The 274,832-nt window shown below is 37.0% G+C and overlaps 1 long non-coding RNA gene across 1 annotated transcript; it reads right to left on the reverse strand.

Moving 5' to 3' along the window:
- Window positions 1–28,915: 28,915 nt before the first annotated feature.
- Window positions 28,916–190,820, reverse strand: LOC131201502 (uncharacterized). The gene is made up of 5 exons (XR_009155875.1): window positions 190,753–190,820; window positions 175,675–175,903; window positions 159,221–159,368; window positions 68,176–68,278; window positions 28,916–29,070 (listed from the first exon to the last, which is right to left on the reverse strand). It is a non-coding gene; the product is annotated as an uncharacterized LOC131201502 (long non-coding RNA).
- Window positions 190,821–274,832: the final 84,012 nt, after the last annotated feature.

The following is a 274,832-nucleotide window of genomic DNA, read 5'->3' on the forward strand; positions in this document are numbered from 1 at the left end:
CACTAAATGTGCACAGGACTTCAAACTTAAAAGCGACCTTGCACAGGTCAGCCGTTATTATATCATGCTGAGGAATTATAAGTAGCCCTCAGTTTATGAACTATTGACACTAGAATGTCATTAAATGAGTCGCCCCCAACTTACAACTGTTTTTGCTGTGATGATAAGTGAATTACTGCAGTTGTTAAGTGAATCATGTGGACATTAAGTGAATCCAACTGCCCAGATTGCATTTGCTTGTTGGAAGCCTCCTGGAAAGGCCATAAATAGTAATCACATGACTCCAGGATGTTGTGACCATCGTAAATACATGCTGGTTGCCAACCATCCAAATTTTGATCATTAATTGCAGATATATTGTGACAGTTGTAAGTGTAAGGACCAGTTGTAAGTCACTTCTTTCAGCCCAGTTGTAACTTTGAATAGTCATTAAACAAATGATCATAAATCAAGGACTACCTATTTCCCAGGTATTTTGGACTACAATTCCCACAATGCCTTGTCATCTGCCATATTGGACAGTTTAAATCCAAATCATAACAGAATGAATATAATATGTTGGAGAAGAGGAATCAGTCAGAAAATATGTGGTCAGAATCTCACAATATTCTGATTTTATTGGCAGCCACACAGGGAAGGGGAAGAGTAAAGAGGAGTGATAATAATGTTATTCTGCAACTGTACATCCTTCATATCATGATTTATGACACAACGGCATAAATTACATAATTTTCATAATTTGTGTGATGTTTGTAAAATATGGCTTCTGCTGGACACTTTTGGCATACCCTTCAATCTCAAGCTTTATCAGTGCTCTGGGGATCACATCCATGTCATGCAAGAGTGATGTTTTATATTATTTATTTATTATGAAATGGATGGTCCAGGTTTCGTTATATGCTCCATGTCTAGTAATTAAGCAGCCCTGTTGCAAATTAATAAATCTTCCTTTCAGAGGAGCAACGCTGCTGTGAATTAGATAACTTTTTCTTTCAAATTTACGAGATTATTTTATTTTTTTTCTTTACAATTTTATTACATGGACATTACTAGATGGCATTGGTAACATTAAATTTTGGAAAACTCTTACACTTCGTTGCCATAACATGTTGTTCTGGATTTTGCAACTCACATGTAATAGCCCTAATAGTAGTTTCAACTTTCTCTGCAATTAGGAATACAATAAATGCATACTGAGTATAGTAAGATGCTAGAACACCTGCTTTGAGTCATCCTCCAACCAGATAAGAGAGAAAGTATGGAGGTTTCCAGAATAGAAGAGAGATACAAGTAGCAAGCAGTATCATCAGGTGGATTGGTGGGTAGAGAAGTGTGCCTTCTCTGTCACAGTGCCTGCTGTATGGATCAGCCTCCATCTGGAGATACAGTCATGATCCTATTATGATGCTGTGAAGACCAGGCTCATCCCCAAGTTTTAAGGCCAGGATGTTAGTTACAAAATTGTGGTGTGAATCAAGGTGATATGTGTACCTTGAGATTTTAATGCAAGAGGGATTTACTTGGTTATTCTTTGCATTTTATGTTTTAATAATGGTTCTGTTTTATTGCCCAGAGTTTTATTAGAGAGATACTTAGGTAAATTTAATCAAGCTATTTACTTATTTGTTTATTAAATTTGTTTGCAGCTCATTTTGCATGTTGACTCAATCAATCATATATGGAGAACATGAAACAATAGTAGGACAATATGGCGATAACCCATTCACTATACTTGATAGGGCACATTGAAGCATTTTTTAGGAGAGAAAGTTCCATAACACCTTAATAAATATTCTGAGTATCTTGTTCCACAAGATCCATAACCATCAAACTATATAAAATTAGCTTAGAACACTGCATTTCCACACATATTCTACTTTCTTCATTTTCTGTGTACTTCCCACTAATAAAGATGATGCCCTAAAAAGAGTGTATTTTGGGAGGGACTCCTTTTTAGAAGTTTTTTATTGTGGGCAAGGAAACAATGTAAAACAACAAAAATATCTACCGTAGGAAGATCTTAACTTGGAAAACATAGGCCATATTGAAGTTGCAGTTAGTAATATCTGGAGCACCTCTAGTTGAATAGCCCTGATCCATAGTCTAGTGCAGCAGTCACCAACTGGTGGTCCATGGAACACTGGTGGTCCGCAAGAAAATTTTGGTGGTCTGCAGAAAAATTATTTGCATTTTTTATATTGCACTAAATCAGAGGTCCTCAAACTAAGGCCCCTGGGACAGATATATTTGTTGCTGCAGAGAGTCTCCCACTTTGGGGTCTTTTTGTGTGGGTCAGAGGGGGACAGAAATACCAACATGGGGTCTGATTCGGCCTCCTGGTGCAGGGTTTGGGTGAAGGCTGGAGGGAAGTGCTGCTGGTGGCAAAGAGCAGATGACCTTGTTCCAGTGTTACTGCTTCATGGCCTGGAACTGACTGACCATCTTAGCCCGCTGAGCCTCCAGGCACCTGTACCTGGCCTTGCACTCCCGCAGGTCTTGCCTTTGCTTCAGAAACCTATGTTTGTAGTCCTCAGTGAGGTGCTTCTACTGACCCATTATTTATTTATTATGAAATGGATGGTCCAGGTTTCGTTATATGCTCCATGTCTAGTAATTAAGCAGCCCTGTTGCAAATTAATAAATCTTCCTTTCAGAGGAGCAACGCTGCTGTGAATTAGATAACTTTTTCTTTCAAATTTACGAGATTATTTTATTTTTTTTCTTTACAATTTTATTACATGGACATTACTAGATGGCATTGGTAACATTAAATTTTGGAAAACTCTTACACTTCGTTGCCATAACATGTTGTTCTGGATTTTGCAACTCACATGTAATAGCCCTAATAGTAGTTTCAACTTTCTCTGCAATTAGGAATACAATAAATGCATACTGAGTATAGTAAGATGCTAGAACACCTGCTTTGAGTCATCCTCCAACCAGATAAGAGAGAAAGTATGGAGGTTTCCAGAATAGAAGAGAGATACAAGTAGCAAGCAGTATCATCAGGTGGATTGGTGGGTAGAGAAGTGTGCCTTCTCTGTCACAGTGCCTGCTGTATGGATCAGCCTCCATCTGGAGATACAGTCATGATCCTATTATGATGCTGTGAAGACCAGGCTCATCCCCAAGTTTTAAGGCCAGGATGTTAGTTACAAAATTGTGGTGTGAATCAAGGTGATATGTGTACCTTGAGATTTTAATGCAAGAGGGATTTACTTGGTTATTCTTTGCATTTTATGTTTTAATAATGGTTCTGTTTTATTGCCCAGAGTTTTATTAGAGAGATACTTAGGTAAATTTAATCAAGCTATTTACTTATTTGTTTATTAAATTTGTTTGCAGCTCATTTTGCCGCATGTTGACTCAATCAATCATATATGGAGAACATGAAACAATAGTAGGACAATATGGCTTGATAACCCATTCACTATACTTGATAGGGCACATTGAAGCATTTTTTAGGAGAGAAAGTTCCATAACACCTTAATAAATATTCTGAGTATCTTGTTCCACAAGATCCATAACCATCAAACTATATAAAATTAGCTTAGAACACTGCATTTCCACACATATTCTACTTTCTTCATTTTCTGTGTACTTCCCACTAATAAAGATGATGCCCTAAAAAGAGTGTATTTTGGGAGGGACTCCTTTTTAGAAGTTTTTTATTGTGGGCAAGGAAACAATGTAAAACAACAAAAATATCTACCGTAGGAAGATCTTAACTTGGAAAACATAGGCCATATTGAAGTTGCAGTTAGTAATATCTGGAGCACCTCTAGTTGAATAGCCCTGATCCATAGTCTAGTGCAGCAGTCACCAACTGGTGGTCCATGGAACACTGGTGGTCCGCAAGAAAATTTTGGTGGTCTGCAGAAAAATTATTTGCATTTTTTATATTGCACTAAATCAGAGGTCCTCAAACTAAGGCCCCTGGGACAGATATATTTGTTGCTGCAGAGAGTCTCCCACTTTGGGGTCTTTTTGTGTGGGTCAGAGGGGGACAGAAATACCAACATGGGGTCTGATTCGGCCTCCTGGTGCAGGGTTTGGGTGAAGGCTGGAGGGAAGTGCTGCTGGTGGCAAAGAGCAGATGACCTTGTTCCAGTGTTACTGCTTCATGGCCTGGAACTGACTGACCATCTTAGCCCGCTGAGCCTCCAGGCACCTGTACCTGGCCTTGCACTCCCGCAGGTCTTGCCTTTGCTTCAGAAACCTATGTTTGTAGTCCTCAGTGAGGTGCTTCTACTGACCCTCCTTCTCGGTCAGATCCAATTTGAACTGAGCTGTTTTGCCAACACTTTCTCATGGTGGCTGCTTAGCTCCTATAACTGCTTCCTGTTGGGGCCCTAAGGGGCCCAGGTGGGGAGGTGAGGAGTGGCTGGGAAGGGAGGGGCGAATAGACGCTGGCGAGGCACCCCTTGATGTGAGTGACATCGAGTTGGCCACGCCCACTCAGTCACATGACCACACTGGTCATTAGGCAGATCATATTAATGGTCTGCGGGATTTAAAATTATGAATTTAGTGGTCCCTGAGGTCCAAAAGGTTGGTGACTCCTGGTCTAGTGTGACTATAATTTTGCTTTCTAGACATCCAAATAATAGGATTCAAATGTCATTATTTTCACATGATGTGTCCCATCATCAAAAGGATGTATTCTTGGTGGCAGAAAGTTCTAAGAAGCTACTGACATAGTGACGGACCGTATCTACCTGACTTTAAATACAGCCCAAAAACCTAAACAGCACATATCAGTCTCTTATTCTGAAAGTTGACATTCGGCTCATAAAAGTGAGGAATGAAAAAAAAATCAATGTAAATCTCACACATGAACATGACTGAAATGCTGACCTGGCTATTGTAGCCTTCTGGTAGACTCCCTGAAAAATTAACTCTCTAAGTTTTTGAACTGTATTGTTCCTGGGATCTCTTAACCTCCCATACTTTTGCTGTGTAGCTGACTGTACTCACTATATCACTTGAAATGCCAATTGGCAACGTTAGCAGTTAAATAGATAGCCTCATTGTTCTATGCAAGAGTTAATGGAACTATGTTTATGCTATCAACATATGCAAATGAGAGAGTTTTTCTGCCATGCATGTAAATGTTTAGGGAAATTGTATTTGTCTTTAATATAACTTGATGACACAACATGGATAAAGATATACTATAGTGACACTAAAGATTTACATAGGCAACGTGGGTCAATAAATTATATTTAAAAATTCTTTCCGGTCGATGAAAGGTTAAATGGAATTGATAATCATGGCATTTCTTCTCTCTCTGTGTGTGTGTTTCTCTCTCTCTGTCTCTCTCTCTGTCTCTCTCTCTCCCTCACTCTCTCAGCAAGTTTAATAAGCCAATATCAAGGGCATCAAGGCCTCTAGCTTTTGAAGATTTAAGACTTTTAAATGTGAAGCACCTCATTATAGCTGAATATTTTCAATGCAGAAGATAAGACACTGATGATATGACACTAGTTATCACTGGCATTTGTTTGACTTTGAGTTCCATTTGAAATGTACACCATTACCTTTTTTTTAGTAGCTCGTGGAATCAAATACTTATAAACTATACAGTATAAGATGATGTATCACTTTTCAAATAAGAACATAAAAAAGAAGACCGTCCTGTTTTCTCGCTTTGTACAAATAAAGAGCTATTGTACTTTGTAGCATATAACATTTGCTACACGGCCAATTGACTTGCTTCCTCTTAGTCAACTACAGTGTTTACCTTCTTATACAAACCTTTTCAAAACCATTAAAACTAAGAGGATTAGCATCACATTTCTACCAAAATGTGCTTTTATTTCAGCAAATGCTACTTTCACTCTTAGAAGAGATTAAAAAGCCTGAAAGAAATTGTTTCTTCATTGTTGCACACTCACTAAAACAGACATAAACCATCTTTCTCTTTAAAAAAATGTGCTGTCTCTTTATCCCATTAAAGAGGATTTGAAATGAATTCAATTACTAGGGGGGAGGAAGAGAAGTATCCTGAAATAAGGATTACTTCCCAAGAACGTAATATAGAAGTTCAAAGTTCACTATGTAGAGGTAACATCATACTATCAGGTACTGTTGGCTATGCTGCCTTGGTTAAGGTGTCGTTTCTGTTGAATTGGTTTTAGTGAATTGTGACAGTTTACAATTTTAAAAAATCCTGATATAAAAGCATAAATTAGAACAAAGTTAAAGCATAATTAGAAATATTAGACTTAAAATATTAAAAATTAGAGAATTAAAGAGGAAAGTGTTTCTGAAGTACCGAAGATTAGGGATCCACCTTACCTCTAGCAATATGGTGTTCCAAAGGGCAGGACAGTGGCAGCGATGGGATCTATAAATGCTTGCCTGACAAACAAAGGTTCATTTTCTCCTTGAAACATCCATTGAAGGAAAATTTATCACACTCTTAGATCATTCATTTTACCATTGAACGGCTATTACTGGGAAAAGGTTTTTCTTTATTTTTAATCAAAATCTGCTTTTTACAAGTAAGTACATTTTATCTAAGATGCTTCCCTCTGAAATAACAGAGGCCTTAATTTTTTATTTAACACCCCTTCTGGGATTTAGATGGTGCTACCATATCATCCCCTAATCAATTTTTTCTCACAACTTAACATACCAGAGACATTGGAATCTTCTTATAATAGTTCGTTTCCAGTCATTATTGTTGCCCTTTCTGCATGTCTGTATTTAATAATTCTCCAGATGTGGTACTCAGAACTGAATACAGAGATGTGAAAGTCTGACCAGTATGGAAATTATAGTTCTATTGTTATGGTTTAAAATTATATTTGTCCTACTGACAGTCATGTCATGTGGTACTGCCAGATTTATATTCCCCCTGTGATAACTGATAATTCCATGATCCTTTTCACATGTATTGAAAGCAAGCCAGAAATCTCCTTTTGTATGACTATGCATTGGAGCTTTACCTTGATTAAATTTCATTTTCTGTACAATTATCTAATAATTCATGATTACTTTTTCATGTTTCTGTGTCTTTGAGCTTCAGCTAGCCCATCCCACTTTAGAACATCTGAAAATTTAATAAGTACCCCCTCCCCCATTTTCTAATCCAAATAATAATTTTAAACAGTTGGCAACTTTAAGCCTGGAGAACTTCAACTCCCTTCTGGGAATTGAAGTCCACCAGGCTTAAAGTTGCCAAGGTTGGAGACCCCTGATTTAAAACATTAACAAACTCCAGGCCAAGACTTCCGTAATTCGTACTTCCTTAAACTAGCTTAGTGTTTTGGGGCATGTATTAAAAAAATCCTACAAACTTTTCTTCCCATAACCATAAACATATAAAAATGATAGTAAATAGTTAACAATGTGATTCTTTTTCTGTTATGCAGTGGGTATCTTATTATGCTTAATGCAGGACCAATCATTAACAGTCCACCAGAACTGCATTCCTTTTTTTTAATGCTAAAATAGGTTGCAATATAAAGCTGTTATAAAGTTTATTGTAACTATTTTGGGCCTCAGCTGTTGTCCCCAAAACTCTTAACAGTCAACATGAAAAATTTAGCCACGCCCACACCAATGAAATTACCACATCACAGGCCAGGTCACATTCCCAAGGCCTTCCGTGGCCAAAAAAGTAAACACAAATAAATTTTGAAAATATATCCTATAACCTAATGGAGACCTTGTTATGTACTTTGTGGTTATTTTCATATTTCTCATCTGCTGAGGGATAAATGTGATGGTTTAACTTTAATAGTCTAGTGCAAGCATTTTAAAAGCTCGATTTTTTTCTGTCCTGGTTAAAAAAAAATCTGATGTTTGTCAAGGTCTTTTTTTTTTAACAAGTTAAAAAATATCTTCAACTATTTGCAATAGCCAAATCAAATACACTGACTTATTACTAGCATGGAAAAATCCATGTCCACCTACCTGCAACATTGTTAGAGATGAAGAACTTGCTATTTTTAATGTGGTTCCTACTTCCTGGAAGGACAATACTCATTTTTGCTTTATTTTACATTTTTTAATTAAAAATAGAAATGAGCTAAGTTCATCTATTGTCTCTTACAGAATTATTTAAAAAATTTTCCTTGATTAAAAACCTAAGTTTGTACCTTCAATACTAAAAAAGGAAAATAGTACTGTTCATAATTTGGTTTAAAACACATATGACAATCCCTTTATACATATATAGGGAAAGACTCTATTCCAATGTCATGTGCCACTGAATAACGACCTTCCAAATAGACTCCTATGCATTTCATATGTGGAACCTACTTCTTGAGCAAAAACCCTTGACATGAAAACATCTTTCTCGGTGTGTGTATGTGTGTACGTGTGTATGTATGGATGTGTGAAGGTGATATATGGATGAAGGTATATCATATATGTGATAGTAAAGGATAGAGCTATTCAAGGCAGCTCCATCCTTTCGTTCATGTGACAGTAAGTCTTCATTTGTAACAAATGAAAAACAGTGAGATAGATTTATTTTTCTACTTGTCTTGTTGAAAAATTATGTTTCTGGCTCCTGAGTGACACTGCAAGTCAGCAACAAATCTTTCTACATAGTTCTTTGAAACTCTTGGAAAATTCAGGCCGTATTCATCTGAACATTCAAGCTCCACCCAGCCACTGTTGTGTTTTTTGTTTTTCTTGTGCTGAATGTGAATTTCTATAATGAATGCCTTCTATATCTGTGTAGGCTCCCTATGCAGATAAGAACTCTGGAAGATGAATACAAGACTTAATCTGTGTTGAAAAGTCAGCAGAAGGAAGCACTATTGACCTAACCCTAACCTAAATTCTACCAAGTATGTTCACTGCATACTAAACATGAAACCATGAATAAGGCTACTATAAGAATTTGACTGTATGTTCATTCAGATATATCACCTATTAAAATATGTTCTACAAAGAAAAGTTTTTTCTGAATTCAGGTATTTGTCCATATATGGGATAGAAAAGGAACAAGTGTGTGATTCCCTTAAAATGGTAAGAAGACTTCATAGCTGTCTTCTAGAATATGAGAAAAAGAAAGACTTTTTTTCATTGTTTCACCAGAACAATAGGTGGTTGAATTATCCACCATTCATTCATTCCACAACATTAATTCCCTGGACAATTAACAAAAGATATTAATTCTTTTCTTTCTAAATCAAATACAAGTCCAACAGCACTCCTCAAAGGTAAATAAGCCAATAACTTAAGAATAGTCAGATCGACTTATGTCTCTCTTAAATGTGCTTATTCACAAGTTGGGCACTCATTTTGAAAAAAACCCCACAGAATTGCATAAAATCATATACTTAAATACACATTTTGATATTTTTTTTCACACTTCTAAACTTGAAATCCTATACTCAACTTGCCTGGGAATAAATCTCAAACTCTAAAATCATGTTAAATTAATCAAATTATTTTGACTTAAAATATAATTTTAAAGGCACTGCATGGAATGGATAACTGCTTTGCAAAATTTGGAGAAGTATTAAAGTTAAAAGATAACTGAGCTACAATCACATAGTAGTAGTCCTTGGATTACAACAGCAATTAGAACTCAGATTGTCATCACTAAGTTATGTAGTAGTAAAATGTGACATCACATGACCGCATCACTTAGCAGTGCCAATCCTGAACAGTCCCAGTTGTCCCAGTTCAAAACCCCAATACTCATGGATCATTAAGCCAGAAGCAGTAAGAGTCCCAAGTAAAATGTGCAAGGATATTGGAGGTAGAGGGGAGGTCTGGGGAAAGTTTGGGAGGGCAACAGAGACAGTTTGTAGTGTGGGAGGCTGCAGTGGGCAAAAGTAAAAGAAGGAAAAAATTATTGGAACAACTTGCTTCCTTATTTGTTCCCTATGACTATCATTAAGTGTTGTACCTTATGATTCTTGATGAATATATCTTGTCTTTTATGTACACTGAAAGTGTATGCACCAAGACAAATTCCTTGTGTGTCCAATCACACTTGGCCAATAAAGAATTCTGTTCTATTCTATTGTAACTTTCCCTGCCAGTTTAGAATTGACTTTGTTTGTGGGAAGGCAGTAGAATGGAAGATGACAAGTGGGACAATGGCTTCCTGTGACCTTGTAATAACAAACATGCTTGGATTGACATTACATAACCATTTTTTTTCATGCAAAGGCAAGAACCTGAAGGACCGGTCCTATGTTCATTTTTCATCATTGACTTATCTTTGAATGATTGCTGAATGAGTGGAACATAAGGTGAAAACTATTAGTCTAGTAGCTCCAGTCAATATCATCATCATCATCTCCCAAACTATGCTATCGTGCTCTTCTATTTAAGGTTACAAACAAGTTATTCACTGTTGCACTATTCTTCATAGACTCAGTTATCATTGCCCTGCCTCTCTACGCCATGTTTACTAGCTCTACCTTTATGTACATTCTCCTGCTTCTGCTTTGGGCTGATCCATAGATTTTATCCTATGAATTCTCTTTGTTCTAATACAGGTAGAAGCTGCATCAAACTATGGCATCAGAGGCCCAAATTGATTGCTTCCAATCAAGCAGATCAAATCATGTTCAGCTTATTTGACTTCAGTACCTTCCATACATTAACATTACAGGACGAGCTGTAATTGTGGTAGGACCTAAAAATTTTAATTTAAAACTTTGTTTTGTTCAAAAGAATTAAATAAATAATGCCACACTCTTTTAAAAGGAAAGGGAAGAGAAAGGGCACAATAGATTCAGTTCTGTATACTGTATATTAAAAGGATTTCTGATTTTTTCCAAATGATAACCTGCTGAAGGAAATGATGTATCATGCCACAGTACCTGGTTGTCTAATTGCAAACCACGCAACCTGATCCCTGGAGAGATACTCAGATAAAACACCACTGTCATCACTTCCACCTTCCCTAGCTTTGCTCTTTGTGCTTTGCAGCAGGTAAGACAAGCAACAAGGCCTTCTCAGTTTGGTAGAGTACATTTGAGAAACCGGACAATCACGATTGCCTGTGTGGACACACGTGCAGAGAGACTGTAACAACTTAGTGACAGAAGGGCTTTCAACTGGGCACTATTAAAAAAAACCAGAGTTTGGCTTTGAGAAGATCAGCCACCTTGAACTGCTACCTTTTCACATAAACAAGAATCTGCTTACAACCAAAGATCTTCAAGAGTCTGTCCATACTAGGAGCATTCCATTGTCTTCAAGGACATGGACAAAAAGGTTCAGCTCATATTTGCAAGGGCATGTCTGACAATCCAATTGATTTATCTGGTATTTGCAATGGCCCACTATCATCAATCCAGAATAAAAAGCTAAAGTATCAATTCTTTGAGTTTCTTCAATGTTTTTTTAATGTTAAAGGAGATGCATCATTTTTTGGTTTTACAGCATGAGTGTGCACTCGTAATAATTTTCTTAATTTCATACCTTATATGTGTATCCTACCAGCAAATATTTCAAAATTTTGAAATTTCTTTCTATAAATTATGACAGACGCTTGGTACACATCATTTATTGCTAGCAATTTTATGAGAAACTGAAAGATATACTTGTTAAAACTTAAATCTATTTACTTGGTTGACTTGGCTTGGATTTGTATAAGTGCCAGCTGTAGAAAGTATCTCACCATTGTTTAGAAGCAATCAGGAAAATGACTTACGTTTTGCTACAAACCTGCCTTTCAGTCCAAGGTAGAGCCTGCAAGAATTAAAAGAAAAGATAAATAACAGTTCGTTGTCACATCTCAGCACTGGCTTTTGCATATGCAGTACCAAAAACTGAATGCAGAAGTAATCCAGTCTGAATCAGCAACGATTAGCTAAAGAGTATTTACACAAAACTTTTTATATTATTGCTCTAGGCAATGCCATATAATGCCAACATTCTCTTCCTTTAAACCAGCTGTCTATGCAAATGTAACGTTTCCTTATTGTTTATATTTTTCTTTAATCAAACAATATATCCAAAACTTTCTGATTCAGGTTTAAATATTTTTCTGTTTTCACATTTCTGCTTTTGACTTGTGTCACTCATTTAAGTTTACTAAATAATGCAGTGATAGTTGTCATTATTTGTTTGGATAGAAGAACTATACAGCTCAAATTCCTGACAGTAAACTTCATTCCTGGAAAAAAAATGAGAAGAAATACTTTCTATCAATATTTGTTTCTGGTCAACTTTCATACCCTGAAACAAGAAAAACTAGCACAATCCAAACCTCATTTTTTTCTAATCTTCAGTTTTCCACCATTAGCCAAAGCAAGTTAATATGAATTTACTTCAGTGTCATGCTACACATCAATAGCCCAGAGTTACACAGAGTTTCCTGACTAATACTGAATAAAACCTGCTGATATGTAGATATCTTCAGTACAACACAAAGACATTCAAGGCAGATTGTACAGAATTATTTGAAATATAACTTGATGCCTCATTAAAACATCTAATATTACTTACCTCATTCTTCAGTTTCAAACTACTTATAAGATAATGGGAGGGGCAGAGACTTGGGTTCGTCATTTGCTTTCTAGATGTTTCTGAAGTATGAAATAGACTAGCCAATAGTGAGATGCTGAGGGCAACCAGTTGTCCCATTGTTGTCCAACCAGATTTTGCACTCCCTTGAGTTAAATAAACCTAAAAGATTATGAAAACCTGCAAATTCTGGAAATAAATCCTTCATTTCATTACAATAGATAGGATTTTAAATGAAAGGAAGTACATTGTATAAATATTTGTTTCCGGTCAGATTTTATACCCCAAAGCAAGCAAAACTCTCAAAGAGAAGGAAAAAAAACACCTCTCAGACAGCACTGCTGTATTTTACATGGATTTGTAATTCATCTCTATAATTCATTTTACATTTGTTTGTAAGATGGATTTATATGCCATCTTTCATTCAGGATACAAGTTACCATAGATAGGAATCCTTCCTCATATTTTTCTTCACAAGAGTCAAGTATGCAGTTGGACTGAGAGAGAGAAATTGAGTCACCCACAAATTTACTCTTGAGTTTCTATGATTGAGGTGTTTCAACCTACATAGATAATTCTGCTTCTAGGCCAAAACGCTTAACTGTTGTATTGTGCTAGCTATCTACGTCATTCTATATGTTTTGCCAAATTTTGCAGGAAATGTACTTTTTCTGACTTTTGTAGTTAAATAATACAAGATTCTTTCCAATGTGATGTGGCCCCTTGGAGATTCCATTTTGAACTGCAAAGTCAAAGACAAAAGAAAAAATTAAACCAGATGATTCAAAGATGGGATAGGATACTATGGGACTGTGATACTATCTATCACAGTAAGATGGTTCTCTTTGAAAAGCAGCAATATTTAACTTTTGACAGCTCCAATTCCTATTAGCACAGGTAGGAAATACTAAAGTGTTACTGGGTTATTTTCCCTATTTTGAATGACCTTCTTTTATGTACAATTCCTTTTTAAAGTGGATGGCATGAAGTTTACTGGCCAGAATGTGGATTGGATTGTTTTTCTGACCATGCAATTAATGGCAACCTAGTCATGGCATTATTTTGTAAACATAAATGTAAAAAGGAACGGCACAAATCATGAAAACTGAAATGTGAAAACAGAAAAATATTTAAACCTGAGTCAGAAAGTTTTGGATATATTCTTCGGTTAATGGAAAATATAATCAATCAGACAACTTTACATTTGCGTACACAGCTGGTTAAAAGAAAGAATCTTGGCATTGTATGGCATTTCCTAATGATGATTGTTTTGTGTAAATAATCTTTAGCTAATCATTGCTGATTCAAACTGGATTATTTCTGCATTTGGTTTTTGGTATTGCATATGCAAAAGGCAGGGTTGAGATGTGACAACAAAGTATTATTTGTCTTTTCTCTTAAATCTTGCAGGCCTCACCTTGGACTAAAAAGCATATTTGTAGCAAAACATAATTGTAAGCCATTTTCCTGATTGCTTCTAAACAATGGTGAGACATGTTCCTGCAGCTGGCAGTTATACAAAACCAAGCCTATCAACATACCCAAGTAAAAATAGTAGATAGATTTAAAACTATCCTTCAGTTATTCATCAAGTTAGTGACAATAAATATGTTACAAAAGCCTCTCATAATTCATAGAAAGAAATTTGAAGATCTGGAAATATTTCCTGGAAGGATGCATGTGTAAGATATGACATTATTACGAGTGGGCACTTTGGCTAGAAAAACCCAAATATGAATGCAGCTCATTTAACATTAATTTTTTTAACAAACTCTAGGAATTGGTACATTAGCTCTTTATTCTGGATTAGTGACAGAGGTGCATTGCAAATACCAGATAAAAACAATTTGTCACACATCTCCTTACATATCCAGGTCGACCCTTTTTGTCCATCTCCTTAGAGATAAAAGAATATTCCCAATATGGATAGATTCTATATGGAGATCTTTGGTTGCAAGCAGATCCTTGTTTATGTAAAAAGCTAGTAGTTCAAGGTGACTGCTCTTCTGAATGACAAACTCGGTTTTTTAACAGGGAGGGAAAGGAAGCAGGTATGTTAATTAGTCTTCAGTTAGCTTTTTTTTTTTTGTTATATCAAGATAATTACATCTGAACTGAGTTGTACCTGGCTCATATATAACTTGAAGCATATTGTGGTTGGTTGGTTGGTTTGATTTGTGTTTGTTTTAACAGAGGATTCTGTTCTGTTCTGTTCTGTTCTGTTACATTATGTTCTGCTCTGCTCTGCTCTATTCTATTCTTGTTTAGAACTGTGCTGTTACATCAATATATTTTTGATTCAGGAATAAAAAAAATCAATTAGAAGAAAACCACTTTCAAATTTACAGATTTTTTTTAAAAAAACTTTGGAGTTTAGGTTTACCCCCTCTTCTTTGTGGCAGCCCCTTCACTGCTATCATGTCACCCCTACTCCTTCTTTTCATTAAGCTAGACATACCCAATTCCTGCAATCATTCTTCATATGTTCATCTTTTAGCTTCATCTTAATTGCTCTTCTCTGCACTCTTTCTAGAATCTCAATAGCTTTTTACATCATGGTGACCCAAAATGGATGCAGTATTCCAAGTGTGGCATTATAAAGCAACTAGGACTGGGTTGGCTTTTTTGGCAACTACAGTACACTGCTGGCTCATATTTAAGTGATTGTCTACTAGGATTCCAAAATCCCATTCACAATTATTACTATTGAGCCAAGTACCACTATTCTATACCTATGCATTTAGTATTTCTTGACTAAGTGTACAAACTTACTTTTCTCACTAATAAATTTCATTTTGTCAGTTATTATTTATTATATTATTGTTCTGAAATGTTATGGGGATATATGGTAGCCTCCAGTGTAAGACATACCCAGTGTAAGACATTTCTCTAAAAAGAAGCTTCATTAGTTCTAAACTACATGTTTACATTTTTTATCCTTTCTCACCTCTTCTTCCATGCCACCATGTTTAGATGACAGTTTAAAAAAAAATTTTACTGTTAAAATTTTCTAAACTTTCAAGTTTGATAACAAATGTTGTGTATCTACTAAAACATCTACTAAACAGAATCCTACCTAAATTATTATATCAAATATGTTTGTCCAAGCCAACAAAAAATAATGTTGGTTTTGAAAGCATAGGGAAGAGAGGTCTATATTACCTGTAATTCACAAAAGACTATTTAAAGTTATATATTGTATGTTTAATGTTATTAATTTTAAGTTCTATACCAAGAAGAGGTTCAATAGATTAAGTAGCATCATTTCTTTAAAAAAATATTCTATAAGCTACGGTGTAGTTAGAGTTCTTCATCAATGGTCTGTTAAAGTCTTACTGTAACTGAAAACAATAGTGTCAGCTACTCAAATACTGCAGGAGTTCAAGTTGATATTAACATCAAAGCATTCTGCATATTTTTCATTCTTTCTTCTGTAATAAGCAGTACCATTTGACAGACACACAAAAGCTCCATAGTCTTCTCCTGGAACATGCAAGGCATCAACAATTTCAAACAGAAGCAGTTTCATTGCTTGAATCTATACAATTCTTTCAATACTTTATTTAACATTAATATCATAGAATGACATCTGAGATTTACAGTAAAGCTTTTTCTATTAAAAAAAGGAATAAAATCTGCATTCACTTGTTAATATCAACTACTGCTTAAGGACCTTGATGGAAAATAGAAATGTAAAAAGTAAATGAAATACTGTTTATGCTCATCATTCAGTGTCATTGGGGAAAATCCAAAATATTTCTACAGATAACTTTGATTTCATTCCACCATCGTTCTCCTATGGAGGAATCAGGCAACCAACATTAACTTTATTAGAAAATGTTAATATGCTATTTTTTTTTAAAAAAATTACTTGCATTGGAGATGAGAAATCTGGAGCATAGATCTAGTGCACAGGACAAGATTTAAATAGTTATGTATGCAATAATTATGTTTGTCCAAAATAACTTTGGACTAGTATATTTTAAATAATTGCACATCAGTTTTTTGGGTTCCTCAGAGACCAAGCAGTAATTTGTATGATTAAGAGATGGAGATATGACCTGTTCCTTGTCCTGCTCTTCTCTTGCAGCTAATAACAGGAAGACTTCTGCCCTCCCCCTCCCCCTCCCCCCCCCCCCCGGCAAGACTGTGTCTTTAAAACTAATAGTCTTCAACAAACCTTTATGGATTCATCAGCTCTGTTCCTAATGCCATTTAAGTTAGTAGCCATCATCACATCTTGTGACAGAGAATTTCACAGGTTAGCGTGGCAAATAGGACTTTCTTATCAATGTTCTATCTACTTCTAATCAGTGTCATTGGATGACTTCTGGTCAGCATTAGTATTATTAATTCTGCTGCCTGTACAGAGGCACTTGATCAGCAAAATTGTATAGTGCTATTGCAGTAACTGATTCAGTTTATGTATATTAAAAGACGAGGAAATATATGAAATAAGGAACTGCCTATATACAACCAGATTAATGGTTCACCAGCTTAGTATATAATCTAAATTTAGGCTCTTCAGTAAAATGCCTGGAGAACATCCCTTGAATGCTCTCAAACTATGCACTGCACATGAGGTTTTTGGGTTTTTTAAATCTAATTAGCAGTACTACGAAGACAGCCAGTTTGTAAATAGGCAATATCCCCCTTGGACGTAGGGTATCCATAGTTACCATAAATGTGCCCACTTGTCAAAGTGTTTTGATTATTTCCTAATCATACTTAGATACTGAAATCACATTTAATATGCCAACGAGGAATTTATTATGGCAAGAAGTTTATGGAATTTGCTAATATTGGTATAATAATATTGTATATTATTATTGGTATAATGGTATCAAAATATTACTCAGTTCAGAAATTGTCATAAATGCATCAAAGCAGATGCTTACAAATAAACCATGTTCTTGTGAAGTTTTTAATATGAAGAATTTTGCATTCAAAAAGCTGTGCAGACAAACATCACAGACTAAATCTTTGGATCTCAGCTTAATAGCTTCAGACAATGGGCAATTTCTTTCATTTGTACTTCATCTAATATATCGTGCCCATTAAATCAAGATTTTAAAACAAATGATGTTATTTATGTCAATATGTAATTATTATGCAAATAACATTAATTGATTGTAATGATGTACCAACCTGCCTTCCATTGAGAACCTGTATACTGCATGAATCAAGAAGAGGGCCGTGAAAATATTTACAGACCCCTCTCATTCTGAACATAAACTGTTTCAACTCCTACCCTCAAAACGACGCTATAGAGCACTGCACAACAGAACAACTAGACACAAGAACAGTTTTTTCCCGAAGGCCATCATTCTGCTAAACAAATAATTCCATCAACACTGTCAAACTATTTACTGAATCTGCACTACTATTAATCTTCTCATAGTTCCCATCACCAATCTCTTTCCACTTATGACTGTATGACTTTAACTTTGTTGCTGGCAATCCTTATGATTTATATTGATATACTGACCATCAATTGTGTTGTAAATGTTGTACCTTGATGAACGTATCTTTTCTTTTATGTACACTGAGAGCATATGCACCAAGACAAATTCCTTGTGTGTCCAATCACACTTGGCCAATAAAAAATTCTATTCTATTCTATTCTATTCTATTCTATTCTATTCTATTCTATTCTATTCTATTCTATTCTAATGATACAAATTGACTAAAAAAATCACAGATTCAAATTAAGCTGATATTTAAATTGAACAGAATTCTTGTTCTCATTAATGGTCCATTTCATCAAGATTTCACCAGAATTGAGAAAGTTGCATGACAAGATGCATACATATACTAGAAGAAGTTATGTACAACCTTTGGGAAAATGAAATTTAAAAAAATAACAAAGATGAAATAGAATAGAATAGAATGATGAAATAGAATAGAATAGAGTAGAGTAGAGTAGAGTAGAATAGAATAGAATAGAATAGAATAGAATAGAATAGAATAGAATAGAATAGAATAGAATAGAATTTTTACTGGCCAAGTGTGATTGGACACACAAGGAATTTGTCTTGGTGCATATGCTCTTAGTGTACATAAAAGAAAAGATACCTTCATCAAGGAACAACATTTACAACACAAATGATGGTCATAGGGTACAATTTAACACTTAATGATACAACACTTAATGATAAGCATAGGATACAAATAAGCAATCAGGAACAATCAATATCAATATAAATCATAAGGATTACCAGCAACAAAGTTACAGTCATACAGTCATAAGTGGAAAGAGATTGGGGATGGGAACGATGAGAAGATTAATAGTAGTGCAGATTTAGTAAATAGTTTGACAGTGTTGAGGAAATTATTTGTTTAGCAGAGTGATGGCTTTCAGGGAAAAACTGTTCTTGTGTCTAGTCGTTCTGGTGTGCAGTGCTCTATAGCATCATTTTGAGGGTAGGAGTTGAAACAGTTTATGTCCAGGATGTGACGGATCTGTAATTATCCCTGTAAATATTTTCACGGCCCTCTTCTTGATTCGTGCAGTATACAGGTCCTCAGTGGAAGGCAGGTTGGTAGCAATTATTTTTTCTGCAGTTCCAATTATCCTCTGAAGCAGTGGTTCCCAACCAGTGTGCCGCGGCACTAAGGGGTGCCGTGAGATCTTTTGAGGGTGCCGGGAACTTTTGAGCTACGGAGATTTTAAATATCTATTTCCTTATAAGGGTGCCGGGAACTTTTGAAAGGCTTTCCAAGGGTGCCTCAAACAAGAAAAGGTTGTGCCTCAAACAAGAAAAGGTTGGGAACCACTGCTCTGAAGTCTGTATCTTTCTTGTTGGGTTGCAGAACCAAACCAGACAGTTATAGAGGTGCAAATGACAGACTCCTCTGTATAATAAATATATAAATGTAAATATATAATATAAATATATAAATATACATAAATAGACTATTGCCTAAGCATATACCATGCTAGTTTAAGTTTTTGTTCCAAAATAACATAAGAAGACAATTTAGAATGAGAGTATAATACCAGGTTCTTGAAAATATCTGAGTTCAGCAAATCATGGTTTTCCTAAAGAAAAAGAATCCCATTGATTTCATAAAAGACTGTTTTGTTTTATGGGGTGATGGTAATTGGAATCCTTTGTTTTGCTTTTGGTGTTTCTGATTGTTTGGAGGAAAGTTTGGAAAAGTCACAGAAATGAAAGGTTCCACTTTTCATCTTCCATGTTATAGAATTCCAATCTAGACAAAGTTGGAAAAAAATGAATTATATTAAAATATGTCCTTAAGAAGAGTCACTTAGATTATGAATCATTAGAAGAAAAGAGTTCTCATCCATTTGATGGTGAAGTTTAGTTGTTATTAACCAAGTCGATGTTCTTCTTCCTTTTCCCGTAATTTTGGCATATAAATAACTCATCTAAAGAGATCATATTTTTACTTATGGAAGAATTTGTTTTGCTTACCTAAAATAAGCAATTACTAAACAATAACAGAGAAGAAACAAGATACTTAGACTGCCACTGTATTGTAAGCATGTTTTTGAATATTTTTTTTTAAAAAAGATCTGTTTCTGAGTCTTTTGAGATTTTATCTCAACATTTGTATCTTGAATTATATAACATAAAGCATTTTCCTCATCAATTTTATTTTTTATCTGGTGAGAAGTACTTACAATGACCTTTTCTAATATATCTTCGCAAAATCACAAAAGTGAGGCCTAAAGGTTTGTTTCAATGGCACAATTTTTAATTTGTTTTTCTTCTTCTTTAACTTCAACTTAAGAAGTAATAGAATGCTTCTACTAAAGACTGGAACAGAAGAAGATTCCTATTGCTCACTTTCATTGGTTCTTTAACAAACCTTTGGAAGAAGTCAAAGTCATGTCCCAAAACCAGGCTGGCAGGCATCACTACAAACTATACCTATGAAGAAAGATCTTCTGTTGACATTAAAAGCTGGTGAAACAAAGGACCTTAAAAAAAAGAAAACAATATATTCTGAGAGAAAGAGAGATTAAGACCACAGAGTCACTTCCAATCAGAAATCCACCATTTAATTACAACACACAGGAAATTACAGAGTGAATGGCCAAGACAGTGATAAGAAACTGACACTGGAAGATGACAGGTACTGAAATTCGACCACTTCATCACAAAGCTACTTATCACAAGAGCCTGTCTGGAAGGCTGACAATCTGATTGTACTGTCAACTCAATTCATAATTAATATATTTATCAAATTAATTACTGAAAAAAATCTCACTGGCGCTCGCCATAAAACAGTGGCTAAATTCATTGCCCGTTGGCTTCGTTTACTGCTAATAACTGTGCTGTCAGTTTAATGAGGGCAGTGATTGGGCCCTGTTTTAGCTGCATGACAGACAAATTGCCCTCTTATACAGAATGATACAGAGAATTTAAGAGAAGAAAAGAAATATGTCATTGTTTGGTGACAGCCACAATCGCAGCCTTGTCTCGGAAACTTAGCATCAATTCGGACATACATGAAAGGGAGGTTGGGAATTCTTTAGGCAGTTAAGTAAATACTTTATGAAATTCTGAGTGATCCCTTCATCTGAAATGACCTACTAGTGTAGTGGATAACTTTCAATAATTCCTTGTTTATTACAATGCTTGGCAAAAATCCATGGCTTGGCAAAAGGGAAAATGCTCAGCCAAGCCACCATTTGAGAATAAATAAAGACTAAACAAACGAAGCTGCACATTCTTCTGTTTCTTGAAATGGAGAAATCTGATCAATGCAAAAATGCAGCTAAGATTACCTATATCTTTGTGCGCTCAAAGGCATGACTTGTCAGCTCAAAAGAATTACAGGATTTGAGCTGCAGTAAATAGGCATTCTCTTTGTTGTTACACCTGGTGATACCAGTAGAATATTTATTCATTTGCTAAGTTCAGGTAAGTTTGCATGGAGTTTTGCAAGATACAATATGACATTTTGAAAACGGAACATATTTGGAACATACACTAACACAGTAGAAAGTAGGAAAAAATATGCTCCAGGTCCATGACAATGCTAATAGCCACTAAACATTCCTGGTCCAAAATAGCAATCTGTGTATAAAAGGCCTTTCTGAATTTTTACCTTTTGTCAGTAAGTATGACAAATAACTAAATCAATCAAAATATGTCAAAGTGGGCTGGTTAATCTTAGTGTATGTCTCTTCTGCTAAGTAAAGCAGATGAAAAACCTGACTACAGGAGTTTTTTGAGATGTAATTATGATGTGGTTGTTTTTTTTTCATGAAGCTAAAAATATTAACATTAGCTTTTGGTTGCCTGAAACATAAATAGGGCTAATCCAAAATGGGAATTTGATTTGGTACACAGAACAAGAACCGTTTCCTTGAATTTAACAGCAAGTTAGATTTTAAGCATGTTCTCTAAAAAGGTGTTGAGTTGGACCCTGGTGATGGAATTAACACAGACAAACACACCCTTGTGACTGTTCTTTTTTGTGTGAACAACATTATGTAGAGTGCAGATAAAGAATAAGAAATAATAAGTTGAGAAATAAAGGCAATTGATAGAAAAAGCAAAAAGAAATATATCTGAAACAAGCAACAACGTCCACTATTCTCTCCATAACTTTCTGTCCTATGCATCACTTCATACAGTGCTTGTTGTTCTTTAAATTTCTCCCTTTTTCCAGATTTCATTAACTCCATCCAACCACATCTTTCTCAGACTTCTTTTTCTTATTGATCCAGTCAATCTTCTTTGAAATATTGCTCTGCAATTTGATCCTTAGTCATTCTCTCAGTATGGCCAAATCACTTCAATATACCTTATTCATGCTGGTCACTCACTTTTGTATTCATTCCATCTATGAATTTATGCTTCAGCCAAATCTTCAAAACTGACTGTTTTCTAAGCAAATGCCCACCAAACAATCACCATTTTCATTCACTCTGGCCCAATCATTTTTTTATGTATTCTCCCATCTCATTCCCAGCCACCTGTTCGTGTCATCTAGCAGATAATTCTTTCCTCTAGATTATCTTCATTCAGAATGTTGCACTTTTTTTTATATAAAACTCTATTCTGGTTTTTCTGTTATTACCATTCACTAGTGTGTAACCTGCAGGTATCATTGACCTATGGATTCCTACTTTTTTATGACCCATAACAACCTAGAAATCTCCATACACACTTTCTGATGCAGCCTAGCCCTTTCATTTATAATTAAATCTATATTTTTGCTCCCTTGCATGTACTTAACAACTGTACTTAAGCAATGTACTATAAACTATATCTTAGTTTATTATATCATTTCCCTTTTTCTCAGTTACATAGACGCAAAACCTTTCTTTCTCTTAATTCATTTATTCATCAATACTCTTTACCATAGTCCTTTTCTTACATTCAAGATCTCAACATATGCCATGATTATCACCAGGAGATCAGTGGTGGGTTGCCCCTGGTTCGGACTGGTTCTATAGAACTGGTAGTAAAACCGGCAGGAGGCTCCGCCCACTGACCCAAACATCATCAAAACTCTTCTGCACATGCATGTGAGTGGAGTGAGTGAGTGCATGTGGGCACGATGTAAACCGGTAGTAAAGGTAAGTAGAACCCACCCCTGCAGAAGACCTATAGATATTAAGCTCTACCTATATCTGTGTACTATGTGTGAGTTGGGTGGAGCTATACAAATTTGTTTAATGAACAAATAATAAACATGTTGTTGTTCTCTTATAACTGGGGGACTACTTGCATAAAACAAGCAAAAGCCATGCAGTATATCAAGTTGCTTTTGTTAAGCATTTCAAAATATATTTGTGTTGCCTTGCAAGTAGACAGAATTACCTAGGTACCTCAGTAGGAAGCTATTAGGTTATTGGGACAGCGGTCCCAGTCCTTTCAAGATTTTAGCCATGGAACATGAAAATAACATATTCTGGTTTCATTCATTAGTTTAGGGATTATTTCTCCTCTTGCTTCTCCTCTTTTATTTCTCGTTCCTCCCTTCTTGTTTCCTCTTCCCCCATCTCTTTTTTTCATGCATAGAGCAATTAGTTCAAGAACCAAGAAACTTGAATGGTAGGCTGACCTGAGAAACACTGACTGACTCAACATCATCCAGTGAACATTCAGAACTGAATAGCAACCTGAATCTGGACTTCCTGCCAGATAGACCATATTGGCTGATGATAGCATGGAGTAGACTACTCTGTCCTCTTATACCAATCAAGGAAAGAACCACTGCTTTACTCTCTTTTAATGTAAAGTTAATTGCTACATTAAAAGTCCCTAAGACCTAGCAGTAGAATTGCAGTACATTTTTGTCCCATGTATCAGCCAGCCGACTAATAATTGTTTCAGCAAAAATCCCAACAAGAGACAATCACACTAGCATGAACTGCTTGTCACTTTAGGAGTCATCTTTTCATTCTAGAATTGATCTCTCTCCTTTCTTTTTCCCAACATTTCCCTTCTGTGTTTGGTCTTTTTCATCCATAGCCCTGAGGACTGGGTCTGTCTCTTTTTAAAACTGATGTGAGCCACTTTGGAAGACAATTGCCTAAAAAGCAGGATAAAAATACAGTCAGTGAAATAAATGAATAAAATATTGTGGAGCTCCCCAGCCAGAACTTTCTGTGTTATATGGCCTGCCAAATATTCTCTAAGGGATTTTCCTCAGGACTGAGTTATAATGTTATCCACTATTCTATTCTTGGTTTCAAACTACACCAGAAAGAAATTGGCTGCCCCATTGCAGTTTTTAAATGGGTTTTATTGTATATTGTATTGTATTTTATCTGGCTGTTAACCGCCCTGAGTCCTTCGGAGAAGGGCGGTATAAAAATTAAATAATAATAATAATAATAATAACAACAACTATTATTATTATTATTATTATTATTATTATTATTATTATTATTATTATTATTATTATTATTATTATCCCTGTTCTGCTCTTATTCCCAGGCAGTGCCAACTTTCTAGAAAAAAACCCCAACTTTCTAGGGAAAAAATGTCTGGCAAAGCCTAATTAATGTTTTTTATATATATATATATATATATATATATATATATATATATATATATATATATATATATATATATATATGTGTGTGTGTGTGTGTGTGTGTGTGTGTGTGTGTGTGTGTGTGTGTGTGTGTGTTTTCTGAGGTTTCATGGTATTTGTATGTAGGTCTTTGGTTATTCGGGTTTCTCCCGCGTAAAATTGTAAAATGCCAAGACACTTCCAATTTTACGCGAGAGAAAACCCGAATAACCAAAGACCTACATATATATATATATATATATATATATATATATATATATATATATATATATATATATATATATATATATATATCTGTCTCTGTCTGTCTGTCTGTCTGTCTGTCTGTCTGTCTTAAGGCTGTTCTTGGAATATGGAAATACTACTTTATAGCTGGTAGAGCTGAAGACCACCAAAGCATGTTTGTCTCATGGTTAAATGCCAGTAAGGAACAACCTTAAGCAAGCTTGCTCCATACAGATGTAATGGAAGATATTGTCCTGCCCGCACTATTACAGTTAGCTTCTGCATAGAAGATGAAGGCATGAACATCATTTTCTCCTTAGCCTCAGGAAATAAAATGTCTTAAATTGCCTTGGAATCTGAATTCTTCACCTTGGTGTTGTTACATAAAGCAATAGTTGGTTTCCAAAGATGTGTTAAGGGATGGACAGGAATTCCACAGATTTGTTTCCCAAGCAAACTCATAACCTTAGCTTGCATATTGAATGCCAGTGTTGACATAACAATGCTAAGGTTTAAAATTGAAACAGCATGGAGAATGATTTGGTTTTTATTTTCTTTTTTTTAAAAAAATCTTTCCAGAAAGGCAGCTCTGTTCCTCTGTTGCTGCCAAAACAACTAAGAGACCTCTGGCTTTAGTGGAAGTATGTTTTTTATTGGCAGAAGTTTAACCAACATCAACTTTGTTAATCTTTTTGTTTTTAATTGTTTTTCTTCACCACCTTTTGATCTCCCAGGAATCGAGCTTAGTGTAAATGCTAACATCAAGTAGGCATTTTCAGAAAACAGATAAAGCTGTATTTGTGTCCTAACTTAAATCAAACTGCTATCATTTCTCAGGGATCTGTATATATTATTTGTATAACGAGGTCTTGTACAGATTTCTCTTTATAAAGCAGGGATGGGGAAGCAGGGCCCTTTTATGATTTGTGGACTGAGACATTCTGGCTCAGGAATTCTGGGAGATGAAGTGCACAAGTCATAGAAAGGCCTTGTAAAGGGTGGAGGCTTCAGTGAAATGTAGATAATCAAAAATATTCTTTTGATCTGGCCAGACCATAACATTAATGCTGTGAAAAATCAGCTTGGCTGATTTGTATGTTATCCATGAAAAGCCAAAGCCTGATATAAACATAACTAAAATGACTGAGGAAGGCAGGGGCAGTCGTTACAAAAGAAATATTTCTGATTTATTTTGAGACAATCTCAGTCATATTTTTCAAAGTAAAATCAAAACAAATCATTCTTTACAACTTTTTTTTATGAACAATATTTTCTCTGATTATTCAGTTCATTGAAATTATTAATAAATTTGGTTTTTTTTTAAAGTCTCTATATACTAGAATGGATAACAGGTACTTGATTAAATGAAAAATGGATTTTGGATGTGGTGAATGAACAAATTACTGGCACTTCTCTTAAATTGCCGTATTTTCCCATAAATCCAGATGAGATGCAATTGGGTTTACTTATCCATAGAGGGCAATGTCTTTCTTAGAAGACAGCATACTTAAATATGATGTGGATAAAATACTCCTACCTATATATTTGAAGTTTTCTTTCTTAAAAAAAAATAGAATTTAAAATTCCAAAATTAGAATAAAAATGGAGTTTCAGCTACAATGGTCTGCTCCTATGTTTGAAAGATGACGAAAGGGGAAATAAAAAAATGCCCTGTTTTTAAAATTATTTCTCAAAGAAAATAAACCTGTGCAACTTTTCCATATTTTGTTTACTCTGATATTTTTATTCTAGGATGGATGATACTTTATTCTCATCTTTAATACAGGTATTAAACAGGTACTGTTATAAGCTGCCTAATCCTATGAACAGGATATTGTATACAGGCAGCTTATAACAGTACCTGTTTAATACCTGTTGTATTAATTAAACAAATGCTCAAACTTATGACAGCATCCAAAAAAAATTACTTATGACCAGTTTTTACATTTACAACCATCTCAACATCTCAACATCCTCCATAGTGACATGATTGTGATCCGGTGCTAGGAAGCTGGCATGTATTTATGATTGCCGCAATGCCCTGAGATCACATGATCACCATTTGCAACTTTCAGCTGGCTTCTGATAAGCAAAGTCAATGGGGAAGCCAGCAGGGAAGGTCACAAATCATAATTCACATAATGGCTTGCTTAACAACTATGATAATTCAATTAATGACATGGCAAAAAAAAGTTCATGAAATTGGGAACAGTTATTTAACGACTGCATTGCTTAATGACAAAACTTTCAATCCCATTTGTGGTCAAAGACTACTTATAGAATGTGATTTTGTATATTTGTCATAACAACTCATTTATTATGACAATCCAAGCTTCTTGATACCATTATCATAAAATCTACTATGATGAAAATGTCAATAAGGATTTCATTTCATTCTGCATACATTTCTACAACGTACCAGTTCAGGTTCAGGTTATGTATAGTATTCAACAAAAGAATAATTTTTTCACTTCTATGTTACGTCTTGAATGAAGAATGAGTAATTTCCATCTTTGAATGAATACGCTTTTTAGAAACTTTTTTCACTTTTAAAATCAGAATCTTAATTGTGTGTTAAATACATTTGAAAGCACAGACTTCATTATTTTCCCATTTTCAGCTAAAACCTACTTGCATTTTGTTTCCACAATAATTAAACTGTTCAGCAAGTCACGAATCTGAACGATGACTTGGAATCAACTATAAAGTTTGGAAATCTATCACTGCTCAGGGCAATTATCCTTCATGAGAATAAATAATTATCCACTTTTATTTTAAGAAAAGAGAAGATAATTGATAAGAGTTACAAAGAGCTTGCTTTGGCTATATCATATAATATCACATTTTTTATCTACTTCTGTATTTTGACACTGATCATCATAAAAAGGAGAAATGGTAGTTTCAATCTACATAATATTTGCATGAGATTCTTGAGATGCACAGATGTATGCTTTAAAATAATTATCATATGTTAAACAGAGCTATATTTCATAATTCTGGACAAGATTATAAACAGTGGGATTTTTTTTGGTTGTTTTTTTTTGTCTGCTTGCTGTGTATTCCTTTAAAAGGTTTTGTGAACATCTTCACGGCCTCTATCCTTTTCTTTTGTAGCCTCAGCACTATCAAAATTCCCTTAGAACATACACACACATGTGAGAGCTGTGTTTTGATATTTTTTTTTATGGCTGCATTATCGAAAGCTTTGCAATGATCCCTAATATTTCAATGGGTAAAGACGATCTGTTGAAAGTCACTTTGCAGTTAACTAAAGATAGAAGCAAACACAAACGAGGTATTGATAGCTGTATATATCAAGAGGGGATCAATTCTTATTGTCCTTTCATACTAATATTAGAGTAGCTAAAAATAATAGTATAGATCATTTAATCAGACAAGATTTTGCCTTCAAACAAGTCTGAGAGTCGACCATTTATTTAGCATTCTCAAGCTAACACACTCAAGGCCCACTTCTGATAACTTGCAAAAATCTAAAACTCCTCATTAAATGTCAGATAAATTGACTAGCCTAAGGGGGAAAGGGGGAAAGAGAATATGTGAGCTGGAGCCCAGTTTCCTATAATTAATGGGCTCTGAATAAGCAGATCCAATCCAACCTGAGTGAGAATAAAATTACTGCACCTAGCAAAGTTCAAATAAGAAATATGTGAACTTTAAAGTGCTTGAACACAAATCAAGCTGGTCAGTTATTATAAAAATCTTCCAAAGCTCAAAAAGCTGAAGCTCAAAATGACCTTTTTCATTAAGCTTAGTAAAGCCTTTGAGAATAGATTCAAGCCACAAGGTGTTATATTTTCAGTATACCCCACTTGTAGAATTTTCATTGTTTCTTTGTTTCGGATCTGTTCCATCATTTTATAGGCAAATAAGATTGTAGGATCTTATTTTTATTTTTTATTTATTTGCAGGAAGCCTGCAAATAAATAGCCTGTTCCATCATTTTATAGGCAAATAAGATTGTAGGATCTTATTTTTATTTTTTATTTATTTGCAGGAAGCCAAACAAAATCATGCACGATGGAACAGTGTGGGGTAGGGGTATTGATGTCTTGTTTCTTCTTTCCTACTGTATTTTTGTATTCAGCTGTTACAACCCAATCTTGAACCAATGGAATGAAGCATCTGGGCTTTCTTGCGCCACCCGTCTGTGTTGTAGAAAAATTCTTGCTGCTCCTTAATATGTGAGAAAGAGAAGATTCGGTTCTGCTATCTAGCACCTTCCCCATAGATATTTTCTCCAGTGGTCAAGCTGCGGAATTTCCCATCGTAAATCTACAGTCTTGATTCTTGATTCTTGATTGCTGATTGTTTTGCTATCCCATTCCTATTCAATCTTTTTTCCCACTGAAGAAAAAGAGATCAGAGGGGAATCAAGTTCTACTTATGCTTTGACAGTGTTTACCTATCAAATTACCATATTTCAAAGCCCACAAGCGGCATAATAACCACAATGAATTGTGTCAACATGCTGCTAAAACAACCTTGTTAACAGAAAATGAGAGTACAACATTAGAATACGGGTTCAAAACTATTCAGAATGGGGATGAAACTGAAGATCAGTCTATAAGCCCTACCTCTCTTTTAAAAGCATACACATGTGTCATGTACATGTACAAAATGGCTCAGGCACAAACTTTTCCATATATGGAAGAGCTGTTTGGGAGGAAATTTGGGTCTAAATCAAAATGCACGTTGGTCCAATATGTAAGAAATCCGGTTTCTTTGACCCAAAATATGGTGCAGGGTAGAAATGTTGCACTCTAGGGGGGTAAAAGTGGAATAAAGCTTAAGACATTGGTAGAGGCAATTACCTTTTCTGGTCAACAGGTATTGAATCCTCTATAACACCACATATCTGGAGGGAAGGTCAAAAAATTCAATATGGTAGTAGCAGTGTAATTAAATCTCCCTCTTGTAATCACATGCCAATAGAATGGCTTCAGCTGCAGAACTGCAATCAACAATAGCTCCTCTCTGCAGATGCTATTACTATATAAGTTTATGGGAAGAGAATGTCATTGATAGATGAAATATCAAGAGTTTAAAGAACTGGCTTCAGGCAGCCGTACAATAATACCTAGAAAAAACACACTTTTCTACCAGGCAGATGCTCTTAGGTAGTTGAGATTCTTTCTCTCTCTCTCTCTTTCTCAGTGGCTGCTTTTATGCAGCTACATTACTGTAATATGCAATTCATTTTAAAATTGTATTTGTGTGTGTGTGTGTGTGTGTGTGTGTGTGTGTGTGTGTATGTGTGCGTGTGTGTGTAATGCAAAGAACTTTCTAAAAAGCAACATGCAGCACAAGGAAAAGTGTCCATTGCATTTACAGGTGACACATAACTACATACAAGTATACTTCAAGGAGAGTCTTGATATAATTTTGGAATGAAGCTTATACACGTATAGTTCCACTTTTTTTAAAAAAAAATATTAAGAACTTTTTCTCAGAAGATGCTGGTCAGCTTCAAGACTGCTTTTTTCCCCCCAGACATTCCAGGCAGACGAAAAAACAGGAAGAAGAGTTGGACCTTTCAAGGTAATACAATAGGATTTTGCGAGAGTCACAGGGATATCAATTACAATAAACCGAGCCTTGCAACAAGGAGATTAAGGCATGGATTATCAGCCACTCACTATGTGTCATACAGAAGAGCAGAGTTTCAGATGTGAACCCTACTTAATCTAGTACAGCAGCCTTTTCTTGAAAGGATTAATGAGGCTGAGTTCCAGTTCGGCATTCTAATGGGCATATGATAATCAAGTTTGAGAAAAGAAACAAGTAACGACAGAAACATCAACATTAGCCATTAAGGGATTTAATAACAAATTATCCATGGCTGAGTTAAACCAAATGACATCATTTATGTGCCGTGCTTAATTAAGGAAGCATTGTATTCCAATTAAAAATAGGCTGCAGTGAAGATATTGTAGTGTGGATCAATGGGAGCAAATGTGAACACAGCTTAGATTGTGCTTTTTTTTTTGCAAGTAAAGAAATACTGCCTCTACAGTTATTTATTTCTTTATTCTATCTCAAACTGCCCAACTCCTCAGCAATCCTGGGCAGATAAAAAAAGAAGAAGAAAAAAACAAGCCATATTAGGAAAAAAAAAAGAAGACTTCTGACCAGAAGACAAAAATAAATGAAACGAAAGAAACAGCAAACACAGGATCTTAATCACTATCCTACTACCTAGGGCCTGGTGGAACAACCAGGTATTTTAGAAGTTTGTGGACAGTCAAAGAAGTAGAAGCAATACAAATTCTCTGGAAGTTATCACTCTAAAATGAAGGAACCATCACCAAGAATCATCCTTCCTAGGTCCCTCAAGATGAAGATGCTTATTTGACAAGATTATTCATTAAAATATAGGAAATAACATTTATACAAAGATGCCTCACAGTCAGTGAGAGTCCCTTAGTTAAGCATGTACTTTGTGTCATCATAGCTACATTTGTATCCTTTATCTAGACATTGGCAGTAAAAAACCCACTCAAAATGACAGAAAATTCGTTCAAAATAAAGTGGAAAGTTACTTGATCACGTAGAATTTTTTTTTTACTTTCCAGATGATGTAACAATAAGCTTATCCTGGAAAGTGGGAATTAATTTTGAGAGGTCAGAGCTTCAGCAAATTTAAACCCAGCCAGTTAAATTCAAGTAAATCAATTTTGTTTCTCCAATTTCTGATCTTTTCTTTCCTTAACTTCTTCCAAAACTTAATCTTGGAAGACATGTTATATCAGAGAAAGCATATAGAACAGGGGTGTTATGGCATCATCACATGACATATCGCGACTTTTTCCCCCTTCGCTAAACTGGTTGTGGGCATGGCCAGCGTGTGACGCATCCGGCCCAAGGGCTGCAAGTTACAGCCCTGATATAGAGTAACCGAAGACTCCACTGAATGTCAATGTCATTTGAAAATGCAGAGTCATACCCAGTCATATTAAGGAGCATAACTAACCACTTTCCTATGCTTGCTGTCCACCTTCAAATGTGTACCTTTTAAATTGTATTGCAATTTTGGGGACTGCTAGGCAAGATACACAATATAGGATAAGTGTGGAGAAAACCTTAGATTTCTGAAATTCCTAGCCTATTGTTCTTTTAAATCTTGGTGCTGTCAGTTGGAAATGCCAAATACTATATTTGAAACTTAATATTTTGAACATTTAGACTTTTTTAAACAAAAATGCATTTATTTCTTTATTACTTGATTATTAAGGAGCCATGCTAAAATCTTTAGTTTGGTTAGTTCATAAATGTGTCTTAACACTTTTCACACTGGCCTTCCTCAGCTTCATTTACTGGTACTCTATACTGGTACACCTGAAGTATATTTGCTTTCATGGAATGACTGAGCTTGTTTCTTTTCTGCTTTCTTTTTCTTCTTCCTTTTTTTTGGGGTGGAGGGGTGGAGAGGGAACTTTTCTTCCAATAGGCCCATGCAAACCAGTCCTGAGATGTCATATAATTTAAAGTGTACAGTTTTTTGCTTCCATAGTAAAAGGAACGGGCCAAACAACAAGCTTCTATTCAAGGCTAATTCACAAAGTGGTTCTGCTGTGTCTCACTGACTGCTCTCTAACAAGTGCTCCATTCATGGTAGCTTTGTGCAGCTGAGCTCTTTCTACCCGAGCCAGTGTTACAGACCTTTAATCAAACAAATGTACAAGGAAGCTCAACTACTTAACCGCTGTGCTTGTTTGGTGGATGGAGGTAGCCAACTATAACAAAAGAAAAAGAAGGAGAAAGAAGAAGGAGAAGAATTTTATCCTGCTTGGGACCAGTACATTTCCTTTCTGTTGTTCTTTACAAAGAGCAGGAGGTACAAATGGCTTCCTATCTGTGTCACTGGGAAGTGGAGGACAATTTGTTTCTATTAAACAGGATGAGTCTAGCTTTTATTTTGCTGGTTTTCCCACTCTTTAACCTGTGTCAATCTGAACCGCCTCTTGACCGTATCTAGCATGCCATGGAAGAATTCCTTTCTTTCTTTTTTCTTCTTCACCTCCCCTTCTCCGTCTGTTCCCCAGTGCTCATGTAATTGTGAGAATTCAAGCAAAAGCCCTAGAGTATTGGGTTCAAAACACAATCCTGCCATTCTCAGAATAGTACAAAGAGTAAACTTGAATGCGACATTGACTTCTGTTAGGCTGCACCTGCTGGTGATCCCTCTTCTTCTTCTTCTTCTTCTCCAGTTCATGGTGAGGTCACCGTATCCTGAGCTATACTCTGGTAACAATGAGAACTGCTCCCTGTATATTTTCAATTCACAGGGAGATGAGAGCTATAGTGTTTGACCTGTGAAATTTAGTGTGTGACCAATAAAGCAGGAAAAAACTGACAAAACACCAGGATCTAGGAACTGGGATATGAAGGACAAAAAAGTATTTCTGAAACCCAAGTCACTTTCAGTTCTGCCCTCATGATTTCTTTTTAATCAAGAGTAAAGCCTGAAGTATAAATGCAATTCAACTTTTGGGAGGAAAATTCAGACAAGTTATTTATTTTTATTTATTTATTTATTAATCATACTTTTATACCACACCATCTCCCGTAGGACTCAGGGCGGTTCACAGGCATATTAAAAGACAATATAATAAATAAGCATTAAAAACCCAATTAAAACTAAATATTATCATAGCCAAATCACTAAAAACGGTAAAAACCGGTTAAAAACCCATTAAAATTAGCTAAAACATTTTATTCTTAGGCTAGTCCAGCACGCTGAAATAATAAAGTCTTCAGTTCACGTCTGAAGGTTGGGGAGTTGTCGTAATCCCGGAGAAAGCTCGTTCCACAGGGCTGGTGCTGCCACAGAGAAGGCCCTCCCCCTGGGGGTCGCCAACCTACATTGTTTGGTCGATGGCACCCTGAGGAGGCCCACTCTGTGGGAGCGCACGGGTCGTTGGGAGGCAATCGGCGGCAGAAGGCGGTCTCGAAGGTATCCCGGTCCTAAGCCATGGAGCACTTTAAAGATGGTAACCAAAACCTTGAATTGCACCCGGAAGGCTACCGGTAGCCAGTGTAGACTGCGCAGGATGGGTGTTATATGGGAGCAACGCGGTGCTCCCTCTATCACCTGCGCGGCCACATTCTGGACTAGCTGGAGCCTCCGGGTGCTCTTCAAGGGGAGCCCCATGTAGAGAGCATTGCAATAGTCCAGGCGGGAAGTGACGAGGGCATGAGTGACCGTGCGTAAGGCGTCCCGGTCAAGGAAGGAGCTGTCGTGTCCCACTCCTCCGCTGACGGCCGGGTCAGGGAAATCCAAATCAGGCTAGCCTCTGCAGCTCTGCCCAAAGTCCTAGCAAAGTCCTCAGAGCAGGCAGGAGACCAGAAAGTGACTTCAGCAAGATAAGTTCGACTTTGCCTGACTCAGAGACTGCAAGAAAGCAGATCCTTTATATAGGCCATGGGGTGTGGCTCCATGACTCAGCACTCATTAAGGCCTGACCCTCCCTTCCTTCTGTTGCCTCCGCCTATCCAGTCTTCTGATGCGAGGGTCACTCCAATCAGCAGCTGTTGGAAATAAACTTTCTTCAGGCTCACATGCTGTGGAGGAGGGGGAGGGGTCTAGCTGCTCCGTTGGCCTGGGCATGGAGCCAGGGCTGGGGCCGGGGGGTGCTCCCTCCTCTGCAGCCTGCTTGGGCATGGAGCCAGGGCTGGGACCGGGAGGTGCCCCCTCCTCTTCAGCTTGTCTGGGCATGGAGCCAGGACTGGGGCCGGGAGGCATACATTCCTCCGTGTTCGGGAGCAGATAAGAAGGCCCGGCTGCTGTGAGAGCAGGCAAGACACAACAGGAGCACAACTGGCGAATCAGGTGAACCTGATAAAATGCTCCCCTGGCAATGGCTGTCAAATGATCCTCTAAGGACAGCCGATCATCCAGGAGAATGCCTAAGTTGCGCACTCCCTCCCTGGGGGTCAGTACTTCCTCCCCCACAGTCAGCGATGGTGTAAGCTGATTGTACCGGGACGCCGGAACCCACAGCCACTCTGTCTTGGAAGGGTTGAGTCGGAGCCTGTTCCTCCCCATCCAAACCCGCACGACCTCAAGACACCGGCCCATCACCTCAACGGCTTCGTTGGGGTGGTTCAGGGTGGAAATGTACAGCTGAGTATCATCAGTGTACAGATGATAATCCACCCCGAAACCACGGATAACCTCACCCAGCGGCTTCATATAGAGGTTGAACAGGAGAGGCGAGAGAACAGACCCCTGAGGCACCCCACAAGTGAGGCGCCTTGGAGTCGACCTCTGCCCCCTGCCAACACCGTCTGCAAATGGTCAGAGAGATAGGAGGAGAACCACCGATAAACGGTGCCTCCCACCCCCAATCCCTCCAACCGTCACAGCAGGATACCATGGTCGATGGTATCAAAAGCCGCCGAGAGATCTAATAAAACCAGGACAGAAGAACAACCCCTGTCCCGGGCTCTCCAGAGGTCATCCACCAACGCGACCAAAGACGTCTCGGTGCTGTAACCAAGGTTTAGCCTTACTAACAAGGTTTAACCAAAGACATTTTCAATACACAATATCAGTCCTTAATAGTTCTATTTTTTTTCTTAATAGTTCTATTTTTTCTGAGATTTTTTTTATCTCCTTCACCTAACTTACATTTTTTCCATTTTGTCATATAAAACATATTGAAGAAAATCAATCTAAATTGAGCTTCTGGATAAGTCTAAAGCTAAAGATAATTCAAAGCCATGAGTAGTTTTTTTTCCAATTTAACAAGGAATCACAATTACGTGAAGTTAATATTAATGCAATCAATATTTTTAAACTATCATACTTTATTTGACTAAAACTCCTAAAACTGTTTATATAAACTTGGATGCTGCATCAAAAGCATATTCATCCAATCACTAAAATTAGGGACGAAGTAACATAACACTCTTATGAGAGGCTTCAGCTTGTACTGAATAGTTATAATGCTCCTATTCAGTTTGATACAATTACAATAAAAATCGCAATCTAAGGCGAGTAAATGAATATTGTGTCAGGAGTGAAATACAATCTATAAAAATTGGTTTGAAAATACAATATTAGGCCTGGTACAGCAAGTCCTGACATTTTAAATGAATCTGTCCTATAACAAAATTAATGACACTCCAGGTTGTTTAAGAATGGCTGTTAAACTATACTTACCTTATCCATCACTGGATCATGCTGAATAATCCGGGCAGTTAATAGGTTATTAAGTACCGAACACAGATTCTTTTTTCAGAAAACTTCAACTAGTGTTCTTTGAAAAAATAAATTGCCTAGCCTTTTAAAGCTAAGTAAAGAAGAAAGAAAAACTCTCTGAGTATTTCAAGAATTTCAAATTTAACATCTGTTCATGACATGTGGAATCAGTCATGTTTATATCCAAGTATCTGCAAACCTATCTGAAATTATCTGGCAAATAAATAGTGTGGCTATCACCTAAGGCAGGGGTGCCAAACTCACGTTGTCAAGGCGTCTCACGTGACTTTTTGTGACTTTTCCCCCCTTAGCTAAACCGGGCATGGGCGTGGTAAGGACAAACACATCTATATTTTTCTGCCTTTTGATGATGAAGCTTCAAAAGTTGACATTCACAGGTCCATGTAGATGCCATTGGTCAAAAATCAGACCTTCCTGAATTTTTGCCTTGCACAAAGACCAGATCAATGTAGTTTTTAAAAGCAGTGTATTTTGTTAAGAAAAAGCTAAAAGAGATATGTTATATTAAAAGGCATAGAAAATAAAGCTGCTTTTTAAAAAAAAAATGATTTAATTATAAATAACAATACAAGAACCACTTGCAGCCAGATGTGGTAAAAGTAATCCTCTAATGGATATAAAAACAATATTTCAAAAAATTAATCTGTGTATCTGGCAGACTAATTCAAAGATATGAAAAACGTACTATCTAACTGCTATTCATTTGAAAAAAATGCCGTTTCTATATTTCTGATCACCATCAATCTTTGTATATATTTTTTTCCTGCAAAACTATGGTACAAACCATAGTTTTTCAGGAATTGTGTTTAACAGTTTAACAGTGTTTTATGGGTATTTTCAAGGATGTTTTGCATGCACCCCATCTCCATTCTTCACACTAAAATTGGCATTTTAAATTCAGTATATATATGCTTGTCATTTTTGTAGAATTTGCTGCAGTATTGATGAAGTTATCTAATCATTTTAGATAGATAATGTGATAAAACCTAAACATAACTTATTTTATTTATGCTGATAATAATTCTTAAAGATGGGCATTATACATTTTAATTATGCTAATGAGCATGTAATGAATTTTTACAATGCACATCCTATTTTCAGGCCAATTGCCATATAGCATTAAAAGAATTTGACAGGCTTAACCTAAAGAAGATAAGGTTACAGGGAGACATGATAGCAGTCACCCAATAATTTAAAGGTCTGTTGCAGGGTGTGGATTTATTCTTCATAATGTATGAAGACAGGACAAGACACAAGACAAGTGGGTAGAAAATTCATACAAAGAGAGCTAAACTCAAAATAAGAAAGAATTTCTGACTGCAAAAGCTATTTAGCAGTGAAACAGTTTTCCTCTTGAAATTATGAGTGCCCTAGCACTGGAAAATTTCATTTGAAATACCTTCGTACATTCTTGATAACTTATCTGGTGTTAAATATCAACAAAACATCATCTTATATTTTTTTCTTATAAAGCGCTCCATGGCATAGGGCTGGGCTACTTACGGGACCGTCTGCTGCCACCGATTGCCTCTCACCGACCCGTGCGCTCTCATAGGGAGGGACTCCTCAGGGTGCCGTCGGCTAGGCAGTGCCGACTGGCGACACCCAGGGGAAGGGCCTTCTCTGTGGGGGCTCCCACCCTCTGGAACGAACTCCCTCCAGGACTTCGTCAACTTCCTGACCTTCGAACCTTCCGCCACGAGCTTAAGACACATCTATTTATTTGCGCAGGACTGGACTAGAATTTTTTAAATTTTTAAACGTTTAAAATTTTAAATCTGGTTTTAATGGGGTTTTATTGTTTATATTTCTATTTTAATATTTGGCCTTGTGTAATAAGTTTTTTAATTTACTGTTTTATTTTGTATATATTTATATTTTTATATGGCTGTAAACCGCCCTGAGTCCCTAGGGAGATAGGGCGGTATAAAAGGCTGAACAAATAAATAAATAAAATAAATAAATAAATTGTAATTTAGTGTAAATTTTAAACCTTTTGTCTATATATTCTCCCATTGTTCAAGCTTTACATTATATCCAAAAATCCTTGCCCACTGAATCATACAATGCTTTACATATTCACTTTCCTAATTCAAATTCAATAATGTTTTATAAACCTTAGCAATATAATGTTCATCACTATCATACAGTAGGATTTTCAATTCATTTTAACAAAGTCAAACCCATAACTCTTTTTGTCTAATTTAAATTTTTAGTTTCAATTGTAAAATATGTAAACCAATGGCAGACATGTCCTTCTGATTCTAGCTCTTCCTTAGACTTGAGTATAGTATAACCAAAATGAAAAGATATTATTTTACTATAAGTCCACCTGTCCAGTTTATTTTCAAACCAAGTAGATAGCTAATTGCATGTGATTCTTCCCTTGGCTTAGAGGTTTGGACAGAAGATCTTTAAAGTCCATTCCAACCATATGATGTCTATTTCTATTAAACTATCTATTATCCATCAATAAGTTTTCTAACTGATGCTTAGTAATAATTATTGTACTTATGCAAAGAGTTTTAAAGAAGTATTTAAAAAAAAAAATCAAAGATAGTGGATCTAGGAACATTGGAATTTTAATTAGGATATTCAGTAAGATTTATATTCTGAACTCACAGAAAGCTCACCCCAAGGCATCCAATTATGATGTTCTATCATGACTTGTCCTAGAGATAGAATTTGGTAATATTTATATTTTTATAGGCCAAGTGGAAATCCAAAGTGTAAATATCAAAACAACTGAAAAATGTTTGGAGATAGAAAGAGGAAGCTAGAGATAGTAGTCATAGTATCCCTGATGGATTGAACAATCAATTCTATTTATTTTTTATTTTATTTATTTATTTTGTCGAGTACGTATTAGATAATATATATAAGTATAAGCATGAATTGAAGACATAAAATGAATACAATTAAAGGGAACATTAGGACAGGGACAGTAGGCACGCTGGTGCTCTTATGCATGCCCCTGACAGACCTCTTAGGAATGGACTGAGGTCAACAGTAGCCAGTCTAAAGTTTTTTAACTTTAGGGGTTTGGGGATGAAACCACAGAGTCAGCTAGTGCATTCCAGGCATTGACCACTTGGTTGCTGAAGTCATATTATCTGCAGTCGAGTTTGGAGCAGTTCACTTTAAGTTTGCATCTATTGTGTGCTTGTGTATTGTTGTGGTTAAAGCTGAAGTAGTCATTGACAGGTAGAACATTGCAGCAGATGATTTTATGAGCTATGCTCAGGTCATACCAAAGACGGCGTACTTCTAAATTTTCTAAGTACAAAATTTCAAGTCTGGTGGCATAAGATACTTTGTTGCGAGCAGAGGGGTGGAGGACTCTCCTTGTGAAATATTTCTGGAGACGTTCAATTGTATTAATGTCTGATATGCTGTACGGGTTCCAGACAGATGGGCTGTATTTGAGAATTGGTCCAGCAATTCTGAACTGCAAGAGATAAAGACTCTTTCTTGATATAGCAATAGCACTTATATATTCCTTCACGGTGCTTTACACCCTTTCTAAGTAGTTTACAGAGTCAGCATATTGCCCCCCCAAAATCTGGGTTCCCATTTTACCAACCTTTGAAGGATGGAAGGCTGAGTCAACCTTGAGCCATGAGAATCGAACTGCTAAACTGCTTGCAGCCACAGTCAGAAGAATTAGCCCGTGGTACTACGTTCTAACCACTGCGCCATGATGGCTCTATATAAGAAGTAAGATGGCAGAAGAAGAGAGAAAATATTGTGATACAAACTTCTTTCAATGCTAAAGACTAGAAAGTAGAAGTATGAAAGGTATCTGTGCATGGCTGGCAGATCAGATAAAAAACCCAAATACACAGGGCTTATTTGAACTCTATATAAATTAGCTCCATTGAATCCTTTCTGAACTCTGTAAAAGTAAATGAGCACGTGCACGCTCCCATTGCGAACTGGTAGTAAAGGTAAGTAGAACCCACCCCTGAAGTACACTGAATAGCACCTTCAGTCAATCTGGACGTGCTTTAAAAGTGGTGCTTCAACTGCACTTCTGATTTTGCTTGTAGTGGAGACACAGAAGTTGGAGGACATTTCCTTTCATCATTCTGTCCTTTATTTATTTTCACTCATTGCTTTTGCAGTAATTACAGTCTAGGTTCAGTTAGTGACCACTCAGATAACCCTTTTAATAAATAATAAGAGTACCACTTATTGATTTAGATATTGGCTGGTTGGGAAACACAGACTATACAGTGCAATGAAAATAATGTCACTCATTTTTCATTTTATGCTGCATCCTTCTGCATCTTACCTTGGCTACTTGCTCTTGCATAGACAGTCGGAGACCTTATTTTCCTCTCAGGTTTATATTACTATAAATCAGAAGAACTTTACTAAAATCAATGGAGTTTATAAATTGAACCCCTTAATAGACCAGGAACATAAAAAGATATTGGTAAACGCACCAACCCAAGAAAGAATCCACACAGTACTGGAGTCGAACACAATTCTCAGCAATTTTGATAGAGCCAGAACCTCATCCATAATATCATAACTTAAAAATTATTGTGTTGGTTCTGGTGATCTTTATCATCCCTTCTAACTCTACATATTATATACAGTTGTAGATGAACACAAGTGGTTTCTGAAAATCCACCAGTCAGCAGATACCAGAAGGTCTACTGCATTTTGATGAATTTCTCTAATAAGATGAAAAATTATTCCATAATTTTTATGGCTGTGGAATTATAAAAGATATACATGTAGTTTCCTTTCTGATCCACAAGGTTTCATCCTTCATATACATTTATCTCCTCTCATTTTTCTTCTTTTCTTAATCTCTGTTCAACTTCTAGAGTTTCTGCTAGTAGCATTCTAAGACCCTCAAACCAGGGGTGAAATTCAGCAGGTTCTGACAGGTTCTGGAGAACTGGTAGCGGAAATTTTGAGTAGTTTGGAGAACTGGAAAATACCACCTCTGGCTGGCCCCAGAGTGGAGTGGAAATGGAGATATTGCAATATCCTTCCCCCTGGAGTGAAGAATGAATGCGGATTTTGTAATATCCTTCCCCTGGAGTGGGGTGGGAATGGAGATTTTGCAGTATCCTTCCGCTGGAGTGGGATGGGAATAGGGATTTTGTGGTATCCTTTCCCTGGAGTGGGGTGGGAATTGGAGATTTTGCAATATCCTTCCCCTGCCATGCCCACCAAGCCACACCCACAAAACCGGTAGTAGAAAAAATGAATTTCATCACTGCCTCAAACCTTTAATTTTCAAATCCTTCTCTGCCTTACCTACAGAGTAGACCTGCAAGAGTGAAAGTTGCCTCCCCTATTATTAAGAGCAAGTGCAAAATCTAAGATTTGAATGTTTAATTCAAATAGGCTCATTAGCCCATGTTTGATCCATCAGCTTCACACTACACTGAAAAAAAAACTATTTTATAGCAATAATCCATCATTTAATACTTCTATGCATAAAAAAGATACAGAACACGCTTATGTTTTTTGATTTTCCATATATGAAAAGGAATTATAATGTTATATTTGCTTGTCATGTAACATTATTTTACCAATAAAACTCTTATACGTAAGAACACAATCATGTTATCTACCTCCTTAAAAGTAAAACCCCACTTGGTTCAGTGTTTTATGTTCAAAAGATTGCAGCATCATATATTTATTATTTGATTATTTAGTGCTACTTATTCTGAAATGTCATCTGGGAACTTCAGAAGCACAAAAGTCAGTGCAATCAACTTACAGAAACAGATCTTAACAGTTATAATGACATGATAAATGTCTTGGTGATGCATTCCCACCATGTGGTCATGCCCCGGAGATAAATACTCTGTGCCAACAAGGGCAAAAAGAGAAACCTCAGAGAGAAGGCTATTAATACTGTTTGTGTTTTCACTGACTGTTTTGGAATGACTTCTTTGAACAAGATAGATATTGCCTAATTTTTACATGGGGATAATTACAGTAGAATATGGATTTGTTTGTCAGTTTACAGGAAGCCAATTAAGCAGGGCGAAACACAACATAGAGAATTAACTTTCAGCAAACCTCACCATAGCATAGATGAATTATATCTAAATATAAAACAAATAAATAATATAAAATATTTAGAGGCAGAATGGAATGATTTCCAGATTTTACCTTTAATTCAAAGTTAGAAGAGTCCGTGTCCCTTCTAAAATCTTGCTTAATCCCATTCTTTTCATGGTTCTCCTGCTTTGTCTATAGCACCTTTAACCTTACTGTTCCTTCAGGAGTTAACATCTCTATATTTTATTTTTTCAATAATCATCAGCTAAATTATCATAAGGAAGTGGAAAAAGAATATATAAGCCTGGGTAAAAATGTAACATTGGTGTCAATTAACATAGGCTAATTTTTTGCCTTTGTAGATTCTTTATATAATAGAGCAAGTAATATTTGTTCTTTAGATCATTTTTCCAATTTATAACTTGACTCATTCAAATAAAATGCATGCATTATTAAACATTTCACCATTAATTTGGTATTTTGATACTGACTTTTTAATTAAAGAATCAAAACTCTCCAGTTTAATGACAGTTGTTCATTAAATAGCAGGTGTTCACTTGAGATGGCTGAAACACAAAAGAGAGTTCCCTTGGGATTAAACAAAATGCCAGCTAAAAGTTCTTTATACAGGTGGACTCATATCTTGTTCCTTGGCTTTACCTAGAGAATGGAACTTTTCTGGCAGCCAAAATCAGCAAGATTTTTTTTTCTAGAAAGTTTTTGAGTTATTTCAGTATATCAAATACCAGAAGTAAAAGCATTGCTCAAATAGTTCCGTAGATAAATGGAGGGAAATACGGAGATTGTAATATTTTCCATTAGAAATTATAAGGGAATGTTATTCAGAGCCTTAAAAAATTGGAGTGAAATCTTACCTAAACAGTCACTAAACGAAGTTGAGGACTATCTGTACTCTTCAAAAGAAACCCCTAGGCTTAATTTTACTTAATTTTTATTACTTAAATGATGCTTAATTTTCTAGTAATGCCTGTGGAAAGGACTTGAACATGCTCAGAAATATCATTACATTCTTAGTCATACTCGAACTACCAAATCTTGGCTACAAATATGCCAATGACTGCTGCTGTCCAATATTTTAATTTTTACAGGCAAGATTTCATAGTTGTTTCTTCCTTAACTCCCAATACTCCCTTCCTCCCACAAACAGCCTCAAAGCTACCTCAAATTATCTTGTTAAGGCAATTTTGATTGTGCTTGTATCTGTGCTTCTGTGTATGTATGTGGCTTTTGACTATAGGTAGTTCTCAACTTACAACAGTTCATTTAGTGACCATTCAAAGTTACAACAGCACTGAAAAAAATAAGTTATGACATTTTTCACAGTTACAAACTTCACAGGATCCTCATGATCATGTGATCAAAGTTCAAATGCTTGGCAACTGTTTCAGATTTATGACCGTTGCTGTGTCCTGGGGTTGTGTAATCACCTTTTGCAAACTTGTGACAAGCAAAGTCAATGGGGAAGCCAGATTCACTTAAAAACTGTGTTACTAACTTATCAACTGCAGTGATTGTAAAATGAGGCAAAACTCCCTTAACAAATATCTCACTTAATAACATAAATTTTGGGCTCAACTGTGGTGATAAATCAAGAACTATCTGTATTTGTGTGTGTTTTCAGGGTTTTAAGTATAAAATGGAAAAGAAGTCTGAAACATAGCCTGAAATCCTTCCTAGAAAACTCAATTTTAACCTATCTCAAGACGGATTCAGAAGGCTTAAATGATAGAATTGGGAGTATAGTTTATAAAATTTGCTGCTTTGTTGTTTCATTTGGTTATGAGCCACCAAGAGTCTCTGGAGCAGAGCCGGATGCCCGTTTAGCAAATAAATAAATAAATACAGTATTTGGTAATCATGATAATACTGCTAAGCTTTTATTTCTCTAATAAGCTTTAGCAGCTCTGCAGTTTTAATGCAAATGAGTCCCCAAGACTCAAAGAATGAAAATAAATATTTGTTTTTTATTCAATGAGCCTGTTATATTTTATCTGCCCTGACCCTCCTCTTGCCTTATGCACAGCAGATGCAGGCAAAAAAGCGTCCTTAGAAAACAATGGGCTTCTTTATCCAAACACACACATATTTGCCTGTAATTTCCTTTATATCTCTTAACATTTCCATTTTCAGCAATACATCTGCAGTGTGCCAGTCCTTGGTAGTAAAATTAAATGCAGGAATTAATAAAGAATTGTTCAGAGAGAGGGGGGCATATAATGGTTTATTTGGGCAAAAGGACCTGCAATTGTTCAAACATGGTGCAACTGTTTTTGCTTTGGCCATCTGCTGTTTAAAGAGAGAAAAACAAAACCCTACAATTGACAAATACTTACTTCACTTGAGAAAGCAGAACCGGCAAATGTTAAATACACCATTTAGTAACTTATTGCATCCATGAAGTGCATTGTAAGTCGATCGGCGTTCTTATTGATGAATGTGTTTTGGTGCTACGGGAGTTAAATTTCACTCAGACAGTTTGTTTATCAGAGATAAGCTGCAAACATTACTAGAGATATGAACATCGCTGAGTTGAGAGCATTTTCTTACTGTAGATATGAAGAAGGTATGTCACTGACAGATCCATACCATAAAGAAATTTCCCATTCAGATCATGATGAGGTAGAGAAAATGGCTGCTGTCATCCTTCCATTAAGTTTGAACTTTACAAAAGCTGTCCTCACTGATCTAGAAGTCATCAGTGCCAACACAAGCAGTCCTCATCTTAGTGACCGTTTGAAGTTACAACGGCACTGAAAAAAGTGTCTTATGACCTTTTTTCACTCTTATGATCGTTGCAGCATTCCCCTGGTCATGTGATTTTCATTCGGATGCTTTACAATTGACTCACGTTTATGACAGCACCCTGGGGTCATGTGATCTCCTTTTGCAACGAGCAAAGTTAATGGGGAAACTAGATTCACTTCACAACCCTGTTACTAATTTAACAACTGCAGTGATTCACCTCATAAATGCGGCAAGAGAAGTCATAAAATGGGGCAAAGCTCACTTAATAAATTTCTCACTTAGCAACCTAAATTTTGGGGTCAATTGTGGTCGTAAGTTGAGGGCTACCTATATGAACTGAACTGATAACCATTATCCTGTTTGAAACAGCCTGAGCTAAGAAGGATCAACTCACCACAACTACACAAATGTCATGCTAGAAACTTTGCTATGTCCCAAGCTAAGACTTGATTTGTATCATTTTAAATTATTAAATTAAAAGGAATAATCAACCTGTTTACTGGGAGGATTTTTACTGGTGCAAAATCAAATAATAAGTACATAGATATGGATACAAAAAAGGAGTTAAAAGACAAAATATTCCAACTAGCTTTCAAGATCCTGCTCCCCCTCAAAAAAAACACACGAAAGCTTGCAATTTCCAGCTTGCAATTAAAGAACTCAGCCAAAGTGAATTTGACAAAATTAAACACATGATTTTAAATCTTACATTGTCCACCTTCATGCCATTCTTAGGGAATGTCCAAGTGGAGCCTTTACGCTTGGGAAATGCTATATACTATAAAGTGTGGTAGGACAAAAAATTGGAGGCTAATATTGATATAGTTGCTGGTATGGTTTTTATCGGAGGCATTTCAATTGAGAGGCAGTCTGAGAAAGATTCATCCAATCTGTTTTTTTTCCTTTCCTCTGCTCACCATTTTTATTAGTTCTATCAAGCCAAAGAATATTGACTGGGTAGTTCAGGCAATTCTTCATGCCTCATTGAGTAACCCTGTTAGGGGAAATGAATAATTGACTGTATTATCCAAGAACCACACACCAATGTGGTAGGGCTTCCTTCATATGAACATCCGCCCTTCAACTTTTTGGGAAGAATATTCATGAAAGGATTTACAAATATCTGCTGCGAACTCCACATGGCATCAGGAAGGGCATCTGGCCAGTAAACACTCAGCTCCATCCAGTTGCCCTGATTCTATCTCAAATTAAGGGGTTACAGGTTTACAAAATGGGAGTTTTTTATTCATGTAAGGATTTAGACTGAAAAGCCATTCCTTTATATACACTCACATACCATTCTCTTACATTTATCCCTTCTGATACAGTCATGCACACATTTGCATTTCAGACATACATGTTCACACCTTCTTGTACAAACCCTGGCAACTGGATTTACAAATAGTCTCAATTGGTACTGTCTTATTGGGTGTGGGGGGAACAGAGATTTCTAGACAGTATTGGAGGAAGAGAAAAGTTAATCCTTCCCTTCTGAGCAATGCTGCCCTGAGAATGCAGCAATTAATATGCAGGGTTAAAATAGTCTCATGGGCCATAAATGGACAGTATTTTAAATTAAAGAGACATCCTGAGTTGTATGAATTTCCAACACTGACCAGAGCCCAAATTCATAAGTGAGGTGCTGAAATGCAAAGACTTAGCTTCATTAGCAAAAGAAAATCCCAAATGCGAATCTTATACACCTTTTAATAGAATGAGATGAGGCATTGTAGATTCTTAGCATGATGCAACCTGGCTCATTTTAGAACAACCAATACAGGGGATCTGGAGTTAGACTTCTCCAAATTCTGGAAGATTTTGAACAAGAAAAAGAGGAAAGAAGTCTTGTCTTTGAATGGACTTAAATGACATTGTCATCATGGTGCATAACCCTGTAGAGGAAGAAGAGAAGGAACTATTATATAATGACAGATGTAAAGTTTTTTGAGGTAGACTCCTCAAAAGTCAAATTGTTTTAAAATATGTCTTGTTAGTTGGTTTGTTTAATCCTACCTTCCTCAAAGAAATTCAAGGTATTGTCTCTATTCTCATCATTTTACTTGAGCATTGTAAGATGGAAATTCTTTTTGAGATGAAACACCCTGTATGTTTGGGACTACTAGCTTTTTAGTGGTGTTATCTGTCCAACATATGTGCTATCATCATGATTTGTTTGAGACACCTATGTCTGCACACATACACATACACAAACTTTGGCGAACTGATAGAAGCTACCTCAGAGGAAATAAAAACTTTCCACATGATATGGTATTTTACTTGGGCATCATAAGTTGGTGACTTTTTTTCAGACAAAACACCAGGTATGTTTGGAACTACTAGCTTTCTAATGAAGTTATGTGTCCAACATATGTTCTGTCCAAATGATTTGTTTCAGACATCTATGTCTGCACACAAACACACATACACGTACACAAAGGGATGCATATTATGGTGGAGCAATATAGTCTGCAAGAAGAAACACCCACCTTCCTTCCTTCCTTCCTTCCTTCCTTCCTTCCTTCCTTCCTTCCTTCCTTCCTTCCTTCCTTCCCACTTACCTACCTACCTACCTCAGACTTCAGATTCTACATCCTAGATTCAAACTTCTGAATCATGCCTTATATATAGATATATAATTACTAATATCAGGTTAAATTTATTTAGTTTATCTGCATATTCTTTGACATACGATGAAAAGTATTCTTCTCTCTCTCCCCAGAGTTTCTAATGGAATTCTTCTGAAGTAGACTCTGTCCTTTATACTGGACTGAGGAGGGGTGTAGGGAGGGACTAAAATTTGCAATTCTAAAACTGTCACTTTCAAAGAAGCATTTGAAACTGCTACCATGTTTGCCTCATGTAGATCAGTATCAAATTAAATTTCCCTCTTGTAGCTGTTGTGTTGGGAACATAATGCAGGGAGTGTTGTTTTGCTTCATCGCCGTCTTTCTAACTGTGACATCCTTTTCAGTTTAAATTATACAAAAGTGAATCATTATTAAGGCCTTCTGTTTACCATCTTTAAAAGATTTAATTTATCCCAATAAACCTTGTGAAGCAGACCTTTTGGATTTCACAATGACATATAATTTACTTCGAACAAATGCTTTAGGGCCACATAAAGACTATTCATCAAGCCAATCTGAATCTGAGGCATCCTAGAAAAAAAGAGCCTTTTGTCTAATTGTTTTCCATCACAAACAACATGTGGGAAAGAGATTTAGGCAATATTTTCAAACACTGCAAGCAACGCAATTATTGTCATTGCCAATGCTAGCGATAGCTTTGCAATCATGGTTGTATTTTATCTTTAATCACCCATTCACTGGAACCAATTACAAGCTCGCCATTGATGAGATGTTTAATAATATTAAATACAAAAACCTTAGATTTCAATAACAGTGAATTTGCCACAGAAGCCAACAAAAGCCAGGAAATTGGAAGGCAAAGTCTTCTATGTGACACCTTGGTAGAGAAGAACTTGAGTGAGCCAGGCACAAACAAAAGAAATGTCAGTTTTACAAGAGATTCTCCATAATTTTTTATTTTCATTTCAGATTGTTGCAAAACACTGGCCTTTTTAAGGTCAGCAATCCCCAGACTGACCCATGCCTTGAATTATCTGACTTGGCTGTTTCTTTTCAAGATGAGAAATAGAGGCAGGGGAGAGGAGAGGGAGTGGGAGAGAGAGGGAGAGAGACCCCGAGCAGTGGTGGTGCCGTGGTTAGAATGCAGTATTGCAGGCTACCTGTGTCTTTCACTGCTAGGAATCCAATCCTGACTGGTTCAAGGTTGACTCAGCCTTCCAGCCTTTCGAGATCAGTCAGCCAGATAATTGGGGGTAATATGCTGACTCTGTAAACCACTTAGAGAGGGCTGTAAAACCCTGTGAAGTGGTATATAAGTCAAAGTACTATTGCTATTCGGATGGGGAAGATGCTAACACCATTAAAATCATTTAAGGAAATTATATTACTTGATCTTGTCCAGACCAGAATACTGTGTGTATTCTGTGTGTATTCCCCATGTTCTGTTCAAAATCTACCTCGCTATCTTATTTACTTACTTACTTATTTATTTACTTATTTATTTAAATATGCTATGCGCCAAAGTCTCAGCCCATTGACTTTGAGCAGTTTACAAAAAACTAATCCATGGTTAAAACAATTACAAATATAGATGATACAAGATGGCCTCAACTAAAAATGGCCCCAACAACATACAACATGGCAGAGGCTGTAGCGATACACAGGAATGGCCTTGGGAGACAGGAGGAAGAGCTGCAGATCAGGCAATGATAGCAGAAGCAGCAGCTTAGCCTGCAGAAGCAATAGAAACTTGACAAACATCTCAGGTTTCTTTGACTTTAAAGGTGAGGGGGGAAATATTGGGGGCTATCCAGAGTTTATAATAAGCTGGGCAGCTATATAAATGTAATAAATGAATAAATAAATAAATGTTCTTTCAGATTGGCAAGATTCTGTGACTGTTACCTTACAGTAGAAGTTAAAATGAATACTTTTAGAAGATGACCAGCCCGAGCCCAAGGGAGGGATGAAACGTGTCATCAGTCATGAGTCCCTGTGTGACCACAAGAGATCAAAGTCCATCCCACCTTGAATGCCTATCTTATCTCCTTCTAATTTCCCTTAATTGTTAGTAGCTCCGATTCTTGCATAGAATCTTGTAATAAAACTTTATACAGATTTGAACTGCCTGATTCTCCTGATTTCCTCAGAACTTGACAATAGTTCTAGGTCTGCTGTTGTCTCACCAATGTTGCAAGACTGACAGGGGCCTTTCCAGACAACATTAACCCCAAGTTTGGAATCAAAACCAGGTTTAGGGGTTATTTGGGAGACTCTTTGCCCTCTGAATCACTGGAGGGGAGTTTCTACCAGCATATCATAATAATCTAGTCAAGATGGAATGCTGAACACCATTCTAACATATGGATTTGTTCTGGAGCTGTTATGGATCCAATAGTTGATGTCAGTATTGAATCTATTAATTTCAATACCATCAATAAGAATACATTAATTTCAAGGCAGCATAAATGAATGATCTACCTATTTTCCAAATGAGGCCCAACTGCTTTTATTAAAAGTCATTATGGCTAATTTGGAATTATAGAATCATAATAATTGTGGCTTTAAATTCAAATAGTTGAAAGGTTTAGGAGTTGAAACTGTAAAGGAGCTGAAAAAGAACCTGAATTGTAGGCTGTATACACACACACACACACACACACACACACAGCCTGTACACATAAAATCATTTTTCTCCTTTTAGTGAACTTTGATCTCTGCCTGAAAGGTCAGCCATCTGCATTTTATTCCTATTTCTCTGTATCCCCATTTACCTAATTAATGCATCATTTCTCAGCCAGGCACTTTATAAAGGTCCATAGGAAAGCATGGTGGCATAAGAGAGCTGTCAGTCTTTGGTTATGGTCCTGTAGCTCTAATTCAAGAATTAAATAACTGTCTTTTCTAAAAGTCATTACATGATTTATTGGAATATGGGTGGAAACAGCCCTTGGGGTTTGTGCTCCAATTCTGGTTTTAAAAGAGTGGCTGCTAGCTATGACTATTTGATTTCCCCATAACTTACTGAATAGCACTGCCTGTTTCTATGATAATTAAATGTTTGAAATTCGTTTTCTTATGGATTACATGCATTCAGTTAAGTTTTTTACTTCAGCTCTAAGATGATGCCTAGTGTTGATTGGGGGCAAAGAGGGGGGTGGGTAGAAAGCCTTGTACTGTGAACAGGCTAAATTAAACACTTTTCCTGAGCTTTAGAAGCATCTTCTTCAGCAAAAGAATAAGGCTGATCTTTTTCCTGTTGTCCAAAGTGCTTCAGCAAAAAACTGGAACCTGAAAATTACAATGGTGGTAAATCATGCTGCATGAATGAAAAGTAATCTGTTATTTCTCTAGGGTGTTTTGTCCTGTCTTTAAACATGAGGCTAAAATCCAGAAGAATATAAAAGACCCTTAAGATATTTAGACATAAATATATGTCACACCAATGAATTCATTGCTCCTGATATCTTTAAGCATCCCGTATTATTTGTATCTTCTGCTGTGATTTAAAATTCACATCTTTCTGAAATGCAAATATAGAATGAGGCATAAAAGAGTTTGTCCTAGGGAATAAGTTAATATAAAAAAGCTCTTAGGCAGATATTTCTGAAGATGCAAATTAGGTAGGAAGTGAACTTCACTGAACACTGTGACTTTCTCCTGAATAAATACAGATAGGCTTCTCCTGTAACTATGTTTAGTAATAAAAACCGATTCGTATCTCTAGTTGCACACTACATCCTCCCGTTATGTATTTTGTAACATGGAATTAAGGAAAAGAGTTTCTTGGTTTAAAAATCACAAGGTGCCACAAATCCCTCAGGTACATGAATAATATTCAATATAAAATGTCCATGTTTTAAATACTTAACTTTGGGCAAGAAGTAACAATATATAATAATTTTGTGAAGATACATATAAAGCCCAAATAGATATTCACTATGCTGTATTGAAAATACAAACAGCAATACTGTAATGATAAAAGGTTTCACTGTTACAAACAAAACAAAAAATCAACGTATTTACAAATCAAAGTACAGCATAGAACCTGAATAAACATTCAGAAAAATGACTGTATTTTCAGTGAATCATATCATTTAACATAAATTTGGGTCAAAGTAGCTTTAACTTCATCCATGTAGGCTAGAGAACGTCATCTAAAATTGTATGTCAATACAGGCTACCTGGAGATGTTCTAAGCTAGCTGTCCACAAACCCCCGTCCATGGCCTAGTACCAGTCCGTGGCCAGTTAGGAACTGGGCTATAGGGCTGGAGGTGAGTAGCAGGTGAGTGAAACTGTAGGCATGGGGTCTAGGTTGTATACTCTTTCCCCACTTTCCCAGTCTGTGGAAAAATTGTCTTCCACAAAAGTGGTCCCTAGTGCCGTAAAGTTGGGGATCACTATTCAAAGGAATATACATTAGTTAAGATGAAAACTCCTACTACAATACCACTTCTTCAGTTCATACTCTATCTTTTCCTTTTATTACATTTTTATCTGGCTGCAATTCAAAGACTCTCGGGGGCTTTCATGATATGCATTGTATATCCAAGGTACATTAAACATAACACATTATATTGAAGTCAGAACCAATAAATCACTTCAACAACAGTTGAAAAAGTGAATTAAAGGCAAAGAATAAAAAATAATAATAAAAGATGGTGCAAGTCATGAACTGATATGAAATATGTTCCAAAAGAGCTCGGTTCTTAATATCCTTAGACATCTTTCATCTGAACTCTTGCTAAATCCTCCACATGGGGCTGCTCTTGAAGAGCATTCAGTAGTTTCAGTCAGTCCAGAATGCAATAGCAAGGGATGGTGCTGGATGTACCACAGTGCACCCACATTAGACTGCTGCTTGTAATCTATATTGGCTTCCAGTAGGCTTCTTAATCCAAACTGGGGTCAGGTTACACATGGGATCCCTTCTCCCTGATAGTCTCTGTCCACCCTGCCAGATCAAGGAAATTGGCATGTTCTAGATTCCAGCAATGAAGTAATGTCTCTTGGTAGGTCCTCGGCAGTGTATCTAGTTCTACTTTAGTTCTACTTTCTTCAGATTAGAAATTAGACTTGTGATTTTAGCTATTTGGGAAGAGGGGAAAAGTTATCTCATAATAGTGGTATCACTATAACATCAAATATTATGTGAAATACAACACATTTCAATGATTGTGAGTCTCGAAAACAAAATATTTTTTTCTGCTGAAATATAAGGGAAAGAATGTATTTATTTACAAATCCTACCAATTTATTAAGCTACTTTGGTTTCAAAAACTGGTGAATGATCTCACATTTCAATATTGGTCTGTATCAAAATTCTCTTCCCATGGAAGGATCATGTTGATAACACTTTACACACTGAGCTATCTTCCCATGTGTAGACATCTAGTTGCATAGTATAATCTACCTACCTACCAACTCTATCTATCATCTGTCTGTCTGTCTTTTTGTATGTATGTATGTATATATGTCTATCATCTATCTATCTATTATGTCTATAATATCTATCATATATCTATTCTAGAACTTTTATAGCATTTCAGTTCAAAGTGAAAGTAGTGATTCCCTCACAGTTGTTTACTCCTGCAAGAACCCATCTTTTATCTTGTATCCTTTATTTTGACTGATTGGGTACATATAATAAATACAACTTAAAACATATAGAGAAGAAAACATGGACATCTGAAATGCAGCAAACATTGGAAATTAAGTAGCATTGCTGTTTAAAAATAGCACAGCATTTGAGCTTCTTTTAATTTGATGGAATTGACAATGAAAACCAGTAGCATGTTCTCTGTAAAAAGCTCAGGAATGTGTTTAAAGTGAGAGCATTATGAGATCATAATGTTTAGAAATGCAGTTTCAATGAACCATCCTAATCTATTTAGCTTTACAAAATCTACTTTATATCAGTAGGATCTTATACATGACAGGATCCACTGCCTAGTCTCACCATTATTTGAAAATAGATTAATTTTCACTTTCAATTCCAATTTTTGTATTGCACTAGAAATATTTATTAAGCAAAAAAGCAAATTACTATTTTGATGTTTTACTTGTATATGAACTTGAAATTGAAACATCAGACTTCAGAATTTGATTTCTAACTTGGAAATGATTACAAGAGCAGTAGGAGCTCAGAATGCTTTGCAAAAAACATGAAAGTATTAACTTTATGTTCTACAGACAAACTTTGATTGGGTTCATAGCTGAATCTTTCCTAGATCAGTACTGGATACCATCCACCATTCTGCCTCAGGCATTAAGATAACGTAGCTGTTGCAGAAAAGTTGTGTAACTTACATTGCTCTATCCACAAACAAATGAAAAATGACCATGGAGTTTGGTGAGAATAATCAGGAGACTGAAATTTCTCTTAGACAAAATACACAAGTATGTTGCATTATATCATTAAGGGGATGGCCAAGCCTATTTTGGATGCTTATAACAAGCTATCATCCTGCTCAAAAAAAGTTGTTCCAAACCTTTTTCTGAATTTGTTTAATATCAATGAGTTCTACAACAACCAGATCATTTCTTCCTTTCAGAACCGAAGCAACGATTTAAAAAGCATATATTCGTGTATTTGACATGAAGCATCATGACAGAAGCCACATGGAGACTTAGTTTGTGCTGTGGTTGTTACTTTGGGGCTTTAAAAGTTTTATTATTAGGCTTAATTGGTGTGTTGTTAAGCCTGTTTCCTTAATTTAATGGAAACTAGATGGAAAGTTCACAGTAATGAACTTTCACCGTTCACAGTTAGTCACCTCTTCTTTGGATTACTGCAATGCATTTTGGTATGAGGCTGTCCTTCAAGATATTTGGGAACTTCAGCTGGTGCAAAAAAGGGCATCATGAGAAATGATGGGTGTCAGTCATACAAGCACATGTGATACTCTACTCCATGAGTTGCATTAGTTATCAGTATGCTTCCAGGTACAGTTCAAGGTATTGATGTATTTGAAAGTCCCCATGATTCAAGACCAAGTTATTTACAGTGGTATCTACCCATCCTTTAGATTGGTCAAGAAAAGCATGCAACAGAGTACCATTTGGTGGGAAGACAGTTTTTTTCTGCCGTTATCACCTACCCAGTGGAACATTACTTCACCAGACTTGTCTCAATCTGTTTTGCCATGAAGCCTGGAGCCCTGACCCAGTGTCTTGATTATATTCAGTGTGGAGTATTATGAGTATTGTTGGCTGCTATTTTATGTTATTAATGTTGTTTCCAGTTTTGATTGTTTTTAATTCTGTTTTGATTGGGAGTTTGGGCCACACAGTCATATATATAGAGGAACAGCCATATAAATTAAATACATTGATAAATAATTAAATTACTACCAAATTTTAGTAAATGGACCACCAATTAGGATTTAGGATCTGGATGTGGCTACCTACTTCTATCTTAGAATCAAATTGTAACTCACATTAAAGCTATCAGGAAAGTATCTTCATTTTAATTGTTTTAGGATAGTGTCCCTACCTATAGAATAGCAATAGTACTTACTTATATACCACTTCATAGTGCTTTACAGACTCCTCTAAGACATACTCTACAGACTCAGCATATTGCCCCAACAATCTGGGTCTTCATTTTACCGACCCTGGAAGGATGGAAGGCTGAATCAACCCTGAGCCAGTCAGGATAGAACCCCTGTTGGTGGGTAATGAATTAGCCTACATTACTGCATTCTAACCTCTGCGCCACCATGGTGCAACAGGATAGGTTGGTTTTTATTGTGAGGGGGCAGGAAGGGATTTCTTCTTTTTATTATTGACCATAATTCTAACAGTAATTGCCTTTCCCACACATAGCAATAGGATTTAGGGTGGGAGGGGGGAAATCCCTTTCGTGACAATAGGTGTATTTTATATACAATGATATGATACAGGTCTGTAGAAATTCAGATGACCCATAGAAGACAGCAAAGAGCTATATAAATCTTTTTTGCTTCCACCTAGTGGTTGTCTGGATTTTCACTGACCAGATGTGGACATTCTGTTTACATACCAGAGATAAACATCAATAAAATTCATGGCTATGTTAGGAACAATTAAAAGTCATATATGTATAATAAAAGGGAATGTGTAGCAACTTGATTCTTTAGCCTATCAGTTGTTACATGTTTTAAACTTAGAAGAATTATATATTTTTTCTAATTAGACCCTATTAATCCATCCTATTCAAAGCAGTGGTGAAATCCATTTTTTTTTACTATTGGTTTGGTGGCTTGGTGGTTGTGGTGTGGCTTGTTGGGGGTGGCTTGTTGGGCGTGGCAGGGAAGGATCCTGCAAAATCCCTATTCCCTCCCCACTCCTGGGGGAAGGATATTGCAAAATCTCAATTCCCACCCCACTCTGGGGCCAGCCAGAGGTGGCATTTTCTGTTTCTCCGAATTACTCAAAATATTGCTACTAGTTTTCCAGAACCTGTCAGAACCGGCTGAATTTCACCCCTGATTCAAAGGTTTTTAACATCTTATAATATATATACAGCTTGTAAGGGCACATCAACTTTTGATTCAGGAATAAAATTATTTAAATTGTTGATGATCCTAGGTTAATAACGTTGCAAGCTAAAAGTTTTCTCCAAAAAAGAGATATATTCACCAACATCCTAACCACAATAGCATTGAATTTGATATACAAATTGCTACAATTTGTAGACACAAGAGGAAATAAAAATTAAACCTATGTTTGGTAAAGTTCAAGAAAGAATAGCGTAATGTAGTAGAAAACTAGAGACAGCTTGTTTTGTTTTCATTTTCCTGTAGAAAATGAAATAAGTGGACTATAGCTACTGATGTGTTAGGCTAAACACCAGAATGCAAGCATAAAAGTTTTCTAGTTTACTTATTAGTACAATATGTAATTGGATGGAAACAGCTAGACTCAAAAATTTGTCTTACCATAATGACTCTAATTTTTTAAAGCTCGAAAATGACTCTGACTCAAAAATACCATTAAACTACCAACTTGGTTAAAATTTAAAGGGTAATTCACATATAATGCTTGTATTTAATAGCCCAATTTACAAAACGTCTAAAATTAATGCAGATCTTTTCAGGACAAAATCAGCTGTAACTGCACCAACTAATTTTTGCTCATTTGAACTGAATTATTAATAAGTGAGAAATATACCATATGTTCCCCAAAGAGCTGGATACATTTATTTCAAATAAAATTGCTGTGTTTGGTGGAATATAAGAGGTTTAAATGCTTTTGGAGAAATGGGTTACTTATATACTGATTTAATAGAGTATAAATCAGGCTGCATAATTAGGGACACAGCTGGCTCCTAACCTAAAGCCAGCAGCTTTTGTTGGTTAAGTTCCTTTATCACCTGCATGGCTTTAATCAACAATAATTTGTTCTTCTCATAGAGTAATAAGAGTTAATCAGTAATTTTTCTATTAGTACTACTGTGACAGATAGGGCTTTATGGCAGGCCTAGATTAAACTGGTTATATTTTTATTTTTTAAATATTTTTCTTGCCTTCGTCTTCTAAATCACTTCATTTTTTTTACTGATCTTAAAGAATTTAACAATCTGAAGTTTTGACAATGTAATCTTTATCTATAAGCATGTCTGCATAGCAAACTTTCAACCTATTAAGTGAGCTTATTTCCCAAACACATGATTTAAGAAACATTGTGGTCTCTTATAACTTATGTATAAGGTTGTCCAGCATTCTTTGATATCTCAGCATGCTTTCTTTCTATATTTTTATATGCAATAAATGTACATAGACCTTAATGACACATATATCCAACATTTATATGCGATAGGATTCAAGTGTACAAAGATCTTAATGACACTGTATATAACCATAACAAATGTTTGCTTAGGTGTAGCCCCAAATATTTCAGTATGCCTGTTTTGGAAATCACTATTAGAAGATAGAGAAGGACCAGGGGAGACATGAGAGCAGTGTTTCAGTATTTGAGGGGCTGCCACAGAGAGGAGTAGGTCAGCCTATTTTCCAAAGCACCTATAGGCTATACAAGGAATAATGGATGGAAACTGAAAAAGGAGAGATTCAACCTACAAATAAGGAGAAATTTTCTGACAGTAAGAGCAATCAACCAATTGAATATCTTGCCTTCAGAAGTTGTGGAAGCTTCATCACTGGAAGCTTTCAAAAAGAGACTGGACTGCTATCTGTCAGAAATGATGTAAAATTTCCTGCTTGGGTGGGGGGTTGGACTAGATGACCTACAAGGTCCCTTCCAACTCTGTTAATCTGTTAAAAATAGATATCTGAATATACATCAGGAAAATATAGAAGCCATATAAAAGCTTGAGAGCAATAACACTTTTTATACTTCTTAAGAGTTCTATAGTTTAATCACTTTTACTTGGGCTTTTCTAGATCTTGCCTTTCCCCATTTTCACAGTATATTTTATTTATTTATTTATTTATTTATTTGATTTCTATACCGCCCTTCTCCCGAAGGACTCAGGGCGGTGTACAGGCAAGAATAAAACAGACGGTACAATATATTTTTTAAATAATTATCTATTGGTGAGTCTTGGTTCCATGAAGTTTTGGGTTTCTTCTTTATGAGACCACTTTTTTTCTGATTGATGTAACAAGCAACTAGGCCTATTCTTGCTGAACACCAAAAATAATCTCATTGCTTTCAAACCACAGGAGGAAGATGACATTTTGAACCTGAGCCTGAAACAAATGATAAATTTTAAAAAATGGTTATGTATTTGTAAGTTGTTCATCTGTAAACTAAAAGCAGTGCATATCCAATTTTCTTCTACTTTTATCCTTACAGTAACAATTCAGTTCAAGAATTAAATATGGCTACTAGATCTTGATTGAAAAAATCTGGTTGCCACTACTTGTGGCAAACATAATTTTCCATAACATCTAGCAGCTGTTTTTAATTTTTGCAGGAATAAATCTCTCCAGTCCTGTCCAACATCAAGATGAGAGTTGCAGTGGACGATATATTTGATTCTCAAATCAGAATGTATCTTACATTTCAGGGAATTGATTTTTTCTTATACCAGGTTTAGATCTGGCCAACAATATTTTGTAAAAATCAATATAGTTTGCCAGCCATCTTTACTGAGTCAGCCTTAATGTACAATGTACACAGACTTTGTTTACATTTATGTTTACATCCTGGAAAATAAGTAATTAAAATCTCAACTCCCCCACCCCCCCAGTTTTTGATGACCTCACTGCATATACATATCTGCACAAATACAGTACTATTTGATATACAAGTCAATTTTAAAGGTTTACTGTTTTTTGTGAAGGATAAATTGTAAATTGTAGTACTGTGCAAATATGAAATATGGTAAAGATCACATCCAACAGCTAGGTTACGGGTTGAGAATGATCAGAAAAAGTCTGCACAGGAATTCAAATTAAAAAACAATTGTTTTGAGAATGGGGGTAGAAAACCCCTGACAGTTCCAGGAATTTTAAGCATTGTGATCATTTTGCTAATTACAAAATGGCTGCCTTAATAAACCTGATCTGACACAAAATACTTATTTATTATTAAGGCAAACACATTATAATTCTCTTCCTCACCTCCTCTAGCTTTTGTTATATTCTATATTTACATTTTCTCTATTTACATCTTTATGCATAGATACACTTCCATGACGGCCTTGGACCTGATGCAAGTAGTGGATGGCCCTACGCACATTGGGGGAGGCACACTGGATTTGATTTTCATCTCTGGATAGTGGATGAGTGATCTTGGTTTGGGAGACGTAGTCATTGAGCCATTGTCATGGTCAGATCACTCTCTCCTCCACTTGGACTTTCAGACCGCCACTCACCATCGCAGGGAGACGGGACCAATACGGTGGTTCCGTCCCAGGCGCCTGATGGACCCAGAGAGGTTCCTGATGGAGCTTGGGCCATTCCCTGAGGATCTTGCCCACGGCACAGCTGAAGAACTAGTCGCGGCTTGGGAACTGGCCGCGGCTGGGGTTCTTGACCGTGTCGTGCCTTTGCGGCCTCTGATCCGGCATAGGTCTCAACCAGCTCCTTGGTTTTCTGAGGAGCTGAGGGAGATGAAACGCCAGAGAAGACACCTAGAGAGTACCTGGAGATCCAGCCGTTCAGAAGCTGATCGGACACTAGTTAGGTCCTTTAGTAGGACTTACCTAGTGGCAATGAGGGAAGCGAGGCGTTTTTACGTCTCCTCCCTCATTGCGTTGGCAGATAACCGCCCGGCCACCCGGTTTCGGGTGACCCGCTCCCTTCTTCAACAGGGGATGCGGGATGACCCATTACAAGGGTGTGCCAAGGAGTTTAGTGGTTATCTATACGACAAAATCGCTCAGCTTTGGGATGGTTTGGATCAAAGTTGGGTGGATCCAGGTGAGATGTCGGAGACCCGTCTTGTTGAGACTGTTTGGGATGAATTTGATCCTGTGGCTCCCAAGGACATGGACAGGTTGCTGGGGAGGTTGAATGCCACCACATGTTTACTGGACCCATGCCCTTCCTGGTTGGTGCTGGCCACACAGGAAGTGACACGAGGCTGGCTCCGGGGGATTATAAATGCTTCTTTGTTGGAGGGGGTCATCCCTGCCACCTTGAAAGAGGCGGTAGTGAGACCCCTCCTCAAGAAGCCTTCCCTGGACCCGGCTGTGTTAGGTAATTATCATCCGGTCTCCAACCTTCGCTTTGTGGCGAAGGTTGTAGAGAGTGTGGTGGCATTTCAGCTTCCCCAGTACCTGGATGAAACTGTCTATCTAGACCCATTCCAGTCTGGCTTTCGGCCCGGATACAGCACAGAGACAGCTTTGGTCGCGTTGGTTGATGATCTCTGGAGGGCCAGGGATAGGGGTTATTCCTCTGCCCTGGTCCTATTAGACCTCTCAGCGGCTTTTGATACCATCGACCATGATATCCTGCTGCACCGATTGGAGGGATTGCTAGTGGGAGGCACTGTTTATCAGTGGTTCGCCTCCTATCTCTCCAATCGGTCGCAGACGGTTTTGGCAGGGGGGCAGAGGTTGGCCCCTCACTTGTGGGGTGCCACAGGAGTCGATTCTCTCGCCCCTCCTGTTCAACATCTATATGAAGCTGCTGGGTGAGATCATCAGTGGCTTTAAGGTGAGGTACCATCTGTACGCGGATGACACTCAGCTGTACTTTTCCACCCTGGGCCACCCCAATGAAGCCGTCGAAGTACTGTCCCGGTGTCTGGAAGCCGTACGGGTCTGGATGGGGAGAAACAGGCTCAAGCTCAATCCCTCCAAGACGGAGTGGCTGTGGATGCCGGCACCCCGGTACAGTCAGTCGCATCCGCGGCTGACTGTTGGGGGCGAGTTATTGGCCCCGATGGAAAGGGTGCGCAACTTGGGCGTTCTCCTGGATGGACAGCTGTCTTTTGAAGATCATTTGACGGCTGTCTCCAGGAGAGCTTTTTACCAGGTTCGCCTGGTCCGCCAGTTGCGTCCCTTCCTAGACCGGGATGCCTTATGCACGGTCATTCATGCGCTCGTGACATCTCGCTTGGATTACTACAACGCTCTCTACATGGGGCTCCCCTTGAAGGGCATCCAGAGGCTTCAGTTGGTTCAGAATGCAGCTGCGCGGGTGATAGAGGGAGCCCCTCGTGGCTCCCATGTTACACCACTCCTGCGCAGACTGCACTGGCTACCTGTGGCCTTTCGGGTGCGCTTCAAGGTCTTGGTTACCATCTTTAAAGCGCTCCATGGCATAGGGCCGGGTTATTTACGGGACCGCCTACTGCCACCGATCGCCTCTCACTGACCCATACGCTCTCACAGAGAGGGACTCCTTAGGGTGCCGTCCGCCAGGCAGTGCCGACTGGCGACACCCAGAGGAAAGGCTTTCTCTGTGGGGGCTCCCACCCTCTGGAACGAGCTTCCCCCAGGGCTTCGTCAACTTCCTGACCTCCGAACCTTCCGCTATTTATTTGCGCAGGGTTAGCCTAGGGTTTTAGTTTTTAAATTTAGTTTTTAATGGGGTTTTATATTATTTTATTCTAGTGATATTTTTAATTCGGCCTAATTAATAAGTTTTTTAATTGTTGTTTTTACCTGTATTATTTGCATGTTTTTATCTGGCTGTGAACCGCCCTGAGTCCTTCGGGAGATAGGGCGGTATAAAAATTCGAATAAATAAATAAATAAATAAATAAATATGCACAAACCAAATCAAATAATGGCTGCAAACACTCATCATTTTTAAATTCTTTTCTAAAAATATCAAGAGGACATTCACAGGTCTTAGAGATATTATTATGAATTAAGATAGTGCTGGAGAATAAGACTTCGTTCAGGATCATTCCAATTTCCCTTCTTAAAATATGCAATTTTTAAAAATGCATAGTAAAGTAATGAGAGTCAAGGAGTCTGGCAGGCAGAAAAGGAGTATTCACAGTTATGTTAGTGCCTAAAGGCCCTAAATTATCTACCACTGAGCTAAATTGAGAGCAAAAAAAATGCTTGGCAAATGAAGAAATGGTGTTTAGCAAAAGGGCTGTGGTGGCTCAGGCTGTAATTAAAACACAGCAGCCTGCAATTACTGCAGGCTCGAATCCCACCAGGCCCAAGGTTGACTGAGCCTTCCATCCTTTATAAAGGTAGGTAAAATGAGGACCCAGATTGTTGGGGGGGCAATAAGTTGACTTTGTAAATATAGAAATAGAATGAGACTATTGCCTTACACACTGTAAGCCGCCCTGAGTCTTCGGAGAAGGGTGGGATATAAATGTAAATAAAATAAATAAATAAATAAAAACTCAAGGATATGCCCAGTGCAGAGTTTTGAAAGTTACAGGTAAAGCCTTAAGTCCCAAATATGAAGGTTTTGATTTAATGTCTTAGGGAAAAAAGCTTCATAAGCTTTTCAGGTCACTTTACAATATACATTCGGTTTAGTGGACTGGGTAAACTATTACATTAATGAAAAGGAATTGCATTCTATTAGCTTTTAATAACTTAGAATCAGTCTTCTATATGAATAGGGTGGGGAAAAAAACCATTCAGTTTGCTAACAAGATTCCATTTTATTATGTCAGCTATGTATGATTCACTTATACTATTGCCTTTAAATACAGCCCAGTATAACTTATTCCCATTCCTCAAACTAGAAGAAATCTCAATGCCACTGACTGGTAAACACGATGTGGAATCCAATACAGTCTTCAAAATTCTAAATCCTGTATTGCAACAACTCTTTTATTTATTATTTATTAGATTTCTTTTCATCTCACCTTTAACATTCTTATAAGTAACTCAAGGTGGCAACCCTATCTAATACTCCTTCCTACGCCTATTTTGCCCACAACAACTACTCTATGAACCAGGTCAGCCTGAAAAACAGTAACACTCGGCTTTCATGTCTAATTGGGATTAGAATACACAGTTTTCTCCATCCTAGTTCGGTGCCTTAACCATTAGATCAAACTGTATAATATAAAATATTTCTTAGTAATTTTTTTCTTGAGCATTCTTTGATATATGATTTTAAAAATAGGCTATTGATGATAAGTAGTAACAGGAATCAAAATCTGAAATGGGATTATATTTTGCTGATGTCTGGAGTTCTGTTTTGAATCATATCTACTATGGAGCTGAATTCAAATTGTTTATATCTTTAAATCATATGTGGTTCATGATTGAATTGCTCAAACTATTGGCTACTCCAATTCATCCATTTGTCTTCTGGGTCTCTTTACTTACTGTAAGATATTTTAGAAAAAATGCTTTTATTTTCCCAGACTTATCTTCATTTACCATTGAATTTACCATTCAAATGCTGGATGCTGGTGTTTGTATGCTTTTACATATGATGGTTACTTTATCTTTATTAAAAATTGTGCAAGAAAACTAGGGAACAGAAGATATTAAAGGACAAAAGGTGTAAGTAGATTAAGTAAATACATGTGCATAGTCAAAACTTGCTGGTTTTACCCCAGGGGTAATGCAAATAGTCCAGTCACTTAGCAACCCTCCAAAATTATGAGGGAGCTCTCAAAAAGATACTCATGACCTGGTTTTGAAGTTCCAACAGCTCCCTTCCCAAGGTCACATAATCACAATTTGGGTGCATGGCAGTGTCCCATGATCACTGAAATTTGTGAGGTATTTTTTGAGCAGAAACCGGCATTTGCTTCCAGTTTCCAGCATAAAACAGCCGTTGCATACAATGCGTTTGCTTAGGTTGTAATTTGGGTGTGGTCAGCTGGTGACCCATTTAACAATCAGCATGATTTACAACTGTAATTGCATGCTTCCTTATGGTCATAGGTCGAGAACTATCTATACTACAAAAGTATTTATTATTTTTCCACTTAAATATAGGTTTGGGGAAGATAAATGTGCTTGTTGATCTAAAGGTAAATGTTGTGGTTTGATGATGTATCTCTTCTTTTAGTGAAATGACTAGATTGATGATTCAATTTTACCTGAATACAAACTATGAAATGAAATGTTTCACTACAATGAGGCAACATTAAGTTAGAGAAGAAACCATATCTTCAAAAACAATGAATGGAGGGAGGAATGAGTGGATCAAAGCTGTCTTCAGAGTGCAAATCAAAATGTCAAGATGGTGACCACAATGATGTGGTTTTTCCTGTTTCCTGTTTCCATCAGATTATTATTATCTCTCATCCTATGCTAAGCACATTGGGCTGCAAGCATATTGCACAATTTTTGGTCTGCAGGTGCAGTCTCTATATCCTTCCACTTAAGGTTAATGTTTTTCAGATCTTCCTGAAATGTTTGATGCCATGTTTTCTTTGGCCTTCCTCTTTTCTTCCAACCATCTGGTGGTATTCAATTGATTTAGTCTTTGATGGACATTGTTCACTCATGCAGAGCACATGTCCAGCAAACTGCATTCTACATTCTGTCACTATCTCAGACAGGGAATTATTTCTTTCTGAATTACCTCATTTGTGATATGGTCCCAAAACGAAGAATCCTTCTGAGACAACATTGTTGGAAGACATTGATCTTATGAATAATTATTGTGATAGATTTCCATCTCTTACTGGCATGGATGGCAGTTGATGTGACCACGGCATTAAAAAAATCTGATCTTGGTTCCTGTGTTTATAATGGATGTGGTCCATATTGAGTGCATTAGTTGGAAGACAGCAGTTGCTTTACCTAATAGGCATCTCACATCTGCTTCTGTTACCCCATCTGTATCCATGATGCTACCAAGATAGTTAAATTGTTCCAAAAATGTTAAGACCATTTCTCTTAATGTTACTGGAGTGTTGTCTTGAACATCACCAACTTTCATCAGCTTGGTTTTGTCTTCACTAATTTTTATTTTTGCCTATACTTGACTCTGCTTCATGTGCTAGAGCCCTATCTTTCAGCTCTGTCTTAGTGTTTGCAAGTACAACAATGTCATCAGCAAAATCCAGGTCACAATCTGTTCACAGCAAGGAAGATTAAACAGTGATCACATCGCTATAGCTACTGCATTGTTATTTTTTAAATCACAGCCTGCAAATAACTCAGGACATTTAGTAGGAAAAGCTGTAAAACTGGCATTTCTGATCCAAACAACTACAACCTGCAATAATTGTATCATCCTCGCCAAAGGTAGAACCAGTCCTGTGATCCAATCCACAGAAAATATTGTTTTAAAGAAAAGTACTACTGACAGAATTACCAGTTTACAGGCAGATTTGTCTTCAGATCCTCTTTAAGAAAGAAAAAAATTCTTTAAAATGTACAGATGTACATGACATCACTGTAATTACTCAAGAGCAGTTCTTTAATGATTCAAGGTTGATTTGTACTGATCCATAACATGAAGATCTCTACTGCAACACAAATAACAGTTTGCATTTCATTTCAATTTCCTCACCCATTAACCTATTTGCAAGCTGATAAGAGTACTGAAACTTTTGAAATTTGGTGTTGGAGAAGATTCCTGAGCATACAAAGGACAGCCAAGAGAAAAAATAAATCATTGAGCAAATGAACCCAGTGCTCTCACTAAGCCAGAAATGATCAGACAGGCTTAAATAATCCTACTTTTGGCAAACTATGTGAAGTTCATTCTCCCTGGAGAGAACTTTAAAGCTGGGAAGGAGGAAAGAGAAAAAAGGGGATGATCAGCATCAACATGGAGGAACTTAGTTGTGGTAATGATGATTGCACTATTGGAAAAGTTTGAAGGGACACAATGGGGATAGGTCATAATGGAGAAGATTTGTCTATCGGGTCACTAACAATCAACAACAACATGATGGTATGTAGTTAATTGATCATGTGAACTAGAATGCAATAATAAATTCATAGTAGTATTTCAATTTGGAAAAGGGAAAAATTTCCAAAATGTTGCTATGATAGGAAATTCAAGCACATATAAAAATCCACTATAATACAAACATCAGTTGTTAAAACCAGTTATAGATGGAACAAGCATACCAGAATGGGTCAAGTAAAAGAAATGTGTTTTAAAATGTCAACAAATGTTTGTGTGAACTTTAAAAATGGTAAACACTGATATGCTAGAATGAATAAGGTACTGGAAAGACTAAGAAATTCACTAGAATTGTGGCAGGCTAATGTGCTTCTTTTGTCCAGCCCATCTGGAGGGGGTCAGAACTGAATATAGCTTCTCAGCCTACAGGTCTTCTACTATTCAGAATATGTTTTCTGCTGCTGACCCAAAGTTGCTTTTTTTTTTTCAAAAGGCAATTGGACCTTCTGGATTTTCTCTGAAGACATTTCACTTCTCATCCTTCTTAGATGAAAAGCGAATGTCTTCAAAGAAAATCCAAGAATCTTCTGTTTTTTTCTTTGAAGACGTTTTGCTTCTCATCCAAGAAGCTTCTTCAGCTTCTTAGATGAGAAGCAAAACATCTTCAAAGAAAAAACAGAAAGTCCAGTTGCCTCTTTAAAAAAAAAAATACAATCATATCCTGGATGACTGGGAATCTCAATAGATTTTCTGCTTCTGAACTATCATGACCCGCTTTTGGTAGATATGCTACTGAATTATGAGTAGATATGCTACTGCATTGAAATATACTAGCTTCTATGCAAGACCTCCATAAAAATGGAATTTAATCAATTCAGTATTATGGTAATAAATATATAAAACAGAAAAGCTAGAAGATTAAAGCTAATTGCAGGACATGCCTGGTATTTTGACTTAATACAGTGCATTAAATGAGACTTTGTATCCTAGCTAATTAATTGTGAAGGTCATAAAGTACATTTTAAGTATATTTAAACGCACTTGGACAAGTATCAGCAAACAATCAAGTGTAGTTTTATGACGGCACATAATTTAGCAGTGATGCTTTGTATTTGCGCGTTTCGTGTAATAGGTTTGAAATAAGCACCGCTCACTGTCAAGCACAATGCGAAGTCTGAATTGACAGTGCAGCAGAGAATTTATTTTTTTTCCTCCTTTTTTCTTCACAGCTGAAGTTATTATCACAACTGCTGGAGAATTTGTGAGATTGGGAGATAAGAATCATAATGATCCATCAGGGACTCGTCAATCATGGCAAACTGCTACCAGAATCGAAATTACATCTGCATTTGAATTAGCAACATTACTCGCCAATTTAGTTCAGAGTGAACATTTTTCCATTGAAGATGGAATTAAATTAGAAAATGAGTGAGTCTTTAATTTCCAGATTATAAATCACTGAAAATAATTCAGCTTCTGTACCTTAAGGCCAATTACATTATCCTAAGCGACATTTTATCTCACAACCTTCCAAGTGATTTCATGATGAGGAACCATCATACAAATCAGTTTTGCTCTAGTAGCAAGAAATATATCTATACAGAGTTACACATAAAATAGCAGGAAGGGGTTTAATGTGGGAGCTTACTTTACGTGAATTGTGGCTATCTTATGATAGATTTTTCCTGCAGTGAGCTATAGACCAGTCATGGTCAATTCAGAATGTCCAGCTTTAAATCCAAAATTTAAAAGGGATTTATATAAGATGTAGTCATTTATTTCTCCTCCAATTTTCCAATTATTTTGAAATCTATATTTAGAGAAAAAAATAAACTGATTAGTGGTAACAAAATTATTTTGATTTCAATAAAAATAGAAATCTGAAAGCTTCTGGATATTTTCATGTAGCACAAATACAAAAAGTAGTTGCCATAAAGAACTGAACAACACTGAAATTAGGAATGAGAATAGCATAGAGTAGAGTAGAACAGAGCAGAGCAAAGTAGAGCAGAGCAGAGTAGAGTAGAGTAGAGTAGAATATTTATAAAAATAAACCAGAATAAAATTAATATTGTTTTTAAAGTTTTTTACACAAATTAAGTTAAGCTTTCAGGATATCAAAATATTAATATTTAATACTTTTATGAACCAAGATTTTACTTAAAATGATTTTGCCTTATCTACCATCTAATACACAATTAATTTTATTTATTTTTGCAAAAATATTTGAATAACAATTTTACCTGTTTTAATTTGTTTAAATTGTTGTGAATAGTAAAAATAGGACTTGATCAGTGGATAAAGGATCAAATCCAATCTTACCATCTGGCTGACTGGTAGTGAAGCATAATAATAATAATAATATATTAAATTTATATGTTGGCCAACTCTCAGTGAGTTTGGGCAACATCTGAACATGTAGCATGTTCCAACCTCAAGGCCAAGCCATTGTTGTGCCTGAAATAAAGAACAAGCTAATATGCTTATCTGCTCTACAATACTAATCCACATAACAAAGTTTCCTAGATATTAGCTAAATTTTTCTTCACATCTTATGAGAGACAAGATAATTCATCTTGTCTATGTCATCTTAGAAGACATAGAACAATAGAGGTAGCTTTATAATCCAATACCTCATCAGAATTGGTATCCTTGGTATCTTCTTGAAGAAGCAATCCTCTTCGGTTTAATGGCAGGTCCAACTTCACTAACAGCAGAAGAGAGGAGAAAGAAGACCTATAAGGGACAACATTAGCTCCTGTTAGCAACAGCCCTAAGAGCAGTTACTCCATAATTGGTCCCATTACTCTCACTTTACAATATTCTCCCTCTCCTCTCCTCTCCTCTCCCTTCCCCACTCCTTCCTCTCCTCTCTCTTCTCTCTGTGAGTATAGCACCACACTATCTGTAAGGGGCAGACAGTTGGACAGTTGAGTATTAGATAGAAGGAAGCTGTTGGTATATAACTTTCTTTCATTGCATCCTTATGGTTCTATTTTGGAAAAGTAAATTAAACTTAAACATCATGTTGTCCAAGCTTGACTCTCATTTGATAGAAAATTAATTCAGCTGCCTAGAGTTAACTTTTGTTTAATCAACTTTTAGTTAAGAACTTCCACGAGTACATAATCCCATTTTGTAGTTGTCCAAGGTCAATATAACCCAAATTCTACATAGGTTAAATGTTGGTGTTACAAGAGCCTGCAGCATAAGCAGTATTTCTGCCCTTTCTAGAAACATCTTTTCAACATTCATAAGAATCATTGTTTGGCTTGTTGGTTCCTCAATATAATTCCAAATTCAATTCCATTCTCTCTTTATTCTCTTCTAGTTTATAGATTTTTAGGAAGCCCAATTAGAAATAAATTTTCACTGGGCAAAACTGATTAATGTCATTGTGAAATATGTGGACCAAAACCATGAATGCTTTTTAAAAGGTCTGATTGGAGGAAAGGTAAATCATGCTTTATTATGCCCCTGATTGTTTTTAATTGTATAAAACACACAAGCATCAAGACACGAAATTAAGATTGTGCCATTATTATGATAATCCTTACAACTCACATTGATGATGTTGCTAGTTGGGTAATGAAAAGTCTGCAAGCAAACAACCAAGCACAGAGAGCATCAAGGACTCTACAATTCCAAAAAATAAATGTTAGACTTGTACAGGACTTCAGTTTTAAATGTAAAAGATGTTTGGAACAGGTGTTGGGGGTATCCATATAGTATCCACCAGCAAGTCCTTAAACCCAAGCTGTCTCTTCTCAAAACCATGTTGCAGTTGCAGAGATGGCAGCTATATAATCCCAAAGGGACACAACTTTAAGTTACCATCCCTAGATTAGTATCCTCACCACTTTCTGAAGCCCCCTCTTCTTTCATTAGTACTGCCGAGCCCCAATGAACATTTTAATGTTAGATTTCCATTTCCAGATATTTCTGGCCTAGATTGGTAGGTCTGTACAGTGAAGACATAATCAGAGGCTGGAAAGGAAAGAGACCTCTCACATGAAGATATTTCTCTACTCATCTAAATAACCACTTTCAATACAATATTTTCAGTTCCTATAAGGATAGGATAGGATAGGATAGGATAGGATAGGATAGGATAGGATAGGATAGGATAGGATAGGATAGGATAGGGTAAGGTAGGGTAGGGTAGGGTAGGGTAGGGTAGGGTAGGATAGGATAGGATAGGATAGGATAGGATAGGATAGGATAGGATAGGATAGGATTCTTTATTGGCCAAGTGTGATTGGATACACAAGGAATTTGTCTTTGGTGCATATGCTTTCAGTGTACATAAAAAGAGAAGATACATTCATCAAGAATCATAAGGTACAACATTTAATGATAGTCATAGGGTACAAATAAGCAACCAAATCATACTAGGAAACAATATAAATAGTAAGGATACAACAACAGTTACAGTCATAAGTGGGAGGAGATGGGTGACAGGAACGAGAAGATTAATAGTAATACAGACTTAGTGAATAGTTTAACAGATTTATTTTTTTTTGCATTTATATCCCGCCCTTCTCCGAAGACTCAGGGCGGCTTACACTATGTTAGCAATAGACTTCATCCTATTTGTATATTTATATACAAAGTCAACTTATTGCCCCCAACAATCTGGGTCCTCATTTTACCTACCTTATAAAGGATGGAAGGCTGAATCAACCTTGGGCCTGGTGGGACTAGAACCTGCAGTAATTGCAGGCAGCTGTGTTAATAACAGACTGTCTTACCAGTCTGAGCCACAGAGGCCCCTATTGAGGAATTGAGGGAATTATTTGTTTAGCAGAATGATGGCGTTCGGGAAAAACCTGTTCTTGTGTCTGGTTATTCTGGTGCTCTATAGCGTAGTTTTCAGTAGTATGTTCCACTTGCCTTCACTACCGGCTTGGAACTGTGATTGTACGCAGCACTTCTGCACATGCACAGAATCACTACCAGTTCACCCGAACTGGGGCAAACGGTGAAAACCCACCACTGGTTGTTTTGAGGGTAGGAGCTGAAACAATTTATGTCCAGGATGTGAGGGATCTGTAAATATTTTCACAGCTCTCTTTTGGATTCATGCAGTATACAGGTCCTCAGTTGAAGGCAGGTTGGTAGTAATTGTTTTTTCTACAGTTCTAATTATCCTCTGAAGTCTGTATCTGTCTTGTTGGGTTGCAGAACCAAACCAGACAGTAATAGAGGTGCAGATGACAGACTCAATAATTCCTCTTTAGAACTGTATCAGCAGCTCCTTGGGCAGTTTGAGCTTTCTGAGTTGGCGCAGAAAGAACATTCTTTGTTGTGCTTTTTTAATAACATTTTTGATGTTAGGGTTTCCATTTTAGGTCTTTAAAAATTAATACTATCATTTAACATGTTTTTCAAGTCCTCAGAATCTTCTAAAGATGCTAAATGGATTTCCGAAGAACTTCCATCTGAAGGAGCAAAATTTCCTTCCCTTTAACCCCGACAGTTTGATCAACTGGCCTTTCATTTTGAAAGACTATATTGAAATTAGCTGATCCCATTTCCCTCTGCCGGATCTAACTTCATATCTCTCATTATCTGACTTTTTAATCATTCTGTAAGATAGCATGATACTATTTATTTAATTTCTGAAAATGTAGCAAAATAATGATAAATGCAAGAGTGCCATGTTTAATGGAAAGTGATGCTATTGTATTCACCTCTTCTGCTTTCAATATATTTAATTATGTATGAGTCTCTCTCTCTCTCTCCCTCTCCCTCCCTCCCTCCCTCCCTCTCTCCCTCCCTCTCTCTCTCTTTCTCTCTCTCTCTCTTTAGAGGAAAATAAAAGCTACCCTCAAATAATGTGAAACGTCTACAGGAAAGGAGATTTGAAGATGATAAATGTTATTTAGAATCTCCATGATACGATTCATATTGTGATGTGATTGGAAACAATATTAAAACCTACCCAGGCTATTATACCTAAATTTTTGTTTCCATTCATGCAATATTGCTGCTGCTTAATATGATTTCTATTTACTTTGTTCCATTGTTAGAGTTTTATTGAGGTTGTGTTGGTTTTATCAAGGCAATCTTGACTGGAAATGGAGGTCAGAAGATCCAGAGCACAGGCAAAAAAGGAGCAGCTTCTATTATATAGTCTACGGCATGAAATTAGAGTGAAAATGTTCACTCTAAAATAAACTCTTTCTTTGCTGTTCTTCTGCCATAATATATTACTTAACACAAGTTTTGACAGCCTGATATTTAAAAACTTTAGAATTTCCCATAATAAAGTAGCATTAAAATTTCTCCTTTAAAAAATTAAATAATAGAATGAATTTATTGGAGGGCTTCAAATCTAGTTATTGCTGCCATTAATAAAGAAATGAATTTGAAAGGTTATGTAATGGTAATTTAACTACATTCAGTAGTGCTGTTATTGGCCAAGATAGTAACATATACAAATTCATCAATTTATGTTCCTTCCTTGTCAATGCTAAAGGACGGCTTTATTGGGATGAAGTTCAGTCAAACAAGATAGCTGAAATGCTTTATAAATCATGCATTTATTTCTTCTCATAGTGACTTATCAGCAATAAAAGGGAGTTATATACATTGGGAAGAGGGGGATCACATATTCAAACTAGTAACCATTAGATAGTTTCCTATAAAATTTCCAAACCTTTGATTAAATTCAAGCAAGGATTTCACCAAGAAACTCCTCACCATGTTTTTTTTTCTAAGTCATACTTTCTGAGATGAAATTTAAACTGCTAAGATGTAGCTATATTATAGAGTTTATTATATATGTGTGTTATATTATAGAGTTTATTATATATGTGTGTGTGTGTGTGTGTGTGTGTGTGTTTTCTGAGGTTTTCGCGGGTGTTTGTATGTAGGTCTTTGGTTATTTGGTTATTCGGGTTTTCTCCCGCGTAAAATTGGAAGTGTCTTGGCGACGTTTCGACAAAATCCCATTCGTCATCTTCAGGCTAGGTGTTTACAGCTTCATGCTTCTAGGAGAAATGTGTGATCGCAGCTGTTTCTTCCTTTTAACTGCTAGTGAACTGATTGGGTGGGAGCTTGGCTGTGCTCTGATTGGATGGGGTTTTTTTTGTGCTCCGATTGGCTGGGGGTGTGTCCTTTTTGGGTGGGGGCTTGGTTGTGCTCAGATTAGTTTGAGTTGCAGGGGGATTTGAGCTGGTGAGCTGCACTGCTGCTGCTTGGCTTCGTGGTCGTGGTCGTGCTACATCTTCATAGTGGGTGTCAGTCTGCTGCATGTATGGATTGGAGGGGTTTGAAATGGCTAATGTTGCAACTGCGGTCTGGCTTCTGGTCCTTGGTCATGCTTCATCATCAGTGTGGGCTTGGGTCTGCTTTCTCGGTGGATGTGTGGTGGTGACATCCTGTGTGGACCTCGTGAGTGTGGGTCTGGTGTCATTCCTCGTGTTAGGGACTCGTTCGTCAATAGGGGCAGGTTTCCAAATAGCTGGTAGGCGGGAGGTATCATCTCGTTTGTTCATGCTGTGTGGGCGTTTTTCTATCTCGATGGCTTCTCTGATTATTCTGTTGTTAAAGTGTTCAGTGTTCAGATCAGAACTATCGCCAAAACTGAACACTTTAACAACAGAATAATCAGAGAAGCAATGGAGGTGGGTGGTTCGGAGAACTGATAGCAAAAATCCCTGGCCCACCCACCCATGCCCTCCCAATGCCTGGTTACCCACTGTCCTGCTTGCCACTTCTTTTAAAAAATGCTTTTAAAAGGTTAAAAAAAAGGCTCTGACAATCACAGCTGAGCTGCTTGATCGTCAGAGCCTTTTTTTTACTTTTAAAAGCATTTTTTTACAACTTATTCAGCCGAATGGGTTGTAAAAAAAAATTATTTTAAAAGATAAAAAAAGGCTCTGATGACCCAGCTGAGCTGTCTGATCATCAGAGCCTTTTTTTTTTTACTTTTAAAAGCATTTTTTTTACAACCTATTTGGCCGAATAGGTTTTATAAAAAATGCTTTTAAAAGTAAAAAAAAAGATTGTGCGCAACAGCTGATCACACACACCCCACGCTGTTCCACTTACCCCATGCTTCCTTTTGGCAGGCACTGCGTGCATGAGCGCACCTTGCATTTGGTGTGTGGTGCGCAGTGTGCATGTTTGTACACAGTACGTAGGCACAGCCAGCAAACCGGTAGTAAACCGGTTCAGATTTCACCACTGCTTTCTTTGCTTTCTTTTGCAAACTGTATTTATATTTTGTCATTTTCTCCGGTTCTTTCTCTGCTGCCTCTAAGAACTGCAACATCCATTATCCAAACTTTTTTTTCTTTTTTATTGACAATTGTTAAGTATGGGATGTTATGTGGCATCGCTTTGAATTCTTGCTGTTACTTCAAAGGCAGTATTTGTGGTCTGTTGCTGTGTTCTTAATTCTGGTTATATACACATTTGTCCTTAAAGCTTGAATTTGTGCAGCCAGAATTAGTACCTTTGTCTCCCTTTTTTCAACTTTCCTTTTGCTCTTAACCACTTCCAGGTCTTGTTCTGAACTGTTTTGCCTGATAGTATCTTTACATATTGGCCAAGTAATATTTTGCCTCGCCATGTTTCTTTTCTATTTCTTGGTCTTTCTTATAGCCCAGTTTGAGACCATGATAAAAAACAAGTAAAATTTAAAAAAAGAAATCATTTCTAACTAAATATATTTAGCATCTCTTTAGGTTAGAATCTTGCACCAAATGCAAACTGGTTTTGATCTATCACCCTATGTCATCTTCAGGTTAATAATTTAGTTTGAGTTTAACATGTTGAGAGAACCAATAGCAGGGTATATAAAACGTGGTACATAGCTTATATGTATAGTTCATGTGTACATCCAACCAAATAACCACAGTTAAGGTGTAAAATGTGTAGCCACTCATGGAGTTCAATTGGTGTCATCTTATATAGGCAGACTGAATTTTCAGGCTAATACTATAGATTTTGGAACAATTTCATGCATATCATTTGATTCAGACTATGAACAAACCTATAAATATCTGTACGTCTCTATCTCTGTTTCTGTGTATCCATTTTTTCAAGATCCTTTTTCTTAAGTTTCTAAGTGTTGTTATTGGAAACATGATTGAAATCTGACCAAAAAAGCACCACATTTTATAATAATATCCTGCAGCAAAAGTATGGCACTGATAACTAAACAATACTTTATCACCTTTGCCTTTTTCAACAGCTCCCATTAATACTGAGATCAGAATGTTAGGCCTTTTATTCCCCTGATGACCAGCTACTGACAGGGCTGGCTCAGGAAATGACACTGAAAAATATTTGCCATGACACAGTCACAAATCACTACTGGACAAGTTTAAAACTCAATATTCTCTAAACTTGCATCTGTTACTTTCTTGTTAGAACATATAAAATACAATGATTACTTTCTAGATTCCGAAGTATTGAAATATTGATGGGCAATGATGTAAAGAAATGTGCTGCATTTACTGAACCCCAATTGTCAAAGGGGTTTTTTTTAATGTAACTTTTATGAAAGAATTATTGGAACAAATGAAGTTACATTCTGATTTATTTTTTTTAAGTAATCATCACCCATAGTTTTCAGACACATATTTATTTCCATACTTTATTTTCTAAGAAATCAATGTGATATTTAAGTAAGATCATATATTAGTCCTCACTTCTAATAAAAAATAATTCTCCCCCAAGCTGAGTGGAAATTAAATATGATATATTTGTACTTACCTTAAGGTATTATCCTTTAAATTCATAGATGTCCAAACATACTTTTAGTTTATATTCTGCCTCTCTACAATGGAATACTGGTTAGCTTTCACTAGAAGATTCTGAAGATGGACAATGTCATTTTCAATTTTGCTATTAAAAGGTAAAGGTAAAGGTTCCCCTTGCACATACGTGCTAGTCGTTGCCGACTCTAGGGGGCGGTGCTCATCTCCGTTTCAAAGCCGAAGAGCCAGCGCTGTCCGAAGACGTCTCCGTGGTCATGTGGCTGGCATGACACAACGCCAAAGGCACACGGAACACTGTTACCTTCCCACCAAAGGTGGTCCCTATTTTTTCTACTTGCATTTTTACGTGCTTTTGAAAGTGCTAGGTTGGCAGAAGTTGGGACAAGTAACGGGAGCTCACCCCGTTACACGGCAGCACTAGGGATTCGAACCGGTGAGCTGCCGACCTTTCGATCGACAAGCTCAACATCCTAGCCCCTGAGCCACTGCGTCCCTTTGCTATTACACTCTCATTAAAGCAAAGCAAAACAAAATGATTAACAAGCTGTATTCTTTTTGTGTTATATATGTCTATCAACCTTATGCCAATGCTAGTTGCCACCTGATATGTCCATAGCTGCATATTAAATAGGATTGGAACACCATTATGCTAATGTTGTTCCAATGTTGTTCCAATGTTGTCTTCCCAAAATCCCAAAATCCCAAAATCTTCAACCAAAAACTGTCTACTATTGAGCTTATCCCATTCCTAAGAGATCTGTAAGGGCGTGCATAAGAGCACAAGCGTGCCTACTGTTCCTGTCCTATTGTTTCCTTTCATTATATCCAATTAATATAGTTATTACATACCCATACTTTTATATATGCTTATATATTGTATAGTTTTTTCATGCTTATGCTTATATATTTCTCTTTGGTTTCTCTTTGGTTTTAATTGGGGTTTTTAGATTCTTAATTATTTTAATTTCGGCCACACTGTATAATAAGTTTTTTAATTTTATTTTAACTGTATATTGTTTCTTTTTACTCTGGCTGTACACTGCCCTGAGTCCTTCGGGAGAAGGGCGGTTTATAAATCTAATAAATTAATAATAATAATAATAATAATAATAATAATAATAATAATAATAATAATAATAATAATAATAATAATAATAATAATATAATATACTGTGTGACAAAATAAATAAAATAAAAAAATAAAAAAATAAAATGTACTTGTCGCTGTCTGTTTTAAATATGAAATATAAAAATTACTGACATAAGTCGGTTTTGATGTCCTTGTGTGGAAACAAGTTTTAAAAGTTTTCATCTGAAAAGTAAGTCCCTAACTGAAACGTTTAGTTTTTTCATTTACCCTTCAAGAGGACTGAAAAGTAAATCCAAGAATAAAATTATCCTCACAAAGGCAGCTTCATTCAAACTCTTCTTCATAATTGGCAACCACCAAAATGCTCCTTTCATCTGACGTTCCCTTTATTTCTTGAGAATAAGTTTCTAACCATAAAAATCCCTTAACATAATGGACATCAATTGTGTTTGCCTTGCATATATCCCCTTCTTATCCTTGATTAATATCTCTTTGGATAACAACTCTTTGGACCGTCAAAAGTTTTCATGTATTTTATAGATCTTCAGTTGCCTTAATAAAAATATTCCATTTGGATTTCTGTTTCCCCACTCCTGCTCCCTCATAGCTTGCTTGCCTGCCTGCCTGCCTGCCTGCCTGCCTTCCTTCCCTTCCTCCCTCCCTCCCACCCTCCTTCCTTCCTCATCCGTCCATCCATCCATCTGTCCGTCCGTCTGTCCGTCCATCCATCTGTCTGTCTGTCAGTCTGTCTATTGCTAATGTGTTCAGCATTTCTAATGTTCCTGTTCAAAGACATGTCCAGTTTATCAGCAGGCAAGTTTGTAAATGCTTCTCAAACCATTCCACAAAATTAGACTGCATATAAGTAATATTTTAATCATAAAGTTTCCTGTGGTATTATAATGACAACCTGCTTGCTCTGTTGTGGTACACCATTGCAAAAATGAAAAAGCTTTAAACAAATAAAATCAGAAGAAAGAAATAACAGCAAATGGACTAACTTATTAAGAGGACTAATCTAAACAAAAATGAATTTTGTTTTTCATTTTAAATCAGAGGAATAATCCATGTATGATATAGCACATCCTAAGTAATTTCCCCTCCTTTCCTTCTTCCAACAAGATCAAATGTAGTATCAGTTTAATATCCGATTTGTTTTCTATCAGTATGCTATATCCTCCTTTGACAGAAGGGTGGTCTCAAAAATATAATTGCCTTGTTCATTGCCTAATTTTGAATTCTGAATAAAAGTTGCAAAGTAATACTGAAAATAGTTTTCAAGGACTTTGAAGGAAAAAATCTTTCATTTTACTCAAGTCAGTTATTCTTTGAAATAAAGTATCATGGAAATATTGGAGGAAGTTTTTTTTTAAATTTGTACAAAAGAGAATTGAAACAAGTTGATACATAAAAATAAAAAATATATTTTTTGCCACACAAGTTTTGTTTTTTCTTACTAAACTGAATATCTTTAATATTAAAGGTAATGATGCAATTGATTGGCTACTTTGACATTACTTCAAGTGAAATATCATTCTTTGCTGCAAATGAATGATTGTTTATAAATACTATATCATAAGATAAAGTGAACGGAAATGTTGAGGCATAATGATTTATATAGGAACCTTGTCACCTTGAGGGAAAATGTATGTCTCGGAATGATGTATCAATAAACTTAACCATCAGAAGAAAAGTTAGAGGAGACTTCCAGAATAGTTTTAGGATTGTGCAATAAAAATATTTCTATTGACATCATGGAAGAAAGCAAACATTTAAAAATAATAAACACTATACACATATGTGTCACCATCTCATTATTTATCCATTTGTCTGTAACCCTATTTTCTAGTTTTATCAAAATGAAATTCATTATTCTATTCCTTTGCATATCAACCAAATTCTCACCTGGTTATTAGAAACGTTTTGGGTTAATCTACAGTTTCCACTATTTATTAACTTAAATCAGAGGGATTCCTGCTAACACAATTAGAGAGCATACCTCTTATGAATGTTAATCACATTAGCTATTAAAAGCTTGAAAATTACTATTAGGAAGGTACTGTTTCTGGTTTCTGCCATGTCTTTTTTTCATGGTCTACGTGAACAGACATGTAGGTAAAATCCATCACTACAGAACATTTCAAAAACAATATATACAAAATCTGAATTTTACATATTTTGAAATATTAATGTCAATAGAATACCAACAGAGAAGCTAGGTGAACCTAATGCCTCCTGCTCATCTCCATTTCCAATATAGTTTGACTTGATTATTTCTATTTATTTATTATTAAATTTATATGCCACCCATCTAATAATTGAAGGCATCTCTGGGGGACATACAATGTAATAAAATATAGATATAACAATATTTATTTATTTGTCACACATCTTGTTTTGAAGCTATTTTGGACAGCTTACACTAGTGTTGGTGAACCTTTCGCGTTCTCGCATGCCGGCCCGCGTGCCAGAAGTGGCACGTAAAACCATCCCTTGCCCAATGTGTGGCCTCGCTGGCTCCAGTCGTGTTCGTGCACTTAAACACACGCCGGCCAGCTGGCCATTGTGCGCGTGGTGCTGGCAACTCTGGAAATACAGTGATCCATTGCGCATGCACGGGACGCCAACCCAGAATGTCGCGTGCTGGCTCGCGCATGCGCAATGGACCACCGCACTTCAGGGGTCCGCTGGCACCGTGTGTGCAATGGCCAGCTGGCCAGCATGCATTTGAGCACTAGAACATGACGAGAAGCCGGCGAGGCGCACATTCAGCACGGGACGGTTTCACGTGCCACTTACGGCACATGTGCTATAGGTTCACCAACTCTGGCTTACACCATTGAAAGCATTAAAACCATAAGATAAATATACCTAAAACGATAAAAATTGAGCTACGATCAAAACTAATAGTTAAAAGATGGTGAAGGAGCAGGATGCATCGGGGGGGGGAGTAGAATTCCCTTTTAATTCGTTTATCACCTCCAGTGTGACTAATAGAAATTATGTATATAGTCCTATAGAACAACAAATTGCACTGTCCACATGGGCCTTTCTACTTAACTGCAACAGGAAACAGGAAATAGGAAAGAGTAAAAGACATAGAGTATATCCCATAACTGCAAACTTATAAACACTACCATCTACTGGTTGAATACTGGAGTAGTTGTTATACAAAATGCAGAACACTGTATTTTAACAGTGATGGTTCCCCCATTAGAGCCTCAAGGACTCTGGCCCTTATAGATCTTTAGGACCCTTACAGAAGGTTAGAAGTATAGAAGTCAAGTTTATCTCAGGTGATGAGTATAAATATAAAAAGAGATTAAAAATATAAAAAAATTAAGAACAAACTAAAAGATCCTGAGTTTGGAGTGGTTTATGTTAGAAATTGTATAAATTTCTTAGAACAGGTAGAATTAAATCTCCTAAATGTCTCAATGGCAAGCAATTTCCATATGAAGGTATTTTCATATACCAGTTCTATAGTTTCTTATAGAATTGATTCTGGTCATCCACACGGGCCAGAGATTTTAGCTGTGTACAATTATATTTAAAATTGACAAAATGTCTCTGAAATCTTTTGGCAGTAATGGTGAAAATAATGTTAATATTAAACAACAATATCTGCCCACCCTACATCTTTAGTAAAGACTCAATAGGTGGATTAAAAATGCCAATTTCAGTGTAAACATTTAGCTGATTATGCAACCAACCATTTAAATAAAATATTTTTATGAATTTTCTACCTTTCATTCATACTGAGAGGAAGGAAAAACCAATAGAGCAACTTTATGTTAAACCCTAGTCCTGAACAAACATAGGTCAGTATTTGATGTAGGGAGATAAAGAACTATGTTCTCCCAAAATGGTCAGACAAATATGGCAGCATAAGGATGATGATGATGATGCCTAGGAAAGAAAATGCAAAATAAAATACCAAAGAAATAATGCCAACATTTTCAAATATATATATGTACTTTCAGCTTTCATCCAATTAACTTCTGTATGATTGACCTCCGGTGCAAGTAAGCATGGTTTCAAACCAAAATTAGAAATAGAGATACTTTAGACAAGTAAAAGAAGTTAATGACATGGTCTTCTTCTGGTTCATTTGAGTTGCTGTTATCTATTCAATTACTCAAGTGTAACAGAGATTTAAAATGGGCTTCCTCTTCTTTGTACCTTTTGAAAACATACTTCAAATAAATGTGCTATATAACGTGTGTGTGTGTGTGTGTGTGTGTGCACACGTGCATGTGTGTAAATGTATATAGTGTACATTATATTTTGGTGCTCAAAATAGAAAACTTTTTTAAGTGTCAGAGGAAAAAGAGAGCTTTGAGCTCCACATTTTATAGTGAAATATAATTACTTTGCAATGAAATGAAGTAATTTGTCACCTGCTGTGCAATTCACATTTCCATATAGATCCTGCACACCTCTCTGTGGTCCACCATTGCCTTGATTCCTTTCTCAACTTGGAAACTTACAAGCTGCATTTGCATTAAGCTGTTCCTGATATGCTCCAATAAGTGTGCTTTAGACACAATGTTAACATAAGGCCAAATCTGTAATACGGCATGGACAATTAAGTGCACAATTTTTGTATAAATGCAAAATCCCTCACTGTGAATTATTTAATTAATGCTCTACAGTTCATTTAATAGCGCTCTTTCAAAGGCCATTTCACTCACAGAAAACTAATTTCATTCTTCGGGTTGATTTAATTAGATTGTATGATATATGGTATTGTTAATTCAGTGTCTCTCTTACTCGGTGTCTAGGCCGTTGCTCCTATTGTCGGCAATCTGTCAGCCCCATTTTTAACAGTATTGAAAAATTCAAGCTTTATTATTGCTCACTCACTCTTTCTCTCCCATCAGGAGGAAAGTAATGAGCTTTTCTTCTTATGAGAGCAAGCAGAGAGCGTGGTGCCCTCAGTGCTTCAGGCATCAAGCAGTATTAACAGTCTGATTCATGAGTTAAGTTTCTAACTGCCCATGGCTATTAGCACTCAGTCCTTTGGCTGTCATTTAGTTAAAAAGACTCTTCGGTTAATTCACTCTTTTAATGAGACGGTGCTATTCAACTAATGTATTTTACTGTATGAAAGGTCACACCAGGAAGCAAAACAGATTGGAGGGAATGTAGCGGGAAGCCTGGCTGTCAAGAAACAGATCAAGCCTTGCAGGCATTTAGCAGTCACTGCGTCTGTAATAGGGTACGGAACTGATGGGGCAGTGTTCACCTCAACAGTTGAGCACCATAAATCAAGGCTAAATAGAAAGCAGATTAATCAGAGCTACAGACAAAAAAAAAAAGCACGTGTTTCATTACCCATATAATCACTAACATGATTGCCAGACAAGCTAAGGCACTGTACATAGGGGCTGACAAAATATAGTTCAATAGAGCACCAGAACTTAGCTTGGTAGAGCTGCATTTATACTAAATCCCTTTTTTTTTTTTTTTTTGGTTAAGTCACCTCTCTGGATATCACTGACTAAAAAAAGAAAGGCAGGGAAGGAGGAGAAAGAGGGAAATGACAGATAATTCTAACTGGGGCATACTTAGGGGTGTTCTGTTTGACAGTATTTCATTCTAGCAAGTGCCAGGGTTATGTTTCTTTCCATGAACTTGAAAAAGGGTCACATGAAGCAACCGCATAGACAATCTCCCTTTTTGAAGATTTGGCATTTTAAAGTGTTTATATCTATCTATGATAAAAAAGGTAGATATGAGACCACTCCCCTAAAACAAAAGAAGGCCCAGCTCATGAAGTCATGTGTTCCTGTTCTCAGATTTAATATGTTTTTAATTTTTTTCATATTGACTGAATCAGATGAAAACTTTTAACAGCTTAAGGTTTAATATTTTTCATACCTTTGTCATGGCTGTGTTATATTTTATCAGACTTCTCTAGACACAAGACTTCTTTCTTTATACTATATGTATATATAGTAAGTATGTTTTTAGTTGCTAGAAGTTTACAATTTTATCTCAGACATGAAATTATAAAGCTGTTGAGTAGCAATACAGAACACTATAAACTTAGCTCAACTCAGAATAGAACTCCCTGAAAATTCACTTCCAAATTAGAATGAAAAAGAAGCAAACAAAAACCTATCTATTTTAGAGGGAAGTAGACAGACTTTTATAGAGGTGTAATAAAACATACTATAGTTGCTATAGTAAATACAGTATATAGTAAATACTGTCAACCCAAGTTTTACTTCAGATGACCACATGGACATGGCCACCTCAATTTCTCCCTTTAACATTTAGCCCTTACTTTAAAGGATTGTCCTTTATGGAGTGAAATCTGACTAGACAATAAATGGACAAGCCAGCCCTAAAGGAAAAAGGCCTTTTGAACTAACGATCATTGGTTAACATTCAGGCGAGAACAATTACACTCAGGGGATGTGGATATTGGACAGATGTCTGTTGAGTTCACTCAAGAGTGCAACTATCTTTGTTCCTCTCCCGTATTTTAAATTTTTCATTCTTTTATCATAGAATTTCAGCTAGTTTGGAGTTGAAGTCAAGTTCTAGAATCTCTTAATCTTTGGCATATAATCATTAAGGGTTTCTGATATCCATAGAAATAACTATCTGCATGACTTGATGGGGACACAAGGGAGGAAAATTTGAATTTCCCTATTTCTAATCTTGGGGAGGGAGCTCTTCAAAGCAGTCCCCATGAGTACTAATTCTATTTTTATTTACGTTACATGGTTACATTAATGAAATATTGCAAGACAGAAAGTAGTTCTTCTGTCTTCTCTTTTTTTTCCAGAAAACAATGGATGGTCCCTTTTAAATGCTTGCCATGCCCCTTCCTCCTATGGACTGAGATATGTCTTCTTTGAAGGTTGTCCAGTCTGTGTCTCTTCCTCCTATCTGCCCAATTCATTCTTAATACTATTTCAGGAACTGACCAATCCTTAATTTTTAGGGATGGCAACCAGAAGAGTTAGTACGGTTTCATGCCATAACAAAAGTTTAATAGTATTGAATGATCTCTATTCAATTTTGTACTACTTGTAAACATGTTTTAGTATCTGAACATGTTTCAATTTTGTATATTTGAATATAGTATATATATTATAAGTATTCACTTACATTCATAAAACTACATGAAAAAAATATTTTTGTATGATGGAGCAAAAGCAAATTTACATACCCAGATTTGCAGTAGAATTGTCATAGATAGATAAATAGATAGATAGATAGATAGATAGATAGATAGATAGATATAGATATAGATATAGATATAGATATAGATATAGATATAGATATAGATATAGATATAGATATAGATATAGATATAGATATAGATATAGATATAGATATAGATAGATAGCTCTTGGCATATTCAGGTCTTTTCCCGTGTAAGGTTGATAGTATCTTGGCGAGGTCTCACTCATATCTTCAGGCTGGTGCTTCCGGCTTTGTGCTTGTGCTTGTGCAAAGCAAAACAAAGCAAGAAGCCGAAAGCACCAGCCTGAAGATGATGGGTGAGATCTCGTCGAAACGTCACCAAGATACTCTCAACCTTACACGGGAAAAGATCCGAATATGCCAAGAGCTACATAACTATACCCGTGAAAACCTACGAAAATATTATTTATATATATATATATATATATATATAGTTATAATATTATAGTTATGAGACATACTATGTATGTATGTGTGTATATATATATATATATATATATATATATTTGTTTTCTGAGGTTTTCACGGGTGTTTGTATGTAGGTCTTTGGTTGTTCGGGTTTTCTCCCGTGTAAAATTGGAAGTGTCTTGGCGACGTTTCGACGAAGTCTCATTCGTCATCTTCAGGCTTCAGCTTCGTGCTTCTGGGAGCAATGTGTGATCGCAGCTGTTTCTTCCTTTTAACTGCTAGTGGGGGTTTGAACTGATTGGGTGGGAGCTTGGCTGTGCTCTGATTGGATGGGGGTTTTTTTGTGCTCTGATTGGCTGGGGGTGTGTCCTGTTTGGGTGGGGGCTTGGTTGTGCTCAGTTTAGTCTGTGTTGCAGGGGGATTTGAGCTGGTGAGCTGCATAGCTGTTGTTTGGCTTTGTGGTCGTGCTACATCTTCATAGTGGGTGTCAGTCTGCTGCATGTATGGATTGGAGGGGTTTGAAATGGCTAATGTTGCAGCTGCGGTCTGGCTTCTGGTCCTTGGTCATGCTTCATGATCAGTGTGGGTTTGGGTCTGCTTTCTGGGTGGATGTGCAGTGGTGACATCCTGTGTGGACCTTGTGAGTGTGGGTCTGGTGTCATTCCTCGTGTTAGGGACTCGTTTGTCAATAAGGGCGGGTTTCCAAATGGCTGGTAGGCGGGAGGTATCATCTCGTTTGTTCATGCTGTGTGGGCGTTTTTCTATCTCAATGGCTTCTCTGATTATTCTGTTGTTAAAGTATTCAGTTTTGGCGATAGTTCTGGTCTTTTTAAAGTCAATATCATGTCCTGTGACTTTAAAGTGTTGGACCAGGGAAGAAGTTGGTTCCTCTTTTTGACATTTGGAAACCCACCCTTATTGACAAACGTGTCCCTAACACGAGGAAAGACACCAGACCCACACTCACGAGGTCCACACAGGATGTCACCACCACACATCCACCCAGAAAGCAGACCCAAACCCACACTGATCATGAAGCACGACCAAGGACCAGAAGCCAGACCGCAGCTGCAACATTAGCCATTTCAAACCCCTCCAATCCATACATGCAGCAGACTGACACCCACTATGAAGATGTAGCACGACCACAAAGCCAAACAACAGCTATGCAGCTCACCAGCTCAAATCCCGCTGCAACACAGACTAAACTGAGCACAACCAAGCCCCCACCCAAACAGGACACACCCCCAGCCAATCAGAGCACAAAAAAAACCCCATCCAATCAGAGCACAGCCAAGCTCCCACCCAATCAGTTCAAACCCCCACTAGCAGTTAAAAGGAAGAAACAGCTGGGATCACACAGTGCTCCCAGAAGCACGGTTGAAGCCTGAAGATGATGGTGAGATCTCGTCAAACGTCGCCAAGATACTCTCAACCTTACACGGAAAAGATCGAATATGCCAAGAGCTATAACTATACCCGTGAAAACCTACGAAAATATTATTTATATATAAATATATATATATATATATGTGTTTGTGTGTGTGTGTGTGTGTGTGTGTGTGTGTGTGTGTGTGTATTGTATGTCTCATAACTATTATATTATAATTATAATATAACATGATCAAATGGCAGGGAATCTTATTTTGTTCTTCTAAAAAAACTAGTAATACTAATTTTTATTGAATCTCAGCTATGTACATAGCATCAGATACATTCTTCTTACAGTACGAAAATTATGGTTTTATCCTCAAAATGCCAATGTTAGGCCTTGGAAATGGAGAAAGCATAGATCTCTCCTGAAATATTTTAATGTGCAGAGAAGAAAAGCTCTTCTAACTCAAATTATATAGTGTCCTTGCATTATTCTGTCTCCCAAGACAGAAAATCTTCCTATACACACCAATAAAAATCAACTGCCTCACTGTACGTAATGAAGAGGCCAGGCCTGGCAAGACAAGTCTAGCAACATTTTTATTCTACACTCTTATTATTCTACATTCCCAATATTTGAACTCGTATGAATGGCATTGTTTCTTTCTTTGAATATAATGCAAACACTCACGGGTTAATTTGCTTGATCTGTTTTTGTTCTGTCCCTTGGAACTATCCCTGACATTGATGTATTCTTTATCCATTTCTTTCAATGATTATAGTAGGGAGCCAAGCATCTTGGCACTTCCAAAAAGTAATGGGTTCTAGAGTTCCATGAATTTGATTTTATCTGCATTTTATTATTGGCTATCTCAGGGTCTGTTCTGGGAAGAAAACAACAAATCAAATAAATCAAGTCAAAGGTTGTAAATAATATATTTGCACATTGATTATGGGCTAGAAAAATTTCTTAGGGGTCAATTGTGCATATAGATTGGAAGCCCATCCGTTGTTATACTTCTGAATAACACTATATAGATCATTGGAATCACCTGCATGAAAAATTAAGTCTGGGTGGTAAGACTCAAGTGAAGCATTAGATGCATATCAGAACCACTGTGTGCAGTGTTCAACCTTGCCAGCTTTAAGACTTGTGGACTTCAATTCCCAGTTGGGCTGGGAAATTCTGGGAGTTGAAGTCAAAAAGTCTTTAAATTGCCAAGGTTAAATCCCCTGATCTACATAATTAAGCATTTCTTTATTTTTTAAAAAAAAATTATAAATACAGGAGGATAAGATATAGCTAAGTAGAAACTACATTATTTTTTAGAACCATTAATTTCTGCAAACTACAGTAAACATATCATGCTGATTTACATTTCCTGAGCAACTTTGAAACTGGCAAACCGTATGTTTAATTAACAGACATCTGTTGCAAAGACCATCCCTCGCTTTTGTAGCACTAATACGACTGTATGAATTTTAAAACCTGTCAACAAGGGATCACCAAAGCTTTGGGAGCAGAGAGCAGTTCACTTTAACCCTTGAACCAGATAATCTAACTGTAATCCATTCAAAACTAATCAAACATTTACAGAACTGCAGTAGCACTGAGCAAAACAATTCATCATCTTCGTAGGCTCATTACAATGCAACATCTCAATCTACCTATGCAAATGAGGCCTGGGATCAGGCATTGGGTCCATGTATAGAAATTATAAACAAATATTCATCCATTATGCTGCTGAAATTTAACAGCTGAAGTACTAACAGTAGCTGAACTTCAAGCCCTCAGTATCAATTATTTATGAACCTTAAAACTGACAAGACTGTCTAGGTGAATTAGCTGCATATGTCAAGCTTTGTTATAAATCCCAGCCTACTGTAAAAGGCATATACAAGGAATGTATGTACAAGGCTGACAATATATCAACAGGACGGTGTTAATAATTTAGGTGAATGGGATAGGGAGAAAGCACCAAAGAGCTGGGCTCATTGATGGGCTTCAGATTACCAATAAAAAAAAGATTTTTTCCAATACAGAGCATCAAATAAAGTATTTGCTTTATTGTTCTATTCTATTTTCAGGCTAGTTTTTTTTTTTAAAAAAAAAGACGATAAGCTATATATCATTTGAAATTGCTTCTGAATATCATTAGACTTTTTTCCTCTTTCACTTCCTTCCATGGATGGATGGATGGATGGATGGATGGATGGATGGATGGATGGCAACAGATGATGAATAGAAAGACTGATAAAAAGATGAGGAGAACAGAAAGATATACAGGATGCCTGTTAAAATCTGCCTTGCGTTTAATTTAATTGCATCTATATTCCATATTAGATTAATTAGATTAATATGATTTTAAATGAGGGTAAATCTATCAATATTTCCTGACAGTATGAACTATTTTGCAGAAGTATGATGCTCGTCCATCATTTTTGAAGAGGACCTTTATATCCACAGTGTGTCCACAGCAGGAGTGGGTTCTACTTACCTTTACTACCAGTTCGCAACAGGACCGCACACACGGAATGTTCTGCCAAATGTTGGGCAGACATGTGTGGGCATCACTATTGCAGCATTTGCAGCTCTGGCTTTGCAGAGTGCTTGCTTCTCTTGTGCCTTGGTTGTCCTTCTGTCTTCAAATGGCAGAAGTATATCACTGCAATAACTTTTCTTTCAAAGTTTAGTCAGCTTCACAAGTATCCTAAATATTTTCATTTCCTCTTTTTCTACAAGGCGTCAATTGAAATGAATCAACCTGCCAATCAATCAGCTGTAACACTTTAAAGAGCTATTGGGTACAGTATTAATAAAAATACAACAGATCAGTTTCTTCTCCCTTTTTTAAAACTGGAATGCTAATCTGTTTTGCCATTGATCATTTTTGATTCCACAAACTTTGTATGTGGACAATTAAATTCAATAAGCATTTCAAGATGATAAACAAAGTAAAATAGGAACCCTACAGAATTTGATAGGTAAACGTGAAACCTAAGGTTTTTTTTTCATCTTTGTCCAAGGCACATTCAGTGAGAGAGCTCATATGTCAGAAGATAATAAAGCCTCTAATAAGTTTTTTAATTAATAATAATAATAATAATAATAATAACAACAACAACAACAACAACAACAACAACAACCTTTATTGTCATTGTACATCTATACAACAAAATTGATTTAGCCGCTACTGGTGCAATCCATAACAAAATACAAAACAACATGAATAATATAGAAAATGATCCTTATACAAGTAATTAGGGAGAAACCAGTCATATGTTTCCCTGTATGCATGGAATGATTGTAACTGTATTTAGGAGTCTGACAGCCCATGGATACAAGCTGTTTTTAAACTTTTTATCTAGCTGGCTATAATTCTGTCTTTTGCCCAATGGTAAAAGTGAGAAAAGACACTTACCAGGATGTGAATTGTTCCTAAATATCTTCCTTACTCTACTGAGACAACGAGACCTGGCAATGTCATCCAGTGGTGTCAGATGGTTTCTTGTGCCGAATTAATCACTCTCTGTAGTGCCTTCCTGTCCACAGCTGTTGAACCAGCGTATCATACTGTTATACAGTATGTAAGGATACTTTCTATCGTGGACCAATATTTATGACATTATTTTTTTTTCATTGCAGAATGAAAAAGTATTTCCGCACTTTATAAATGTTAAAGAAGTCTTCCATTCATTTCTATAGAAGCAAATTTATGAGACTGCTAAAAGAGGTGCACCCACATATAAAAAAAAGTCCCCATGATAGAGATTTTGTCTTGCATAGAATAGCATGAGCATATGAGCAGCAAAGCTGGGCTTTGGTTGCAATTATAGTATATCAACCAAAACATGACAAAACTGATTGGTATTGTCCTTATTTTTAGTACAAAATTATCAGTGTGGTACAAGTACAACCAAGATTGCTAACTTAAATATCAGTGGACCATCTGATCATAAATCACATGGACAATTGCAATTTGAGATGTAAGATGAGTAAATGGGAACAAGAATTTTATATTTGCTTATGCATTAGGAATAAAAGTCTAAAATGTACACTGCAAGTATGGATTGCTATCATCTAAGTTGTGGGTAAGGGGAATGTAGGAATCCATAGGTCGGTGTTAGCAGCAAACTAAAATACTAGCATATAGCAAACCTAATGATATTATCATTATGCGAACCTTAAGTCCTTGCATCCCAATATCTGATGTCAGTATGTAATTGTGACATTTGTGTGATGATCATGCACATGTCTTCAATTGCATCCCTTCCTCAGAGATGGCCATAGTGATAGTTGCATGTTGCACTCTCATAAATAGCAATACTTGTTTTAGGGGGGAAAATGCAGGATTCTATAAGAACATGATCCAGGAGAAAAGGCATGAGATGAGAAAGTTGTTAGGTCATTTAATGATGCAAGGATGAATGGGATAGCAACTGTTGGGCAAATAACTTCTTGGAGAAAAACATGCTTTATATATGCAATTAAAATATAAATCAATTAAATGTACACATAACAAGGGAATGTAAAGTATGATCAGTTTGAGGACCATTTGATTGCTTATGTGAAAAATAGAGAAATTGATGAAGGATAGTAGGATAATGGTAGCTACCACCTGTGGGGAAGACAAACATTTGATATTATCAAGCATGAATCTTGTCGAAAAATAGACATGGAGGAAAAGGCAAAAGGTTAAAACAATGAGAGTGAAAAAATGACTGAGTGAAGAGAAAGTCTGTAGGAAAATATATTAGGAGGTAGATTAATTTCTCAAAAAATAAAAGGAAAGCACATGAAACAAAAGAGGTGCAGAAGCAGCTTGTAAAATAATGGCAATAAAAATCAGCTTCAGAAGTGTATGTAATTATACTAATGGAGTCTATGAAAAAGAAAAAATTAAATTCTACATGCTTAATGATAAAATTGAAGAAAAAATGCAGGCAACAAAATTTTTGCTAAAAATTGGAGCAAATGAATTTTAATATAATATAGAATAGACCGAATACCATCTCTTTGGGTAGAAAAAACACCTATTAGTACCTCTCAATTTTATCCAGACTATGCTTCGGTTCATTAGCTCTTCTGATTTACTTAATATGCATTCATTACTGATACTTCAGATGCATAATCTGACTGGTGACCCCATTCAGAAACAAGAAAAACTCAACTGAAAAGCAAGGCAATCAGATCAGAGCAACATGCATAACACGTGCTCTATGTTCTATTAAATTGTTCACTATTCACCAATATTTTCACCAATATTTTTTTATAGATTTCAGTTTCAAATCTGATCTTTGGTTTAGATATCTGTTTGTCCAAATGATAGCTCAAAAAGGCGAGACTTTATTATGACTATTTTTCATTCATGTTTTTCTTTCTACTATCGTTTTTCCCCCCCTCTTTCGAAGTGTACATTGATCTTTAAAAGACAATAAAAGACCAAGTATTGATGGGATTCATTCTGAATTACTGAAGCTTCACCTTAGAAATAACTTCTTCCTTCATCCTTTTAAAATCACTCATCATCCTAAAAGAAGTGAGTGATTAATCTGACTCCAAGTAGCATGGTGAAATACTCATGATTATTTTTCTCAGAGACTTGGCAAAAGACCACTGCATTTAAAGTTCACCTGTACTTCTGCTATTTATGGCTCAGGTTGCCCACTGGAAATGTGCTTAATTGGATTGGATGATCAGCCCCAATGCCAGTCTCTCCATATCTCACTCAGCCTCACCCTTTCCACACAAACCCCACCTTAGCATTGTTTCATCCTTCCTTATCTTCTTTTTTAAATAATTGAAATGTGTCTTGTTTGGTTGTCTTCTATTTAGATTTTCACAGTTAACAGAATTTTCCTCACATCTAAAGGTAATTGAAGAAATATTTTACCTTTTCTTACAAAATGGAAGGTGAATATTAAGTCTGGTATTAATATAGATATGCTGGAAATCTTAGTGATACAATCTTAATTCTTGCTCTATTATTGCCAGCTGCCTGCAATTTGGCAGTTCAAATCTCACCAGGCTCAGGGTTGACTCAACCTTCCATTCTTCCAAGGTGGGTAAAATGAGGACTCAAATAGTTGGGGACAATATGCTGACCCTGTAAACCGCTTAGAGAGGGCTGTAAAGCATTGTGAACTGGTATATAAGCCTAAATGCTATTGCTATTATTCCACCTAAGTATGGCAAAAAAGAAAATATATTCCATAATGCTAAGTTCATTGTCAATGAAGTCCACATATAAACAGGGCTAATATTAGAATCTCATCTCAGAAGATTTTCAATTCTTGTATTTGCATTTTAAGTATTCTACTTTGAATGGGCTCTTTGAATGGGTTTCCTTTCTACCGTACTTTTTGCAGTGAAAACCTTCTTTGGTGCAATGGTGACAAATTTATCATTACATCAGATTAGGAAAGAACAAAATACGTAATTGTCTATGATCCAAATATGGAGATGCTCCCATCCAATTATGATTCAGTATTCAAAATAATGAGATGGATCAGTACTTTTCATTCAGGGCCATAAATATAATAAAACAAAATATGCCCCCAGGATGTTTTTTAGAATTTTGGATTTGGATACTATCACATACATTCGTTTACTGGCCTAGTTAATAAAAGAAATAAAGGATAAAGTTCCATGCCTATAGGATACAATAAGAAGTAAACCAGGAGGTGCTCAACTGATCATTTTGGCCAGGACTCTAAATTTATTAGACGTAAACTATCAATATAATACATTTCATGTGGAAAGGACTTGATTTTAAAGTTCTTAATTATTCTTTTTTCAGAGTATTAACAAGACTGCTTATGAGTTTCAAAATCCTTCAGTCTAGCTGCCAAGTCTCCTACATCCTGCATCGTGCATTTTCCTATTCCTTTCTACATTCCATTGTATCCTTCAGAAGCAAGATGTTATAGGCCCAAAAGTGAATTTCAGGTAGGTGCTGCATATAACGGGTCACTTAAATAGGGTTGCATGGTTCCATTGGAATTACATTTCTGCGGCTTAATGGCTTTCGTCCTGTTTTGGCTCTTGGGTGAAGGTATTTGCTTATAAATAGAGCTATCTAGATACTTATTTCTTCTTTCAAAAGCTCTTTAACTCTTAACTCTTAAGTGGTGATATCTGCTGTGGGCTATTAAGAAAAGGTGGGGGTGCTTTCTGCCTCTAAAAACATGTTTCTCCTTTCTCATTTAGGGAAATATAATATTCTGCCTTTTTAATATTTCTCAAAATATTTCATTCTTCTGGGAGGAGGGGCTTCCCACATACATATACACACACACGCACACACACACAAGATGAAGTTTTAAACCTCTTCACAAGCATGATTTCTGAAATACAAACAAGCAAAATTGTGCAATAGCTCAATACACCAAAACTGTCTCTAGTAGCATAACCTACGGTTTATAAATCTTGCCAAGTAACCCTATGCTTGTCTACTTAGCAGTCACTGAATTTACGCTTCTCAAATTCTTACTTATAGCATCATCTAATCAGTTAACCTGCAGACCAAATAATAAACTTATCTTGCTGTAATTTTTTTTCTCGTGCCTAACACCTGCAGGGTATCTTCAAGGAAACTCAAAAATCTCAAGATGAGAAATGCAGCATCATAATTTAAGCCCCACTCTTTTTCTACCTTTTTTAAAGGGACGTGGTGGCTCAGTGGCTAAGATGCTGTGCTTGTCGATCGAAAGTTGGCAGTTCAGTGTTTGAATCCCTAGTGCCGCGTAACGGGGTGAGCTCCCATTACATTTATTTATTTATTTATTTATTTATTTATTGTTTATATTTATATACCGCCCTATCTCCCAAAGGACTCAGGACGGTTTACAGGCATTTAAAAGCAATAAATACAATTCTAAAAACAATTAAAAAACTTATTCAAAAGCCTAATAATTAAAAATATAAAAAATTAAAACCCAAGTTAAAACCCACAAACTAAAAACTAACTCAGTCCTGCGCAGTCCTAGCTTATGCCAACCTAGCAGTTTGAAAGCGCGTAAAAAATGCAAGTAGGTAGAAAAATAGGGACCACCTTTTGTGGGAAGGTAACAGCATTCCATGCACCTTTGATGTTGAGTCATGCCAGCCACATGACCATGGAGACATCTTCAGACAGCGCTGGCTCTTCGGCTTTGAAATGGAGATGAGCACCGTCCCCTAGAGTCGGGAATGACTAGCACATATGTGTGAGGGGAACCTTTACTTTTTCTACTTGTGCCAGTGTCATACACATTATAAAGGAAGTGGTGTTTCAATTGTGGTACCACACCCTCTATCTTGCAGATTTTAACAACCTTCCTGCCAATGCCCATGGCTAATCCAATTTCTATCACAATTTGACTTTGAAACAATATAGATTAACTGGATGGTTTCCCTTCTAGGTGTCCATGTAGGTGTTGGAATACAGGCCTAAATAAAATATAGTACTATTGATTTCTAATTGATGAGAATGTGTTTGGACTATTAGATTCTAATCCTTCAAGATGTTAGTAGAAAAAATAAGAAATTTCACACTTTTTAAAAGCCCAGTTAACTTTAAAACAATAGGTTTTTTAAAAAGTTACTATGGACACTTAATAAATTTGCAAATACTAAAAAAAAAAAAACCAGAGGAAACAATTATACCTCTATCTAATCAGCCTAATGTCTATAATAATTGTTTAAGATACAAGGCACATCAAGAAGATAAATTTAGATTTAACACTGGGGAGGAGTAGTTAGCATTTTTAAAAAATCCATGGTGAAAATGTCTAAGGAATCTTAAAAACAATTGAAATATATGTCAACATAATTCTAGGAATCCATAGTTGTGTTATAAAGTAAGAGTTAAACAATCTTATACATGTCTGCTCCAAATAAATATAATTACATTCCAACTGGTTTACTCCTAGGTAAATAGAAATCTAAGTTGCAATTTCAGATTATGGGTTTATAAAATGTCCTATCTCTATATAGATTGAATCACAAAAAAGAAAGTACTGAGAACCTGTACTGTTAGTCAGCTGATAAAATCTATTGCAATTTTTACTTATTACATTGTAAAAACTAACATCTTGGAAGCAGCTGGCTATAGTTAATAGGTTTGCACTTGTTCTCCAGGCAGCAAATAGTTAAACTGCAGGGCGCTATTGTCACCAACAAATCAATCTGCTCCTGGCTCGTAAAATGTTAAGAAGTTCATTTGTTTAAAGCACCATGAAATAGTTGCCTTCAGGATCTCATCCTTTAATTTCCTGCACTGAGGCTGAGGTGCAGGACACCAATACTGAAAGATAAGATTAACACATTTGATGCTGAAGATCTTTTTTTCATATTGTGCTAACGTCAAATACTTCATCATTATCTGTGAAGTGAACTCTGTTTCCTCCACAGTTCAAAGCAGAGTTCATGGGGATGAAGGAGAGCAACATTGTCACATTAAGTCGCACATATTCATATTGTTACGCAAGGATATCAAACAGCCTTGAAAAATGTGAATTTGTGTCTTGTCAGAAGAGATAACTAGTTTTCAATCAATTTTCAGCTATTTATCTCCAGTTAAAGTAATTAGATTGGAATGACATTGCATGGACATAGTGATCTGTGGCATATTAACCGTTCTTCCCTCTAAACCTGAAGTAGACAATTTGCAGTTTCAACTCCATTTTTTTAACCACTGGACCCCCACCTAACTGAACCACCAATTTTGGCAGGGTGTTAGCCAAAGATCAATCTTCAATTTACAAAGTGTAAAATAGACAATAGTATTTTTTTTTTCATCACTATCCAGATCTCTCAAAATACTGGAGCTCTTTTGCTCTCAAAATTTATACATTTCCCAGTTATGTGATGTGAGTGTGCCAGTTGGGTTAAGGTGCTAGCCAGTGGTGGGTTTCACTTACCTTTGCTACTGGTTCACTCATGCACACGCCACCTCTGTGCATGCACAGAGCGTATTTGATGACATCCAGGCGGGTGGGCAGAGCGTCTCGCCGCCACTGCTACTGGTTTGCCCGAACCGGTGCAAACCGGTGGCAACCCACCACTGGTGCTAGCATAAAAATCAGGAGTCTGTGAGTTCTAGTCATATCTTAGTCCCATTAAAGCCAGGTGGGTAACTTTGGACCAGTCACTCTTTCTCAGCCCAACCCATCTCACATACATGTTGTTGCAGGAAAAATAGAACGAAAAAAGGAGTGTTATGGTGTTCACTGCCTTGAGCTACCTCTAACTTAATAAAAATGGGATAAAATATAATTAAATAGTAAATAAATAAATATGATTAGTATACATACAATAATGTATACTAGAACTCTAGGAATGGAATGGTTTGATATATAATGGATTGGAAGAAATGTATTTTCTTTGTTTTCTGGAAGGGGGGTTTGAGATTTTAAAGAGTGTCTATGGATTATGATTTGTGTTATATTTTAATTTTTGACTGTTAGTTTTATATCCTGTATTCGATTCTGGGAGGTCCCGGGGGGTGGGGGGAGGGAGGGGGAGGGGGGTATGAGGGTAGAAAATGGATTGATGGTTAATGTACAGAGAGATTGAAGATGTATAATTAATGTAAGATCGGAGCTGCCTGGCTACCATTTCAGAATGATGGGAAGGAGGGAAGGAGAAAAGAGAAGGAGGTAGGAAAGAGAAGAGGAGGAAGAGGAAAGGAAGAATAGAATTTTTTATTGGCCAAGTGTGATTGGACACACAAGGAATTTGTCTTGGTGCATATGCTCTCAGTATACATAAAAGAAAAGATATGTTCATCAAGGTACAACATTTACAACACAATTGATGGTCAATATATCAATATAAATCATAAGGAAGAGGGATAGAAGAGGGAGAAGAAAGGAGTAGGGAGGAAGGAGGAGAGGATGTAGATAAGAGAAGGGGAGGATGGTCGTGGAAAGTAGAAGAAGGTAGAGAAGGGAAGAGAGTTAAAGGAAGGGGGTGGTGACCGGGCAGGTCCGATTAATTGTATATGATGGTACATTAAATATGTTATTGGATATGAATGTTAAAATAAAACTTTTTTTGGGGGGGGAAAAAACAATGTGAAATCATTATCAGATCTTTAGTTAGTGTTGGGCTTCCTTGCTTCAAATTTTTCCCAAGAACCTAGGACATTGTACTGTACTGGCATAGTGTATTTTTGGTTCAAACAATGTGGTTTTTTGTAATTGATAGAAGGATTTTTTGTCAATACATGGATTTTCTAAGTTCTAAGTACAAGATTTTTTGGTATCGCACCCAGTATACCAATAACCACCGGGACTGTGGCCATAGCCAGTTCATGCCATAATTTTTCAACTTTACTTTTCAGATCTTGATACTTGCTACATCAATTATCCACACTTTCTTTTTTTCAACCACAGTTAAATCTGGTTTGTTATCTCTCAAGACTTCATCACTTTGTATTGGAAATCCTACAATATTTTCAATTGCTCATTTTTTACTACTTGTTCAACTTTATGCTCCCACCAGTTTTTGTTTCCTGACACATGATAATTTTTACAGTGGTTCCAGTGAATCATTTTTGCAATTCTATTAAGTTATTGTTCATAATTAGTTTGTGTGAACTTACTGTACATGCTGAGTTTATGATCTACTGTTTCTTCTACTTCTTTGATCAATCTTCACTTTGAATCATTTTATCATTTTTCAGTTCTGGCCGCGATTGCATTAGTTTGAATAATTTGCTTTTGAGCAGCAGAAAAACAGGTCTTCAATTTCTTTTTTTAATGTTTTAGTTATAAATCATTGCCAGGTTTTATCTTTATCCACTTTTCTCTCAGTCTTTTGCAGAAATTGACTCTATAATGCTTTTCCTTGCCACCATTGTGCTCACGATTTTGTTACATTATTTTGATATTTTTATTTTGCTTCCCCAACAGTGAGGAATTCATTGGATTGGCAGAAACTGATTAGTCATCCTCCAGTTTTATTTTGTTTTCCTAAGTCACATAGTCTACTACATTCTCCTTTTTAGTGTTTCCAGTATTCCAGGCTCTAGCCAGAAACAGCACATCTTGTCTATCAGTTAATCACAAGTTGATCAAATACTTCTTCCTCCGCATCTGGGTTGAAAAATAAAGTTGGATATCTGATATTATTTGATCAGTGCATTGCACCCAAGTACTGTCCTATATACACATAAGGGAACATGTTTTTTTTCTTTGTTCTGAGTATAAACAGCATGACCTTCTGAATGAATGTGCTGAAATCCAATACATTTCGATTTGCTGATATTAATGGGTAGTTACCGGTAATTCATTTCATCTTTCACTGTACTGCTCTTCCCCATGTTTATGCTTCTTACATTCCTATTCTGATGCTGTATTTGCAGTTTTGGATTTTCTTTTCTTGTAAGACAACACCAACAATTGAAGGTTTTAATCTAGCCACATCACAATCATGGCTAGTACTCTGAAAGATCCTCAGTTTTTTCTCTGTAACATATTGAATACTATCTAATCTTCCAGCATTAAATCATCAATCATTCAATCTTCTCTATGCATGTGATATTTTTGATAAAATATAGATGTGGTTTACCATTGTCTTCTCTCAGCATTGTGTTGTTATTGTTATTAAAATAAACATTTGCCTATAGCATTTTCCTGTATGACTATACCAATATAATACCTGCTTGCATTAGCTGGACAATTGGGATGACTATCATGCTGGGAGAATATATTTATGGTTTATATTCCTTTACCACCATGATGGGGCAACATAGCAGGACTTGTGGAGGAAGAGATATTAAGAGTTTCCACAAATTAAAAAGAAACTCTACAAAGATTAGGATACATTGCAAAGTAACTTTGCAAGACAAAATTAGCTCTTTGTCTGTGAATTTTTGAAATCTGTAAACAAACAATCCTCATATTCAGAAAAAAATATTATTATTTTTTCTGAGCTGCACAATGCTCATAGTCTGTGCCGGGATGCTGTAGCTAGGTTCCAACCAGCAATTGAATTCAAATACTTATATGCTGAGAAAGAAGTCTGCCTCCAATGGAAATATTCATTTTACCAGAAAAACATTCCTTCCATCACTCTCTACTGTCCTTTTTATCCAAATTCGAATATGTAATTTGAAATATTGTGAATTGATAGTCAATAGAATTAGCAATTGACAATAATAGAACAGCTCAAGAGAATAAAAAGCATGCTTTAAATTTCACTTTAATCCATAAGAATGAGATTCTGTGAAACCAAGGCTGCTGAGATTGTCAGCTATTTTGGGGGAAGGGGTAAGAATCTCTTTTGCAGAGTAAGCCTAAGATATTTTCAAAGATGGCTATGTGGATATATCATTTCATACATCTACGGTATGTGCTCATAATTAAACATAATGAAATCATATGTTAGGTAGTATCCAAGAAGTCTCTATAAAATTAACTTTATCCACATAGTTTTAGATTCAAGATGACTACCAATAGCCAAATATGGCACATTTAATTTAAGCTCTGGCAGGCATGGGTAGGTTCCACAGCAGCTATAATAAATTGCATACAAGTGCTACAGAACAATAACAAAAACTGTGAGCCATCCATTTCAGTACCATTTACAAGAAATCAATATCAATACTTAATGCAATACTAGTGAAAAATGAGCAAAGATACAGAAAGCATAATAAACCAGTAATGAAAGACCTTGCAGTGTTTCACTTTGGAAGAAAAAACTAACTGTCTATATTTTCATGTAGAAGGATATTTCACCAAGGAAATGTGTTGGAGGTTTGAGTGTTTTGCAGATCTAAGTGTAAAATAACCTCTTTATTAAATTTTTTAAAAAAGTTCTTTAAATTGTGGATTACTGGTTTAGTAAAATTCATATGTGTGAAAGCCAGTTGATCATATCTCATGTTCTGAACATCTTTCATTAGAATATTAAAGTCACATACAAAGATGTCTGAACATTTTTCATTTTATATGTATATGTCACACATCAGTATTGTATTTGGAATGCTGGGTTAAACTTTTATTTGGAACTGGAGACAAACATATGACAGTTTTGTCATTGTTGAAATATGGTAAACGTAGTATAGATCCATCTAGTATGAGTTTCGATGTTGCAACTCAGGATGCATTCTTCCCATGCCATTTTAGTCATATATGAGTAAACATTCCAGTTCTTTCTAAAAGAGAGACAGTCAAAAATGTACTATAGGAAATATTGATATAGATCGGAATGTCCTTCCTTTACCCAAATCTTCCCTTCATGGGGGTTCTCACCTACAGCAATGGAATTTCAATTCAAAATTAAGAAAATAGTACTGGAAAATTTAAAGGGGGTGGAGAGATATTAAATCTTGGAATGAATCTTTCAGATATTCAGTTCTGCAGCTCCCAGCAAAAGGTCAGTGGCAGGCAAAACTGTTCATCCAAGCAATTTAAGGATACCCATAGTCAGACATAATTTCCTTCCTGTGAGAGATAATCAAACACGTGTAGTTCATTTGAATCATTTTTAAAATTGGAAAAATACTTTATTACAAATATACCAATGAAGAGTGTTTGGAGATAAAATAAACAACCAGAGAGCATTTCCAACAATTCCCACTGCATTTCCCATTTCAACTAATTCTAACCAAGGGGAGGACCAAGAGACCAGTTTCATTCTACTTGAAATTCTATGATTTATTGTCCCAATACATTTGTACAATATTGACAGATTAAGAAAAAAAAACCTGTTTAAATAGGTCCACCTAACACCCAATGAAATAAGCACAAGGAAGAGCCGTAGTGGTGCAGTGGTTAGAATGCAGTACTGCAGGCTAATTCTGCTAACTGCTGGCTGCCAGCAGTTTGGCAGTTCAAGTCTCACCGTTTCAAAGTTGACTCAGCCTTCCATCCTTCTGAGATCAGTAAAATGAAGATCCAGATAGTTGGGGGCAATACACTGACTTTCTAAACCGCTTAGAGAGAGCTGTGAAGCCGTATATAAGTTTAAGTGCTGTTGCTGTAACAATTTATTTCTTGTCTCAATTATATTTTGATACTTAAAGCTAATACACAAGGTAATTTATAAATATGTCAGGTATAAACTTGATGATGAACAGAAAAGCATATGAATTTTAAAATCTATCTGTCTGTCTATTGTCACATTTATATAGATACAAATCTTCACCTACAGTCTGGGCAGCTTCACAAACAATTAAAAAACAGTGTAAAACTAGCAAACCAATATAAAAGAGAGCCAGTTTGGTCTAGTGGTTAAGGCAGTAGGCTAGAAAGTGAGAGACAGTAAGTTCAAGTCCCACCTTAGCCATGAAAGCCAGCTGGATGATTTTGGGCCAGTTATTCTTTCTCAGCACAATGACAGCCAAGGTGGGTTTCAGCAGATTCTGACCAGTTCTGGAGAACCGGTAGTGGAAATTTTGAGTAGTTGGGAGAACTGGTAGTAAAAATTCTGATTGGCCCCACCCCCATCTAGTCTCTGCGTCCTGAGTCCCAGCTGATCGGGAAGAAATGGGGATTTTGCAGTAACTTTCCCCTGGAGTGGGGTGGGAATGGAGATTTTACAGTATCCTTCCCTGCCACGCCCACCAAGCCACGCCCACCAAGCCACACCCATAGAACCAGTAGTAAAAAACTACTGAATGACAGGGTTGTTGATCTGGCAAAAATAGGAGGAGGAAAATGTGTTGGATATGTTCACCACCTCTAATTATTTGTAAAAATAAGAAAATTAGGATACAAATAAATAATAAATAATAAAAACAATATATAATCATAAAACAAAATTCATAGCCAAGGTGATTATCTCGACAGCCACCACCTCAATATAGCTACTGCATGGGCTTTACCATACGCAGGGGCCCCATGTCTGTTGGCATTATAATGTTTTCAAGGGCTTTCAAAAATCCAACAGGATTGAATTGGATGATGTTCCAGAAGTCAGGAACCACAGTAGGAAAGCTCTTCTGGGGCTTCACCAGACAGCACTTCCTGATAGATCATTTCTCTCCTGCTGGATCTGATTGACAAAAGCGGTCCATCTCATTGGACAAAAGCGGTCCATCTCTCCTTCAGCTAACAAAAATTCACATTTGTGTGGAACTGGGGAAAAAAAGAATATGTCTCCCCAAGCACGAAGAAATGATTTAGCCATGCCCTGCTATTCAAATGGATTTAAATAAAATATTTTTAAGAATTTGGGATTGAAAAATATAATAATTAGCTTACATAAAGATAACAATCTAAAATCTCATTGCCTTCATCTTTTTAAAAAGTAAGAAAAAATAATTGATGTCATTACTGATCATAAAGCTGTAATACTGTAACTTTAAAGAATAACTTGTAAATGTGTATGTTAAAAAGATACTTTCTAACATTCAATAAACTCTATAAAAAATCAACAACAGGAACAACTTTGAATTAAAGCTGAATCACATAATTTTGGCAACATTAATTCTTCAGGTTTTAAACTCATTTAAATCAGCTTGATCTTCAGAACCTACCATTACTTTTTGCTGGAAACTTGGTAGTTGTTGACCAAAATAAATAAGCTCACAGTATGTTTGTTTTCTCTACTGTATATCCTCCCAGATAAGCCTCATGCAGTACAAAACACTAACAACTACCTTAACTAAAATATTATAATAAAATCACCAATACTTTAAAATATAACTACAAAAATGGCAAAAGGCAATCTAGTCTTGGGATATACGATACTATATAGATTGCTCTCCTATAAGCTGCTGGGTATAGATAGGCACGTCTTTAATGATCATCTAAAAGAAGACAGCATGGAGCATCAACTGTATCATAATCAAAGATTGCTCTGAGGATAGAAAATATTTTTAATTGATTTATCATTCATGATCAAAAGAGAAATTGATAAACAAAATGAAGGAACTTGTGATGTTCATGAGAAGTTATATCCTTACCTCTACCACAGGGGCTGAAAAACTCCCGGCCCAGGGGCCGGATGCGTCACACACTGGCCATGCCCATGCCTGGTTTAGTGAAGGGAGAAAAAGTCCTGATACGTCACATGACACCGCTATAACGGCGTGAGTTTGACACCCTTGCTCTACCTCATGCTACTCCTAGAAGTGCTTCTCTTTGTGATCTGCCTCATCTGCAATAACAATGACTCTATCCTCTCGTCTAATAGACTTTCAGAAGCCAATTAAGATTTGCTATTTAATAAAGAGTTGAGATTTGTGTGGGTGGAAGGCATGGAAGAAGGATAGCTGAGCCTGCTGTGGGGCAACTTGAGGGAACGATTACAGCACAGATTTTTTCTTTATTGTTTTCTTTAATGGTTTTTAAGATTGTTATATGGGCAGCTATATAAATCTTTTAAATAAATAAACATTTACATATGCACATACACATATACAAAAATAAGCAATTAACCTGTAAGGCTCAGTACTGTATTACATAACATCTGTAGTACTAATATCTGTTTGCCCAATGATAATTTCTGCCTTCCCCACCCCCCTTAATTATGCAGGAAAACACCACCCTCCTTTTCTGATTTTTTTTTGGGGTGCGGCTTATTTCTGTAAAAAAAAAGAATTGTAATTTTGGATTCTAAAATTTTTCAGTTTATAAAGGATATTATTTCACTCAGTCATTCATGACAATTACCAGGATCACAACTTGGTTGTGCATGAACAAAAATTTGCCCATTTGATTCTAAAGCTGGCAGAAATTATTGGATCTCTATTTGTATTCTCTAACAATGGGGAAATGATATTTGGCAGCTGCTAATGCTACAACTGTATATTCTGTATACATGTGTGTATGAGAGTATTTCTATTAGGGATGGGAATTTTTTCTTCAAAGATCAAGAATAACTAATGTCGTCAAGAAGCAGGACTACAAGTAACTGTAGAAGAAGGGTGGTCATGTCACAGGAGGGGTGGAGCTAATTTCTTTTGCCTTTTTATTTTTTATTTATTTTTGAAGGATTTTTTTAAGGGTGGAAATGGGAGCAGAAAGCTTCTGGGTAGCAAACTGCTGCCATTTCCATCCTTTAAAAGCGTCCCATACTTCCCCCAAATGGTGTCAAAATGGCTGAATTTCAGAATGCAATTATGTATCATTTTCAGGGGTTAGTGAAAATAAGGATGGAAATTGAAGGTCTCTTTATGCTACCAAATGTCTTCCATTGGTTGATTTTGTGACAGTGGTATACTAGAGAGCCACAAAGGTGATGCTGGCAAGTTTCATATGGCTCACGTGTTGTCAGTCTCCTATTTACAATACTCCTGGTCAAAGATTTCTCTTTTGTTAAAATTCATCACCTTCTTTTTCGAAAATGAATTGATTTGGTTTTAGAGTGTATTTCTCTAACACACTATAGTTTTAGGGAATTAAAATGCTAATTTTAGTAGCTGTCTTTCAATCAGTGATAGTTCCGCATTTGATTTTCAAATTCCACAAATGTTCCCAGTAAAAATGTCACAGCCAGACAAAAAAAGCATTGCACACTTTGATTTTTGTACAGGATATATAACATACATAATAAAATGAGCATTTGCTTCACTTCTGATTGGCATGTTAAACAAAATGGTAAATGGGTTTACATTGCCTCATGTCTTATTATTGTTGGCATTGATACCTTTGATTATTAGCAAAGGACTTAAAGTGTAAATCTCAGGCCTGATCAAAAGTTATATTACTGCGTATAAAAATGAAGGGGGGGGACATTCCTCTTTTAAGTAGACATGCACACAATCCTATTCATCTCTACTCAAAAGTAATTGTTCATAAAATGGCAAATGTGTCCTAACCTTTTCCTTAAAAACATATCAACCATTCAACTTATGAAATTGATTCCACTTTCTATTTGTATACTCATAGTAAGTGGATTCTATTGCATGAGCCCATATAATTGTATATATACATATGCATATATATATATTTGTTTTCTGAGATTTTCGTGGGTGTTTGTATGTAGGTCTTTGGTTTTTGGGAAAACCCAAATAACCAAAGACACACACACACACACACACACACACACACACACACACACACACACACACATATATATATGTAGGTCTTTGGTTATTCGGGTTTTTTCCCGCGTAAAATTGGAAGTGTCTTGGCGACGTTTCGACGAAGTCTCATTCGTCATCTTCAGGCTTCAGCTTCGTGCTTCTGGGAGCAATGTGTGATTGCAGCTGTTTCTTCCTTTTTAACTGCTAGTGGGGGTTTGAACTGATTGGGTGGGAGCTTGGCTGTGCTCTGATTGGATGGGGGTTTTTTTGTACTCTGATTGGCTGGGGGTGTGTCCTGTTTGGGTGGGGGCTTGGTTGTGCTCAGATTTGTCTGAGTTGCAGGGGGATTTGAGCTGGTGAGCTGCATTGCTGTTGTTTGGCTTCGTGTTTGTGGTCGTGCTACATCTTCATAGTGGGTGTCTGTCTGCTGTATGTATGGATTGGAGGGGTTTGAAATAGCTATTGTTGCAGCTGCGGTCTGGCTTCTGGTCCTTGGTCGTGCTTCATGATCAGTGTGGGTTTGGGTCTGCTTTCTGGGTGGATGTGTGGTGGTGACATCCTGTGTGGACTTCGTGAGTGTGGATCTGGTGTCATTCCTCGTGTTAGGGACTCGTTTGTCAATAAGGGCGGGTTTCCAAATGGCTGGTAGGTGGGAGGTATCATCTCGTTTGTTCATGCTGTGTGGGCGTTTTTCTATCTCGATGGCTTCTCTGATTATTCTGTTGTTAAAGTGTTCAGTTTTGGTGATAGTTCTGGTCTTTTTAAAGTCAATATCGTGTCCTGTGGCTTTAAGGTGTTGGACCAGGGAAGAAGTTGGTTCCTCTTTTTTGACTGAATTCTTGTGTTCTTCAATGCGTGCACTTATTCTTCTGTTGGTTTGTCCAATGTATGTGGTGGGGCAGGCGGTGCATGGGATTTCATATACTCCTTGATTTTCTAACTCAATTTTGTCCTTGGGGTTTCTTAGGATGGTGGATATTTTTTGGTTTGTGCAGAATGCTGTCTTGATGTTATGTTTGTGGAGGATCTTGCTGATTCTGTCTGTGGATGGATTCCAGAGAAATGGATTCCAGAGAAATGGATTCCAGAGAAATAAGATTACCAAACTAATCCAAAAAGAACCCCCCACTAAAATCGAAGACAGAGAACAAGAAAATGGCACAGCCCTCCTCCCATATATAAAAGGCACCACAGACAGAATCAGCAAGATCCTCCACAAACACAACATCAAGACAACATTCTGCACAAACCGAAAAATATCCACCATCCTAAGAAACCCCAAAGACAAAATTGAGTTAGAAAATCAAGGAGTATATGAAATCCCATGCACCGCCTGCCCCACCACATACATTGGACAAACCAACAGAAGAATAAGTGCATGCATTGAAGAACACAAGAACTCAGTCAAAAAAGAGGAACCAACTTCTTCCCTGGTCCAACACCTTAAAGCCACAGGACACGATATTGACTTTAAAAAGACCAGAACTATCGCCCAAACTGAACACTTTAACAACAGAATAATCAGAGAAGCCATTGAGATAGAAAAACGCCCACACAGCATGAACAAACGAGATGATACTTCCCGCCTACCAGCCATTTGGAAACCCGCCCTTATTGACAAACGTGTCCCTAACACGAGGAAAGACACCAGACCCACACTCACGAGGTCCACACAGGATGTCACCACCACACATCCACCCAGAAAGCAGACCCAAACCCACACTGATCATGAAGCACGACCAAGGACCAGAAGCCAGACCGCAGCTGCAACATTAGCCATTTCAAACCCCTCCAATCCATACATGCAGCAGACTGACACCCACTATGAAGATGTAGCACGACCACGAACACGAAGCCAAACAACAGCAATGCAGCTCACCAGTTCAAATCCCCCTGCAGCTCAGACAAATCTGAGCACAACCAAGCCCCCACCCAAACAGGACACACCCCCAGCCAATCAGAGTACAAAAAAACCCCCATCCAATCAGAGCACAGCCAAGCTCCCACCCAATCAGTTCAAACCCCCACTAGCAGTTAAAAAGGAAGAAACAGCTGCAATCACACATTGCTCCCAGAAGCACGAAGCTGAAGCCTGAAGATGACGAATGAGACTTCATCGAAACGTCGCCAAGACACTTCCAATTTTACGCGGGAGAAAACCCGAATAACCAAAGACCTACATACAAACACCCGCGAAAACCTCAGAAAACATATATATATATATATATATATATATATATATAGTATCACAATAGACCAGAATCAGATGGATCAGTTAGATGACTTATTGAAGAGTCATTGAATCATTGAAATCTATAGCTGGAAACATCATTTAGGAAATAATTATTTAGGAAATAATCACATTGTCTACCCATTGCACAATTCTTCAATACAAGAGACCAGATTAAAGCACCCCAGGCAGATAGCTGTCTAGCCTCTGTTTTAACACAGCCAATGAAAGAGAATCCACCATCTTTCCAGGTAACAGGGTGAATTTAACAGTGCACTAATGAAGAGAAAGAAAATGGAGCTGAGACTGTTTCATTCAAATTAGGCAAGAGTCCATTATGTCTGCAGTGGCTTAAATCTGTGTGAGGCAAAGAAGAAGAAAAAAGCAATGTACCCCATCATCCTCTGGAATATTAGTCCAAAGATGAATGATCACTACTTAAAAGCTTCCTATGTGTTATTATTAAGATCTTGGAAAGGCAGTTGTCTTTATCACTCAACCATATGATTAAAAGAGACATCTTTTTGGCACCCTACAAGTTACTTGCTGTCATAAAAACTCTAAAAGCTAAACACTGCTGTCTCATGGCACCATGTAGCATTTTGTTTATTCCACATTTTGTTAAAAAAAAGAAAAAGCAGCTAATAAAAAAAATGGGGGATGTATATATGTTCAATTATTCTAATTATTTCGATTGTTTCTAGTCAATATATTACATTCTAATATTCTATAGGGTTACTCAGATGAAGTATGAGACAAGGAGTAGAAAGGGGAAGTCTAATAGTGTAGCAATTATGGCTAAAGTTGCTGGTGTTTATTATTTTCTAGGGCAAAGTGGCTTGTGAACAAAATGGTCTGAATGATTCGCAGAAAATCTTATATGATTGCTTCATCCTTAAACCTCCTTGTAATTTAAGACCGTTTACTCCATCACTAAAAAGCTACTGGCAGTTGGCTTAGTAGTCCAGGTAGCATGATAAATGTGGTGCAAGTATTGTGTGTGTGAGATGATACAATCTGAGAAAAAGTAAAATGGGAAAGCAAGACCTGTGAGCCCAGGAAAACTGAAGGGAGGGTGGGAGGGAGGGAGGAAAATTGTAGTCTAACATGTTTCAGGCTGAAATGTTTCTTCCTTAGTAATTCATTGTATCTTTCTGTCAACAGATAGTATCACTTGCTCCCTAATCCTATGTATGCTGGATTATATGGACACTGGAATAGTAAAGCCATTGTTTCGGTGACAAGACTTGGCCTTCTAAATCCATCCCGATCAGAAGATTCTTCAAGCACATGGATGTGAAATGGTAATTGTGTCCCTTCAATATTGTGATAACTAGTTAAATAGATAGATTAGTGGAAAAGCAGCAGACACTTGTAGATGTTTATTTTTTTAAAAAAAGTTTTCAGATCTTTTTATTTCAACAGAGAAGGGAAAATTCAAAAAGGCATGGCAGGGAGGGGAAAGATTTAATACCCAGTAGATGGTGCTGTAATCAAATTCTATAACATTCTACACTAGATACAAATATATCTTGGTAAAAGTCATTAATTTAGAAAGTAAAATTCACAGAAATTGTTTCAATATGTTTTAATATCTTTATTTAATGCCATCACACTGCATATGACATTCTAAAATTTGGTTATATTGAATCCATTAACAAGAATATTTGTGGGGATTTTATGAGCTTTAATATATTTTTCTTGGTGACCCTGTTCTTTCATGATGGTTAACTATGTTACAGAAAGGATAACCATCTCATTCAATTAAATAAAAGAGCATTATTTTATCTTCCTCTCCTTAAAGAAAAGACTTACTCATTGTTAACACGTGGCAAAAGAAAAAAGAAAATAACTGAAAAGAAATAAATGGTATTAAAATCTTTTTGAATGAAACAAGATTAAATTTCTCTTTAAAAACATCACAGATGTGTGGATTAAATACTAAATATTGTAATAAGAGAGGACAGGAGCACCATTCTTTAAAACAAAAGAGAGAACATGGGAATGAATGGAAGCAATTGAATAATTGTTTACTTTCTGGTGATGCCTTTCTCACATTCTCTGATATGGATAAAAGCCTTTGTTTTGTTTTTCACTATTTTTAATATTTTGTAAAAATTGACAAAATGTATCAAGAAAGGAAGAAATCTGAATTTGGCTATTTTAAAAAGCATGTGTAACGTAAAGATCCACTAAATTTAGAAATTGCTTTGAGAAAAGGAAGTGTTTTAAAATAATTAGGTTTTGAATCCTTGGTCCTTTCTGAGCCTGATGTTACCTAGTTGGATAATTAAACTTCTGCAAGCAAATGACCAGCCTTAGAGAAAACCAAAATTCCACAATTCAAACCTGAGCTACATATATTCTTTTCTATCAGGTTTGGTTTCTTATAAAAACATTCATGAGTAGTTCCCTCTGTTTTTTTAAAAAATATATATTGGGTTTATTTCAGTATAAATAGTTTAAATAAAGATAAACCTGAATCTCATCTCTTGGCATTAATATTTGAATTAGAATGTTCCAGTAGAATTTTTTTCAATTTTAAATATGCTATTTTATTCCATTTTTTTCTTTTGGATTGTGCTTGTGGCGTACAATAGGTTAACTGTGATAAGAGATTGTTTATAATAGATTATCCTTTATTATAATAAAGTATAGTCTTTCCATTTTTTGTGTTTATTTTGTCTTGCTGGGGAAACAATAATGTCTTGTGATTATCTATGCAGATTTAATTGTAATATTGGAAAATATTACATATGTATATATGTATGTATGTATACATACATGCATACATACACACACACACACACTTACAAGATCAGTATATAAATACACACACACACGGGTGCGCACACACACAAACACTGACCCTTGAGGCAATGTTGAATCCTGACAACTGCCTAGAGAAGTCTCTACTGTTTTAATTGCAAGATTTCAGAAATGGTTTGCCATTTCCTTCTTACTAGGGCAGACAGAATGTGACTGGCTCAAAGTCATCCGGCTAGCTTCATGCCTAAAGCAGACCTAGAACTCCCAATGTCCTGGTTTCTAACCTGGTGCCTTAACCTCTACACCAAACTTGCTCTTCTCTCTCCCTCTCTCTCTCTCTCCCTCTCTCTCTCTCTCTCTCTCTCTGTGTGTGTGTGTGTTTGTGTGTGTGTGTAATATTGGATTCAGAAGATTCCCAGCCTTTCTGTGTTCCTTCATTTCAGACAGATTGGGCTCAGTTTAGCAGACGGTTGATGATGGGGGAGAGAACATTTTCATCAGCTCTCTCTTTATCCTGAAACCCTCCATGCCATCTGTTTGGACCCTACTTTTCCTTGCATCCATTCACTTCCTTTCTGTGAACACATTTGAGATTAATACCATCAGACACAAATGCAGTGCTTATGGGGCCATTTAAACTGTATGAGTTAAAGGCAGAATTGAATCAATAAAGTTATATAAATTATTGCCACATGTGCAGTGATACACATCAGATCACAATATCCTCAACTGCAAAACCTCTATTTCATTTAGAACTGCATTTCAATTTTTTTTCTATCTGAAGAGCCAAGAATATCTTAAATTATTACTATTCTGCATTTCAGGTAGATAGAGTCTATATCAATATAAAAGAACAGGAAGCAAATGTAGCGGGCTGCATAATATAATCATTCTGTCATATCCTAATGAAAGCAATTAAAGAACCTCATCTTCCTAGGTTCCTCTGAAGGAAGATGGGTAACTTTCTCAGACTTCACAATGCAATTGTAATTCACAATAATGCTCATACCTCTGCTCTTGGGACCCAGATTAAAATCCAGGATTGAATGGCAGATGATCAACAGTGCAATATCCTTTTGGTTGGTTACATTTTTATTACAATGACCTCCATAGTACAGACAGTGATTTCACCAGACACATGGCTTGAAAGCAGAAGTCTGAAAACCCAGAGTAAGCATCTGTATAAGCTTTCATCCTTTAAAGGAAGAACAAAAATGTGGATGCTGCATTATGCAAATTATTATTATTATTATTATTATTATTATTATTATTATTATTATTATTATTATTATTATTATTATTATTATTATTATTATTATTACAGTATAGCATTTAAAAATATTAGCATAATTAGCATGGTTAATGTACAGGGACTATTGAAGATGTATAAATATAATTAATGTAGGGTTGGGTCTGCCCAGCTACCATTTTAGAATGGTGGGGAGGGACAAAAGAGGAGAGAGTAGGAGGTAGGAAAGAGGAGAAGAGGGGTAGAAGAGGAAGGAAGAGGGGTAGAAGAGGGAGAAGGAAGGTATAGGGTGGAGGGAGAAAAGGATGTAGATAAGAGAAGGGGAGGAAAGTAGAAGAAGGTAGAAGAGGGAAGAGAGTTAAAAGGAGGGGGTGGTGACTGGGCAAGCCCGACTAATTGTATATGACTGTACATTGGATGAGTTGTTGGATATGAATGTAAAAATAAAACTTTTTTATAAAAAAAATAAAAATATTAGCATAAGAAGGTGGGGAAAATATAGTTTGTGGATTTATTTGTTTATAAAGTTTGTTTGTTTGTTTGTTTGTTTGTGAAGGTTCGGTGGATATCACTATTCAAAGTAAAATAAATGAATAATATATTTATCAATGATTTGTGATTTTAATTTTTTGTTTTTAAATTACCCCACACACTTGGACCTAATGGTCAATCCTGCCTGTCCTAGCAAGTTTCAATCATCCCCCAAAATTTGATTTTAAATAAACAAGGAACACTTTTGAATAACCTCCAAGTTCCATATCTCTGTTCCCCAAGAATAATCACATGACTAGGAGGCAGGATATTCTATTCTCCCACATCATATGGATATTCCCAGGTACTCTAAATCAGGGGTGAAATCTAAAATTTTTCCCTACTGGTTCTGTGGGCATGGCTGGGTGGACGTGGCAGGGGAAGGATACTGCAAAATCCCCATTCCTTCCCCTCTCCTAGGGGAAGGATATTGCAAAATCTCCATTCCCACCCCACTCTGGGGCCAGCCAGAAGTGCCATTTGCTGGTTCTACAAACTACTCAAAATTTCCACTACCAGTTCTCCAGAACCTGTCACACCTGCTCTACATCCCTAGAAACCAAAGCACTATCAATTTCAGTTTTTAAGAGCAGCAGCACTTAAAATTTTCCCTCATCTGCTCCAAATTGCCATTGCTGAATTCAGTGGTGGCTCAAGGCAACATTGTGCCCTAGGCCATATTGACTGATGGCACAACCTGCTACCAACGTGAGCATTAGCATTTTTATTTTGAATGACCCAGAAGGAAGGGTGGCATCAGAGTTTCCCCCTCACCTTTGGAACCTTATGCCAGGGCCTCCATTTAGCCTTAACCTAAAGACAGACATACCCAAATTGCCATTCAGTGCAATTATTTAGCCCAGCAACAGCTCTCCTTCAATGTCACAAATGTAAAGCTTCTTCAAGCAGTTTTTTCCAAAAGTATTTCACAGTGATGTCCACTCAGGGCATCCTGACTAGATTGTACTTGATCCTGTGTGAGAGCCAATTTAGTCCAGTGGTCAAGGTTAGAAACTAGTGGACTATGAGTTCTAGTCCCGCTTCAGACATAAAAGTCATGGCCTTGGGACCAGTCACTGTCTCAGCCCACCTGATAGAGATGTTGTGAGGAGAATAGAGGGAGGGAGGAGTTTTATATATATTTGCTGTCTTGAGTTACTTATAAAAATAATAAAAAATAAATATAACTAAAATTGAATCCCTGGCCTTTATGTGGGCTTATGAGTGCACAGACAAGATGTGCAATCTTGACCTTTTTTTAATGCTCTCACTTCACCAACAAACGGCTAGGAGGGAAAAAGTGTAATTATTCCCTCAACCAATCATCCAGTCAAGATCCTACATGAATTATTACTGTAAAATGAACTATATAACATATTTGTATGAAACCCAACAAAGTCAGGAGCACGTTGTCAGTGTAATTATGAGCTGGGATAGGCATAACAACAAATCAGCCAATGGGAACTGTTTGGTGACTGAGAGCCATGTCAGACAGCTCAGAGCCTGGGTGTGGCTTAGTTAGAATAGAATAGAATAGAATAGAATAGAATAGAATAGAATAGAATAGAATAGAATAGAATAGAATAGAATAGAATAGAATAGAATTTTATTGGCCAAGTGTGATTGGACACACAAGGAATTTGTTTTGGTGCATATGCTCTCAGTGTACATAAAAGGAAAAAAAATACCTTCATCAAAGGTACAACATTTACAACACAAATGATGGTCATAGGTTGCAATTTAACCCTTAATGATAGCAACAAAAAGTTACAGTCATACAGTCATAAGTGGAAAGAGATTGGTGATGGAAACGATGAGAAGATTAATAATAGTGTAGATTTAGTAAATAGTTTGACAGTGTTGAGGGAATTATTTGTTTAGCAGAGTGATGGCCTTCGGGGAAAAACTGTTCTTGTGTCTAGTTGTTCTGGGGTGCAGTGCTCTATAGCGTCGTTTTGAGGGTAGGAGTTGAAACAGTTTATGTCCTGGATGTGAGGGATCTGTAAATATTTTCACAGCCCTCTTCTTGATTCGTGCAGTATACAGGTCCTCAATGGAAGGCAGGTTGGTAGCAATTATTTTTTCTGCAGTTCTAATTATCCTCTGAAGTCTGTGTCTTTCTTGTTGGGTTGCAGAACCAAACCAGACAGTTATAGAGGTGCAAATGACAGACTCAATAATTCCTCTGGTTCAGTAACTGCTTGGGCAGTTTGAGCTTTCTGAGTTGGCGCAGAAAGAACAGTCTTTGTTGTCCTTTTCTGATGATGTTTTTGATGTTAACTGTCTATTTTAGATCTCGTGATATGATAGAACCTAGAAATTTGAAGGTGTCTACTGTTGATACTGTGTTGTCAAGTATTGTGAGAGGTGGAAGTATGGAAGGGTCTCTCCTAAAGTCTATCACCATTTCTACAGTTTTGAGTGTGTTCAGTTCCAGATTGTTACGATCGCAGCAAAAGGCTAGTCGTTTGACCTCACATCTATATGCGGATTCATCATTGTCTCGAATGATGAATTATACAGTTATATACTATCTATGTATATTATATTATATTATGTATAGAATATACAGTTATAGTTAACTGTATTTACATAAGAGTTGGTTTGTCCTTGCATTATTGCTTCTGTTGTTCTGTGCTTCTGAGTTCTGGTTCTGGCTTCTGCTGCATGGGTATTGTATACATCATCATGCTTTATATTACTGTATATAAAGAAGTTTCTTTTATACATGCTTTATATTACTGTATATAAAGAAGTTTCTTTTATACATGAATCGTGCTGAATTATTTACTTGTGTGCTGGTTGGATTGCTGCAAAATCTAACACAAGTAAGTTTCCAAAAGGGTCAGTATGTCCTTTCCTACTTATTCCCCCACTTATCCTTTGACCAGCAAATTTCAAACACCAGATGTGGTTCATTAAACTAGCTGAGCTTACTTTAAATCATAGATATGGCATTTGACCCCAGATAATCTTGTGCATCATCCCCAAGAGTTCTACAAATTGTTACAGATTTTAAAATTTGTCATAGCAGAAAGAAATTATTAAATGCACAGCTGAAGACTAATCATATTGTGTATTTAATTTTAATTATATTTTAATATTAATTAAAAAATCTTTAATGTTTGTCTTGGTCCTAGTTATTGGTGTATGGCTGCAAACATACTTTTCAAAAGCCAAATATAGCCCATGCTTGAGAAAAAATTGAATATTCTGTTTTAAAACTTGAGATTAAAAGAGAATAACATTCTCTTGGTATAAAGATTTCAAATCGAGTAAAGGCTGTCTAAAATTCTACATTGTTGTCTCTTTGCCACAAGTAGGACATGCTTAATTTGTCTAATGTCCTACCATGGGCTGTATCCATCTGACTTTATGAATCTGATTTGGTCATTTTTGTTCATCTTTTGTAGTTACAACCTGCTGGCATGTTTCAATTTATACCATTGTTGCACTATGCCGTATTGTTGGAACATAGAATCAATCCTATCTGATGTTCACCAAGCCCCTCATGTGATTGCCAATAAATTGCAAACTATCATAAACCAGATCTGAACAATGAAAGAGCTAAACTGTCTCTGTGAAAAAGGCCCAAGTCCAAGCTTTTTACCTGAGGTATTCTATTTGAGGAATGTCCAATTCCAAATGTAGCAAAGTGAAAAATTACATGCTCTACCAAATCAAAAATAAATGAGGTAATACCATAAAGGTAAATTTACTGTTGTGTATAATTTACCATTTTTACCTTGTTTTCAATTGTCTTTAAGTCATCTTCATTCTAGGTGCCTATTCTATTTTATTATGCTAAACCCCATCTTCTGTCACATAAATTATGGTTAAAGATCTTAATATTAAAGGCTCTTAGCTTGGAGAGCATATTTCAAGCTTTATCCAAGCCAGATATTAATGCCGAAATTGAACACAGATCACTTTGTCATCATTACCTCTGATCTCAAAAGTATAATGCAATCTTTGCTAGATCTGGCGAGAAACTGCTTTGTTGTATTACACTGAATTATGGAGATATATTGATATTCTTAATATTTTGACAAAACAATAAAGCCAAATATGCTAGCTCTTCAGCACGTATCAGGTTATTTCAGGCCTGTTACTACAGCAACAACAAATTATGAAAGATAAAGGCTATTTCTTCCCTTCCTTGAAAGAAAAATACGTACATTTATTTTAAAATCCTGATTGTCAGAATTTCCTGCATTAGTTTAGTTTTTAACATACAGGAGAAACTCTGCGGATGTGGCTTTCCAATATTATGCCATAGTGCTGTATGGTTTGACTTTCCAATATTATGACATTTCTTGCTTTTGAATTAAGTCTTCCTAAGCGGATCTTGTTCTAATGTTCTAAAAGACACTTTAAAAGACAGTTTACAAAAACTGTTATGCTTAATATGTCTTGCTATTAGAAGTGACCAGACATAGATTTAAAGTACAAATAGTCTTCACTTTTCACACACCTTTTTCACACCCCACTGCCCTGTTTAGTGACCATTCAAATTTACAGTGGTAATGAAAAAGTAACTTTATAATTGGTTCTCACATTCACATTGCAGCATCCCCATTGTCATGTGATCCAATTTTGGGGACTTCACAACTGGCAAAGGTTTGCAACTTTTACTTCATGCTACAGTCATATTTACTATTTTCATGCTTCGCGTTTGACTTCTGACAAGGATTCAATAGAGACGTCAACTGTAAAATTGCAAGATGCAGTCACATGTCTCACTTAATGACTGTGGATGATTTGCTTAATAACCATAATGGAACTGGAGTTGCAAATCAAACGTGTTGTTTCACTTAAATGACCACATTGCTTAGCAACAGAGTTGTCAGTCTTAATTCTGGTCATTCAGCAAGGACTACCTGTGCTGTTTTGTGTAATGATTCGTTCTGAGTTACTATTTCATTTTCTTAAATCAATGATGGAAATGAACTACCATAGCCAGATTGCAGTTCAAATTATTTTATTGTTGTTTTTTGCATTTATACTCTGTTGTAATATCACAGGCCCTCAAAAGAATATATTTGAGGACATGACATGATAGTACTTAAAGACTTCTACATCAAACTACTGAAGAAAGCCACTGAATTTTTGAAGTTAGATGTCATCAGTATGAATCTTTATCTTCTAAATACACGGTAGCAATCCTATCTTTGAACATTGTCTAATTTCAGGAATGTGATAAATGAGGAGGAAGAAGGTAAAGTTAAATCCAGAGAAAATGGTTTGCTCCATTGCTAAGATAAAGGTAGATTTTAAGATTGAAGTAAAGTTTGATCTTGAGGAGGCTACACTACCTCATAATGAGCAAGTATCCCTCAACTTTTTTGACTTACTTTCAGTTGTACCTTAGTTAACCTGTTTCCCCCAAAATAAGACATCCCCTGATAATAAGCACAATCGGGCTTTTGAGCGCATGGCAATAAGGCCAAGCACTTATTTCAAGGTTCAAAATAATATAAGACAGGATCTTATTTTTGCGGAAACACAGTACAACCAGTCTCAATGCTACATTTGTAAATTGTCCAGAAATTATAATTGGTAGAAAATCAAGCATAAATCAACCAGTATAATATACAGGGATCATCCAATGCCTAGACTGACTAGCAGGAACAATTAAGATACTAGAATTAACTTTTTCAAAATCTAAGCATCTTAAAGCCAGATTATCTTCACAACCATCTCTTCACAATGAACATATCCATGCCCTTGCTGCTAGAGATCCAACTAGTAGATAAATGGCCTTCTTTGTGTGACTTCCTGACCCAATGCCCAGAAGCAAAACCAGCCTTTCAAGGTCTTCAGAACATAAACAGGGTTGCCTGAATCTTGGAAGAATGCTGCTGAAATGGGAAAGTGATGAAGTAAGCATGCTTCCTGAGACCTACTAGAAGTTATCGTTTCATAGAAGGGACTCAAAACACGCCCAGTCTGTTAGATCTCATGGAATGAGCCCCAATAACTGGAGATAGATGACCCACCTGGGCCATTCCAAAGAGTCAGAGCACTGACCTTGAGGGAAATAGGCAAGAATAACCACATAAGTAAGGAACGCTGAAACTCTCCTTACATTCTGAGAAAGAAGAAGAGACAGGTTCCTCGTTGATAATAGGTAGGAGAGAGATAAATCAGGGTTGCAAGATTCTATTACAATAGCTTATCTCTATAAGTTCAATAACTCTAATCTTTCTATTGAGCCAGTTTCCTTCCAGGGCTGACAGCCATGAAGGGCTTTAGAGGTGATAAGCAACATTTTGAATTGTATTTGAAAGCCTACAGGAAGCTAACGCAGCTGACAAAGTAATGATGGCCTGTCACCCTGTCTTCTGAATCAACTATGGCTTCAATCTAGAGGTTTTTTTCAGGCAGGAGGTGACTAATATAGTTTATTAAGGTAGGAGGTGACTAAAGTATGAGTGATAGTGAGCAGAGCAGCTGAAAGTTAAACAGAATCCCCAAATTGAGCAATAGGACTCTCAGGGGAGTGCAATTCCACCCAGACCTAAAAATTGAAAGTCCCCAAATCCAGATTCACAGTCATTCAGTGCTGTTTAGGTTAAGCTATGGGCTCCATTTCAGATCTAGGATAACTCATCCCAGCATCCTTAATACATTAGAATAGAAGGAAAGGGGGGAAAAAGACAATTGAAGATTTTCAGAATGCAAATACCTGGAATAAAATTGACCAATTACTCGTAAAAGATTCAACATTTGAAATACTATTTTCCTATTTTGCATAGTGAATTGTTCATTCAAATGAGAATATTCAAAGTCAGCTATATTATTCAAATACAGCAATACCTCAGAGGAAATAGAAGTAGATGGGATGATCCACTCTGGTTTTCTCACTTGGGGCAAATTGGCCTGCGTGAGATGACCGGAGTGAATCAGATGAGGCAAGTTGGCCGCAGCCAGTTGTCCTAAATCTGAAGTGGAGCCCACATAGTAACCAAAACAGTATTGAATGACTATGAATTTTAGGCTCCTCTGGATGTTTATTAAAAGTAAAATGAAATATTTACTTTCTACCACTGACATTTTTACACCTTACTTTGCTACGCTAAGATTTAAATATTCCCTCACTCTCAATGTTAAACATTACCAGTAAGCAGTAATTATACAAAAGATAAACATTGAGAAACTGTAAACTTTATTTATCAATACAGTCACTGAAAGTATAGGAACAAAATGTAGACCATCAAAATAAACTTTTCTGTTTCTCAGTATTGGCTGGGGAATTCTAGGAATTGACATCCAGTCATCTGAAATTTGACATTTGCTAAGGTTAAAAAACTATATTACACAAAGGTCTCTATCAGCAGATAGAAATATCACTAGAGGTATCCAAAGAAATTGCTACATTTTTTGCATGCATTGTAAATTACCACCAAGGAGAAGAAGTTAGTAGATCCAGTAACCTCATTCCATCTACAAAAAACTGCCCAGAAACAGGATTTCCATTATTTTTTTTTAATGGAAAGTTTTATAGTGAAGAGCTCCTTGAGCGATCTAAGATCTGTGATTATAGACTGAAAATGTGTTGGATAAAGCAAACAAAGAAAAGAAAAGCAGAAAAAATCCATACACCTTTTTCTTGGCTGGTAAGAATAAGTTGGACTTAGGCTATACAGTAGCAGTAAATCTCTCCTTCCACGTCAGTCCATTTCTCCTCAAACCTCTGCTAGTTTTATGGGTCACAAGATTTTTTGTTGTTGCTGCTGCTGCTGCTGTGGCTGCATCAGAATAATAGAAGCTTTAAAAAATATTTCATACAACACGTAATTCATGTGTGCAAATTAATGACCAAAAACCATGGTGATAGTATCTAATAGCTTAGCTGGCTTTTAAAGGTGATTAAATATATTTATGGAGGAGAATAGATCTATCAACAGCTATTAACCGTAATTGTTAAATGAACTTCCAGATTCAGGGACAATATGTCTCTATCATTTATAGTGGTGGGCAACAATGGAGTGGAACTCTTGTCTTTATGTCCTACTTCCCAGTTGCACCTGGTCAGACTCGCAAGACATTTGATTTGATCCAGCAAGGCTCTTATGTTTTTTACAGCATTAGTGAAGCAAGTAATTGTCAATTTTGAGGCGAGAGAAGTACAAGATGAATTGATCAAAAGTTAATAGACAGTTTGATTTTTTACAGATGTTCACTGATCAAGACTCAAGGGTTTGGACAAGGAAATGCACTTGAACACTAACTCAAGCTTACTAGTAAATGATGTTGTGCTTGTAATTATCACAGACAAGATCACCATATGTACATGCTGCTAGATTACATGCTATGAAAATGATTCTATATTAACTAATTTAATTTTTTGTTTGTTATATTCTGAGTAAATAAACCGGCATCTTATCATCTTATCCAAATGTTAAATCTGCCACATGAAAACTGAATGCTCTTAAGCCCATTATAAATCCACTTTGCCACTTCGGGAAGGTATTAATAAATTAGTAAAGGATAGCATGACTCAATTTGGAATCAGGTGGTATCCAACTTGGAAAGACCAAACTGCCCTACAAAAAAGGTAAAATGAAGAACTGAAAAGAGACACATTTTGAAGACACAAGATCTTCATAAATGACTTAGATGGGGGAATAGAAGGGAAACTCATCAAATTTGCAGATGACAATAGCCAATATTCCAGAAAACAAGCTCAGGATCCAAAATGATCTTGACAGAATTGAACAATGGAGCCTATCCAAAGAAATAAAATTTAATGTGGAAAAAAGCAAGTTTTTACACTCAGGTAGAAAAACCAAAAGTACAAGTACATTTTGGCAAAAGCTGTCTCAAAAACAGTAATTGTGAGAGGGATCTTGGAGTCCTGGTAGACAGTCACTTAAATATGAGCCAACATATACAGCAACAGTCAAAAAAAAGTTATACAAACATTGGCTGTATAAACGGAGGTATAGAATCAAAATCAGGTGAAGTATTAGTACCCTAAACAACACCATACCTGGAATACAGGGGGGGGAAACAGAAACAGAATAACAAAGTTGGAAGGGACCTTGGATATCTTCTAGTTCCAACCCCTGCTTAGGTAGGAAACCCTACACCACTTCAGACAAATGGTTATCCAATATCTTCTTTAAAACTTCCAGTGTTGGAGCATTCATAACTTCTGGAGGCAAGTTGTTTTACTGATTAATTGTTCCAACTGTCAGGAAATTTCTCCTAGTTCTAGGTTGCTTCTCTCCTTGATTAGTTTCCACCCATTGCTTCTTGTCCTGCCCTCAGGTGCTTTGAGTATAGCTTGACTCCCTCTTCTTTGTGGTAGCCCCTGAGATATTGGAACACTGCTATCATGTCACCCCTAGTCCTTCTTTTCATTAAACTAGACATACTCAGTTCCTGCAGCCATTCTTATGTTTTAGCCTCTAGTTCCCTAATCATCTTTGTTGCTACACCCAGTTTTGGCCACCACATTACAAAAAAGATGTTGAGACTTTGGAAAAAGTGTAGAAAAGAGCAACTAGCATGATTAAAGACCTGGACATTAAAAGATATGAAGAACGGTTGCAGGACTTGGGAATGGCTAATCTAGAGAAAAGGAGGACATTATAGCAGTATTTCAGGGGCTGCAAAGAAGAGGGAGTCAACTTATTTTCCAAAGCATCAGAAAGCAAGACAAGAAACAATAAAAGGATAGAAGCAACCTGGAATTAAGGAGAAACTTCCTAACAGTGAGAACAATTAACCAGTGGAACAGCTTCCCTTCAGAAGTTGTGGGTAGTTCATCACTGGAGATTTTTAAGAAGAGACTGGACAGCCATTTCTCTGAAATGGTATAGGCAGTGGTGAAATCGAAACTTTTTTACAACCAGTTCTGTGGGCGTGGTGTAGTGGGCGTGGTGTGGTGTGGTGTGGCTTGGTGGGCGTGGCTTGGTGGGCATGGTTTGGTGGGTGTGGCAGGGGAAGGATACTGCAAAATCTCCATTCCCACCCCACTCCAGGGGAAGGATACTGCAAAATCCCCATTCCCACCCCACTCTGAGGCCAGCCAGAGGTGGTATTTGCCACTTCTCCGAACTGTTCAAAATTTCCGCTACCGGTTCTCCAGAACCTGTCAGAACCTATTGGATTTCACCCTTGAGTATAGGGTCTCCTGCCTGAGCAGAGAGTTGGGTTAGAAGACCTCCAAGGACCCTTCCAGCTGTATTCTGATTGAAATTGAAATAAAAAAGTATTACATGGCCAGTACATTAAAAAAATAGCAGGCATAACTAATAAGAACAAGACCCAGCAATGACCCAGCAGGAAAGTTAAAGAAAGACAGCAGGGCTAATTCTGACTGCACAAGGCAAACCTTAATTTTAAAAAAAAGCAATAGCACTTAGACTTATATACCGCTTCATAGTCCTCTCTAAGTGGTTTACAGAGTCAGCATATTGCCCCAATAATCTGGGTCCTCATTACTGCATTCTAAGCACCACACCAGCACTTCTCTAAATACATACAAAGCCAGAATTGAGAAGATAACAACAAACAGCAAATGCATCCTCTCCAAAGAACTTGAAGTGGACCACCTAGCCTGGAAGGCAGGCAAGGACTGGGAAGGGTTCAAAGATTTAAAAAGGTTGGTATAACTCATTCTTAGTTGTTGTTTTTCTTTAGAAAGTCATTTAAGTAGAAAAGCCAACCAAAAAGCCACCATAAGGTCTGTTGAGCATCTACTTTAGAGATAAGAAAGTCTGCATCTATAAATGAAGCTTGTACTCCTTGGGAAGAAAACAACTACTTGTCTGGCGTATGCAAAATGTCTGCAGTCTCATAAAATGTTATCCTTTTTCTTTATCTTGTTAACATAATGTGGGGCTTCATTAAGCAGCCAGATGAATCATACAGTAATTGGATGTAATGAATTTAATTTTGTAATTTCTTCTCCCTAATGAAACAAGGACATATTTTATAAACAGGCAAAGTATTGTTTTGAGTTATGGACATTAAGCTAGCATTTGACCAGAAATGCATAACTGATGACTGACATCTCTTTTTTATTTGACCTCTTGCTTTTTTTTAATTTTTATTTACAAGGGCAAAGAATAAAACCATCATAGCGTAAAATGTGCCTCTGTTCAGAGAAGGAGAACTCAGTCGCATTTGGCTTTCCTTTTGTACCTGTTGTCATTTAGCAATCATTCTCCTAGATTGTGGAAGACAGAAAAAATAAAATGCTTAAGAATTCTTGGTTTTCTTTTCTGTCCCTATTCTTTTTTTTTCTTTTTTTTAATATATCTGTCTGTCTGTCTGTCTTTTGGAAGTTCAGGGCCCAAGCATGTCTGCAGGGAAGGGTTGTAGGTACATTTGCACAATAATGGCCACCACGTTGATTTTTTGACATCCATAAGGATACCCATGTAAAGCCAAAATGAATGGTCCTGATAATTAATAATTCCTGATACAGGCTAGGCAAAAAAAAAAGGAAATAGAGGTAGCTCTTGTCTTACAATAGTTTGTTTAGTGACCATTCAAAGTTACAACAGCACAGCACTGAAAAAAGTGATTTATGACCATTTTTCACACTTAAGACCATTGCAGCATCGGCATGGTCGCATGATTAAAATTCAGAGGCTTGGCAACTGGTTCATATTTAAGATGGTTGCAGAGGGTCATGTGATCATCTTTTGCAGTGTTTCTGATAAGCAAAATGAATGGGAAAGCCAGGTTCATTTAGCAACTGTGTTACTAACTTAACAACTGCATTCACTTAACAACTGTGGCAAGAAAGGTTGTAAAATGGAGCAAAACTTACTTAACAAATGTTTTACTTAACAACAGAAATTTTGGACTCAAATGTCTCATTTAGCAACCTCAATTTTTGTATACTTTCTGTATACAATCCTCTAAGGGATATGTTATCTATCATGGAATCTCAAGAGTCAAAATAGTCAGAAGAAAATATACGATAAGAATTGAAAGTATAAATGTTGATAATTATGCTATTTAAACAAAATCAACAATAGAGAGATGGATAAATGAGGTGCATGAGTTCTAAACTAAAAACATATAAATTAAATGCAATGTTATTATTATTATTATTTATTATATTTGTATACCGCCCATCTCCCGAAAGACTCAGGGCGGTTCACAGCCAAAAAAACAACAGAAAACATATAATACATATAAACAGCTAAAAGAATAGACAGTTAAATTCAATTGATGCCCTAAAACTTTTAAATACAAATTTAAAACCTCAATTAAACCCCTTTTTTAAAAATCCCAATTTAAAAACTACGTTCAAGCTAGTCCTGCTCTTCGAAACAGCAACGTCTTCAGCTCGCGGCGGAAGGACCTGAGATCAGGGAGTTGACGAAGCCCCAGAGGAAGCTCGTTCCAGAGGGTAGGGGCCCCCACAGAGAAGGCCCTCCCCCTAGAGGTCGCCAGCCGACATTGTTTAGCTGACAGTATCTGGAGGAGGCCCTCTCTGTGAGAGCGCACTGGTCGGTGAGAGATTAATGGTGGCAGTAGGCGGTCCCGTAAATATCGGCCCTAGGCCATGGGCGTTTAAAGGTGATAACAAGTACCTTGAAGTGAACCCGGAAGACCACCGGGAGCCAGTGCAGACTACGCAGGAGGGGTGTTACACGGGAGCCACAAGGTGCTCCTTCTATCACCCGCGCAGCCGCATTCTGGACCAGTTGGAGTCTCTGGGTACCCTTCAAGGGGAGCCCCATGTAGAGAGCATTACAGTAGTCCAGGCGGGATGTAACAAGGGCATGAGCGACCGTGCATAAGGAAGCCCGATCCAGAAAGAGGCGTAACTGGCGTATCAGGCGAACCTCATGAAAAGCTCCCCTGGTGACAGCTATCATATGATCTTCTAAAGACAGCCGTGCATCCAGGAGGACGCCCAGATTACGAGCCCTTTCCGTGGGGGCCAATAGTTCGCCCCCAATGGTCAGTGATGGAATTAGCTGACTGTACCGGGCCGCCGGCATCCACAGCCACTCGGTCTTGGTGGGATTTAGTCTGAGTCTGTTCCTCCCCATCCAAACCTGTACGGCCCCCAGGCACTGGGACATCACTTCAACAGCCTCGTTGGGGTGGTTAGGGGTGGAAATATAGAGCTGGGTATCATCAGCGTATAGATGACAACTCACCCCAAAACCACGGATGATCTCACCCAGCGGCTTCATATAGATGTTATCCAATACGTTATTTCTAACTATATTTCCCTATATCTACATCTTTAAAAAGCTTTCTGTCCTAAGTAACTATTTAGTAGGTGTTTTGCAGCAATTTTTTAAAGTCAAGAATACTTTGCAAAATTAGGAAACGTCTACAATTTAATGGATCTCCTTTACAATCTGCCTAATAATGTGGGGATGACATTGGATCAGATTTTACCAGAATTTACTAAATCCTATCTCACTAAAAAAGTAAGTTGCTTTAAGCCAACACAATTGAATAACAATTCCACTCACTATAATCACTAACAGATGAAAATCTCAAAGGCAGACAGCAACCTTACATATTTGTTCTGCAAGTTGGACTGCTGCCTTGTTGATCATCTTCTACAATGGTCCTTCCACCTCCTTGTTTGTCCTTGCAAAGATAGGAAGTATAATGATAAAACTGTATTTGAGATATCAAAAACTGGGGCCTAATTAGTGTCAAGCCAGTGGGTTTTAATTGCATAACTGAAATGCACCACTAGATGAGTTCTTTCTATTGTAACTTGACTACCCATCTCAATGCTGATTAATAGGAGCGAAGCTGAAAACTAAAATGCAGTTAATTCATTGTAAGTTTTATTAGGCATATAAAAGGATACCAGGAATGACTAGCTATTCGTTGCTAGAGAAACATTTCATCTATGACTCATGCCAGATTCCTTACATATTAAGCTTGTTAATTTTACTTACTGCAAACATTCTTCTCAGCACTGCTGAAACAAGGTCCATGAGCTCTTGTCTAAAATGGATGTATGAAAAGAACCAAACCCCCACCCTGTGTTGTCCCCCCCTCCACCCTCTCCCCCCCCCACAACAGTTACATTAACTACTTTGTCCTTTTAATTCATCTAATTACACATGAAGGAATATCGAAAAGAGAAAGAGAAGGAGGGAGAGGGAGAGAGATAGACCATTTACAGGCTGTGTCTTTAGTTGCTTTTCTGCAATGACACCAAGCCTGTGCTTTTGTGGTCTTTTCTCGTTGTTGTTGTCTTATTAGGGTTCTTTTGTTCAGAGAGACGAACTAAAGCCATTTTCAGCAGCCAGCAAGATGAAACAGTTTCAATAAGGACACAATGTACTTGTTTAAATTACCTTTCAAAATGCTCAAAACCATTAAGGGGGAGGTACTGCAAATAAAATTTTAAAAAAGCAGGGTGGTTTTTTTTCTCTTTATACTTATAATGTTTTGCCCTAATAACAGCTTTTATTTTATTATAATCCATTAGTTGACAATATTATTCTCTGGAATATTCGCCAGCAATTTTGTGATTACATCACACTTGGAGCACTTACTCACAGGGCTGGAAACTACAAATCTTCATCTAATACGCTTTCAATTTTGTTAAAATCTGTATTTAACTGGTTTCACTGAGAAACATCTTGGGGAGAAGATGCTTTTAATTCACCCCTGATTAGCTTAACGTTTGTGCCAGCTCAGGAACCACAGGACGTCTCTCTCCTTCTCTTGTTCTTTTTTGGCTATGCTACCCTTGCAATGATCTTGTAGAGCTCATTTTATTTATTATTTTCACTTTCTTAGAATGAGAAAGCCTAATCCTGATCTTCCTATGGTTTCAGAACCATTAGCTTTTCTACCAGATGGAATACTTTAAAACTTGCTTAGTAAAAATAAGAGTCTAAGTCTGATATTCTCTTCTCCCTCTACAGCCTCTTTTTAGTTGTTGTGCCTTGCTTTTAAGATTTTAAGGCTAAGAGCAGGGACTTATTATCAATATGTGTAACTGTGGAAGCTTTTCCTGTTTGGAGATTTTTTTTGCCTTTAATGCTTTTGTTTATTTTGGCTCGAGAACAGAATACAAATGATTCCAATAAAATATTGAAATAATTTGTTCAATGAAAGAAACATTTTCCCATTTAAAATGACACCAACCACAGCTATCAGGTTTTATGAAGAATAATTGACCTTCCTGGTTGGGAATAACCTGTTAACATCATCGTACAATAGTTCAGAAATTTATCTTTAAAATAAGAAAAGATTTGTTTATCTTATCAGGACATTGTGAAGTTTTTAAAAATTATTCCTTCACATATTCACACATTGAATACATAAAGTGGATGGTTGAGGTGGGGGTGGAATTGTTTTGTACCTTCTAAGCTAATCTTTGGGATGTCTTTTGGCACTGAAACTGGCCAGATCCATTTAGATTTTAAATTCTACAAACTTCTGCTTATCAGCCCGGAAGGCTCCAGCAGTTCTTGGAATATTTCATCCATGGAATGATTGATTTTCCTTATCCTACCACATGGTTATGCTTGAAATGAATAGAAAGAAGTTTGAAACATTGAGCCAAATATTGATGATGATAATGAAGAAGCTTTTACAAAGACAAACATATGGAAAGACAAGTCTTTTTGAAAAAGAAACAACACGGCTCATGCCTTTAAAAAGAATATGATAAGAGTGAACCATTCAATATTCAAAAATATGTAAGAAAGTCTCACATCAAACAGTCCTCAATATATATACTTTATAATGAAAAGACAAGGAAGGGTTGAAAAGATTTCCAAGGGATTAATAGCTACTTAAACAAGAAACAATAAATGGTAAGTTCCTACAATGAAGAAGTATAAGGCAGTTTTTAACTTTTCCACAAATGATCAGTGGTTTGGGTTAGATGGCCATATTTGGAAATGTACGTATGTTAAAAAAGAGTAAAGAATGTTGAAGGGATATTTCTATCTGGGAAGGGAGACAATTTAAAAGTAAAAAATCTGATTAAATATAAGTATTTATAAAATTATCACATTGATCTATCTAATCTTAGAACCGGAAATTGTAGAACTGATTGGGAAAGCTGTAGTACAAAATGTAGGGAAATCAGAAATTGGAACTTCTACATTAAAACACAATTTCCATCTCTTTGGCTATTACTGGTATTACTGGCTATAACGTGTGTTATAACTACTGATGGTGCAACTTTTCTCTGATAGTTATGTAGGTGAAAGTTACCACACTTCAAAATAACATTACAGAGACAGAAAGGAAACCCCCTACCCAAAAAAAAGGGAGCCTGTCAAAATTATTGTCTGAGAAAATGTCATTTTTCTAGTAAGCAGAAAAGCCAAAAGATGTCGTGTCCCACTCCTCCGCTGACGGCCGGATCAGGGAAATCCGAATCAGGCGTGCCTCTGCAGCTCTGCCAAAGTCCTAGCAAAGTCCTCAACGCAGGCAGGAGACCAGAAAGTGACTTCAGCAAGATATGTTCGACTTTGCCTGACTCAGAGACTGCCAGAAAGCAGATCCTTTATATAGGCCATGGGGTGTGGCTCCATGACTCAGCACTTATCCAGGCCTGCCCCTCCCTTCCTTCTGACGCCGCCGCCTATCAATTCTTCTGAAGCGAGGGTCACTCCAGTCGGCAGCTGTTGGTAATTGACCTCCCTCAGGCTCACATGCTGTGGGGGAGGGGGAGAGGTCTAGTTGCTCCATTTGCCTGGGCATGGAGCCAGGGCTGGGGCCGGGAGGTGCCCCCTCCTCCTCAGCCTGTCTGGGCATGGAGCCAGGGCTGGGGCCGGGAGGCATACCAGGACATTCCTCAGCGTTCAGAAGCAAATAAGAAGACCCCGGCTGCGGTGAGAGCGGGCAAGACACAACAAAAGATAAGTAGAAGAACTGGATATTATTGCATTAAATAATGCATTGTATTGAGACAGTGAATAGGACAATAATTTTTTTCTCTCTCTCTCTCTCATAATAGCTGAATCCTGGGTTCTTCAATGGGACTAGTAGAGTCTAGTGGAGTCCACTATTCTAAGCGGAAAAGATGTAGAAATAGTTTTCAAAATAGTAACATTCGCATCCGTGCCAGTTTTTAATTAAAGTTTCTGTAATTTTCATATAACTCCCTAAGGGAGAAAACTCTTTGACTGAATTATTTGATTGATTTCATTACTGATATTTTTTTTCCATTGGCTGCCCAAATCACTCGAATATTTGGAAGGTCCAGAAAACTTTTGTGGGATTCGTCAGGGATACAAGAGTCCTCAGCAATCATAGCAACCCAATGTGGGGATTATACCCCTTTTCCATCTGGTTGATCAAAACTGGTCTAGAGGGAAAAGACTAAGAAGTGGATATGCCCTGTAGTCAATGCCTCTCAGAGGAAGAGGAGATATCTGAAATCCTTAAAGGGGGCTGGTTTACCTACTGTTTAAGAATCCTAGATCTAAGATCTAACTTACACTATAATTATTTTTCTATCTGTAACCTTCCCTTTGGGGAAAAGTTACTGAGACAGTGGTGGAGCTGTAACTGCCAAGAGCTCTGAAGAATATGGATTAAATGGCTCCTTAGCAGCCTGACTTCAGAGCTGACCATGATCACTTTCAGGGCTTGGGGCAAGGAGGCTCTCAGCAGTGATGGGATTCAACCAGTGTAACAACCGGTTTGCTTTGCGTGTGCTTTGCACGGACAATCCGCGCGTGCACAGTACATTTGAAAACAGCATCTTCTACTGCAGCTCCAGTGAATAAAACAGCTGAGGTGCAGCAATCCGCACTTGAAGCCCAGCCAATCAGCTGGGCTTCAAACAAAAGAAATTATAGCGCAGGGATGGGCGGGCTCAGCTGATCGTCGGAATGAACTGGTTCACTCTTAGCTGATCATCAGAGCTACCGGTATTCCCAAACCGGTCCAAACCAGCAGAATCCCACCCCTGGCTCTCAGGGTTTTGATGGGGGAAAAAACAGGCTCAGACTCCACCTAGAGAGGATGTGGTTTGAGGTGTAAGAGTTGATAGATTCTGGGACTGCATTCTCTATGGCGCTACATGAGATTGAGCCTTCCCCAAAATATCAGGGACACAGTATAGGTAGTCCTCGACATATGATCACAATTGAGCCCAAAATTTCTGTTATTAAGTAAGACACTTGTTAAGTGAGTTTTGCCCCATTTTACAACCTTTCTTGCCACCGTTGTTAAGTGAATCACTGCAGTTGATAAGTTAGTGACTCAGTTGTTAAGTGAATCAGGCTTCCCCATTGACTTAGTTCGTCAGAAGGTCCCAAAAGGGTATCACATGACCTTGGGATACAGCAATGGTCATAAGTATGAACCAGTTGCCAAGCATGTGAATTTTGATCACATGATCATGGGGATGCTGCAAAGGTCCTAACTGTAAAAAACTGTCATAAGTCACTTTTTTCAGTGCCACTGTAACTTTGCACAGTCACTAAATGAACTGTTATAGGTCAAAGATTAGCTGTATACTATAGAAATAGTTTGTCATTAACAATCTTCCTGATTTTTTTTTAACTTTGTACTGTAGTCTCTACTGGTGAAACTCTGTTCAAAAATTAACCAGACCTGATCCCATTTTGCTTCCGATCCCAGGGAAGGTTGTCCAGGTGAGAAATCCAGAATTTAAAATCTAAAATTTAATACAGGTGAAACAAGGAAAAAAGATTTAAAAAAGAAATATAAGATAGACTAACAATGGGCTGGCAACACTTCAGCAGCTTCATTGAGAAGGTTTGAAGAGCCTGTCTCTATCCTACCATGGGAAACACCTGGAATTGTGCCTTCCTGCTTCCTTTCAAAAGTGGCATTTTCCAACTTGTGCCAACCTGCCTTTTCTCCACTGCACTTTAATTTGATCTCAGCAATGTCTGTGCTCCTAATCTTTGCACATTGCTGCCAGGAACCAGGATACTAGTTAGTGCTCTCCCTGGTCCTTTTCAGAACATCTGTGGCTGAGGAGCTTATTGACTGTAATCAAATAATACATGGCTTCTTGTGAATTCTTTGATTGTAGTATGTTTTAGGATAAAGGCCACTAGCTTCTAGGCTAAATATCAAAGTATTCTAAGAAACACAATCAGTCTTAAGGTTGTCATAACTGAAATCTTTAGCAGAATATCCCCAATCTTATTGTATTTTCTATGAACATACGAAAATGTGGATTTCTGTAGCCAGTCCACAGATTATTCTATTAAGCCTAGGCTTGATTTAGATAATAAATCTAAATATTTCCATATTGCCTTAAGCTTGGGTACCTTACACTTAAAGTCTGAAATTATAGCATCTGAAGGATAGATTTGGACAGGATTACGTAAAATAATATTCCTAAAATATATGTTTCAAATTTTCCATGACCTCTGGGGATTTTATCCACTAGGAAGAGAATTGATTTGTCCTAATACCACAGTGGTATTATTTCGGTAGTGGTGATTTCTACATTGTTCTGCATATCCTATTTTTTCATAACGATAATGCTGTTGCTGTTGTTAAATTTTTATCCCACTTTTATATTTGGTCAATTCAAGATGGTGAATATACCTAATACTCCTGCTTCCTATATTCCCCAGATTAAATGTTAGCATGTTTATGATTAATTGTGATACACCTTTAATGCTGGAACAATTAAGCTAAAATTCCAATAAAATGATATAGTTTAGTAGCTTTTTATCTACATATTCTATAAGACATTTCAGCATCATCAACTGTTCTTTTATTCGCTATGTCTACATGTTGTTCAATATATGAACATATTAGAAAGTTCTTTTTCATGACAACATGCTGACAAAACATGATGCATTGTTCAACAAATGATCCATTTTAATCCAGAATATGATTTCAGACTTCTCTAATTTGGTGGCCTTTAAATATAAATGGATTCCACCAAATTGTATGTGTATTAACTTGTACTGGTAGTCCTCAACTTACAACAATACTTTCAACAACTGTTTGAAGTTACAGTGGTAATGGAAAAGTAATCTAGTAATCTATGACCATTTTTCATATTTACGACCATTGCAGCATCCTCTGATCATATGATGTGGCAACTGGCACATATTTACGATGGTTTCTGATCCCCTTTTGTGACCTTCTGACAAGCAAAGCTAATGGGAAAGCCAGATTCACTTAACAACTGTGTTACTAACTTAATAACTGCAGTGATTCACTTAACAATTGTGGCAAGAAAATGGGCCAAAATTCACTGAATTTGCTTAGCAACAGAAAATTTGGTTTCAATTGTTGTCGTAAATCGAGGACTACTATAATTTGGTTGCAATACCAATTTGGAATATCTAAGGTACCAATGTTTTGTTGGTTTTTTAAAAAACTTTATTTTGTTCTTAACGTAACAGGTTTTAAAATAAATCATGGCAATATCCTATTATGTTTCATTGTTAATCAGATAATTATAATGTTGAAGAGAAGTTATATTTGAAAATAATAAAGGAATTTTCCTTTCATTATATCCAATTAATATAGTAATAACTATACTTTATTACCTACTCATTTATTATGAGTTATTACCTACTCATACTCATATATATGCTTATATATTGTATAATTATATCATGCTTATTTTTATATATACTGTGTGACAAAATAAATAAATAAAATAAATAAATAAATTCAAAACATGATTTCTTTTCATAATTTGAGAGAATATTTTATTATTTCTATTGCTCTAACAGACTGATATTTTTTTCTTTCAGAGTTTGTGTGTCTGTATGTGTGTTTGTGTGTTTTAAGGGAACATAGCAAATTACACATATGGCAACTAGTCAAAAAGATTTCAATACCTTCACAAAATTTAGCTTTTTAACCAAATTTCTACTTTTCTCTGAAAGGCTTTGCTCATGCAAATATAGAGAAGCTATAGAGAACGAGAATAAATAGCTCTTTTGATATTCTTTGGCTAAGGTCAGCCTTTTACTGAACCAAAACGAAGTCCATTTGGGGCAGTGTTGCCTCCATGTGTTTGACCACTGAAGGCCATGTGTAGCCATTAGAAATAAAAGCAAAATCAATAGGGTTTCATTAAAACAGCAAGCAATCAGAGCTACGGCACTTGCTTAATTATAGTTTCAGTAGCATTTGCTTTAATTGGAAAGAATAAAAGAAGTGAAGTGGAGTGAATGAAGAAATTAGCATATCTATCACTGTTGTCACAATGTACCATGGCCTTAAAACGCTGTTTGCTCTTTAGTATCTCGGGAGCTTTGTGGAACTCTAGGGGGGGAAAAAATAGGGAAAGCCAATTAGCAAATAATCAGATTGCACCTTTGTGAAATTCTAATTAATGTTTCTTATAATGTTGAGAATGTGCTTTTAAACCTCTTTATTAGATATAATTTAGAACATATTTGTTCATTATAATGGTGGGACATAATGCATAGAGGACATGAATAGCAAAGCCAGCTCTTTATCGTTTGGTGTTTGCTATGCATCTCCGACAAGGAATGCCTTTCATATCTGTAAAGTTAGGCTAATAACTCAGCACCCTACAAAATTAGAAGAATAATTAGAAGAATAATATTTATTATGGTCTTTGTAGACTAGGAGCCACAAAGATGCTATCAGAGATAAACAATGCCTGACCCATGAACTAAAAAGGAAGAAAGAGAGGCAAAGAAAATCATAAGCATATTATATGTTTAAGTATAAAAGCTGTGACACAGCAGCTAGATGTTCTTAGTGAAAGATTTGTTTTAAAATCATTTATTTGATTGTTAGCTTAGAGTCATGGAACTAGAGGGATTCTTGCAGACAATGTAGTTCGATAGCTTGCTTAATGCACACACTGCAGTATAGAAAATTAACTCTTTAAAATTAATTAATTATTCTTCACATTTTTCCTATGTAGAGATTTCAAGCTTCTTCTAAATTCAGAACATATGCTTTAATAAAAGTGTGGCATATTTGGGTTCTGTGTTCCTGCAGAAAAGCAGGTAGTCCTTTTATTAAAAATAAATAAATAACACCGCCCGGGTTTTTTTTTTCTTTTGAGTTCATTAATCCCACACACATTTGACTTTGAGTTAACCTTCCTGATGCTGTGTTTCATTTTGAAACAATACTGTCTTGTTTAGCATTTAGGACTGTCACCTGTAAAATTAATATTACTCAATTTATTAGATTATTGAGGAATATAGAAGAGGGAGTTCACTCCTTGTTCCTGAGACAAAAAGTGTTAAAAAGGACAGGGTCAAAAAACCATGAAGTCTATAAAATGTAGAGTAGCTTTTTCATCAGAACTTCACCGAGATAAACTAGAAGAATCTCCAGCACAAGTTTGCACTAAATAAAATAAGAAAAAGCAGCTAGTGAATAATTGTATTACATTTGTTTGGGTCAATGATATGCCATCTCCATCAAAGACCAGTGTCTGTGTTTATATAGAATTTTTTGGGGGGTGAGGGACACATGAGGTATGGCTTAAATGGGGGATGGCTCCTATGAGATATCTTTTTTGGTTTGTGCCTGGATGAAAATTGAATAACATCATGATTATTCAATTATCAATTCCTTAACATAATCATTAATTTATTAATTAATTGGCATGCTTTATATGATTGCATATAAAGTCGCCAACGACTAGCACGTATGTGCGAGAGGAACCTTTACCTTTACCTATATGATTGCATTTTTAATATGCAATCACAAAAAGCATCCCAATTAATAAATTAATGATTATGTTAAGGAATTGACAATTGAATAATCATGATATTACAGATAGTCCTCCACATACAGCATTTCATTTAGTGACCACTCAAAATTACAACGGCGCTAAAAAAAGTGACTTATGACCATTTTTCACACTTACAACCTTTGCAGCATCCCCATGATCATGTAATCAAAATTCAGATGCTTGGCAACTAGTTCATATTTATGACAATTGCTGTGTCCCAAGATCATGTGATCCCCTTTTGCGACCTTCTGACAAGCAAAGTCAATGAGGAAGCCAGATTCACGGAGCAACTGAGTTACTAATGGATCAACTGCAGTAATTCACTTAAGAACTGAGGCAAGAAAGGTCGCAAAATGAGGCAAAACTCGTTTAACTGATGTCCCTTAAACACAAAGGTTTTGAGCTCAGTAATGGTCATAAGTCGAGAACTACCTCTATTCAATTTTCATCCATGCATAAACTGACAGCCATCTCCCACGTAAGCCATAACTCCCTTATGTCTCCTCCACCAAAACATTCTATATAAACAAAGACCACCTTGGCACCATTTCTAAATGTCAATAGAGAAGGAGCCATCCTGATTTTGTAAGGCAAGATGTTCCACCTTTAGCCTCCCATTCCCTTCACATCTCAGGGAAGGTCAGCATCCTCATACCTTCCTACCCAGTTAGGCTGGATGGGCAAATCCTTCTCAGAGCACCCAGCCTTGAATGTAGCCAACTCCCAAGTCAGACAGATCTTTGTAACCAGCATCTTGAACTGATTTCAGAATCAATTAGTTAATTGTGTTAATTCAATAACATTTGAACTTCAGCAAAAGGGTATTCTTTTGAGGGCCAAGTATTGAATTAGCAGTATATTGTATGCAAAGTATGGAAAGCAGTATATTCCTTTGGTTGTCATTACCAGATTTTTTTTTCCTCCTGAAAATACATGTATTTATCATCAGTGTAATATGAGTATGCCCTCCCATAGACCCAGCAAATAGCCTCGACTAAAGCTTGCTCCACAAGACAGCCGGGCTCATAATCAAATGTATGAAGTATACTTCAACCACCTAAGCAGTTAAAAACAATTTTTATTGAAAATATGCATTTGTAATGGCAAATGGAAAAGATTTCCTGTAATAGCAGTAACAGACCCATTTTCTAATAAGAACACACAATACAGTTTGATGACTGAAGCATCTGTATATAGTTAGATACAGCATTTCTGTACTGCAAGCTGCCAATTTATTTCAGCACTGAAAAGCTTGATTTATTGTTTGTAGCATTACCATCTGTTGTAGTTATTACAGAAATTATATAAAATCCTGTTAGTAAACACTTTGCCCCATTGTCTGTTGTTTTCATAATCACCCATAATAACATCTAGCATCAATATGGTCTTTAAACCCAATTTGGGAGTTAATGGAATAAGAGGAGGCAGTCAGTATATGCACTGGGGTAATGTCATTAGGAATGTTTGTGAAGAACAAATTAAATCAGTTGTAAATTGCACTCTCAAGTCAGCCAGAAAACCAGTCTTGTTCAGGAGAAGGGATTTATATTTTAACCTCGTGCAGAAAATGCACTTAAGCAGATTAAAATAAAATAGGGACTTCGTCGATGGATGTACATGGTAATTGCTGCAGCTCTAATGGCTTCCTGTTGGCTATGTCATGCAGTGGGCACAGCTATTTTAAAGTTAACCAGTGCTTGAGGTCATACTTTTACAGATTCAGCCATTAAACAGGGCTAGACATGTCACTAAATGGTTGATTATTCAAATGATGGAACCGCTCCAAATTTATCTATGTCCTATTTTGAACACAGGATTTTTTTTTAAAGGGACAGTTCAAATAAATGCAGATGAAAATATTTCAAGTAGAAGTTAATGGCAGAATTATTTGGCGTTCTTATTTGCACTGCCTGGCAGATAAGCATGGTTTTACCCATGGAAAACAACATGTCCTGCATATGTAGGATGCCTTTCTATAGGGTTTTGGCAGAAATGCCTTCTCTGTGTTTATACTCCAAATAAATTATACTAGAACAATTATATGAGAAATTATACAGGGATGCTTGTGATATAGAATAGAGTAGAATAGAATAGAATTTTATTGGCCAAGTGTGATTGGACACAAAGGAATTTGTCTTGGTGCATATGCTCTCAGTGTACATAAAAGAAAAGATACGTTCATCAAGGTACAACATTTATCATCAAGGTACAACATTTATCATCAAGGTACAACATATAACATGAATCTGTATATCTGTATCTCTCTCTCTCTCTCTCTCTATCTATCTATCTATCTATCTATCTATCTATCTATCCATCCATGCATGCAAACATACATACATACATTCAGAAACACATATACACATATTCTGAGAGAGGGAAGGGGGGAGGTACAATGCATTTATCTGCAGCTGCATTTGAAAACAAGAAATTTTGAGTGTTCCTGTAACCCCTTTTAAAACATTTTGTGCTTTTGCCAAATCAGTTTTCATAAAGGCCCAAGTGGGCCATCTAGAAGATCTTGGTTTTTATTTGTGCCTGACAAAACTTCCACAAAGTAGTAGGTCTTTTTGACTTTCACGTCGGTGTTTTGGGAGGTCTGCCTGCTAGAAATCCAGTGGTGATGTTTTCATTTCTTACTTTCTGAAGTTAGATTAGAATAGAATTTATTGGCCAGGTGTGATTGAACACACAGGGAATTTGTCCGTGGTGCATAAACTCTCAGTGTACATACAAACAGCAAAGTGATGTCAAAGATCATAATTCATAAGTTACAATCAGAAGAGACAAACAAGTGATAATTCATAATATACCAATAGGAGGAGGTAGTAGGAAAGATGAGAAGAATAACAGCAATGCAGCCTACTACATAAGTAAATATCTTTAAGCATAAGACAATGTTGTGGAAGTTAGGTTTTTAGCAGGAAGTTGAAATAATTCAATTTCCTAAAAAGAAGTTTTTTAACATATTAGGGAAAAGCTATTAAGAAGATAGCAAGATATAGATAAGGAAGATCTCGCCTTTCCCTAATCATTGTTATACAAGCCAATGAGATACTTAAATAGTTCTCTGCAAATGACTCTCCTGCAACCTATGTATTTGTTTAACATTTTTCATGAAATTAGACAGGAACCACATTGTTTCTTCTATAACAGCCAGAGGGAAATTATTATAATTATTATTGTATGTTCCATAGTCAACCAGATGTTAAGACTTGCCTTGGCCCTTTTATCAACCTATTGAGTCCTTCCCAAGGATCTGGGATAGGTAGATGTTGTTGGATGTAAGCTGTTCTAAGTAAGGCTGCCTTTGGCAATTGACATCCAAATGTGTAGAATCATTTTAATTCAACAGTTTACTGTATCTGACATCCAATACTCTTTTCCTCTTTTCTGTGCTATAGCTTTTAAAGTATGCAGTGAAAGGGCTTTTTCCCTAAGGCATTACTTTTTGCAATACTTCAAAGAAGCATTTCAGAAACCGTCATCATGGCCTTGCATGAAACAAGCAAATTAAACTGCTTTATGAGATTTCACAAATTTCAGAATTTCACTATATCAAATGAATGCCCTTAGGTATGCCATCTTAAAAGATCTCAGAGTGAGTCACAACCTCAACATCATCAAAAAGTAAACAATATTTTAAAATGGAAAATTTTAAAACTCTAAGAAAATCAATCAATTCTACTGTACCAATGAGAGTCAGAAGTCAATGCCTTTTCTTTCTTTTTCCCTCTTTTTTCTCCTCACTTTTCCCTTCCCTATTTTTCCTATTATTTGCTTTTGTAGTAGTTTTTTTTGTATGCTACTTTATAAACTAATAAAAAAAATAAACCAACATCACTTGGCATGTGATGTTCTCTAACCTAGTAAAATCTATGCAGTCAGGACATTCCGAGAAGATCTTTGCAGATGTCAATAATGGTAAAATATGCTTGAAAAGAAACAGTCTTTGCCATTTCAAGTAATAAAAAGACATAAAGGTCAAAGGTGAGACCATCAGTTGGTTCCAAGAATGGACTGGGAGTCTTTATACTCTGGCTCTAATGTGCTCATGTTATCAGTCCCACTCAATAAATACATTCCAAAATAAAATGTTCAGTCTTTCTGTTGCACTTAATGTACTTTTGACCAAATGTTGCCTATAAGAGATAATATTAATAGTTAGCAGAGGAAAATTGATTTTGCTACACCTTGCTCCTTCGTGATTTGAACCTGAAAGATTCTGACAAAATGAAAGTGCTGGTAAGGTACTTAAAAGTTTGAATTGAACCCAATTAATTGATTTCAGTTAAATGACAGATGGAGAGAGAAAGAGAGGAGAATTGAGGAGAAGGAGGAAGAAGATGAATATGGCATACAATAAAATAAAAAATAACATTACGACAGTAATTTTAAAAACATTGGATTTAAAACTGAAATCCTACAGCATCTCCCGACCCCTCCATAATTAGATAACTGTGTTCCTGTAAACAAGTGGTCAAAATAGGCAGCGCGCTATCAAATCCTGCAGCTGTTAATAGCGGTGTCCCTCAAGGCAGCGTTCTAGGACCAACACTCTTCATATTATACATAAATGACCTTTGTAATTATATTATAAGTAACTGCGTTCTCTTTGCTGATGATGTTAAACTATTTAACACTACCAACAATACAGCTACCCTCCAAAAAGACTTTGTGTCGGAATGGTCAAAAAATTGGCAACTCCAAATCTCAAACAACAAATTTTCTGTCTTACCCATTGGCAAAAAGAATCAGAATACAAAAAACCTTGTAGATGACTCTCACTCTGTCAGGGACCTTGGAATACTCATATCAAATGATCTAAGTCCGGCCCCTTGGTTCTCCGAGGGGCTGAGGGAGATGAAACGCCGGAGAAGATGCCTAGAGAGCACCTGGAGGTCCAGTCGCTCCGAAGCTGATCGGACACTAGTTAGGTCCTATTCTAGGACCTACCTAGTGGCAATGAGGGAGGCGAGGCGTTCTTACGCCTCCACCCTCATTGCATCGGCAGATAACCGCCCGGCCGCCCTGTTTCGGGTGGCCCGCTCCCTCCTTCATCAGGAGGTGCGGGATGACCCTTTGCAGGGACGAGCCGAGGAGTTTAGTGGTTATCTATACGATAAAATCGCTCAGCTCCGGGACGGTCTGGACCGAAATTGGGATGATCCAAGCGAGGGAGAGGAGGCACGTCTTGTCGAGTCTATTTGGGATGAGTTTGACCCTGTGGCTCCCGAGGACGTGGACAGGTTGTTGGGGAGGCTTCACGCCACGACATGTTTACTGGACCCGTGTCCTTCCTGGCTGGTACTGGCCACTCAGGAGGTGACACGAGGCTGGCTCCAGAGGATTATCAACGCTTCGTTGTTGGAAGGGGTTTTCCCTGCCGCCTTGAAAGAGGCGGTGGTGAGACCCCTCCTCAAGAAGCCCTCCCTGGACCCAGCTATTTTGGGCAATTATCGTCCAGTCTCCAACCTTCGCTTTGTTGCGAAGGTTGTAGAGAGTGCCGTGGCGCGACAGCTACCCCAATACCTGGATGAAGCTGTCTATCTAGACCTGTTCCAGTCCGCTTCCGACCCGGATACAGCACGGAGACAGCTTTGGTCGCATTGGTGGATGATCTCTGGAGGGCCAGGGATAGGGGTTATTCCTCTGCCCTGGTCCTATTAGACCTCTCAGCGGCTTTTGATACCATCGACCATGGTATCTTGCTGCGCCGGTTGGGGGATTGGGAGTGGAGGCACCATGTATCGGTGGTTCTCCTCCTATCTCTCCGACCGGTCGCAGACGGTGTTGACAGGGGGCAGAGGTCGACCGCGAGGTGCCTCACTTGTGGGTGCCGCAGGGGTCGATTCTCTCGCCTTCTGTTCAACATCTACATGAAGCCGCTTGGGTGAGATCATCAGTGGCTTCGGGTGAGATACCAGCAGTACGCTGATGACACCCAGCTGTACTTTTCCACCCCGGCCACCCCTGTTTGGTGGCCCGCCTCCTTCATCAGGAGGTGCGGATGACCCTTTGCAGGACGAGCCGAGGAGTTTAGTGGTTATCTATACGATAAAATCGCTCAGCTCCGGGACGGTCTGGACCAAATTGGGATGATCCAAGCGAGGGAGAGGAGGCACGTCTTGTTGAGTCTATTTGGGATGAGTTTGACCCTGTGGCCCCCGAGGACGTGGACAGGTTGTTGGGGAGGCTTCACGCCACGACATGTTTACTGGACCCGTGTCCTTCCTGGCTGGTACTGGCCACTCAGGAGGTGACACGAGGCTGGCTCCAGAAGATTATCAACGCTTTGTTGGAAGGGGTTTTCCTGCCGCCTTGAAAGAGGCGGTGGTGAGACCCTCCTCAAGAAGCCCTCCTGGACCCAGCTATTTTGGGTAATTATCGCCCAGTCTCCAACCTTCGCTTTGTTGCGAAGGTTGTAGAGAGTGCCGTGGCGCGACAGCTACCCCAATACCTGGATGAAGCTGTTGAAGTGCTGTCCCGGTGTTTGGAAGCCGTACGGGTCTGGATGGGGAGAAACAGGCTCAAGCTTAATCCCTCCAAGACGGAGATCTAGACATCCAGCTATTTCTACTGCTTAAGTAATTATAGAAGATGATTTTAACATACACAATATGTGGAAATAACATTTGATAGAAAGTCTCCTCCCCCCCATAATGTCAAAGCTTGTTTTGCATTTTGAATAAAATAAATAAGTGCCAAAGCCCATGTAACAACATCGCCAAAAGACATTAAGAGTTGTAAACCTAATCTTATGTAGCTTCTTCTCCGTAAGATTACACTACTAACCAGAGCATACAAAACATTTGCTAGACCAATTCTCAAATACAGCCCATCTGTCTGGAACCCACACTGCATATCGGACATTAATACAATTGATCCATGTCTGCAGTGACATCTAATAAAATAAGCACATAGTGTAACAAATAGTGCAAAATGCCTTTCAGCTTTATTTCTAAGTGACATGAAAATAACTAAAATATTCATCCAATTGCCCTGGCTCTTCCCAAAATTATATATGATTTTCAAACTGTAAAAGACATTAAGAGTTGTAAACCTAATCTTATGTAGCTTCTTCTCCGTAAGATTACACTACTAACCAGAGCATACAAAACATTTGCTAGACCAATTCTCAAATACAGCTCATCTGTCTGGAACCCACACTGCATATCAGACATTAATGTAATTAAGTGCATCCAGAAATATTTCACAAGAAGAATCCTCCACCCTCATTGCATCGGCAGATAACCGCCCGGCCGCCCTGTTTGGTGGCCCGCCCTCCTTCATCAGGAGGTGCGGATGACCTTTGCAGGACGAGCCGAGGAGTTTAGTGGTTATCTATACGATAAAATCGCTCAGCTCCGGGACGGTCTGGACCAAATTGGGATGATCCAAGCGAGGGAGAGGAGGCACGCCTTGTTGAGTCTATTTGGGATGAGTTTGACCCTGTGGCTCCCGAGGACGTGGACAGGTTGTTGGGGAGGCTTCACGCCACGACATGTTTACTGGACCTGTCCTTCCTGTCACAGTCACTCATGCGCTCGTTACCTCTCGCTTGGATTATTGTAATGCTCTCACATGGGGCTCCCTTGAGGTGCACTCGGAGGCTTCAGTTAGTCCAGAATGCAGCTGCGCTGGTGATTGAGGGAGCTAGGCGTAGCTCCCATGTAACACCGCCTCCTGCGCAGGCTGCACTGGCTACCTGTGGCCTTCGAGTGCACTTTAAGGTTTTGGTTACGACCTTTAAAGCGCCCATGGCTTAGGGCCTGGGTACTTACGGGACCGCCTGCTGTTACCACATGCCTCCCACCGACCCGCACGCCTCACAGAGAGGGACTTCTCAGGGTGCCGCCCGCCAAACAATGTCGGCTGGCGGCCCCAGGAAGGTCCTTCTGTGGGGGCTCCACACTCTGGAACGAGCTTCCCCGGTTTACGCCAAATACCTGACCTTCGGACCTTTCGTCGTGAACTGAAGACACATCTGTTCATTCGCTGGGCTGGCTTGAATTTTATCAATTTTAAATTTTTATTAATAATTTTAAATGGGGTTTTAGTCTATTATATATTTTAACTTTAGGCTAACTATAAAATAAGTTTTTAATCGTATTTTAAATTGTACATTGTATTACCTGTTTTATTTTGCCTGTACATCTGAATCCTTCGGGAGAAGGGCGTATAAAATCAAATTAAATAAATAAATAAAATAAATAAATAAATAAGTGCCAAAGCCCATGTAACATATCGCTAAAAGGCATTAAGAGTTGTAAACTTAATCTTGCATAGATTCTTCTCTGGTAAGATTACACTACTAACCAGAGCATACAAAACATTTGCTAGACCAATTCTCAAATACAGCTCATCTGTCTGGAACCCACACTGCATATCAGACATTAATGTAATTAAGTGCATCCAGAAATATTTCACAACAAGGATCGTCCACTTCTCTGTTCACAAAAAAATACCTTATGCCACCAGACTTGAAATTCTGGATTTAGAAAATTTAGAACTACACTGCCTTCAGTATGACCTGAGCATAGCTCATAAAATCATCTGCTATAATGTCCTTTCTGTCAGTGACTACTTCAGCTTTAACCACAACAATACACAAGGACACAATAGATTCAAACTTAAAGTGAACCGCTCCAATCTCGATTGCAGAAAATATGACTTCAGTAATAGAGTTGTTAATGCCTGGAATGCACTACCAGACTCCATGGTCTCATCCCAAAATCCTCAAAATTTTAACCTAAGACTGTCTACTGTTGACTTCACCCCATTCCTAAGAAGTCTGTAAGGGGCATGCATGAGAGCACTAGCATGCCTACCATGCCTGTTCTAATGTTCCCTTTAATTGTATTCACTTTATGTATTCAATTCATGCTTATACTTATATGTATTATTTAATTTGTATTCAATTCATGCTTATACTTATATATATTATTTAATATGTATTCAATTCATGCTTATACTTATATATATTATTTAATATGTATTCAATTCATGCTTATACTTATATATATTATTTAATATGTATTCAATTCATGCTTATACTTATATATATTATTTAATATGTATTCAATTCATGCTTATACTTATATATATTATTTAATATGTATTCAATTCATGCTTATACTTATATATATTATTTAATATGTATTCAATTCATGCTTATACTTATATATATTATTTAATATGTATTCAATTCATGCTTATACTTATATATATTATTTAATATGTATTCAATTCATGCTTATACTTATATATATTATTTAATATGTATTCAATTCATGCTTATACTTATATATATTATTTAATATGTATTCAATTCATGCTTATACTTATATATATTATTTAATATGTATTCAATTCATGCTTATACTTATATATATTATTTAATATGTATTCAATTCATGCTTATACTTATATATATTATTTAATATGTATTCAATTCATGCTTATACTTATATATATTATTTAATATGTATTCAATTCATGCTTATACTTATATATATTATTTAATATGTATTCAATTCATGCTTATACTTATATATATTATTTAATATGTATTCAATTCATGCTTATACTTATATATATTATTTAATATGTATTCAATTCATGCTTATACTTATATATATTATTTAATATGTATTCAATTCATGCTTATACTTATATATATTATTTAATATGTATTCAATTCATGCTTATACTTATATATATTATTTAATATGTATTCAACAAAATAAATAAATAAATAAATAAATAAATAAATAGATGTTAAGACTTGCCTTGGCCCTTTTATCAACCTATTGAGTCCTTCCCAAGGATCTGGGATAGTAGATGTTGTTGGATGTAAGCTGTTCTAAGTAAGGCTGCCTTTGGCAATTGACATCCAAATGTGTAGAATCATTTTAATTCAACAGTTTACTGTATCTGACATCCAATACTCTTTTCCTCTTTTCTGTGCTATAGCTTTTAAAGTATGCAGTGAAAGGGCTTTTTCCCTAAGGCATTACTTTTTGCAATACTTCAAAGAAGCATTTCAGAAACCGTCATCATGGCCTTGCATCGAAACAAGCAAATTAAACTGCTTTATGAGATTTCACAAATTTCAGAATTTCACTATATCAAATGAATGCCCTTAGGTATGCCATCTTAAAAGTTCTCAGAGTGAGTCACAACCTCAACATCATCAAAAAGTAAACAATATTTTAAATGGGGTTTTAGTCTATTATATATTTTAACTTCTTAGGCTAACTATAAAATAAGTTTCTTAATCGTATTTTAAATTGTACATTGTATTACCTGTTTTATTTTGCCTGTACACCACCCTGAGTCCTTCGGGAGAAGGGCGGTATAAAAATCAAATTAAATAAATAAATAAAATAAAATAAATAAATAAATAAGTGCCAAAGCCCATGTAACAACATCGCCAAAAAGACATTAAGAGTTGTAAACCTAATCTTGCGTAGCTTCTTCTCCGGTAAGATTACACTACTAACCAGAGCATACAAAACATTTGCTAGACCAATTCTCAAATACAGCCCATCTGTCTGGAACCCACACTGCATATCGGACATTAATACAATTGAGTGCATCCAGAAATATTTCACAAGAAGAATCCTCCACCCCTCTGTTTGCAACGAAATACCTTATGACACCAGACTTAAAATTTTGGGTTTAGAAAATTTAGAACTACGCCGCCTTCGGTATGACCTGAGCATAACTCATAAAATCATCTGCTGCAATGTCCTTCCTGTCAATGACTACTTCAGCTTCAACCACAACAATAAACGAGCACACAATAGATTCAAACTAAAAGTGAACCACTCCAATCTCGATTGCAGAAAATATGACTTCAGTAACAGAGTTGTTAATGCCTGGAATGCACTACCAGACTCTGTGGTCTCATCCCAAAATCCCCAAAACTTTAACCTAAGAGTGTCTACTGTTGACCTCACCCCATTCCCAAGAGGTCTGTAAGGGGCGTGCATAAGAGCACCAGTGTGCCTACCGTCCCTGTCCTAATGTTCCCTTTAATTGTATTCATTTTATGTATTCAATTCATGCTTATACTTATATATATTATTTAATATGTATTCAACAAAATAAATAAATAAATAAATTGGCATTATTATTTCAAAAAGGCTACGTGATAGTAGCATTGGATATTATGAACAGTGGAACCACCTTAGCAGTTCACCAGTCCCTTGAGATTCCCAGGTCTGTTGACCCAGCCAACTTTGAGGGATTTCCTGAAGGATGGCAAGAAAGATCAATTTATGATGAAATCCTGATGATTGTTTTTTATCTCTTATGTCACTTAAACTGCGTGTCTTGAAGTAGATCCCATATGATTTGGCAACTGTTTTAAGACTGATTTGGAAATGAAAGTGCTAGAAGGGAAGGGAATTGGTTGAATTTATATGTCCGATGGCAAATTGACAGAGGAAGAAAGGAAAAGTGAACACAGAAAAGCAATAACATAAAAAGAGTAAGGATAGCAAGGTGGTAATGGACTTAAATGAGTGCATGTTCACTCACAGAAGTTACAGAAGGCAGGAAGTAGGCAATGGATGCATGTCTTTTTGGAGTAGCCATCTATATGCTAGCACGATAGTGCTTGTCTTTTCCAGTGGAATGGAGTCAGAAAAAAGAGCTAAATTGGTTCCAAGACTGGTAAGTGTTGTTGGAATAAAGTAAGTTATGAGGAGACCAAGTTTTTTTATTTATTTATTTATTTATTTACATTTATATCCCACCCTTCTCCGAAGACTCAGGGCGGCTTACAGTGTATAAGGCAATAGTCTCATTCTATTTGTATATTTACAAAGTCAACTTATTGCCCCCCCCAACAATCTGGGTCCTCATTTTACCTACCTTATAAAGGATGGAAGGCTGAGTCAACCTTGGGCCGGGCTTGAACCTGCAGTAATTGCAGGCTGCTGTGTTCTAATAACAGGCTTCTAACAGCCTGATCTACCACGGCCCTTGAGGCCCCCCTGATCTCAGTGGTGGCATGTTGACTAAACCAAGGTTCCCATAGTAATGAACAGAGGAGATATGATGATAGGGCCTCACCAATAGATTCTTCTTTCATTGGCTTTGCACTGTTGCTCATAGTGTCTTAGTAGACTCAAAGGAGTGGCATCATCATTGGTTCTATTCAGTAGTAATGAAAGAAGAATGTTCAAACCAATGACCACTGCAGGCCTTGGTTCTTTTATTATTATTATTTAACTTTATTTAATTTTTTTACTTTAGAAAACCTCTGAGAGGGGGCATTGGTTGCCTTGGAGCGAGGTATCATCAACTTAAATTTTCACCCTAGTCCACAAACAATGTCTAGGTGCTACGAAGGTTTGGGTGGGAAGAAGTAAATTGAGAATTAACCCCAGGTTTCTCATTCATTTATTGTTCCAATGTCAGCTTTGAATAGATGTTATTCCATTGGTAGCATTGATCTACAACTTGGTAATAGAAACTGAACATGTAGCAATCAAATGAGTAAATAAAATAAAATAAAATCCTGCTGAATCTGCAGTTCCTGAATATACAAACCATGGCCAGAGTACTGAAGTTGAGCAGCTGAAGTTGGTGCAACACTTCCAAACCCCCTCTAGATAAGGAGGTCCTAGTTGCAATGATTCATACCCTTATCAGCACTTGGTATTTATTGTATGACACCTTCACATGAAATTTCAATAGCAATAGCAATAGCACTTAGACTTATATACTGCTTCATAGTGCTTTACAGCCCTCTCTAAGTGGTTTACGGAGTCAGCATATTTCCCCCTACAGTTTGGGTCCTCATTTTACCTGCCTTGGAAGAATGGAAGACTGAATCAACCGTGAGCCAGGTGAGATTCGATCTGCCAAACTGTTAGCAGCCGGTGATCAGCAGAAGTAGTCTGCAGTACTGCACTCTAACCACTGTGCCACCACAGCTCAATAAAAACACAAGAGATACAAACTATGAAATATAAAGTCTAAAATATTATAAATGCATATCTAGATTACAGATATAATTTTTTGTTCCATTTGTCACAGCCAGGGAATCAACAAAGTCTCCATTATAGGTTCTATTTTGGAATTCTGTCACTAAACACTGGATAGTTTGTTTTTTGGCCCCACAGTCACAATTTGGAGACAGTATTTTGCTCCACTTATAGAAGGCATCTACACATCCACCATGGCCAGTGCAAATTCAGTTCAATGATATCCATATTGCACTTGGCTGGTCAAACCCTGGTTATTTATTCAAAATGCAAAACAAGCTTTGACATTATGGGGGGGGAGGAGACTTTCTATCAAATGTTATTTCCACATATTGTGTATGTTAAAATCATCTTCTATAATTACTTAAGCAGTAGAAATAGCTGGATGTCTAGATCTCAACCTGTTCCACTCCAGGCAGGCCACATGACATTACTACATTACTCAATATTGGCAGCTGCCAGTCACCACTTGGTTAGTTAATGGATGAGACTGTCTTTGAAAACAACTCAGGAGCTACACCTGGTACTGTGTTTCCCGAAAATAAGACCCTGTCTTATATTTTGGGGGAGGTCTTATTATTTTGGGGCACGTGAAGCAAGATGGGGCTCCTCTTGTCATCATACGTGATTTCCAGCTCTGCATTTAAATATTTTCTGGGAGGGCTTATTTTCAGGGGGAGGCTTATTTTAGCACATGCACTCAAAAGCCCGATTGGGCTTATTATCCGGGGATATCTTATTTTCAGGGAAACAGGGTACAAACTGCAGCAGATGAGAGCTACTAAGTAAATATTATACCGATTTTCTAGTGATTAGCCTCTTAACAGTTGACTTCTGAGATCAAAAGTTCCGGTTTTGACCTACAAAGCCCAGTGTGGCTTGGCTTCAGTATACTTAAGAACTATCTTCTTAGCTGAAATTTAATAAATGTGAAGCAAATGCATAAATTCATGCAATTTTAATTTAATTTAAAAATAGCCTGGTCCTATCCATTCCTTTATGCTCACATGCTTGTGGTTGTTGGAATGCAACCACTTGCTTGCTATCAAACCCAAAGCACAGTTAAATCACAGATAGGTGTAAAACATCAAGACTTACAATATTTACCTTTAACATTAAACAAAGATTGAATAAATGGGGATGACCTGAGAAATTGAAGCCAACATTATTTACATGATATAGCCCCATCAATTGTGATTCTTTCATTCTGGGGGAGGGGGAGAGAAAACTGGCTCTGCTAGTTAACTTGGGGCTCCAATGGGGGAGCATCACAGTAGAGGTGGTTGATTGCTTAATAATAGATCCCACCTCTCCCCCATCCTGCTCCCACCCTCTCATTCTTTTAATTGGGCCGTAGTGTTTGTATTTTGTATTAACTTATTTATCTTTTTTAGCTTATATAGCTTTTCTCTTTTATGCTTGTAAGCCACCCAGAGTTACCTCAAGGTAAGATGGGTGTCCTATAAATGTTATGAATAACTAAATAAAATAATAAATAAAAACCCATCCAATAAAAAATCGTATATAACCTGTAAAAGAATGCCTATCCCTACCTTAGAAAATTCTTGTGTGCTATGATGTAACTCCTCTCAAATTCCAATTATAAGCTTCCAGGTTTGTATTTCTTGGCAAAAAAAATAGTTTTGCCCAACTTGCACAGTCCATTTTTCAGTGACATGCCCTGCCATTGCAGTTGTGTAATTTCCTTGTTGAAAAAGCTGAGAGCCAAATTCCCGCAATGATGTGAATTATCAACTGATAGAAATATTTTCTTCTTACCTTTCACCCTTTTCTGAAATTGTGCTTTTGAGTTCTGCACTCTGTACCCTCTGGTCAAACCTATCACAGCTATTATAGTCTGTAAAATTCATTGCTCTATAATGATATAGCTGAAGCTAACCACAAATGCAAAAGAGTATTGTTCAGTAGTGCTATTGGAGATTTTACTCATAAGAATCATTTAAGTTAATAGCACTCCAAGGTTTCACTTGCCCATTGCCCTGCAGGTAAAATGAGCTGGTGGCACTAGTTTTAATGAGTCTTCTCTGTTCTCAGTGCTGAATATTTGGCTAAAGCTGTATGATTTCTTATTCTGATTTTTGAATAAGGTGGATTCACTTTCTGATCTCTATCAGATACCCCAAAACACCAAATGAAAAGGTTAATCCTCACATATCATTGGCTTGCCATTAATTTCAGACAATGAGAAGGGTTATATCTTTTATATTGTTTGCTTTCTAGAAATGCACGCCTATTTTGTTTAAATGAATCTAGTCAGCATTTGTTAAACACTTTTTCATACCCATTTGGAAGTATGGTAGACCCAATGAGTTGCAATTGGCACAGGAGAATAAAACTTGGAAGGATGAATAGAAAGATTTCTATTACTTGTATAGAAAGGTTTGATTTCAAAAGAGGAAGAAGCAGACTACAACTAGTGTTAACATTAGACCTACATTTAAATTAATTGTAGATTTTTATGTCTTCTACTGCTACTTATGTTTCTTGATCTTCTTTATTGTTTGCAACACAAGCATACAGGAAAGTTATACCTCCATTAGGAATAATACTGAAAATTGTAATCTGTCAACGAGAGCCTAATAGGAGAATGATGGAAAGCTGAAAGTAACATTTGAGTTTTGCAATTCTTTGCTATAAGTCAGGCATGTAAAAAAATAATAATACATTTTGACCTGCCAATTGTGGAACATCCAGCTTAGAGACATCCAATCATAAATGCTAAGGATCTAGTTCATCTAATCTGAACAAATCCAAAACCAAAAGAAGAGAAGGAATATAGCCAATGAAGGTCTGAGAGCTGAATATGAAGAACATGAACTTTGAAGAAGTGGAGATTTTCAGAAAACATAAGGACCAGAAACATGAGGGTATTTTTATCATCTATTTCCCTGGTAAGTGCCAGCCCTCTCACTGGACTTGAACTTTTAAGCAGCTTTCCAATTAAACCCAATCTCCAGCTTCCAACTTCTTCCAGCCAAAGCTGCAAAGACAATGGATGCCAAGCAGACTGGCCATCCTGTTCTTGCATCCACATGTTATGTATTCTTACCTATTCATAGGTGTTACATTACTTCCGGTCCTTGTAATTTTTATACCTACTATATAATCACTGCAAATATTAAAAAGCAAAGTTAAGGTAAAGCTACTTAAATGTATTATTTGCTTGGGTCTTGCCGTATAGCTTTACAACAGGTGTTTACTACTGAAGGTAAAGTAGCAGACATGATGATTGGATGTGTTGAGAAAAGGTAAATTATGGCTCCTAAAGGAATTGATGAGACAATAAAATAAGTTATGGAACCTAGAATTTGAAAATTTCAGATGTTAATAAGGATTAATATTGCAATATGCTCTGGAGTTGGGATTGCTCTGTCTTCAATGTGTCACTGCACTTCTGCTGAGATATAAATTGTGGTTTGACCATTCTTGGTTCTGCAGTGTAAAAATCCTGAGACAAGAGTTGCCTAAAAGCCTTTCTTCCCAGGGGCAAATTTACTTTTTATGTAGACACTGCATAATAGTAGGAACACAATGTAAATTGGGTCAATTGAGGAAAGTGTCAATAAAGGCCTTATGCCTCTATGAACAAATTGGCACTCTATGGGGAATTCTCTCAGCCTTAACCATAGGCAGAGTGGAAAATGGTTGGATAGGTGTCCAAAATTCAATATACTGTTCACAAACATATATATGTACGTTCACAAGAGATTCCTTAGCTTCGGTTCACAGGACATGGGAGGATACAACATTTACCCCATCTAGTGAAATCAGAATAATGAGTGTTGTAGCTATCGTTAGCTGTATAACAAGCATTAAAGTCTCCTAATATATTTAGATTAATTTTAGAAAGCAAATAAAATAAACTTGATTATTCAGTTTTCCCCTGATGTGAGAGTTCTGTTTCATAATATTCCAGTACAGTAAATCTCATAATATTAATTTCTCTTTGGATTATTATTTTTGAGATGGTTGTTACAAATGACCATGGTTCCATACATCTATACCTGTGTGTTAAAATTCTTGACACTTTTCTGGATGATATATATGGTCTCAGAGGGCATATATAGCTTAAAGGAGAGGCTACTGTTGCTGTTAAAAAATGAAAAAGCAAAATACTAATATCTAAAGCTTGAGATAAGGTACTATATTAAATCCTAAAAACATCTTGAAAATTAAATTACACACTGCTGAGTGGTGGGGCAAACTACCTACCAGCAACAAAATCAATAATGGATTTGGCTGCAGACCAAACATACAACAAGCGGTTCCTTGAGCTCACCTTTGCTATAAATTGTTATTCACTGAGGAGCAATAATTATATTCTTCACAAGCGATGACATCTGGGAGCTACACTTTATATATATTTGTGCATCTGCATCTCCAATTAATTTAAATTTTTCAGCACAGAAAACAGATGCAAGAATATGCAGTCACAACAGAGCCATTACTAATACTGTCACACACAAAGTGAGAGAGATTAAAACTTTTATAAAGGTTCTGAATGCTGACATTTCGGCATTTTATCACAAGAAATTGTGTTTTGAACAGGCCCTATAAGTTGTATTATATTTTGCAATTTATCTTTCCTAACTTGTACATTTTCTAGACGGTCTGAAACAGCATAATGGATAGAATATTTAAAAATTCCTTTAGATATAGAGTACAGGTAGACCATGGCTTATAACCATTCGTTTAGTGATTGTTCAAAGTTATGACTGTGCTGAAAAAATGTGATTTATGACCGGTCCTTGTACTTATGATCATTGCAATGTCCCTGAAGTCACATGATCAAAATTTGTGTTCTTGACAGCCAGTGTGGATTTCTGATGGTTACAACTTTCCAGGATCACATAATTGTTGCTGGTTGACCTTCTCAACCAAACAACCGACAAACAAAGTCAATGGGACAAGCCAGATTTACTGACTGCATGCTTAATGACTATGGCAGAAAAGATCATGAAATCAGACCAAACTCATTTAATAACTTAGCAATGGAATTTCTGGTCCCAATTGTGGCTGTAAGTTAACACCCCTGCTATAGAGGTTTTTAACTTACAACTGTGTCTTACTGTCTATCAACTTACTGTCAAAGTCACATTGTCCCATTGTCATCACATTGTCATCACATGACATTTTTTCCCCTTCGCTAAAATGGGAGTGGGAGTGGCCAGCACGTGGTACATACAGCCAGTGGGCCACGAGTTTGACACCCCTGCTCTGTAGGTAAAGGGAATCAACATACTTGAATTAATCAGATTAGTGTACCTTAAATTCAGGTGTTTTTTTTAAAGGAATCATATCATAATAATGCTATTGGGTCACCTGCAGCCTATGGGATCCACTTCTTGCTCTGTTTTTTTCTACCTTCTACCTTTTTCTACCTTCATCCTCTCAGACTTCAGAGGAAGTAAAAGATTTGTCCTATATTACAGTACACTGCTTATATACTGCTTATATAAATGTTTATGTACTGTTTTATTAATGTTAAGACCTTCTTGCAACAAATTCAATTTCAGTTCTATTTACTTGGACTGCTGGACTAACCCATCTCAACAGTGCTCTAATGATTTTAGACTTGTTCTTTCCTTACTTGTAATTTACACAAATAGAACAACTTTCAGATTTATTATCTCAAGTGCAGTTAGGTCTGTACAAATGAGTGTTAAAAAAGCATATATAAGATTTTAGTAGAGCTACAAGAAACATCTGACTCATATCATTTGATATAGGAGAGAGGGAAAGAAGTTCGACATACAGTGTTCCCAGAATACTTTGTTTGGTATTAATGTGCCAAGCAACAGTTTTCAAAGAACGCACACTAGCAAATATCTCTTTCTGCAATCCTTGGAAGAGTCAAAAGTGAAAACCTTTTCAATTTTTACAACCATGCCTCTGTGGTGGACGGAGTCATTTGGCAGACTTCTGAGGCAATTTGTCTAGGATCGAGCTATTTCCCCCAGCATCTTGAAAAATCAACATTTCTTTATGTTCCGAAGGCTCACCAACAAAATGAACAAAAGGCAACCCTAAAGAAAAATCTGTCGCTAAATGTTAAGCAAAATCCAATTCAGACTTGGAGGAGGAGGCAAAAATAATAATAATAATATGATGTGCATTTTCCTTTAAATAGCCTTAGAGATAGCTTTTTCCACTTGCAAGAATGTGCATTTCTGGTTTTTCTATGTTAACATTGATTAAAATGTTAAATGTAAAATGTTTGTTAACATTTAACCTTTATAGGTTTCCAAAGTATAGTAACAAGTGCTTTGGTTATCCAGCATTTCCTTCTTTTTCCAGGTGTTTAGGTTTATCTATAAACCACTTTGTCCTGGTTTTCACATGTCATTAAGTAGAGAAATATGAAAGGTAGACAGACTGGTACCCTGGAGATGTTTTAGGATTCATCCTCAAACAAAGGCTAGCAGAAATATACTATGTGAGAGCTCTAATCCAAAACCAATGGAAGGCACCCAGAATGTCGATTCCTCATATTTGATAATGTTCTTTCTTTAAATACCTTACAAGATAAACCTGTGCTATGAGAGCCAATTTGCTGTTGTGATTAAGGCAGGAGTATCAAATTCAAGACCCACAGGCCAGATCCAGCCCACGGGATGCTTAGATCTGGCCCACGAGGCCACCCTGGAAACAGTGAAGGACTGGCCCATTGTGCCTCTGCCAGTGAAAACAGGGCTCTGTTTTCATTGGCAGAATGCTCAGGCCAACACAGGTGCCCCTGACATGAGAGAGAGCTGGCCATGTCCCCCCCCAGGTCAAACACAACCCTAATGCGGCCCTCAATAAAATTGAGTTTGACACTCTTGGGCTAAGGAATTGAGCTAAAAACAGGGATATCATGAGTACAAGTCTTCCCTTAGGCAAAAAGCTATCTAGGGGACCTTGGGCCAGTCGTTCTCTCTCAAGCCTGAGAAGAAAGCAATGGCAAATCATTTCCAAAGCCATGCCAAAGAAAACTGCAGAAACTAGTCCTTGTAATTGCCAAGTGATGATTCCAAGGCAAAATATGCTAATTTAAAGGCAAAGTCAAAACAAAAAACATTATAGGCTTTATTCTGAAAAAGTAATAATTGGGAAGCAAAAGAATTTGGTGCTAAAGTAACCAGGGTAAAGAACAATGGTATAAGTAGCAAATGTTTGAAGACATCAATGTGTAATCACACTAGACAGGTATAGACAAACTGGGGTACTTAAGAAATCTTATATATAATTCCTGCACACTTATATCATTGGCTACAATCCATATAACATAACATAACATAACAACAGAGTTGGAAGGGACCTTGGAGGCCTTCTAGTCCAACCCCCTGCCCAGGCAGGAAACCCTACACCATCTCAGTCAGATGGTTATCCAACATTTTCTTAAAAATTTCCAGTGTTGGAGCATTCACAACTTCTGCAGGCAAGTCGTTCCACTTATTAATTGTTCTAACTGTCAGGAAATTTCTCCTTAGTTCTAAGTTGCTTCTTTCTTTGATCAGTTTCCACCCATTGCTTCTTGTTCTACCCTCAGGTGCTTTGGAGAACAGCCCGACTCCCTCTTCTTTGTGGCAATCCCTGAGATATTGGAACACAGCTATCATGTCTCCCCTAGTCCTTCTTTTTATTAAACTAGACATACCCAGTTCCTGCAACCGTTCTTCATATGTTTTAGCCTCCAGTCCTCTAATCATCTCTGTTGCTCTTCTCTGTACTCTTTCTAGAGTCTCAACATCTTTTTTACATCGTGGAGACCAAAACTGGATGCATATGATTGATGAAGATCAAAGACCATACCTTAAGGAGAACACACTAAGCTTGCTAAAGAAACCAATATTACCCTTCATCATATGATGTCAAATGTGATCCCATTTATTGATACAAAAAGAGCCACTGCTCACTTTTGACCTTTCCAAATGTAAATGTGGTTTAAATCAATGAAATCCCGGAAAAAGAAAAGGAAAATTTCTCTTGTTCAGTTAAGGTGTCTCTGCAACATGAATTCTTCTTCATCAGCTCTTGACATTTTTCTAGAATTTAATCCAAAACTTTTGTTGAGCAATCCCTCCAGCACTTGAGCAAGAAACTGTTATATAGTAAATGTTCTAAGATAAACATTAAAAGTGTAACTTACGAGAAATATTATTGTAAATTTCAAGTTAAGGCTCTAGTAAAAAATTAAATTAGCATATTTTGAACTATATTACATCAGAAACACAAAAGCAATTTAAAAGAACCAATTTTGCAAAAATAATTTAAAAGGACCTATTTTCGCAAACAACTTTAAGAGCCAAAACTTAACTTTTGTAAAAAAAATATTATATATTTTTGTGTGGCATTAATACTCAGCTCCTTCTATATGTTATCTATATTTTTCTTGTTGACATTCAACCAATTCAGAGCTAAAAATCTATCCTACATTTTTTTCTCTCCAGGTCATAAATCATAAAAAGGTTATATTTTATGAAAGCTGAAGCTGAGAAGTAAACAGCATATTTGTATCAAAAGAGTTTCATCTATTAAACAGCAATGACAGGACCCTCTGGGCCAAAATCTAGTTTTCTTACTTAAAAAGCTTAGTTCTTTTGTAGACTCCTGCAGGGACCTATAACAGTTGGAATTGGGTTTTTTTATGCCTCTGAGGCCTTCAAATGAATGTTACAGTTTTCCATTATTTTCTTTTTCTTCTGAGAAAACTAGGCTACCGACTTATTGCCTAAAACCTACACCCTGAGATTGTTCTGTTGTAAAATCTGTCTACTACCTTAAATTCAGCGTTTCTCAGCATCTTCCAAATTTCTTTGGCTTCACCATGCATTTAAACATTGACCAAAGAATCAGAATACAGGATCAATGATTAGATGACTTACCATTTGATTGTAACTAGTTTGATTTTTTTTCTGTGGATACTCTCATTAGATAATCTAATATATTTAAAAATAGGAATATAGAGATTATATGGATAAAAACACTATCTTGAGAAAATATTTTTGTATAATAAATTGTGGTTCCAGGTTCTTGGATTATAATATAAGTCTCAATCAATTCAGTCATTGGATAAGAATCAAATCACTATGTGTCACTAGGTTGCCTATTTACACATATATTGTAAAATAGATTTGTTCTCATATGCACTTCCCATCATTCCAAATAATATTTTACCTCAACTGATTTTATATGGCCTGGGCAACAAAACATCTTCTGGTATTTTGGATTGCCTGATATAAACCACTGGTATTATCCATTGAAAAGTTAATGATGACAATAAAACTTATTAAAGGAATAGAAATTGCATTAGAACAGTTTCCATTCATGATTATGTGAGATACACAGGAAATCTTAATAGACAGTTGTGCAAAAGGAATGCAACATAAACAAGAAATGAAATTTAGCTTCATTCAGAATCTAGAGGGTTTGATATAAAACCTATCATAAAAACAAAATGCTTTGTTTGCAATCAGTTATATGGTTTATCATAAAAGCTCATTCTTCCTCTTCCCCACCCCCACCCCAAAATTCAGAAAATTCTACCAAGAGTAGAAAAAGCAAGAATAAAATAGAAAATATGGAAAGCGGGAAGTCAGTCAAAAAACGAGACAGTTCTAATTCACCAATTTTAGCTGTCTGCAATAAATGTAATTTGCATAAGCCGTTCAGGATTATGGCAAATGATAAAGTATATTTCAGGAGCAGAAAGCTAAATTTAGCCTACATTATTAATATTAACCAAAAATATCTGATGAAAGTGAATCTGAGCAAGACTCATAATTACAACACAGATGTATTACTGTAAGCCAGGACAGAATCAGCACTTTAATGTAAGAAACCTGTTATCTGAATCTCAAATAAAATTCTTCACATTTGAATTCTAGGATTTTTTCCATCCATGGACATGTATTAAAATCACGTGGCTACATAGATATAGTTGCTTCTCTGCTCTTCCTTTCTGTAATGGAGATTTAAATCGGAGATGGAAATCTTTGGGGTGGCTATTTCACAAACTCACATGAACTAGCTTAGGTTCTTTTTTTTCTGAATTTTGGAGAAGGAAATTGCAGGTTGTTGGATGAAAATGCTGGGGATATATTATTATTAATATTTTTGTGTTTTCTGACTCTTATGAAGCTTGCCACCAATTTTCAACAATAATGGTCAGAAAGGGCCCCAGAGGCTATTTAAAAAATGAGGTCAGAGACCACAATCCTTTCTAAGAAAGTATTAGGGAGGATGCATGAATACAATTGATCCATGTCTGCAGTGACATCTAATAAAATAAGCACATAGTGTAACAAATAGTGCAAAATGCCTTTCAGCTTTATTTCTAAGTGACATGAAAATAACTAAAATATTCATCCAATTGCCCTGGCTCTTCCCAAAATTATATATGATTTTCAAACTGTAAAAGACATTGAATAAGAAAAGCAGTCTGTGGAATCTTTTGAAACCATAAATGATTTTAGCCCAAATTCTGAAAGATTTAACCAAAGATATGAATTGCTGCAATGGGACGTGGTGGCTCAGTGGCTAAAACACTGAGCTTGTCGATTGAAAGGTCAGCAGTTCAACGTTTCGAATCCCTAGTGCCACGTAACGGGATGAGCTCCTGCTCCTTGTCCCAGCTTCTGCCAACCTAGCAGTTCGAAAGTAAAAAATGCAAGTAGAAAAATAGGGACCACCTTTGGTGGGAAGGTAACAGCATTCTGTGTGCCTTTGGCATTTAGTCATGCTGGCCACATGACCACAGAGACGTCTTCGGACAGTGCTGGCGCTTCGGCTTTGAAATGGAGAAGAGCACCGTTCCCTAGAGTCAGAAACGACTAGCACATATGTGTGAGGGGAAACTTTACCTTTACCTATGAATTGCTCTTCTATCTAAAATAGTACAGACAGATATTCCAGATCAAATGCTAAACATTAAATGTGGTACAAGAATTGAAAATGAAACAAAAAGAGCAAATTTGAAGCTGTCTTAAATTGCGCACACAATCACAAAATAACAAGGTCCATTTCAGTCCTAGGATGTCCACATAAAATTAGAAACAATTGAAAGAAAATATAATTGTCCAACTATTTTTAAAGCATAAAATTTTGAAAAGAATAAAGAGATGGAAATCATGGCTATAACAACCATTTTGACTGAGCAAAACCTATAAAATGTACATTGGTAGATTCCTTCCAACAGTCATTTGAAAATAGTCTGCTTCATAGAAAAGCCAAAATTCTAAACTAGAACGATAACTTAAATGTTCTAATAACCATCTGGCAATTCATGAAGGGCCATTTTTTTTTATAACAGCTAGCTAGCCTTGGATGCTCATGTGTTATACTTAAATTTTGGGGAGCTTGAGAGCCACACATGTGTGAGACAGCAGGACACTTAGAAATGGTTGGGTTTGGAAGTTATTGAAGGTTTTGTTTATTTCTCAAATGTGATATTTCTATTGTAAGACTCACAGTACAGATGAAAATTGAAGGTTTCTACTAATATGGTCAGATGAAGCTCTGAGGTTTGCAAAAGTGGGCTTCTTTGGCTAGCCAACTGTCAGATTTCTGAGTTAGCCCAGATAAGAAGCACATTTAGGCATATTCTTTATTGTCAGATTACATTAACAGAATCCCATTCCTCAAATTTTCTCTGCCAAAACTAGAGAGGTTCCCTCCAAGTTGCTTTGGCCACCCTTCCACCGTCAGGCTCAAATTTTGTTTATCAGACCATTATCTAGACTGTGGTTCTTCTTCCTGTGTCCCAAAATCATTCCTATATACACTCCTTAGTAATACAGCAGAATTTGTTTTCTCTTGCTTTGAATGAAAAATTCTAAAGAAGGCATCTTAACAAAATAAAATATTTCCATGAAGCATTAAGAAGAGCTTGAAAATGGTCTCAGTTACTTGTTCATGGAACTTGGAATGCAATCTTCTTCATTAGAGATTTTTTAAAACCCTTCACCTATTATTAGTGGATTTCTATGACTGTATTATTAGATGCTCATACCAGAGGTACTTTTTATATATATATGAGGCTTAATACATCATCAACCTTTCCAGTATCTTGGGAAACCAAGCATATTTGCACAATAATTAAAGATAAATTAAGGATCCAGTGCTTTGAATAATCTCAGGTCTAAAGTCCTTTGAATTTTCCAGAACATCTTGCATGCTGCTGTTTAAAAGCAAGAAAATAATTCAGCCCATGTCCAACCTTTTAAAAATTTCTCACTACTATTAAAATTAGTTCACCTTAAGCTATTAAAAGATGATAGATCTGGCCCTTTCTGAATGGTGTAATTTATGACATAGAATATCTGTATATCAAACTATTATTACCTCCAAAGAAGCATTAGCAAATTCGCCACCTCTAAAACTAGCAGAACAATCACTAACAATTAACGAAATGATACATCTCAGTCGCAGTAATTTTTACCTACCTCGAACATATATTTGCTCTTTTGATGTCCTGTGTGAATAGGACTGTTTTATGTGAGTGATGACGGGCTAAACAATAGTTCAGAGTTGTAATATAGAACTCAATTTGCTGGAACTATCATCTGAAAGGCTTGGACAATTTATTGAATGCTGCAGATGAAAGAAAAAAAGAAAGAAAAAAATTTAAAAACTGACCACTTCTAAAAATGAAGAAAATGGGACAGTAAAGGGTATTGTAATATACTTTAATCTTCCTTAATGCAGAAAAAAAATGGAATGCTATTAAAGCTACCTTTGAAATAGATGTGTCCATATTGCTTGAACACCAAAACCTAGTTAATGAACCTATTGTGAAGGCAAATAAACAGAATAGCAGTAGAGAAGAAGAGATCCATGCATTAAAGCAGCTTATTCAGAAGATGAAAGAGAAGAAAAATTAAAGTTAAATTCATATAAATACTAGATCTGTGGAAAATATTGCTGCTATAAAAGAGAGAGGGGGTAGCGAGAGAGAGGGAGAGAGAGAACGAAAAGTTGGATGAGAAGGTGTGATATAGCTGAATTCACAATTGATCAGCTGGTCTTGGGTGATGGTTTGCATACAAAAGTGAAGTCAGACAAGATGAAAGCTTTTGGAGGGGCCCGGTAATTAACATTTTAAAAGGTTTTTAAGCAACAAAATAATCCTTCCACAATAACATCAATTTAATCATTTTATTTGAGAAATTAAATGGGTTGCAAGTGTTCATTTGTTAGAAGTGGTGTTGACGGCATTTCGAAGGAGTTATCAAACCCCGTTCCAGTGTTAATAGTTTTCAGATGGATTCAACGTGTGGGAAAGATAAATGAACCCAACAGAGATTCATCTGAAATGCCTCCTGAAATAAACAACACTTGGGGCAACCCTCTGCATATTCAAATCTTTATCAAAGCATTTTATTCTTGAAAGCCCTTGCACAGATGCTCTGGCGTGCACACCTATATGGATTTCTAGATGGATAGGGACAATTGCTGAGGTCAGAGCTCCATAGATAAAAGTGGGGATATACATGAAGAGTTTTCCATGGTCCTATAATAAATAGCACTGTTTCTGATTGCACAAAGCCTTATATTCATTGAAAGCCTGGGCAGCTTTCAATAGAAATAACTACCTAGTTAGATTTGCAGCTACCACTTCCTTAATGAGAAAGGAATCTTCAATGGATGGCACAACTCCCTTTGCAGCCCATGGTGACGAACAGAAGGTGTACAGAATTAAATCCTAAATACATACAATACAGTTTTAGGCTCAGCTAATAGCAGTGGTGGGATTCAGCCAGTTCGCACCTATTCGGGAGAACTGGTTGTTAACTTTCTAAGCAGTTCCGAGAACTGGTTGGTGGAAGAAATCTTATTTTGTTTTTGTTTTTCACTTTACAGGGCTAATCCTGTAAGGAAGGCAGAAAGGAAACGTTCTGGTGTTGTTTCTAGCCTAATCTTTATTGCCCTGCTTACAAAAACTGCCTTTCTGGTTAACCCTTATTATATTGTAACAGCTAAGGCGAAGCACCCATCAACCTAAGTGATGTTGAGTGGACCATGACCACATGGTCACATGACCACCGAGCCACACCTATCCAGCTGGTATCCTGCTGCACCGGTTGGAGGGATTGGGAGTGGGAGGCACCGTTTATCGGTGGTTCTCCTCCTATCTCTCCGACCGGTCGCAGTCGGTGTTGACAGGGGGGCAGAGGTCGGCCCGAGGCGCCTCACTTGTGGGGTGCCGCAGGGGTCGATCCTCTCGCCCCTTCTGTTTAACATCTACATGAAGCCGCTGGGTGAGATCATCAGTGGTTTCGGTGTGAGGTACCAGCTGTATGCGGATGACACCCAGCTGTACTTTTCCACACCGGACCACCCCAACGAAGCTATCGAAGTGCTGTCCCGGTGTCTGGAGGCCGTACGGGTCTGGATGGGGAGAAACAGGCTCAAGCTCAATCCCTCCAAGACAGAGTGGCTGTGGATGCCGCATCCCGCACAGTCAGCTAAATCCACGGCTGACCATCGGTGGCGAGTCATTGGCCCCGATGGAGAGGGTGCGCAACTTAGGCGTCCTCCTGGATGAACGGCTGTCTCTAGAAGATCATTTGACGGCCGTCTCCAGGAGAGCGTTCTACCAGGTTCGCCTGGTGCACCAGTTGCGCCCCTTTCTGGACCGGGATGCCCTATGCATGGTCACTCACGCACTCGTGACGTCTCGCCTGGATTACTGCAACGCTCTCTATATGGGGCTTCCCTTGAAGGGCATCCGGAGGCTACAGTTAGTCCAGAATGCGGCTGCACGGGTGATAGATGGAGCCCCTCGTGGCTCCCGTATAACACCCATCCTGCGCAGACTGCACTGGCTACCTGTGGCCTTCCGGGTGCGCTTCAAGGTTTTGGTGACCACCTTCAAAGCGCTCCATGGCATAGGGCCGGGTTATTTACGGGACCGCCTACTGCTACCAGATACCTCTCACCGACCCGTCCGCTCTCACAGAGAGGGACTCCTCAGGGTGCCGTCAGCTAGGCAGTGTCGTCTGGCGACGCCCAGGGGAAGGGCCTTCTCTGTGGGGGCTCCCGCCCTCTGGAACGAACTCCCCCCAGGACTCCGTCAACTTCCGGACCTCCGAACCTTCCGTCGCGAGCTCAAGACACATTTATTTACCTGTGCAGGACTGGCTTAGATTTTAAATTTATAGGGGTTTTAAATTGGTTTTAATATTTATATTTCCATTTTTAATAATTGGGCATTAGAATAAGTTTTTTAATGATTATTTTAATTTGTATATAGATGTTTTATATGCATGTGAACCGCCCTGAGTCCTGTGGGAGATAGGGCGGTATACAAATTTGAATAATAAATAAATAAATAAATAAATAAATAAAATTAGGGCAGAGAACCAGTTGTTAAATTATTTGAATCCCACCACTGGCTAATAGTAATTAAAAGCTAGAAAACACTGCTTCTTTTGCTATACTGATAGTTAAGGGCAGTAAACCACTTTAGAAGTATTTTAAGAACATGTTTTATTTTACATAATTTAATTTTAGTCCAGGATTCCTACAGAAACTTCAACAGAAAGTCTTGTGGTATATCTCTGTGCGCCTTTGGTGTTTAGTCATGCCAGCCATATGAGCACGGAGATGTCTTCGGACAGCGCTGGCTCTTCGGCTTTGAAACGGAGATGAGCACTGCCCCCTAGAGTCGGGAACGACTAGCACATATGTGTGAGGGGAACCTTTACCTTTTCATCTCTGAGACCAAACAGGTTCAACTTGTTTAGCTAAAGTTCCACTTCAGGTGGTTCATAGCTTTTTCACCTTGTTATGATGAAAACCTCACAATCCCAAAGCTAAAATATAATCGAACATGCAAGTCTATCTTGGATTATTAGATATATTTATTTTAACAATTTTATGCATTCCATTTTTGGTCTCAAAAGGGACATTCCGGAATCAAGACCATATTTCAAGTTAAAACAGCTTTCCCAGATGAAAGACGTTTTTAAGGCAAGCAAATGCATAATATGTTATAGCAGCAATGTGTAGGTGTTGATCATTCAACATTATCTCATAATTTTCAATTATCTCAAATATAAATACTTGCTGATTTTCCATGTAAAGAAAAATAGTGATAATCACATTTATATAACTGCATTTGGGATTCTGGGGTGGACAAAGATTGTGAAGTTTATTCTCAACTGAGCTCCACACAAATTCTTTGCTGAGTAACGTAACAGCTCAGCTGTTTAAGTTATTTTCACTATTCCTTAGTTCTTATTTTCTTTTAACCTTCTAACCGCATTATCCCATTGGATACATTTAAAACCTAAATCCCAACCCAAGCAATTCGACATTTATTAACCAGCAAAGCCAGAGTTTCTGAAAACTGTAAACCAAATGAGAAGCAAAATTATGAATAAAGAAAGTGACTGGGAAGCATAAGACTTGCCACCCGATGAAAGTTGCATCTAGAAACTGCACTCAGAAGCACCAAGGAATGTCATTTGGAATGATGAGCTTTCATGTACAATGTCAACTTTGAACATTTTTTATGAATTAAAGTATATATAGCCACCATTTCAATTTCCCTTAGCATTTACAGAGTTAATATGGGCTATATTATAATGGGTTATATTAATAACAACCTTGGGACACTCATTCTCTCTCAACCTAACTCACCTTACAGGGTTGGCAAAAAAGGGTTGTGGGCAAAATAGGTGGAGGAAGGTGTGTGGGACAAATTATTTGTAAAAATAACAAAGGTGAGATACAAACAACTAAATAATATTAAGGGTGTTCTTTCGTTCTAATTTCTGTGAGTTGTGTTAATTATTGTTCAAACAATAATTATATCAAGATCAACCATCTGAGAAAAATTATGCTGAGGGTAGAATGTATAAAGTAAGAATCCTGTTCTTCTGATACAAATTGAGAATTTTTCTGCTGATGAAAAGATAAGCCAGAAAACCAAGTATATCAATTTCACAGTAAGGTAACTTCTATGATACCACTAGTTAAGAGTTAAATAGTAAATATGATCAGCCATCGGAAAGTTGAACCACCAATCTGTTGGGCGCTTGTTTGAAGAAAACATTTCAGCCAGTAGCTCAAAAATATTTCTGCTCATCAGGAACTTGTAGAGCAGAGGTGACAAACTCACAGCCTGCAGGCTGGATGTGTCACACGCTGGCCACACCCACCCCCAGTTTAGCAAAGGGGGAAGAGTCGTGATATATCATGTGACAACATGTTGCTGCAAGTTTGATACCCCTGTTGTAGAGTGATAGACCATTAAGAAGAGCAAATCCCTAATAGCAAGAAAGATTCAATGTGTCAAAGAAGTCATGCAGAAGAACTTTCTCTGTGGCATTTATGATGTAGGATAAAAATAAATGTTTATTTATATTATTGTTGTTTGAGGGAAAAACACAATTTTTTCATTAGACTCCAACTTCTACTTAATTTTAGAACTAAATAACTATAACTAAATTGCTACAAAATTGTAATTTAAGCCTGGTAAAGATTAGAATAAAAAGAAACTATTTGCTTTTGGAAGAAGAAATGGACATAAAGCAGCGGTGAAATGCTCCCGGTTTGGACCGGATCGCCTGATCCGGTAGCGATGGAAGCGGATGGTTCGGAGAACTGGTAGCAAAATTCCCTGCCCCACCCCACCCCCCGCTCATGCCCAGCTGAGCTGCGAGATAATCAGTGGATCTTTTTTTTTACTTTTAAAAGCATTTTTTCTTCGGCCAAAAAAATGCTTTTAAAAGTAAAAAAAAAAAACTCTGATAATCGCATGGCTCAGCTGGGATCGTCAGAACCTTTTAAAAGCATTTTTTCTACAACCTCTTCGGCCAAAGAGCCTGTAAAAAAATGCTCTTAAAGGGTTCTGGCGATCCGGCAACTCAGCTGGGATCGTCAGAACCCTTTAAAAGCATTTTTTCTATAGCCCCTTTGGCCGAAGAGGTTTAAAAAAAATGCTTTTAAAAGGCTCCTCTGGCAATCCCAGCTGAGTTGCCTGATCATCAGAGGCTTTTAAGAGCATTTTTTACAACCTCTTCGGCCAAAGAGGTTGTAGAGAAAATGCTTTTAAAAGTAAAAAAAAAAAGTTGGCCACACCCACCCAGTCACATTACCCCCACCACTACCAAGCCACGCCCACAGAACTGGTAGTAACAAATTTTACATTTCACCCCTAACATAAAGGATTAGGAAGTGCAATCAATTCTGTGTTTTTATTAAGGATTAACATTTCCAACCAGCATTTCTTCTTCTCTATACTACTTTCAGTTTTAATTCATTACTAAGCATAAAGTATACATAAAGCTTCCCCAATTTTACTGATATTTCTAAACTGATAGCTACACTCTGTGTCTTTTAAATTCAGTCTCTCAATTTATTATTTCCATTTCCCCATACTTTCCAGGGACAGATAACTTCTTGTTACTTTTCTTTTTTAATAATGATATTAAGGATTTAAATGAAAAGGGGTGTTTAATTTATGAAATAGTTTTTTTGGAAACCTGAAATTACCTATGCTGTCTACATGAACGTGGCAAAAACAGTAGGAAAGAGAGTTTGAACAAAGGGGGAGGGGGGTTGGAAAAATATGTGCATGCTGAAGTAAGAAACTTCAACTTATCTCTACTCACTCTTTTTTATAGAGAGAATAGATGCTTTTTGACCACAAATTAAGTTCACCAACTTTAACTTCCCATGTTGGAATATCCATAAAAGAGATGTAACTACCAATACAGCCATTTTCACTATAATGGAAACTGAAGAGACTTGAGATACACTAACATTATTTTCTATCTGATTGTTTGTCTGGTGTTGATTTCTGCTTATCTGATCTGTGTTCCAATATTTTTTTTCCTTCCTAGCTTTTTTATTATTTTCCCTGAATGGTGTGTAAATCTGATTTGTCTCTATGTATGTACCAATTGTGATTTCTCTAAACGCCAATCTGTCTGAAACACCTTAGTGTATTTGTATTTGGTTTGATTAATAAACAGAGAAACAAAAGAAAAAGAAAATTAAATGTTCTAAGAATAAACTAGAAAAAACATGTTTCTTTGAAGAGCAAGAAAACTTTCTAATAATTAGAAAATAAAGTTTTGTTGTTGTTGTTAGTTGTGAAGTCATGTCCGACCCATCGCGACCCCATGGACAATATTCCTCCAGGCCTTCTTGTCCTCTACCATCCTCTGGAGTCCATTTAAGCTCACGCCGATTGCTTCAGTGACTCCATCCAGCCACCTCGTTCTCTGTCCTCTCCTTCTTCTTTTGCCCTCAATTGTTCCCAGCATTAGGCTCTTCTCCAGTCCTTCCTTCTCATTAGGTGGCCAAAGTATTTCAGTTTCATCTTCAGGATCTAGCCTTCTAAAGAGTAGTCAGGGTTGATCTCCTCTAGGACTGACCGGTTTGATCACCTTGCAGTCCAAGGGACTCGCAGGAGTCTTCTCCAGCACCAGAGTTCAAAGGTCTCAATTCTTTGGCGCTCAGCCTTTCTTATGGTCCAACTTTCACAGCCATACATTGCAACTGGGAAAACCATAGCTTTGACTATACGCACTTTTCTTGGCAGGGTGATGTCTCTGCTTTTTAGTACGCTGTCTAGATTTGCCATAGCTTTTCTCCCAAGAGCAAGCGTCTTTTAATTCCTTAGCTGCAGTCCCCATCTGCGATGATCTCGGAGCCCAGGAAAATAAAATCTGTCACTACCTCCATTCCTTCCCCATCTATCTGCCAGGAATTGAGAGGGCCATTCAATTTTAATTTATTAGAAAATAAATTTATTTATTTTTAATGTATTTATTTATTAGAAAATAAATATAATTTATTAGAAAATAAAGTTTAGCATAGAATAATTTATTTAAAGTTTTCGATAACTAACTACATCAGAACAAAAAACTCCTGAAATCAACAGATTTATTTAATTTCCTTCTCCTTCCATTCTTTAACTCAGATGGATTCCTCCCCCATCATTCATTCTTAAATTCAATAAAATAATATTTAATCAATTTGTGAACGACTCATTAATTAACCTGATTGCAGACCAACTTCCTTTCAAAATTTCGAGCAATAGATTAAACCATAAACTGGACAAAAGTTGAACCACTCACAAGATGTTTAGATATTTGTTCCCCTCCCCTCAAAAAAAACCCAACACCACTGATTGAGCAATATCAATATTTTTAAAAATCATTTTGTATGCGAGTTTTGATTTCTATGATGGAAATATAAAGTTATATTTCTATGCACTTTCCCATTAGTGAAACCAAAACATTGATAAAGTAAACAAATCATCCATCATTTCTATCAAGCTATGCATATATTGCTTTAAAATATGATCTCGATGAAAGATGTATGTTGCTTTTGGATATGTTTACGTGCAATGAATAATGCATGGATGCACACATTTCCAAACCATATTTGTTTAACTTAACAGTTGCACCACTTAGTCACTTGAATGTCCTAAGATGAAAGGTAAGTACTATCTCCAAGAAAGCAACAGTGCACTCTTAATTCATTTACATAAATCCGGAGACAACGTGAAATGGGCAATGTTAATAATATGATAAATTATAGTAGTAATCATAAAGTTGCTAGCAGTGTGTCCTCTTTATTCCTCCTTTTTTTTTTTAAATATATTTTATGGTTTTTATTATTTTATCTGCATATAAAATACACAGAGAAATAGAAATGGGAAATTAGGGGAAAGAAAAAGAGAGAGGGAAAGAAAATGTAAGGGGAAAGGGCAGAGGGGAAGAGCCTCTGGTGGCTCAACAGACTAATGCAGTCTGTTATTAACAGTAGCTGCTTGCAATTACTGCAGGTTCTAGTCCCACCAGGCCCAAGGTTGACTCAGCCTTCCATCCTTTATAAGGTAGGTAAAATGAGGACCCAGATTGTTGGGGGCAATAAGTTGACTTTGTATATAATATACAAATGGATGAAGACTATTGCTAACATAGTGTAAGCCTCCCTGAGTCTTCGGAGAAGGGCGGGATATAAATGCAAATAAAAGAAAAAAGAAAAAAATGGTGTCGACTTCTGACTTTTTTTTAGCACAGTACAAGATAAAAACACTCCAGCATCAACTTTTTGCTTTTACACATTAATATATAACTAGCCATTTCTATAATGATAAATCTATCTAATTGGCAAAACCAAAATCAACATTTCATTTTTTTATCCCAAGCACAAAAATCCAGAAGTGATATCCAAATGAAAAGGTGTACTTAAATATATTCTCCACTTTGAATAAAATAATCAGTTTGACCATTTCTGCTTTATCTTCCTTGCTGTGGAAATAATATGTATTTCTATTTGCACCTAATAATCTTTTCAAACTTATCACCATTTATATTAATAAGGTTCACTTTATTCTTTCGGATTCTTTGACCTTATAAGGAAAAAATTTTTTTCATCCTTTTTAAAATGCTAAACTTTTCTTTAAACACATTTCTAAAATCAAAACTTTCTAATACATCATTCTCTTTTAACTTCTTAACAGACATGCTTTTTTTTCTCCTTTTCAATGTACTTTGCTCAATATTGGCTGATTTTTAAACTTGAATTTAAATTCAGTATCTGTGTTTCACCATGCTTTTCATTGCAGGGAGCCGCACAGCACCAACTCTACATGTTAACATTGTTACTGAAATGAGGATGATAACTCAAAGAATTAGAATATTGTGCAAAAGTTCATTTATTTCAGTAGTGCAACTTAAAAGGTGAAACTAATATATGAGATAGATTCATTACATACAAAGCGAGACAGTTCACACCTTGATTTGTCATAATTTTGATGATTATGGCTGAAAATCCCAAATTCTCAATCTCAGAAAATTAGAATATTTTGAAAAGGTTCAATATTCTATGCTCAAAGTGTCCCACTCTAATCAGCTAATTAAGCCATAACACCTGCAAAGGGTTCCTGAACCTTTAAATGGTCTCCCAGTCTGGTTCAGTAGGAATCACAATCATGGGAAAGACTGCTGACCTGACAGTTGTGCAGAAAACCATCATTGACACCCTCCATTAGAAGGGAAAGCCTCAAAAGGTAATTGCAAAAGAAGTTGGATATTCCCAAAGTGCTGTATCAAAGCACATTAATAGAAAGTCATGTGGAAGGGAAAAGTGTGGAAGAAAAAGGTGCACAAGCAGCAGGGATGACCGCAGTCTGGAAAGGATTGTCAGGAAAAGGCCATTCAAAAGTGTTGGGGACTTTCACAAGGAGTGGACTGAGGCTGGAGTCAGTGCATCAAGAGCCACCACACACAGACTGGATCCTGGACATGGGCTTCAAATGTTGTATTCCTCTTGTCAAGCCACTCCTGGACAACAAACAACGTCAGAAGTATCTTACCTGGGCTAAAGAAAAAAAGTATCTTACCTGGGCTAAAGAAAAAAAGTCCTCTTTTCTGATGAGAGCAACTTTTGCATCTCATTTGGAAACCAAGGACGCAGAGTCTGGAGTCTGGAGGAAGAATGGAGATGCACACACTGCAAGATGCTTGAAGTCTAGTGTGAAGTTTCCACAGTCTGTGTTGATTTGGGGAGCCATGTCATCTGCTGGTGTTGGTCCACTGTGCTTCATTAAGTCCAGAGTCAACGCAGCCATCTACCAGGAGATTTTGGAGCACTTCATGCTTCCTTCCGCAGACAAGCTTTATGGGCATGCTGACTTCATTTTCCAGCACGACTTGGCACCTGCCCACGCTGCCAAAAGTACCAAAACTTGCTTCAATGCCCATGGGTTTACTGTGCTTGATTGGTCCGCAAACTCCCCTGATCTGAACCCCATAGAGAATCTATGGGGCATTGCCAAGAGAAAGATGAGAGACATGAGACCGATCAATGCAGAAGAGCCGAAGGCCACTATTGAGCATCCTGGTCTTCCATAACACCTCAGCAGTGTCACAGGCTGATGGCATCCATGCCACGCCGCATTGAGGCAGTAATTGATGCAAAAGGGGCCAAAACCAAGTACTGAGTACATATGCATGCTTATACTTTTCAGAGGTCCGATATTGTTCTATGTACAATCCTTGTTTTATTGATTTCATGTAATATTCCAATTATCTGAGATTATGAATTTGGGGTTTTCATGTGCTGTCAGCCATAATCATCAAAATTATGACAAATCAAGGCATGAACTACCTCGCTTTGCATGTAATGAGTCTATCTCATATATTAGTTTCACCTCTTAAGTTGCATTACTGAAATAAATGAACTTTTGGACGATATTCTAATTTTTTGAGTTTCACCTGTATTATATGAAAATAATGTAATAAAGAGGAGTTTAAATAATACTACTACAAAGAATAATACTGACCCCTTAAGGTAGTTCCATCAACTCTGATTCTTAGGTCAGGCTACCAACCTCTTCTAACTGAAGAGGTTAAAATATATTATTTATGGATTTCGAAACAATGAAAATGCAGTGTTATTCATGGTACTTTGGGAAGAAAAAGCTACATTATGGGCAGTGGTGGGATTCAAATAATTTAACAACCGGTTTTCTGCCCTAATGATTTCTTCCAACAACTAGTTCACCAAACTGCTCAGAAAGTTAACAACCGGTTCTCCCGAAGTGGTGCGAACCGGCTGAATCCCACCACTGATTATGGGTTCTAGGGTATTACATGATCTACATCAACCAATTTAAGATGACAACTTCTCAATAGGCCTAATGACTTATCTACAATACCTGCCATAATTACTTATTTTTTTGGTTGTTTATCATATAACATAAATATTTTCAGAAATGAATTTTTTAAAAAAATTTAATGTCATAATACTATGGGATTCATAGTTTGCCTCCTTTTTAGCCACTAATATTTAGTAGCATTTCATATGCAACTGTAGGTTTAAGCTGCTCTTTGGAAATCTTGGTCAGGTTATAGGGGTTTCTGATTTTTTTCTTCACATACAATTCACTGGAATTCATACTGAATATCAATCATGTCCCATCTACCATGTATTATTTTTCTTGAACAGAACTAGAATCCAAAAACTAGAGAAAGAATTAGGTAAGTATCTATCAAAGAAACAAACTTGTACTTCTTCAACATTGCTTCTTGCTGGATTATAGTTGACAACCCAAAACATTTAGAAGTATAATTACTGTATATACAATAATAGCAGACAACTATTGTGTCAACCATATCTGCTTCTGCTTCTTCTTTTTAATAAAAAAGATCTGCTTCTTCTTCTATTATTATTATTATTATTATTATTATTATTATTATTATTATTATTATTATTATTATTATTATTATTATTAGGATACAAATTTTTCTCCTTTCCATTGGCAAAATTTTAGCACTTTAATAAGTGATATTTCAGCAAGTATTTTCTACCTTGTGGCTAAATATACTCATATTTTTTTTTACCTTTTGCCTAATTCTGCTCTTCACCTTATTCCAGTTGCAAAATTCAACTCTTAAATCTGGAAGAGCAAAATACACTCATGATATAAATGCATGCTATAAAACATCTGCTGGCACAAAGTGCAAACCTGAGGGAAATTGAAATAAGTTGGATTGTTTTCCTAGCTCTTGTTTATCTGTTTGCTTTATTTTTGTGGCTACATTAACCTTTCAGTCATTTACTCCCTTTGCTCCCATTTCGGCAATGATGCCAATCCATGGGCACTGCATGGCTGGGTCAGTAGCAATCTATTCCAAAGTATTTTTAATAAGGTGCCCCTCTTTTACCTCACAAACTAGTATAGATCCTGATCATATGAATGGGTGACTCCATGCAGATAGAAGTGGGGTGATACTTTCTTGCCAAACAAACACATTTCACAATGAATGATCAGAGATATTTTCTTAGAAAACTCACAAAACAGCAGATGATCACCCATGCTTTTGGAAGGAATGTGTTTTAAATAAAATTGCAAGACACTGTGTGTAGCCCAGATGGAAACAAAAGTGTTAGTGGTCTTGGCACATTTCTTGCAAGGAAAAAAGCCTGTGCCATTTCAGAAAATCAAAGCAAAGGAAAACATTGACAACAATTCTGTCATCTAATGCATTATTATGGAGTTTATGGACTTTTTATATTATTTTCTCCGTAAAGTTAAGAATTTGATGTGATCTTTTCTGTTTAGGTATATTATCAGAATAGCTGCAAACAATTTTCAGCATCTTATTATGTTCAGGGTTGACATACTATTAGAGAAATGTGCAGCTGTCTTACTCTGCTATTCATTTCCTCATTACTATTTTATAAATATATGATTAACAGTTATTGCGGCTGCCTAATTCACATTTACTGCAAATATCCACCCCACAAATGAATGCTCAAAGCAAAGAGATGTGGTTTTAGAGTAATTTAAATTTTACAGTTCCATTTACCCTGTTTTTTAATTTACTATATAATGACCCTATTAGAATAAAACACATCTGGAAGTTCTTTGGGGAACATTTAATTTTCTGTGGCTTCAGTACTAACAGAATTTGTACCATAAAGGCCACAGATGCTTTGAAGACTTTACAAATTTCTACCTTTTATGCCAAGGAGATAGTTAATTGTACAGATGAGACACTTCTGAGAAACACACAACAAGAAGGAAAGACTTACCTAGATAGAAAGGACTTTAACTCCAGAGCAATTTTATAACGCAGACTATTCCATTTGTGCCTTATTTACTTACTACTGTATAAGCAGCTGTTTCTGCCAGTGGAAAATTGGAAACTGTTTCCTATAGCTGGCAATAATTATGGTCATTAGCTGTACTATCAGCTTCTTATATTGATTAATAGGCTTGGGCAAAGCATTCAAATGAGCTACTTTACAATATGCTGAAGTGCAAACGAAATCCTCTTTACAGTGTTTTGCCTAGCACTATGGATTAATACCTTCAGTTTTATCACTGATTTCTTTGCCTTTAGAATGCATCTTTAATCAAGAGCAAGGATGTCAAACTTAAGGCCCGGGGGCTAGATTCAGCCTTAGATTTGGCCCACTGAGCCACTCTGGAAACAGCAAAGGACCAGCCAGCGGTGCTTCTGCCAATGAAAACAGGCTCCCGAGCTCTGTTTTCGCTGGCAGAGTGCTCAGGCCACCACAGGTATCCCCAACAAAGGACATCAAGCTGGCTATGCCCACCCTGGCCACACCCACCCCAGCCCATTGAGGTCAAACACAACCCTGATGTGGCCCTCAGGAGTTTGACACCCCTGATCTAGAGCAGTCTAATCTGAAATAAATTCTTCCAGAGTCTATTGCCTACAATTCCCAGAATCCTTGACCACATGTATGCAGGTTTGTTGTAGATAAGCAACATCTTGATGGACCCAGATTAATTTGGGCTTTCCAAACACTGAGACAGCTCTCAAGTCATCTGAGAAAATCCTGAGCATGCAGAATGCATGATTAATTTGAATAATAATCCATGCTCAAAATGATTTTTAAAAAAAATAAAAACAGTGGTGCACTATAGCACTATAGCAGGGGTCTCCAACCTTGGTCCCTTTAAGACTTGTGGACTTCAACTCCCAGAGTTCCTCAGCCAAAGGGACCAAGGTTGAGACCCCTGCACTATAGCAACACAAATACTATCTACTTTGTATGTGTGCTCAACATCACCTACAAATGGGGACACGTAGTCCTTTGACTCACAGGTGTCAAACTTACTGTGTCACGTTGCCGTTATGTGACATTTCGTGATGTTTTTTCCCTTTGCAAAGCTGGGGTGGGCGTGGCCTGCACATCTGGCCCACAGGCTGTCAGTTTGACACCTCTGCCTTGACTTAAAACCACAATTAACCTCAAACTTTCCATTGCTAAGCAAAATAGTTGTTAAGTGAGGCATGCACCATTTTATAACCTTTTTTGTCATGGTTGTTAAGCAAATCACTGAAGTTGTTAAATGAATTGTGTGTTTGTTAAGCGAATCTGGCTTCTTCAAGTGACTTTGCTTGTCAGAAGCTCCCTTAGAAGGTTGCAAATGACAATCCTAGGACCACAGAATGCTGCAATCCTTCTAAATACGTGCCTGTTGCCAAGCAGCCAACGTCTGACCACATGACGGTGGGGATGCTACAATGGTCCTAAGTGTGAAAACTGGTCATAAGTCACTTTTTGTAGCACTGTTATAATTTTGAACGGTCATTAAATGAATGGTTGTAAGACAAGGGCTACCTGTAGAAGTCACATCAATTTGCCCCTCTCCACAAACCTTTCTGCATTGGCTTCTGGTTTGTAACAATAGTGCAAAAGTCCAAAGATTTCAATGAATGAATGTTTGTGTGCCTGCAAGGAATTGCAACGTATTAAAGACTAAAGGCATCTTTTCTCAAAATTAATCTTAAAACAATTTCTGATTTTCACATCTACTATTCTAAAAAGTTGATCTAAAATGACAAAATCCAGTCTTAGGGATTTTTGTATTACTCAATTCTTTTATATCTGTTAAACAACCATGGAGAATTTAGAGCCTTATCTGAAGTGAGATATGAAGTGAACTCCATCTGCTTTTCATATTGACATTCTTCACTCCGGTTACGGCGGAATCATCCTGGCGGAATCATCCTGAGAATTGGAGATTGATTTGAATATTAAATACAGATCACTGCAGCAGAGAAAGCTCCTTTACAAGAAATAATGGGAATCCATTCTTATTGATTAGTTAATTAATGTTCTACAACTAATCGAAACACAAATCTCATTAGGCACAGGTCAGTAGACTTCAGGAGAGAAAAGAAAATCATTTTGCAAACAGAGAGAGCTGTACAGATTTCACCAGAATCCAAACATTTCTAAAAACAATGAGCTTGATCAGTGTGTGTTGTCCTTCAGCTGTGCAATGTCAAAAAGTTATTGCTGGGCTCCTTTTCAACACTGCCTTTAAAAATCCTGTTAATAAGAATAGACAGCCATTCAACAGTGATGGACCAACCTTCTTGATCTGTTAAAACTAAAATAACACAGCTGATTTTCCTTACAACTTATTCACAGTAAGAGGTACCTCTGTTTAATGGTTTGCATTATGCCTATTTTGCCATGCTTTCTCTAACATGATAGATTTTGGACATTTTTTAGTGAACGATCTGCAGTTCTTATCAGTTGATAATATAGGTTGTATTTATTTGTGAATATAGAACATTGAATGCTAAATTAGATCACAAGCTCAACTATAGTAACTATAGTAACTACAGTAATTTTTAAACAAACCTAGGAGGGGTTTATTTTAGATATGTCGGACAAGTTACCTAGTAAGAAAAGAATACTGGTGTCAACTCACAAAGCATCTCTGGCCTGCTCTCAAGTTGCCATAGGCAAGGGGGATGGGAAAACGAACTCTGCAGGCAGCACAGTCAAAAGCACATTCCAGATATATCTCTGTCAAGGCTGTCTCTGCAGTTACCCACAGTGGCCAGAGGGGAGTAATCTCTACAACCTGCAAAATTGCTTCGTTGGAAAATGTGACTGATGACACACCTTGGGGGAAGGGGGGAAACAGGGTCAGAGCTGGAATGTAAATTATGTGGGGTCAGAGTTGGCTTCACTTGGAACGTGCCAACATGAAGCTCCTAATACAGTAAATAACTGGATTTCTTTTGAAGCTTGGCTCGAGATTCATGATTTAATTAGGGCATCGGTCAGAACTCCGAAAATAGGTATAGATTTATAAATGTTTTTTACCTATATTGGTCATGTTCCTAGTACTATCTGTCTATCTATCCAGCATCCAGTTATTTCAAATATTGCAAGGAATCTTTCAGTTTGTTATCCCTTCCAAAATTTACAGAATAAATCAATATATATTTATATTAAGGAAAAAAACAGCAATAAAATGCCTTCCTAAAATACGAAAAACCAGAAGCCATTTCATTTCTACCTTTAAAAAAAAATCATTAAAAATTAACATCAGCTTGGAGAGTAACATTATCCAGAGAAGTGGGCTCACTGCAAAAGAGGATCCACCCCCTTGTATGTGTCAGCCCCAGCCCTGCAATGGTATTTGGGGCCGCCATTCATGTGGAGATCGCCATTCTGCTGCTGCACACTTTCGCCGACGACCCTTCCTGTGTGCCTGCTCTCCCGGGTCGTCAGCCCCGAGGCATGCCTCTCACTTCGATTTCCCAGCCCCATGCTAGATGACGTCAGGGTCATGCACTGAAGCAGTTTATCACCATCTAGAATAGAATAGAATAGAATAGAATAGAATAGAATAGAATAGAATAGAATAGAATAGAATAGAATAGAATAGAATAGAATAGAATAGAATAGAATTTTTTATTGGCCAAGTGTGATTGGACACACAAGGAATTTGTTTTGGTGCATATGCTCTCAGTGTACATAAAAGAAAAGATACGTTCATCAAGGTACAACATTTACAACACAATTGATGGTCAATATATCAATATAAATCATAAGGATTGCCAGCAACAAAGTTGCAGTCATACAGTCATAAGTGGAAAGAGATTGGTGATGGGAACGATGAGAAGATTAATAGTAGTGCAGATTTAGTAAATAGTTTGACAGTGTTGAGGGAATTATTTGTTTAGCAGAGTGATGGCCTTCGGGAAAAAAACTGTTCTTGTGTCTAGTTGTTCTAGTGTGCAGTGCTCTATAGCGTCGTTTTGAGGGTAGGAGTTGAAATAGTTTATGTCCTGGATGTGAGGGATCTGTAAAAAATGAGCTGCCTCTGGAGCCAGGTGAGAGAGAAAAATGGGCCTACTGGGCCATTGCATGCCAGGAGCGGAGGGAGGGGGGCGTGCATGCATGCGCGGGGGTGGGGCTATAGAATTATGGTTGTGGGCACATGCACATGCTACCCACCCCCACCCCCTGCCTTCTGGCACACAATGTCAAAAAGGTTAGCCATCACTGTCCTATACCATTTTAGACAAAATGGCTGTCCAGTGTTTTCTTTTTTTAAAAAAATATTAAACAAAATTAAAACAATTTTTTTTACAATTTTCTTCTTTACATTTAGACATCAGTATTCATTTCTAATATATCCATTCTCCACCCATTTTAATATTTATTGATACATATTGGTATATCAATGTACTAAATTACAATCATACATTATGTGTCATTTCCATTTCTACAAGTTTGTTATTACATTCTAATTCCTGTATCTTCCTCATTTAATCTGTCCTTACTCTTTGCACCTCTCCTCTAACCATTCATACCATTTATTCCATATCATATGGAATGTGTATTCCTTCTCTTGTATTTCTTTTGTGAGTCTATTCATCTCTGCATACTCTAAAACTTTCCTTATCATGTTTTCCTCTGATGGTATATTGTTCACCTTCCAATTTTGTGCATATATTATTCTCACTGCTGTTGAGATATGGATAATTAAATATTTTACTTTTTGTCATGGTTCCCTGAAAGTATTCCTAACAAAAATAATTCTGGTTTCATATATATTTGCTGTTTGGTTATCTCTTCTAAATATATTCTTATTCTATTCCAATATTGTTTTGTTTTGGGGCATGTCCACCACATGTGGTAATATGTTCCCTGATTTTGTTTACATTTCCAACAGATTGATGAATTTTTCGGAACAAAATTATCCAGTGAGGAAACATCCACAACTTCTAAAGGCAAGCTGTTCCACTGGTTAATTGTTCTCTTTTTTTTTTTTATTGAAAAAGTTTTAAAAAAAAAAAAAACATTTTCCCCCCCTTTTTCCCCCCCTCCCTCCCAGAAAACCCCCTTCCCCCCTCCCTTCCGCCCCCCCCGGCTTCCCGGGTCAATCACAAGGTATTGTTATACATAAACCAAACAGAGTAAAATTTTCCCTTCTAATCCAATTAACCTTATCCAAATCTTTTCATCTCCCAACCCCCTCCCCATTACATAAAATAATACTTCCTAATTATTCAAAGGCAATCTGATATTTCTTAATCTGATATCTGTTTTGTAGATAATCAATCCATTTTTTCCATTCTATTAAATATCTTTCCTGCGTATTGTCTTTTAAAAAAGCTGAGATTTTAGCCATCTCAGCCAAATTAATGACTTTCAATATCCATTCTTCTATTGTAGGTACCTCTTCTTTCTTCCAGTATTGTCCAATCAACAGTCTTGCTGCTGTTATTAAACACTGGTTAATTGTTCTCATTGTCAGGGAATTTCTCCTTATTCCTAAACTGCTTCTCTCCCTGATTACTTTCCATCCATTGTTTCTTGTCCTGCTTTCTAAAGCTTTGGAGAATAGGTTGATCCCCTCTTCTTTGTAGCAGCCATTCAAATATTGAAACACTACTATCATATCACCCCCAACACTAGTAATTCTATTTTGGACACAAAGCTAGCTTCATGACTTTGGGACAGTTACTTTCTCTCAGTCTTAGATAGAAGGCAGTGGCAAACCATTTATGAAAAACCTTGCTAAAAAAGCTGCAGCAATTGGTCCAGACAGTCTCCAAGTATCAGACACAATTGAATATTGATGGAAGAAAAAAAATGACATAGTCTAAATAATCTATGGGGGGGGGTCATTTTTGTACTCAATCATTTACCAATCTTCCTAAGGAAAATGCACTGCAGAAACAATATGAAAATTCCAAATTTTTACCAGGAAGAATCTTGCTTATATTAGGGGAAGCTTCTCCATATGTTATTTTTAAAGAAGAATCAAGATGGTAAAAGGAATCCATTTGCAAAAAATTAAAAGTGACAAGGCATTGACTGATAGTACCCCAAATTAGCCTGGATCTAAAGTAAAATATCCAGATAACAAATGGTACTTGACGTATAAATTATGCTATACACTCCCACATGAGTTGATTTCATAAAGAAAAAGTGTTGTATTATTGTATTATTGAGGAATAAGGAAATATTGGGAAAGGTGATATTTTTGAACACTGTTTTTTCTTCCGTTTGGGCTATGTTGGCTTTATTGTTTAAAAGATGTACATTTATCATGCTGAAATTAAGAAAATGTTATTAGTAGGCCTAATTATTTTATTGGGAGGAAAACCCTCTAGATAGTAAAGCATATTTCTTGACTTTGGATTGTGCAAAATGAGCACAATCATTTTTGCTAACAGTAGGCAGCCCTATTCTAAGAAAGCCCTGGGTACTTGCCCTAAAGTCTTCCATAACAAAATGATATTCTCTCTCTTCCTCTCTCTCTCACACACACACATAAAGACACACACACACAAAGACACACACACACACACATACACACACACACACAAAATATGGAGCAGTCTATACGACTTAAGGCACACAAGCACAAATCATATGGTGCATGTTTTACATTACAGTTCCTAAAGCTATTTTTTAGCTACATATCTATACATAGCAAAGTAACAGTTTTCACATTTTCCTTTCATCTGTTTTCTGTTTCTATTTTCTGAGTAGACCCAAAGAACAAAAATTGATTTTAACTAATAGAGGCAATTTAATGAGTAATTATCAGATCATTCATCAAAAATTAAGAAATTTTTCTCAAATAATACTGGAAAAACCAAAATGTACAAGCAAGAATTGCTCAATTAACACTTTGGAAGGGATTATCATCATTATTAGGGAATCTGGCTACAGCTTGCTATATCTAACCATAGCTGTGCTGGTTCCTTTTTATTTTCAACAAACTTTCATTAAAATATCTTCATATTATGATTTGGTTACTCATATACGCTTCCTTAATTGTGGAGTATGTATACTCAATATCCCACAGTCAATAGCATTGAAGATGTTATCCTGTTAGGTAATGAAAAGACTGCCAGCAAAAAAACAAGCTCAGGGAACATAAAGAACTCTGCAGTTTAACCCTAAGCTACAGATAGTTTCTTTTTATGTATTTCTTAGCCGTTGCTGAATGAGCAAAGCTAAAGATTAAGGACTTGAATTGGTAGTGAAAAATTCACACTTGCTATCTAATTGAAACATAAATTAGGAAATACTGAAAGGTTGGTGGATTGTTTATTTATTTATTTGTTTGTTTGTTTCATATATTTCCTAATGGAGAAAAATGTGGTACAACATAGTAGAACAACTAGGACAAACTTTGCTCAGCAACAGAGGAAGAATCAATAAATGTACAGAGTTCTTCATTGCTATCAAATGCCTATTTAACAAATCTTAGTTGTAAATTGGATTCTAACTGGTAATGTCAAAGCTACCATGATTAATCATGTGCATAGTTATTAGGCTGCCTATTCCTGGTCTCAGAACAGGGCAGTACTGCTCTCAATTATTAGCAAATTAATTCCAAATAATTAAACTGATCAGGCATTAAGTATATGCCTGATCAGTTGTAGTTACATTTAATTCCAAAATAGAAGTATTTTGGCTGACCGAGGGCCACTCCATTCCTTAGGCTGCTGCTGCTCTTCATGTCACCAACTGCGGTCTTCCTCCTATTCTTCCTCCTCCTCTTCTAGTCTTCCTTCCAATATTTCCTCTCCAGTTAATACACAGGCTGATTTTTTTTCCTTTCACAACAATCAATACACATTCCACACAGTCCCTACTTTTTCCTACCTGCTTAATTACTCCTCACACAATTTTTAAAAAAATTAAAAAGCCCTCCATCCTCTTTCTTAAGGTACTGTAAATATACTTAGGACAGAACTTTTAAAAATATTGGCTACATCTTCAGGGGATTTTTTTTCCCCTTATACCCTTTGTCCAACAAGTTCCCTACAAAATCTGTGTGGGCTATATCTTGCTCAAAGCAACTTTATCATATTGATCAAGTGTGTCCCTTCAATCAATTGGAAAGAAAAGTTTATTGGCTCAGAAATTGAGCATTTTTAATCCATTATTTCCTGCTGTTATTACAAAGTTATCTATCCCTATTTCTATCTGGTGGATTTTCTTTTTCCTTTTTTGCAGTTATGTAAGAGAGCTTATTTCTGTGATAGAGGTAGAACACTGTTATCAGATAATTCTGAAGTAGTAACTACCAATGGTGAAATTGAGAGTACTTGAAAGAGTGCAGGGAAGAGCAACAAAGATGATTAGGGAACTGGAAGTTAAAATAATAAAGGACGGTTGCAAGAATTGAGTATGTCTAGTTTAATGAAAAGAAGGACTAGGGTGACATGATAGCAGTGTTCCAATATCTCAGGGGCTGTCACAAAGAAGAGGGACTCTAGCTATTCTCCAAAGCACCTGAGGGTAGGACAAGAAGCAGTGGGTGGCAACTAATCAAGGAGACAAGCATCCTAGAACTAAGGAGAAAGTTCCTGACAGTTAGAACAATTACTCAGTGGAACAACTTGCCTCTAGAAGTTATGGGTGCTCCAACACTGGAAGTTTTTAAGAAGAGATTGGACAACCATTTGTCTGAAACGGTATAGGGCCGTGATGGCGAATCTATGGCTCGTTGCCATTGCCAGTTGCTCTTCCAGGTACTGGCGTGTGCATGCCAAAGTCCCAGAACCTGGAAGAGAGCAGCTGGCTGGTGTGCATGCACGCCAGACCAGCTATCTGACACGCATGCATCGCAATAGGACACAGAAGAGCAGCTGGCTCCCATATGACTGCGCACCGGCCGGTTGCTCTTTTCTGGGTTCCGGCGCGCACGTGCATGCACACATGTGGTCCAGATTTGGCACTTGGTGCCAAAAAGTTTAGCCATCACTGGTATAGGGCTTCCTGCATGAGTTAGACTAGAAGATCTCCAAGGTCCCTTTTCCAACTCTGTTATTCTGTTATGTTCAGTCATCAGGATCTTGTATTTTGTGGCTGAAATCAACTAATCTGGTGAAAATCAATAGTTAGCCATTCTACTTACATAGTACACCAAATAACTATGACTAGGTTTTAGCAAAAAAAAAAAGTAATTTTAAGGAACAGAATCTTATTCTCTAAAATCTCAAAACTGCAAGTATTTGTTCTACTCGCTTTTGTTTCACTTTGTACTTGATTCTCCTACCCATCCTATTTATATCCAAACATTTCCTCTGTACCCATCTGTACTCCGTCGCCTCAAATCCTTTAATCATTCACTTTCTTTATCTTGTGCTTTTAGAGGGAGCTCTTTTACCAGATTTGTCAACAACTCTCATTTCCATATTAGCAAGCAGGTTATAATTATATGTTATGATCATAATTATACTTTAGAGCTATGTTCATTTTTATGAAACATTTTAAGAAAAGTTTCATAAAAATCCCTCCCTTTTTTTCTTTTTATGGAACCATTCATTTTTACCTATTCTGTTGAATCCCATGTAGTTTCCAGTATGTGAATGCTCCACTACAGACAATGTATTGTATGTAGTGGACAGCTATGGACATATGTACTCATTTTACACTTTCTTGATGTACTCATTTTACACAGAGAAGAACAAAGAATCAGCCCTAACCTTATTTCAATGCTAAATGGACCACAGCACTGATGGATCTCTTTGCCAAATTGTGATATGAGTAGGCTGTCAAGGACATTTTACACTGATCTACTTTCTTCCGATGCCCAGTTAAAGAAGCTGAACTTGTCAGCTGAAGAACTGACTGCCCAGGTTTGAGCCCTGAGCCCTGCACAATGGGATGAGCTCCCATTATTTGCCTCAGCTCCAGCTCCAGCCCACCTACTGATTTGAAAGCATGCAGAATGCAAATAGATTAATAGGTACCACTGTGGTGAGAAGGTAACAGCATTCTGTGAATCTTTGGCATATAGCCATGCTGACTACATGACCACAGAAATTATCTTCGGACAATGTTGGGTCCCACGGCCAAGAAACAAAGATGAGCACGACATCTGGAATTGGACACAGCTGACAGGGAAACTTCATCTTTTTCCTTTCTTCCATCTTAATGATGCAAGTATGAGGAAGAGCGTCAAGACAAGTGATGCTGAAGAATATTATAAGGGATCTAAGGATGAGCTTGGAAATATTAACATATATTTTGCCAGGGGTTTTTTAGATTATGGATGGTGTTCATGCACTAATGTTCTTTGTATTGCTTTTTATATTTGCTATAAGATGATTTTGTATGATTCCTTGATCTTACTCATTTTATCTTCATAATAGTTTTACTCTTAAAGTTCTAATAGAATGAAAAAGCCATTGCAAGTTGCAGTTTGTAACAGGTAACTAGTTGGATCAGGCCTGCCTTTGAACTTCTACTTGGAACAGCCATTTCATGGCATGTCAGTCAGTCGATTCTCTGGAGGACTTTCCATTCAGGTTAACTCAAATGCTTAAGATGAACAGAGGAATATTTTGGTAAGATAAGATCAAAATTGACAACATATAGTATATTATAGAGCCACTACACCACTAACAGACATCTTCTACTTCCTCAAGCAGCAGAACCTCCTTTGAGGTAGATCTTCTAGATCTGCCTTATTACTATAACATTTCATTTTCTTAGTTTTTTGGAGTTGCACTGCAATTCTGTGAAAACACCCACCAAAATATAACATGTCCTCCCTTCTAAATCACACAGCTGCACATTTTTCATGATATTCTTATCTCTGGTGAAGAAGGCGAGAAAAAGTCTGCTCCTTTTTCAGGGAGCAAACATTCCTTATATACAGGCATGCTTGGAACTCAACCTATTTTTAAGTACATTTGAAATATACATCCAACTAATAGATTTATCTCAGATAATTTTGGAAGGACTATGAAAATTCCTCCTGCCACCACCATTTGATAATTGGAATATTTACTGGTTGGGAATTTGAAGGATTGTAAACTTGAAATATCTAGGAGAAACCAGGTTTGGAACATCAATTTAGCTATTGATCTCTGTTACTGTGCCAAGATTAAAGTTTTATTGGGCCTTCATGGTTTGTAAAAGACAGAGTTAAGGCCTTAATTATATTTTACTAGATACCTTCAATAATATTTGCATCTGTGTAGAAATTGTCCTGACTTACAACTACAAATGAGCCCAAAATTTCTGATCTTAATTGGGACATCTGTTAAGTTAGTTTTTCCCCATTTTAAAACCTTTCTTGGCATGGTTGTTAAGTGAATCTCTGCAGTTATTAAGACAGTAACATGGTTGTTAGGTGAATCTGGCTTCCCCATCGATTTTGCTTGTCAAAAGGTAATCTATATAACCTTGGGATACAGCAACAGTCATAAGTATGAACCAGTTGCCAAATATCTGAATTTTGATCACATGATTATGAGGATGCTACAAATGTGAAAAATTGTCATAAGTCACTTTTTCAACGGTCTTTTAACTTTCAACGGTCGCAAAATGAACAGTTGTAAGGAGCATAATACTAAAGAAGTATTGTAAGTAGTATAATATAGAATTAAAAGGATTAAAAACCACCTATCCCCCAATCAGAAGGACTGCTGCAGGACCCTGGTGAGTTCCTAGGAGACTCCAGTCTCCCGGCCTCTATTGACTTTTTGAAACTCCCGCCATTACGGTCACCGCTTCTTCAACCACCCAATCTCTCCATTTTAAATTTCCCGCCAAATCTCACTGTTACCATAGTGACTCCCCATTACCATAGCAATTGCCAAATTGATTACCATTTAAAGTTAAAGAGAAAGACATAAAATTAAAGATAATTGATTAAGTGACAGATACTTAATCATTACTAAAATTGGAAAGAGTGTGAAATAAAACAAAGGAATAAGAAATATTATCATTATGCCAGCCAGAAAATCCAACGCTGATAAAATCTTAGAAACAAGATTAATAACTATTGAACAAAACTTAGATAAAAGATTACAAGCTATTGAACAAAACCTAGAAAAAAGAATACAAAATATTGAACAAAACTTAGAAAAAAGTTTTTTAACAGTTATTGAACAAAGTTTCACAAACTTGATAAAACAAATTTCAACACTAAAAAATGAAAACTCAAATGACCTAAATCTCTTCCAAACTCATCTATCATCACATAATACACAACCTAATGCACAACCTTCAACTCAACCCAGACAACAAATTAATACAACACAACCTAAGCAACAAATAACTACAAACCAACTAATCAGAGATGCAATGGAGAGAGGACAAAAAATAAATAATGCAATATTATTTGGACTTGAAAACACTAACGAACCAGATATCAATAAGATTCACAACATCATTGGAAATTATAACGCATCAACCATATTCCCAAATGAAATAATTGCTGTTTCCAGAGATGGACCAGAATAAAAAAAACAGCGATGGGTCAACAGCACCAAGATTTTGTAGGGTCACATGCATAAATGAGGACTGTAAACGTAAATTCATTTATACTATAAACTCAATTGCTAAAACCAACCCTACCTACAGTAAACTTAGATCACATCCTGATCTATCCTTTCTACAACGGATACGTTCTCGTGAACTTCGCACAGAACTTAAAAGAAGACAAGACAATGGTGAATCCAACCTATACATCAACTACCGTACCGATTGCATAAAAAATAAAACCTACAATCAAAAAATCACCTCCAAACCCCCCATCACCCATAACAATCAACCAGCCATCCCAGTGTTCAATCAAGCGCCCATCACCCTACCACCCATTCAACCAACCATCTTACCAGCCATCCAACCAGCCATTCAACCAACAATCAAGGGCCGGATAGCTCAGGCTGGTAAAGCCTGTTATTAAGAACACAAAGCCTGCAATTACTGCAGGTTCAAGCCCGGCCCAAGGTTGACTCAGCCTTCCATCCTTTATAAGGTAGGTAAAATGAGGACCCAGATTGTTGGGGGGGCAATAAGTTGACTTTGTAAAAAAAATATACAAATAGAATGAGACTATTGCCTTATACACTGTAAGCCGCCCTGAGTCTTCGGAGAAGGGCGGGGTATAAATGTAAACAAAACAAAAAAAATCCAAACAGCCATCCAAACAGCCATCCAAACAGCCATCCAAACAGCCATCCAATCAGCCATCCAAACAGCCATCCAAACAGCCATCCAAACAGCCATCCAAACAGCCACCCAACAATCCACCCAACCAGCCATCCAAACAACCATCCATCCAAACAACCAAACTACCATCCAACCATCTATGCAACCATCTGTTGTACACAACCCCCAACCTACTAACATCCAAACTAGGTATGCACGCCCCTTACCTCTTCAACACCAATCACTTCAGATCTCAAATGCAAATTGATAAATGCAAGAAGCATAGTCAACAAATTACCTGAACTTATCCTCTTATTAAACAGTGGCACATTTGATATCATTTTTGTTTGTGAAACATGGCTGAACTCATCCCTTCCTGACTCCATTATCTCAAACAAAGAATATCAAGTCTATCGATCAGATCGTGAAAACCAAAGAGGTGGTGGAGTGGCTATCTTTTACAAAAAGTCACTGAATCCAAAAAATATCCAAGTAGCACATAAACTCTCTCTTCCTGAAACTATTGTATGCGACTTATCCCTTGACACTACTCTTCAATTCTTACTATGCTACAGAGTCCCTGACTATGACATTACCCATGCAAATATGCTAACCTCAATGCTAACATGGGCTACCTCTTGCCCATATCCTGTCATCTTCCTGGGTGACCTAAATCTACCTCTCATTAACTGGACAACTAATTAATGTTCAACTGATCCAATCCATACTACACTATACAACGCTGTTACAAACCTAGGTCTTGAACAACTTGTAACTAACAATACAAGACTCAACAACTGCCTTGATCTCATCTTCTGCAACAATTCAAACTCAATTTAGGGACTACAAATTAAAGAACCTTTTTCCAACAGTGACCACTGTATGATTGATTTTCGTCTCAATATATGTCCATACTTAAACCGTCATAACAACAGTATTCCCAACTACAACTTCAAAAAAGCCAATTACGACCTTATAAACAACGATCTTTCATTTCTGGACTGGCAAAATTTGTTTGCAACCTGCATAACCGCTGAAGACCACTATAGAGTCTTCCTACTTGAAATCAATAGAGTCATTAAACTATACGTACCACAAATGATTACCATGATCAAGAAAAACAAACTACCCATATCAATAAAAAAGCTTCAGTCAAAAAAAAATCCCTCTGGAAAAGAAACAAAAAAGGCTATGTTACAAATTTCAAAAACCGCAACAGAAACATATGCAACCAAATAAAAACTGAATGCACAAATTACCACACCAAGCAAGAAGAGAATCTTCTGCGCACAAATTCCAATCGTGCCTTTTATAATTTTGTTAACAATAAACTTAAAGACTCTAGATCCATCCCACCACTAAAAGATTCTAACAACAAAGAATGCAATGTCGAAACAGTTAAAGCAAACCTCTTCAACATTTCCTTTGGCTCAGTTTTTGTTAACTCCGATAACACATATCCGACATTCCACAAACGTACCAGCAATGATTATGATGATTTAACTCATATAGATTTCACAGAAGACAACGTTGGAAAAGCTCTTCACAACTTAAAACCATCTCTATCTATTGGACCCGATGGACTGTGTGCATACTTCTTAAAAAAACTTTCCATTAATATAGCAGAACCTCTAAGTATTATCTTTGATTAAGCTTTCACTACCAGTTCTCTTCCCAAACTTTGGTCACTAGCCACAGTCATCCCTATCTTCAAAAAAGGAGACCCCACCTTAGTCGAAAACTACAGACCGATCTCCCTTTGCTGCGTCACCTGCAAAGTCATGGAATCTATCATCAACCAATCCATTACCTCACACTTAGAAACAAACAACCTACTCTCCAACAAACAATTTGGTTTCAGAAAAAAATTATCATGTAACTTACAACTTCTCCACTGCAAAAACATATGGACTTCAAATCTTGATCAAGGCAAATCAATAGATGCAATCTACATAGACTTCTGCAAAGATTTTGACTCAGTAGTACACGATAAACTTCTCCTAAAACTAATATCCTATGGCATCTCAGGACCCCTCCACAAATGGATATCTGCTTTTCTGTCTAACAGACAAGTGGTCAAAATTGGCAATGCTTTATCAAATCCTGTTCCTGTCAAGAGTGGCGTTCCTCAAGGCAGTGTTCTTGGACCAACACTCTTCATACTATACATTAATGATCTTTGTGACCATATCTCAAGTAATTGTGTTCTCTTTGCTGATGATGTCAAACTATTTAACATCACAGACAATACTTCTATCATTCAAAACGACCTTGATCATCTAACGGTTCTAACCGCTTGGTCTAAAAATTGGCAGCTCCAAATTTCAACCAGCAAATGCTCAGTCTTACATATAGGAAAAAAGAACCCAAAAACTAAGTACATACTAGATGGACATTACCTTACAGTCGACCCCCATCCCGTTAAAGACCTTGGAGTTTTCATGACAAATGATCTAAGTGCCAAAGCTCACTGCAACTACATAGCAAAAAAAGCTCTAAGAGTTGTAAACCTAATTTTGCGTAGCTTCTTTTCCAAAAACACCACACTACTAACCAGAGCATATAAAACATTTGCTAAACCAATTCTAGAATACAGCTCGCCTGTTTGGAACCCTCACCACATCTCTGACATCAATACAATTGAACGTGTCCAGAAATATTTTACAAGAAGAGTTCTCCATTCCTCTGAAAACAATAGAATACCCTATCCCACCAGACTCAAAATCCTAGGCTTAGAAAACTTGGAACTCCGTCGCCTTCAACAAGACCTAAGCTTAACTCACAGAATCATCTATTGTAATCTCCTTCCTGTTAAAGACTACTTCAGCTTTAATTGCAATAATACTAGAGCAACTAATAGATTTAAACTGAATGTCAACCGCTTTAATCTAGATTGCAGAAAATATGACTTCTGTAACAGAATCATCAGCGCTTGGAATACTTTACCTGACTCTGTTGTCTCTTCCCACAATCCTAAAAGCTTTATCCAAAGACTTTCTACTATTGACCTCACCCCATTCCTAAGAGGACCATAAGAGGCGTGCGTAAGCGCACAAACGTGCCTACCGTTCCTGTCCTATTGTTTTTCTTTTCTTCTTTCTATATATATGCTTATACCTGCTTATACTTATTCATATATGTTTATATACTATATAATCTTTTGTATGATTCCTACATATATTGTTGTGACAAAATAAAATAAATAAATAAATAAAATATAGCAGTCTCGTAAATCTGAATATTTTAAAAAGACTGCAACTGTTGAGAGACTTTGGAAGGGGACTACAGCACACAAGTACCCAATTTATAAATTCCTTATCTGGATCACTCTTCCAATGAAGATATCCATGCTCTCCATTGTGTAGCAGTGGATGAAAGTAGATACTAATGGAAGCATCACTTGGGGGGCGGGGGGCGGGGGAAACCAGCTTCTTTGGGCCATTTTTATTTAAAATAACATATAACACCCTTTACATACTAAATGGCTTTAGGTAGTTATGCTTCAGTATTCATCTCGCCAAATTATATATTATAATTAAGGTATAATTAGTCATGCATCCAGCTGTTGCTACAGCTGTCAACACTATCTACCTTCAACAAACAATATATTTAAAATGTTCCTTCCCACAAAATTCATGCTTTTTCGTACAAAGAATTACTTCTGCTTGAACAAAAAGGGTAGGATGAGAGTTATATATGAAGCAGCACATATTGAATCAGTGAGAGAGTTATTTTAATTCTCTAACTATTAATAATAAAGCACTGGCAGTTTACTTTTATGGTTTTAAATTTAATGTATTGTAATAGCAATTTCTATCTTATATTTATTTTCTACTCGGAATAATAGCATATAACTTATGCTTTATTCATTCCAATATCCATTCCAATTTAAATATCTTTTTTCCCATCCATCTATCCTATTCTTTCCCTTTCTTCTATTACTGGTCTCACGAGTAGCTAGCTATCTAACTTACACACAGCAAAAGCAATACATTAAACATTTATAAAAGCATTGCCTGTGCATGAATTTAATTGAAAGGGAATATTGCATATGATAAGATTAGGCTACCTTACATGTCTTATTAAAATGAATATCAAGCTTGGGGTTGCCTCATTCAATTTTGGATACTAATGAAGTAACCATAAGCATAAGAAAGGAAATTGAATTTTCTACTTAAGGAACTTCCAATAAAGCCACGGATGTTACTGAGTTCAGATTCTCAAAAACTAAGATAAGTGTCTATAAAATAGCTTGCAAGCTTTGTTCTCTAACATTGACTTAAAACCAAGGAGATAAATAACTAACCAAATATCAGCATAAATACGAGGACAAAGCATTTCCTCTGGTTATCATATGACCTAAATACTAATTGCATTTATCGCCTGTGTCATATTTTGAAGTTAATCGTACTTCTCAATGAGCCTTCTCAGGTAGTTATAATGGAAAATGTTATGACACACCATGAGAAATTCATAGGACTGTTTGTGTGGCAAGTGCTTACTCTCTTGTAATCTGGTCCTATCCGATCTCTCTTTTTTATGAACGGGGTAAAGGAGGAATAGGTCAGGCAAAGGAAGGACAGACTACAGACACTGTTTGTTTGTTTGTTTGTTTGTTTGTTTGTTTTTTCTTCTTCCCCCCCCCCACAGAGTGGAATGATTGGAAAGAGAGGAATTACAAGAGAGCAAGCAGGCGCACAATGGGGAATACACCAGGCTGTTTGTATAGTAAGCACTGCTTTTTATGTATATTTCTCATTGTTTTCCTGCTTGATCTCTTATAATCTTTTCCTCTCCAATGTATGTAAATAAAAACATAAATTCCTTTCTTGTTAATTATACCAGCACTAGGGCAAGAATTCCAAAGGGCGGAGAAGTAATCAGGAATTAAACAAAAGCTGAAGATGTAAAACTGACTAGTCTTACAGTAGGTAGGCACCGTTGCAGTCATATGATTTTGCTCTTAGTAACTGCTTCACTTAGCAATGGATTTGCCAGTCCCTGGTCACTAAATGAGGTTTATCAGCATAATTAATCTCAATAAATGTAGTTTTAGCTTTCCTGTGTGTTTGATTTTCTCATCTTGTCTACCTAGATGACCTGGGCTAATTGGCACATGGCTGCTTCAGGCTGCTGAACTGGAGATCCCTGAAAGCATAGTAACATAATAATTATTTCATTCACAATGGTTGTTACCTTATCAATGCCAGAGAACAAAAGTGATTAGTCTGTGGCTCACCTCATTTGCAGAATAATGTAACCACCTTGGCTTCTGTGCACCTTGACTGGGAAATGTACTCTAGGCTGCCGTGCCTTGGAAAGCAAAATGTCATGGGCTATTTCAGGCACTGGAGATCAGGGTAAAAATTAAAAATAACTCCCGTGTACCTTGATACCACAGGCAAGGGTTTGTATTACTTTCTTACAACAAGCACACCAAAAGCAAACCTATCAGCAGAAAAAGTACTGAAAACATACACGACTATTGGAGCAAACTTGCCAAAGCCTGTTCACAGCAACTATCATATCAGTGTAGCTAGCAGAAACAGTACTTAGGGTCTTTTGCTAAAGCAAGAAGCTATAAACAGAGTTGCTCCTACCTACCTCTTGAAGTGTCAGTGTGCAAGGATGTGACAAGGAAGCTTGCTACAAATTCCAGTGCTTAACAGGCCAGGTCACAGGAGGGTCACTGATTTTCTTCCAGCAACTGTGATTAATTGCTCAGATTGGAAGAGCAGGTTAGATAAAGTTGTTATAGAACAATTGGATTTCTATCAGGGTTAAAGTTTGCCCTGGAATGAACACCAAACCTATGTTCATTGGAACAGTTTGGGTCAGAATTTTGGGTAAAAAATAAGTGTCCCTATGTCAGTTCACAAGTCTTTCTCAAGTTCCTAAACCAATTAGTTCCAATGTCAGGACAGCAACCACCAAATAAAATATAAGATGTTTGCATAAAACATCTTGAACGGTGGATTCGGGAATGGAAAGATGCACTCTAAAATTAGAAGCCAAATCGTGTTGGGTCAGAATAGAATAGAATAGAATTTTTTATTGGCCAAGTGTGATTGGACACACAAGGAATTTGTCTTGGTGCATATGCTCTCAGTGTACATAAAAGAAAAGATACGTTCATCAAGGTACAACATTTACAACACAATTGATGGTCAATATATCAATATAAATCATAAGGATTGCCAGCAACAAGTTATAGTCATACAGTCATAAATGGAAAGAGATTGGTGATGGGAACTATGAGAAGATTAATAGTAGTGCAGATTTAGTAAATAGTTTGACAGTGTTAATGGAATTATTTGTTTAGCAGAGTGATGGCCTTCGGGAAAAAACTGTTCTTGTGTCTAGTTGTTCTGTTGTGCAGTGCTCTATAGCGTCGTTTTGAGGGTAGGAGTTGAAACAGTTTATGTCCAGGATGCGAGGGGTCTGGGTCAGTTAGTTGAGATCATGTTGGGTCAGTTAGCAGAGATCATGGCAATACAGTCATTCCGATGTTGATGGAGCAGCACTGGGAAACAATCAGAGAGATCATGGATGGGCAAAGCAGGTTTTGAGCTGAAAAAGTACACTCTTAAAAGATTGCTGGGAAATTGGGGCTGCCACAGAAGTAGTCTATAGCAGCTGGATGATGCTGTCAAAAGACTACAAATTATCTATTACAGGTCATGTTGGATTCAGAGGAAGCGATGTGACGTTCTGGCAAGGTGATGAGTCATGTGAGGAATTGCCAGAAGAGCTAGAAAAAGAATGTCAGCCCTTCTTCACCCCTCTTGCAACCAGCCAACCTGCTTTTATATGTATGTGTATGTATGTATGTATATGTGTGTAGGTATGAATACATAAATACATACCCTTTGTGCTATTCCTTTTCAAGGTAGGCAGTGTTTAAGGTAAGCAGAACCATCGGTGAGCGAGAGTTGGGAGTGCCAAGTATTGCGCCCGCGGCTTTTTTAATATATATATATATATATATATATATATATATATATATATATATATATATATATATATATATATATATATATATATATATATATATATAAATGCTCCGACTTTCCTCAGGAAGAGTCTCTTTTATGCTCTTCCTATGTAACATTTGTATTTTCTCCTCCATTCTTTCGTTTTTTCTTTTTTCTTGTGGCGATGAAGACGCGCCTGTAGAAATCTCGGTTCCATTCTCCCCCCCCAACCCCCCCAAAAATAAGGATTAAAGAAAATTAAAGACAGGATGTCAAAGGAGATCTAGTTTAGGTAACCACCATTCGATAAATATTATGTCTGTCATATTTTTCTGCCCTTGCAAACCATCCGAACTCCCCCCTGGTTTACGCCAAATACCTGACCTTCGGACTTTTCGCTGCGAACTGAAAACATATCTGTTTGTTCGTGCGGGGCTTTCTTAAATTGTTTAGTTCTGACTTTTAAATTTCTCTTTGGTTTTAATTGGGGTTTTTTAGATTCTTAATTATTTTAAATTCGGCCATATTGTATAATAAGTTTTTTAACTGTATTTTAACTGTATATTGTTTTGCTTTTTATTCTGGCTGTACACCGCCCTGAGTCCTTCGGGAGAAGGGCGGTTTATAAATCTAATAAATAATAATAAAAATAATAATAATAATAATTCTCGTTTCTTCCATACCCATTAAATAATACATACCTTACCTTTTGGTCTTTAACCTTCTCACCTTTCTCTTTTGGATGATATCACTTCCAGTCAATCATACCTTCTCAGGCTTTCCTTTCTCTTGATCTGATTATTCTTCTTGGCATATTTGTTTTGCAATTTGATCCCCCTTTCTGGCCTGTGTATTACCAAACTTCTTCGATGTACATTTTTGTACTAGTTGTAGTCAATCATTTGTACATTCAGTCCACAATCATTTATCGTATTGATCATTCGTCACCCATTCATATCTTGTTTTATTCCACATCCTTCTCAATGTAACCCATTGTCAATACATACTGACAATTACTTTTATAGCTCTGGTTTTTATGAGTGAAAAAACAGAGAAAAGAAACTATTTAATAATAGTTTAATATCAGAAGGAGAAATCTCCTGGTTTGTACCTTCTGGAAGCAGATCTAGTCTACAAAATAGATCATGTGATCTAGTCTACAAAATAGATCATGTAATCTCCTTACATCTCTATTAATTATCCAGTAAGGCACAGCCACTTCAAGCAAAATTAACCATACGTTGTAGGCAAAATGCAGAATATAATGAATTTGTAACAGGAAATTTATCAATATGGTTTCTGCGTATCCTTCATTTACACATAGGGGTGATAGTTAGATGCCTAGATGGCTGCAGGAACATAGAAGCTTTTCTGAATATGAAGCATGCAGCAAATTTATTAAATTCGCTTACAGAATGCAGAATAACAGAGTAGGAAGGGATCTCAACAAAATGTAAAACCACTATTTTAAATAAAAAATTTGGCAATTATTGCAGTAAAGATACCACCTGATTCAGCACCGTTAAATACATACACTAGGCATCTAAACATAGCTTGAAGCTACAACACAGTATCTTCCATCACTCGAGTACCATAAATGCCACACTTCAGAGTTTTCCATCCTAAAGAGTTTTATAACGGCCACATTGATTATTGCATCCTATTTCAGAGCAGCTGAAAAGGGCATGCACTCTATTGTTTTAGCAAATTAGTACTTCAAACATGTTTATTCTGAAATCTAGAAAAATCATTAATGCAGTATAAATGATTGACTAACATAGCAGTGCAAATATAATTAAACTGTACAAAAAAGAATTTGGGAAACAAAATGGCAGAGTCTTAGGTCATGGTTATTATTGATTGATTAAGCATGCCTATGAACTTGTACTGTTACTCCATTAACTTGGGCTATGTACAGCTATGTATATTGTAATTCTTACAGGCTCGCTGGAGTTAGTTCTGGAAGTTTTAGTAAGCGAAAACCAAGTTTTGGCTGCATTGGGGTTTTGTTTGATTGTTAAAACAGACTTAGTAAAAACAATGTACAAAAGTAGTATCAAAGAGGATTTGATAATTAACCGATAGCTGTTGAGCCTTAAAACCAATGAAATCATCAGTGCTGTGCTTACTTGCAATTTTGAAGCAAAAAAACAAAAAAACAAACAAAATCCATAATGCTAAGATCTTCAATCTTTTTGGAGACACGGGGTACATTTAGAATATTGTGTATGCTCTAAGGAAATGGCTCTTGTAAGGTACCAGGTACAAATAAATGGCAATCCAAACCAGCAAAATATTGCACATTATTCCTTCTAATTACAATGCCTCAGAATGTTGTCCATGATGCCTTTTTATCTGTGTACTTAGGTCCAATAAGTAAGTGACTACTTTTCCAGGCTTCATTCTCTCCATTTTTTATTTTATAAGGAAGATTATGGGACCCAGAATAATTCCTTGGCATAAAGAGAATCATGGGAGTTTGCTTTGCATGATGCCAGCTTCACATTTTTTAATTAAAATACGTATTCATTGTAAGTACAGAATAACTGATGACTGGTAGCTCTGAAGGAGATGTCTAAACAAAATGGTCCCTCTAAAGAATTTCTGTGTAAACCCTAAAATTAAAACTTATTTTTTTAAAATGATAACAAAGATGATTATAATAATAAATGGTGCCTTTAATATTATTAAACAGCACTGCCTATCCCAGGTCCTTGGGAAGGACTTAGAATAGAATAGAATAGAATAGAATAGAATAGAATAGAATAGAATAGAATAGAATAGAATAGAATAGAATAGAATAGAATTTTTTATTGGCCAAGTGTGATTGGACACACAAGGAAATTGTCTTGTGTGCATATGCTCTCATAAAAGAAAAGATAGGTGGCGAAAAATGCCAAATCCCATGTAAACATCTGACCAATTGCGATAAATCCAATAATAATTGAATTTACCATCTAAAATACGAAAAAAGGAAAATCTTGGGCCTACTCATGGAAGAATCATTGAATTATTCTTTTTTTTTATCATCACCCTTCCTATGCTGCTTTTCTCTCAGAAATGATAAATGATCGGTTCTGCAACCCAACAAGAAAGACACAGACTTCAGAGGATAATTAGAACTGCAGAAAAAATAATTGCTACCAACCTGCCTTCCATTGAGGACCTGTATACTGCACGAATCAAGAAGAAGGCCTGAAAATATTTACAGATCCCTCACATCCTGGACATAAACTGTTTCAACTCCTACCCTCAAAACGACACTATAGAGCACTGCACAACAGAACAACTAGACACAAGAACAGTTTTTTCCCGAAGGCCATCACTCTGCTAAACAAATAATTCCCTCAACACTGTCAAACTATTTACTAAATCTGCACTACTATTAATCTTCTCATCGTTCCCATCACCAATCTCTTTCCACTTATGACTGTATGACTGTAACTTTGTTGCTGGCAATCCTTATGATTTATTTTATTTTATTTTTTTTGTTTACATTTATACCCCGCCCTTCTCCGAAGACTCAGGGCGGCTTACAGTGTATAAGGCAATTAAATAAATATAAGGTATTTATATTGATATATTGACCATCAATTGTGTTGTAAATGTTGTACCTTGATGAACGTATCTTTTCTTTTATGTACACTGAGAGCATATGCACCAAGACAAATTCCTTTTGTGTCCAATCACACTTGGCCAATAAAAATTCTATTCTATTCTATTCTATTCTATTCTATTCTATTCTATAATAGTAGTTACTGGCCACAAAAAGTTGTTTTCCTTGATCCACATCAGGGAATAAGTGAACACAAACTAATGCGTACCTCAAATTGCAAAACTGTATGAAGAGCAGATATTGCTGGCTTTGTATCTTGAATTTATTTTATGGATTTGCAGATGGAATCTATACAAAATAAATGACTTATTTCATATTCATGAAATATAATCAACTGCCCAGTCTACTGATTAGATCCATATATGTGAAATATTCCCTGAGATAATTTTAGGAGTATCAGCAAAATTAAAAATATTGGTTTCTTAAAACTAGTATTACCTTTGTTCTAATGCAACAGGAGCTTTAAATTTATGCTGGAGCTGCCAGCCATTTTATCAAATCTATTTTTGTGACTTGTTCAGTACAACTGGTTTTATTTCACAGTCTCAGTCACTGCTCCAACAGGTCTATTAACAGTTTGGCACTCTCTATTTGTAAAGCTTTAATTAAGTGAAACAAGCTAAAAATCACTAATATGTGCCTTTAGCAAAGTAGTGATGTAATTATCTCATTTAACAGATAACTATTTGCATTTCATTTTTCAAGGCAAGAGAAAACTAGCTCTAAATGACACTTTTCAGGTTCATTAAACTCACTAGGGAAATATCAGATTAGGGGTTTTCTCTGCAAATATCATAATAAATTTATAAAGTATAAACACCATTAGTATTTAGAAAAAATATATATTCCACACTGGTAGCATTTATTTTCTAAAAAACCATTTTATATGTGTATAAATGCACCTTACTTCTGTATAAAATGTTGCTATTTTAAAGCAAGAAATATATTATATTCTATAAACTGTTAAATTGAGAAGTTTTGCTGGAACTTAAGGTGAAACATTTAGAAAAAAATATATCTATTTCAGTACAGTTGTTCCTAGGCGTAGAAAGACCCAATGAGATGTACTGTATGTATTGGGAAGGGAGTTTGTCCTTATGCCCCATTACACTTTTAGCCTTCATATGATTGCCTGTTGAGATAGGACTAATATGACAAGGCATATACATAATTCATATTTTATAAGAAAAGTATGGGGCAGCTCTCTTAAAGAAGCACTGTTCTCTTTTGCATCAGACTATCACAGCGATTGTGCCTTCTAGATTTGATGAAAAAAGTTATTACTCCACAGATTTTACAGTAATTATAATTAAAATCAGTTCTTCTCTCCAATTATTCATAGCCCTCTTGCCTATATCTTCCTATCTCACATTTACAGTAGCTCCATTTCAGCCACAAGGAGTCCACTGGCAAAAAAAAAAAAAAATCTTGAAAAAAGGATCTATAGCTGTACAAAAACAAAGAATGAAACACTTCATCTTTGGAAATATTTTTCTAAGGTCTTTTACTGAATGCGTTCCTAAATATTTTGAGTCTGTTCAGTGCCAATATAGGGACACGGTGGCTCAGGGGCTAGGATGTTGAGCTTGTCGATCGAAAGGTTGGCAGTTCGGTGGTTCGAATCCCTAGTGCTGCCGTGTAACAGGGTGAGCTCCTGTTACTTGTCCCAGCTTCTGCCAACCTAGCAGTTTCAAAAGCGCATAAAAATGCAAGTAGAAAAAATAGGGACAACCTTTAGTTTAGTGGGAAGGTAACAGTGTTCCGTGCGCCTTTGGCGTTGAGTCATGCCGGCCACATGACCACGGAGACGTCTTCGGACAGCACTGGCTCTTCGGCTTTGAAACGGAGATGAGCACCACCCCCTAGAGTCGGCAATGACTAGCACGTATGTGCGAGGGGAACCTTTACCTTTACCTCAGTGCCAATAGGTCAATTTTTCTTTGTCCCCCTTTTTGTAGGACATAATGAGAAATGAAACTTAATGGGCATGCAAGCTAGAAATTATGGAATGAGAAGTACTAATCTAAAATATTTCCAGAATGGACTTGAAAATACCTTTATCCTGGAAAAAAAGGTTGAAAATAGAAAATAAATATTTCCCATTCTATATATACTGCGAAAGTCTATGCTAAAGTTGAAATCCCTAGTCCACCATATTTTTTGCAACACCTAGAGTCGTGATAGCGAACCTATGGCATGTATGCCACAGGTGGCACTCAGAGCCACATCTGTGGGCACGCAAGTGTTGTCCTAGCTCAATTCCAGCACATATACGTGCACTGGCCAGCTGATTTCCAGGCCTTCTGGGCCCACAGGAAATCAGGAAATGGCCTCCAGGGGAGTGGAGAAGGCTGTTTTCACTCTCCCCAGACTCCTAGAAAGCGTTTGGAGTCTGGGGAGGCCAAAAAATGGTCCTACTGGGCCCACCGTGCCATCACGTGCCAAAAGCAGGGGGAGCACGGGTGAATCACGTGCACATGCGCAGGGGGTCGGCTGAATTATGGGTGTGGGCACCCACGTGCACGAGCCCCGGCGTTCCCCCCGCTTTTGGCACACGATGGCAAAAAGGTTAGCCATCATTGACCTAGAGACTTCTCATTCACATGATGTTACTAAAAGTGGACAGGAAAACTAAAATTCAGCAATAGAGATTCAATCATACCTAGCTGTATGAAGCTTACCCTCCCATTTAGATTGTGTTTGTGTATATAGAGAATTCTTGTAATGGCTCAAGCACTTAATATAAATAAGAAGTTGCCTATCCAGCAATGGGAAATTGCATTCCATTTTTTTCCAGTTGCAAAATGGGAATAGGTTTTGTTTAACTTGCAGAAAGGTGTATTCTCTAAAAGGTATTTTTATTATTGTATGCCTTGGGTTCTTTGTTTGCAACATTTATCTTCTAAGAAGGCTGTTTATCACAGCTATACCCCAAGCTCTAAATAATAAGTTGGAACTCAGAAACAGAAGGAAGAGCACTAACTTCTCCATTGTGTCACTTTAAACATCGATGGATTGTTGCATTCTCTTTTCACAAGCTATGCATAAACTTCCCTATTTACTCAAGGACAACATGACACAATACTATGGAGGTTCTCAGTCATGGTTGTCCCAAAGGTGCTTTTTTAAGAGGCAATTGAACTTTCTTCTTGTTGTTGTTGAAGATGTTTGGCTCCTCACCCAGGAAGCGTCTTCATCTTCTTCTGATGAGAAGCAAAAAAAAACAAAAAACCAAGAAAGTCCAGTTGCCTCTTGAAAAAGCAGCTTTGGGACAGGACACAATACTGGTGCACTGCTTTTCCAAGGCCAAGTTATCTGCTACTGAATATCTATTCTGTGAACTTGGATGGTGATGATCAAACCTGAACTTCTTTCCATGACATAGCTTCTCTGTCAAACAAAATAAATTCATGCTCATAAAAGACTCTTAATAGCAAGGTTTATTTGGTTTTTGCTTTATGAACAATGTGAACAAGAAACCATGTCTAAATAAATGATAATAATGTGAATCTAGTCAGCCTCGAATAGAATAGAATAGAATAGAATAGAATAGAATAGAATAGAATAGAATAGAATAGAATAGAATAGAATAGAATAGAATAGAATAGAATAGAATTTTTATTGGCCAAGTGTGATTGGACACACAAGGAATTTGTCTTGGTGCATATGCTCTCAGTGTACATAAAAGAAAAGATACCTTCATCAAGGAACAACATTTACAACACAAATGATGGTCATAGGGTACAATTTAACACTTAATGATACAACACTTAATAATAAGCATAGGGTACAAATAAGCAATCAGGAACAATCAATATAAATCATAAGGTTTACCAGCAACAAAGTTACAGTCATACAGTCATAAGTGGAAAGAGATTGGTGACGGGAACAATGAGAAGATTAATAGTTATGCAGATTTAGTAAATAGTTTGACAGTGTTGAGGCAATTATTTGTTTAGCAGAGTGATGGCCTTTGGGAAAAAACTGTTCTTGTGTCTAGTTGTTCTGGTGTGCAGTGCTCTATAGCGTCGTTTTGAGGGTAGGAGTTGAAACAGTTTATGTCCTGGATGTGAGGATCTGTAAATATTTTTACGGCCCTCTTCTTGATTCATGCAGTATACTGGTCCTCAATGGAAGGCAGGTTGTTAGCAATTATTAAAAGGCAAATAAAAATCAGTTATTTTCTTTTAATCCCTAGCCCTTCTACTCTTTTCCATTTAAAAAAAATGTAGCATCAACACTAGTCTTCTCTTTTGATAAAAGAGGCGATTTCATCATGGAGATCTGCAGGGAAGAGCGAGAAGAGTAAGGGACATCGTAGGTTTCATAAAATCACTCCAAAAATGGCAGGTATTATGAACTTGCATCACTTCATCATGGATCAAAATAAAACAACAACTTAACTTGAATCATTGGCTTGATGTATACATAATATGGATATCATCATACCTTCTACTTGGTGCCTATACTCTTCCACTTTTTCTCTGCTTCACATTAAGTAATAGGCTACCAATATTGACATACACATTGTTGTGAGAAAGGGCTTTTCTTTTTAGAGAGTGCAAGCATCCACTATCCATTGGATGCTTGTACTGACGCTAATAGAAAATCCACTGATGCTAAATGTCATCCTTCTTCTGGACCCAACAGATTGGCTCAAAGAAAATGGAAGCCACTTATGGCAATTGTAATAGGCATAGATGTTCCTAAGAAACCACTACAACATATGACCAAGAACTTCATTGCACAATTTGCATCTTTTGGGTGGTGATCACCTGTCTCTTGTAGCCACTTGAAGACATCCATGTATCAGAGGTATATAGACCAATTGAGATAAAAATGAACAATTTGTTTTTAAAGCTACCAGATCCAGGCTGCCAGACTTCAGAAACCTCTAGATGGCAGTAAGGAGATAGAGAAGATATCTCTAGTGCCATCTACTGATTGTCCAGATTTGTGCAGTTCAGATATAGTAGCTTTATCATTAGCAGTTGTGGAACATATGTGGTGGGGGGGGGGAGAAAATGACAGTAGTTGGTCTGCAAAGAAAAAAGAGTAGGCATTACAATTCCCTGGATATGAAAAGGCATATACTGGCGCGCCATTATTTCAGTGCTCTCAGTAAAGAATGTATCTTTAACTTTTTATTTCTAGCCTTTGTTGGTTGAAGCCAGAAAGTTGAAGTTATCTCAACACATGGCTGGACAAGCTGCATTTAATACAGCACAGAGAGAGTGGTTTTCTTGTTCTTCTTTTCTTTACCATCTCCCACCCCCACCCTTCTTCTCCTTCCATATGTTCACTGAATATCCAGAATGTAATTGGGGAGGAAAGAAAGAAAGAATAGAAAAGAAAAGCTGCTTGTTTGCTGCTTGATCCAGGAATGATTAAAGGTAGAAGTTTTTCAGACATTACTGACAGAAAAGGGTATAGTTAACGGTACTTTAAAAAGAGAGGCTTCATAAAGGGCCAGTACTCAAACTACTATTAAAAGCATCATGCTTGTTAAAACCTGTAAAAAGGCAGGAAATCAGGGAGCGAAATGCAGTTTCTTCACCAATTATGGGGAGGAGTGTACACCTTAAAGCACTCTTTGAATTGTGTCATACCAGCCTCTCTTTTTTCTGCTATCTCTTCAGCTTCTGATAGTTTTTACCTCCCCCCCCCATCTTTACCAGGCCATTCATTGGATACATTAGTGTTGGGGGGGGAGGGAAGGGGGAAGGGAGAGCAGTTTACAATGCTATACCCAAGTTCACTTCTCTCTTGTTGTTCACAACCCATTTACAGCTGAATGACTGAGCAAGAGACAGCTCAAAATGACTTTCTCTGCCTCTTCAGAAGCCCACTTGTGGGGTTTTTTTTTCTTTTATTCCCCCCCCCCACTTTTTAGTCATTCTTCTTAAAACCCCTAAGAAATAATTGAACATCGTCCCCCTTCTAGGTAAATGCATATCATTCCACCTGGTTGAAATTCTTTCTCGTTCTTTCTGTTTGCCACCCTTACTCCCTCCCTCCATCTATCTTTTTTTTTCCCCTCCTTTCCAGAGCTGTTTAAACAATACTTCATCAAATGCAGCCTGAAGCAAACAAAAAGCACAGTAGGGTAAATAAAAAGAGAGAAAGGGGGGGTGGAGTCATAGGCTGGAGGGTAAGTACTTTTATTCCTGTACTTTCATTGCCGGGGGAATTATTATTCCACTGCCGGTTTCACAAGGTGGGGGCTTGCAGGGAGAGCTGTCGAGTTAGTTGCAAAATGGATTGCTTCCCCCCTTGCTTTTCACTCTCATGGCTTCTCAAGAGTCCACTGATTACAACAAAGTGTGTCCATCTATTCCGTCTTATTGACAAAGGTCCTTAATTACTGCAGCCCCAGTAATACCTACTATTAAATTCTGCTAAACAGAGACAGCAAATTAGCTGGGGTTCTCAGTAACCTCTCTGTGTAATTACTAGCAGTGGGATGGACTCTGAGCCTGCCGAGCTGACCCCAGCTTAAGCAATGGAAACCTTTGTTTATTACCTACCGTGGAGGCCAACACGCAACACCAAAATGTATTTTATTAGTGGAAGGCCTTCAGGTCCAAAAAAGCTCCTAAAGTCAAAAGACATCAAAAGCAAATGCTATTTATTATATATGTAAACCCATCTTCTTCCACTACTGTGTAAATCTACAGCTCATTAGCCCTGGATAAAATCCTGACATGTAAGCCACGCAATTTAACTTGAGGGGGGGTGGGCAGAGGAATAGGTTGCCTTCCTGAGGCATTTTGTAAATTATGAAAGTCACTCTTTAACCTGATTTTAAAAGCTGTTTCATACAATTGCTAGGTATAAAGAGCTTCCAGCATTAAACAAGAGTGACAGAGGAATGTTAGTTTTGGTTACATCTCTGTCAATGAACTTCTCCAAATATCTTAACTGATTCTGAATGAAAAGGACATCTGTATTGCTTATTTATTTATTAAATTTATATGCCGCCCATCTCACTATTGAAGTGGTTAGGCTCCTACCCATGCAGCACATAAGCCACTGAGTGCCAAAAAGGTCACGCAGAAACATCGCGCGTGTGCGCTCATCAGGACCGTGCTCTGGAAAAGCCAAACTTACAGGTTCTAGCGCGCATGCATGCCCAACGATTAGCTGGCTGGTGTGCAAGCGCAAGCTGGTTTTCAGCACTGCCGCATGCGCAGAGGACAGCTGATTGTCGTGAGTGCATGTGCGCCAGAAACTGGGAAGACAAACAGGCAAGGCTTCACTTGCTGGGCAACGTGGCTTCGTATGCCACTTTGGGCACATGTGCCATAGGTTCGCCATCACTGACATAGGCCCTTTGTCATCAATCAGTCGATCCCACTATGTAAAGCATGTCTGTTGTGTCTCGTCCAATCTCACCTCAGCCGGGGTCTTCTTATCTGCTTCCGAACGCGGAGGAATGTTCTAGTATGCCTCCCGGCCCCAGCCCTGGCTCCATGCCCAGACAGGCTGAAGAGGAAGAAATACCTCCAGCCCCCAGCTCTGTCTCCATGCCGAGGCAAACGGAGCAACTAGACCCTCCCCTCCTCCACAGCATGTGAGCCTGAGGGAGGTCAATTACCAACAGCTGCCGACTGAGTGACCTCGCGTCAGAAGACTTGATAGGCGGAGGCAACAGAAGGAAGGAGAGCAGTTTACAATGCTATACCCAAGTTCACTTCTCTCTTGTTGTTCACAACCCATTTACAGCTGAATGACTGAGCAAGAGACAGCTCAAAATGACTTTCTCTGCCTCTTCAGAAGCCCACTTGTGGGGTTTTTTTTTCTTTTATTCCCCCCCCCCCTTTTTAGTCATTCTTCTTAAAACCCCTAAGAAATAATTGAACATCGTCCCCCTTCTAGGTAAATGCATATCATTCCACCTGGTTGAAATTCTTTCTCGTTCTTTCTGTTTGCCACCCTTACTCCCTCCCTCCATCTATCTTTTTTTTTCCCCTCCTTTCCAGAGCTGTTTAAACAATACTTCATCAAATGCAGCCTGAAGCAAACAAAAAGCACAGTAGGGTAAATAAAAAGAGAGAAAGGGGGGGTGGAGTCATAGGCTGGAGGGTAAGTACTTTTATTCCTGTACTTTCATTGCCGGGGGAATTATTATTCCACTGCCGGTTTCACAAGGTGGGGGCTTGCAGGGAGAGCTGTCGAGTTAGTTGCAAAATGGATTGCTTCCCCCCTTGCTTTTCACTCTCATGGCTTCTCAAGAGTCCACTGATTACAACAAAGTGTGTCCATCTATTCCGTCTTATTGACAAAGGTCCTTAATTACTGCAGCCCCAGTAATACCTACTATTAAATTCTGCTAAACAGAGACAGCAAATTAGCTGGGGTTCTCAGTAACCTCTCTGTGTAATTACTAGCAGTGGGATGGACTCTGAGCCTGCCGAGCTGACCCCAGCTTAAGCAATGGAAACCTTTGTTTATTACCTACCGTGGAGGCCAACACGCAACACCAAAATGTATTTTATTAGTGGAAGGCCTTCAGGTCCAAAAAAGCTCCTAAAGTCAAAAGACATCAAAAGCAAATGCTATTTATTATATATGTAAACCCATCTTCTTCCACTACTGTGTAAATCTACAGCTCATTAGCCCTGGATAAAATCCTGACATGTAAGCCACGCAATTTAACTTGAGGGGGGGTGGGCAGAGGAATAGGTTGCCTTCCTGAGGCATTTTGTAAATTATGAAAGTCACTCTTTAACCTGATTTTAAAAGCTGTTTCATACAATTGCTAGGTATAAAGAGCTTCCAGCATTAAACAAGAGTGACAGAGGAATGTTAGTTTTGGTTACATCTCTGTCAATGAACTTCTCCAAATATCTTAACTGATTCTGAATGAAAAGGACATCTGTATTGCTTATTTATTTATTAAATTTATATGCCGCCCATCTCACTATTGAAGTGGTTAGGCTCCTACCCATGCAGCACATAAGCCACTGAGTGCCAAAAAGGTCACGCAGAAACATCGCGCGTGTGCGCTCATCAGGACCGTGCTCTGGAAAAGCCAAACTTACAGGTTCTAGCGCGCATGCATGCCCAACGATTAGCTGGCTGGTGTGCAAGCGCAAGCTGGTTTTCAGCACTGCCGCATGCGCAGAGGACAGCTGATTGTCGTGAGTGCATGTGCGCCAGAAACTGGGAAGACAAACAGGCAAGGCTTCACTTGCTGGGCAACGTGGCTTCGTATGCCACTTTGGGCACATGTGCCATAGGTTCGCCATCACTGACATAGGCCCTTTGTCATCAATCAGTCGATCCCACTATGTAAAGCATGTCTGTTGTGTCTCGTCCAATCTCACCTCAGCCGGGGTCTTCTTATCTGCTTCCGAACGCGGAGGAATGTTCTAGTATGCCTCCCGGCCCCAGCCCTGGCTCCATGCCCAGACAGGCTGAAGAGGAAGAAATACCTCCAGCCCCCAGCTCTGTCTCCATGCCGAGGCAAACGGAGCAACTAGACCCCTCCCCCTCCTCCACAGCATGTGAGCCTGAGGGAGGTCAATTACCAACAGCTGCCGACTGGAGTGACCCTCGCGTCAGAAGACTTGATAGGCGGAGGCAACAGAAGGAAGGGAGGGGCAGGCCTGGATAAGTGCTGAGTCATGGAGCCACACCCCATGGCCTATATAAAGGATCTGCTTTCTGGCATTCTCTGAGTCAGGCAAAGTCTAAACATATCTTGCTGAAGTCACTTTCTGGTCTCCTGCCTGCCCTGAGGACTTTGCTAGGACTTTGGCAGAGCTGCAGAGGCACACCTGATTCAGATTTCCCTGACCCGGCCGTCAGCGGAGGAGTGGGACACGACATCGTCCACTGACATCCAGACTCATATTTCCACTTGTGTGCTTACACCTGTACACAGAATAGTAGCAAATTTGTCAGATTTGTGATGAATGCAAAGATATGTAACGACAAATACTGGTGAGAGAGACGTTCCCCAAGGACGGGCTCCAGCATGAATCCAAAAGCTTGGAAGACTAAACTAAATGGTAAGTGGTAAGACTAGACTAAATGGTAAGTGAACACCTGTCTACCCTAGACGAGTTCAAATCACCAGGACCGGATGGATTACACCCCAAGGTTCTGAAGGAACTGGCAGACGTGATCTCAGAACCACTGAACTATATCTTTCAAAGATCCTGGAGCACAGGGGAGCTGCCAGAGGACTGGAAAAGAGCTGATGTAGTTCCCATCTTCAAAAAAGGGAAAAAAACAGATCCAGGAAACTACAGACCTATCAGTCTGACCTCAATACCGGGGAAGATTCTGGAAAAGATAATCAAGCAACGAATCACCGAACACCTAGAAGCAAACAAAGTAATAACCAAAAGCCAACATGGGTTTGTCAAAACAGATCATGCCAGACTAATCTTATCGCATTCTTTGACAAAATGACAAAATTAGTAGACCAGAGGAATGCTGTCGATATAATTTACTTGGACTTCAGTAAAGCATTTGATAAAGTAGACCATAACCTACTACTAGATAAAGTAGAAAAATGTGGGTTAGACAGCACCACCACCAGATGGATTCGTAATTGGCTGACCAACCGCACTCAACGTGTAGTCCTCAACGGAACTACATCCACATGGAGGAAGTATGCAGTGGAGTACCCCAAGGCTCTGTTTTAGGCCCAGTACTCTTCAACATCTTCATCAATGACTTGGACGAGGGATAGATGGGGAACTCATCAAATTTGCAGATGACACCAAGCTGGCAGGAATAGCCAACACTCCAGAAGATAGGCTCAAGTTACAGAAAGATCTTGACAGACTTGAACATTGGGCTATCTAACAAAATGAAATTCAACAGTGAAAAAGTAAGGTTCTACATTTAGGCCAAAAACAAAATGCACCAGTACCGTATATGTGGTACCTTGCTCAATAGTAGTACCTGTGAGAGGGATCTTGGAGTCCTAGTGGATAACCATTTAGATATGAGCCAGCAGTGTGCAGCAGCTGTTAAAAAGCCAACACAGTTCTGGGCTGCATAAACAGAGGATAGAATCAAGATCACGTGAAGTGTTAGTGCCACTTTATAATGCCTTGGTAAGGCCACACTTGGAATATTGCATCCAGTTTTGGTCGCCACGATGTAAAAAGATGTTGAGACTCTAGAAAGAGTGCAGAGAAGAGCAACAAAGATGATTAGGGACTGGAGGATAAAACATATGAAGAACGGTTGCAGGAACTGGGTATGTCTAGTTTAACAAAAAGAAGGACTAGGGGAGACATGATAGCTGTGTTCCAATATCTTAGGGGCTGCCACAAAGAAGAGGGAGTCAGGCTGTTCACCAAAGCACCTGAGGGTAGAACAAGAAGCAATGGGTGGAAACTGGTCAAAGAAAGAAGCAACTTAGAACTAAGGAGAAATTTCCTGACAGTTAGAACAATTAATAAGTGGAACGACTTGCCTTCAGAAGTTGTGAATGCTCCAACACTGGAAATTTTTAAGAAAATGTTGGATAACCATCTGACTGAGATGGTGTAGGGTTTCCTGCCTGGGCAGGGGGTTGGACTAGAAGGCCTCCAAGGTCCCTTCCAACTCTGATGTTATGTTATGTTATGTTAAACCTCTGGTCCTGGTGTCTAACCCAGATTGAATCCTTCAGCAAAGATATTTGTTTATGGTTACATATTCTTCCCAAAACACCTTATTATCTTCAAAGGCTGGACAACTCTAGTCCGCATGTTAAGAAATAGAGATTTGCTGAGGGATGAGAGATTTGTTGATGTACTATCATGTTTATAAAATCACATTATACTATTTATTGTGAAACTGAAATTGGTTTAACAGACTAGAGAATAAAGCAAAATTGTTGAATTACTCTGTTTTAATATTAGAGTTTCTGTCTCTCTCTTATGCATGTTGGGTAGCTTTGTTGAAAAAGTGTATTATACTCTTGGAATTAGCTTCCAAGTTGGATCTCTAAATCTAAAGTGCAATGTACAAAAAGAAACTTAAATAGAAGTGATTTCTTCCACTAAGCCTTTAAGGAAATGCTCTACCACCAAGAGACACTGAACACTTCTAGTATCATGAAGTTGCTATAGTAACACTCGCTCATGTAATTTCCCAGTGAACTAGATTAAACCTATCCTACAAACTATTAATTTTAAATATTGAAAAAAATATGCAGGACTATATTTTGGCCACTGACATTACTGGAATCAATGCTTCATGCTTGCTGTAATTCTACTAAGTTTTTATTTATTGGAAAGCTAAATCAAAATATACTGAAGGCAATAGAAATTTTCTAAATTTTTTTGTTTGAGAACTCTATTGGGGTGCATTATGTCAATAAATAAATAAATAAATAAACCATGACCGGGTTCCTTTTATCTTTAGTAGTTATACAAAGGACAGAATTTCTGCAAATATACCATAAAGTTGTATTATTCATCATGGCAGGTTGCACCATCTAGCTAAACTTGTAAATTAAGCAAACTTAATCAGGTTTATTTGGGGATGAGGTCTACCTGGGAAGTTACATGGTAGATTGCCAAAAAAAATTAAATTCCCCAAAGAAAGTAAAGATACTGGCAAAGCACTTCCATAAGATTGTCCAAAAATGAAATGGACAGATACAGTCATGAAATAAAAAGATAAAGTTACTTTTTTTTTTTTTTTTACATTTATATCCCGCCCTTCTCTGAAGACTCAGGGCGGCTTACAGTGTGTAATGCAATAGTCTCATTCTATTTGTATATTTACAAAGTCAACTTATTGCCCCCCCCAACAATCTGGGTCCTCATTTTACCTACCTTATAAAGGATGGAAGGCTGAGTCAACCTTGGACCTGATGGGACTAGAACCTGCAGTAATTGCAGGCAGCTGGTTTTAATAACAGGCTTCTTACAGCCTTGAGCCACCACTTTGAATTAAGACTATTCTTCTGAGATGTTTTTGACTCACTAATACAGCCTACAGTACTGACTATTTAGGGCTCTGTGTTAATTAAAAAGAGTGAGCTGTTTAGGATACTTTGCTGGTTTAGAACTAGAACAATAATTGTAGGGCCATTGCCCAAGTGTGCTTTGTATCAATATCTGAGAGTCTCTGCTTTTGGCACAACTGTTTCTCACAATTCAAGTTTCTCAACATTTGAAAGAATCTATAGTGTAACATTTTCTCTTCAATCTCCTGTTTCTAAGTGGAGGCAAATCTGTCATCAGTTAGTATGGGTGGGGGTGATTGTGGAAGAATAAATACATTGCTGTTGGTGATGATGATCTCAGTAGAAATAAACTAAATGTTGAAGACCAAACATCAAGGTTTTAATAGCAATTTACAATCAGGGCAGACAGGACAATCATACCTGTGTTCTTTTGAAGATATAACAAAGTGTCACTATTACGTATCTCATTATATAATGTCTTAAATCTAATCCTGCAGCTTTGTTGGGGGGAAAAACATAAATGAACTCAGTGAAAGTATTTCTGAGTAAATAGACTAGGATTAAACAATTAACCTTTAGCGAAGGTAGAAAAAAGACACACTGATTTTTTTTCCCACTTTGGAAAGCAAATGATCTGGGCAAAGTTTTCCAATACCCAAACTAGGTAACATCATCAGTGCTACCATGTTTCCCCAAAAATAAGATCTACCCTGAAAATATGTCCTAGCCTGATTTTCAGGGGTGGCCTAATATAAATAAGCCCAGGGGGGTGGGCATGGCCAGCACGAGAGACGGAGAATGTGTGGGGGCTAATGGTGTCTGTCAGTAGCCACAGCCCATCAGCCCTTTGGCGCAGTGCAAATACCATTAAGTCCAAGCATGGAGGCAGAGGCGGGGGGGAGAAGACAGGCAATTTGGATGTGCTGTGTGGCTCTCTGACTCATGGGAGGTTGCACAGCAGCACCGTCAACAGGCGGAGGCAGAGGCATGAGGGATGGGGAAGGCAGGTGATCCCAATGCCCCACATAGGTGCCTGCTCAGCATAGCTACAGGCAAGCTGACAGGTGGTGGGACAGAGTGGGTGGCGCATTGGGGTCGCCTCTGCCTGGCTCTGCTGCACAGTTTTTGCCCAGAGAGAGACAACGCTTCATGTGCTTACAAAGGGGACACTTTGAAACCAAACTAATAGTTCCATTTCAAACCGTCCTTTTGCAAGCACACAAAGTTTTGAGTCTCCATCATTTCTCCCTCTGGGCAAAAAGTGTTTGGTCGCCTATGGGGTGCTTGGGAATGAGGCCAATTTAAGAGCTAAATTGCTAGTTCATTCTGTTCAGTGCTTGCGTGACTATCCTTGGTGCACCGCAAGGGAGGCGAATTAGCTTTACAGCAATTATATAGCAGCACTCAGGTTGCTGGCTCTTCGGGCTTCCTCTGCCAGTCATGCCTGGCCTCACCTCATGTCATGATGCTTTGCATCTGGCCAAGTCCAGCAGTATCTTCCATTCTCTGCACAGACTAACACAGCCACTTTTTTTCCATAAAAATGGTACCCATTTATCTACTCACAATATTGCATGCTTTTGAACTGCTGGGTGGGCAAAGTTAAGGATCAGGCAACAGGAGCTCACTCTGTCTCCCAGAACGAAGCTTGAACTGCCAGAATGCAGACCATTTTTGGCTTTATTAAGCCTCTGCACCACCATGTCCCTACTCAAATCCTATATTAGATTGAATATAGAATCACAGTCCTGCTTGTTCTTCATTCAACTGTCTATTATAGGTGGAACTTGCTCGATTTATCTACATTTTATTCAATCATTTTCATATAACCGTTTCTCTCAAACAGTTTGATAGAAAAATGACTTACTTTTTTAAAAAAATGAAGAAATAGTGTAGTGATATTCTTATAAATGAAACCCCCATAAAGACTTCCTGAAATTCTGGGAGTTGTAGGCCAAAAAACCAAATTGGATACAATTATTTAAAAAAAAACTATTAATGTAATCATGAGAAATTAAAGCTTCAATTTGCTTTTTCTTCATTATTTTTCTCTTTCGTATCAAGTCTACTCAACTGTATATTGGAATCATTATCACGATTTTGTGTTGTGTTGTTTTTAATTATGCATAAGAACTAAGTTCAGTAATACCTACAAAAACAATAGGAATTAACTTAATATTATATCATACTCTTTTTCCCACTGTATAATTGGTTCCTTAAATTCTACATTTTCTCAACTACTCCTGAGTACCAATTAAATAGTGTTGAAAATTGTTTACAACCCTTAAGAAGGACTAGGATAAAGAGAAGAATAAGCCCCCTCACTTTTCATACAATCCACACTCTTGCTTGACCATTGCCTAAATTTGTGAACTTTATGGGCCATCTATACAAAAAAGCCATGATCGTATAGATAGATATTAGACTATATTGGGGTAAGACATAATGCAGTTGTTTTGATTATGGTTAACTGTATCACGTGATTCAAGTCAAACCTCAATAAAGAGCTTAGCATGTTGTATTGTATGTTGTAAACTCTCCTTCAAGTTCAGTTCTGATCTGCTTTATTCAACAAACATTGTATATCTTACCACAATGTATAAAACAAGCCTGTAGCCACTGCTCTGTCTATATAAACCAATATGCTTTCTGCTAATCATTTGACCTATTAGCCAGTGTTGTATGAATGCCAGGAACTGAAGCAATTACCTTGCATGTGAAGGGCTTATTCTGCAACTAAATTTAGATATCTTACAGGTTTAAAATACAACATTGCCATTATTATAGAATCTGTGAAGATCTACCTTTTATTCCCCCACTAAAAAAATCAATTATTGTTAGTATTTCCTCTTGCAAAGTGAAGAAACAAGTAGTGAACTGTCAGCTGTTTCAATTTAAATATGTACTGTTAAAATATTTGCTTAGGTCAATATTATTCTTTATGCATCTCTTCATTTTACTTGTAATTTTAAAAGATATTATGATCCTATGGAAAAATAAGGTAAGGGTTGATCCAATGTTATACACATTTTTGGCAACTATGCAGATATGTAGTAGTGTTTGATGCCCCAGGGCTGTAGACATTCTGGATTCTGCTTAAAGAATATTCACCACACATTTCTAGGAAAAGAACTTGTTTGTTTGTTTCTTTCTTTCTTTCTTTCTTTCTTTTTTCTTTCTTTCTTTCTTCCTTCCTTTCTCTTTCCAAAAAGCACTGAAATCCCAACAGGACACATAAAAATAAGTAGCACTCTACAGTTCAAAGGGAAATGCAAGCATTTACTGAATTGCTTTCCTATCAAATCAAATGTGAAACTGAGTGTCCTAAGTAGATGCAGAAATTTACATTACTGGAAAAAAAGAATAAGCAGCCTGACATAGAGAAGACTTACGGTAACTGTGGTGAAACAGCTAAATGTGGCAACGAGACCTCTGAGGATCGTCTGCAGGAGCCCTGAGAATTCTGTGCCTAAACTGGAACAAAAGTGGAAAGCCTCTAATTAAATTTTCAAATCGCAATAATCATATATATACTGTATATATGTATAAAGATAAAGGACTTCTAGGGATTTCCTAAGCAATTCAATTCTTTCCTGAAGCATTAGACAAGTGATGAAAGTTACACAGATATATATATAGTGTGTGTATGTATGTGTGTGTGTGTGTTTTAAAAAGGAGAATCAAAATTTCATGCTGTCCTGAGTACAATAAGCATTGGACAAGAGTAGCATTACTGTGTTAAAATATGAAAGTACAACACTTTTTTTTCTGATTACATCAGGGTTTTCTATTTGCCACCTTAATCCTCCTGAATGCAGCTGTTGCCCATTCATCCCTTTTATATCATTTTTCACTAATCTGTCAAGCATTCTCGACAGCCAAACCAATTTTCCGTTTGCTCGGGACTTTGCCACAAGCAGCATCCGCAGCTAATAAGATTTTCATTTGGAATGATGCCATGTCAGCCATGTTTTCTATTTTATATGAACACTGGGGTTTAATGGCTTCAGGTTTTGTTTAATGTTAGTACCAATAAACTTAATATTTAAAAAAAAGCAAAAACAACAAAAAGGCGTTTCTCAAACACTCCGGCCTCATAGTGAAATGTGGTTGAAGCAGCTATTTGTAAGGTTAATGTGGTAGAAAACAACATCCATCTTTGAAACAGTTTAATTAGCCCCATCTAGCTGACCTCACCACATAATGTTGTCAATATGACGTGCATGAGATTATTGGGAATATGGAGATCAATAAATATGCAACAGCAGCGCTTACAGCGCTCCTGGCATCATAGCCATACAAATGCCATCAAACATTCCAAAGAGTAGCTGTCATCTGTCAAATGTACTAGCAAATAGACAGGCTTAAGGGGGAACCTATCAGTAAAAATAAAATATATGGGTAAGAATGAATGAAATGTGGAGGGCAAAGCAAAAGTCCTGATGTATTAAGGCTGCAAAGGAGTGGGAGAGTATGGGTCTCAGATAAATACTGTAAAATCAGGACTACTCTGAAATTAGAATATAAAATGCCACTCTAGCAATGTTTTAGTGCATTATCTTATTTATTCCTTTATTTTCAGGCATAAATTCTAAGTTGATTCAGGAGGACACTGATTCTCTGTAAAAGATCCCCACAGAAGATTTAAAGGGTTTGTGCCCTTTTCTATAGAGTGTTCCACATAGTGACCCACCAAAGTTCTATGAGACGGGACCAAATCAAAGGTCAGCTATAAATATTTATAATAATGCCTTTTTTTCTAAAGAAAAGCAACTTTTGGGGAAAGTAAATATGGAGCAGTTGAGTAATAACATAGAGATGCTAAGTGCTTTCTCTCCACATCCAGAGCAGCTTTCCATTCCCAAACCACAGAGTTCCAAATATAATTGCAAGTGATGATGATGAACAGGCCTATGGCCCCTTTATGACCTGTGAACTTCAACTCCCAGAATTCCTGATCCAGGCTGTTTCAAGAATTCTGGGAGTTGAAGTCCACAGGTCATAAAGGGGCTGTAGTTGCCCAGCCCTGAGGTAATAGAGAAGGTTCTCCTGAAAAAGCAGGTTGAACTAGGGATGTTTCAGATGAGCAACAGTCCAAGAAAGAATTAAGCATTCTTTTGTCTACCACTGCAGGATGCATTTACATTTCAAATGATCCTAGAGAGGAGGGGGGTTTTTTCCCCCTCTTAGATAGGGTGATACAACTTAGTGCCCCTTATAACTCCTAGTTAGCTGCAGCTACTTCGTATCAGTACTAGAGATGCTCTATAAGAAACAAGTGTGGTGTCAAAAAACTCTTAGGCATTTTTTTCCTCTAATCCTTTTCATTCAATGTGATGGAAAATGTTAAAGTGATGAAGTACTCATGGGCTTCTTAGGATGGGATTCATGAGGCAATTAAGAAAAGTGTGTGTGTGTGTGTGTTGTGTGTGTGTAGTCTATGTTGTAAAGAAGAAAGACACATTTTCTATATAGTAACAAATGGCGCCCGGTATATAAAAATCAGTAAGTAAACTAAAAAATATATCCTCTCAAAAATTAAAAAAAAATTGAAAAAGTCCGCAAAAATGAAGCTGAAACATAGAAACTCCTTTCATGAGAGAAAACTCGACGGAAAACTGTTCATAAATTTTAAAGGAACTTTAATGATAAGTACCCTGTTATGTCATCATCATCATCATATACAGGATCTTGGAAATAACTTACGGGTAATCTTCCTTAAGCAACTACAATTGGGACTGGCAACTCGGTCATTAAGTGAGGCTATGAAAAAAAATCATTCAACCGTGATTGTGGTTATGATTTTACAAAGGACAGCATATATTAAATTTCTGCAATGGTGAACATATCATTCAGAGAGACGTGCTGTGCAGAGACCTTAACCACAAAACCAGGAGGTGACCTTGGGCCAATCACTTTCTGTCTGGAGGCAATGGCAATCCACATCTTGCCAAGAAAACTTGTCCAGGCAGTGTCCACAAATCAAACATGATTGGAAGAAAAGAAAAAAAGCAACATTTCATTCCTGTACTTTCTCATCCGTTTCTTTTCCTTTCACAGGGTATCACAGACTAATCTTTTATTTTATAGAAAATAATATTTTTTTCAAGGGTCCGGTTTTCAAGTAATCCTCTACTTTCCTTAATAACTCCTCCAAATTATTCACTAATTAGCCTATTATTTTTTATTCTGGAATATGTACGTAATCGATAGATACCTGTGCCTGGGGTTTTTTTCCTGTTCTTTAGACTGGCATGCATCTATGTGCACTATTATATTATACCAGGTCAATGAAGAGTCCCCAAACAGTGAGTGGGTGATAGTTAAATTCTTCTTTGGCAAGAATTTGCGGTGGCATTGTGGATGTGATCCAAGTAGGTGGTTGCTATGGTCAAAAGTCTACAACTTGAAAATCCCTGCACTGATAATTATAATATTTGGCATGCTTCATCTTTTCATCATGAATTTGTTTTGCTAACTCATTTTGCAAAAATGTTCTTGGCATTTTAATAATTCATATTATAAAGTAGTATGTATTCTTCCAAAATCCATGCAGTGATACCTTTATCATATTCTTCTCTATTTCTGTGAAGTTTGTTCCTTTGTGGGAAGGGCGGGCAAAAGGAAGAAGACACTCATGATACCTACCCTCGCATCCTGGACATAAACTGTTTCAGCTCCTACCCTCAAAACGACGCTATAGAGCACTGCACATCAGAACAACTAGACACAAGAACAGTTTTTTCCCGAAGGCCATCACTCTGCTAAACAAATAATTCCCTCAACACTGTCAGACTATTTACTGAACCTGCACTACTATTAATCGTTTCATAGTTCCCATCACCAATCTCTTTCCACTTATGACTGTATGACTATAGCTTGTTGCTGGCAATCCTTATGACTTATATTGATATATTGATCATCAATTGTGTTGTAAATGTTGTACCTTGATGAACGTATCTTTTCTTTTATGTACACTGAGAGCATATGCACCAAGACAAATTCCTTGTGTGTCCAATCACACTTGGCCAATAAAAAATTCTATTCTATTCTATTCTATTCTATTGTGTTAAAAAATTTCATTATCCAATACATTTGTTTTTGCACCCAAGAAGACAGAACCATGTGCCAAAACTCTACATTCATAAGTATGCTGATTTATATCATCTTTCTACTTTCTATATGTTACTTTAATCCATTTTTTTCACTTTCCATTGTTACTTTCCTGATGACCTCTTCCAAGTCGTCTTGACTTACTAATAAAATGGCATCATCTGCCTATTCCAAACAGTGGTTTGACTTCCAATTTTGAGTGGCTTTGGGTTTTAGGGCCATCCAAATCTGGGCTTTTACCACCTTTGGTGCTGGATTGGGTGGCACTGTCCCAAAGAGATTCAGTACACAATCTGGGTTTCGTCTTAACTCACAACTTAACTCCTGTTGAAGTAGCAGATGGAAGTCATGGCCAGGAGGCCCTTTGTACAACTTTGTGTACCAGTTGTGCCTGATCCTGGATCATGAGGCTCTGTTCACAGTTACTCATGCCCAGGTCATCTCCTGAATAGATTACTGTAATGTGCTCTACATGAGACTACCTTGAAGAGTATCCAAAAGCTTCAAATATCTGCTTCATGAGTTGCATTTGTGATCAGTTTGCTTCCATGTGAAATTCAAGGTGCTGGTTTTGAGCTTTAAAACCCTATATGGCATGGGGCCAGGTTTTCTGGGTGACTGCTTCTTTCAATTATATCTATCTGTTCCCCCAGATCCAGCAGGAGAGGCATGATGTGGTTACCAACTACTAAGGGGTCCTACTACCTGACAGGGCCTAGGAGATGAGTCTTTTCTGCCATCCCAGCTGCCCTTTGGAAACCCTTCCCCCACCCCCACAACAAATGAGGTGAGCCCCAAACCATATGGTTTTCTGGAAAGCCCTCAAAACATATTCCTTTCATCAGTCCTGCATGCTGGCTACATCACAAAGAAAATTCTGATTTTCACCCTCTTGTGATCTTGTTTTAATAATAAATCAATTGGCTTAATTGGTTTTTATATGCTGTAACCATGGTTTTTCTTGTATGCTGCCCACAGTCATCTTGTGTGAGACAGGCTGCCGTATAAATTTGACAAATAAATTTAATACCATCATCTCTTTCAGTCCCGCCATCCTTATATTGTATTTGCTGTATAAGTTAAAAAGATATTACAGCAGTATTCACCCTTGTATCATTCACCCTTGTATTATTCCATTTCCTTTTCTGAACTACAGTACTCAATTTCTTCAAATTGTGTTTCAATAGTAGCTTCTTGTTCACCGTAAAGATGCCTTAGAAAAATAATCAAAATTTCTCATACATCCTTAGCCTTAATCTACTTCAGATTCTATACAGCCATAGGAATCCATATGGTAAAGGGCTATGTTATAGTCAATAAAGCAAAGATACTTTGCTTTATTTCTCTATGGTATTCTATTATCTATTTTACTGTGATTTTCTGATCTCTTGTCCTCAGCCCTTTTAGAAATATCATATAATCATCTAATAAGTAGCCCAATCCAGGCCACCTAAATATCTTCTTCCCAAAATGTACAATTTGATGTGTTTCATTTTCATTTTGACAATTTCAAGTTATCTTTAATTCATGCTTCTCAAATTGTGTTCCAACTGTATGCATGCTTGTAAAACAAATCCTTTCCTTTCAGTACTACAACCAGTCCTGTAGCTTTGTTTTTGGCTGTACAGGTTGTCCTTGATTTACAAGTTTATTTACTGGCAGTTCAAAATTACAATGGCACTGAAAAAAGTGACTTATGACCACTTTTCATGCTTACGACCATTGTAACATCACCATAGTTGCAAGATCAAAATTAGGCACTTGGCAACTGGTTTATATTTATGGTGGTTGCAGTGTCCTGGGGTCATGTGATCCCCTTTAATGACCTTCTGACAAGCAAAGCCAAGGGAAGCCAGATTCACTTAACAACCGCGTTGCTAACTTAAAAGCTGCAGTGATTCACTTAGCAATTGTTGCAAGAAAGATCATACAAAACTCACTTAACAACTATCTCACTTATCAACAGAAATTTTGGTCTCAGTTGTGGTTGTAAATCAAGGATTATCTGTACATGATATCAAGATCTTGTCATAATACAGAAAAGCCCGTGGTGGCGCAGTGGTTAGAATGCAGGTTAATTCTGTCAACTACCAGCAGTTCGATTTTCACCAGCTCAAGGTTGACTCAATCTTCCATCCTTCCGAGATTGGTAAAATGGGAACCCAAGTTGTTGGGGGCAATGTGCCAACTCTGTAATCTGCTTAGAGAAGGCTGTAAAGCACTATGAAGCAGTATATTGCTATAATATTACTAAGTGCTACTGCTATAATTTTTTTACATTTTTTTCCAGTAATATAGAGAAATGCCGTCTGAGACTATCAAATTCACTTGATTTCAAATTCACACATATGTTACAGCCCTGTACACATAGTTTTCTTGGTAACAATATAGTAGTGATTTGCTACTGCCTTCTTCTGGGTTTAATTTTGAATTTTTTTCTCCTAAGTATTTTGGCTTCACTTATATCTGCAAAATCCAACTGCCCTCACATGGTTGATTATCCATAGTTTGCCTTCTCACAAACTGACCTTGGAAGAGGGATAACCTTTCCTTTAGTTCATGTTCCTGGCAGCATCACTCTGAGGGTCACTGGCACTAATGATCTCCCAACAATATCATTGTGGTAATGCTCTTGGAAAGGAGTAATAGGTATAGGAGTTTAAAATGTTCACCCATTTGATCACTCTGTCTAAAATGTAAAAAGGCCTAGTTGTACACTTATTTATTTATAAAATGTGTAGATTATGATATACGTTTCTTTAGCAGGATGGGACAACATCAGGTAGCAATAAATAACCATAGAGCAAGTTTACACATTCTTCACAATGTACATTCCAAGTAGCTTTTTGGTGAAATATCTTTGTTATAGGTTTTGTTGTTAACTAGCAGGCATTGTGTCTAGCTTGCAAAACAAAGTATGCAGCTGTCACTTTGTTCATGGGATTGTCCCCCCATGTGCTGCTCCACACCTCACTCACCCACATACAGCAAACATTCTACAGGTGTTTATTCAACCCCCCCCCCAACAGCTCCTCAGAAAGCACCTCTGTTGCACAGGTCTGGAGTCTGAGCTCAGTACAGCAAGAGTAGCTGGGTAACTGAGTCCAATGGGCACACACAAAGTCCAGGAAAGGAATCCAGGAATCGAACAGACCAGGATACATGGTACAAGCACACAAGGCAAGCAATTGGGCACAATGCTCCAGCAACACTCAAGTCCTCAGGGCAGGATTAAGTAGGCAATGAAGGTGCAACCCTTCATGAGATGCAAGGTTGCCTCCTCACAGGTAGTCTAGCTGACCGGCATTGTGCCAATCTACTCTCTGCTCTACATGTCCTTAGATCAGGAGGAGGAGGAGGAGAGGTGGACTCCAGCTCCTCCTTGTTGCTAACAGGTGGCAGCTGCTCCCTCTCCTAGCTTGGAGCCTTTGACCAACTTGCTGCAGCTGTGACTCACTTCACTCAGCCTCAGCCTGTCCCTCATCCGATGGACTGAGGTCACTCCATCAGGCTACCACTCTCTGAGCCCTGATCCTGACCAACACTTGGCTCCGTGCTTTTCTCTCCTGACTCAAACTCACCTCCTCCTCTGAACTCATGTCCAGAGGTGGATCCATAACACCCCATCAAAAGACATACCCAAGGCTTGGAGATCCTCTAGATGATATGGAACGTGGAATGGAAGAGCAAAGCAGCAAAAATGAGACCAACACACTAAGTGGCGTGCATAAGAGCACCAGTGTGCCTACCGTTCCTGTCCTAATGTTCCCTTTAATTGTATCCAATTTGTATGGTTATTTCATGCTTATATTTATATATACTGTTGTATTTGATAAATAAATAAATAAATAAATAAATCATAATTTTTTAATGAGAATAGAAGCTATCGTGGTTCAAAATCATCCTCTTTGAAAATGCAGCTCCTGAGAGGTAACAAATGACAAGCATGCTATCTCTGAGACTTAGCCTTCCCCCCCTTATCAATTAAATCTATAACAGTGGCCTACTTTTAAGAGTTGTGAGGAACTATAGAATGACTATAATGCATTTAGAAAATTAAGGGTCAGAGTAGATATGACTTTAATGCTCTTGATGCAAAACTGCATTTGAAATGCCCTTTAAAAACCCACAGCTATACAGCAGCCTCCATTCATGCAACCCCCTTTCCTGTGATGCTATTTCATTAAAAATATGGACCCAAAGCAATTTGGAAACTGTTTGCATAAGTGAGAACTTTACCGAAAGAAAGGTAATTTGGATCAACCCCAAGAATAAAGATTATATGTAGAAAAGCCTTTGTCCTGGGGGAGGGAGCAGCTAAAGACCCAGGGGATGCTGCAAGCTTTCCCGCTCAACCCCATACAGGTAACAATCTTTCCAGTTTTCAATGGATAATGAAGCCAAAATGGGACTCTAAGGAGACTTTGGGAAACTGCATCCTCTAATCTACCCACCATTACAAGGCAGCAATTTCTAAAAAGCTTTAGTGGTTCCGTTAGGATACTGTATGAATTGCAGATTGCACCTTCCTAAAATAGCCCCTAAAACATCCTAGATTAATCCACCCAGTCTGACCACTGTGTCTTCTTTGAAGAGCTATTTAAAAAAGGCCCACATTAAAAATGAAATTCTGTTGCCTATTCTCCAAAGAAAATATATATCTACCCATCCATAATACACATATACATATGCTATATACATGTGTGTGTGTGTGTGTGTGTGTGTGTGTGTGTGTGTGTTTTCTGAGGTTTTCACAGGTGTTCGTATGTAGGTCTTTGGTTATTCGGGTATTCTCCTTTGTAAAATTGGAAGTGTCTTGGCGACGTTTCGACGAAGTCTCATTCTGATGACGTCGCCAAGACACTTCCAATTTTACGCGGGAGAAAACCTGAATAACCAAAGACCTACACACACACACACACACACACATATAAACATATACAAATATTAATCACTGTCCTTTTTGAATACATAGCAGAAAGAGGAAACTTGAGAGTTCACAAGGTTGCCACTGTTGTTAAGTGAATCATTGCAGATGTTAAGTTGGTAATATGGTTGTTAGGTGAATTTGGCTTCCGATTGCCTTTGCTTATCAGAATGTTGCATCATGTTACCCCAGAACACTACAACCGTCGTAGATATGAGTCAGTTCCCAAGTGTCTGAATTTTGATCACGTGATCACAGGTTTGCTCCAATGGTTGCAAGTGTGAAAAATGATCATAAGTCATTTTTTTACTGCCACTGTTAACTTTGAACGGTCATTAAAGGAACTGTTGTAAGATGAGGACTACCTGTATCTTAAAGCAGAAATGGGCAATCAGTTCACACTTCCACCAGCTCCACACTTCCACTTCCATTGATTTCAAGGCACTGAAGCTACTGACCTTTCCTATCAGGTCAAAGCTGTGATGAAATAATAGTTTGTAAGCTTCTTTCATTGTCTCAAGCAAACTTTAAAGCCAGTTAGAGCAAAGGCAAAAGAGAAAACTTGTAGCCTTGTAGATGTTGCTGATCCACAACTATCATCCCAGCAGCTGATGATGCAAGAGTGATATTAAGCAACATTTTAAAGGACTTCAGGCAAGCTTCTTATCCCTGGTGTTAAATAGTTTTGTAATAGTAGATCTTAGTTTTTGGGATTTCTACCAGTGGAATTTTGCACCTAAAGAATTTGTTTATTGGATTGTTTCCAATGGAAATGAAGAAAAGGTGCCCAAAATTATTTGAACCAAGCACTGCTTCATGGACCTTTCCTCATGTTTTAAAACTAATAAGTTCTATTTTGTAATCATGAAGTTGTTTTGCTCTTTGTGTTCTTCTTTCCTTTATCCAGTACTGACTGGTGAAAATTCAAAGAAAGCAAATACCTCTGTCTTTGAATTGAGTCAAAATAAATAAATATTATTTAAAAGGACTAGACAACAGTATTAGAGAGCAGTCAGTCTGACACAGATTAACTGGAAATTTTATAGAACAGATCATACATAAATGAATCGACCAAAAAAAAAAAAAAGAGTGGCAATTACCCAGTCAGTACAGATTTATCAAATTTACCTTGGTGGAAAAATAGATTTCTTTTGTCTTTAAAAATATCGTTCATTTTGCAGAACGGGGAAAATAAGCAAGAAGCCTTGTAGTATTTTTGAAGTATACAGTTATAAAGTACTTGGCTGGTAATTTGCAACCTTGGTACACAGCATCCCTTTTAGCAAGGCTATTTATTTCTCAGGCAGAATGCTATGGTACTTATAATAAAGGTCTCTGTTGGACCTCTTCATCAATAGCAAACCTTTAAGCACAGCTCATCTCATAAATAGGAGTTCCACTAACACAGACTTCAAACGGATAGAATCTGATAATTCAAAGATAGAGCTATAAAGTGTTCCAGCAGTCCATCCATAAAAGCAGCCTTATATTCCAAACGCCTGCTCTGTGCTGCCTGACAGCCTATTAGAATAATAGCAGGGAAAGCATAATTACACGTAATCAGAGACAGGAAAAGAGCTAGTTGTTTTTGTAGAGTAAAATGCCTTTCTGAACCTGCCAGAAAATGCTACACTGGTTCTAATAGAAAGGGCAGATAACCATAGAAAATAATCTTCACAAAATCCTGAACTATTTCCTCCTTTTATTTCGTTTAAAAGAAAACCTTTTGTATCTTAATCTACCGTCTATGAAATAACTTAATTTGTCCCCCACATCTGTACGTGGAGGTTGATGAATTCACAATCACTATTTTATTAATAATGATCAAGGCAGTAATTTATTCTCCACTCACTCCATTGCCTCAGGACAGCTTATAGTATATGAAAATATAGACAGACTGTAAAGATCCAGAAGATGTCATGGAGATTAATGGATCGCCCATCACTCTCAAGGAATGGAAAGTCATGTGGGTATGTAGTTCAATGAGAAGCTGGGCTGTTTTGCTAAATTTTAGCTTGCCTTTATCTTGTCAGCAATGTTTGCATAGCAAAATAAATTTCACCAGCAAGAATAAAAACATATCTAACTTTCTGTCCCTAAAACCCTCCTCCTCCTTTAGTTTTTCATTAGTCTACAAAAGATAAATTTACCCTTTTCCATTTGGAAATGCTGTTTCTTTCTTTCCTCTTTGCATATTGCATTGATTTTCAACATGGCAATACAATAAGGCCGTGATGGCGAACCTATGGCACGCGTCCCCGAAGTGGCACGTGCAGCCATGTCGCCTGGCATGCATGGCGTTACCCGTTCCTCTTCCAGGTTTTTGGCGTGCATCCGCATGCGACAATCAGCTGGCCTTTGTGCATATGGCAGTGCCGGAAACTGGAAGAGCTAGTCTTCTGTTTTCTGGTGTGAGAATGTGCACTGGCCAGCTGATCGGCGCATGCGCATGCACAGCAATAGCCGGAAAATTGGCTGGCTGGCGTGTACATGTCTGCCGGAAACCGGAAGTACTTTATCCGGCATGCGCATGCCCCCTGAGCAGCTCCTCCTCCTGGTCGCGCTCCTGATGAGCGCGCGTGAAGTGTTCCCTTTTCAGCACTTGGTGCCCGCGTGACCACGCACTCCCTTTTCAGCACTTGGTGCCGAAAAGGTTCTCCATCACAGCAATAAGGCAACAGTTCTATCTGAAATACATAGATCCAATATACTATAATAAACCACTCCTTTGGTCGCCTATAGTTTTTTAACCAACTTTGACCCAATCTGTCCTCAACAATAAAAAAGAAAGACAAACCTGAAGAAATGAAAGGGAGCATTATAAACAATAGGAGAGGCTGGAAGAAAGAGAAAAATATATAGTACATTTATATTATAAGGCACAGCTAACAGGCAGCAGGGTTACTTTGCTCCCTTTTTCTAAGTACTTCTAAATCTGATCAAGATTATACTGAATTTTGCATCTTTGTGACTCACCTCTTTTTATGACAAGCAAGAAATTCTATGTTACTTGTCTTCAGTATATGAAACCTATGTAACAAAGCTTTTCTAAGTAGCATTGAAAGCTGAAAGAAAACTGAGATAGGGTGGTCAAACTGGATTAATTGCCAGAATGTATAGTCAGAATAAGTGTGTGGAGGATATCTGTATTGGTTACAATGAAATTCCGTATTTTTTATACACATAGCCCTTGCTTAGCAACTGCTTTGTTTAGCAATTCTTCAAAGTTACAACATCACTGAAAAAGTAACTTTATGATCATTCTTCACACTAATGACCATTGCAGTATCCCTACAGTCCCTACATTGACATTTGGGCACTTCACAATGGGTGGATGTTTACAACCATTGCAGAGTCTTGCAACCAGTGGTGCTATTCAGCCAGTTCTATCCAGTTCAAGCAAACCGGTAGCAGCAGCTGCAGGAGGCTCCGCCCACCCACCCGCATGTCATCACATCCTATTTTTGACACTCAGCGCATGCGCATGTGTTCACATTTGTGAACCGGTAGTGAAGGTAAGCGAATACCACCTCTGCTTGAAACCACATGATTGCCGTTTGCGATCTTCACAGCTGGCTTCCAACAAGTAGAGTCAATGGAGAAGCCCACAGTAAAATCACAAATTGCACTCATGGGGCGTCTCACTTAACAATCATGGCAGAAGTGAGGTCCATTGTGATCATGTGATGTGTTACTTGAGTGCATTCTTTAGCATTAGAAATGCCAGTCCCAATTCTAGTTATTAAATAAGGACTATTTGTACTGTCCAAAAAAAAAAAAGAGTTAATCTAGTACTGGGAAGAGGTGTTGGCAATGCATAAAATTGCTGCTCAGACAGTCTTTACCTTAGACTAGGACTCAGACTAGAGGAGATATGATAGCAGTGTTCCAATATTTGAGGGACTCCTACAAAGACGAGGAGGTCAAACTATTCTCCAAAGCACCAAAAGGCAAGACGAGAAACTATGGATGGAATGAAACAAAGAGAGAAACAACCTAGAACTAAGGGGAAATATCCTAATAGTGAGATCAATGAACCAATGGAACCTCTTGCTTTCCAAAGTTGTGGGTGCTCCATTACTGGAGGCTTTCAAAAAGAGACTAAACAACCATTTTTCTGATATGGTATAGAGTCTCCTGTTTCAGCAGGGGGTTGGACTAGAAGACCTCCAAGCTCTCTTCCAACTCTATTTTTCCATGTTCTATTCTATGTTCTAATCAGTGAGAAATATTCCCAAAAGAAGTCAGGATTATTATGCAAAAGGCCATAGATTGGATAGAATATTTTTTTTCTACTTTTGCTTTACCAGAACTGATAAAAATGCCTCCCTCATTATCAATAGTTATGATCAGCATTTCAGTATTGAGATTTGTATACAGGAAAGCAATCTGGAATTATACATTTTAGTCTTTGGAATCTTGCCCATAATACCAGATTAGCAAAGCATGAAGCAAATAATTATTTCATAGGAGTAAAATATAATAAACTAAATGTCCCAATCCTTGATGCTGTTTATTCTTTTTCCAGTATAATCTCAGATATGCCTCCTCATATTTTAAGAGAACTCAATGAAAAACCAGGAAGAATTTATACATGTTTTACTGTTTTTCACCTACTGAAATCCCAAGATTATATATATATGCAGAAATGATACGAGCTGCATCACCATTTAAAGAGCCCAAGCTCCACTTTTCTTGATTTATAGTTTATCTTCTATAAATGCAAATTACAAACTGTTATTTTTAAAAGAAAGAATAAATGCCGTCCCTAGTCAAAATGCTTTATAGGTTGACTAATATGCAAATATGAATTGAATTATACTAACTAAATATAATTTTCCATTTTATATACTTCATTTAAGTAAAAAAAACTTTGTAAATATATTAACAGCAAAGAAAGGGAAACATATGCCATTTATTACACAGTAACTATAACTAGAAATTGTTCATTTAATCTTCCTTCTCAAAAAATGAATGTGTTTAGAAGGAAAAAGTAAGCAACACTTTCACCATAATATTCCTGTGAATGAATGCACAGAGTTGCAAGTAAATCTTCCATTTGTGTTCTTTAAGAGTTACTGAATTTGTAGGAAGTATACTGGTAATGCAATCGTAATTAGCATTTTTTATTTATTATTGGCTCTATATTTCTTTTATTTGATGTTTTTACAATCATCAGACTTCATGTTTTGTCTTCATGCTTTCACCAGGCAAGTGTTATATTTGAAAATTTTGAATTTTTGAAAGTTGCTAAATATCACATATTAAAAATGCTTACCTGGGATTAGGAGACAAATAAAAAAACATGCTTTGTATGTTGTATTCCTCTTTATGTTCTGCTAGGATCTTATTCCATTTTTACAAGAAATCAATGTTATTTTTAAAAAAATGAAAGTTGCTTAAGAGGCCAAGTTAAAAAGATGCATTGTGTCACATTTTCTTAAAGTTGAGAGACAACTATACTCAAAGTATACATACTCAAAGAACAGCTAATATGAAAAGAAAAAGACCATATGTGTTTGAACATGTGCTATATATGTAAACTATTCCAAGATTTGTCCTGAGAAAAACTTTTAGTTAGAAGATTTATTTTTATTTATTTATTTATTTGTCACAACAGTATATATAAGCATAAACATGAAATAACTATATGAATTGGATAAAATCAAAGGGAACATTAGGACAGGAATGGTAGGCACGTTGATGCTCTTATACATCCTTACAGACCTCTTAGGAATGGGGTAAGGTCAATAGTAGATAGTCTTTGGTTAAAGCTTTGGGGATTTTGCAATGCACTACAGAGTCAGTAGTGCATTCCAGGCATTAACAACTCTGTTACTGAAGTCATATTTTCTGCAATCAAGATTGGAACGGTTCACATTAAGCTTAAATCTATTGTGTGCTCGTGTATTGTTGCGATTGAAGCTGAAGTAGTCTTCAACAGGAAGGACATTGTAACAGATGATTCTATGAGTTAAACTCAGGTCATGTCGAAGGCGGCAGAGTTCTAAGTTTTCTAAACCCAGGGTTTCAAGTCTGGTGGCATAAGGTATTTTTTTGTAATCAGAGGAGTGGAGAACTCTTTTTGTAAAATATTTCTGGACACGCTCAATTGTATTTATGTCAGAAATGAGGTGCAGGTTCCAGACAGGCAAGCTGTATTCAAGAATTGGTCTAGCAAATGTTTTATATGCTCTGGTTAGTAATGTAATCTTTCTGGAGAAGAAGCTATGCTCTTCTACTATAATTTGGTCAGTTAAACCCAAATTATAGTAGACAACATTGAGTTGGATGGACAACTCAAGTTATAGTTGATATAAAGCGGATTCCTGGGTTCTTAAGACATAGCAATAGACTTTTCTCTCTGCTGTGCTTCAACACCATAACCATCTGTAGTAATAGAAGTGTTATTGCAGCTACTAGCTCAACAAGAACAAGGTGACAAAACTGTGGTGTTGTTTTTTTAATTTTATCTGTGTCCAGAAAACAGGAAATGTGAAGTCTTTATCCATCAAGAGTTACATTTAGAATTTGAGTGGTGTATTAGGTTCTATACAAGTAGGACTGGCCAAAGCCAAATTCGACTTAAGTTGAATTTAATTAAAGTTAATTAAATAAGTTGACATGATAACTACCCATCTATGTAATAGTTAGTTCCTTCTGGCATTTTAAATTTACACTTTGATGGCTACTTCTGGAAGGTCTCCAAACCTTTGGAAGGGTACATGTGGCCCTGGGATCTGATTGTGCCATAAAATTGATTAACCCACTCTACTACTGTATTTTTTGTATACTGAACTCCTTCCTGAAGCAGTAACTTCTCTACTTACAAAGCACCCGTTTAGCACTAGGACACAAATAAGATTGGGCTTTTAGTTTCTCCATCCAGTAAGAAACACGATGTCTCCAAAATATAGCTCTAAGGAGGCAGTTGAAATGCTGACTCCCATGAAATTAGGAATTATTTCTACATAAAATTATCTGGATACAGCTGCCAAGCCTTCAGTCCATTAAGTCTATTAAGATGAGCTTGCAAATGCTTTGAGATTCAAAAATCAGCATGTTTTGTCCAAAAGAAGTTAAACAGAAATAAAAGCATATGTACTGAAAATACAGATAGTCCTTGATTTAAGACCACAACTGAGCCCAACATTTTTGTGGCTAAGCTTGGGCCATTGTTAAGTGAGTCATGCTTCATTTTATGACCTTTTTACCAAGATTGTCAACAGTTGTTAAGTGAACCCTGCAGTTGTTAAGCGAATCTGGCTAATCCCATTGACTGTGCTTGTCAGAAACTCCTAAGAAAGTTACAAATGACAATCCCAGGAAGTTGCCACCATTGTAAACACATACTGGTTGCCAAGCAATCAAAGTTTGATCATGTGACTATGGGGATACTGCAATGTCATACGTTTGAGCTGTGGTTACTTTGAAGGTTCATTAAACAAATGGTGGTAAGTTGTGGACTATCTATATATGAAGAATGTGCATTTTTCAATGTCAAATACATTAGCATATTATTTTCTGATTATGGTGTTTACTCACAAAAAGGGAGCATTCTGCCAACTACTTTCAAAAGGCATCACTTCTTAGTTTCTTGTTCCCATTATAGGTACTCCTCAACTTACGACCGCAATGGAGCCAACATTTCTGTTAAGTGAGATATTTGTTAAGCGAATTTTTCCCCATTTTACAACCTTTCTTACCACAATTGGAAGTGAAATCACTGCAATAGATATGTTAGTAACCTGGTTGTTGAGCGAATCTTTTTTCCGTATTGACTTTGCTTGTCAGAAGGTCACAAAACAGCAATGGTCATAAATATGAACCAATTGCCAAGCATCTGAATTTTGATCACATAATTCTGGGGATGCTGCAAAAAGTGTGAAAAACGATCGTAAGTCACTTTTTTCAGTGCTGTTGTAATTTTGAACCATCACTGAATGAACTGTTATAAGTCGAGAACTACCTGTATAATATTTTTCATAATCCTGAAACTTATGAAGACTTTACGATTAAGGAATGATAGATTCAATTGTAGTTGGGACTTGCCCTCCAAAATTGCAATGCTTCATCCATTGGAAACTGAATATAAATCAACTGCATCAGTGCATAATGATACATATTAAACAACCATGTTATTAATGTACAGGTAGTCTAAAAAATACAAGCATTATATTTGCCACATTTACATACTTTAATTTTTTCAACAAAATCTTGATTGAATGGCTATTTAACAAAAATAATTGCATTTGCAATTAGAAACACTGAAGTTACATTATCGATTTTCTGCTAAAAACCCTTTTAAGTAAACAAGCACAAACTACATTAATTAAATGTAACTGCTTGAAGCTATGGTGTGAAATTCAATTCAGCCATTATCATGAATTACAGTGATTATTGCTATAATTATTTTCTCTTGGATACAACTACATTTCTGTTGTTCGCTAGCTCTGTGGGACATATAACTATGTATGCATTTTATAACTAATAATATTCAGCTGCAGTCTGACCAATTACAATCACTTATAGAGATTATGTTCAAATGGCCTGGGAACAAGTAACTGTTTTTAAAAAAGTAAAACTTTTCATATCTTTCTAATTACTAATTGTAAATGAATGGATTGCAGAGAATAAAAATTTAAACATTTAAAACAGTAAGACTGTTCATCAGCTACTACAATTCAATGCAATAATGCACAGAAAGTACATTAATAGGCCATTGTCTCACTGTTAACACACTATCCACTATTGTGTTTGCACAAACATTACCACACTAGTCACTAACACACCTCTAAACTATGTATTTTTTCCACAGAGCTACTCACTTTGAACACAGTGATTGGTCGCTATCTCTAAGTGTTATTCCTTCTTCTTTTCATAGGCAGCTCACAGATTGTCACTAAGAATTAGCCAAGAGCTGATTTTTGTGTGGAAATATACTTGTTTTAATTGTTGAGACAGAAAAAATGAAGAATCAGGGAGAAATGCAGAAAAAGGGAAATTTGCAAGTTTCAAAGAGTAGGTTGATCTAGTTTCTAATTATTTTTGTTATAAATGCATCTCATTACCAACTTTGAATATTATAGAAAAAAAGTACAATACAGAAGGGTAAATAGATACTTCCGGAAGATGGCGACCAGGAAGGTTGCACCGGAGAAATGCTCTCTGTAAAAGGGCTCTTTTGAGCTCTTAGGAGAGCAGTTTCCCCGAAGATTCCTTGCTGGCGATACTCCAGAGCCGAAGGTTTTTCCAGGCTGCCGTGGATTGAGGCTGCCGAGGTTCTTCCAGGCTGCTGAGGACTCAGGCGGTGGGCGAAGAGTCGGAGACCGCCGGAGACTGGACTGCCGCAGCCGTCGACTGAAAGAGGCTGGAGCCGCCGCCAGAGCCGCCGCCAGAGCCGCCACCAGCCCTGAGACTGCCGCTCCCGCTTGTGCCCCCCCCGCACCTCCCACCCCCAAGACTGCTGCTCCCAGCTGCCACTGGTGCCCCCAGACCCACCGCCGGAGCCGCCGCCAGCCCCGTGAGCGCCACCGGAGCCGCCGCCAGAGCTGCCGCCAGCCCTGAGACTGCCGCTGCCGCTTGTGCCGCCAGAGCCGCCGCCAGACCCGAGACCACCGCTACCGCATTAAAGGCGGCTGGAGGCACCCGAAACCACTAAAGCCACCCCACCAGACCCCGGGCTGCCGCTGCCGCTGCCGAGACCGTGAGTCCCACCGCTGCCATCACCGCCTCCATCATCGCCTCCCACATTGCTACAAACTTTAAATTTCCCACCAAGGAGATAAAAGCCCAGCAACATTTACAACAACCCTAATCAACCTATCCCCCAATCGGCAGGACTGCTGCAGGACTACTGGTGAGTTCCTAGGAGACTCCAGTCTCCCGGCCTCTACTGACTTTTTGAATCTCCCGCCATTACAGCCACCTGTAAAGAAGCTTCCAACCACCCTATCTCACCATTTTAAATTTCCCGCCAAATCTCACTGTTACCATAGTAACTCCCTATTACCATAGCAACTGCCAAATTGACTACCATTTAAAGTTAAAGAGACAGATATAAAATCAAAGATAATTGATTAAGTGACAGACACTTAATCATTACTAAAATAAAATAATAATAAATAAATAAAATAAAAATAAAATAAAACAAAGGAATAAGAAAGATCATCATTATGCCAGCCAGAAAATCAAACGCTGATAAAATCTTAGAATCAAGATTAACAACTATTGAACAAAACATAGATAAAAGATTACAAGCTATTGAACAAAACCTAGAAAAAAGAATTCAAAATATTGAACAAAACCTAGAAAAAAGAATTCAAAATATTGAACAAAACTTAGAAAAAAAATTCTATCAGTTATTGAACAAAGTTTCACAGATTTGATAAAACAAATTTCAACACTAAAAAATGAAAACTCTAATGATCTAAATCTCTTCCAAACTCATCTATCACCACAAAATATACAACTTACAACTCAACCTAGACATCAAATTAATACAACACAACCCAATCAACAAACAACTACTAATCAACTAATCAGAGATGCAATGGAGAGAGGACAAAAAATAAATAATGCAATATTATTTGGACTTGAAAACACAAATGAACCAGATATCAATAAGATTCACAACATCATTGGAAATTATAATTCATCAACCATCTCCCCAAATGAAATAATTGCTGTCTCCAGAGATGGACCAGAATATAAAACAGCGATGGGACAACAGCACCAAGATTTTGTAGAGTTATATGCACTAATGAGGACAGCAAACGCAAATTCATAAAGACTATAAACTCAATTGCTAAATCCAACCCTACCTACAGTAAACTTAGATCACGTCCTGACCTATCCTTTCTACAAAGGATACGCTCTCGTGAACTTCGCACAGAACTTAAAAGAAGACAAGACAATGGTGAATCCAACCTATACATCGACTACCATGCTGATTGCATAAAAAATAAAACCTGCAATCAAAAAATCACCTCCAAACCCCCCATCACCCATAACAATCAACCAGCCATCCCAGTATTCAACCAAGTACCCATCCCCCTACCTCCCATTCAACCAACCATCTTACCAACTATCCAACCAACAGCCATCCAATCAACAATCCAACCAGCCATCCAACCAACCATCCAAACAGCCATCCAAGCAGCCATCCAAGCAGCCATCCAAACAGCCATCCAACCAGCCATCCAAACAGCCACCCAACAATCCACCCAACCAGCCATCCAAACAACCATCCATCCAAACACCCAAACTACCATCCAACCATCTATACAACCATCTATTGTCCACAACCCCCAACCTACTAACACCCAAAACTAGGTATGCACACCCTTACCTCTTCAACACCAATCATATCAGATCTCAAATGCAAATTGATAAATGTAAGAAGCATAGTCAACAAATTACCTGAATTTATCCTCTTATTAAACAGTGGCACATTTGATATCATTTTTGTTTGCGAAACATGGCTGAATTCATCCCTTCCTGACTCCATTATCTCAAACAAAGAATATCAAGTCTATCGATCAGATCGGGAAAACCAAGAGGTGGTGGAGTGGCTATCTTTACAAAAGACACTGAATCTAAAAATATCCAAGTAGCACATAAACTCTCTCTTCCTGAAACCATAGTATGCGACCTATCCCTTGACACTACTCTTGATTCTTACTATGCTACAGAGCCCCCGACTATGACATTACCCACGCAAATATGCTAACCTCAATGCTAACATGGACTACCTCTTGCCCATACCCTCTTATCTTCCTTGGTGACTTAAATCTACCTCTCATTAACTGGACAACCAATGAATGTTCAACTGACCCAATCCATACTACACTATACAACGCTGTTACAAACCTAGGTCTTGAACAACTTGTAACTAACAATACAAGACTCAACAACTGCCTTGACCTCATCTTCTGCAACAATCCAAACTCAATTTACGGTATACAAATTAAAGAACCTTTTTCAAACAGTGACCACTGCATGATTGATTTTCGTCTCAATATACGTCCATACTTAAATCGTCATAACACCAGAACTCCCAACTACAACTTCAAGAAAGCCAATTACGACCTTATAAACAACGATCTTTCACTTCTGAACTGGCAAAATCTGTTTGCAACCTGCATAACCGCTGATGACCTCTATAGAATCTTCCTACTTGAAATCAATAGAGTCATTAAATTATATGTACCACGAATGACTACCATGTCCAAGAAAACAAACTAGCCATATCAATAAAAAAGCTTCAATCAAAAAAAAATCCCTCTGGAAAAGAAACAAAAAAGGCTATGTTACAAACTTCAGAAACCGTTACAGAAACATATGCAACCAAATTAAAACTGAATGCACAAATTACCACACCAAGCAAGAAGAAAACCTTCTACGCACAAATTCCAATCGTGCCTTTTATAATTTTGTCAACAGTAAACTTAAAGATTCAAGATCCATCCCACCACTAAAAGATTCTAACAACAAAGAATGCAATGACGAAACAGTCAAAGCAAACCTCTTCAACATTTTCTTTGGCTCAGTTTTTGTTAACTCCGATAACACATATCCAACATTCCACAAACGAACCAGCAATGACTATGATGATTTAACTCATATAGATTTCACAGAAGACAACGTTGGTAAAGCTCTTCACAACTTAAAACCATCGCTTTCTATTGGACCTGATGGTCTATGTGCATATTTCTTAAAAACTTTCCATTAATATAGCTGAACCCCTAAGTATTATCTTTGATAAAGCTTTCACTACCAGTTCTCTTCCCAAACTTTGGTCACTAGCCACAGTCATCCCCATCTTCAAAAAAGGAGACCCCAGCTTAGTCGAAAACTACAGACCGATCTCCCTTTGCTGCGTCACCTGCAAAGTCATGGAATCTATCATCAATCAATCCATTACCTCACACTTAGAAACTAACAACCTACTCTCCAACAAACAATTTGGTTTCAGGAAAAGTTATCATGTAACTTACAACTTCTCCACTGCAAAAACATATGGACTTCAAATCTAGATCAAGGCAAATCAATAGATGCAATCTACATAGACTTCTGCAAAGCTTTTGACTCAGTAGTACACGATAAACTTCTCCTTAAACTAACATCCTATGGCATCTCAGGACCCCTCCACAAATGGATATCTGCTTTTCTGTCTAACAGACAACAAGTGGTCAAAATTGGCAATGCTTTATCAAATCCTGTTCCTGTCAAGAGTGGCGTTCCTCAAGGCAGCGTCCTTGGACCAACACTCTTTATTCTATACATTAATGATCTTTGTGACCATATCTCAAGTAATTGTGTTCTCTTTGCTGACGATGTCAAACTATTTAACACCACAGACAACACTTCTATCATTCAAAACGACCTTGACCATCTAAACGGCTGGTCTAAAATTGGCAGCTCCAAATTTCAACCAGCAAATGCTCAGTCTTACATATAGGAAAAAGAACTCTAAAACTAAGTACATACTAGATGGACATTACCTTACAGACGACCCCATCCCGTTAAAGACCTTGGAGTTTTCATGTCAAATGATCTAAGTGCCAAAGCCCACTGCAACTACATAGCAAAAAAAGCTCTAAGAGTTGTAAACCTAATTTTGCGTAGCTTCTTTTCCAAAAACACCACACTACTAACCAGAGCATATAAAACATTTGCTAGACCAATTCTAGAATACAGCTCACCTGTTTGGAACCCTCACCACATCTCTGACATCAATACAATTGAACGTGTCCAGAAATATTTTACAAGAAGAGTTCTCCATTCCTCTGAAAACAACAAAATACCTTATCCCACCAGACTTGAAATCCTAGGCTTAGAAAACTTGGAACTCCGTCGCCGACAAGACCTAAGTTTAGCTCACAGAATCATCTATTGTAATGTCCTTCCTGTCAAAGACTACTTCAGCTTTAATTGCAATAATACAAGGGCAACCAATAGATTTAAACTTAATGTAAACCGCTTTAATCTAGATTGCAGAAAATACGACTTCTGCAACAGAATCATCAGTGCTTGGAATACTTTACCTGACTCTGTGGTCTCTTCCCATAATCCTAACAGCTTTAACCAAAAACTTTCTACTATTGACCTCACCCCATTCCTAAGAGGACCATAAGGGGCGTGCATAAGCGCACAAACGTGCCTACCGTTCCTGTCCTATTGTTTTTCTTTTCTTCTTCCTATATATGTTTATATGTGTATATACTATATAATCTTTTTGTATGATGTTGTGACAAATAAATAAATAAATAAATAAATAAATAAATAGCACTTTTCAGAAGGATGGATGTCTCTTCTACTACTTCTTAGAAAGGATTTAGGTTTGTTTTAAATTCTACATTTAAAAATATGCCAAACAGCTATGCAGTGAATCTGAGGGGAAAAAGAATAAAGACAAGAACCAAACATCTATATATATAGCAAAAACCACTCACGTCGTAATCACGAAATCTCCAGAACCATAAAGCCTACAAACTTGAAATTTGCCACGTATGCTCATCTTGGCTTGTAGGTGCTTACTAAGAAAGGATTTTTCAAAATGACCATCAGAGCATTAGTATTTCCTATATTATTATTAACATGTGCTGATGCTAATTAATTAGACATTCTACTACTCCTCCCAGCCTGAAAATAACTCTGGAGAGAAGGGAATAGGATAGGGGAGGCTTCTGTGGGGAAAACCTGAGGGAGAGAAGGGGAGAGGCCGATCTAACTACTCATTAATTTTCAAGCTGTAAGTATCAATTTATCAAGCCCGATCACATAGTTTCATAACAGAGCACAATAGTCAGATAGTTTTTTATACATGAGAAAGAGTTGAAGGCTTTTTTTCCCCGCTACATATTTGATTTTTAAAAAGTCAAATCAAAGCATTTTTAGTGAAATTTGGGGGGGGGGGAATTAGAAAGAAATGGACATTTAGTATTTTCCATACAAAATTCAATGCTGTTCTTAACTGTTCCCATTTCTAATCTTCATATATTTCACCCAAACTTTTTAACTTTTGGGGACCCTGGAAAAGAAAGCTCAAACCTGTTATATATGATACTTCATCCTTCTTTCTCCAACGTTTTATCTAGATTTCCTTCTTCCATTTCAAAGAGAAGACAGGGAGGGAAGGGAAGGGAAGGATATTTTTTTTCTCTTCTATGGTTATCCATCAAAATTGATGTACTTTTCCGAGTTAGGACCACAGTAAAATAAGAAAAGACCTGGAATGTCCAGATAGGCATATTAAATTCACAAGGAAGCAAGAGATCAATGTGTGTGTGTGTGTGTGTGTGTGTGTGTGTATAAGAAAGTATATGTGAGTTTGTATTTTTTTTTTATTTGTCATAACACCATACATAAGCATAAGCATGAAGCATGAAGCAACAGTAGGACAGGAATGGTAGGCACATTTGTACTCTTATGCACATCCCTTATAGACCTCTTAGGAAAGGGGTGAGGTCAATAGACGATAGTTTTTGGTTGAAGCTTTGGGGATTTTGAGAAGAGACCACAGAGTCAGGTAGTGTATTCCAAGCATTAAGAACTCTGTTACTGAAGTCATATTTTCTGCAATCAAGATTGGAGCAGTTAACATTGAGTTTAAATCTATTGTTTGCTCTTGTATTGTTGTGATTGAAGCTGAAGTAGTCTTCAACAGGAAGGACATTGCAATAGATGATTCTATGAGTTAAACACAGGAGTTCTAAGTTTTCTAAACCCAGGATTTTAAGTCTGGTGGCATAAGGTATTTTGTTGTACCCTCCCTGTCTTCTCTTTGAAATGGAAGAAGGAAATCTAGATAAAACGTTGGAGAAAGAAGGATGAAGAGTGGAGAACTCTTCTTGTAAAATATTTCTGGACATGTTCAATTGTACATGTGAATTGTACATCTGAAATGTGGTATAGGTTCCAGACAGGCGAGCTGTATTCAAGAATTGATCTAGCAAATGTTTTGTAAGCTCTGGTTAGTAGTATAGTGTTTCTGGAGAAGAAGCTATGTAAGATTAGGTTTACAACTCTTAATGCCTTTTTTGTGATATAGTTGCAGTGGGCTTTGGCACTTAGGTCATTGGATATGAAGACTCCAAGGTCTTTAACGGGGGGGGGGGTCATCTGTAAGATAATGTCCGTCGAGTTTGTATTTAGTGTTTAGATTCTTTTTTCCAATGTGTAGGACAGAGCATTTGCTGGTTGAGATTTGGAGTTGCCAGGTTTTAGACCATTCTGACACAAAGTCAAGGTCTTTTTGAAGGGTAGCTATATTGTTGGTAGTGTTAAATAGTTTGACATCGTCAGCAAAGAGAACACAATTACTTGTAATATGGTCGCAGAGATCCTTAACGTATAATATGAAGAGTGTTGGTCCAAGAACACTGCCTTGGGGAACGCCACTATTGACAGGAACAGGTTTTGATAGGGCACTGCCTATTTTGACCACTTTTTTGACAGAAATGCTGTTATCCAATTGTGGAGGGGTCCGGAGATGCCATAGGATTTTAGTTTAAGGAGAAGTTTGTCATGTACCACTGAGTCAAAAGCTTTACAGAAGTCTATGTAAATTGCATCTATTGTTTTGCCTTGATCAAGATTAGTAGTCCATATATTTTTGCAGTGAAGAAGTTGTAAGTTACATGATAATTTTTTTCTGAAACCAAATTGTTTATTAGAGAGTAGGTTGTTTGTTTCTAGGTGGAGGGTAATGTATTGGTTGATGATGGATTCCATAACTTTACAGCTAACGCAGCATAGATAGTTTGGTCTGTAATTTTCAACTAAGCTGGGGTCTCCTTTTTTGAAGACGGGGTGAACTTGGCTAGTGACCAAAGTTTGGGAAGGGAACTGGTCGTGAAGGCTTTTTCAAAGATTATGCTTAGGGTTTCTGCTATATAAGTGGAAAGCTTTTTTAAGAAGTATGCACATAGTCCATCAGGTCCTATAGATAAGGATGGTTTTAAATTGCGAAGAGCTTTTTCAACATTTTCTTCAGTGAAATCTATATGAGTTAGGTTGTTGTTGGTGCGGTTGGGAAATTTCGGGTTTGAGCCATTGCTGTTGACAAAGACTGAGCCGAAGAATGTGTTAAAGAGGTTTGCTTTAACTGTTTTGTCATTATTTTCTTTGCCATTAGATTCTTTTAGTGGTGGGATGGATCTCGAGGCATTAAGTTTGTTATTCACAAAATTATAAAAAGCACGACTGGAATTTGTGTGCAGAAGGTCTTCTTCTTGCTTGGTGTGGTAATTTGTGCATTCAATTTTTATTTAGTTGCATATATCTCTGTAGCGGTTTTTGAAATTTGCTACATGTCCCTTTTTGTTTTTTTCTCCAAAGGGATTTTTGTTGGGGATTGGAGCTTTTCTATTGATATGGGTAATTTGTTTTTCCTGATTTTGGTGGTGGTTAGTGGTACATAGAGTTTAATGACTCTATTGACTTCGAGTAGGAAAACTTTGTAGTGGTCTTCAGCAGTGATACAGGTTGAGAATAGATTTTGCCAATCAAGAAATGAGAGGTAGGTGTTTATATTTGTATGTTTGTGTGTATATACATATACATACATACCCACACATAAATATAGTTTGTAAGTAAAGATTCTTTAGGTTGTGCTAAAAAAAAAAAAGAGCTAGGTAACATAACCTTTGGCAATTTTCAGTGGAAAAACAAGCAAGATTTGCCGCATTAGTTCTGCTTAGTGAACCATAAATACTAATTGCCACAAGAATGCACTGCCTCCTCCCCTCCCACCCCCACAGACGAGGACAGGAAGACAAAAAAGATCCATAGGACTGTTGCAAACAATGAGGTATAGTACTGCTAAGATGAGGGTAAAACAATCTTACTGAAAGTTAAGAGGTTAAGGCCTTTACCGTGAAATCCCATACCTGTCTACTAGGAAGTAAAGGCTAATGAATTTCATAAGAATTTTTCTCAATAATCTCCATTATATATACAGAGTTTCAAGAGAAATCAAATATATAGAACCAACAGCAAGATAGCCTTAATTATGACTGTCTTCACCGAAGTTTGCTTAAGTAATACTCTGAAGCTAATAGTTTTTATTAAAACCCACTAAAATACAAAATTTATGTCTCTGACAACATTTAGGAATTAGAATTACAGGGCTTGTATAGGAACATACTCATTCTTTTTCACCAACTGTTCCCTCAAAAGGGTAGACTTCACATACTGTATGTCCAATCAAATAAAAAAATCATATAAGTCCACTCAAAGTATTCAAATAGTGATTTATTTATTATTTATATCAGCTGCAAGGGAACTTTTATAATCCACCTCTAGGAACGATTTTAAGTGCTGCATTTCAGTTTTGACAGTAGCAAAGTGAAAAACAGGTGGAACCATGAGTGTGATTATTTACAAGATAAACAAAGCCACCAACTCATCCCTGTATCAGAAGAATTATTTCTGGATTAGTACCTAAACTACCAACAATGCAGACCCTTCCACTATACTTTTAGATGTAGCACAGTGCACATGAAACGAGGGGAACTGGAAGATCTAAATAATGATGCAGTAGCTAACATGGATATGGAAGTCAACATATCAGAAAAAAAACAGCTCTTTGGAAGAGTATGTATGCATGTGTGCACATGCATATGCACACACCCACACCCCAAAGTGCTAAATTCTTTTCTTCACACAGGGGTGCTATTCAGCAGATTCTCACAGGCTCTGGAGAAAAGGTAGCAGAAATTTTGAGTAGTTCGAAGAACCGGCAAATACCACCTCGGGCTGGCCCCAGAGTAGGGTGAGAATGGAGATTTTGCAGTATCCTTCTCCTGGAGTGGGGTGGGAATGGAGAGTTTGCAGTATCTTCCCCCTGCCATGACCACCATGCCATACCACGCCCATCAAGCCACACCCACAGAACCGGTAGTAAAAAAATTTGAATTCCACTACTGTCTTGACATGTTCAAGAAGAACAAACAGTGATTATGCTCTTGATATAACTTTTTTATTTATTTATTTAATTTTGTCAACAGTAAACTTAAAGATTCAAGATCCATCCCACCACTAAAAGATTCTAACAACAAAGAATGCAATGACGAAACAGTCAAAGCAAACCTCTTCAACATTTTCTTTGGCTCAGTTTTGTTAACTCCGATAACACATATCCAACATTCCACAAACGAACCAGCAATGACTATGATGATTTAACTCATATAGATTTCACAGAAGACAACGTTGGTAAAGCTCTTCACAACTTAAAACCATCGCTTTCTATTGGACCTGATGGTCTATGTGCATATCTCTTAAAAAAACTTTCCATTAATATAGCTGAACCCCTAAGTAATAACTTTGATAAAGCTTTCACTACCGGTTCTCTTCCAAAACTTTGGTCACTAGCCACAGTCATCCCCATCTTCAAAAAGGAGACCCCAGCTTAGTCGAAAACTACAGACCGATCTCCTTTGCTGCGTCACCTGCAAAGTCATGGAATCTATCATCAATCAATCCATTACCTCACACTTAGAAACTAACAACCTACTCTCCAACAAACAATTTGGTTTCAGGAAAAGTTATCATGTAACTTACAACTTCTCCACTGCAAAAACATATGGACTTCAAATCTAGATCAAGGCAAATCAATAGATGCAATCTACATAGACTTCTGCAAAGCTTTTGACTCAGTAGTACACGATAAACTTCTCCTTAAACTAACATCCTATGGCATCTCAGGACCCTCCACAAATGGATATCTGCTTTTCTGTCTAACAGACAACAAGTGGTCAAAATTGGCAATGCTTTATCAAATCCTGTTCCTGTCAAGAGTGGCGCCTCAAGGCAGCCCTTGGACCAACACTCTTTATTCTATACATTAATGATCTTTGTGACCATATCTCAAGTAATTGTGTTCTCTTTGCTGACGATGTCAAACTATTTAACACCACAGACAACACTTCTATCATTCAAAACGACCTTGACCATCTAACCGCTTGGTCTAAAAATTGGCAGCTCCAAATTTCAACCAGCAAATGCTCAGTCTTACATATAGGAAAAAAGAACTCTAAAACTAAGTACATACTAGATGTACTTAGTTAAAGACCTTGGAGTTTTCATGTCAAATGATCTAAGTGCCAAAGCCCACTGCAACTACATAGCAAAAAAAGCTCTAAGAGTTGTAAACCTAATTTTGCGTAGCTTCTTTTCCAAAAACACCACACTACTAACCAGAGCATATAAAACATTTGCTAGACCAATTCTAGAATACAGCTCACCTGTTTGGAACCCTCACCACATCTCTGACATCAATACAATTGAACGTGTCCAGAAATATTTTACAAGAAGAGTTCTCCATTCCTCTGAAAACAACAAAATACCTTATCCCACCAGACTTGAAATCCTAGGCTTAGAAAACTTGGAACTCCGTCGCCTTCGACAAGACCTAAGTTTAACTCACAGAATCATCTATTGTAATGTCCTTCCTGTCAAAGACTACTTCAGCTTTAATTGCAATAATACAAGGGCAACCAATAGATTTAAACTTAATGTAAACCGCTTTAATCTAGATTGCAGAAAATATGACTTCTGCAACAGAATCATCAGTGCTTGGAATACTTTACCTGACTCTGTGGTCTCTTCACATAATCCTAACAGCTTTAACCAAAAACTTTCTACTATTGACCTCACCCCATTCCTAAGAGGACCATAAGGCGTGCATAAGCGCACAAACGTGCCTACCGTTCCTGTCCTATTGTTTTTCTTTTCTTCTTCCTATATGTTTATATGTATATACTATATAATCTTTTGTATGATGTTGTGACAAATAAATAAATAACACTCATTAATTTTCAAGCTGTAAGTATCAATTTATCAAGCCCGATCACATAGTTTCATAACAGAGCACAATAGTCAGATAGTTTTTTATACATGAGAAAGAGTTGAAGGCTTTTTTTCCCCGCTACATATTTGATTTTTAAAAAGTCAAATCAAAGCATTTTTAGTGAAATTTGGGGGGGGGGGGAATTAGAAAGAAATGGACATTTAGTATTTTCCATACAAAATTCAATGCTGTTCTTAACTGTTCCCATTTCTAATCTTCATATATTTCACCCAAACTTTTTAACTTTTGGGGACCCTGGAAAAGAAAGCTCAAACCTGTTATATATGATACTTCATCCTTCTTTCTCCAACGTTTTATCTAGATTTCCTTCTTCCATTTCAAAGAGAAGACAGGGAGGGAAGGGAAGGGAAGGATATTTTTTTTCTCTTCTATGGTTATCCATCAAAATTGATGTACTTTTCCGAGTTAGGACCACAGTAAAATAAGAAAAGACCTGGAATGTCCAGATAGGCATATTAAATTCACAAGGAAGCAAGAGATCAATGTGTGTGTGTGTGTGTGTGTGTGTGTGTGTGTATAAGAAAGTATATGTGAGTTTGTATTTTTTTTTATTTGTCATAACACCATACATAAGCATAAGCATGAAGCATGAAGCAACAGTAGGACAGGAATGGTAGGCACATTTGTACTCTTATGCACATCCCTTATAGACCTCTTAGGAAAGGGGTGAGGTCAATAGACGATAGTTTTTGGTTGAAGCTTTGGGGATTTTGAGAAGAGACCACAGAGTCAGGTAGTGTATTCCAAGCATTAAGAACTCTGTTACTGAAGTCATATTTTCTGCAATCAAGATTGGAGCAGTTAACATTGAGTTTAAATCTATTGTTTGCTCTTGTATTGTTGTGACAAATAAATAAATAAATAAATAAATAAATAAATATAACTTGATTATATTTGTTGATTCAGAGTCAGGTAGTGTATTCCAAGCATTAAGAACTCTGTTACTGAAGTCATATTTTCTGCAATCAAGATTGGAGCAGTTAACATTGAGTTTAAATCTATTGTTTGCTCTTGTATTGTTGTGATTGAAGCTGAAGTAGTCTTCAACAGGAAGGACATTGCAATAGATGATTCTATGAGTTAAATTTTCTAAACCCAGGATTTCAAGTCTGGTGGCATAACATACTTTGTTGTATTCAGAGGAGTGGAGAACTCTTCTTGTAAAATATTTTTGGACACGTTCAATTGTATTGATATCTGAAATGTGGTATGGGTTCCAGACAGGCGAGCTGTATTCAAGAATTGGTCTAGCAAATGTTTTATAAGCTCTGGTTAGTAGTGTAGTGTTTCTGGAGAAGAAGCTACGTAAGATTAGGTTTACAACTCTTAATGCCTTTTTTGCGATGTAGTTGCAGTGGGCTTGGCACTTAGGTCACTGGATATAAAGACTCCAAGGTCTTTGACAGGGTGAGGGTCATCTGTAAGATAATGTCCGTCAAGTTTGTATTTAGTGTTTAGAATCCTTTTTTCCAATGTGTAAGACAGAGCATTTGCTGTTTGAGATTTTGAATTGCCAGGTTTTAGATCATTCTGACACAAAGTCAAGGTCTTTTTGAAGGGTAGCTGTATTGCTGGTAGTGTTAAATAGTTTGACATCATCAGCAAAGAGAAAACAATTATTTTTAATATGGTCGCAGAGATTATTAATGTATAATATGAAGAGTGTTGGTCCAAGAATACTGCCTTGGGGAACGCCACTATTGACAGGAACAGGATTCGATAGGGCACTGCCTATTTTGACCCCTTCTTGTCTGTTTGACAGGAATGCTGTGGAGGGGTCCGGAGATGCCGTAGGATTTTAGTTTGAGGAGAAGTTTGTCGTGTACCACTGAGTCAAAAGCTTTACAGAAGTCTATGTAAATTACATCTATTGTTTTGCCTTGATTAAGATTAGTAGTCCATATATTTTTGCAGTGAAGAAGTTGTAAGTTACATGATAATTTTTTTCTGAAACCAAATTGTTTATTAGAGAGTAGGTTGTTTGTTTCTAGGTGGAGGGTAATGTATTGGTTGATGATGGATTCCATAACTTTACAGGTAACGCAGCATAGAGAGATTGGTCTGTAATTTTCAACTAAGCTGCGGGTCTCCTTTTTTGAAGACAGGGATGACCGCGGCTAGGGACCAAAGTTTTGGAAGGGAATCCGTCGTGAAGTCTTTTTCAAAGATTATGCTTAGGGGTTCTGTCATATAAGTGGAAAGCTTTTTTAAGAAGTATGCACATAGTCTATCAGGTCCTATAGATAGGGATGGTTTTAAATTGCGAAGAGCTTTTTCAACATTTTCTTCAGTGAAATCTATATGTGTTAGGTCGTTGTTGGTGCGGTTGGGAAATTTTGGGTTTGAGCCATTGCTGTTGACAAAGACGGAGCCGAAGAATGTGTTAAAGAGGTTTGCTTTAACTGTTTCGTCATTATTTTCTTTGCCGTTAGATTCTTTTAGCGGTGGGATGGATCTCGAGACATTAAGTTTGTTATTCACAAAATTATAAAAAGCACGATTGGAATTTGTGCGCAGAAGGTCTTCTTCTTGCTTGGTGTGGTAATTTGTGCATTCAATTTTTATTTGGTTGCATATATCTCTGCAGCAGTTTTTGAAATTTGCTACATGCCCCTTTTTGTTTTTTCTCCAAAGGGATTTTTTTTTTGGATTGAAGCTTTTTTATTGATATGGGTAATTTCTTTTTCCTGATTTTGGTGGTGGTTAGTGGTACATAGAGTTTAATGACTCTATTGACTTTGAGTAGGAAAACTTTGTAGTGATCTTCAGCAGTGATACAGGTTGAGAATAGATTTTGCCAGTCAAGAAATGAGAGGTAGGTGTTTATATTTGTATGTTTGTGTGTATATACATATACATACATACCCACACATAAATATAGTTTGTAAGTAAAGATTCTTTAGGTTGTGCTAAAAAAAAAAAAGAGCTAGGTAACATAACCTTTGGCAATTTTCAGTGGAAAAACAAGCAAGATTTGCCGCATTAGTTCTGCTTAGTGAACCATAAATACTAATTGCCACAAGAATGCACTGCCTCCTCCCCTCCCACCCCCACAGACGAGGACAGGAAGACAAAAAAGATCCATAGGACTGTTGCAAACAATGAGGTATAGTACTGCTAAGATGAGGGTAAAACAATCTTACTGAAAGTTAAGAGGTTAAGGCCTTTACCGTGAAATCCCATACCTGTCTACTAGGAAGTAAAGGCTAATGAATTTCATAAGAATTTTTCTCAATAATCTCCATTATATATACAGAGTTTCAAGAGAAATCAAATATATAGAACCAACAGCAAGATAGCCTTAATTATGACTGTCTTCACCGAAGTTTGCTTAAGTAATACTCTGAAGCTAATAGTTTTTATTAAAACCCACTAAAATACAAAATTTATGTCTCTGACAACATTTAGGAATTAGAATTACAGGGCTTGTATAGGAACATACTCATTCTTTTTCACCAACTGTTCCCTCAAAAGGGTAGACTTCACATACTGTATGTCCAATCAAATAAAAAAATCATATAAGTCCACTCAAAGTATTCAAATAGTGATTTATTTATTATTTATATCAGCTGCAAGGGAACTTTTATAATCCACCTCTAGGAACGATTTTAAGTGCTGCATTTCAGTTTTGACAGTAGCAAAGTGAAAAACAGGTGGAACCATGAGTGTGATTATTTACAAGATAAACAAAGCCACCAACTCATCCCTGTATCAGAAGAATTATTTCTGGATTAGTACCTAAACTACCAACAATGCAGACCCTTCCACTATACTTTTAGATGTAGCACAGTGCACATGAAACGAGGGGAACTGGAAGATCTAAATAATGATGCAGTAGCTAACATGGATATGGAAGTCAACATATCAGAAAAAAAACAGCTCTTTGGAAGAGTATGTATGCATGTGTGCACATGCATATGCACACACCCACACCCCAAAGTGCTAAATTCTTTTCTTCACACAGGGGTGCTATTCAGCAGATTCTCACAGGCTCTGGAGAAAAGGTAGCAGAAATTTTGAGTAGTTCGAAGAACCGGCAAATACCACCTCGGGCTGGCCCCAGAGTAGGGTGAGAATGGAGATTTTGCAGTATCCTTCTCCTGGAGTGGGGTGGGAATGGAGAGTTTGCAGTATCTTCCCCCTGCCATGACCACCATGCCATACCACGCCCATCAAGCCACACCCACAGAACCGGTAGTAAAAAAATTTGAATTCCACTACTGTCTTGACATGTTCAAGAAGAACAAACAGTGATTATGCTCTTGATATAACTTTTTTATTTATTTATTTAATTTTGTCACAACAGTATACATAAACATTGTCATAGTAAAAAAAGAAAACATATCATGAAATATATAAGTAAAGTATATATATAAGTATATATATAAGTAAAGGATATGCATAGCTATATTAATTAGATATAATGAAAGGAAACAATAGGACAGGAACGGTAGACACTTTTGTGCTCTTATGCACGCCCCTTATAGTCCTCTTAGGAATGGGGTGAGGTCAATAGTAGACAGTTTTTGGTTGAAGATTTTGGGATTTTTTGTAGAGACTATGGAGTCAGGTAGTGTGTTCCAAGCATTAACAACTCTGTTGCAGAAGTCATATTTTCTGCAATCAAGTTTGAAGCGGTTGACATTAAGCTTGAATCTATTTTTTGCTCTTGTAATATTGCGATTGAAGCTGAAGTAGTCATTTACAGGAAGGATATTGCAATAGATGATTTTGTGTGTTAAACATGGAATTAAAGAGCAGTGGAGTTAAAACTTACTCTAGCCATAAGATATGGGACATCATAAATGCTTCAGCCTACACTTATAACAGCTGGAAAAAAAGAGCAATATGTGAGGTCCAACTTCATTTCACAAGTCATTCCTCTAAGCATAATGCAAATTGCTTCACCTACTACATTTATATACTGAAGCTATCCTTTTTTTAAAGGTTTTTAGACAGTGACAAAAATCCATCAGAAACAACTCTTGGTGGTGAACAAGAATCAAAACAATAAAGTAATTAAAATAAACAAAACCCTTTAAAACAACAATAAGACACTACAAATGAATGAAGGTGAGAGTGCAGAACTTAACTCCTATTTTGTAACTTTCTTGTCTTAATCAGGGGGAAAAAACCATGGTTTGGCATGAAATCGTCTCTGGTTGAATGAGGGAACTGCCATTTAAAATGTACAAAGAAAGGCTAAGACTGTACTTATCTAATTCATTAATTAATGCTAGTCTCAAACTGAGTGGATTACATCCCAAAGTACTGATGTAACAAATAAAGATGGTGATAGAGATGATGATAGAACCACTCTTTCATTCTGACAAAAGGAGTAAGATCGTGTGAATTCCCTAGAGAGTGGACTCATTCTCGATTGGTTTAAAAGTAGGCCCAGAATTAATAGTGTAGAACTACAATGAAGTAAGTTAAATGCCAGACTGAACTTCTGAACTATATGAACTGATGCCCACTGAACCAGGATGCCCACCAATAAAATTGGTGAGCTTTCCTTTGCTAAAGGACTTTAAACTGAAGGTAGATGGTCATCTGACTGAGATGCTCAAGAAAATTCTGCACCAACCAAGCAATTAGATTAAATTACTTCCAAGGTCCCGTCTAACTCTACAATACAATCCCACGCAAGAGCCTTCTGTCTGGTTTTGGACTTTTTACTAGAAGCCCCTAGATATCGTCTCCAACTGGGCTACCTCTGTAAAGAAAATTTCCACCTTCAAATTTAGAACGGCTTTCTGTTTTTTTAGCATAGCCAAATCCCACAAAGATTTCTGAAACTCATATATGCTCCTTTAAGCAGTGCAGGCTCAGCATAAAATTATATGATAATATGGGCATCTGTGCCTTTGCCTGATGCACAGATGGTAAACAGAATGAAAAGTTGGAAAGTTTTCAGAAGAGCCCTGGATTCAGGATAATTTTTGTTGCTGCATCCAGAATTTCTTCCTACTTCTGGTATTTACAGATCCTCTTGGCTACCATAAAGAGCCTATGATCGTTAATTAATTCACATTTTTTAGTATTGCCCAGGATGGGATGGAGGCACCTCACTGTGTTTGGACAGCATCCAACACATAACGAAATTTGGCTCATGAGCAGAAAACCCATATTTATACACAAAGCATTCACGCTATACTGTACATGGTTAAGCTCATGCTATCTGCATGTTTAGTGATTCTACAGTTGGGTTTTCTCAGCTCTCATAGCACATTAGTGCTTGTTTCACAAATCAGGGTTAGTACTAAATGATGTTTTCTAAATCCTAAACTCTAAGTATTTTATTGTGGATTGCTAAGGAAGAAATGCAAAGCGTCTACTGCATACAAATGATTAAATCTACCTGTTCCATGTTATGCCCCTTATTTCTTTCTCATTGTGGGTTACATATACTGATTGGACCAGCATTTTTCTTTGGGAGGGAGGGGGAATGGTAATAAGGCAACCTAATAAAAGCATTGAATAAGTAATCACATCCCAAAATAAGGAATTTTCTATAGTATTTCACTTTTTTAAAAAAGATTGACCTTGGAAAGAATGTCTGACTGCTGAATAAATGGATCTAGTCCAGGGGTTTCCAACCTTGGCAACTTTAAGACTTGTGGACTTCAACTCCCAGAAAGCTTTGCTGGCTGAGGAACTCTGGGAGTTGAAGTCCACAAGTCTTAAAGTTGCCAAAGTTGGAGACCCATGATCTAGTCAACTTAAAAGTATTAGAATAGATACATTACTACCCATAGCATACAAAACATTTGCTAGACCTATTCTTGAATACAGCTCATCTGTCTGGAACCCATACCACATCTCTGATATTAATACAATTGAACGCGTCCAGAAATATTTTACAAGATGAGTTCTCCGCTCCTCTGAAAACAACAAAATACCTTGTACTACCAGTCTTGAAATCCTGGGATTAGAAAACTTAGAACTCCACCGACTCCGACAAGACCTGTGTTTAACACACAGAATCATCTATTGCAATGGCCTTCCTGTTAAATACTACTTCAGCTTCAATCGCAATAATACAAGAGCAAACAATAGATTCAAACTTAATGTTAATCGCTTTAATCTTGATTGCAGAAAATATGACTTTTGTAACAGAGTTGTTAGCGCTTGGAACACCCTACCTGACTCAAACTCCCAAAACTTTTAATCAAAAACTGTCTACTATTGTTGTGTCTCGCCCGCTCCCCCTGCTGCAGCCGGGCCCCTCTTATTCTTCCGATAGTTCGGAAGAATGTCCTGGCATGCCTCCAGGCTCCAGCCCTGGCACCATGCCCGGACAGGCCGAGCAAGATGAAGGGCCTGACGTGCCTTCAGCCCCCAGTCCTGGCACCATGCCCAGGCAAACGGAGCAACTAAACCCCTCCCCCACAGCATGTGAGCCTGAAGAATGTGAGGCCAGTCATGAGCTAGGATTGCCAACAGCTGGAGGCTGGAGAGATCCTCGCTTCTGGAGAGTTGAGAGGCGACGTCAGCAAAAGGAAGGGAGGGGCAGGCCTGAATAAGTGCTGAGTCATGGAGCCACACCCCATGGCCTATATAAAGGATCTGCTTTCTGGCATTCTCTGAGTCAGACAAAGTCTAACTTGGATTGCTGAAGTCACTTCCTGATCTCCTGCCTGCCTTGAGAACTCTGATAGGACTTTGGCAGAGCTGCAGAGGCACGCTTGATACGGACTTCCCCGACCCGGCCGTCAGTGGAGGAGGGGACATGACAACCATTGACCTCACCCCATTCCTAAGAGGACTATAAGGGGCGTGCATAAGAGCACAAAAGTGCCTACCGTTCCTGTCCTATTGTTTCCTTTCTTTATATATACACTTATATGTTGTATGGTTGTTTCATGCTTATGCTTATATATACTGTTGTGACAAAATAAAGAAAGAAAGAAAGAAAGAATAGATCCAGAGTTGGAAAGAGGGCATTTTCTTATTGAGCATCAGAGCTTTATACAGAAAAAACAAGCACCATTCTTAAGTACAGCAGAATCTCTGACTTGAGACTTTTTCTTTTTAATTTGCATTTATATCCGCCCTTCTCCGAAGACTCAGGGCGGCTTACACTATGTCAAGCAATAGTCTTCATCCATTTGTATATTGTATACAAAGTCAACTTATTGCCCCCAACAATCTGGGTCCTCATTTTACCTACCTTATAAAGGATAGAAGGCTGAATCAACCTTGGGCCTGGTGGGGCTTGAACCTGCAGTAATTGCAAGCAGCTGCTGTTAATAACAGACTGTCTTAGCAGTCTGAGCCACTCAAGGACCCTTGTTCAGCATCTCTGGTTCTGTGCCTAGAAAATTTGCTCTAGTTCAGGGGTCTCCGACCTTGGTCCCTTTAAGACTTGTGGACTTCAACTCCCAGAGTTCCTCAGCCAGCATAGCTGGTTGAGGAACTCTGGGAGTTGAAGTCCACAAGTCTTAAAGGGACCAAGGTTGGAGACCCCTGCTCTAGTTTAAAACAGGGGACCATCTGAAGAATTTCTTCTAATTATGTCCAAAGCAATATCCAAACCAGTGGACCATCTGCAGAATTTATTCTACTTATACTTCTAATCCAGTTCCTCAATTTAGGGAAATCATGCCGACAGAGTTATAAGAGTTATACCATTGAAATTCTGTTTGATAATTGCATAACATTTAATAATAATGCTTCATAAACTATATCTCTAGTGCACTAACAAACAAGCAGTTAGAAAGTAACTTTCTCTAAGTTACTTAAATTTAATTAGCTTCTAGCTTGTACACCACCACCATCATCATTTCCCCTAACATTCTGCAACAATATTTGAAAATGCCCTTCTACCAGAAAGATTAATTTCATTCGAAGTCAGATTTTGAGCAAATTAAACACCAACTCTTCAATACAGAGAAAGTTTATTTTCAAAACAACAGTAGAAATATATTTTAAGCAGCCCAGAATTGAACACAGATTTGAATGTGCACAAACTGTTCCACATCTTCCTCTCAAATGTTCATGCAGCCAATTCTGATCATTTGTCAGCATGAACTGGTAAGGCATTAGATAAGGAAGGGAATTTTCTATTTTCTGGCAATCCAGTTTTTGTATTTAAAAAAAACCCATGTGCCTATCTATTATGTATTTTTAAACAAAAACACATTGGAAAACATCTGAAAAACTTTTTCTTTATAATAAGGATACAAGTTGGTAAAAAAAAAATGGAGGTATTTTCACAGGAAATATTCCCAGTACAAATTTGATCTGTTTTAATCTCTATCCCCTCAAATTTGTAGCCAAATCAGCTGATCAAATAAAACATTTCAGTTCTTAAAACCTTATTTTAATTTAGGAAATATTAAAGGACAGTATTTGGATCTTCTCTAAAGCCTGTTTTTCTGATTGTCTTACTTATAACTGCTACAACTGTTGATAATGTTTGTTGATTCAGTTTGACAAAGTATATTTTTATTTAAATGGATAAAAAAATCCATTTAAATCTTATGAATTTATAAAGGAAGGGACGGAGGGAGGGAGAGAGATCCTTTAAGCAAAATAACTGAATTCTTTTCATGAAGACATAATTGGTCTTTTCCAGTCTTATGCACAGTAATCCAAATGCAATTGCTTTTAACCTTTCCAATGTAATAATTATACAGTTAATGAAAATGCTGAGCATACTGCTGCCCAATAATGTAGATTATTTGTTTGCTTCACTTTTTTATGTGTTTGTTTCATTTTAATAATGGCTTCATCTATTCCATGGTCTGCAACCTCTTCAGACCTTAAAGATATTGAGATGCAGACATTTACTAAATGGAAAGCAAATTGTAAGAGTTTAAAAATCTCCATGCAATATATTTTTCCTCAAAGTATTTTGACAGGTAGAGTGGGAATTGCTAACTACAGAACAAGGTAAACAAGGTAAGCAAATGGACAAATCAGATTATCTCTGATCTACCCAGTATAGCATAAAAATTGTAAAAATTGTTCTAGAAAGGATTTCCATATAAACTCAGAAATACAAGAATTGGCAATTGCAAAAATGAACCGTAGTATTTAGAAACTAATGATATTTAGTTTCAGGCCAAAAAAGTATATTTTTCCTTAGGCAGAATGATCCTGTATAGGAATTAGGGCAATGGAGGGAGAAATATGTCATTTCAATCATATTATACAGATGTTCAGCCCAAAATGGGAAAGAAAAATCACAATGCAGATTATCTAAGCATTCCTGGAAACACCACAGAATCCACAAATTAGAACTATACTGTTAGCAAGGCTTCATATTATTCATGCATGAAAGCGAGAAGAATAGCAATAGCATTAGATTTATATACCACTTCACAGTAATTTACAGCCCTCTCAAAGCAGTTTACAGAGTCAGCATATTGCCCCCAACAATCTGGGTCCTCATCTTACCAACTTCAGAAGGATGGAAGGCTGAGTCAACCTTGAGCTGGTGAGAATTGAACTGCCAAACTGCAGGCAGTCAGCAGTCAGCACAAGTAGCCAGCAGTACTGCATTCTAACCATTGTGCCACCACCAGCTCATGATCATGAAACCCCCCACGTGTTCGTATCGCTATCTCTTCCCCTATGAAATCAGGTGGCATGCTTTCATTTACCCCACTCCTACCCTCCCAAGTTCCATAAAGATTTGGAACCACTATTTTGGAGAACCACATATACAGACACAGAAGACAAGGAACATAATGACAAAGAATGGAAATGGCCTATCTTCAGAGAGGGGAGGAAAGTCCAGAAGAGTCAGGTACGAAGTATTTTGTTGAGGAAATTGTAGTAGTTAGAAATTTGGAAACAGAGGATTCTGTATAATACTGGAGATCATCATGTTAAAGGAAGTTAAAACTGAGTCTAATTAAATGCATCCCATAGATTTCAAAAAAAATAGATTGTAATAAACTCAGCAATGACAGGTGGAACTCCACAGTAAAAAAAAAAGCTGATGGAAAAAGGAGCTTAAGGTAGGCATGACTTTCTAATGTGTGTGTGTATACTATGTATGTATGTATGTATGTATATATGTATGTATGTATATGTATGTATGTACCCTCCATTTGAATGTAGAACTAAAAAACTAAAACATCTCAATGAAATAGTAGAAAAATAATGATTGCCAAAAATTGCAAGACGAGGAAAGGATTTTTAATAAATGTTCCTTTCTTCAATATCTAAGAATCTTTGGGTGGGCTGGAAGTTGGTTTTTATTTATTTATAAAGATTTTCCTGTTAATGAGATTGTATTTTTGTGCTACAATTAAATATAGCTTTGAAATCTTAATGGGCCATAGGAGTTATTGCATCCACTTCCTTGAACTCAGAAACACAGATAAACTCTTTACAGGTCACTTAACACATGGTTTTATTAATATAATTCTCATGGGTATCACTGGAATCCTTAGTTCTCTTTATTCAGAAGTCATACATATGGAAATGAGCCAGAATTTAAGCAGAACTGAAGAAGCTTCCTGATGAGAAGCAAAATGCTTTCAAAGAAAAAATATCAAGGAAGTCCAGTTGCCTTTTGAAAAAGCACTTTTGGGACAAGCATGACCTGGATAAATGAGAATCTCCATAAACTTTTAGTGAGAACAACAAGAAGAATAGAATACTCATAGTCTAAAGCAGGGGTGGCAAACTTGCGTTGTCACATTGTCATCACATGATGTATCGCGACTTTTTTCCCCTTTGCAAAACTAGGGATGGGCATGGCCAATGCGTGATGCATCCGGGTCACAGGCCACGAGTTTGACACCCCTGGTCTAAGGCAAGCTTTCCTGGCCTGTGCCTTTCATGTACTAGAACTAGGTTCCCATAATTCTATGTCCATAATAATGGACATGTTCTAAATTAACCCAATCTTACTCTATATTAGTAATGGCTTTAGCAGGAAAATGGCTTTAATCTTTCCTTCTCCCGAATCCTGTTCACTCATGGATTTAGCTAAACAAAAAGACTAGAACTGAAGAAATTACGCACTGCACATATATATCATACTGTATATATTTCTTCCCGACTAAAGAAAAAGACTGCTATGTTACTACTGGCTGCCATTTCCATGTCCTACCATTAAATGGCCACCAGCATAATGATATCATAGAGAGCAAATAGGCAGGCACATGACTCCAAGGTCCAAATTGCGCACACCTGCTATTTTTCTATTGTGTTTTTAATAGCAGGTGCAGATTTACTGCACTTCCAGTCTTTTGAAAGTATGTTTTGACTTGATAGGAAATACCTGATATGCATCATTTTGAGCTTCTTGGAAAAACACAGCTCTATTTCTTTTCTTTTTAAAAAAAAAGTTGGGTTCTTGAAAAAGATTTCAAATGGAGAAGGTGTTTTTACTTCCATTTCCTACAAGATCAAAACACATAAAAGTAAGGAAAACGGTATCTGAAGCAACCTTAATCTTCCTGCGGTGTTTTTACAACAAAATTGAAAGTTATCTTTGTTTTGATTTAAAGCTGCGTACAAACCATCAGGATGGTGTAAGATATTAAAAACCATCCAGAACTGGTGATAGTGTGGAGTTAAAAAATATGTCCTATGAAGACAGCTTTCTACATAGATCAAATATCTTTTTTTAATTATATAAGAATATTTTAAAACATATTGATAATTGAAAGTAAATAAAAGGCACCACATTTAAGAAAAATACTCAAGATTTGCAAGAAGAATATCCATCAAAGATGAGAGAAACATAAATATAATATAACTCTTTCTAAAAAGGACTAAGGTAATGACTGTTGAACAATATATTAGAAGGAAGGAAGGAAGGAAGGAAGGAAGGAAGGAAGGAAGGAAGGAAGGAAGGAAGGAAGGAAGGAAGGAAACTTAATAAAAAGGAGGGTGAATGCAAGCAAATAGAAAATTGAGGGGATGGATATGAAATCAAGCACTCTTGTGGATGTCTTGCATAATACTTCCCCTTAAAAAAAAATAATACACAACTTGATACCTTTCCTTTCAACTAACTTTATCTAAAAACCCTCAAGTTATGGTAATTGGATCCATGTGCTACATAAATTGTGCACTATTTTAAATGAATGGGCCTCTAATAATTGTTATTAATTATTATACATCCTGCTGGAGGCAATATATAAGCAATTTCAGTACAGATCATATAGTACTGTATTAAAATTAATAGACTTACTCCAAGAAGCTTGCTTTTTTAGTAACGGAATTTTAAATACGAATATATTTCTATAAGATATTAGAGTGTTAATCAGAATACTATTTAGCCTTTTAACATCCATTGTGACACCAGTGTAATTGGTTTTAGGGATAGTTCCTTTCTCATCTCTGCCATCCTCCTTACCAAAAGAAGGAGATCTAGTAGCTAATATGTGCTTAATTTAGGCTGGACCACATTCATTGATTTTTAAACATGATGCTGAGAATCTCTAGATTCCAAAAAAAAAGCATGTGATTAAAAAAATAGTTACATATGGACTTCATTCTACAGTCTAGTCTCTAGCTGGTTATATTCAAATTTAATTCACAGAATCCCGCTAACATTTTTTGGTCAATTATTAGCTGTGGCTTAAAATGCTATATAAAAACAATACAACAATACAATAAAAACAATCTGTAAATTGTTCAGTCATTGCAGATAGCAAAAAAAATAAAGCCTATTTTTAACTCTATCCTAGTGATCATTCTATTTCCCTGTTTTATTAAACTTCTAATTAATGTCCATTTTGAATATCATATCAAGTAATATTCTTGACCCACTAAAACAGATACACTGTCTGCTCTAAAACCATTTGATTTGAGCTAGTTCCCCTTTCAAAAAATGTCGACAGGAGATAGAAGCAATCACTTTAAATTTGTTCCATCAGAGCCAGTTACTGGTTATGAAGCTTATTTGAGGCATTTCAAAACTCTTCAATTTTAAAAGCCATTGTCCACCTTGAAGACTGTAACTGAAGTACAGACTAAAAAAAAATTATTTGTTGTAGTATAAGCTGCTATTGAAAGATGGAATTCATTTGTCCATCAAACTATATGTGCATATTTGTAAGGTCCATTTTACTGTCTTTTAACTTTTGGCCTTTTTGGCACTATTGGGTATGTGGGAACCCCCAACGAAGAATGAAATATTTTGGGAAATATTGAAAAGGCAGAATATTGTATTTCCCCAAAGGGAGAAATGGAGAAACATGCTCTTAAGATAAAAGCATATTCAGTCTTTCTTAATAGCCCTAGCAGATATTTTGTGCCTATTAAGAAAGATTGGGTCATCCTATGTACAAAATAAAAGATCTTCAGCTTCAGGGTGATGGGGTTAAGAACAGAATATGATCCTTCAGGACAAAATAGGATTAACCCACTACCATTTAGCAGAAGAAACAGAGCTCACTACATTGCACAATCTTCTAAGGGCATTTCAGACATTGCACAACCCACCTAGCAGCATCTCTGAAACTTATAAAAATCCATGTACTCATCAAATCAATTGGTCAGTTGACCCAGGACTGCTGTTGGTTCTGTTTATCATTAAACTTTCTTTCCAATCAGCCTCCATGTTTCCAGTGTCTTTCTCCCAGCTTGGAACTGAACCAGATGGATTTTTTTTCCCAACAGGTAGATGCAGCAAAAGTCTTCTGTTATACCATGTCTTTTTTTTTCTTTTCTTTCTTTTCTTTTTTTGTTGTTTTTTGTATAATTGTCAGATTTATGCTTCCTACTTTTTAAGAAATAATATGCATTGTGTATGTATTTGCACTCCGGATTTGCAAAAGCCATTTGATTTAACTGGCATTCTTCTGACAAAATAATTCCTCTCTCTTGGCTTAAGTCATTTAGCTTTATATCCATTTCTGGATGACGTTCAAATGAGTTATCCTTATTATTAGAGCTTTCCATCTTTGCCCCTCTTTTTCTGTTTGTTTGTATCTCTTTTTGCCTTCATAAAATAGTCTAGTTTGAATCTGTTCTCAAAACCAACCTTTCTTGAGAAAACTTTAGATCGTCTGCTGAATCCAGATACTTATTCTAACTAAGCCAAAGGATGTGTAAATGAAATACATATTATCCATGCTTATTTTTCATTGCACACCTTTCAGGGGAAGTTGTTCTATCTGTTCTTTGAAAGCATGCATTACACAGGTGTGTATATCTATACATGTGTACATGTGTTTGAAACAGATATGTGTGAAATAGACTCATTCTGTTGCTTGACAAGTTGTGTGAATTAATAAAATGCTTTGATTTTTCAGATAGCAATAACTGGTGTTCCTTATCTTGGGAACCTGGATAGTAATATCTTTGGAGATTCTCAGTCATCCAGGTCATGGTTGTCCCAAAGGTGCGTTTTCAAGAGGCAACTGGGTTTTTTTCTTTGAAGACATTTTACTTCTGATCCAAAAAAGATTTTTTCTTTGAAGACGTTTCGCTTCTCATCCAAGAAGCTTCAACAGCTGAAGAGGTTTCTTGGATGAGAAGCAAAACGTCTTCAAAGAAAAAACATAAAGTCCAATTGCCTCTTGAAAAAGCACCTTTGGGACTGAATAGTAATGGTTTACAACAGTGGTTCTCAACTTGTGGTCCATGGATCCCTGGGTGGGCTGCGGTGTCATCACCAGTAGTCAGCAAAGGCTTGAAGGAATGTTATGACCTTATTCTTGAGTTAAGTCTCGGTGGCCCATGGCCATGTTCTTGTCCACAAAAGGAGGAAGCGTCCGTGAAGAAAAAATTGAGGATCACTAGTCTACAATACCATCATCCCTTTCCAGTATGGGCACTGTTTAATCTCAGCTAAAGAATGCCTCCACCCCACCAATTGTACACAAGAACTAGTTAGGAATTGTACAACCTAGTGAAAGGATTAAAGCATGTACAGAGTGTACCTAACTTTTGATATTACTTGCTGCTGAGAGAAGCTCCATTGTGACCTAATGCTCTATCTCAGGGGTAGTCAACCTTTTTATACCTACCACCCACTTTTGTATCTCTCTTAGTAGTAAAATTTTCTAACTGCCCACCAGTTCCACGTAATGGTGATTCATAAAGTAGGGAAGTAACTTTACTTTATAAAATTTATAAAGCAGAATTACAGCAAGTTAAAGCAGATGATAATAATTACTTACCAAATATGTTGGACTTTCGCTAAGTTTGGCAGAATAAATTTTTATAAAACAACTTACTGTAGTTAAATCTATCTTTTTATTTATACTTTGCATACATAGAAGCATAAATTATGAAAACCTAATGAAAATGTTTTTAAATAATGCTATGAAATTTTTTTAAAAAGTCAATTAAATTTAAAAAAAGGAAAGTGCTTCCGTATTGCACAAAACGCCTACTGCCCACCATGAAAGCTGGAATGCATACTAGTGGGTGGTAGGGACCAGGTTGACTACCACTGCTCTATCTGCATAGATAAAGCCTCCAGGCTGCCAAGTAGCCTAGCTAAGTAAGTTGTTGTGAAAAGCAAAATGTGAATTCTGCCTGTTTGCTGTAACATAATGGGAGATAGCACCCCCTAAAAAGCTCCAGGCTGTATTCCAGAAAATGTATTCTTTTCCCCTTTCTAAGGTCCATTGTTTTCAGAGTGCTGAGAAAATCATGAAGTTTGCATGAACCATGGATATGAAATAATGTTTCTATAGCAATGACGATTTATGCAAGCAATATGTGTAGACTATAAAAAAGAATAAAGTTTTAGTTAGCGCGTGCCTGCTTGCTTTTGATCAAAAATAAAAGTAATTATCAGTTGCCTCGTGTTCAGAGTTTCATTGAATTTATCAGATTTTGAGCTGCACTCAAAAACCTTCCACTAGAGTAGGCCATTCTCACATCTCTGTGGGCAAAGAAACTATCTATAGTTTCACAGGAATCTGATGCAGATATATACATATCTATAGTCATTGTGTGAGAAAGCAATTCCAAGAAATACATTTCCAACAATATCCTGTCTACTATTGCACACACACACCAGTTCTTAAACCTATTTACATGTAGGCTTCCCTACCATCACTGTTTATAGTTTTTCAGTGTACCAATTATTCATTTCCCTCAGCCATGTGGGAACCAATAGATCAAGGGCCACCATTTTATATAGGCCAAAGATTCCTCCTGATACAGAAACAGAGAGTTTCAAAGTGGTTACCATAGAAACTTCCAGGCTAGATTACAATCCAGAGCAGCCATCACTCTGACATGGTTTGCCCTTTACATGGCAAAGGTAAAGCTCTGGGTTGATTTGTCATGTATCCTTGACCTTTTTCATGACAAAAGCCTATCTTTTAAAAAGCAATATCACTGAAGTCCTGGATAAAAGCCAAATCAATAGTCATAAAAGTTCAACCCTGTATTTGCTGATGCCAGTAACAGCTTTGATACGGACACTGAAGGCAGCAACTTCAGTCCAGCTTCTTTCCGGTTCAGATGCCTGCTATTAATTTGGACAGTCATTATTTGATTCAAGGAAAAGCCACAGGAGCAACTTAAATAGACAAAGATATATTAACTTATTCTTTAACTGGGAGACACACCAGCAACTGATAACCAAAATTAGATTGAAGCAGTTCTATCTCCAAATAAGATTTTTCGCTCAGAAAAAGGAAGTAAATTTATGAGAAAGAAAAATGAATTAAGAACGGAAAACAGTCCAAGCATTCATTCAACCCAATCATAAAAATCTATATAATTTTGTTTTTCTTTAGGGATTCTCTCTCCTTGGTTTCATTACCATATTATTCAAATTGAGCTGAAAGTAAAATTATTGAAGTGTTATAGATATTTAACTAATTAACTGAGCGACCTTTGTAACATGTTCATCCACCATCTTCTTGCATAAATATTTCATGAATTACATGTAATCATTAATAACATCAACTTGAGTGAATTAATTACTGCCAATTTTTATTAATAAAATGCATCTTGTAATAAATAATGTTGGTTTATTGCAGTGTATTCGTCTCAGGGGCATACACATGTCAGTTGCATTCTACTTCAGGCTCCGAGAAAAGTAATCAAATAACTGTAATTATTGTACTAAATATATCACCGTTTGTTTAAAATGTCAATGAGACATGATAAAGGCATTCATAATGCTTCAAATAGAATATTTGCATGCATAGAACAGTAGGTGCAAGGGAGACAGAAAAAAAATTGCAATTAAATATTGGACTATACTGATGTCTTTAAAGCACCAAATACAGATAGTCCTTCACTTACGACCATAGTTGAGCCCAAAATGTATGTTGCTAAGTAAGAAATTTACTGAGTTTTGACCCATTTTATGACTTTTCTTGCTACATTTGTTAACTGAATCACTGCAGTTGTTAAATTAGTTAACACAGTTGTTAAGTGAATCTGGTTTCCTCATTGACTTTGCTTTTCAGAAGGTCGGAAAAGATGATCACATGACCTTGGGACACTACAACCGTCATAACTGTGAGTCAGTTGTCAAGCATCTGAATATAAGTCAAGCACCTGTAGGACAACAAACAGATGGAACTTGGCACGTGATTTATTCTGATAAATTGAATAGAGACATATAAACTCATAGGTTTACAATTTAGGCTCAACTCTGGAAGATGATGATGATGTCCAATGTCATGTCTGATTCTTGGAGATTTTTTTTTTATTTCTTTCGTCACAACAGTATACACAAACAATTGTCATAGATAAAACAACATGTCTTGAAGAAAATATATAAGTAAAAAAATATGCATCAACTATATTAATTTGATATAATGAAGGGAACAATAGGACAGGAACGGTAGGCACTATTATACTCTTATGCACGCCCCTTATAGTCCTCTTAGGAATGGGGTGAGGTCAATAGTAGACAGTTTTTGGTTGAAGATTTTGGGATTTTGAGTAGAGACTATGGAGTCAGGTAATGAGTTCCAAGCATTAACAACTCTGTTACAGAAGTCATATTTTCTGCAATCAAGTTTGAAGCGGTTGACATTTAGCTTGAATCTATTTTTTGCTCTTGTAATATTGCGATTGAAGCTGAACTAGTCTTTTATAGGAAGGATATTGCAATAGATGATTTTGTGTGTTAAACACAGGTCATGTCGAAGTCGACGGAGTTGTAAGTTTTCTAATCCCAGGATTTCAAGTCTGTAGGTATAAGGTATTTTGTTGTTTTCGGAGGAGTGAAGAACTCTTCTAGTGAAATATTTCTGGACTCGTTCTATTGTATTTATGTCAGAGATTCTTTGGGCCAGGTCTCTCCTGAAATCTAATACTAGTCTCAAGATTTGTGCCTTGTCTAAATATAAGTAGTGATGTGTTTTTCAGCTTGACCCCAATAGTCAGCTTTGTATCCCATTGAATGCACCCTAATGTAAAGTGATGAGAAGATGATGGGTCATTCAAAGCCATTGATGGCACTCATTCAAGGCCTACTGTCATAAGTTTAAAGTTGTAGTACAATAAGGTATGAATATTCATAAGTTCCCTAGCAGTTCATTACGTCCTTAGCAGTAAATTATCAGTAAGTGATATTATTCTATTAGAAATGGAATCAGCTGACTCCAGCAATATTTACAAGTGATAGCAAGTTACCTTAGCTAGCTCAAACAATAATGCATATGTCCTTCAGGTAAATGTCATTTAGAATAACTTGGTGAGAGATGACTACTATGTGTAGACCATCCATTCATAACATCTTCACGAGTGCATTAGAAATGCAAAATAAGAGTTTAATGGTCTTATGCATACAATATACTATGCATGTACGCACACACACCCATAGACAATCCATGAAAACTTTCAAATTATATCAAAGTCATATGCTTTCAAAGTGTGGGTTAGATTAGTCATATATTCTTTCAGAACTAGATCTGGGGTAAGGTATTAGCAGCCACTGTATCTGGCTAGAGAGAATAGTGGGGAAAAAGCAATGATTTTCAAATCATAATTCAAAAAATGGATACTCAGAATATAAATTTGCTATAAGCAGACAGAAGTTGCTACTGTGGGTTTCTTATAAGCATTCTGGGGAAACCTGATCATAATGGGAACAGAAGGAACTGAATAGTTCTTCAATCTCTTCCAGCAAGGGTGTTTTTTATATTTTATTCCCTGCTTTGGGTATGTATTAATTCAATTGCAGGAATCTCAGATGTTGTTGAGAAAAATGTCTTCCCATTATGAATGATCTCTGTCATGTGGTATAATCATTTCACAATACAGGTATTATGTCTGATAAAATACCTAGAGCAAGATAGTGAAATAATTAGTTCAGTTAGGCCAATAATTATTTGAAAACACGATGTAGTGCTGATAATGAAATCTTTTTTTGTTCTGACAACTTTGCTTCAGATCTTTAAGGAAATAATTAGAGCTATTAGGACTTGGATCAAGACTGTGATGGTCCAGAAACATGCACTGCCAAGCATGTACTAGCTGTAATAGGCTCTCTATTGAGTCCCATACCCTGAACCCAAGCTCCCAATGATAATTTCATCTTAAACAGCATGTAAGTAGATTGTCATAGGACATTTAAATATGTACTAAAAAGTAATACCGCTTCAAATCCTGCTCAACTTCTATTGACTATATGGATACATACATTCATTTTCTTAGTAACAATACAGAAGTGGTTCTTTCTGTTGTCTTTTCTGGAGATGATTTATATTTCCTGTCTTGTTATTGTTCCATCCAGGGTATCTCCCATCCAAGGACTAACATGGATCAATCAACTCGGCTAAGATTGGCCAGTTTGTTGCTGCCTGATGAGACCCACACATGCTTATATTAATGCAGCATACAAGAGAGAAAGAAATACAAATCATCTCAGTGTTATCAAAATTATCAAATAAAACAAAGTTATCAAATAAAACAACATTGACACTTAATGAAAGAATTATCCAAGTACCTCAGTTGACTGATCGACCGATTGATTGATTGAATTTAAATGACATTTCCAATGGCTCAAAAATAAAATTCAAAATAAAAAATACAATAAGAAGCAAAAATAAAGAATAAAAACAGCAAAAATAATAGGAACTGGATTGATGCAGGAGAAAAAAGAAAAGGAATGGACCCACGGACAGTCCAATAGGACTTCACCCATCCTCACTTGGTCCTCGAGCCATTAGGAACACAGTGGAAGGGGTGTTCTTAGAGGGAATCTTGTTCCTCTGTGGTACTGCTGGATAGCATTGTTTAATCAAAAAAACTGGATCAACCCAACCCTGCCAGAGTAAATTGACCAGACATAGCTTATAAGAACAGGCAGTCCTTCAAGTAACCAAGTCAAGAAGGGCTTTATAGGTAAAAACCAACACCTTGAATTGCATCTGGAAACAAAATGACAACCAATGCAGCTGGTAAAGCAGGTCATCTACAAATACAACTCTATGTAGAGGACTGGACTAATCTCTCTTCCTCAGATGAATAGATTTATGATGAAAGATAACTTGTTATCACCAACTTCTTAGGTACAAGTAGGTAACCAACATAAAAGTAGGTAACCAACATAAAAAATAAACAAGAACAAAAATGGATGAGGATAAAATGAGGATATATATAAATAGTTGTATAAACACATAGTCCAAAATAAGTTATCTAATAGTACTTTATTCCATATAGTGTAGATTCTACAAAGGAGACAGACTTGCCATTATTGTTATTTTTTTGGTGAAAGCTGCTAAAGTGCCCCTAAAGGATATCCATTAATTTTTTATTTTAAATTCTATGCATATTATCTTTTGGCTAGTATTTGACAATAATAAACTGAGGTTTTCTATAACTGAAGCTAAAATTATAAATTACTTCTAATTTTGAAATAATTGCTCTCATGTACCTCATAAGCATACAGAAATGTTCCAAAGCAATATCTACCATCTATGTAATTAAACCAATTTTGCCATCTTTTTGTTTCAGCTAGGGAATGGATTAAAGATAAATCAGAAATACTAGCATTGGATCTGTAGCTTTTATTCTGCCAGCTTGTTCAAATGTTAGGAGAAAAAGTATTAACTAATTATGTACAACTAGATAAGATAGCAGAAGGGTTTTTTTTTTAAAAAGTGGTTCATGAGTTCATAAAAGACCTGATGCTCCCCATCCCATTAAAAAAACCTAATAACAAAAGTTACTTTTGTTTTCCCCCAGCAAAAATTTAAACAAAACCACTACTGCACAGTCACCAAATCATGAAGACCAGCAGAAATGCATCTATTTAAATAATAATAATAATTCAACAATCCCAAAGAACATCAATGAATGAATGGGGAGAGGACAATAATAAAACTCAAGCCTTTTTCCAAAATGGTGCTAATGCTTCTCTGAAACTTAATTTTATAATTTACTGGCAGTCAAGATGGCAGGAAATAAAATAATTTGCTATATTCTGCACAACAAACTCCACTATTCCTGGGAAGGGTAATTATCCCTTAAAAAAAAAAGACGACATCTCATATTAAGCTAAAGTCTAATCAAGAAGAGAAAGAGTGCCTCATTACATGTAATTACCAGGGAATTAGAAACATCATTTAACTAAATGAGCGAATAATGCTCAGGATATTGAAGAAACTTGCCTGCACTTCTGCAGAGCACTCTAAGTCCCATTACAAAAATTGCACCTCTTTAATGGAATAATTTTAGGCCTTGTCTGCCTTGCTTTAAAAATAAAGAGCCTCAGAGAGGCTGAAACTACCACAAACAACTGTTGAAAAGAGCCGCTGAGTGGAAGTAGTCTCCACTGGATACCATAATTTAAAATGACTCATAATCTAACATAATCATGAAAATTAAACCTTAGGAGTTTGAGAGTGGGGGGATTTCTATTTTTTTAAAGCAATGTATTTACTTGAGACTGCAATGTATTTGTGATTTTGTATTGCAAATTAGGAAGGAAGGAGTTTGAAGTGAAAAGTAAATCTTTCATATCTTCTTAAAACGAGGCTGCTGGATGGAAAAGAAATTATAAAGTAAGATGGCTGCATATCTAGAGAACTGTTGCCCCACTGTATATAACAAATATAGCAGTCGGCTGTATCTTTTTGTAGTTCTCAGGAAAGCTATTTATTATCTTTAAAAAATTGAGAAAGCTATATCAAACATCAGGGTAACTTGTTACAGGATGCTGACATTTGGCATTCTGTGTATCATGCTTTGGTGAAGCAAGTCAGTAAAAAGTAGGCTTAAACAGGTGAACAAAAAGCCTATTTTAATTATAATGTGAACCGTCCTGCAGTCAGTTTACAGTTGACCAAAACAGTGCTTTCAAAGTGTTTAGCTTATGATAGTATCCAAAAACTATGATTCTGAAATTCAGTTATGTTCCCCATTTCATTAATGAAATAAAATTCAGACAAAGAAAGGACATTTTGGAATCTAATCCAATGTTCAAAATTTTTGGTACAGGACATAGAGAACAATATAGCAATAGCACTTAGACTTATATACTGCTTCATAGTGCTTTACAACCCTCTCTAAGGGGTTTATATAGTGTCAGCATACTGCCCCCAACAATCTGGGTCCTCATTTTACCAACCTCAGAAGGATGGAAGATAGAATCAACCTTGAACGGGTCAGGATTGAACCCCTGGCAGTAGGCAGAGTTAGCCTGTAATATTGCATTCTAACCTCTGCACCACCATGATTATTCTCACAATGAGAATAAAGATGACAAACATGGTTGAGAAAGGAGGCAGATCATGGCTCCTAGAATTCTTTTACATCTCACAGTAATAATCTTTTTCTCACATATGACTGTGAAGGGAGAGTTTAGAATAGAGAAATTTCCATCATTCCAAGCTGCTACTCACCTGTTTTTCCCATAAGAGTGAATCAGGGAAAAACTTTTGCATCCTATTTTCTCTGCAACTCCTGACTGGATCCAACCCAGTTTTAATGCTAGTCCTTCCAGATTCTTTCCCAATGCCATATGGGACTCAATCCTGGTCTCTTTTCAGTTATCCTGATGATGAACAAATAGATGGACAGGAGAACCAAATCCTGGGCCCTTTAATTCTTTCTAATATTTATTCAGTCAATAAGAATAAGAAAAAAATATGGCTGCTTCTCTAGTGCCCATATTTCCTTTTTCCTACCCAAAGAATTATCCATCTTTCAACAAACCAGCAATATAAAGACACCTGTCTTTTCTCAGCTAAGAACCTTTCGTCAGGTTTGGACCAAATTCAGGATTTGAGTCAAAGCTGAGCATTACAACCAAAACAGTGGGAGATACTTGGCAAACCATTATTTTTCCTTTATTTATTTTTTTTCCGAAGGGATCTACCTATGTTTTCCAGAAAATAAGACGGGGTTTTACATTAATTTTTCCTCCAAAAGATGCATTAGCGCTTATTTTCTGGTTAGGTCTTATTTTCAGGGAAATACAGTATTAAAATGCATCTGATTGATGATCTTAACTGGGGCTTATTTTGGGTGTAGGGCTTATATTACGAGCATCCTGAAAAATCATGCTAGGGCTTATTTTCCAGGTGGGTCTTAATTTAGGGGAAACACAGCATTCTGAATAGGAAAGCAAAGAAGGCTGTTCAATACAGATAGTCCTTCCTTCCTGACTATTTGTTCAATGATCATACTAATTACAACAGTGCTGAAGAAGATTTAAAAACCCGTCCTCATTAAGCTGTAGCAATTGCAGCATCCCCACAGTCATGTGATTGTGATTCAGACATGCAATTGACAGTTGTAGCATCCTACAGTAACATGATCCTCACAGCTGGTTTCTGTCAAGCAAAGCCAATGGGGATGCCAGCAGGAAGTTTCAAGTCACTGTCATGACATTGTACTTAACAACTTGTGGTGATTCACTTAATGATCACAGCCATAACTAACATCTTGAATCAGTGCAGTCACATGATGACCATTTAACAATGACCATTTAGTGATGGAGTTGGGGTCCCAGTTATGGTTGGTAGGTGAATACTACCTGTATTGGTTTTTCAGCAATACTTTGGTCAGATTTCATTCCCATTAGCTTTCCTCAATGGAATTCAAAATTCCAAACCTATGGAAACAGACACATGTAGCTTGTACCTCCTTATACACCTGTAGCAGAAAATAGCCTATGGGAATAAATCTCATAAAGCCTAACTGTCAGGCCTGGAAACCATACTAGGCCGTAGGTTTCCAGACGCTGCCACATTTCTCCCCTGAGGGGAAGAAGGGGGGTTGTTGGGTATGGTAACATTCTTCAAACGGTCAAGGTCGGATTTTGTTCACATCTGCAGTGGCAAGAAGAGGTTTCGAATAAAGTGGAAGAACGTTGGACCATGTGACCGGCAAAGGGGTTAGGGGGGTGGGACTCTTGGGGTTTGTATAACTGGGAAAAGAATCTGGAAGTTTCAGTTTTGGAATTTCACTCATCATGTGCCAGTTTCCTTATGCTAGTAAAGAACTTTGAAAGACAATGGCTTCAGAGTTTTTTCATGCAGAAGAAGTTTTTCTGGAACCCTGACACTAACACAGTACTGTCAATTCTCATTAGTTATGGGTTTTGTATTTGCGAATTTGTCTATTCACTAAAATTTATTTGTAATCCTCAAATGACATTTTTCAGTTATTTGTCGACATGCACAAATCGGTGGAAATTTTGAGTCACAATTCTGTGCATGTCCACCTTCTCTCAGTAATCTCGCTGAATAAAATGGCCATCAAAATTATTATTTTTATTATTTTTAAATGCTTAATCTTTGTTTAATGTTTCTTTTTCAGGACTTTATTTATAAGAAATATGGACATTAAATAAAGCACCCTTAAAAGGAAACACCCATCAAACAAAAAGTTATCAATTAATTAGTTGACAAAAACATTGTGACAGGAACCTAACTTTGTGTTTTTTTGAAAAATGGTATTCTCCAATTCAATGTTTGCAGTACAGGTACTCCTTGACTTACAACATTTAGTGACTGTTCAAAGTTACGAGAGCGCTGAAAAAAGTGACTTATAACCGTTTTTCACACTTATGACCATTGCAGCACCTTGGTGGTCACATGATCAAAATTCAGATGCTTGGCAACTGATTCATGTTTATGACGGTTGCAATGTCCTGGAGTCACATGATCTACTTTTGCAACCTTCTGACAAGCAAAGTCAATGGGAAAGCCAGATTCACTTAACAATCGCGTTCCTAACTTAACAGCTGTAGTGATTCACTTAACAACTGTGACAAGGAAGGTCATAAAATGGAGCAAACTCACTTAACAAATGTTTTGCTTAATAATTTTGGGCTTCATTAATAATTTTGGGCTCCAATAATTTTGGGATCGTAAGTTGAGGACTACCTTAATTTTACAGAACATGTATATACCATGGATAAGCAGAATTTACTGTTTGTTTAAAGTAATAATTGGATAGCAAAGAGAAGCAAAATTCTACATATTTCAGTTAATCAATTTTCCCCTTGCTTCGCAGTTTGTTCATTTCTTGTTTTGGAGGGGGGGTAAAAAAATAGAGTGTATGCATTAGGTAAAGATTTGATTCATTTAATAAATTGTACAAACCTATTAAGCACTAACTGCAAAAAAGTAAAAGTCACCTCCAGATTTTGGAAGGTTCTTGGGCAAGATGATTTCCCTGAGGGGAAGAGGGGCTTGGAAAAATGGGCAGCCCTGCTCTGTTTATTTGTCTGCTTCCTTTGGCTTACCTTTCATTGAGAAGGACAAACAGGCAGGGCTGTGGCTAGTCCTCCCTGCCTCTGCCCATTTGTTTAGCAGGACTTAGGTACAAACAATGATAAAGTAATCATCTCTCAAGCACTGCTCGATCAAGGACAAAATTGGTATAGCTTCAGCTCTTAGAATATAAGCACTGAAATCAGGTTGCATTACCAGAATTTATCGTAAAGAAAATTCTGCAAAGCAATAACTTTTTGCAATACGAAAGAGTAGGGTTTCAAGATTTTACTGTATAATGCTTTTTGTATTGTAGTAATAGCTTCTTGCATTGGGTGTGTTACACAGCACTGTCTGCAAAGAGGAGTGTAAACATGCAAGACGGCAGTAGTGGAATGATGACTAAAAGGTTGCCCATTTTATAAATGCATGATATGTATGAACATGGGTGGTGGGGCTTCAATTGCAACTCTGCAATTGTGATCTTCCCTAAGCTTTACAGTATTTGAATAATTACAGGTAATCCTCGTTTAATGATACTAATTGGGACTAGAAACGCCATTGTTAAGATGGTCCGGGGGGGGGGGGAATCATGTGACTGCACCATCTAGTGATGGCAGTTCCAGCAGTCCCAATTGTCATTATTAACAGAGGGAGGCACAATTTGTTAAGCAAGGACCTTACGTGATTGTGACTTCTGACTTCCTGCTGGCTTTCTCTCTGACTTTGCTTGGGGAACACAGAGGGGAAAGTAGCAAACTACAATCATGTGACCACGGTAATGCTGAAGCAGCAATAAATGTGAGGCCTGGTCATACAAATCGTTCAGAACTGCTGTAAGCTTGAACAATGGCTGAACAAGCAATGACATTAAATGAGGACCATCTGTATCCTGCTCCTATTTTATTAATTGGATTGGCATTGTTGCTAATTTTATGACAAGGTTACATTTGTATAACTCCAAGGGGTATTTGCAAAGGAATCAAAATGTCAAGATAGTGGTCATAACGTGCAGTCAAAGCCCTGCCCTTTTTAACATGGACCCTGATGTGTGAAAGGAGGCAAGGCTTTTGATTCCATGATTGTGGCTGCCATCTTGACTATTTTGACTGTCACATGGATGGGCCAGTAGTTCTACTGGTTGAATTAGGCTGAGAATCTTGAACTTTCCAGTTGTCATGTGGACAAGGAAATTTGCATAAATTCTGAGTGGCTTAACTAGACTCTGCTTTTGTTGTGGTACAAACATAAGGAGACATATAGAAAATGGGACATGAAATTGGAGAAAAGCATGAGACGATTGCTAGATACCAAGAAATCTCTACCACACAACATATTTTTAAAAACTCACATAAAAGAATTAAATTTGTCCACAGGAAAAGGTTATTTTTAATAGTGGGTTTTTTCAGGATTCTAAAGCAATGTATGCCACCTTAAATTTGATTGTATTGCTTACTGGGTAGTCCCTTGCTATCCTAGACCTAGTGATAAAACCTTTTTTAAAAAAATTAAATATTTTCCCCTTCTTAAAAGTCTGTTTTCATCCATTACCTACTTAATTAAGTTTGGGGTGTTTAAAATTGCTAATCACATCTTTTGGGAGACTGTACATTTTAAATCACGATTATATGATGAATATTTTATGATATATATCTTTTGTGTATAATTAGGAATAAAATTTTAATCCCAAAAAGATGTTTAATAATTTATACTTCTTTGGGGTTGATTAAGGACATTAGAGGGCTGGGGAAATGATTTAATTATGTCCAAATCAGAAACTTCAAGTGCACTTTTGTTTTTGAAATTAAAAACTATAGTTAAGAAAAAATTAAATATCACAATGCTTTGATAAAATAGATGCTTCTGTTCAGTTCAAGATTTTTATTTTACCCACTTTATATCAGGTAGGAAGAATTTTTTTTTTAATTTTCAACAGGTATAGGTAATCTACAAATCAATCAATCAAATTTATATAGCACCCATCTCACATGACTCTACAACCCGGGTGTCAAACTTGTGTCATGTGACATATTGTGACTTTTTTGCCTTTGCGGAGCCGGGGTAGGCGTGGCCTACAGGTGACGCATCTGGCCCGCGTGCTGCCAGTTTGTCACCCCTGCTCTACAATAAAACAATAATCGAGTCTAAAATAACCATTTGAAACAATTAAATACACACATAATACACTTACATAAAAATAAGACTCTGGGAGAAGGGGCCAATGTTATACACATAATACAATCACCTTGCAGGTTCCCTGTCTCCATGAGATCCCCAAGCCTGCTGGAAAACCACATTTTTTTTGTCCAGAATTCCTCACCATTCAATTGATTAGCTACCCACTGGACAGCGAACAAAAAAATATGATCAGGTAACAGTCCTTATAGAGATGGTAGTAGAGGGGAAGAATCTTTCGCTTTGCTCTTGTTCTCTGCCAGCAGTTACAAAGCAGCGACAAACCCTTTTTCTCCTTCCCAGACATGGCAAAGATCATAACTGGCAAAGATTGGGAGAAAAAAAGTTGATCCTTCCCCAGTTATCTCAGTGCTGATATAAAAGAGAACCTGACTTATCTACATGAGGGATGTCTGCATAGTATTTCTCACAAGTTTGAGAACTGTACATCCACAAGACATTGGTGGGGCTGGGGGTTGCATACAGTTCATTTCCAAATGCTCGTGACACCTGACACATGAATAAAAAAAGCTGCTGATAGAAATCAAGAATTCCTTGAAAACACAATGACGGCAACCATCAAAAATAAGGCTGGGAAAATGTGCTTGCAAAAATGTACGCATTCTGAGGAACTGCTAATGTATGCATGTAGGTGCACATTTAATTTTCATGATACATAACTTAATATAAATTAAAATTACCCAACAGCACGTACTTTTAAGATGGGTTATATCTCCAATCTAAAAATGTTTATATATTTACATTTATTATGTATAGAACTGCTCTTTTAAATCTTAAAGTATTTGTTCTGAAAGCAAGGCTTCTTTTATAATTATTTATGGATGCTGGGGTTAGAATTTGGGAATTTTAGATGAACTATTTTACTTTTTCAGTTGATATCCTTTTTTTATTAAGGAAACTCTAGATGGCGCTCTCAAACAACCTTGGCCCTTAAAATTGTTTAAATATCAGGTCTTCCCACTTCTCTAAGATTTGGATAGTGATATTACAGCATCTTAAGTATAAATGATTTGCCTTACAAAAGCTCATTAAGGTGAATACCAACTAAATAATTAAACTATATGTACCATATGTGAGTATCAGCTAGAGTATCTCAGAGGAAATGTTACCCTACCACTAAGGAAGCAAAGGAAAGGGGGAATGAAGTTAGCAAGCTAAGTGATTGTTGTGGCAAGGGCAGTGGACAGATCAAACAACATAAATTTGTAACAAAAGGGCAAAGAACTGAGAGGGAGGGAAGGTTTTTATCCATACAAAATACCCAAGAATAAAATCCAATCATAAAATGAACACTTCGTTTTGTTATGCACAATGGATGCCAGAAATACAAAATTACAACTATGGTATGCACAGGGCAAAAATAGTAATTAACTGCACTACTGAGTCTTATGGTTGCACCAAAGAAATAAAATTTAAATTTGCATATTCATTAACTGGCAGATAAGAGGCGGAGCTGGGGGGAGGAAGAGAGAGGCGATGCAGTGAAATGTATAGAAAATATTAAAGATTCGCTATAATCTTGTGAGATCACTGTTCTTATAAAAGATCTCATGAGAGAATATCAAAGATTTTAAGTGATTGGTGAGTTTTGGTTGATCCTTACGTAAGCAAGGGCAGTCACCAAATTCAAATTTCATTTATAAATCATTTAAAATTTTGTGAAACAAAAGGATAGGAGAAAAAAATCTGAGCAATTGAAACAAAATTAAAGGTACAAGATAAAAGTCACTTGCCTGTGAGATGGACAGCAACATTAATTAGATAAATAAATGCATCTGCATTGGTTCCCATTCTTTCTCCATAAAATCTAAGTCTTTGAAAACACGTTGCATTTTCAGCACAGCTTTATAACAAACAGATTCAAGTATTTATTTTAAAATATGCTTCCAAGTTCTACAGAATTTGACCATTAATGTATTTGAGTCAGACTGGATACAAAATGTAAATTCATAACATTACAAGAAAAAAGTACGTTTATATTGTTATCCTAAGCTTCCCTCTTTAGAAGACTGTATTCAGCAGGTTAAGGTATAAATTTTACACATATTAACATTACCCTAATTCATCAGAATATCTTATTTGTTGAAATTGGCAGCATAGTATTTGTGATACAGGTGTCCTCGCCTATAAAGACCATGTTATAGGCTTTTGAGAGACATCTTGTAACGCTTTTACAATGTGTGCAGGCTGAGATGATGGAAGGAATTATTAGAATGATCAGTATGATTCTATGTTCTGGAAAGCCCTCAAATCTTCAACAAAAGGCTTTTAAAAAGGCTTTTCAGAGCTCAGTTACACTGCTCAGGAATCATTCTGCCTTATCTCATACAGCAAAAAGCAAGTTTAACTGTGTATTATTCAACGTTTGTGACATTTTGCCTAGAGAATAAAAAGATGAATTGCTCCTTCATAGAAGGAATGCCTCACATATACATATATGCATATGAAACAGTATACAGCTTCTAACAGTACTACTATATATCCAGGTTTTATCACTGTCCTACCAGAATTCTTTGCAAGTACTGTACTGTACTTATGAATTTCTATTTGCATAACACCTCCACTACTGAGCCTGTAATAAACAAGTACATGGATGCTAATCAGAAATAATCCCCAACTACTGAAAACACTTATTTGGTTTGGAATCTGACCATTTATGTGTATTGGCATCTGATATATAGATCAATGTCTAACCCACATTCTTCTATTTCCAATTTCCCTATTTGAATTTCACTGGCATTTTATTGGCTCAGCACCTTCAAATCCTCCAATATATTTGCATCCACTTTTTCTGTTTGAATTTCATTCTTGACCTCACCTACTCTTATTTTGGCCTTCAGTTATGCCTCTAGTGAAGGTATAAAAGATTGCAACAGGCCATGTATAAGCTTCCTACAATATCTAGTAGTACTAATGCTATAGTTTAGTATTAGAGTAGAGTACATTGATCGGCTGACAGTTTCACAATCATTTTCAGAAGCTGCGAATTGTGGCAATAGCAAATGGCTGAAGAAATGGAAAGCATTAATTTTCATGACTCATAAGGGAATAAAATAGAAAGGCTTTCTATTTCAAAAATAACCCTTGCTACTAAGATTTCATTGTTCTGAAAGTACAGAAGCCATACATTTCTACTTCATTAATCTGAAGACCATCTAGACAGACTACAGCTGGAGCAAAGCTAAATGTGACTTAACGGAATAAAGGCTAAAGTATGATACATTGATAACATTTTTTAATGGAAACAGAATAGTTGATAGCTACTTATTCTTGAAATATAGTTTCAGGGACATCTGACTCACACAGCCAAGGCAGAAACTAATCATTAGGGTATTGGGGCAATTACAGAAAGATTATCAGATGATCTGATGGTGTGGTATTACTAATAGATTAGTAAATTAGCAATACTAAGATTACTAATAAATATAAGATACCAAACGTGTTCTCTAACTATGTAAACTATTACTAATTCTAGAGTAAGAGTGAACAAACTTTCCCACTACAAACACCTCTCTAAAAACCACTAATGTAATAAATCATTTTGAAGGGGGAAATAAAAACTGAAAGATACATCCTAAAATCAGATTAATAAAATTTAAATAACAAAGAAAAGATCCAAAGCTTCCTCCTCAAAAATATAACTTCAGGAAAAGTTTAAAAGATGATGGCACAATTTGGGATCTAGAAATAATTATTTATCAGAATTTTCACATGGACTCTATGGATTGATATTCTAAGCAATCTCTCTTACTTTTTTTAATTGCATATGTTATTGCCATCAACATTTAGCTCTAATTGTAAATGAAAATTGTTTCAAGAATTAAGAAAGTCTACAAATTCTAAATTTTAGCCATACAGAATATACAAATCTTGAATTTATTATATTTCAAATTAATATCCTACAAGTAACACATTTGTAGAAACAATTTTTATCTGATACAAATATCTGTTGTGGAATTGGGGTGCTTGTTTAAAGACAAAATATTCTTTTTTCCAAGAAAAGAAATCAATTTTCAGAGAGACATTGATCATTAACAGCGGCCATAAAACTTCAATTTAGGCTGTAAATTCCTTAAATCTGCAGGACATGCTTTCCTAAACCTGCTGACCACAGAACTTAATT

This window comes from Ahaetulla prasina, chromosome 6 (genome assembly GCF_028640845.1).
Source record: "Ahaetulla prasina isolate Xishuangbanna chromosome 6, ASM2864084v1, whole genome shotgun sequence".
Lineage (NCBI taxonomy): Eukaryota > Metazoa > Chordata > Lepidosauria > Squamata > Colubridae > Ahaetulla > Ahaetulla prasina.